This window comes from Aethalodelphis obliquidens, unplaced genomic scaffold (genome assembly GCF_003676395.1).
Source record: "Aethalodelphis obliquidens isolate GAN/ISIS:26980383/991018 unplaced genomic scaffold, ASM367639v1 scaffold70, whole genome shotgun sequence".
NCBI lineage: Eukaryota > Metazoa > Chordata > Mammalia > Artiodactyla > Delphinidae > Aethalodelphis > Aethalodelphis obliquidens.
The window spans coordinates 9,258,124-9,541,813 of NW_020838014.1; the positions used below are offsets into that span (position 1 = coordinate 9,258,124).

At 43.5% G+C, this 283,690-nt stretch overlaps 14 protein-coding genes, 1 long non-coding RNA gene, 5 other non-coding genes and 1 pseudogene across 44 annotated transcripts; 10 read left to right on the plus strand and 11 right to left on the minus strand.

The window, feature by feature from the left end:
• Positions 1-33,543: 33,543 nt before the first annotated feature.
• CD160 (CD160 molecule) lies at positions 33,544-39,324 on the plus strand. Its single transcript, XM_027091018.1, is given in 6 exon segments — positions 33,544-33,559; positions 33,668-33,730; positions 34,381-34,431; positions 34,434-34,691; positions 35,526-35,562; positions 39,147-39,324. Coding segments are annotated over 6 exon segments (588 nt in total). The 3' UTR covers positions 39,310-39,324.
• Positions 39,325-46,615: 7,291 nt separating this feature from the next.
• Positions 46,616-106,931, minus strand: RNF115 (ring finger protein 115). 2 transcript variants are annotated; one of them, XM_027090994.1, is made up of 9 exons: positions 106,800-106,931; positions 87,282-87,340; positions 83,348-83,390; positions 75,015-75,226; positions 54,030-54,080; positions 52,781-52,853; positions 51,752-51,845; positions 49,104-49,219; positions 46,616-47,902 (listed from the first exon to the last, which is right to left on the minus strand). In XM_027090994.1, exons 1-9 carry the CDS (start codon positions 106,899-106,901, stop codon positions 47,771-47,773), a joined length of 882 nt encoding a protein of 293 aa, XP_026946795.1. In that variant the 5' UTR covers positions 106,902-106,931; the 3' UTR covers positions 46,616-47,770. The 2 variants fall into 2 exon arrangements, with proteins under 2 accessions (XP_026946795.1, XP_026946796.1); XM_027090995.1 differs by lacking the exon at positions 106,800-106,931 and adding an exon at positions 86,365-86,416 and having other exon boundaries at positions 87,282-87,306.
• On the plus strand, positions 106,906-121,592 carry POLR3C (RNA polymerase III subunit C). 4 transcript variants are annotated; one of them, XM_027090982.1, is made up of 15 exons: positions 106,906-107,399; positions 108,405-108,571; positions 109,507-109,762; positions 109,873-110,058; positions 111,099-111,187; positions 114,573-114,677; positions 114,807-114,899; positions 116,870-116,950; positions 117,188-117,239; positions 117,594-117,654; positions 118,106-118,256; positions 119,008-119,109; positions 119,224-119,273; positions 119,704-119,853; positions 121,350-121,592. In XM_027090982.1, exons 2-15 carry the CDS (start codon positions 108,425-108,427, stop codon positions 121,429-121,431), a joined length of 1,605 nt encoding a protein of 534 aa, XP_026946783.1. In that variant the 5' UTR covers positions 106,906-107,399; positions 108,405-108,424; the 3' UTR covers positions 121,432-121,592. The 4 variants fall into 4 exon arrangements, 3 of the variants coding, with proteins under 3 accessions (XP_026946783.1, XP_026946782.1, XP_026946781.1); XM_027090981.1 differs by having other exon boundaries at positions 107,208-107,399; positions 114,789-114,899; XM_027090980.1 differs by having other exon boundaries at positions 107,208-107,399; positions 114,573-114,899.
• A 784-nt stretch (positions 121,593-122,376) lies between these two features.
• NUDT17 (nudix hydrolase 17) lies at positions 122,377-128,645 on the plus strand. Of its 9 annotated transcripts, none has more exons than XM_027090984.1 (8): positions 122,377-123,834; positions 124,034-124,217; positions 124,461-124,486; positions 124,624-124,716; positions 124,952-125,050; positions 125,279-125,415; positions 125,784-125,936; positions 128,500-128,608. In XM_027090984.1, the coding sequence occupies exons 1-8, from the start codon at positions 123,646-123,648 to the stop codon at positions 128,546-128,548; spliced, it is 930 nt and encodes a 309-aa protein (XP_026946785.1). In that variant the 5' UTR covers positions 122,377-123,645; the 3' UTR covers positions 128,549-128,608. The 9 variants fall into 9 exon arrangements, with proteins under 9 accessions (XP_026946785.1, XP_026946786.1, XP_026946787.1 ...); XM_027090985.1 differs by having other exon boundaries at positions 124,070-124,217; XM_027090986.1 differs by having other exon boundaries at positions 124,073-124,217.
• Positions 126,200-136,958, minus strand: PIAS3 (protein inhibitor of activated STAT 3). Of its 2 annotated transcripts, none has more exons than XM_027090979.1 (14): positions 135,688-136,958; positions 132,626-133,043; positions 132,382-132,466; positions 132,095-132,145; positions 131,768-131,858; positions 131,161-131,295; positions 130,836-130,941; positions 130,189-130,262; positions 129,894-130,054; positions 128,770-128,903; positions 128,521-128,689; positions 128,239-128,372; positions 127,958-127,995; positions 126,200-127,391 (listed from the first exon to the last, which is right to left on the minus strand). In XM_027090979.1, exons 2-14 carry the CDS (start codon positions 133,038-133,040, stop codon positions 127,125-127,127), a joined length of 1,860 nt encoding a protein of 619 aa, XP_026946780.1. In that variant the 5' UTR covers positions 133,041-133,043; positions 135,688-136,958; the 3' UTR covers positions 126,200-127,124. The 2 variants fall into 2 exon arrangements, with proteins under 2 accessions (XP_026946780.1, XP_026946778.1); XM_027090977.1 differs by lacking the exon at positions 135,688-136,958 and adding an exon at positions 134,997-135,649.
• On the minus strand, positions 132,930-155,519 carry ANKRD35 (ankyrin repeat domain 35). 4 transcript variants are annotated; one of them, XM_027090974.1, is made up of 14 exons: positions 155,408-155,519; positions 149,973-150,103; positions 149,103-149,191; positions 148,667-148,731; positions 147,788-147,845; positions 147,525-147,595; positions 147,100-147,206; positions 146,257-146,441; positions 145,593-145,630; positions 143,373-145,427; positions 141,587-141,676; positions 141,272-141,337; positions 140,596-140,696; positions 132,930-133,043 (listed from the first exon to the last, which is right to left on the minus strand). In XM_027090974.1, exons 1-13 carry the CDS (start codon positions 155,444-155,446, stop codon positions 140,634-140,636), a joined length of 3,057 nt encoding a protein of 1,018 aa, XP_026946775.1. In that variant the 5' UTR covers positions 155,447-155,519; the 3' UTR covers positions 132,930-133,043; positions 140,596-140,633. The 4 variants fall into 4 exon arrangements, with proteins under 4 accessions (XP_026946775.1, XP_026946774.1, XP_026946776.1 ...); XM_027090973.1 differs by lacking the exon at positions 132,930-133,043 and adding an exon at positions 139,852-140,054; XM_027090975.1 differs by lacking the exons at positions 132,930-133,043; positions 147,100-147,206; positions 155,408-155,519 and adding exons at positions 139,852-140,054; positions 149,472-149,662 and having other exon boundaries at positions 149,973-150,088.
• On the plus strand, positions 154,656-156,791 carry LOC113611691 (uncharacterized). 2 transcript variants are annotated; one of them, XR_003429550.1, is made up of 3 exons: positions 154,656-154,811; positions 155,358-156,588; positions 156,677-156,791. It is a non-coding gene; the product is annotated as an uncharacterized LOC113611691 (long non-coding RNA). The 2 variants fall into 2 exon arrangements; XR_003429549.1 differs by lacking the exon at positions 154,656-154,811 and having other exon boundaries at positions 155,419-155,532; positions 155,974-156,588.
• A 1,148-nt stretch (positions 156,792-157,939) lies between these two features.
• ITGA10 (integrin subunit alpha 10) lies at positions 157,940-174,410 on the minus strand. Its single transcript, XM_027090972.1, has 30 exons — positions 173,609-174,410; positions 172,002-172,113; positions 171,693-171,802; positions 171,012-171,103; positions 170,672-170,786; positions 169,831-169,958; positions 169,524-169,672; positions 168,723-168,873; positions 168,355-168,520; positions 168,143-168,216; positions 167,768-167,912; positions 167,391-167,539; positions 167,026-167,169; positions 166,687-166,890; positions 166,256-166,386; positions 165,368-165,534; positions 165,129-165,271; positions 164,586-164,699; positions 164,304-164,389; positions 164,008-164,149; positions 163,766-163,858; positions 163,539-163,615; positions 163,290-163,379; positions 162,767-162,851; positions 162,483-162,596; positions 162,143-162,223; positions 161,883-161,996; positions 160,240-160,335; positions 159,850-159,963; positions 157,940-159,540 (listed from the first exon to the last, which is right to left on the minus strand). The coding sequence occupies exons 1-30, from the start codon at positions 173,658-173,660 to the stop codon at positions 159,475-159,477; spliced, it is 3,504 nt and encodes a 1,167-aa protein (XP_026946773.1). The 5' UTR covers positions 173,661-174,410; the 3' UTR covers positions 157,940-159,474.
• Positions 174,411-174,520: 110 nt separating this feature from the next.
• Positions 174,521-180,264, minus strand: PEX11B (peroxisomal biogenesis factor 11 beta). Of its 2 annotated transcripts, none has more exons than XM_027090996.1 (4): positions 180,161-180,264; positions 179,200-179,315; positions 178,590-178,791; positions 174,521-175,727 (listed from the first exon to the last, which is right to left on the minus strand). In XM_027090996.1, exons 1-4 carry the CDS (start codon positions 180,214-180,216, stop codon positions 175,322-175,324), a joined length of 780 nt encoding a protein of 259 aa, XP_026946797.1. In that variant the 5' UTR covers positions 180,217-180,264; the 3' UTR covers positions 174,521-175,321. The 2 variants fall into 2 exon arrangements, with proteins under 2 accessions (XP_026946797.1, XP_026946799.1); XM_027090998.1 differs by having other exon boundaries at positions 180,103-180,194.
• A 232-nt stretch (positions 180,265-180,496) lies between these two features.
• Positions 180,497-198,414, plus strand: LOC113611689 (gonadotropin-releasing hormone II receptor-like; annotated as a pseudogene).
• On the minus strand, positions 185,963-187,713 carry RBM8A (RNA binding motif protein 8A). Of its 2 annotated transcripts, none has more exons than XM_027091000.1 (6): positions 187,578-187,713; positions 187,240-187,299; positions 187,035-187,109; positions 186,719-186,855; positions 186,291-186,427; positions 185,963-186,179 (listed from the first exon to the last, which is right to left on the minus strand). In XM_027091000.1, exons 1-6 carry the CDS (start codon positions 187,642-187,644, stop codon positions 186,134-186,136), a joined length of 522 nt encoding a protein of 173 aa, XP_026946801.1. In that variant the 5' UTR covers positions 187,645-187,713; the 3' UTR covers positions 185,963-186,133. The 2 variants fall into 2 exon arrangements, with proteins under 2 accessions (XP_026946801.1, XP_026946800.1); XM_027090999.1 differs by having other exon boundaries at positions 187,035-187,112.
• On the minus strand, positions 192,586-210,145 carry LIX1L (limb and CNS expressed 1 like). Its single transcript, XM_027090983.1, is given in 7 exon segments — positions 192,586-192,949; positions 193,504-193,581; positions 193,880-193,975; positions 198,408-198,548; positions 201,043-201,206; positions 209,768-209,918; positions 209,920-210,145. Coding segments are annotated over 7 exon segments (1,014 nt in total). The 5' UTR covers positions 210,061-210,145; the 3' UTR covers positions 192,586-192,706.
• Positions 210,146-211,647: 1,502 nt separating this feature from the next.
• Positions 211,648-214,805, minus strand: ANKRD34A (ankyrin repeat domain 34A). Its single transcript, XM_027091128.1, has one exon. The coding sequence runs from the start codon at positions 213,944-213,946 to the stop codon at positions 212,456-212,458; it is 1,491 nt and encodes a 496-aa protein (XP_026946929.1). The 5' UTR covers positions 213,947-214,805; the 3' UTR covers positions 211,648-212,455.
• A 1,926-nt stretch (positions 214,806-216,731) lies between these two features.
• On the plus strand, positions 216,732-236,992 carry POLR3GL (RNA polymerase III subunit GL). 4 transcript variants are annotated; one of them, XM_027091130.1, is made up of 8 exons: positions 216,765-216,927; positions 223,111-223,278; positions 223,619-223,748; positions 224,606-224,674; positions 225,016-225,072; positions 225,313-225,386; positions 225,511-225,624; positions 234,285-236,992. In XM_027091130.1, the coding sequence occupies exons 2-8, from the start codon at positions 223,153-223,155 to the stop codon at positions 234,336-234,338; spliced, it is 624 nt and encodes a 207-aa protein (XP_026946931.1). In that variant the 5' UTR covers positions 216,765-216,927; positions 223,111-223,152; the 3' UTR covers positions 234,339-236,992. The 4 variants fall into 4 exon arrangements, with proteins under 4 accessions (XP_026946932.1, XP_026946931.1, XP_026946934.1 ...); XM_027091133.1 differs by lacking the exon at positions 234,285-236,992 and adding an exon at positions 225,920-226,434 and having other exon boundaries at positions 216,774-216,927; XM_027091131.1 differs by lacking the exons at positions 223,619-223,748; positions 234,285-236,992 and adding an exon at positions 225,920-226,434 and having other exon boundaries at positions 216,732-216,927.
• A 921-nt stretch (positions 236,993-237,913) lies between these two features.
• TXNIP (thioredoxin interacting protein) lies at positions 237,914-242,110 on the minus strand. The gene is made up of 8 exons (XM_027091129.1): positions 241,558-242,110; positions 240,951-241,023; positions 240,697-240,844; positions 240,380-240,482; positions 239,990-240,246; positions 239,732-239,888; positions 239,467-239,618; positions 237,914-239,337 (listed from the first exon to the last, which is right to left on the minus strand). The coding sequence occupies exons 1-8, from the start codon at positions 241,805-241,807 to the stop codon at positions 239,302-239,304; spliced, it is 1,176 nt and encodes a 391-aa protein (XP_026946930.1). The 5' UTR covers positions 241,808-242,110; the 3' UTR covers positions 237,914-239,301.
• Positions 242,111-252,949: 10,839 nt separating this feature from the next.
• HJV (hemojuvelin BMP co-receptor) lies at positions 252,950-257,316 on the minus strand. Of its 3 annotated transcripts, XM_027091035.1 has the most exons (4): positions 257,158-257,303; positions 255,688-255,892; positions 254,711-255,273; positions 252,950-254,210 (listed from the first exon to the last, which is right to left on the minus strand). In XM_027091035.1, exons 2-4 carry the CDS (start codon positions 255,782-255,784, stop codon positions 253,587-253,589), a joined length of 1,284 nt encoding a protein of 427 aa, XP_026946836.1. In that variant the 5' UTR covers positions 255,785-255,892; positions 257,158-257,303; the 3' UTR covers positions 252,950-253,586. The 3 variants fall into 3 exon arrangements, with proteins under 3 accessions (XP_026946836.1, XP_026946837.1, XP_026946835.1); XM_027091036.1 differs by lacking the exon at positions 255,688-255,892 and having other exon boundaries at positions 257,158-257,316; XM_027091034.1 differs by lacking the exon at positions 257,158-257,303 and having other exon boundaries at positions 255,688-256,410.
• Positions 257,317-269,267: 11,951 nt separating this feature from the next.
• Positions 269,268-269,339, plus strand: TRNAE-CUC (transfer RNA glutamic acid (anticodon CUC)). Its single transcript has one exon. It is a non-coding gene; the product is annotated as a tRNA-Glu (tRNA).
• A 2,275-nt stretch (positions 269,340-271,614) lies between these two features.
• Positions 271,615-271,686, plus strand: TRNAG-UCC (transfer RNA glycine (anticodon UCC)). Its single transcript has one exon. It is a non-coding gene; the product is annotated as a tRNA-Gly (tRNA).
• An 819-nt stretch (positions 271,687-272,505) lies between these two features.
• Positions 272,506-272,577, plus strand: TRNAH-GUG (transfer RNA histidin (anticodon GUG)). Its single transcript has one exon. It is a non-coding gene; the product is annotated as a tRNA-His (tRNA).
• Positions 272,578-273,565: 988 nt separating this feature from the next.
• Positions 273,566-273,638, plus strand: TRNAK-CUU (transfer RNA lysine (anticodon CUU)). The gene has a single exon. It is a non-coding gene; the product is annotated as a tRNA-Lys (tRNA).
• A 7,047-nt stretch (positions 273,639-280,685) lies between these two features.
• Positions 280,686-280,759, minus strand: TRNAN-GUU (transfer RNA asparagine (anticodon GUU)). The gene has a single exon. It is a non-coding gene; the product is annotated as a tRNA-Asn (tRNA).
• Positions 280,760-283,690: the final 2,931 nt, after the last annotated feature.

Consider the following 283,690-nt stretch of genomic DNA (forward strand, 5'->3'; position numbering starts at 1 on the left):
AATAACAAACTCAGATTTCCCTAAACCCAGAAGTAACATGTAAGTCTGAAAGCTAGGGAATTACAAAAATAGAACCAAATGCCATATATCGAGGAGGTATAAGATTCCAGGGAGCTTTTATAGAACTAAGCTGACCAGAGAGTCCCAACACCTGGAGCAGATGAGCTCTAATAGATGTGAGTACAAGATACACCAGCCAAGGGACCCAAGGGACAGAAAAACGTGGAGAAGATGGAGTGAGGGAAGCATCACCTGATATACGGACGTATGGGTGGATCATGGTCACCAGGGAGTGATGAGTGAACAGGTTCACTCACCAGACAACATCACTGGATTTCCAAAAGATTAGAGAAAGGATGTGGGATAAACAGCATCCTTCTTAGAGAGGGAAAATCAGAAGGGCACTGTCATCAGTGACAGTCAGGTGCAATGACTACCGTCAAGAAAGAAAATGCCCCAATATTGTCTTCTTTGTTTCCCCAAATCCAGGATGTAGCGGATCATTCTATAAATACAGTAACCCTACAGCTGTTAGTCACGAGTACTCTGGACCCACCACCATCTTATCTAATAGTTAGGAATCAATGGTGCAGTCATTATCAGACCACAGAGAAAACATAGCCTCTCCTCACAAGGCACTTATGTAACCCACACCTGAGCCATGAAAAACTAAACAGTGAAAACTTAGCAAGACAGTGGGGAACAATGTTTAATCCTAGTTACTGCAACTGGGGAAGGATATTTGTATAACCTAGGATGTAACCATAGAGTAAATTATTTCTGTTTCATTGAGGCATGAAGAGAGGGGAAGAGAGGGCAAGAACTCTCGGGTAACATTCAACTTGAATGTGACTCACTTTGCACTAAACTCCATGCTGGTTTATAAAACACTTTGAACTTCAGCAAGGAGGAAGCTTGACCAGGCATGTCTGCACATCGTGCCCTTGTGAGAAATGCTGCCTCTTCAGCATTTACATGCATCCATGTCATAAGTAAGACAAAGAAATCACTAGACTTTTGTTGGAAAAATACAAGTGGTGGAGACTGGTGATGTTAAGTCAGCAACTGTAGATGGTGAATTCCCTACAACCATCAGCCCTGATCAAGGGGTTCCAGCCCTGATCAAGGGGTTCCAGCCCTGGGTCAGGAATATCTGCCTTCTATCAAAGCCTGCCTCAGAGCCTCGGGACATACTGTTTCTTCCAACAGCATAAAAGAAATCCTAGTATAGCTCAGCTGGTGTTGACAGATGTCTTGAGTTAGGAGAAGATAAATGCTATTCAATTTCATCCTTCTTCAAAAATATTTTACCTAGAGCAGATCTAATATCTTTGCTGCAGATTATATTTAAGCCACCTGGATTCCTCCTTTGAAAAGCAAGAGGTATGGGGGACTTCCCTGGTGGTCCAGTGGTTAAGAATCCTTCTTGCAATGCAGGGGACCCCGGTTCGATCCCTGGTCCGGGAATTAAGATCCCACGTGCTACAGGGCAACTAAGCCCACTGTGCCACTCCTAGAGAGAAGCTCACGCCTGTACCACAACGAAGCAAAGAGCCCACACGCTGCAAACAAAGATCTCGCATGCTGCAACTAAGACCTGATGCAGCCAATAAATAAATAAATAAATATTTTTTAAAAAGAAGAAAAGCAAGAGGTGTGGAAATTCAAACACTCAAGTTTATTAATTTTAAATGATTAGTGTCAAAAATAGAAAAATAAGTAGGGCTCCAAAATATGTTTATGCTAATTATACTTTCCCACTGTGATGGTTACTGTTTGGTCTTAGGTAGCCATAGATTCCAAGTGTGGGAAATTAATGAAATGTGTTCCAATGGAGAAGGGTGATCATAGGACCAGTGCGTAATTCTTATTTCTCATCTATGATAAGGAATGGAATCTGCTTATCTTGAAGTTCATTTGGCCTGCTGGTACTAAATGTCGCTTCCCCCTACCCACGCATCATGAATGATACCTTGTCCTACATGGTAGGACTCTTGGTTGGAGTTCAAGACCTTCCCCACTCTACTTGCTTATCTAAGAGTTCTGCAAGTTAGGAAAGAGATAAAGGCGATATCGTGTGGACACAGAGGTGCCCTCGGAGAAAGGATATCCTTGTGCTGCTGATAGAACTGGTACCTGAAAATAGCCGAGGGTTGGCTGGAACAAGAGTATCTCCCAAAACTGGCGTCTTGTTTTACAAGACCCTTTGAACTTGCATTTCTGCACCCTCGCTCTTTTCCTATGTATCCAGCCTCTAGGTTCTCCCAGCCACTGCCCCAAGACAAATTTCCTGATCTTACTCTCACCATGTTAGTCTCTAAAAACAACATTTAAGGGCTTCCCTAGTGGCGCAGTGGTTGAGAGTCCGCCTGCCGATGTAGGGGACACGGGTTTGTGCCCCGGTCCGGGAAGGTCCCACATGCCGCGCAGCGGCTGGGCCCGTGAGCCATGGCCGCTGAGCCTGCGCGTCCAGAGGTGTGCTCCGCAACGGGAGAGGCCACAACAGTAAGAGGCCCGCATACCGCAAAAAAAAAAAAAAAAAAAAAAAACATTTAAGAACCTAACGTCCAGACTCCTTTCTCAGGCTTTGAGGTTCAACATAATCCAGCCCGACTCCATCCCCCTCTGCTCCCCAGCGATATCAAACTGGCCCACGTGCGGTCACCCACACCCAGCCTGCCCTTCGCTCACACCACAGGCTCTGCCTGAAATACTTGCCCCCACCCTCTGATTATTTATTTATAGTAGGTCACATTTTTTCCAAGTGAATGAATTCAAGACCTATTCAAGGCTCAGTTCAAATTTTAGGTCATATAAATACAAATCCTTCCCCAACCACCACAGTCTGAAGGAATCACTCCAGCCTCTAAATTTCAAGTACCATTTATATAATCAACAACTTACATTGAGTACCTCCTACCGAGGCCCAACCCAGATTAGACACTGCTCTGCCCTCACAGAGCCCAGAGTGAAGTGGAGAAAGTTATAGACACAACTACCAAACACGGGTGCTGGAATACGGAAAAGAAAATGTTTGTTATTGTTATACACACTTATTGAGCTCCTGCTAGGCTCCAAGGGCCAGCCTAGGTTACCTTTTATGAGTTCTCATTTAATCTTAATGGTCCATTTTACAAGAAAAAAGTCCCTGAAAATATAAGTTGGTTTCCCATAGCTATTTGAATAAGCAACAGAACCTGGATTCAAACCCAGTTGAGTTCGGGTTCCTCCGCCCAGCCTCCCAACCTTGAGGGCTGTGTTAGGGAACCCAAGTAGTTAGACTTGGAGGGGGAAGGCATCCCAGGCAAAAGGAGTAGCACACGGATGTTCAGGGATGGTGCCTGGTTCCCAAAGCCCAGAGAATAGGCATATGTTGAAAGTAAGAAGCAGGTCAGGTTAGACTGAGAAGCACTGTAGACTCAGTTCTATAGACTACAGAGGAGCTTCGGTGTTTATGTCCTGTGAGGCTTGGCCATCTCAGACCACAGCTGCCATTGAGTTGATGAGGGGCTCTCTTTCATATTTATCAAAACTCCTTCCCACTGCCTGGGTTCCTTCCTTCCCTGGGGTCATGCCTGACATAAAGCTGTCTGAAGATCATCAGGATAGTAGTACTTAAGGTGCACAAGACACTATGAGCTTCTCCAATCTCATCCTCATTAAGAACTAGGTTCTATTACGCCCATTTGACCGATGAGGAAATAAGAGAGGAAGAATACATCTGCTCTGGAATTCAGGTTTCTGATTTTTAATCATTTAGCCATGATACCCACCAGGCAAAGAGATTATCATGATGGGCCAAGGAAAGGAGTTGCTGAGATCTCGAGGAAAATACATCTAGCTCTACCTTGCTACTCTCATCGAACTCCTATGCAACAAATGTGAAAATCATTTAACCAAGGTGTGACCGGAGACACCCATTCCCACCTGATCAGATCCGGGACCTTAGGTGCCTGAGAGACTATCAGAGTTCTTCAGCCTCGTCTTTAATAAGAGCATTTTATCCAAACATAGTGACTCTATGCCTGTAGCTCCCTCCCTGCCACACTCACTTCCATTTATCATAATGCTAAGCATCTACTCTATGCCAGGTATTGTTCTAAGAACTGGTATTACAGCAGGTAACACAAAGGACAAGACCTCTGCTCTCTTGAAGTTTAACATCTGCCAAAGGTGACAAAAAGTGCAGAAGATGACTTCTGATGATAAAGGCTACAAATGATGAGATGCAGTGGTGAGGTGGAGGGAGGAAGCTAAATTTAAAAGCCATTCCTGGGGAGGTAACATTTTAAATCCTACCCAAATGACAAGCAGGAGCAGCCTTCAAAGCTCCAGGATCTATTGTACTTGGTGGGCTGAAAAGGACATTCGAGATCATCTAGTCTCAACTCTTTATTGGTAAATGAGTAAATAGAGGCTCGATGAGATTAAAAGACAAGATCCCCCAGCTGACGGCAAGGCTGCCCCACTGTTCCACAGAGCCCTTGGAAAGACACATTTGAAATGTAAGCACAGGGGTCTCCCTGGTGGTGCAGTGGTTAAGAATCCGCCTGCCAATTCAGGGAACACGGGTTTGATCCCTGGTCTGGGAAGATCCCACATGCCGCGGAGCAACTAAGCCCGTGCGCCACAACTACTGAGCCTGCACTCTAGAGCCCACAAGCCACAATTACTGAGCCCACGTGCCACAACTACTGAAGCCTGCGCACCTAGAGCCCGTGCTCCACAACAAAAGCTATCACGCACCTCAACGAAGAGTAGCCCCCAGTCGCCGCAACTAGAGAAAGCCCGCGCGCGGCAAAAAGACCCAACACAGTCAAAAATAAATAAATTAAATAAATAAATTTTAAAGAAAAGAAATGTAAGCACACTTGTGGTTATGCATGAACACATATTTATAATTTTATTTTCAATACAGCCTTGGGGAAAAGATGAGAGTCTTTGATAGACAATAAAATTGAGGCTCTGGTTGCTGAAGCGACTTGTCTGATGGCCCGTCACAAACAACTGAATCAAAACCCAAGTTATTTGTATTCCAGTCCCATGTTCTTTCCCCAGGATGAGAAACGGCTGTCTAACCAGTGGTCTATGAACATAGGACATCATTACTAGCCACTTCATGGTTTACGATACAAAGAACAAACAAAAGAGTCAAAGATAAAAACAATTCACTTTGTCATAACACACAAACTCAAAGTCCCTGAGTTATTTGCTGCAGGAAAGAACATGTGATTCCAGGTGACTAGACAACCGTGGCCTGAGACAAAGAGCCCCTGTGACTTTTGGAAAGGGGACTGAGAGCTCGTGGGTGCAACATTGCAGGGACTATAATTAAAGAGGAACGTGTTCCTGCAGAGCCAGCCCAGATCAGGAGTCTCCTTAGCTGGGAAGCCCTGAGATGACAGTCGCATTTAAATCCCTTGACCACTTCTGCTTATGAAATAAGCTACTAGTGGTTCCCAAACCTACCTGCCCACAAGAATCACCTGGGGAGGGAGTGGGGGAGATGTTGGGGGAAAAAAAAGAAAAAAGATTTTTCAGGACCTCACAAGACCCAAAGAACTAGACACTCCAAGAGGCAGAGCCTGGGGATCTATGTTTTAAAATTCAGCCAGCCTAGAAATCCACTGGTTTCTCCACAATTCTCAGCGCTATAATGTGATAAAAAAGAGGAGAGACGCATGTTTTTATTATCCAGTGAGAAAGTTGTTAGGTTGTATCCTTTAAGGGCTGCTTCCAGAAGAAAATCTTTACTACCCAAAGCCCTTGTACCGTGGGAAGGTCCTGTGAGAGAGAATCTCCCCGGGACCTGTGAAGTCTGTTATCTCACTCCCTTTGGCTGCACATCGAACCCCCAGGCAACCCTGGGAAAGCTTTTTCTCAGGATCAGTTTACCAATTCCTTTGTGAAGCAGACCCCAGCCTGCCAGGGTCGGGGCGTCTCAAGCAGAGAGAACCTCAGAGTGTGGAGAATCCCTCCACCTCAACCCCAACACCACCTGGCTCCTTCCCCACCAACCTCTCTTCTGCCCTGGACAGCCAGCTACTGTGTAGAAAAGGAAAAGGAGAAAGAAGGGGGTTCGGGCCCAGGTGGTCAGTGCCCTCCGTCACGGGGAAGCAGACTCATTTCTTACCTGGGTCCTGGAAGAAGAGGAGCCACTGGGTTCACCAGGGAATTCTCTCTCTGCTGGTGAGCTCTAGTCTTGGAACTCACTGGACTTTGAGCAAAGGTTGATTTAAAAGCTGATGTATTTAACAGGGACGTGTGGTCTGAGTTCAAGTGACCTCTGTCCTGCTTCCTGCCAACTGGCTGGGCCCTGAGCTGGGCAAAGCTGGAAAACCCTCAGCAAACCGGACCCGACGCTCCGGCCCACCTGCCTAGTGATGCCGGGCGCCCTGCTGTCCCCACCCCACCCCGCTCCCTCCCTCCCGGAGAAAAGGAGGGGAGAGGGGGAGGCCAGCTAGGGAGGAGGGGCCTTCCTCGGCTCTCTCCCCTGGCAGATGCCTCAGTCACACCCAAACAGCACCCAAAGCCTCAGGAGCCTCCACCATCCCCCATGGCGAGGGCAGGGCTGAGGACCATCACCTGACCATCCTTGAGCCCTGAGGTCTTCCTGGGGAGCAGTACCTGGGTCACCCCCACCCCACAGGAGGCCAGCAGGTCAAGGAGTCCCAGTAAGTGGAGCAAAGCCCCTCGCGCACCCATCCTTCCTCCTCCTCCGCCTGCCTGTTAGTTCTTACTTGCATGCTCCCTAGAAGTTGAGCCAGTAAAGCCCCTTCCTGCTCTTATTTCCCAGCTCCCTTCCTCTTCTCAGACGCTCTCTCCTCTTTCTTTCTCTCTCTCTCACCTGAGGGTGCTCTGTCTCTATTCTCCAACAGTTGCCTTCCCCGTCCACGCTCAGAACCTCTCAGGCAAGCCCCGCTGGGCAGGTGGAGGTACTTGCTGCAACTCCTGGGCCAGTGCCTGGGCAGCGGGCTGGCACCTGTGCTCAGTCCCAGACACGAGCAGCTGACCCCCGTCAGCAGCACCCACACAGGCAAACCTAGGGCTGGGCTTCTCACTGACCTCGATCCTCAGCCCACACTGGAAATCAGGGCAAGAGATTGCTCCAAGCAGCGAAGCAGAGCGAACCACAGGCTGAGGGCAGGGTAGCCTTGCCCTCCTCCACCCATGCTCCAAGGGCCTCTTGTCTTTGCTGGGTCTTGGCTGCCCTGGGGTGAAGGCGTGGCCGGAGCCAGGGGGTAAATGGTGGTCAATGACAAACATCTGAGCAGCTAACTCATACCAGATTACCTCTACCTTCACTCTATACTCCCTGGGCCTCCTGTATATCTTCCAAAGTGGAGGGTAGAAGGGGAAAAGTTTGGATTTAAGATCTGAACACCTGGGGACTTCCCTGGTGGCACAGTGGTTAAGAATCCGCCTGCCAATGCAGGGGACACGGGTCTGAACCCTGGTCCGGGAAGATCCCACATGCCGCGGAGCAACTAAGCCCGTGCGCCACAACTACTGAGCCTACGCTCTAGAGCCCGCAAGTCACAACTACTGAGCCCACGTGCCACAACTACTGAAGCCCGCACACCTAGAGCCCATGCTCCACAACAAGAGAAGTCACCGCAATGAAAAGCCCGCACACCACAATGAAGAGTAGCTCCCGCTCGCCACAACTAGAGAAAACCTGCACACAGCAACAAAGACCCAATGCATCCAAAAATAAATAAACAAATATTTTAAAAAGATGTGAACACCTGGGTTCAAATTTTGACTCCATCACTTCCCAAGTGTTTGATCTACAGGAATTCTTTGTTTTTTTAAATTGGAGTATAGTTGCTTTATACTGCTGTGTCAGTTTCTGCTGAAGAATTCATTTTTAACTCTGTCTCACTTACCTTCATCATCTGTAAATAGTTGTTATAATATTATTTTTAGAAACTCTTTTATATTGAATCAAAATATCTCTCATTTCTGTCCCTGAGTCCTGATGGCTCCCTCTGAGCTACACTAAGTCTACTCTTTATTCTACATAGCAGCCCTTCAACTATTTGAAGGCTGATGTATCCCCCATAAGCCTTCTTTTCTCTGGGTAGCAGTGGAGGCCCCTCATTCCTTCAGGTGGTTTGCCTATGTCATGACTTCAAGACTTCTTGCCCTGGGTCCCAGCCAACTTGTCAATGTCCCTTCTAAAATCAAAGGCCTAAAGGGAAAACTTGAAAGTGAGGGAATTGTCCTATATCTTGAGTGTGGGGTGCCTATGCAATTGTCTACGATTACCAAATTTCACCAAACTATACACCTAAAATGGATGAATTGTATTGCATTTAAATAATGCCTTAATTTTTAAATTAAGGAGGCGAAATCAGTAGAATTTATTCTTGAAACTTCTAAAATGAAAAAAGTTGGATGATCAAAAGAAAAGGCAGGACTTCCCTGGTGGTCCAGTGTTTAAGACTCTGTGCTTGCAATGCAGGGGGCACAGGTTCAATCCCTGGTCGGGAAACTAAGATCCCACATGCCACGGGGTCAAAAAAATAAAAAGGCAGCCTTCGCAGTGGAGCTTACACTCAGTCCCCAATCAAGAGACTTCTCAAACTCACCGTTTACCCCAGTCCAGGTGGGATAAATAACCACAAGCCTTCAAACTGGGAATAGAAGAGGCCTTGACATATAGAGACAGTGCTGGTTCAAAGTTAAATAGAAATGAGCAATTGTTTGTTGTTTTTTTAATGACAAAACTCTTTCCCACCGTTATGTGGAACTGAATGAGATTTACCAGATCAGTGGCTCTGATCTGGTTAATGCAGAAGGGAAAATAACATTGTCTATTGTGTGTCTGGTAAGCCTTTATATCTATTATTCTGTTAACACTCAGCATGATCTTATGAGACAATATCCCCATTTAACAGATAAGAAGGCTTAAATTCATCTGGTTAATTACCCTGTCTGAGATCTCCTGGCTCCTTAAAGGGCCTGTCTGTCTCCTTAGGTCGTACTGTTTTGCCTCTACAATAAGCCCTCCCACTATCCAGGGAAGGAATGTGCTCTACTTCCCAAAAGGTACTCAAGCAGAGGCTGATGCTGACCTGTGTCATGTTACAGAAAGACGTCTTGCATTGTTAGGAGACTGGAGTAGGAGATTTCTTGGATTGCTTCCAACTCTAAGGTTCTGTGAACCTAAATGCTGTGGGTCCTGCCCATGATGGCATCGTTGAGTCCTGCCCTGGTGTGTAGGTAGAGGACATGCAGATAAGAGTTACGAGCATGGGGTTTGGCATCAGATGCTGATGCCATTAATGGCAGATTTAAGATCTTAAATCTGCCATTAATAGTTTTATATTTTTTATTGTGAGCTCAAGTTTGTCTGGGCTTTATCTCTGGAAACCTTGACAGCTTGGGGGGAGGGTTTTCTGTTGTTTTTGTCAAGCAGCACCTCTCCATACTCCTAGAATGATGAGGAAAGGCACCAAAAACCTGGGGTCAATTTATGTTACTTATTTGCCTTAGTGTTCCCAGATCATGAAAATAATTAATGTCAGTTAAAGCGCTAGCACCTCCTAAAGGCAGATCTGTGGTTGGGAATTTGCAAGAGAGGATTCTTTTTTCTCTCCAGAGTCCAGGCCAAGACAGATGGTTTCCTTGTTATTCCTGATCTGCTTTACCCTGTCCTGTTTTTTCCATAAACATATCTCCTTTTATCATATTTATATGTTTATTAATTATTTTCTGTCTCTTCCCCACCAGAATATAAATTCCCCAGGGGTAGGGATTTGTACTTGTTTTGTCACTGTATACCCAGTGCCTCGAACATAAGCCTAGCTTATAGCAAGCTTTCCAAAAATGAATTGAATGAGTGAGTGAAAAATGAATCTCCTTTTGTCAACAGGACTGCTTTTTATCCCACCCCTTCACTGAGAGTATAGCCTTCTGAGGGTCTGGTGTCATGCAGGGTCTCAGTTTCTAGGTCTTTTCTCTTGTCCCAAAGTGACCCTGCAAAACAGATTGCTTGGTTACTGGTTTTCAGCTTTCTCTTCACTTCTGGAACTTAGAGATTTATTTCCTTTCATCCACGTTCAACTACCTATTTGAAAAAAAGTTTGGTATATTTTACCCAGTATTTCTACGAACTTTGTAGAGAAAGCGTTTTCAGATTATCTAGTCTGCCATGTTTCCAGAAATGATTCTATCGCTTAGCAGTTACTTTTCCTCTCAAAACTCCAGCTTTAGACAATACTACAAAGCTACAGTAATCAAAACAGCATTGACACAAAAACAAACATACGAATCAATGGAACAGACCAGAGAGCCCAGAAATAACCCACACACCTATGGTCAATTAATCTTCAACAAAGGAGGCAAGACTATACAGTGGAGAAAAGACAGTCTCTTCAGCAAATGGTGTTGGGAAAGCAGGACAGCTGCACGCAATTCAATGAAGTTAGAACACAGTCTCACACCATACACAAAAATAAACTCAAAATGGCTTAAAGACTTAAATATAAGACATGACACCATAAAATTCCTAGAAGAGAACATAGGCAAAATATTCTCAGATATAAATCATAGCAATGTATTCTTAGGTCAGCCTCCCAAAGCAAAAATAAACAAATGGGACCTACTCAAACTTATAAGCTTTTGCACAGCAAAGGAAACCATAAACAAAATGAAAAGACAACCTACAGACTGGGAGAAAATATTTACAAATGATGCAACTGACAAGAGCTCAATTTCCAAAATATACCATCAGCTTATACAGCTCAATATCAAAAAAAAAAAAAAAAAAAGAACAACCCAATCAAAACATGGGCAGAAGATTTAAATAGACATTTCTCCAAAGAAGACATACAGATAGCCAAAAAGCACATGAAAAGATGCTCAACATCGCTAATTACTAGAGAAATGCAAATCAAAACTACAATGAGGGCTTCCCTGGTGGCGCAGTGCTTGAGAGTCCGCCTGCCGAGGCGGGGGACACAGGTTCGTGCCCTGGACCGGGAAGATCCCACATGCCGCGGAGCGGCTGGGCCCGTGAGCCATGGCCGCTGAGCCTGCGCGTCCGGAGCCTGTGCCCCGCAACGGGAGAGGCCACAACAGTGAGAGGCCCACCTACCACAAAAAAAAAAAAAAAAAAACTACAATGAGGTGCCACCTCCTACTGGTCAGAATGGCCATCATCAAAAAGTCTACAAATAATAAATGCTGAAGAGGGTGTGGGGAAAAGGGAGCTCTCTACACAGTTGGTGGGAATGTAAATTGGTACAGCCACTATGGAGAACAGTAGGCGGTTCCTCAAAAAACTAAAAATAGAACTACCCTATGATACAGCAATTCCACTGCTAGGCATACATTTGAAGAGAATGAAAACATTAATCTGAAGGATATATGCACCCCAATGTTCATAGCAGCATTATTAACATAGCCAAGATATGGAAGCAACCTAAGTATCCATCAACAGATGCAGGAAAAGAGAAGATGTAGTATAGATAATAGAATATTATTTAGCCATAAAAAAGAATGAAATTCTGACATTTGCAACAATGTGGATGGACCTAGAGACCATTATGCTTCGTGAAATAAGTCAGAGAAAGACAAATTCTGTATGTTATAACTTATATGTGGAATCTAAAAAATAAAACAAATAAATGAATATAATAAAACAGAAACAGACTCACAGATATACAGAACAAACTAGTGGTTACTAGTGGGGAGAGGAAAGGGGAGTGGGGCAAGATAGGGGTATGGGCTTAAGAGTTACAAACTACTATGTATAAAATAAATAAGTGACAAGAATATATTGTACAGGGACTTCCCTGGTGGCGCAGTGGTTAAGAATCTGCCTGCCAATGCAGGGGACATGGGTTCAAGTGCTGCTCCGGGAAGATCCCACATGCCACAGAGCAACTAAGCCCGCGAGCCACAACTACTGAGCCTGCAAGCCACAACTACTGAAGCCCGCGCACCTAGGGCCCATGCTCCACAACAAGAGAAGCTACCGCAACGAAGAGTAGCCCCCACTCGCCGCAACTAGAGAAAGCCGGTGTGCAGCAACGAAGACCCAACTCAGCCAAAAATAAATAAAAGTAAATTTATTTTTTAAAAAAAAGAATATATTATACAGCACAGGGCAAGATAGCCATTATTTTGTAATAACTTTATTTTTTTTTCTTTTTTCTTTTGGCGGCATGGTGCAGCACGTGGGATCTTAGTTCCCTGACCAGGGATCTAACCAGTGCCCCCTGCAGTGGAAGCGCAGAGTCTTAACCACTGGGCCACCAAGGAAGCCCCACATAATAACTTTAAATGGCATATAATCTATAAACATATTGAATCACTATGTTGTATACCAGAAACTAATATAATATTGTAAATCAACTGTAGTTCAATTAAAAAAAAAATTCCAAGGCTATGCCCTTTCTACTACCAGTCTGCCTGGTTTAGTACAAGATTCTAGCCTCCACCCTTCACACTTGAGATATTCCCTGATATGTTCAAATTTTTACTCCAACTTCAGATCTGATTATCCTTGTCTTTTTAGCAGCTCATTAACTTACTCAGAGCCTGACATTTTAAGCTCCAGTGGTTTTCTGTCCCTGACCTGAGTCAATGTTTATGACAATCTCCCCTTTTATTCCCTGTGTTACTCTGGCCTTATCCAACACCTGAAGAAGCAGTCTGTGTAGTCTGCATACCTTTGGAGGGATTTATTAGGCCAGGGTCCAAATGCAGAACTGAGATAAATGTTTTACAGCAGTGAGAGGCAATGGGCAGGAGGAAGGGCAAAGCCGTGGTCCTCGGCTGGTTCACACATTGTGGCCCCATATGACTGCTGATCTAAACTTTCTAGTTTTTTTCAGCAACCAGGTAGCAGGTCAGGGCAGGCCTGAGGACCCCTGGAGAGCTGTGACTTATTAATACTTGCAAGCTGGCTGCAAAGGACACTTTAGTAGTCATTCCCTCCGTCTTCCTTTTCCCAGCTGAGGGGTCAGAATACACAGTACTTTTCCACTGGGGGGAAAAAAACTGACGTGCAGAGCGAGAACAGGCCATGTCCTGGGTTCCTGAATGTACCAAAGTTTGGGCACTCTCGGAGTATGGATTAAGGTCTCTACTTGCCTCTTTCTGAAAGACACAGAAATGGAGGATCAATGGTCCTTGGGAAGTTCGGACCCTGTCTGAAAGAGCCAGTTTCTCAGGGACCCCAAAGGGACAAGCTTAGGGATAGGAAAACAGCAAGGAAAGTGCCAGGGATCTCAAGGCCAAAGCCTCAGCCTGACTCCAGTCCTCACAGAGAGACTGGGGACCATCCTATCCATGGGTGAAAGGCCAGTGAGAGAGAATCAAGACAAGGAACAGCCTAGTGGGCCCAAGTCTGTGGCATGATTTAAAAGACACCCCTTAAAAAAAATAAATTTAAATAAATTTAAAAAATAAAAGACACCCCTGCCTCAAAGTATTGCCTCCTTCAGGATGGTCCCAGGACTTCCTGACACTCTAGTTTGGAGAACAAAGGAATTCATGTGCACCCTGTTTTTCCCCATTGCTTAGAATTCTAACATGCCAGAAAAAACAAAAAAAAAAAACCCCACAATACTCATTATCCACTGAAGACAGTACATCTTCTTCTCAAAAGCCCAAGTCAGATTAAGGATGATCCCATCTGATCTGCCTCAGCCAGCTATGGGACTGCTGAAATCCCACCCTCAGCAGTGGATCCTCTTCTAAACACTATCTTTTCCTTTCCCCTACATCAGACTGGAAATATTCCAGAGGACAAAATGTGAAGTCCCTGATTCAAAGACTTGGGCATCAGGAAGTCCTGGGATTCTTAGTGGCTGTGGGAAGGCTGACGAAGTGCAGATGTCACAAGATGTGTGAGGCTACTTTCCTCAACTCCCTTGGCCAAAGACAAAGCTTGGCAGGAGGCTTAGTGAGGAGCTCAGCCCTGGGACTCACAAGCCTGCAGCTTGTGGGGCAGCTCTCAAGGGGCGATAATCGGAGGAGGACGGGGATCTGCAGCTCTAGAGCCACGTGCTACACGACATTGGCATCCAACAGGCAGGGAGATGCCGAGAGGAACCATCTTCCTATTTGCTCATACAGCACAGTGTGGCTTTGCGGTGGCGGTGAGGGGACATCCCAGCCCAGAAGACAGACAGAGCTGCAACTGCAGCCATTTCTGCCATCAAGCTGCTGTGTCCTGGAGAAGCTCAGGTTATCCCCATACAGATCTGCGTGTGGAGCAGGTGGCAGTGTTTGGGCTGCCGAGCCAGCAGTTCTGCAGGAGGGAGGGCTGGCTGCAAAGGAACTGCTGTCCTCGGTGACCAGGAAGAGACAAAACAGACTCTCCCTCATCCCAGTGAGTTGGGCAGACAGATTTTCTCTGCCTTCTATTTAAAAGACAGAACTTGAGGTCAATATTCCCAGTGAGCCATTCACTACAGGCTGGAAGTTAGAATTGAAACTGAGAGGTGTTGTTCTCAGGGCCTACCCTGTCGCCCTGATACCCACACCCCCGAAGCTGCCACCCCGTCCTCGCAATAAAACAGCCCTGACTCCCTCCTCATATGATATTACCAAGGGCTCTGGGCAAGAGGCCAGTGGAGACAGCGGCGGGATTGAAATGCCTACACGGCTTTGCTCTAAGTGCCCTCTGGCCCTGAGGTTTGGTTTCCTTCCAGAAAACTATTGGCTGTGCCAGAGGGGTCAGTTCGCACTTTCCCAGGGAGACTCTGGGTCTCCCACCAGGCCCGTGGAGCCAGGAAAGGCTGAGGGCAAGGCAGAGAAGGGGAGTAGATCCCTTTTCTCTGTCAGCCTCTGACATGCTTCCTCACATGGCCTGTCACCCAGGTTGCCGACTGTCACGCCCGTCACAAAGCAAGTGTAAGCCCCAGATCAGACCAAGGTTCAGAGGTGCTCTCCCCACCCAACACCCCACACACTCACACACAGTAAGAGCCACGTGTAGATGCAGCCAGGTGAGCTTCAAGGGGAAATACGCCAGAATAACAAAATTTCCTCTACATGCAGGTGTGGTCTCAGACATCTTCATTGCCTAAAAGTCTGACGTGGTGGAGTGAAATGTGGAAATTAGTCACAAAAGCTAAAGTGATCTTTGGCTGCAGTGAATATACTAAGCTCTGACTATGCTGAGGCCGGTGGCAGGTCTGAGACCCACACACACTTGACAAGGGAACTTTACAAACTAGACTCCGGAGCAGAGTAGCAAGGATGAAGGAAATATTGACACTATGCCATAAGGAATAGTTGAAGGAACAGGATATTTAGCCCAGAAGGGAGAAATGTTAGCTAGAATGATTAGGTTTCTTCACAGATGTGATGAGACCCCATGTAGAAAAGGAAAACCAGGTGATGCCAATAGCCAACATTTATTGAGTACTTACTATGTGCCAAGCACCAGGCTAATTATTTACCACACATTTTGTCATTTAATCTAAACATCAGTGCTATTATTATTCCCACTCTACAGATGAGGAAAATTCGAAGAGGTTGAGAGTCTTGTCCAAGGTCACATACCTAGTGGTAGAGTCAGCAGATGAGCCCAGGCCTGAGACTTAACCACCATCCAGAGACATGTTCTGTGTGGAGCCCTTGGCAGAACGAGACGCAGTGGCTGGAAGTGAAAGTGAGGCAGATCTGAAGGTAACATGAGAAAGACTTTTTAAACAACTGGAGGCAACAAAGAACAGTGGGCGGGTGCTTTGGGTGGTCATGAGCTACATACCACTAGAGAGATGAAAGCAGGGCAGGCAAGAGGTGTTACGTAAGACAGTTTGCAAGGAGAATTACAGCGGCAGCAACAGCATCTGGGAACTTGCTAGGAGTACAAATCCCTGGACCCCACCGCAGCCCTACTGAATCAGAAACTCTGTGACTGGGCCCAGACACCTGTATTTTAACAAGCCATCCAGGTAATTCTGATACACGCTCAAGTTTGAAAACCACCGGCATAGAAGTTTCTGCACCCGGCAAGCGACTGGGCTAGCTGACGGTGTTAGTTCCTTCTGTCTCTAAGACCTCACAGTTCTGTAGAAGCGAGATACAAATATGATTTAACATCTAACCAGATTTTCTTTTAACATTGAGCGCATTCTAGTAATATCTTGGAAACAATATATCAGCTGCTAAATTGTGTGATTACACTCAGGTAACTTAGACATCCCAAGGCTGACAAAATATTTGAAAGGCTGTGGGCAAGGGGCTGCCCCTCCAGCCCCCTACCCCCGACCAGGAAGCAGCCTACATTCTAGCCACCTGTCGCTCCACGGGTTTCCAAACAAGCCCCGAACGTCCCCACTCCTTGTTCGTTCCTGTTGTTCCTCTATCTGAAAAACACTTACCTTTTGAAATCCTCCCTTCTCTGAAAGCTCAATTCAAATGTCACTGTCCGTGAAAGTTGCCGACAGTATCTGGTGCACGGGGCAGCCTTCCTTCCCTCTCTCCTTCCTGGGTTTTGTCTCACTTCTGGGCAACTCGCAGCACCTAGAGCGGTCAGCCTCGTCTCACAGGGGTGGAGCCTCTCAGCAGAGCGGCGTTCTCCTGGCGCTTAGTCATGTGAGCCCCCCAGCACCTACCATACGATGATGCTCAATGAGGAGGGATCAGAGGCAACATTTTAGGAAAATGATGTATGCAACTATTTACAAGATGAACCAATGCTGCCTAACGGATGAGAAGGGAGCCCTCTGTGATTCAGTTTCAAGTCCTGAGGTCTTTGCAGAACTTTGAGGTTTTTGCAATAACCACTGTGAATGCATGTGTGCGCTGCCGGGATGAAGGTGCCCCACCTTCACGCAGCTACAGCCCTGTTATCTTCAACTCCTCTTCATGTTCGTAACAATCTTCGTTGCATAATCCCTGGATGATGTGAAATACTGAATGCCCTCTCAGCCAACCTTCCAAGTATCCCACAGAGACAAGCATGGACAAAACTCCTTTTTAGAGAACAGAGAGGTCATAAATTAGACCACTAGTGTAAGGACAGCAAAGAAGGATACTGGGTCACCAGATACCAGGCCCAGTTTAACAGCTTATGTCTGCAGGGCCAGGTGTCCTGTGGGCTGTGGTGGACTGGCCCTGTGACCAGGATGCTGGTGAGAGACAGGGAAATGGGATGAAAGACCCCCCTCCCCAACAAGGTTTTCTGTATCCCAGGCTCCTGGAATTGACTCATTCTACTGTGAAACCTGAATACTTTGGTGGAGTAACGAGGTGTTCCTGATGTCTGTCTCACCTGACAACACTTAGGATGATGGCTTCAATGGGGCCACGTGAAAGGACCTCAAACCCCAGAAGTTCTATTACAATTTTGGAGCAGGGAGGCACAGAGAACCACAAAACAGGAATTCCCTGTCCACACAAGGGTGAAAGGGACTCTAGATTAGTCATGAAAAATTTCCCCCAACCCCACTTGGCCTCCTGGGTAGCACAGCACTGGTTGGCAATCATGACAGGTGTTTGCTGCAGAACTAGGAGACTTCCTGTTGTGCTGGGTCCCCTCTGGCACAGAGCCTGGCCCACTCTTGCAGAGGTTAGAACCCAAAGCTTCTCATTCTCAGACCAATGCTCTTTCCACCAAAGTGCACAACCCTAGAATTTAGGAATAATCGTTGCAATCTCCCCAGCCATCAACAACCAAGGAGGAACAGAACAGAACAGAAATGGGTGAGGGGGTCACAAGTGAAGAAATAAGGTCAGTCATCCATCCCTTCACCCGTACATACAGGACCATTTTGGCCGCCCTCACCCCTCATCTCCCCTGCTCCCCCAGCCTCCCTGCATCGCTCCTAGCCCATCTTCCTCTTCATCCTGCAGCAGCTCTGTTCTCTGTCCTACTTCTAAGCAAAGTCTTCTCTCAAGAAAAGACTAGGCACCTTTCTTTATACTTGAGGGCACATCCTGTCCTTATATCTTCTAGTTATTCTATTATCGGTCTTATCCTTATTATGAACTATCAAGTGAAAAAGCTTTCTCCCCCAAGGTGAAGAAAATAATTTCAAAGAGTGGTTTTTCTCAGCCCTTTCAGCACATTAGTCTATTTCTAACATGCAACCAAAAAAAAAAAAAAAAAAAAAAGGATAAAATGGCAAAGGAGGACGCGGAGGAGAGAGAGGAGAAAAACTTTCACAGTGAGGGTGGAGGAGGAGAACAGCAGGAAGACCCCTGACTGCTAAAAAAGAACCCATTCTCTGGCTTTCAAAGGCCATAACTACCAGTAATGAAGGCACCTGCAATGACATAAGTGGGGGATGGCGTTTCAACAAAAATGAACAAGTCAAGGGCTGAGAGCTCATTCAAAGTGCTTTCACCAGAGCCCCCAGCCTGAGAGCAGGAAAGAAGAATTTCTGTCCTGACGTAAAGAGCCCCACTGGGGACCTGGGGTCTGGGAGCAGGGATGGGACAGTTGACAGGACTGCTCAGACAAGGACAGGCTTCCAGTGAGGTCCCTGAAAAACCCCGTTTCTTGAAATGTTCTTTGCCCTCGGGAGCCTGGGAAAAGAAGTGTTCCTCATGCCCAAGGGGCTGGCATGCTCGCTCTTCTCCAGGAGGCTTTCAGGGATACAGCCTGTTCTGACAATATCCTCAAATGGGAAAGAACCACACTGTGTGTTCATGGGAGGGAAATCCAGGTGAACTCCTTGAAGTAACTGCACCTGACAAAGCCTAAATACCTTGTGCTGTTTTAAATCCTCCAGGCTACTTTCAGTCTTCATGGGGGATGAATGACAAATGGTTGTTCTTATCAATGAAAAGGAGATAGTTACCAGAGGAAAATTACCAAGGTTCGAATAAACTCTCCTCTGGATCCCTCAAAGCCTGGCCTGGGAAAAGCCACTGGGCTCCATGGAGCTTGGTGCTCGCCGTGTGAGGCACCTTGAGGGGAGTTCACATCCCAGATATATGCTCTGGGGGTGATGGCAGGGAGACTTTGGGTCACTGGCATGTTTCCGGCAGAGTAAACCTGGGAATTCCAGGGTGAAGATCATGGTTTGGAGATAGTTTTCCCCAAGTTCCAGAGTTATACACTTTAGTGGGAAGAACCTTCACCTAGGAATCAGGAGACCTGGTTGCCTCAGTTTCCCTACATGCAAAATGAGGACCCTGTCCTGCAGGAGCTCTTTTTTTTTTTTTTTTTTGCGGTACACGGGCCTCTCACTGTTGTGGCCTCTCCCGTTGGTTGCAGAGCACAGGCTCTGGACGCGCAGGCTCAGCGGCCATGGCTCACGGGCCCAGCCGCTCCGCGGCATGTGGGGTCTTCCCGGACCGGGGCACGAACCCGTGTCCCCTGCATCGGCAGGCGGATGCCTGCGCCACCACTGCGCCACCAGGGAAGCCCAACATTACATCTTTATTTTCACCAGTCTCTAGTTGAAAGCATTTGCTTCAACTATGATGTAGGCAACAAACCACATTAGAACTTGCCATCAATAGAAATTAGTTACTTTCAAATCTCCTTACGGTTGTTACAGATTTCTCAACATGTCCTATATGCTCATCACTATTATGAAATTACAATAGTTTATTAGGTTGATGCCACATCTAAAAAAGCATGTATACTACTCTATCACACATTCTTCTAATGTTTGGACAACCATTTTGAAATAATTTGTTTCTTGTTATCTTATATATTTTATTTTATGAATTTTTTAATGTTATTCTGAGAACAGGCTCCACAGGTTTCACGAGACAACAGAAGTGTCCACAGCACATTTATGTTAAGGTTGAGAAGCCCTCCTCTAGTGTGTTGAGAGGGGTCAGAGCCGGAGGCCTGAGAAAGCAGACAAGCGCTCCAAGGGCCTCCTGACCCTAACTTTGGCTTACATACAAATCTGGCTCTACTCTAAGGAATTTGGTGTTACGGTGATTACTGAGATCCCATCTCTGGGCCTGAGGCATCTTTTTCACTTTTGTGGGAGATCTGCACACAGAGGTATTTGTGGAGCGGATTGCTAGTGTTCCAGCTCCTCTAACAGGCTAGGTCTGGGCTTTGGTAGAGGAGAGAATGGAGCCTCTCCTTTACAATCTTGTCCCCACCAGAAAACCTTGGGCACAGCTTCATGTGTCATTTAATCGTCACAACATTCCCATGAAGCAGCTTTAAACACAAGAGGAATGTGTGGCTGAGCAATTTTACGAACGTGCACGAAATCACACGAAGCTTGGATCTGAACCCAGGTGCCTCCCGCTTTAAAAGGTCGGGGAAAGGAGGACGTGTCCTGTCGGCTGCGGCTGCGAGCTCTCAATACTAAGAGTCCACAGGCCCTGGGCAGCCAACGGAGTTCAGGAATCCCCGGGAAAAGGCTGAAAGGTGGGGGTGCCAGCCTGGTGCCAACCTAGTCTGCACCCTCATCCTTGCCCGCTCCGGGGCTGGCCACATTTTATGAGGCAGAGGAGACTGCCTCCGGCACCTGGTGGACCCAAAAGTCCCCAGACTTCCCTCCCCACCACCTCTTCCTGCTAGTGAGGACCAGCTGCCGCCCTAGTACAGGCTGTGACCCCAGGAGCCACCAGACCCGATCTTGCACCCCCCAGACCTCCGCTACTAGTTTAGGTTTTCCCTGGCTAGCCCGCATGTCCCCTGCGCCCCGGCAGTTCAGGGGGCCAAAGGTTGGTCTCAGGAAGGCTTCAACTGGAAGGCAGCGCCCTCTAGCGGTCAGAGTGCAGAACCAGCAGGGCCCTGTGCACCACCCCAGTGTGCTCCCGGTCCGGAGCACAAAGGTCACCTATTCCAGGAGCATCCTTGTCCCATGGACCCCACCTACCCACAGCCCTCCACAACGGCCCACGACCGACTTACACACTCTGCTTCAGCTCGGCCCTAGGCACCGCGAAGCCCGGCCACTTTTGCATCAGCGCCTGCGAGCCGGCCAGCCTGTCTGCCGCTCTTTTCTTGGAAGCAGTCCCTACCCTGCCCCCTCCCATCCCGCTGCACCAGTCCCTAAGGAACCACGCCGGGAAAAGGCATATGACCTTCTCAATATCTCACAGCTAGCTAGTACAGAGCCAGGACTGGAAGCCAAATCTCCCCAGCACACTCACCGCTGTACCTGTAAGGCACCAGCTCCCCAAAGTCAGCAGACATCTGTCAAGGCCTAACTCCCCTGCCATCTTGCAGCCTTTCCAGATCCCTCATTTAGAATTTCTCCTTCCCTATTCCTTGATATACTTTATGACCTTATTATCGTTATCAGAGTCCTCCTTGTGTTGCAGCTGTTCCTGAATGGCTGGATGGGTGTGAGAAAAGAGGCAAAGGAAATTCCAAGAGAAAGACCCCATAACTTGGGGGTTAGAATCCTTGCTCCCACACTTAGAAGCTGTGATTTTAAGCTGGTCACAATGCCTAAGTCTCCATATGCTTAGTTCAAATGACAGATTTTTAAATAACCATAATAGATCAGTGTTTTATAAGAACTAAACACAGTCATGTGTGTGGATGTGCTTGAGACACTGTAAATTGTCTCAAATATGAGGAACCATAAAGATAATCATGGCTAACACTTACTGAGCCCTGACTCTATGCCAGGCACTATACTAAGTAGTTTACATAGGTTGCTTCATGTAACCTACACAACAACCCTGGGAAGAGAATATTATCTTCACCATTTTATAGATCAATAAGCAGATTTTCAAAGAGGTTAAAACACTTGCCGAACATTATACAGCTAATAATTGTCAAAGCCAGATTACAAACCTGTCTTTCTGATTTTAGAGGCTGCATTTAACCACTAAAATAGTCTGTCTCTGTTTTAGTTATCTCTCTGTGCCCTGTGTCGCCTGACACGTCATAGCTGCTCAGTGTTTGTCAAAGACATTCATTTATTAAGGGCTGAGCATAGTGCCTGTCCCAGGAGCCTAAGAAATTTGCTTGTCACCAAGTTTTGGGACCAGAGCTTGGACACAAGCTGTCTGGCTCCAGAGTCTATGCTTTTAACCACACCCCTTGGCTGAAGGAATAATTGCAATCCTCTTTCTCTTTCTTTTCAAATCAGATAATGCTTGTAGTGAGACACAAAAGCATATCACTAAACTTTCAATGTTTTGTATCAAAAGTCAGCAGGACATTCCGTTGGAGACATGGTGAAGCACGAAGGTGTAACAACATAGGAGAGGGAACAAGAGGTCGAGGCTAAGGCAGCAGCACTGGGGGCCAGATCACTGAGCTGCTGTTGCTGCTGGGATTTTTTATTAGGATTGTGACAAATTTATAGGTAAATATAAAGAAAATTAACAATTATCTCCATTTAGATTTTCTTTCATGTTCCTTAATAGTACTTTATAGTTTTTATCTTATAGGTCCTAACAGAAATCTTGTTAAAGACAGAAAGAAAAACATCATATGATATCACTTATATGTGAGATCTAAAAAAAAATAATGATACAAATGAAATTATTTACAAAACAGAAATAGACCCACAGACATAGAAAACAAACTTATGATTACCAAAGGGGAAAGTGGGGGAGGGATGAACACACTATATAAAACTGATAACCAACAAGGACCTACTGTATAGCACAGGGAACTATACTCAATATTTTGTAATAACCTATAAGGGAAAAGAATCTGAAAAGAAAATAGATATATACATATATGTAAAAAAAAAGATGAAAACAAAAGAAAAAGCCGGATTCTTTTGAACTATTGTCCAGATACTATTTGTCCAAATACAGAGTCAAATATTCTGTATTTATTTATGTAAGACTATATTCAATGTCAGCAACACTCATCAGATATCTGGTGAGCAACCTTCTGAAGTGTGTAACTGAAATACCTTCAGAATTATTTTAATTCTGAAAATATTTATTGTACTAAAGAGTTTATTTATTTATTTATTTTTAAACTATTGGAGTATAATTGCTTTACAATGATGTGTTAGTTTCTGCTTTATAACAAAGTGAATCAGCTATACATATACATATATCCCCATATCTCCTCCGTCTTGTGTCTCCCTCCCACCCTCCCTATCCCACCCCTCTAGGTGGTCACAAAGCACCCAGCTGATCTCCCTGTGCTATGCGGCTGCTTCCCACTAGCTATCTATTTTACATTTGGTAGTATATATTAGTCCATGCCACTCCCTCACTTCGTTCCAGCTTACCCTTCCCCCTCCCCGTGTCCTCAAGTCCATTCTCTACGTCAGCATCTTTATTCCTGTCCTGCCCCTAGGTTCTTCAGAACCATTTTTGTTTTTTTTAGATTCCATATATATGTGTTAGCATACGGTATTTGTTTTTCTCTTTCTGACTTACGTCACTCTGTATGACAGACTCTAGGTCCATCCACCTCACTACAAATAACTCAATTTCGGTTTTTTTATGGCTTAGTAATATTCCATTGTATACATGTGCCACATCTTTATCCATTCATCTGTCGATGGACACTTAGGTTGCTTCCATGTCCTGGCTATTGTAAATAGAGTTGCAATGAACATTGTGGTACATGACTCTTTTTGAATTATGGTTTTCTCAGGGTATATGCCCAGTAGTGGGATTGCTGGGTCATATGGTAGTTCTATTTTTATTTTTTTAAGGAACCTCCATACTGTTCTCCATAGTGGCTGTATCAATTTACATTCCCACCAACAGTGCAAGAGGGTTCCCTTTTCTTCACACCCTCTCCAGCATTTATTGTTTGTTGATTTTTTGATGATGGCCATTCTGACTGGTGTGAGGTGATACCTCATTGTAGTTTTGATTTGCATTTCTCTAATGATTAGAGATGTTGAGCATTCTTTCATGTGTTTCCTGGCAATCTGTATATCTTCTTTGGAGAAATGTGTATAAGAGTTTATTTTAATGTAGCAAATAGCAAAAAGTTTATAAACTTTCCAAATATCTTACTGCAAACAAAGCCAGTTTTCAGGATCTGGCCTCAACGTTAGTTCATTATAATAAAATTATTGAGTATTTGCTTTAAAAAAAGAGTTGGAATCAGAGTTCCTCTTGGTTTTCTGGATTTAGGAATGTTTAGGAAATACCCTGGAGGAAAAGAATGCAAGCATCCTTCCCTGAAAAGAGCAGATAACAATATCTATGAAAATTAAATGATTCAAAGCATATAAAGTACCTGACATATCATAGGCCCCTACAATTACAGTTGCTTTTTCCTCATCCTCCATTTCATTTCTAAAAATTACTTTTTATAGGTTATGTGCTTACAATACACTCTATTTTTCTTGAAAAAAAATTTAATTAAAAGTAATATGTCCCTAAGGTAAAATACATCAAGCAAAATAACATACAGTGAGAAAAAAAGTTTCCTTACACTTACCTCTCTCCCTTCCCACAGTACACCCCCCAAAAAAAACGTTCACTACTTTAAAATTTTTTCATTTAACCCCTTTGATGGTTAAGGTTATACTTTTAATTATATACCTTTATTTTCTGTTACTTCAAAGAGTATCTATTGGCCCTCCTCCATGAGGAATTTAACACCCTGACATCACCTCCTGCTTTCCAATATTTGTTAATGATATTAAATGTTTTAGTCCTTCTAGTGGTCATCTTCATAAATTTAAAAATACTTACATCTTTATTGCTTTACTAATTTTACATGTTTTTTTACTCCTCTCTGAAAATTGAGGAAATACCAGTTAGACTTCTTTCTTACTCTCCTTTAACTCTAACCCACCTAATTTTTGTAAGTTACTTTGAAACTTTTTACATTGTCAAGGTTTGTAACATTTATATTTGTTCTGTAATACCAGTTAACTGATCCATGTTATGCCTGTAGGTTTATTCTATAAGGAGTACTAACAACATTACAATTATGTAAATATTCAATTAAATCAAGCAGTTTGATTGGATCCAAAGAAAAAGAAATATAATCTTATGACATTAATTAAATCTTTGCCTCAAAAGAGAATGTTACAAATGTCAAGGTCAAATGGACTTCCTTTTCATTTCTTTCCAGATGTCTTCCATTCTTCAGATCATATTCAGTGGCTGGGGTTTCTTATATCTTACAGTAAAATTACGTTTTTTCTTCCTTTATGGTTGTGTAGTACCTACTTGAGTAATTTTCTTCATAAATGGTGGGTGGGTGGTAAACCTTCTCAGATCAGTGTTCTCAATTTTATATGCATGGTGTCATAGTGTGTATGTACATAGGTATGTATATATATGATTTTATCATATATTTTTTAATATATTATTTTATATGTACAAAATATGTAACATATATCTAAAAATCTAAAGCATAACAATATAATTAACACCAGTGAGCCCACAGCACAACCACAAATTTAGAACATAAACAAAAGCATCCTCTACCTATGTATTTCTCCCCATACCATCTTACTGACAAAGAAAGAATGATAGGCAAAGAAGATGCAATTTGTGAAAAATAGGATTTAAAAATTTTTTTACATCTATGCTAATTGCATTATGGCAGAGAATGTGATCTTTTTGACAAAGATTCTTTGATATTTGCTTTATTGGCTAGTACATAATCAATTTTGTAATAAATAAAGCTAAGGAAAGTAGAAGGAAAGTATCAAGTTAAATGTGGAAATCAACAAGAAAATAGAAAATGATAGAACTATTAAGTAAGTTGAGCAGTTTATTCAGGAAAAACAAGCAATAAAATAGATAATTAACTAATATAATCAAGGAAAAAAGGGAAAGAAAACACAAATACACAAAATAAAAAAAGAACTATGAATGCAGAGGAAATTTAAAGAACCATAAAAACCCCTTTTCTCAATTCTATGAATATAAATCATAGACAAAGCAGATACTTTTCTAAAAAACAATTTCAATGCACAAAAACTGTTTCCAGTAAAGAAAAAATACTAAATAGAATAATTACCAAACAAGAAATAGAGAAAAATTATTATGGCCTAACTTTCCCCCTAAACATTTGCCCAGTTAGTATCACTAGAGAATTCTACTAAACCTTTAAAACACAGATTATTCCAATGCTATTGAAATTGTTCCTGAGCTTAAAAAAGAAGTTTCCAAATTCTTTTTGTGAAGTGAGCATAACATTTATTCCAAAACCCAATGAAAGTAACACCAAAAAATTAAAAAAATCAATCTTACTGAAGAATATTGAAGCAAAAGTCTTAAATAAAATACTATGAAACAAGATTGTTTTGGCTATTCAGGGTCTTTTGTGTTTCCATACAAACAATCCCAAATAGCCAAAGCAATCTTGGAAAAGAAAAACGGAGCTGGAGGAATCAGACTCCCTGACTTCAGGTTATACTACAAAGCTACAGTCATCAAAACAGTATGGCACTGGCACAAAAACAAAAATATAGATAAATGGAACAGGATAGAAAGTCCAGAGAAAAACCCACACACTTACGGTCAACTAATCTATGACAAAGGAGGCAAGAATATACAGTGGAGAAAAGACAGTCTCTTCAATAAGTAGTGCTGGGAAAACTGGACAGCTACATGTAAAAGAATGAAATTAGAACACTAACACCATACAAAAAAATAAATTTAAAATGGATTAAAGAACTAAACATAAGGCCGGAAACTATAAAACTCTTAGAGAGAAACACAGGCAGAACACTCTCTGACATAAATTGCAGCAATATCTTTTTTGATCCACCTCCTAGAGCAATGAAAAAAAAATAAAAACAAACAAATATGACCTAATTAAACTTAAAAGCTTTTGCACAGCAAAGGAAATCATAAACAAAATGAAAATACAACCCACACAATGGGAGAAAATATTTGCAAATGAAGCAACCAACAAGGGATTAATCTCCAAAATATACAAACAAAACAGCTCATGCAGCTCAATATCAAAAAAACAAACAACCCAATCAAAAAATGGGCAGAAGATCTAAATAGACATTTCTCCAAAGAAGACAAACAGACGGACAAAAAACACATGAAAAGATGTTCAACCTCACTAATTATTACAGAAATGCAAATCAAAACTACAATGTGGTATCACCTCACACCATCAACAGAATGGCCATCAACAAAATATCTAAAAACAAAAAATGCTGGAGAGGGTGGGGAGAAAAGGGAATCCTCCTACACTGTTGGTGGGAATGTAAATTGGTACAACCATTATGGAGAACAGTATGGAGGTTCCTTAAAAAACTAAATATAAATTAAGAAAACTCTCCCATTTACCACTGCAACAAAAGGAATAAAATATCTAGGAATAAACCTACCTAAGAAGACAAAAGACCTGTATGCAGAAAATTACAAGACACTGATGAAAGAAATTAAAGATGATACAAATAGATGGAGAGATATACCATGTTATTGGATTGGAGGAATCAGCATTGTGAAAATGACTCTACTACCCAAAGCAATCTATAGATTCAATGCAATCCCTATCAAACTACCACTGCATTTTTCACAGAACTAGAACAAAAATTTTCACAATTTGTATGGAAACACAAAAGACACCGAATAGCCAAAGCAATCTTGAGAACGAAAAATGGAGCTGGAGGAATCAGGCTCCCTGACTTCAGACTATACTACAAAGCTACAGTAATCAAGACAGTATGGTACTGGCACAAAAACAGAAAGATAGATCAATGGAACAGGATAGAAAGCCCAGAGATAAACCCACGCACATATGGTCACCTTATCTTTGATAAAGGAGGCAAGAATATACAGTGGAGAAAAGAGAGCCTCTTCAATAAGTGGTGCTGGGAAAACTGGACAGGTACATGTAAAAGTATGAAATTAGAACACTCCCTAACACCATATACAAAAATAAACTCAAAATGGATTAAAGACCTAAATGTAAGGCCAGACACTATAAAACTCTTAGAGGAAAACATAGGCAGAACACTCTATGACATAAATCACAGCAAGATCCTTTTTGACCCACCTCCTAGAGAAATGGAAACAAAAATAAACAAATGGGACCTAATGAAACTTAAAAGCTTTTACACAGCAAAGGAAACCATAAACAAGATCAAAAGACAACCCTCAGAATGGGAGAAAATATTTGCAAATGAAGCAACTGACAAAGGATTAATCTCCAAAATTTATAAGCAGCTCATGCAGCTCAATAACAAAAAAACAAACAACCCAATTCAAAAATGGGCAGAAGACCTAAATAGACATTTCTCCAAAGAAGATAGCCAACAAGCACATGAAAGAATGTTCAACATCATTAATCATTAGAGAAATGCAAATCAAAACCACAATGAGGTATCACCTCACACCAGTCAGAATGGCCATCATCAAAAAATCTAGAAACAGTAAGTGCTGGAGAGGGTGTGGAGAAAAGGAAACACTCTTGCACTGTTGGTGGGAATGTAAATTGATAACAACCGCTATGGAGAACAGTATGGAGGTTCCTTAAAAAACTACAAATAGAACTACCATATAACCCAGCAATCCCACTACTGGGCATATATCCTGAGAAAACCATAATTCAAAAATAGTCATGTAAAAAAAAAAAAAAATAGTCATGTACCGGGCTTCCCTGGTGGTGCAGTGGTTGAGAGTCCACCTGCCGATGCAGGGGACACGGGTTCGTGTCCCAGTCCAGGAAGATCCCACATGCTGCAGAGTGGCTGGGCCCGTGGGCCATGGCCGCTGAGCCTGTGCGTCCGGAGCCTGTGCTCCACAATGGGAGAGGCCACAACAGTGAGAGGCCCGTGTACTGCAAAAAAAAAAAAAAAAAAAAAGAGTCATGTACCAAAATGTTCATTGCAGCTCTATTTACAATAGCCAGGACATGGAAGCAACCTAAGTGTCCATCAACAGATGAATGGATAAAGAAGATGTGGCACATATATACAATGGAATATTACTCAGCCATAAAAAGAAACAAAATTGAGTTATTTGTAGTGAGGTGGATAGACCTAAAGTCTGTCATACAGAGTGAAGTAAGTCAGAAAGAGAAAAACAAATACCGTATGCTAACACATATATATGGAATCTAAGAAAAAAAAATGTCATGAAGAACCTAGGGGTAAGACAGGAATAAAGACACAGACCTACTAGAGAATGGACTTGAGGATATGAGGAGGGGGAATGGTAAGCTGTGACAAAGTGATAGAGTGGCATGGACATATATACACTACCAAACGTAAAATAGATAGCTAGTGGGAAGCAGCCGCATAGCACAGGGAGATCAGCTAGGTGATTTGTGACCACCTAGATGGGTAGGATAGGGAGGGTGGGAGCGAGGGAGACGCAAGAGGGAAGAGATATGGGAACATATGTATACGTATAACTGATTCACTTTGTTATAAAGCAGAAACTAACACACAATTGTAAAGCAATTATACTCCAATAAAGATGTTAAAAAAAAACCCTAAATATAGAACTACCATATGATTCAATAATTCCACTCCAAGGCATATATCCAGAGAAAACCATAATTGAAAAAGATACATGCATCCCAATGTTCACTGCAGTACTATTTACAATGGCCAAGACATGGAAGCAACCTAAATGTCCATTGACACAGGAGTGGATAAAGAAGATGTGGTACATATATACAATGGAATATTACTCAGCCATTAAAGAAGAACGAAATAATGCCATATGCAGCAACATGGATGGACCTACAGATTGTCATACTGAGTGAATTGAGTCACACAGAGAAAGACAAACATCATATGATATCCCTTATATGTGGAATGTAAAAAAAATGTACAAATGAACTTATTTACAAAACAGAAATAGTCATAGATGTAGAAAACAAACTTGTGGTTACCAGGGGCAAAAAAGGCAGGGAGGGATAAATTGGGAGATTGGGATTGACATATACACCCACTACTATATAAAATAGGTAACTAATAAGGACCTACTGTATAGCACAGGGAACTCTACTCAGTACTCTGTAATGACCTATATAGGAAAATAATCTAAAAAAGAGTGGATATATGTATATGTATAACTGATTCACTTTGCTGTACAGCAGAAAGTAACACAACATTGTAAATCAACTATACTCCAATAAATTTTTTTAAATATTATGAAACAGAAGCCAGCAGCATATTAAAAGACTAATATACCAAGACCAAATGTTATTTTTGTTTTTGTTTTGTTTTTTAGGATTGTAAGGATGCAGCAATTTTAGGAAATCTATTAGCATTGACCACCATACTAATATGTGAATAAAGAAAAATCATAGGGTCATTTTTGTTGATGTTTAAAAGCCAATTAATAAAGCATTCAGTATTTATTCTAGATATCTTAAAAACTCAATAAAATAGAAATAAATATATATTCCTTAACATAATAAAATATATCTCATCCCCAAAGCTAGCACAATGCTTAATAAGGAAACAAATGAAGAATCTCCCATTAAACTAAGAAAAAAGACAGGACTCATTATCACCACTATTATTTAATATTTTCTGGAGATATTAACCAATACAATTAGACAGGAGAAAGAAATCAGAGATATAAAAATAGAAAAGGAAGTAATTATCATTATTTACAAATAATATGATTGCATGACTAGAAAATCCAAGAGAAACAACTGAAAAATTATTTAAAACAATTACAGAATTGAGTAAGAGAAGGTAACTGGGTATGAAATTAATATTTAATCATCAGTTATCTTTCAGGTGTGAAAAACAATGAAGAGTTACAAGATATAATGAATGATATAAATTAAAATGATATAAAGATACAAACAAACATAAAATATGCAATGGGGGCTTCCCTGGTGGCACAGTGGTTGAGAGTCCGCCTGCCGATGCAGGGGACACGGGTTCGTGCCCCGGTCCGGGAAGATCCCACATGCCGCGGAGCGGCTAGGCCCGTGAGCCATGGACGCTGAGCCTGTGCGTCCGGAGCCTGTTGCTCCGCAACGGGAGAAAAAAAGATGCAATGGGAAAGCGATAATATTTTCAGCAGTGACATAAAATATTAAATACTCAGAAATAAGCTTAAGAAATGGACGAGACCTTTATGAAAAAACTTCTAAACATGGCCGAGCTATACACGTATCAAAACACAAGACTTTAAAAACGGTAAGGAATATCATGTTCTTGGATCAAAAAATTCAATGTCACAAAAATTTCAGTTCTAAGTTAAAATATAAATAGAACATAACCCAATTTTAAAAATACCAGTAGGTCTTCTTGTTGGTAGATGGTGGGAAAGGAGAGACCAGATAAGCAGATTATAAAAATTAGATAGAAAATTAAGTTAATAGAAAAATTCTTAAAAAGAGGGGGACTAAATATTAAAATATTCTAAATCTATAAAAATGATTAGACATTTAAAAATATTAACAAATATATAAATTACTATTTTCTAGGAATTAAAATATAAATCTAAAATTTGTCAGGCACATATATAAACAGAATGAATGTACAGAAATAGGCATGCATACACACAGATGTATTGGATATATGACAAAGCATTTCAAGTCAACAGTGAAAAGAAGTTTCACTCAACTAAAGGTACTGGAATGACTGGTAGACAACTTGAAAAATTAAGTTGGTTCTGTACCTCACACCTTACACCAAAATAAATTTCATGAAGACCAAAAAATGTAACGTAAAACATGAAAAAATACGAATACTGGAAGAAACCATGGGAGAATTTTTTCAGTCTTGGGGTGGACATGGTCTGTATACATGTCACATAATTATATGAAAACAAAAAGATTCCTGCAAAACAAAAACTACCATACGGAAAGATGAATGGCAAACTTGAAAAATATTTCTACCTCCTATCACAAAGGACTAATTTTTTGAGTATATAAAGAGCACCTACAAATCAATCTGAAAACACCACCAAAGACATCACCCCAATAGGAAATGGGCAACTTTATGGAAAGGGAAAAACAAATGTCTCTTGAACATGTAAAAATGTGCTTAACCTTGGTCATGATAAGATAAATATAAATTAAAACTACATTAAGGCTATTTTTCACTTCTCAAATTAGCATCATGTTGTTGGCATGGGTATAAGGAAGCATTTCATATGTTGCTGGTGGAAAGGTATGCTGGTGCAACCTCTATGGAGGAAAATATGGCAACATTTCTCAAAATTGCAAATGCATATACCCTTTGACCAGCAATGCCATTTCTAGAGATTCATCATTTGCAAAATGATGTATGTCCAGGGTAGGGTTTGGAAAAGAAAAGATTGGAAATAATCAAAATGCTCACTGATGGAAATCTATGTCAATAAATTCACATAATTATAAATACTGTGCAGCAATTTTTAAAGAGGGAAAGCGCTTTATGTACTGATATGGAATGGTCTCCATGACATACTGGTAAGTGAAAAAAGAAAAATGTAGAACATCATTCGTTGTTGTTATTATTGTTTTTTAAAAAAGGAAAAATAGGGAATTGCTTATATATGCACAGAATATCTGTAGAAGGGTCCACAACAACAAAGCAACATTGGTCAATAATAGATCACTGGGGAGTCGGTGTAGGAAGAAAACTTTTAACTATATACCCCTCTCTACGCTTTGAATTTTAAACCCTGTGGATGTAATTACCTATCCAAAAATCCTATCCCATTGTAGTTTGGTTACAAACTACAAAAGTGCTTAAATATATTTTTAACATCTACACAGAGGATTTTTTTAAATAAAAATATTTATTTTATATACATAGCTCTGCAATTTGCCTTTTTTTGACATGATGGTATATTATGGACATCTGCCTTTAGGCCCATATTTATAGAACTCATTCTTTTTAATATATAATATTCTATTGTGTAAATTAATCAAAATTTATTCAACCATTTCCCTTTTGATGAAAATTCAGGTATTTTCTTGGTTTTGATTTCTGTTCAGTTTGGGTTTTTTGACATGAAAATAATTTTTCTTAGCTAAAATTAGAAGATATAAATATAAAGGTAAAATAATAAAAATATTGGAAGAAAATTATAACCTCAGCCTGAGGGTAACTTACTTAAACAATAAAGGAAACACAAATGACTTAGGAAAGAGAAGTATATTGTATTTAACTACATACAAATGTAAATTTTCCTTACGGAAAAAAAGTCAAGAGACAACGAAGTGAAAGAAACTATTTGTTAAAAAAAAAGAAAAAGTGGCAACAGGTTAATATCTCTAATATAGAGAAAATTCCTAGAAGTTGATTTTTTTAAAAACATGCAAAGAATATGAACAGGCAATTCATAGAAGAGGAAATACTAATGACCAATAAATGTATGAAGAGATCCTCACCCTCACTAGTCATAGTTTTGAAGGCAAAGCAACAGTGAGGTCTAATTTTTCATCCATCAGATTGGCAAAAATGTAAAAGATAATAACCAGTATTGGCAAGTCTATGAAGAAATGTACATTAACTATTCTTGCTGAACATCTGAATCTCAACCATCTTTTTGGAGAGCAATCCAATAACATAGTAGAAAAAAATTTTAATGTTCATATCCTTTAACCGAGCAACCCAACTTAATCTAGGGGGAAAAAATCTGAAAATATAGCCTTTAGTGTCTCCCTATGCCTCTTCTCTCTTTTCCCCTATCTTCTCTCCAGTACACCTCATTTAATTAACTGTGTTACTTCCCAGCCAGCTGACTCTCATGTCCAAGCCCTCCTCCACCTCCATGAGACTCTAGCCAACCGAGGCTACTGCCTGAAGCAGGGGGATGGTCTTGGATCCCTGTAAGGCCTTGTCTAGGAGTTCCCCTTGTGCTTTCAGAAAAGTGAGGCCGAGGACATCAGCAGAGCCAACACCTGCTTCGAGTTCCTGGGGCTCTTGACAACATGCAGCACCTGGCAGAGGCTGCTTTGCCCTGGCCATTCTGCTGGCAATTGTGGAGAACAAGCTTGGTCGTGAGGACAGCCCATCCCGAGATCCCCAGAGCAGAGACAGCCATCAGGGAAAATCCTGAACTCATGAGGGATGGATCCCATGATTTTTTTCTGGTGGGGAAGAAAAGGACCCATTCTTCTTGACACTAATGAAAGAGTGAAAAATATAGTTTCTTTTTCTTTTTTGTTAGAACTAATACTATTGCCCTCCCCACCAGACATTCTGCCTCTGCTATGTGTGGCAAAAAAGCCTGGTAATCTGGCCCTCAGGCTCTTACACACTATAAATGTATGAAATCTAGGTTTGACATCTAGATACTACAATATTTGTCAACTTTAGCAACCCACTTAACCACTCTGTGCCTCAGTTTAACTGTAAAATGGGAACAATAATACCTGTCGCTAGGGTTATACCAAAGATTAGATGTATACAAAAGAAGTTCCAGTTGAAGAGTAGAAATAAAATATAAACCAATTCTGAATTAATGAAGAACTGGGATTGCAGATCTCCCTCAGATACGGGTATAGCCTGTAGGCTACTCTTCTAAGAAGGTGGTATTTAATGTCTATGGAGCAGCCCTCATCTCTGCCTCAACATTTATATGTGAGTGAATTTAGATTACCATGTATACACCCGGCTTCCATGGCTAACACTTCTCTTCCTATTCCAGGATGAATGCACATCCTCAGTTCAACTTCCCAGGAGCGGAAGCAACTGTGTAGCTTAAAAAAGAAGAGGCTGAGGTGGGTATGGTGTTTTTGTGCAAGGACAAGTCTTGAGACTGTTCCCCTGAGACTAGCTTGGAGCAACTGAGACTTAAATAGGATCCTGGGAAAGATGGTATCAGTGAAATATCATCTCAGTTGGTGTTCACCATAAACCAAGCCATGGCATTGGACAGTGAGACCTACCAGTGGTGTGCCAGAAGCCAGAAGCTGGATATCCGCCTTCAGGGCCATTATTTCTCTGTTTGAGTCACAGGTGGTCTCCCGATATCCCCAGTGCCACCAGGTGGGACAGTAAGCAGGGTCAACAGCTAAAGACAGAAGTAGTTATTTCAGGTCCTGGATAGGCAGTCTCCTTGGAGAAGAGTCCTTCCCATTACTCAAATCCTTTTCCATCACTCCCATTGGCAAATGCTGCCTTTCCTCAAAGCATGGATACAAAGGTATCTCATTTTGTCTTTAATTTAAAAAATCCTTCTGAGGTAGCCATCCCATTTTTATTGACACTGAGATTGAATCACAGCAGGAAAAGCAACTTATCCAAAGCCACTCACTGAGCAGTGCCAGTAAAAGCAGAAAGGTCTGGAATTTAGGCCTCCTGATTCCCAATTCAGTCTCTCAGAGATGTGGCTATATTTCTAAATATAGGCACTGAGCCTTCAGGCTGGGAAAGAAAGATGGATAAAATGGATAGTTGTCTTAAAGAGCATTTAGTCATAAGAAACAGAAACCCACTCAAATTGCCATAGATTAAAGGGGGGAAAATAATAAAGAAGTATAGCTAGCCCTCATGAGTTCTGGTTTCTGGAATCAGAAACCAGAAAGCCAAAAGAACCCAAAACAGTCACTGTGTCCTCTCTGGGGCAGCAAGTCCTCCCATCTCTGCATATTTCCTCATTTTGTGCATGCTCCCCTGCTCTGTTACTACTTTGGCACAGCCTAAATATGGCCACTGCAGCCTCAGCTTTATATATATATGACTTCTTCATACTCCTAGACAATGGAGCAAGTCTTCAAAACTGAAAATTATGTTCTACTTAGAATTCTATACCCAATCAAACTACCCATCAAACATGAGGAAAGAATGAAGACACTGTCAGTCACACAGTGACTCAAAAAAAGAAAAAATTGCCTTTCATATGACCTTTCTTAAGGAGCTACCAGAGGATGTGCTTCAGTAAAGCAAGAAAGTGAATTGGTAGAGTGGATAAAATGGGATCCAGGAAACAAGAAATCTAACAGGGGGAGGGGATAAAAGAATTCTAGAATTAAAAAGGGCCAAAAAGGGCAGTTAGTCCTGAAGAAAGCAAAAGATACAGGACTCTGAAACATCTCTAGGGGGTGAAAATGGAATTGACCATTTCTCTGATGGCCCATGATAGATCTGACGAGGGATTAAAGATATGGATATGGAAAACTCTGCCTGTTTAAAAAAAATTAAGGTGATCATCATCTCCAGGGAAAACACTAAATTTTACAAAAGGAAACATAATCATAGCACACAACTTGGCTCTGTAATAAGTAACATTTACAGAATCCAAATTATGTAAAAACTAAAATTTATAATATAATGATTTTTTTGAAAGATGCAAAGAAGGGTAGGGGTTTAAGAGAACCATATCCTCATCTTCTATAACAGAAAATCAATAGACAATGTCTAAACTATCATCAAGAGTGGTAATATTAGCATTTTATGTAGGAATATGGTAAAACACCTCAAAGAGTTGATAGTGGTTGTCTCTGAGAATAAAAAGACACTGCTATTACCTTTTATGAACTTTCAAATACTATCTTTTTGACTTTAAGAAAAATAGATGTAAATTACACCCACCCACCCCCAAATAAAAACCTGTCCCAGAGCCTTTTAACAAATGTGTTCATCATCACCTACGGTTAGTAGTTAATCCAAATTTTCTACTTCAGTCTAGGTTGATTTCTATTTTCTTCCTTGCTTCCTGGTGTCTTCCCATCTGACCTAACTAGCTTAGCGTTCAGCACTTCCATTCTCTTCCTTATCAAACTCTCATCTTTATTGGCTCTGTGACTCTGTCCCACCCTGGTTTTTCTACTTTTCTGGCTGTTCTTTTCTCTCCTTCTCTGCCTGTTTCCTCCTCCACCTCTCAAACATGAAAATTCATTCCTCAAGACTCATTCCCCACTCCTTCAATCTTTTCTCTCTACTACCTCTCCCAATTTCTGATCTACCCTCATGATTTAAATCTGCACCTCCTGGGACTTCCCTGGTGGTCCAGTGGTTAAGACTCCATGCTTCCAATGCAAGGGGCACAGGTCTGACCCTAGTTGGGGAACTAAGATTCTGTATGCCGCGTGGCGCAGCGCCCCCCCCCCCAAATTTAAAAATACAAAATAATAAAGTCTTGGCAACGCCCTGGTGGTCCAGTGGTTAGGACTCAGTGCTTTCACCAATGTGGGCCCAGGTCAAAAAATAAATAAAAAATAAAGTCTTAAAAAAAAGAAAGCAAATCACTCAAAATCAAACCTATCCTCCTGAGACCATATTTCTGTCCATGATTCAGTCAAAACCTTGGTTCCTCCTTTTTTCTCTTCCCCCATCCAGTCAGTTACTAAGTACTACTAGTTCTTTCCCACATTCATTCCTTTCTTTCCAAAGGTGTTTTCCAGGTCTTCATCATCTCACACTTAAAATATTCCAACGGTCTCCTAAGTGGTAAGCCCCAGATCTCAAATCTGCCCATGTTTTACTCATCTTTATACATCCCACACCTACCTCAGAGCCTGGCACTGAGCTATTGCCTAGTAAGTGGTCCATCAACTAGATACTGTCTCTGCCTCTAATCCATACTGCCACCAGACATCTTTCTAAAATGCTGATTTGTACATACCACCCCAGAGTTTTAATGGCTTTTCACTGTCTATGAGACAGTGATTAGTTTAGCCTGGCACTGGAGGCGCTCTATCTCTATAAAATTTCATTCTACTACTTACGTGAATACTCTGTCCCAGTTGATCTCACTAATGGAAACTCCTCTTTCATTCATCTAAACTTATTGATTGCGTATCCCAGACACGGTGCTAAGTCTTGAAGAATAGAATGGGAGTATGACGAAGCTACTGCCCCTTATAATCCAGTATTGATGTTCTCCTAATACACCTTAAGTATTTCTACTTGTGATGGTTCTAAGATAGAAAGCCTTTATCATCCTCTCACCATATTTAAGTATTAGAGTCAGTAAATATGGATACTCACCAAATGTGGAAATAAGGTTCCTTTCCAAAAATGAAACTAATAAGGCCAAACAGGTAACAGATAATATCAATAAGCAATGTCTACCATTTACTGAGTGTTTACTGCGTGCCAGGCATTGTGCTAAGTGATACATTATTTCATTTAATCTTCATGGCCTTTTGAGTTAGGTACTATTCTTGTCCTGTGACAATCAGGCTCAAAGGTAATTTGTGTAAGTTCACTCAGCTAGTAAATAATGGACAAAAATCCATATCTATTACAAAACCCAAGATTTTATATATTTTTAATTAATTTATTTATTTTTGGCTCTGTTGGGTCTTTTTTTTTAACATCTTTATTGGGGTATAATTGCTTTACAATGGTGTGTTAGTTTCTGCTTTATAACAAAGTGAATCAGCTATACATATACATATGTTCCCATATCTCTTCCCTCTTGCATCTTCCTCCCTCCCTCCCTCCCTATCCCACCCCTCCAGGCGGTCACAAAGCACCGAGCTGATATCCCTGTGCTATGCGGCTGCTTCCCACTAGCTACCTACCTTACGTTTGGTAGTGTATATATGTCCATGCCTCTCTCTCGCTTTGTCACAGCTCATCCTTCCCCCTCCCCATATCCTCAAGTCCATTCTCCAGTAGGTCTGTGTCTTTATTCCTGTCTTACCCCTAGGTTCTTCATGACATTTTTTTTTCTTAAATTCCATATATATGTGTTAGCATACGGTATTTGTCTTTCTCTTTCTGACTTACTTCACTCTGTATGACAGACTCTAGGTCTATCCACCTCATTACAAATAGCTCAATTTCATTTCTTTTTATGGCTGAGTGTTGGGTCTTTATTGCTGCACACAGGCTTTCTCTAGTTGCCGCGAGCGGGGCTACTCTTCGTTGCAGTGCGCAGGCTTCTCATTGCAGTGGCTTCTCTTGTTGCGGAGCACAGGCGCGCGGGCTTCAGTAGTTGTGGCACGTGGCGCACGGGCTTAGTTGTTCCGCGGCATGTGGGATCTTCCCGGACCAGGGCTCGAACCCATGTCCCCTGCATTGGCAGGCGGATTCTTAACCACTGCGCCACCAGGGAAGCCCAAAACCCACGATTTTAACTTAGACTAAACTGCTTGACCCACTCCAGAAGATGGTTTTTAAATGAGACTTGGAGACACCCAACTCCAAGGTAACTAAGCTATTTTAGCTGTCTCTCTGGCAAGACTTGAGTTCCTTCAAGGTAGGCCTATTTGCATCCCCACTGTGACACACATAGATTCTATATTTATTTATTGCCACTTATGTACGTCATCATCACCACCCACAAATGTTAAAAAATACTTATGTGGGCAATGGATTATACTGAGAGGTATCCTTGGGGATCATAAAAAAGATGTCCTGAGATTATGCAAAAGGAGGTATTAGTAATTTCCAAAACTCTCTCCTGATCCATTGATTCTCTTCTGAACCAGAGAGTGAACTACACAGTAATGAGATTGAAACAGGACACCCCAAGTTTGGCCACAGTAAAGGTGCTCTCAGTTCAGGCTTCCTGCAAGGAAAGGTCTGGATGATGCTGGTCACCAGCCTAGTGGCCCTTCAAGGTATGTTCAGAAGAGCTTTTAGCACCCCAAGAAATGAGGGTGCTATACCTGTAACATCTTGATTACTCTCCAGAAGGGTGGAAAGGAAGCCCAGAGTGGGACAGGGAAATGCTCCTTAGGCCCTGGCTGTCCACATGAAAACATCACACCAGTATAAGGGCAAAATCGGTCCAAAGGGACTAAAGACTTCTTACTAACTAGGGGATGATAGATGAATCAGACTTTCCATTGGGTAGGAGGTCACACCCATGAGGAAAGAAAGCCTGTGGGAGAGGTAAGCAAATACAAATACCTCTACTTACTGGATGAACAGAGGGCTACAAGTTGAGGCAACAGATGTTTGGCTATAATGTGCTGAGCAAGGCAAGAAACAGACTTGGTCTGGAGGTGGGTTTTAAACAATGCAGCTCTTCAGCAAAGGTTGATGGCCAGATTGAGTATATAAAACCCTTGTAGTTGAGTCCTCTGAGCATCGTTTATCAATGTCAATTAGTTTTCCCTATTAGATAAAAAAGATATTGGAACTTGCAATGACACGTTTGCATAATCAGTAACTGATGCAGGTTTTTGCCTCTCCTTGGCATTCTTAATTCCAAGCCTTATTTAGGCCTTCCTCAATTCAATAACTACCACTGTGCCACCAGAATGTAAGCTCTATACGTGCAGAACCTTTGTCTTGTTTACCCCAACCAAAAACAGTACCAGGCACATAGCAGGCTCTTAATAGATTTGTTTAAAGAATTTGTATGACAGGTTAGGCTTTCCATATGGTGACTCTAACCTCATGCAATGCTTCCAGGTAAATATTCCCCAATTACTCACCAGCAAATGGGTATAAGGAGGTTAAATGTTGCCCCAGTGCATGGGAATTAATACAGGACCTTCTCACTCCAAAATCCATGCTCTCAGTGATTATCTACTACATGCTAAGCACTTTCTCTCTCAACTCCATCACCACTCTCCCCATTCTGAGATTGCTTCCTCCCATTTCCAGAAACAGGACCACCTAACACTCCCTTATTCCAGCCCCTTAACTGCAAACTATCAAAGAAAAACAAAGACCACATCTGTGATCCTTGGCAAGCCCCTGACAAGTGTAAGCCTACTCCAGTTTTCAGGGAGAAACTGGTGAACATCAAGCAGTCTGACCCTTCAGACATAATTCTTTATTGAATCTGAATCTTCTCAATGGTTAGGCTATTTCATTGGCAAAATCAATTTTATTTCTTCATACATATTAAAAACTCTAAAGAGAAAAGGAGATTGGGTCTAGCCATACAACCTACTATTGACTCCCAAGTTATGCGAGAGGAAAAAATCTCTAAGCTCTCTTCCCTTTTCTAGTCAGGTGAGGAGAATGAACTTCTGATAGGTCATTCCTTTTATCACTCTTCCCACCTCAAGACTCAGCAGAATTATGGAAGTGGTAGTGTTCAGCAGTACCAAAGTACACACATTTTCTCAGGACCAGAGAAATCATGCAGGTCAAGTTATCATGCTTACATGTGATAAAATGAGGGAACTTTCCTGGATCTCTATGCCTCCCTCAGCTCATGAAACTAATTGCAATGAGTATCCCTGTCCTATCACTGTGCTAGCCACTCAGTGCTATACATGGAAAACCAACCTTGAACTTGTTGAGTGGCATCTATTTCTTCGATTGTCTTACCTTCCAGCAAGAAGAGATCAAAGGTTGGCTTCTTTCCCACTTGCATCAGGATCAGGCAGATTTCACAAGATCACAACTGCAACTTTAAGCAGTAGACACAACACATACAATACCTCCCCTTCTTTCCTTTTCCATTCCCTCTAGTCATAAGGGCCTATCAAACACTCATCCCAGGATGAATTACATCAGGTATTTTGTTACTATTCTAAGTTTGTAGCATAAAACAAACTTTGCTTTTTCTTTCTACAGCTTTGTAAGCCTTGTGCCAGAAGAAACTTAAAAAAAAAGTTATAGAGGGACTTCCCTGGTGGTCCAATAGTTAAGACTTCGCCTTCCAATGTAGGGGGTGTGGGTTTGATCCTTGGTCAGGGAGCTAAGATCTCACATGCCTCGTGGCCAAAACACGAAAACATAAAACAGAAGCAATATTGTAACAAATTCAATAAAGACTTTAAAAACGGTCCACATCAAAAAAAAAGTCTTAAAAAAGTTACAGCAAGATAAATCTGACTCTCTTTAGCTTGGCATCTTTCACATTACAATATGCATAGAGAAGGAAATAACAGGGCACAGGGGAAGAGATGCTAAATATGCCAGGAATCTGGAGAACACAAGATGGGCAAATGAATGTGTTCCCTGACCTCCCCTCCTCACTGCCAGAGCAAACCTAACTTTCTTCCTACCTCAGTCACCAGTAAATAAAAAAGCAGCTCTCACAAAAGCAGCTGGTGTACAGTTCTCACTCAAATATTGGATAAGTGTGTTTTTGTACCCAAGAAGAACTTTTCCTCCCTCCCCTCCAACAAAGTAAAATAAACAAGTGAGTCAAATAAAATGAGAACACCAATGTTTTTGGAAGAAATTTTTATTTGACACTGTTAAGGGAAGAGAGAGGAAACAAGCAAAGACAGGTAGGATAGGAGAGGAAGGGCACCAGACCCAGTAACTGACTTGGCAGAAAATGAGGAAACGAAGAGACCCTGGTGTTGAATGGCATCCACATAGCAGTGCTGGAGGAAGAGGAAGATTTGTGCAGACCAGGTGCTCCACAGATCTTAACTGTCTAGCTTCAACTAAGTACTTGTCAATCTCTCTGGTCATTTCTCTCTTTTTTTTTAAGTAAATGTCAAAGCAATTATCTGCAGCCTTTTCTTTTCTCTCTAAATTCATAAATCCTCTTGTCTCTTTGGACAGATAACCTCTTGTCTTAGTTAAGCAGAGAGGCGGGGGCAGGATATTCCTGCTAGGAGGAACTACATGAATAAAGAGGTAGAAACACAATTTAACTGGGGCTAAATGGCAAGCCATCAAAGGGAAACAGACACCTTACCTGTGATCCTTGGCCAGGACCTGACAAATGGGGGAGCTAAGGTTTGTGGGACCAGAGAGACAGAAGGCTGAAAGAGATGGGTAAGACCCTTGTTAGTGACGGCCTTGAACCTCAAACTAAGGATTTTGGATTTTGTGTCTTATGGAGGTAGAAAGCTAGGCATGGAGTCAGAAGATCTGGATTTAAATTCTGACCCTGCAACGTACCAGCTACATGTCCTTGGGCAAATGAAGTTTTGAGATGCTACTTATCTGTAAAATGCGGTATTTCCTACTCTATCTTCTGTTTCCACAGGACTGCTCTGAGAATCAAATGAGATTCTGGATTTTAAACCCAGAACCACTTGAATTCTGACTCAGAAGTCTCCAAAGCTTTCTCCACTGTACTACACTCACTTTAATCTTTACCTGTTTTATGTGTTAGTTTTGTTTTTCTAACTAAATTTTAAGCTCACATGAGTAGAGATGTCTTTTACTTTTCACTATTCAAAGACTCTTCTGAAACCACTCAATATTATACAATCACTGGAAGTCTCACACAGAAGCCACGTCTAACTACAGAAAAGGTTTTATCCATTGTGCTATTATGCTAATTATAGTCTACATAAAAAATCTGCAGAAAGGACACATGATTGCTGGCCAAGTTTATCAAGACATTCAAGAGCATTAGACTACTAGCTCTGACTTGAACTAAGCAGAATAAACAAAGCAACAGCAAGTCAAGGGTCCCACTTCTAAAGAATTTATTTTATTTATTCTGCTTATCTCAAGATGGTTAAACAAAAATTTGAAATACTTATATCTCGGCTTTCAAAGTGTATTGATACCACTCCTTTCAAATAAGTCTATAAATTTCCATGCATGAATAGGTAGACTTCTGGACACACATCTTAACCTCAATCTATATGAGTGATTCACAACCCAAGGAATTTGAACCTCTGTGAGGCCATGTAGTTATTTTAAGAGGTCTATGTAAGCATTATCTTCAGTCTGAATAAATAATATATCTTACAAATATGTATATACTGTACTTCAACTGGATATAGATTCTGGTGTGACTAATAAAGACAAACTGATTTAAAAGCATTACTAAAATCATAGCAGCTTTTTGCTATGTGTTTTTTTCATCAAAAGATACTAAAAACACAACTATAATCTTGTTGGGAGCGAGTCTAATAATTTGGGGACCTTAAAAATGGTATATCTTATTAGAAAAGGTAAAGAACGACAAGCCTACATCTCATGATTTACAGATATAAATGTTTCAGGTGAAAGAGGAAAGGCAACATATAGACTCCACTTCTGTGGACACCATCTAAGTATAATCTGGCAAAACACAAAGTTTATATGTATAAAATTAGAGAGTTGAGTGCCTGTAATTCCACTTATCTGGCAGGTATGAGAGATCAAAACCTCTTAATGTCCATTAGCTAAGACATTTTGATCCTGTCTCGATCCTGGAAAAGATCTCCAGTTGTACTCATTGTATTCTACACATTCCATTTTAAACCCATGGCGCAGACCTGGGGTTCCCAGCCTGAGTGCTGAGATGCTGACATTACTGCAAGCTGTAATTTCCCACTGTAGGATAAACACCTGTGATATGTTTACCCCACCAAATCTTTCCCCGAACTCCCTACATCAGAACTTATGTTAGATTCATTTTGGAAACTCTCAGTAGGAGTACTCTCTCCTGCTAGTCCCCCCGCAAACTCCCAAATCTCCACTGGTTTATTCTTGTAAACAGCACCTTTATCTTCCCACCTCTCTACCACAGAGACAAAAGAGGGATATTCCCTAACATCCAAATATTTATTCACCAGCCCTGTTCCTTCTCCTCCTAAAAATCTGTTTTCCTTCACAGATGTCAGTGGCCTGCCTAGATGAGCTCTAAGAACCAACTCTGAGGTACCCTTCACCTCCCAAAACCCCAGGGGTTGTTTTGTTGTTGTTTAAAACAGACAAACTATGATCCCCTCCTGATTAGTTTTTGTTAAGTCTGATATATCTGTATTCCTTGAGGAAATAGGACTTGGACACCAGGAAGAACGAAACTGAAGCTTGCAGAAGTTCATGTGAGAAGTCAAGTTGTCATCAATAACTTATCAAGAAAATTTTTTGAAAGCAATAGATAACTGTGTCTTAGTTCAATTAATTATAATACAGAAACAAGAGATGACCAACACCCTTTCCTCAAAGCCATTTATCCTCAACCTTCAGAAATGACCAGACTTTTAGCTCCAGTGAATCCATTTGCCACACCACATAACGGGGTGCCTGCCCAAGCTAACAGTGCCCTATAACAGAGAACTACAGAAACACATGGGCCTGAGGCACATGCAATGAGAGAATCAGACTAAAGCTCCAGTCCTCTGCTGTACCCCTGCTCACTTTATCTACTTCGGTGCCCACCATATCCCTTCTTCCTCTAGAGTGAAATGTGCATATATGCATATGTCTATGAATATACATATACACACACACACACACACACGCATATATACAAATGTGCAATACAAAGACATAAACAAGGAATTTTTCTCCTAATAACTATTTAATCCAACTGAGACTTGTTGCGGGGGGAAGAAACAAATTCTTGCCCCCAAATCCTCCTTCCAACTTGAGAACTAACTATTGGACCAGAAGAGTACTGCTCAAGGAAAACATTTAACAAGCACTTGGTCAACTGTTATGCAGCAAATATTGACAACTAAGGAAGCTATCTGGATACTTCAGGTTTCCCAACTCTTCAGAGAACTGGCAATAGGAAATTTGCAGGAAAATTAATTTTTAATACAAGGATTATTCCTTCTCTCTGTTGGAGATATCGGTTAAATGTTCACCACTCTGCCCTGCCCACCCTACTGCCCAGTTCTGTCCAGCCAGAATAACCCATCTGGAAACTACCCATGAAGCAATAATCACTTGGAGGCCAGCAAGGAATTGCCCTACATAACCTCTCAACTTTCAGGTCTACCAACCTCTAGCAAGTCCCTCCTAATTTTGTGCTAACATAGTTTTACTTCCTCTTTTATTTCAAATTACAATGAACGAAAGGAAGAATAAGAAAAAAAGACATTCATGAATGGGAAAACAATCTGTTTATCTATGCATGGAACTCAAAGGGTAGGCCATTTAGTACAAATCTAAAGGCCTCAAGTCTAAGGGCCCAAGATTTGAAATGGCAACTTTTTTCTATTCTCTTTGATAATGAGGGAAAGCTGAATCATCTCTCCCTTGACTCCTAGTAAGGCTCCAGTTTCCTGAGTCTGTAAGCCTTGGGAACTATATCAAACTGTGTTTGGCTCCATAATCATGTGAGCCAATTCCTTATAATAAATCTACACACACACACACACACACACACACACACACCCCTTACTGGTTCTGTTTCTCTGGAGAACCCTGACTAATACACTACCTAAATTAACCTGGAAGTCTGAGATGCCTCCTATTCTAGGAAGAAACACTACAGATTCATTAAGTAGCAGGGGTCTCAGAAACAGCAAACAGATTTATGCACTCTATCTAAAAGCACAAAAAAAAGTGAAGAAAATTTCAGATAACTTAAGACTGATGCGATTTGCTCTTCCGTATATTGAAAAGTTAAATCCCTGTCCAGCACTTTGTTTGCATCCTTTTGTAAAGCTACTCAGATTCTTTCTAGTTCTCTAGTGTTAAGTAAAAATACACCTGCCTGTTCTGGCATCTCCAGACACTAACAAGCAGACAAAAACTTCCAGGCTGGCATCATTTTTCTGAGACAGTTGATATTGTTCCACTTGAAAACTACAATGTGCTCCAACTTCAGCCTAGCCATTCTCCATCTAAGTAATGGCCATTAAATATTCACAATATACCTCCCATGTCCCCTCAGCCTCATCACCCCTCACCATTCAAAACCAGTGTGTATTTCTGGGCTACATTTCAATAGCCATAGTAAATAGTTCACATTCTCCAAAGAAACAATCTCTACATAGGATAACATAAATATGAGAAAACATCTTTTATTCTCTCTGGGCCCAACCTGAATCATAACTTATGGTCACAATTTTTAGAGGTAGGCTATTAAATTAAACTCTCCCACTTTCTCTCTTCCCTCTCCTACTCCTCTGTCCTCTACTAAATTACAAAGATATCTCTAACCCCATCCCTCACCCCCAAAACCAGTGTACAACAAGTCAACAAAAACCGAGGAAAGACTCCTAGCCAAGAGAGACTCACCAAAGAGCAGCCTTCTTGTTCTGATCATTCCAAACTATGAAGGGCTGATATGACCATACCACTGTTGCCCCTCTGTCACCCTTTTTGGTGCACCAACAGTGGTTACATGTCCCCATCATTTATTTTTGAGACTTTGAAGTTCCAACAACATTCTTAATCTTCTTCATTTATTCAACTTTAAACACTTAAATGCGCCAAAGAGCATGTGCATGTGCATGGGACACTGTTAGGCTGAAAAAAGAAGGCCTACATCTCCTAGGCCAAGTTGTTTGGGCATGATCACAATAATCAGTATGACTCCAAGTACAGACAGAACCAAGCAAACAGAAAGGTTTCAGAGATGATAAATGGGCTTAAAAAATTAAAATGGGACAACATAAAATCTCAATTCCTGAAGACCAGTGAATTACAAAAAACAATGACTTAGCTGTAGAAGCAGTAATGAAGTAATTCTATTTCTGTGAGGGAAATTATTTTAAGGTCCCCAGGATAAACAATGAGTTGAGGATCACTAAAAAACCTCGGAACCAAAGATTTCAAACATCTGTCCTTCTGTGCCTGTATGCTGCCCAACTCATTCCCAAAAAGGAACCAGAATCAGATTCCTCCCAACATAAGACTCCTAAGACATGTCAGGTTGGTTTCTGCAGAAGCTGCATCTTGTGAAGTAGTCTTTAAAAATAAAAATGAGAAAACCAAAGAATACAATGATAAGCCACTTTCTCCTTCCCACTGTAATTTTTCTTTGATTTGCTCTCTGAAAATTTAAGAAAAAACAAGAATCATTAGTGTCTCAGATTCTTGAATTAATCTGATCTCACTTCATGGCTAATGTGGCCAGAAGTAGATGCTTTTGTACAACTAAAACAGAAGGACTTTATATCAGCAGGACTTTAGGGCTCTGGTTCCACTGTATTTAGTGTAAAGTACACTTATGATAGGGTGGAGGCTGGAGAAAGAGGTGGAAACATCCATCACAAGGTAACATGACAGATAGCAGGACCCTAGCTAGACTTTAAGGAACTGATTCTATTCTGGCAGGGGAAACCCACATAATTAAGTTTCGCACTTACAAAATTATCGCTCTGAATTCAAGAATGAGAGGCATTTCGTTGTAGATACAATTCCATCTGTAGATACTAACTTTAAATTTAGAGAAGAAAAACACTCAATGAATTAATGTTATGGGTTGGGGTTTCTTAGGTGATTCCTAAATTCACCTACGACTTTTTTGTTTTGATACAATTAACAGCTGTGATAAGAGGTCTACCATAGCCCTGGCTCAGAGGCGGTCTTTAGTTTCAGAAAGTCCATCGGTCATGTAGCTGGCTGTCACTGCTAAATCTGTTGCTTGCAGAGGACCCAGAGGTCTGGGTTTGCTGAGTAGAGTCCTCACCATTTAAGCTCTTCCTACATACAGGACATGCGTCGTGCTGAAACAGAAAGATATCAGTCTACATGAACAGCCTGACCCGAAAGCTGGAAGAACTAAACACTTAAGAAACCCTGAGAGTTAGCAGGTAGAAAAACCAAAAGGGCATGAATTCTCACATAGTGCACGCTGGGCTCCATGTGTAACACCAGGATATCGCCCAAACAGAATTTCAACAGAACTGACAGAGAATTCTAGGCAGCAACTTAACAATAGCTAACACATATCACCAAGCAGAACTAACTAGAAACAATGACCTGAGATGGTCCAGAGCAGGGGTCAGCAAACTTTTCCTGTAAAGGAAAAGGTAGTAAATATTTCAGTCATTGCAGGCCACACCACCTATGTTGCAACTACTCAGCTCTGCTGATGTAGCACCAAAGTAGCCATAGACAATTTGTAAACAAATGGGCAAGGCTGTGTTCCAATAAAACTGCATTTACAAAAATAGGTGGCAGGACACAGGGACCTGCAGGCTGTAGTCTGCTAACCCCTGGTCAGAGAAGTTCCAAACAGATTAATAATCTAAAACACAGGAATGGTGCTACTAGGAGTTAGCCAGGGACTAAAATCTGATCTGCCTGGCTCTCTATTAACTGTTTGTTTTTTTTGTTTGTTTTTTAAAAAATTTTTATTGGAGTATAGTTGCTTTACAATGTTATGTTAGTTTCTACCGTACAGCAAAGTGAATCAGCTACACGTATACATATATCTCCTTTTTTGGATTTCCTTCACGTTTAGGTCACCGCAGAGCACCGAAGAGAGTTCCCTGTGCTATACAGTAGGCTCTCATTAGTTATCTATTTTATACATAGTATCAATAGTGTATACATGTCAATCCCAATCTACCAATTCATCCCACCCCTCCCTTTCCCCCTTGGTATCCTTACATTTGTTCTCTGCGTCTGTGCCTCTATTTTTGCTTTGTAAATAAGATCGTCTATACCAATTTTTTCAGATTCCACATATATGCATTAATACACGATATTTGTTTTTCTCTTTCTGACTTACTTCACTCTGTGTGACAGACTCTATGCCATCTGTACAAATGACCCAATTTCGTTCCTTTTTATTGCTGAGTAATATTCCATTGTATATATGTACCAATTAACTGTTAACTACATCCTTACTGTGAACCATCCCCCCAAGAAGATATGACTGGCACAGTTGCCCCATCACAAGTGAGAGCTGTCTGTACTTACCAGTTCTAACCACGGCACAATACAACTGCTGTGAAAGAAGTGGTTGCAGGGTAACTGCCGGACTTCCTCTTCAACTGTGTAATCCTCTTTGCATACTGGACACTCTAAACCCTTATCTGTTGGAGGAGGAAACGCCTTTTAAAATAAACAAGCAAAAAGAAGGAAGAAAAAAACTAGCCCAATGTCTTTAACAGCCAAAGGAATACACAAAGTAAAGACAAAGTGCACCCAAGGTGAAGGCAGATAGGAAGCATGAATTTTATTTCAAACTGGGGATAGAGGTGGTAGTAGACAGGGTTATGAGAAGGAGGACTGATTAATGGGCCTGTTCCAATAAGGCCCAGACAGGAACTATATAAGGCCTACTTTTCAATGTAAAGAGTTGGAAGAACTGGGGCTTAGATTATCTTTTAAGTGAAACAGGAAAAACATCTTCCCAAGTGTGTGAAAGCCTTCTGGCAGTTTCTACTTAGGAAACACTGGCAATCTGTCCACCACAACCAAAGAACTCATCTCGGCAATCTTGGCTGCTCCCATTCAGTGTCTCAAGCCACTTTTACCCTACTACTTTCTAAATTACACATCCTATTTCATCATGGTTACCCTAAAGCCTCTTTTACAAGCTGTTCATTAAAAGCTGTACCAGGAGATAGTGCTACAGAACTGCAAGGCCCAAGGGTAGCTCAGGCTCTAAGTCCAGAGACAGGAAGCCCTCTTCTCAGAGAAAATGGCTACAAACTGAACAGGGGATACCAGGCAGTAAATTCCAAGTTTCCCAAGTTTGGCTAGTAATACCAGCTAGTCTATCTCTTCAGTAGCTGGGCTATGTATGTTACATGCTCCACAGTACTCAAGGCATTTGGAGTAAAATACCACTTAACAGATTCACTCCTTCCTCTCCATTCCCATCACCTGAGCCCTAATTTTAGCTTCTACTTCTCATGCCTACTCTACTGTAACAGCCTCCCATGTAGCATCCCTGACTCCAGGCCTTCCAGATATATCCTATATTTTGCTACCAGCTAATTTTCCCTAATATCAGCTTCAGAGCAATTCCCAGCTCATCTTCACTTGGATTCTCAGCTGGTACCTCAAAATCAACAAATTCAAAATTAAAAACATCACATCACCTCCTTACCCAAACCAGGGCCGGCTCACAATTCCCCCATCCCTGATGTCAGCACCACCTCTGTGGTTATAGAGTTGCAAAATCTTAGAATCATCTTTCACCCTTTCCCCTCCTTTATCCCATTATGCAATCAGTGCTAAAAGGCTTTCTTCGATCTGAGTCTACCCCTTCCTTTCTGTTAGCATTGCCACCGTCACCTGAACCCCATCAGGATGCTGCAACAGCCCCTTAAATCTCTGTTTCTGCTTCCTTCCTCTTTCAATTTTTTTTTTTTAATGATTGCTTTTTAAATGTATTTATTTATCTACTTTTGGCTGTGTTGGGTCTTTGTTGCTGCACGTGGGCTTTCTCTAGTTGCATTGAGTGGGGGCTACTCTTTGCTGCAATTCGTGGGCTTGTCACTGCGGTGTCTTCTACTGTTGCAGAGCACGGGCTCTAGGCACAGGCTTCAGTAGTTGCAGCATGCGGGCTCAGTAGTTGTGGCTCACAGGCTCTAGAGTGCAGGCTAAGTAGTTGTGGCTCACGGGCTCTAGAGTGCAGGCTCAGTAGTTGTGGCACACGGGCTTAGTTGTTCCACGGCATGTGGGATCTTCCCAGACCAGGGCTCGAACCTGTGGTCCCCTGCACTGGCAGGTGGATTCTTAACCGCTGCGCCACCAGGGAAGTCCCTTCCCATCTATTTTAGACACTACCCTCCAAACTAATCTTCCCTAAAGACCACTTAAATTCCCTCATTCCTCCATTTATGGACCTACAAAACTTACCTACTACCTAAACTATCCAGCCCTAACTACTCTGCCAGTTTCAGGGTCCTCTACAACAAGGCCGCACCCTTCCTATCCAGTCATACCTCTCACTACTCCCCAAATCAGATTCTATTTCAGGTCTAATGAGGTTACACTCCTTATACCTGATCCAGACACCATGTCCATGCTGACATTCTTCACTGGTTCATACTTTTCCATATATAGAATAATCTCTCTAATATGGCCCATCCTGTCTTTAAAATCTTCTGACTCTAAACTGGAATTTATGGGGAAAGAAACTCCAGTCCAAAATAATGTCCCTTATCACTAAGTTCTTTTAGTGCTTATAAATAAAATAATGTCTATGTCTAATGTACCTGAGTACAGGGTAGATGTGAAACAAATGCCTAGCCTCCCATTTTTTTCTCTTCCTTTTCTCCCAAAGTCAGTATCATCTGCTCAACCACTTTTTATACTATTGTCTAATCATTTGGTAAGTTTTGTTTCCCCTGGTAAGTTCTTCAAGAAATCAAGTCTTCTATATCTTTGTACCTCTTTATTTCCTGCCTGGCATCTAGAAAACCAACATGGTAATTGCTCAGGAATTACCTGTTGACTAACCCTAATGAAGGGGTAGGTACTTTCCATACCTGGCACCCAGGTATAAATGTTAGGAGTGCTACAGCTTCACTTGAAGATCTTTAGTACAGGAAATGGCTCAGATTCTGAACAGAGATAACAAGATGACAAAATACGTATGAAAATGAACCTACCAACTTGTTCCTGAGTTACTGTCACTGTTGGAAGAGATGTGATCTTTTCCTTATCAGCTGGGGGAGGCCCTGTGTTTTCCAGTTGTCCTAAAAGCTACAAAAAAAGAAAAAAGAAAAAGAAGAAGTGGTAGACATCTAACTATCCGTAGGGGGGGAGCTGTTCCAGCTGAGAACAGTGCAGATATTAAAAATGTTAGTTGCTCTTACTTCTGCAAGGCTATGAGAGGCTTGGGTTTTCCCTTTCCTGCTGCCAGAACACTCATGATTGCTTTACAATTTCAGAGTGACATTAGTATAAGCCCACAGACAGATCCATCATTGCAGGGCCCACCTCTGGGCATAAAGCAACTTCGGAGACAGCAAAAGGGCTGTGATGTCACGAATAAAACTACAGCGTAACAAAACGTAATACTTAACCAGTTCAAAAACTTCATTTTGCTGAAAGGAAGAGAAGGGTCTGAGTATGGAAAATAGCACAAAGTAAGCCAAGAAATAGGTAAATTACTGCCTACAAGAAGACTTAGATATAAACAACATGCTTTCTATTCTCAGCAATCCACAAGGGAAATGAAAAACCAATTAAATTAAAATAAACATAAACAAGTGGAAGCAATTATACATAGCATGGGAATACCTTTTTCTCTGCTTCCTTCCCCTACTTTGTTCCATCTAGCAGAAATTCCTGCTTCAACATATGAGGAGACCCTTCTTTTTTGTGAAGTACTTGTTAATAGGATCCTCATAGGACTGAACAAGAGGCCAAAAATATAAAATATTGTTTGTTACAGAAGTCTTTTCTTCTTTTGGAGTTGAAGCTATCTTCTAGAAAGTCCCTAGGACCAAGAAAGTACATGGATGCTGAGCTAAACCCATAAACCATCTATTCCTTTAGTAAAATGGAAACCCACAAGCTCAAACTATTAGGGAAAGCAGAGTGACTGCCGTTTCAGAAAGTAGCAGAAGGAAAGCAGGAAGCCTGTGGAACCATGAGACACACTGAACAGACACCCTCAAAAGGCAGCTCCTCACCTGAGTTACAATGGCATCAAGCCCTGTCTGACCCCAGGCATAGTCCCCAGGGTTGGAGTGCAGCATCCCGCTCCTATACATGAGATGAGACACAGAGCATTAGATGGAGTGACCAGGCTCCGCCTTACACCACAGAAAGATTGGCAGAGGAATCCTGTTCTCTCTCAGAGCTGGAAAGTCACCAGTTCTCTAGAATCAAGTGGCAAAGAATTTCTCAATAATTTCAAGGTCAAACAGATTATCCAGAGGCAGTCTCTCATTCTCTAGGAATTTTTGCTTAACTGTATACAACATAAAATGTGAAGCTACCTAAAATACCACATGACAAACCAGAGCAAAAAGAGTGACTCATTGCCTGTTGGTTAAGAAAAGTTTGTCTTCTCTGTGCCCATTTAACTTAAACATAGATGGAGCTGCTTTTTAAGGAGAGTTTTCCCTTCGTGATCAGCGAAAATCAACAGCAGACTTCCCTCATTCTAAGACTCGGACTTTGGTCCTGGACAATGAGGAGCTTTCACGTAGAGAAGCAGCCACAGCAGTGTCTCTGAATCACAACTTAGAGGAATCACAAAAGGGACTTGGCAGCACCTCTTTCTGGAGCTGTTGGTGTACTAGCCTGGATGACAGATATCCAGACTCTGGCTGGAACACGTTTAAAGAAACTAGAGGCTGGAAAATAGGGTAACTGTGTGGAAGGACTGAGGTCCCTTTGAGCAAAGAAGCCTTCTGGGGCAGAGTCAGAAATGGCAAATAACTGTCCAGACAAGAGGAAATTCCATCCTTAACCCGTACCGTACATGTCACTCTGATACTCTTATTTCTTCTGAAAAACCTTCTTACTTAAAAAAAAAGGAAGTTAAGCAGTATCTTTCCAATTTCAGAAATTCTTAAGGAATAAAATCTTCCCATATGATCTACAGGAGAAACACACAAATCAGATACCAAGCCTGGTAGGGACCATCTCATTCCCCACCTCAACACAACCCTCACACCTGAATATGAATGGAATCAGACACACCCAGTACCCAGACATCCTGTGGGACCAGGATAGCCCTCATGAGCCTGAATTATAATGAATAAGTTCTGATTAAGTTTGGGCTCAGCAGACAATGGCAGTCTTTAACAGCCTGCCAATTACACCTATATACTCACCTATGCAGCTCTTTCTTTCTCACTATGGCACAGATACTACCATACCTAAAATGATGCTACTGCAGGAGAGTAAGACAGAAGGCAATTAATTACTTACCAAGAAAATGGGGATCCAGGAATGAATCCTGCAATGATTTGTTGTAGTACTCTGTTGAAGGGAAAAAATTAGATAAGAGAACAGACTAATGAAAGTACTCTATAGATATCCATGGCTGACTAATCACCAACTCCTTCCCCAAAACACAATGGCTTTTCACTGACTATTATACAATAGAGAGCACCAGAAATCAGTCCACTACATGGTAGAGTGCTACTCTGCTATTATGGCTGTCTTCCTGAGCTCTGCTACTTTATGTATTAATAGATTTTTATGAATTAAGCTGGAAAGGAATCTGATTGTATGGTTAGTTTTCAAACTATGATTCTTGGATACTTGGCAGCAAAATGAGAGGCTGAAAGGGATGCTAAGCCAGAGAGATTCTGGACCCACCTCCCTACAACAAGGGTAGTTCCATTTTTATGTGTTATGCACATTGTGCAAGATACTATTTTAAGGGCCCTTTTGTAAAAGTTCAACAATAGCTAACTATACTATGTGTTTGTTTTAAAATATATTCACAAGTTATTTTATACTCCTCCTCTGGGTGTAGGTTGGACTTAATGACTTACTTTTTTTTTCCCTGAGGTATAACTGACATATAACATTATATGATTTTTTTTCAGGTGTACAACACAATGATTTGATGTTTGTATATAATGCAAAGGATCACCACAATAAGACTAATTAGCATTCATTACCACACATAGTTATAAAATTTTACTTTCTTGTGATGAGAACTTTTAAGATCTACTCTCTTAGCAACTTTCAAATATGCAATACAGTATTAAAATGATAATACTGTAATGAACTATAGTATCTCATTGTGGGTTTGATTTGCCTTTCCCTGATGATAGAGTCACCGTGCTATACATTATATCCCCATTATTTATTTTATAACTGAAAATTTGTCCCTTTTGACCCCTTTCACCCATTTCACCCACCCCCCAACCCCTGCCTCTGGCAATTCACCAATCTATTCTCTATATCTGTGAACTCAGTTACTGAATTCTTTTTTTTAGATTCCACATATAAGATCATACAGTATTTGTCTTTCTCTTTGTCTCATCTATTTCACTTAGCATAATGCCCTCAAGGTCCATCCACGTTGTTGCAAATGGCAAGATTTCATTCTTTTTCACGGCTGAATAACATTCCACTGTATATATGTACCACAATTTCTTCACCCATTCATCCATCAGTGGACCCTTAGGTTGTTTCCATGTCTTGGCTATGGTAAACAATGCTGCAATGAACAGGGGGATGCATATATCTTTTCAAATTTGTGTTTTTGTTTTCTTCAGATGAATACCCAGAAGTGGAATTGCTGGATCACAAGGTAGTTCTATTTTTAATTTTTTGAGGAACCTCCATATTGTTTTCCATAGTGGCTACACCAATTTACATTCCTACCAACAGTGAACAAGGGTTTCATTTCCTTTTCTCCACATCCTTATCAACACTTGTTATTTCTTGCTTTTTGATAATAGCCATTCTAACAGGTATGAGGTGATATCTCATTGTGGTTTTGATTTATATTTCTCTGATATTAGTGATGTTGAGCATTTATTCATGTGCCTGTTGGCCAACTGTAATGTCTTCTTTGGAAAAATGTCTATTCAAGTCCTCTGCACATTTTTAAATTGGGTTGTTTGTTTTTGTTGCTGTTGAGTTGCATGAGTTCTTTGTATATTTTGGATATTAACTGCTTGTTGGATACAGCATTTGCAAATATCTCCTCCCATTCAGTAGGTTTCCTTTTCATTTTGATTTCCTTTGCCATGCAGAAACTTTTTATGGTTTGATGTAGTCCCACTTGTTCATTTTTACTTTTGTTGCCTCTGCTTTTGGAGTCATCCAAAAAAATCATGACCAAGACTGATGTCTTAGAGTTTACTGCCTGTTTTCTTATAGGGATTTTATGGTTTCAGGTCTTATGTTCAAGTCTTTAATCCATTTTGAGTTAATTTTTGTGTATACTGTAAGACAGTGGTCCAGTTTCATTCTTTTGCCTGTGGCTGTCCAGTTTTCCCAACACCGTTTATTAAAGAGACTGTCCTTTCTCCACTGTATAATCTTGGCTCCTTTGTCATAAATTAATTGACCATATATGCAAAGGTTTATTTCTGGACCCTCTATTCTATTCCATTGATTTAGGTGTCTGTTTTTATGCCAGTACCATACTGTGACTTACTTCTTAACAATAGAATATGGTGGGATAACTGTGACTTCCAAGGCTAGTTCATAAAAGGCACTGTGGCTTCCTCCTTGCAGCCTCTCTTGGATTACTTTCTCTGGGACAGTGCCATATCAAGCAGTCCTGTGCAAAGGCCCACATGGTAAAGAACTGAGGCCTCCTGACAAGAGCCAGAACAAACCTGCCAGACGTTGAGTAACTCCCAGTTGATTCTTCAGATAACTACAGCAATGGCCAATGTCTTGACTGTAAGCTCATGAGACCCTGGGCCAGAGCCACCCAGCTAAGCTGCTCCCAAATTCCTGGCCCACTGAACCTATGAGATAATAAATATCTGTTGTTTAAGCCTCTAAGTTCTGGGGTAATTTGTTATACAGCAATAGATAACTAATACAGATTTTGATACCTAGAAGTGAGTACTGCTGTAACAAAAACCTAAAATGTGGGAGTAGCTTTGGAACACAGCAGAGGGCAGAGTTGGAAGGACTTTGAGGACAGAGTGAGTAAAAGTTTGAAGAGCCTTTAAGAAATTGTAGAAGCATGATGGCGTTTGAGGAAGTTATAGGTGAGTACTTAAGGGAAAGTGAGAAAAATCTTTTTGGAAATGGGAGGGAAAGGGATCCTTGTTATGTAGTGACAAAAGCTGTTGCCTGACATAACATGGAAAGTAGAAGTTGTGGCTCATGAATGGGGTGATAATGTAGCTAACAAGATTTCCAGAGTGTTGAAGGTTCCTTTTGACTTCTTCTTGCTGCATTAAAATGCAAGAGAAGGGCTTCCCTGGTGGCGCAGTGGTTGAGAGTCCGCCTGCCGACGCAGGGGACACGGGTTCGTGCCCCGGTCTGGGAAGATCCCACATGCCGCGGAGCGGCTAGGCCCGTGAGCCATGGCTGCTGAGCCTGTGCGTCCGGAGCCTGTGCTCCACAACGGGAGAGGCCACAACAGTGAGAGGCCCGCGTACCACTAAAAACAAATAAAAAACATTTTAAAATGCAAGAGAAGAGGAATAAATTAAAGGAAGAATAGTTAAAAAGGAGTTAAGACTAGATAATTCTGAAAATTCCTGGCCTCTCCAGATGGCAAATGATACTAAAATTAAGAAACGGCTTTAAAAAAAAAGAAATGGTTTCTGAGCAAAGATCAAATCATGGGCATTGCCAAGAAAATGGTTAAAGAGGAAGCCAAGAGTGTGGCTATAAAAATTCTTTGTTAAGACCTCAGAAAGAGGGGTTTCCCTGGTGGCGCAGTGGTTGAGAATCCGCCTGCCAATGCAGGGAACACGGGTTCGATCCCTGGTCCGGGAAGATCCACATGCCGCGGAGCAACTAAGCCTGTGCGCCACAACCACTGAGCCTGTGCTCTAGAGACCGCAAGCCACAACTACTGAGCCCACACGCCACGACTACTGAAGCCCGTGTGCCTAGAGCCTGTGCTCCGCAACAAGAGAAGCCACTGCACTGAGAAGCCTGCACACGGCAACGAAGAGTAGCCCCCACTTGCCGCAACTAGAGAAAGCCCGTGCGCAGCAACGAAGACCCAATGCAGCCAAAAATAAATAAATTTAAAAAAAAAAGAAAAGACCTCAGAAAGTTCACATAGTGCCTAGAGAGCTATTCAATTAAACAACTGAGCTTCTAAGAAGCTTAAATGTGTTGTATTAGTTTCCTAGGGCTGCCGTAACAAATTCCCACAAACTGGGTAGCTTAAAACAACAGGAATTTATTCTCTCACAGTTTTGGAAGTCAGAAATCTGAAACTGAGATGCTGTTAGGGTTAGTTTCTTCTGGAGTCTCTAAGAGAGAATCTATTCCATGCCTCTCTCCCAGCTTCTGGTGGTTTCCAGCAATCCTTGCTGTTTCTTAGCTTGGAGACACATTATTCCAATCTCTGCCTCGGTCGTCAAACGACTTTCTTCTCTGTGTCTTCTGTATCCAAATTTCTCTCTTCTTATAAAAACACCATTGGATTAGGGGCCACTCTAACCCAATATGATCTCATCTTATTTTGATTACATGTATAAAAGATTTTATTTCCAAATAAGGTCACATTCACAGGTACTGGAAGTTAGGACTTGAACATTTCTTTGGGGGTGGGGGGGATATAATTCTATCCCACTACAAGTATTGTCCTTCAGCAATCCCAGCAGAAGCCCAAGGTAAAAAAGAGATTATATAAAAAAGATTTGTGGACATAAGTTTTGTTAATGGCATGAATCTCAATAATAGTAAAAAGAAACACTGCCAGCTTAAACTGAAAGGTACAGAGGCAGTACAAAATGAAAAGCGACCCTCTGGGCCCTCAAAATTCTACTGGCAAGAAGCAGGCTAAGAAAACTATGAAGTTGCAAATCTGGACTACTTTTTATGGAAAAGAATGACTCATAGGGTGGAATCAAGAGCCAGGAAGGAGGAAACAAGAGCTACAGAGAAGCATTCCTGGGTAGAAGTAGAACTAAGTCCTAATCAAGGAACGTCCAACACTTATCCAGACAAACATTAAAATAGCTACGCATCAGTGACTTCTTTGTGCCTTTCATCTTCTCCCTTTTTAAACAGAAATCTCTATACCTCTTTATTATACGCCTGTCCCATCACTATATGTTGGGTATATATGAGGGGTAGAAAACTTGCCTCTTTGGTTTATAGATCTCCACATCAAAAGGAATTATGTCTGAGGAACTACACGCAAAGAGCCTCATCCACACTTGGACTTAAGTAAATGACAACCACCTGGATTTCAAGTTGATGCTGTACAGGGACAAGACTTTTGGTGGGTATTGGGAGGAGGTGAATGTATTTTGCACATGGGAGAAATATAAGTAATTTCTGGCCAAAGGTTAAACTGTGGTAGTTTTCAAATATGTCCACAAATTCTTTAATACTCCTCCCCTTTAAGAGGCAGAGCTTAATTCTCCTCCCCTTGAATGTGGACTGGACTTAGTGACTCACTTCTTACAGATAAAGTGTGGCTGGAAGGACAGTGTCTGGCTTCCAAGATCAGGATATAAAAAGGCTTTATGGTTTTTCCCTTCTTCCTTTCTCTCTCTTGGATCACTTACTCCAGGGGAAGCCAGCTGCCAAGTCATGAAGACACCAAAGAAGTCCTATGGAGAAGTCCACACAGTGAGGAACTGAGGCGTCCTGCCAACAGCAATGTTAGTTGACCCATCTGGGAAGTGGATCTTCCGGCCCCAGTTCAGGGTTCAGATGACTGCAGCCACAGCAGACATTTTGATTATAACCTCATGAAAACCGTTACCAAAAACACCTAGCTAAGCTGCTCCAAAATTCCTGACCCTCAGAAACTGTGAGATGATAAATGTCTGTTGTTATAAGCTACTAAATTCTGCGATAACCTGTTTACACAGCAATAAGTAACTAATATACCCTCCCTGCTTGCTAGTACAGATATACCTCAGAGATATCACAGGTTTGGTTCCAGACCACTGCAATAAACAAATTTTTTGGTTTCCCAGTGCATATAAAAGTTATGTTTACACTATACTGTAGTCTACTAAGTGTGCAATAGCATTATGTCTAAAACATTGTACATAACCTTAATTTAAAAATACTTTATTGCTAAAAATGCTAACCATCATCTGAACCTTCAGGAAGTTGCAGTAGTAACATCAAAGATCACTGATCACAGCTCACCATAACAAATACAATGAAAAAGTTTAAAATATTACAAGAATTATGAAAATGTGACACAGAGACATGAAGTGAGCAAATGCAGTTGGAAAAATGGCACCGACAGACTTTCTAGACGCAGGGTTGTCACAAACCTTCAATTTGTAAAAAACGCACTATCTGCTAGGTGCGATAAAGTGAAGTGCAATAAAATGGGGTATGCTGTACATCAGCCCTCTGTATCCACGGGTTCTGCATCTACGAACTTAACCAACCAAAGACTGAAAATATTGGGGGGGGAAAAAATCTCCAGAAAGTTCCAAAAAGCAGAACTTAAATTTGCCATGCACCACCAACTATTTATATAGCATTTACATTGTATTTATAACTATTTACATAGCATTGTATTAAGTGTTACAAGTATTCTAAAGATGATTTAAAGTATACAGGAGGATGTACATAGGTTGTTTGCAAACACTACACCATTTTATATCAGGGGTAAGAATCCTCAGATTTTGGTATCCGCGGGGGTGGGGGTGGGGGGTCCTGAAACCAATGCTCCCGATGGATACTGAGGGATGACTAATTAGAAGAACAGTTTATCACATGCTTGAACTAACCAATAAGTAAATGGTAATAATCAAGTTTGAGAGAGAGCCTAGTTCCTTGAAGCTCTAAAGCTGACCCTATACAAATACTTGGAATTGCCAGGGACATCTCAATGGATCAGCTGCTGATTTCCCCTTTATCGGCTGCTTACCCTCTGGAAATGAGATGTTGGTTCCACCTCAGCAGTGACAGAGAGAGACCACTCAGGGTGACCCCAGTAAGTGTATGAGCTGTTGTTAGGAGATTATCTTCACTTGATACATACAGTATTTACGCTGAATTTTTTTTTAAACAAAAACTTTTTCTTGTTAAAGTACTAGGTAGCTAAAAGGGGTAGGGGAAGAGGTGTATGTATCTAATTTTAGCAACCCACAGAAGAGAAAAATCAATCCACAGGGTCTGGAGGGGTATGCTAAGACCAGATAAGAGTATTCACGTAGTCTCCAAAGCTGTAATCTCTCTAGGTTTTCCTCCTAGCTCCCTTCTCAGACTCCTCTACTTATTCCTCCTATCTTCCAAACTTCTAATCAATGAGGGCCCAGAGCTCAATTCTCTGAGCTCTTCTATTTTCTATCTTGACTCTTTTGGCAATTTCATCCAGGTTTATAATTTTAAGTATCATAAAGAGGCAACAACTTCCAGATTTTATCTCTAGCCAAGACCTCTGCCTACTCAACATCACCACTTGAATGTGTAGTAAGCACCTCAACCCTGTTATGTCCAAAACTGAACTCTTAGATCTTCTCCCCCAAACCTGTTCCCCCTAGTATCCCACATTTCAGCTGATGGTGGCTCCACTTTTCGAGTTGTTCAGACCAAAAACCTTTTTGTCATCCTTAACTCTTCTTTCTGTTATACCTCATATCCAATCTGCCAGCAAATCCTATCATGCCCATTATCAAACTTTATCTAGAATCCAACCATTTTTTTGCACTAACCCTCATCCAAGCCGCTAGTATCTCTAACTTAGATTAATGCAACAGCCTCTTAAATAGTTTCTCTGCTTCTATCTTTGCCCCTGTGCCTCTTGTACACACACATAGCCCTGGCCATTCTATTATCAACATAGCAGTTAGAATGATCATTTTAAGACATAAGTTAGACCATGTCATTCTTCCGCCCTAAACTTCCTACTGGATTTCCACTGCACTCAGAATAAAAGCCTGTATAACAGGCTACCAGTCTCTACATGATCTCATACTCAGCTTCCCAGCCCCAGCCCCAACAACTGCTCTGTGACCTCATCTCCTACTATTCCCCTCTCTTACTCTGCTCCACACTAGACTCTCCTGTTGGCACATTCTTGGCTCATTCCCTCACTTCCTTTATGTCTATTCAAAAACCTTCTCAACAAGGCCTTTGCTGACTATACTTTTTGAAACATCACTTCTCCCACACTCCCTAACTCCCTTCCCTGCCTTTTTTTCCCCAAAGCATTTACTACTGCTTAACGTTCTATCGATTTAATTTATTTTGCTTGTCTGTCATCCCCCATTACTACGTAAATTCCACAAGGGCAATCATTTTTTACTGTTTTGTTCACTACTGTATGCCCAACATCCTGAATAGCACCTGGCATAGTAATACACAAATGTTTACTGAATGACTTAAGAGACCCCAAGATGGGGTCCAATCAGATGGACATTGAAAGACATATATAATCTATTAAGATAAAAAAAGGAGATTATAAAATAGGTATAGTATGATTCCATTTCAATTATATAGATGTAGATATCTCATATATATATGGGAAAAGGTCTACATAATTATGTATCAAGGTATAATAACTGTGGCTATTTCTGGGTAATGCTTTTTTAATCCATGCCAAAAAACAAAACAAACCTATTACTTTTAAATAGCAACAAAAAAAGTTAACAACCGAAAAGAAGTCATTTCTCAAAATCTGAGTTGTGATCAGTGGTCAGAAAATGTTAAGTCCCAGAACCTAGGGTTAAATTCAGGAAAACATATTCTTAAGGAAGGAAACCTTAAATGTTAAGAGTACCACACTGATGGGCTTCCCTGGTGGCGCAGTAGTTGAGAGTCTGCCTGGCGATGCAGGGGACACAGGTTCATGCCTCGGTCCAGAAGGATCCCACATGCCGCGGAGCGGCTAGGCCCGTGAGCCATGGCCGCTGAGCCTGCGTGTCCGGAGCCTGTACTCCACAACGAGAGAGGCCACAACAGTGAGAGGCTCGCATACCGCCAAAAACAAACAAACAAAAAAAAGAGTACCATACTGAAACAAAAGATAGGTTTTAATGTAATAAGTGCAAACTAAAGGGTGGTAATCTCTATGAAGCCAGGAAAATACGAATGTATTAGTGTTGATCTAATACAAAGCAAAGGAACAAATGAAAAACATAAATACTTTTCTATCCTAAAAAAAAAATCATTAAGATGAAATATGAGGACTTCCCTGGTGGTGCAGTGGTTAAGAATCCACCTGCCAATGCAGGGGACACGAGTTCGAGCCCTGGTCCAGGAAGATCCCACATGCCGTGGAGTAACTAAGCCCATGTGCCACAACTACTGAGCTTGAGCTCTAGAGCCCATGAGCCACAACCATTGAGCCCACGTGCCACAACTATTGAAGCCCGCGCACCTAGAGCCCATGCTCTGCAACAAGACAAGCCACCACAATGAGAAGCCTGCGTACCACAACGAAGAGTAGCCCCTGCTCGCCACAACTAAAGAAAGCCTGCACACAGCAATGAAGACCCAATGCAATCAAAGATAAAATTAATTTTTTAAAAAAAGATGAAATATGAATAATTCCTTAGGCTTATCACAATCCAAATGAAATTTCTCCAAAAGACTATGCAATTTCCTTTGCTGACTCTATACACACCAAGCAACCATCTGATTGCTTTTGATTTCTTGATATCTAGGAAATTCAAAGACATTATTAAGCTAATAAGCAGCAATGAGTTTTCCAGTCACTGAAGTAGAATTCCCCGAGTTGTAAATTAATAAATTACTCTTCTGGCACAGGTCAGATAATTATTTAAGGTTAGATAAGATGACCTGATTACACCCAGATAGACTATCATTTGAAAGCTGCAGATTAGAGGACTTTAGGCACACTCAATAAATATTTGCAGAATGGATGAACAATTGAAGACTTACCCTTCTTTATATGAGCAAAAAAGGCTTCACTCATGTCAATGAAAAGGCCAAAGAAAATACATCTCATTTCAGGAGAGCTCCTTAAATTTGTGTGAGGAGCACATTAATAATAACAATTAATAATTAATAATAATAACTAATAACAATAATAATTAACAGTTAATAATAACAAAGGCTAATCTCTGACATCTGATTTCTTAAATGACAAAGTACTCTGTCTACAGTAAAATGGGTGGAATGATCAGAAGGCTGAGATGTAGCCCATGGAAACCACTAGCTGAGAACCCGACGAGCAGGATAAAAAGTTATACTACTTCTCAAATCAACAGGACAAACTGTTATCAGGAAGAAGCCAAGCCAGGATTTAATCAATAAAAAAACCCTATAAAATGCGAAATTGTAAAGTGTTTTCAAAACACTGGGTGACATTATAATGACAACTACTGCAAAGTAATAACAATCATGCAGAACAATCTGAGTAGACCTGCTAATCAGGCAGAGTAGTAATATGCCCCAAAGATGTGTTGTGTTCCATTTACACTTACGTGAAAGAAAAGAGAAAATAAACTGAATTTAAAACTTCCCAAGTTCTACTTACTGACACACTAGTATGTGTCTCTTGGAAGAAAAATTTCTGAGAAAGTTAGGAAAATGCTTAATTCTTTTTTTTTTTAATTGGGAAGACTATAAGATACTGTTAAAATTTTTCAATTATTTTGAAACATTCATAATCCCACCAAATACAAATATCATCATTTTTGCCATATCCTGGCTCCAATATTTAACTGGCTTCATACCCTTAGGCAATTTACCTAACCTCTCTGTGCCTCAGTTTCTACTGTAGAACAGAGATATTCACAGTAACTTCTCCAGAGAGTTATAGTGAAGATTAAATAAATACCTGAAAAGCACTTAGACTAGTACGTGGTACAAACTCTTAGCTATTATAACTACTAATTCATATGTTCCATACATACCTCTTAGCAACATAATTACAATTAATCATTCATTCAACACAAGTATATACAATGTCCACTATAAAACAGACACTACCTAGAAGCTGGGAATACAAAAACAAACGAAATTCCACCCTAGACCATTAACCCTAGAAGTAACTGAAAAGGTTGTAACAGATCTGGTCCCCCAAAAGATTCTAGGTCCAGATGAAATTACAGGTAACTTTTACCAAACCTTTAAGGAATAGGTAATTCCTTATTTAAACTATTCCCAAGCCTAAGAACAAAGCAAGATTTCCCAGTTCATTTTATCAAACTAATACAACCGTGATACCCAAACTTGATAAAGATAACACAAGAAAATTACCAGCTCCCTTATGAATCAATGCAAAAATCCTAAAAAAGATTAGGAAGAAATCAACTCCAACAGTGTATTAAAAGATTAACACTCCTTGACAAAGTAGTTTTTATTCGAAGACTGTTGAATTCAAACTGTTGGTTCAACGTGATAAAATCAATTAGTTAATATAATGCATTAATTGTTTAAAGAAGAAAAACTATAAGGGTCATTTTCATAGGACTGCAAAGGTCATTTGATAAAATCACTAGTCATCCTCAATTAAAAGCTCATAATAAATTAGGAATAAAATAAACCTTTCTTAATGTGATAGGAACCATATTAGGAACCAAAAGTGAATATGCTTAATAAAGAAACACTAATTCACTCTCATTTAAGTCAGGAAGAAGATAAAGATGGCTACACTTAGAGAACTTTGTTTTGATAATATAGTTAATGCAACAGATAAGAAAAAATAATGAGGCATAAACATAGGGGAAAAATACAAGCAATATTTGTATCAATCAATTGATACACCTGCTAATCTAGAAACCTTAGAGAACAAAATGAAAAACTATTAGAGCTAATAAGAGAATTCAATTAAGTAGCACGGGGCTGGGTAACAATCTATCTAATAATCAGTTTAAAATTAAGTGAAACCATAAAACTTTACTGAATAACATAAAAAAAGAACCAAACAAATTGAGATATGAGCCATGGGCCTAGATGAGAAGTTTCAATATTATAAAAAGTACCAACTGTCCCCAAATTAATATGAACTTCCAATCAAAATCCCAATGGGATGGGAGAGAGGTCAGAGATTGACAAATTGCATTTAAAATTCATTTGAAAGAGTAAATGTAAGAGAAGCATCCAAAAATTTTTGCAAAGGAACAATAACGAAGTGGACTTTCACTACTACTATCAAATCATACTATAAAATTATAGAAAGTAAATCAGTAAGACATAGGCACAGGAGTACACAAATAAAGATCAGACCATAACAGAGAATCCAGATAGAGATGAATATGAAACTCTATATATAACAAAAGTAACATTTCGAATCAGGTGGATTATTCAATAAATGAGAGGGGACAGACCCTTAACTCAAAAAATACACAAGAATAATACACTCACCACCAGACGTGTGGGCACAAAACACAAGCCAAGCCAGAGATCCTCCCTGGGAGTTGATAGATGCACATATCCTCTGGGATGAATGCTCTAATGTTCTCATAAACTTGGAACTACCATCAGCTACCTTTCATTTTACACAGGAGACCTATCTAATAATGATGCCAACAAAGAGAGAGACAGATGAAGATAACATACTGATTGACCACCTAGATCCATCTAAGAACATCTAATTTACATCCGTGGTTCTTAATATTGTCCCTACACAGCAACTTAGGAATCCAAGGAGATGGTTTTGCTAGTTACAGTAAATAGGGTAGTACCATTTGTATTTAGTAGCAAGGAAAGAGCAGTGCTAGTCACCCTGCAAAGAAATGGGAGGAAAGCCAGGACCAAAAAGGAACTGTCCTCCAGCATGCATAATTTTTAAACATCCTGCCTGGACGTTCACTTGGGGAACATCTGTCTATAATTAACTGAGCCTAAACTCAACTCCATTCTACACAAAGTATTTCCAACTTGGTTTTAATATATACTGAATTAATTAATTAATTTATTTATTTATGGCTGCATTGGGTCTTCGTTGCTGTGCACGGGCTTTCTCTAGTTGCAGCGAGTGGCGAGCGGTGGCTACTCTTCGTTGCAAATCAAAACTACAATGAAGTATCACCTCACACCAGTCAGAATGGCCATCACCAAAAAATCTACAAACAATAAATGCTGGAGAGGATCTGGAGAAAAGGGAACCCTCTTGCACTGTTAGTGGGAATGTAAATTGATACAGCCACTATGGAGAACAGTATGGAGGTTCCTTAAAAAAATAAAAATAGAACTACCATATGACCCAGCAATCCCACTACTGGGCATATACCCTGAGAAAACCATAATTCAAAAAGAGTCATGTACCACAATGTTCATTGCAGCTCTATTTACAATAGCCAGGACATGGAAGCAACCTAAGTGTCTATCGACAGATGAATGGATAAAGAAGATGCAGCACATATATACAATGGAATATTACTCAGCCATAAAATGAAACAAAATTGAGTTATTTGTAGTGAGGTGGATGGACCTAGAGTCTGTCATACAGAGTGAAGTGAGTCAGAAACAGAAAAACAAATACAGTATGCTAACACATATATATGGAATCTAAAAAAAAAAAAAAAAAAAAAAGGTTCTGAAGAACCTAGGGGCAGGACAGGAATAAAGATGCAGACGTAGAGAATGGACTTGAGGACATGGGGAGTGGGAAGGGTAAGCTGGGACGAAGAGAGTGGCATGGACATATACACACTATCAAATGTAAAATAGATAGCTAGTGGGAAGCAGCCGCATAGCACAGGGAGATCAGCTGGGTGCTTTGTGACCACCTAGAGGGGTGGGGTAGGGAGGGTGGGAGGGAGAGGCAAAAGGGAGGAGATATGGGGATATATGTATATGTATAGCTGATTCACTTTGTTATAAAGCAGAAACTAACACACTATTGTAAAGCAATTATACTCCAATAAAGATGTTAAAAAAAAAATAGACACAGAGGTGATCCAGATACTGAAGTTACCAAAAAAGGGCTTTAAATTAACTATGACTAGTATGTTCAAATAAAGATGGAGAATATCACCAAAGAATCTGAATCCATACAGCAATCAAATTGAAATTTTAGAAATGAAAATCATCATATCTGAAATAAGGAATTCCTTTGATAGGTTTAACAGTAGATCAAAAACAGCAGAAGATAAGACTAATGATACTGAAGGTGGGTCAATAGAAAATACCCAAAATGAAGTACAGAGAAAAAAAGAATTAAAAATACGGAAAGATAGATTCTCATAGACATACAAAAATATATAAATAAGGAGGAGTGTTCAATGCACTATAGTTTATAATGATGAAAAAAGAAAATCTAAAAGCTCTCCAATGTTCATCATTAGGGAATTGTCTAAATTAATTACCAGACATTCATAAGATGGAATTCTATTCATGTGTTTAAATGCGACAGATCTGGCAGGTCTATAAGTAACGACATGGAAAGTTCGACAAAATATCCTGCTATGTGAAGAAAATTAGATAATAAAGATATCTAATTAGATATTGTCCCTACCCCCGTGGAGCAGTGAGAAAAAACTACAACAGGTATAAACGGGTACGTAAATTGGATTTTTTATTTTCCATATAAACACAGCAAAATCCATTTTTACACATCTCTAATGGTTGGCTATTTTCTTCCTAAGTGTGTACTTAGAATGAAAATATAATATCTGACATTTTCTGATCCTACAGCAGGAAGTAGTCTCTACTTAAGTGGAAAAAAAAAAAACCAAACAAACAGCTAATGACTATACAGTCAATAATGTTTACACAGATAATACTGTGAAGTTTCTTTTCACAGCACATATAAATAAGTGTAACAGAAGGACCCTATGGGGCCTTCCTGGGACAGACCCCACCATGTCCTCTGCCTGTCTCTTGTCTCTAGAAAAACTTTAGAATAAAATTAATCAGAGAAATGGGAAAATACAGAAGCAAAGGAAAGCAGTCAAACAAAACCAAACAATAGTTTAGTCGTTAAACAAAGTCAAGGACCTTTAGTTCCTCTTCAAGGGCTACAGATAATATTCTGAGCCATAGCTTTTGAGCTGTTTTGCAGATACTGAAACCCATACCAGGTGGAAGAAGTTAACTACATGATGACCAGACTGTAGCCATGACATAAGCTGCTCCATCTTAACAATTCTGAGAACTGGCCTCAAGGAAATGGGAATAAACCAACCCTGGAACTGAAGATTAACTGTGCTTAAAACAATCATGATGCTGATCAGATCACCACATGACCAACTTCAAGATGACTGTTGGAGCTGACTGTGCTGTTCTGCACATAGGCCCCTCCCTCCACCTATACAGCCCTGAAACTCCCCTTTCAAAGCTCTTGCCCCCTGATCAGAAGCAGGAGAGTTGACCTTTGAACACAAGTCTGCCTTCTCCCCAGGTTGCCAGCCTCCTAAATAAAGCAACCTTTCCCTTCCTACCAACACTGGTCTCTCAAGTACTGGCTTTTGAAAGGCAAGCAGCTGAACCTGAGTTTGGTAACACAGGTAAAAAAAAAAACGTAGGTCCATTTAAAGAAAACATTAAATAATAATAATGATGATGACAGAGAGGAAAAAATTCATCAATACAGTACTTAAATGACTAAAACGCAGAAAACACTGATTTAGAGCCAAAATCACTGAGTTCATGACATCCACAAAAAAGGGGTCAGGGAGGGGTGCCCATGGTTAATATATTTTACAAGCAATAGGATTAAAATCTTCAGAAGATTGCTATAACATCGTTTAATATAAAATAATGAAATAACATGCCACTTATTCTATTAGCTGAAGTAGCTAATAAAATAGCTAATTAGCAGACACTGACAGGCTGACCCCAATCCATTCTCAACAGCCTTCTCCCTTGCCACCTCCTACTACAAAGGACAGAAAAGCTAAATCCATGCTCTCCTAGCTTTCTTTACAGCTGAGTGTGGGGAGCATGTGACAAAGTGCCCAGGGAATAGAATTTTCCAGGCAGGAAGTGAAGAGGTGGAAGTGGAGCAGTGAAAAAGATTTTCCTTTCCTTCAAAATATGGGACAAATAAACTGGTGCTATCCCTTTCCCCTTTCTTCCTGCCTGAAGTCCTAAGGCAGTAAGCATGAGGGAAAGACCAAGAGAATCACAGAGATCCAACCCTAACACGGTTGACACACTGAACTAATTTGCTGTGACCTACCTACAGACTTGTTATGTGTAAGAAAAAAAAAAGCTTGTTTGAGCCATCATTAAATCAGGTTATTTGTTGCTTGCATGTTACTAAGGTAATATGATTATCAGTAAAGGACATGTGAGAAAAGGAAGCTCATGTCTTTCTCCCACTCTTACTATCAGTTAAAGAGACAATGTAGTAGCAGAACAGACCACAATTTCCCATGGTATGAAAAGGCAAAGCAACCAAGGAGAACTGATTCAAGCTAATATCTTCACATTGATATTTTATTAGTCTGGCAAGGAATTTTTGAGGAAAAATTTTTAAATTTTTTAAAATTTGACCCCTGTCTTCTTTAACTGTACATGGCCCAGCTCAACGGCTCTGTGAGAAGAGTGTATACAGCCTAGTGCCTAAAAAATCCTAGGCATTTGGTAAATGCTAGTCACCTACGTCTCTAGCAGATTGCAGACAGGACATATGGCTGCCTAACCGCATTCATATTGTTTTTAAGCATTCAAACAGTAGAACTGACAAATTAGGGTAAATCTCCCTGTTCTTATTTGACAACTAAAAAAAAAATCTTCTTGAAAGATTTTATTTCCATTAAAGCAAACGCAGCAGAAGCTCCATTTGTCCAACTGGCAAGAAATTATCAGCTAATAATCAGAGAAACACAGGATGATCACTTTACTTAGATGTCCCAACTCTCTTATTAATTTAAGGGCTGTGAACAAGGGCTGCTACCTAAAATGCTTAGATCCAATTTCTCTGGCCAAACTGAGATTATTTGATCATCAAAATGAATAATGATTAAAACAAAATGCATGAGTCTGGGCTAAAATAAGTAGACAGATAAGGTAGGGCAGGGAGAGAGAAAAACTTTTTTTTTTTTTAACAACAGATTGTCTAATAGCTGTAGAAAGAATCAAAGAAATAGAAAATCATTATTGTATAGCCATTATAGTAATAATTCAGGCAAGAATCATCAATGGAGTCTAATATCATTAGGTAAAAAGCTATTAGAGAACCAGATATTTACTCAATCTCCAAGTATCACCCCAGATTATATATTAATTACAAAAGAGAAAGGGCACCTTTATAAGAAAAATTTGGCAGGCACTGCCTTAACCAAATGGTCAAACTTAACATCACCCATGAGTGAAGCTGACATCATGTGCACCCTCTGTTGTGATACACCGAGAAGGATACATCATTTATTTTGTATTCTTGCTCAGATATTTAATCTGAATGAAGAAACAACCAGACAAATCCAAATTAATGGACATCTTGCAAAAACCCCAAAAAACAAAAAACTTGTCTTGACTCTTCAAACTAAGGAAGGTCATGTGTGGGTTTTCCAGCTGGCAGCACGAACTAGACCCCCAGCCACAAGCAAGCATTAACCACCAGACATGTAAGCAAATAAGCCTGCAAATTCCAGTCAAGTCTTCAGCTTTAAGTCTTCTAGCTGTGGTCCCAGACATCATACAGCAAAGACAAACTATTTCCCCATAGCCTATCCAAACTACTGACCCAAAGAAACGGTGAGAGAGAATACATGATTATTACTGTTTTAAGTCACCAAGTTTTAGAGTAACCTGTTATGCAATAATAGATAACTAACAGAGGCTCTACTAAGGCAGAATCTCAATTTTCCTCAATAATACCTACCTCATAGGGTTACTGGGAACATTAAATGGGCTAATGAATGTCAAGCCTGGCACAGTATGTATTCTTCATGAATGCTACCTAGTATTAAAATAACTTCAATTTGTGTAGTTAGAAGTATGAATAGAAGAATGCATAAGGTGCTTTGGGGAAGCACAAAAGAAGAGCGTTTGATACAGTCCTGGGGGTCATGGGAGGCTTCCTAAATTCAGCGAAGGACTGATTAATTGGGTTAAAAAAGCAGTAGAGGTACTTCTGCCAAAGAAAACAGATTAAGAAAACATATAGAAGCATGAAACAGTATGGCATATGTAGAAAACTACAAGTTTCGTATTGGTAGAATAAAAAAAAAGCAAGAAGTGACCAGAAACAAGGCTACAGAAGTCGGGAGAGTTCAAAACCTCTATAAAGAGGGCCTTGTATATGAAGTTATAGACCCCATGACAACGGATTTTAAGGCAGGAAGTGATACAGATCTGAACACTGAGGCACATAATCCTGCAAGGGTAATATGGGAGTAAATTTAAGAATGATAAAGCTTTGAAGGAGGCTAATGCAATAGTGCAGGCAAACAAGAAAAGATGTAGATATGAACTAGGGGGAAAATGGCTGGACAAAATGGGAGTTGAGAAATAGGAAAAAAAATCAGAAAGACTTAATGTTTGATTGGATGTGTATATGAGCTGGATGAGACAAAGAAAAGATTCTAGATTAATGCCTAGGTAGAGAGTGGTACTTCCAATCAAAATCAGAAATAAAGAAAAAGGATCAGGTCTGGAAGAAAAGAGTTTGGTTTCCATTTTTGTGAGTTTGTAGTACCTATGGAACATCCAAATAGAAATGTCTAACAAGAGGTTATACATTCAAATCTTAAATTAGGGAGAAAAGTCAAAAAGAAATATAGATTTGGGAGTGTTTGTATACAGGTAATTATTAGAACTGTGAGAGAACCTAATAATGGCCAGAAAACGCTTACAGAGCAGTATTCTCAACCAGAGACAATTTTGCTCCCCCAGGGGAACATCTGGCAATATCTGGAGACATTTTTGGTTGTCATAACTTTGGGGGAGGGGGGGTTGGTTACTGCATGTAGTAGGTAGAGGCCAGGGATGCTGCTAAACATCCTACAACATACAGGAGAGCCCTACAGAACAAAATTATCCAGCCAAAATGTCAACAGTCCCAAAGTTAAGAAACCTTGTTGAAGGGTAAGAAGAAAACCAAAATGAAGGAAACACCTTAGGAAAACAAATATACAGAAATACTATCCACAAGAAGGAGAAGTCAGAAAATAAGTAAGTCAAGAAAATATACTATCATGGAAGTCACAGAAGTAGAGAATTTCTAGAGGGAAGAAAAAGACCAAAAATGTTGAATTCAGTGAATGGGACCCATGAGATAAAAATTTTTAAAGTATCCACTGGGTATGTAACCAGAATAGAAGGTCACCAGGGATTTTAGTGAAAAAAGGGCCAGACTATAGGAGCAGAAGCATAATAAGAGATGAGAAAGTACATAAAATAAACATAGGCTCCCCTTAAGAAATCTTATTCAAAGGGGAAGGAAATAAGATTAGGCAGTAACTAAAGCAGTGGTTCTCAACGCTGGCTACAATCAGAATAACCGAAGGAGCTTTTAAAAATTACAAATGCTTGGACCTCACCCAGAATAATTAAATCAGAATCCCTGGGGGTATGGCCCAGGTATCTGTATTCTAAAAAATATCCTCAGTGACACTAATGTATAGCCAAAATTGAAAACCACAGAGCTAAAGGAGGAGGGAGAGGTATAAGGGGACGGGGCAGGGAGCAGTAAAGGGGGAAAAGAGAACAGGGAGAAGAAAATGAATGAAACAAAATCCCAAAAGAAATAGGTACATGGGCTGATGGAGTTGCTTTGGAAAAAAGAAAGGATACCTCATCTCAGGAGACTGGAAGGAAAAATAAATACTGATGTCAAAGAAATTGGGCACAGGGATTTGGGGAGTTCATGCCTAAAGTCCTAATTTTTATAATGAAGAATACAAATAAGCTGCTGAGAATCATCTACTAGATAGGAAATTCAGAGACTGAAATGTAGTGATCGTTCAAAATATTTGCAGAGGGAAATGCAAATTAAAAGCACTGACAGTTTAATGGAGATTAAATGCCCTTTACCAGCTGCAGGGGCACCAGTGGGCACATTTATATGATTTTCCTCCAGCAGTACTTATCCATTGCCAAGTAAAGGAGCATGGAAAAGTGGACCACAGCACTGACTGGCAGTTTAGCGGGTGGGAGAAAAAGCACAGGATGTAAAAGTTTAGATAAACTGTAGTTGAGGAGTTCAACAACAGGGTCCAAGCCAGGTAGTAAAGGGAAAGTAATACAGATACAGTTTAAATGGCACAGGAAATGATGGATTTACCTCTGAGCACCGTAAGTTATTAAAAGTCTAAGATATCATTGGCTTTTGTCCTAGACAATCCCATTAAATCAGACTTCCCATAGCCTATAATTGTCCTAAGAAAGACTGTCTGCAACTAACTTTGAAATTTACAAAATATAAGACGAACTAATGGACAAATCAATGGATAGATATGTGATAACATAAGTATAGTAAAATATTAATAGTAAAATCTAGGTGTGTGGAGGGGAGGGGAGTGTAGACTCTAGAACAGCAGTGTCCAATAGGACTTTCTGAGATGATGGAAATGTTTATAACCTGTGCTGTGAAATATGGTGTCTACTCGATATCTGTGGCTACTGAGCACTTGAAAAGTGGTGAGTGTGACTGAGGAATTTTGAGTCTTTTGAACTTTTAATTAATTTAAATTGATATAACCGCATGTGGCTAGCAGCTGCTATCTCAGTGCAGCACAAGATGCATATATCCCTGGGTTCAAGTCCTAGATTCACCATTGATCCAAGTTACCTTACTTCTCTGAGTCTTTGTTTATTCTTATATAAAATGAGAATAGCAACAATACCTACCATTTTATATGGATTAAATGAGATAAGAGAAAAAGCATGAAGCACAATCCTATGCATACAGCAAACACTTAGAAAAATCAGTGTTTATTATTCCTACTAAAAGGGATCCATGAGATCAAGTAGCACCATCTGTTTTGCTTACCATTATATCCCCAGTATCCAGTACAAGTGTCCCAGCATAAAAGACACTCAATAAATATTTGTTGCATGAATGTTTTGCAGAAGACTATATCATTATTAAATTTCATATTAAGTCCATTGCCCTAATCTATTGAGGTCTTTTTGAATCCTAATGTCATCCAATATATCTGCTATCCCTTTCAGTATCTTCTGAAGTTTTGACAAACATATCACTGATATATTAATCTGAAATATTAATAAAAATATTAACCAGAGACCTATATCATTAGTTTTATCATCCGTCAGTTTATCATCAGTAAATTATACTAGTTGAGTATAGACACTCAATTTAGCTTCATTTTCATTCTGTATATATATCCCCATCTTGTCCACAAAGGTAATAAGTATGAAAACCTTATAAAGATTAGGTTATGTCAATATGTCCTTCATTGAAACTACCCTTTAAAAGAACTTAAATAACAACTTTGCACTCACCTTTCAAAAGCAGGGGATCTATCAGGACGAGTACTTCCTCGAGATCTGTATCTTTGAGTCACTGACAGCCGTGGCGGCCGACTTGGTCCCCAGAAGTCAGTGTGAGTTTGGTGACCCCTCTCATTGGCTCTATTATCTTGGTCCAGTAGACTGCTACTTAGAAAGGGTCTAAAATCTTGGAAAAACATCGTGGGGTCCAAATGGTCCCAGAACTAGTAAAAACCAGAAATAAAGCACATGTTACTGGTTTTAAGAAAAGGAGAAAGAGGAAACAGGAAGAAGAAATACTGAAAAAAGAGAGGATTAACTTTTAACACTTCAAAATTCAGCAGTTCCGAATTAAAGAAATGTATGCTTCTCCAATTTCATGGAGGAGAAAAGAGAAGTCTTTCAAGTATATGCACAGGGGAAAAAATTTATATACCAAGAAACTACTTCCTTCATATAGAAACAAGCCAGGACTTCCCTGGTGGCGCAGTGGTTAAGAATCCGCCTGCAAACGCAGGGGACACGGGTTCGAGCCCTGCTCTGGGAAGATCCCACATGCCACGGAGCAACTAAGCCCAGGAGCCACAACTACTGAGCCTGCACTCTAGAGCCCGCGAGCCACAACTACTGAGCCTGCGTGCTGCAACTACTGAAGCCCGTGTGCCTAGAGCCCGTGCTGCGCAACAAGAGAAGCCACTGCAATGAGAAGCCCGCGCACTGCAACAAAGAGTAGCTGCCGCTCACCGCAACTAGATAAAGCCCGCAACGCAGCAATGAAGACCCAACGCTGCCAAAAATAAATTAATTAATTTAAAAACAAAAAAAGAAACAAGCCAATGTCTGGACCTTAACACTGAGCTCAGATCCACATGCCTCTGACCAGTTTCCCATACTAAAAATAAAAACTTGAGCCAAAGGTGATCATGAACTTCTGTCCTAAGCATAGTCAACCATCTAGATCAACATTACAACCTTGTGTTTTGTAACAATGACATCCACATTTCCACCATAGAATAAAGATTAAACAAAATGGATGTATTTATACACTTGTTAAAAAAAAAGGCAGCATCACCACAAAGTGAAGACACGTGTCTATAAAATACTTAACTTATAGAAGGTTCATCAGAAAGCTGTGGCAAAGCTGTGACAAAGCAGTGTAAGAATGCCTGATAAGACTATTCTATTGTACACACTTTTTACTAAAAGGGTCTTGGTGGGGGTAGTGTTTGTTGGGTTTGGCCAAGGAATCACTAAACAAAGAGTAAATGGAAAAAAAAAAATTACATCTGAAATAATTTAAATTTTATTTATCTGTTTATCCATCCACCTGTTGACAGGCATTTGGGTTGTTTCTAATTTTTTATTATTACAAATAGTTGCTATGAACAATTATGTACATATCTTAGAGGAGTGGAATGGCTGAATCATATGGCTGATGTATTTTTATCTTTTTTAAAAAACAGCTAGCCTGTTTTCTAAAGTGGTTGTACCATTTTTACATTCAATTTCAGTTGCTCCATAGCCTCACCAAAAGTTAATATTGTCAGTCTTAAATTTTAACCATGCTGTAAGTGGTATAGTGGTATTTCATTTTGGTGGTTTTTATTTTTTGGCCATGCCACGCGGCATGTGGGATATTAGTTCCCCAACCAGGGACTGAACCCATGCCCTCTGCAGTGGAAGCAGAGTCCTGACCACTGGACCACCAAAGAATCCCCTCATTGTGGTTTTAGTTTGCAATTCCCTAATGACTAATGATGTTGAGCATTTTTTTTTTTTTGCCATCTATATATCTTCTTTGGTGAAGTAGATTGTTCAAATCTTTTGCCATTTTCTGAAACTGGGTTGTTTTCTCATTATTCCATTTTAAAAGGTCTCTACATAGCCTGGATACAAGTTTTTTTTTTAAATAAATTTATTTATTTATTCATTTTATTTTTGGCTACATTGGGTCTCTAGAAAATAAATTTATTTGTTCAATAAATTAAGGAAAATTAGAATAGTTTTTTAAAAAGAATAAGAAGCACTAGAATGACTACCAGGAGCAGTGGATATTGAAAGAAAAATAAAAACAGTGCTCATCCTCAAATCAGCTCACGGATGCCTGGAATATAAGGCTCAAAAATAAAAGGAAATTAAGAGGTTTATAATATGCTGGCTGGGAAAGAAAGGACTCTCAGAACAAATCTCAAGACTATGGGTGAGGGGTTTCCCTGGTGGCATGGTGGTTGAGAATCCGCCTGCCAATGCAGGGGACCCGGGTTCAAGACCTGGTCCAGGAAGATCCCTCAGGCTGCAAAGCAACTAAGCCCGTGTGCCACAACTACTGAGCCTACACACTAGAGCCCGCGAGCCACAACTACTGAGCCCACGTGCCACAACTCCTGAAGCCCGCACACACCTAGAGCCCATGCTCCGCAACAAGAGAAGCCACAGCAATGAGAAGCCCGCGCACTGCCACCAAGAGTAGCCTCCGCTCGCAGCCACTAGAGAAAGCCCACGCACAGCAACGAAGACCCAACGCAGCCAAAAATAAACTTTTTTATAAAAGGCTATGGGTGACTATGGCAAATTCCTAAATTTTATAAAAATAGAGTATTCAAATGTCATTCACAAAGAAAAAAATACGATGTCCAATGCCCACCCACCCCCCCAAAATGTAAACACTCTGCCATAAACAATCTCTTGAAAGGCACCTTTTCCCAAATGAGTTTAAATTTAGAGGCTATGGACTCTGGTCAACTGGCAGTCACTGAACAAAAAACTGGCAAGGCTGACACCAAGACTGTTTTCTGTTTCACTCTTCTTCCTTCAGCTACCATTGAGTTTATGTTATGGTCTTTGCTTGGCAACAGTATTACTGGTGTGAACTTAGTCACGAATGACATAAACATAGTTATTCTTTGAACAACTGTTGAAGAGCTCAGGAGTTTTACTTGATATTTCCAAATGGACTGGATGTGAAGTAGGCAGCACTGTGAAATGAGCTATTTTAACCCTTCATACTAAAAAGTGAGACAGATGAAAGATTTGGTTGAGTTAATTCAACCTTTAAGATCCCATCCAGGCTGCAGCTGCTCAAAGAACCCAAACTCTACCTGGCATTTGAGTACAAGCCCTCTGGCTGAGACTGGGAAGAACAGCAAACAGGTAAAGGATGATTTACTTGGTAAAGGAAAGTTAAAGGTTTGAAATCTTTAACTTCTTTTCACTAGGTTTAATCATTTAAAATTACCATCTTTGTAGGTCAAAAACAGTAGAATATCAACACTTTTATTTATTGTAGTTCAATTTAATTTAACTTTATGTTGTTCTTGATTATTTCAGAGCTTTCTCCACAGGTCCCAGGAGCACACACAAAAGAGCATGAGCTGGTAATGGAGAGAACCTTCATGAAGGTGGAAGTAAAACTGCCCTCAAAGCCTACTGATCTCCTCCCCTAACTACCAGAGGTACTAGTCCCAATCCCCTGCTAACTATAGACTTAAATTACTAAACCCAAAGGGGAGGAGGGAGGAATCAGAGCTTTCATGTTCACCTCTGACCTCTTCATTCATTCCTCATTACTCCTCCCTACCAGAGGAGTGATGCATCTGATTGGTGAGTGGCAAAAGTTTTTGCTAATTAGCAAAAGTTCTGCTAATTCGCATTTCTCCAATGGATGGAGTTCATTTATAAGGAGGCTGCATAAATGCAAAAGAAGTGGTTCTGAGTATTTGTGCCTGCTCAGCAGCCTCTAATTCTCAAGTGGGTCATCCTGTGCAGACTTAGGATGTTCATTTGGCCACAGATCAACTGTGCTCTCCATTTGGCTGAATAAAAACTAAATCTTTATTTCCATCTGCCTGGCGTCTATGTTTTATTTCTCAGTATGTTCTGGACGCTCAGATGGAGGGAAGAGGTATGATCAATTATCAACCATCACATATAACCAGACAGGTTTTAACACAGGATAACAGTTTAATATAGCACAGGCATGAAATAATATGAAGTCATAAAATATATAATTCTTATAACTATGAAGAGATAAGAAAAAAGATTTATGACATAATCCTAAGTAAATTTTAAAAATCAGAAATACAATACAGTATATCCTATGATTATATCTGAAAAGTTATGAAGCATGAATGTGAGAAATGGAAAGTATTAAAAATAAATAAATAAATAAAGTAAAAATAAGGTAATGAGAATATGGAAGATTTTTCATTTTTAAAAAGTCTTCTTAATGTTGTTACAATATTTTTCAGTATCTATGCCTCAAGACAAAACCTGAAAGGAAATGTATGGAGAAAGGGGGCTCTTAGTAGAGCGGGACTCCAGATGCTTTTTAATACCTTTTTTATTGCCCATTGTAATGTTGCATATGTAGCAAAACAAACTTTATTTAAATAAATATAAATCAGACTGCTCAGAGTACCCTGCCTTCTTGCACACCTGGGAGTTCTTTTTTTAGAAAGCCATCTATCTTATTTTCTGCTAATCTGAGGCAGCAGCTACAGCCGCTCTTGCACTGAAGTGATAAAACTGAGGTAAGTTGAGACCTTCCGATCAGATGTCTCACTGGCACCAGGTCATGGTCAGAAGCTTTCAAGTAGTCAATGAAACCCCTCAGATAGCCATGGGCTCCATTCCCCAGGTTATCAACAGGAACCTCAGTATAGCTATGTCCTCTCTCTATACAAACTGCTAGCAACATTTCTAGATTCACTCTCCACTGACCCTCACACATCACTCATAGTTCCCATTTAACTGGCAACACTCCTCCATCCTCATACACCCTCCCTATCTCCCCCACCCCAGACCCAATTCAGAAAAAAAAATCAATACCAATTATATGAGAAATTTTGCTTGGACTAAGCCTCTTCTGATATATCTAGTATTTTAAGAATTCAGCTATTAGTAAATGCTAATTAAGAAAATAACCTCTTCATTGTACAAGCAACTCTGGCTGAAGAAAAACAGAGCAAAATTGAGCATAAGGCTTTGCTGAAATTACCAACTGAAATATAGAAAAGAAAAATAGCTTTCGTTTCCACACATAATTTTCTTTTTATTGACTGACTGATTGATTGATTGACTGATTTTTGGCTGCATTGGGTCTTCATTGCTGCGCATGGACTTTTTCTAGTTGCGGTGAGTGAGAGCTACTCTTCGTTGCGGTGCGTAGGCTTCTTATTGCGGTGGCTTCTCTTGTTACAGACCACAGGCTATAGGCGCGCGGGCTTCAGTAGTTGTGGCACACGGACTCAGTAGTTGTGGCTCACGGGCTCTAGAGCGCAGGCTCGGTAGTTGTAGCGCACGGGCTTAGTTGCTCTGCGGCATGTGGGATCTTCCTGGACCAGGGCTCGAACCCATGTCCCCTGCATTGGCAGGCGGATTCTTAACTACTGTGCCACCAGGGAAGCCCTCTCCACACATAATTTTCTTTCTAAGTTTTTCCTCCAGGGACATGGGTATAAGACCTTATGGCCTATGAATACTATCTTGAGATAGCATTTCTCACCTCTTTGCTTATCTAAATTCCACATACCCTTTAAGGCTCTAGTACTTGAAGCCTTGTTTTACCTTCTCCATGAAGGAGTTTTACCTTCTCCATGAAGTCTTAATAATGGCTAAAATTTATTAAGCGCTCACTATATGGCAGGCACACTGGCCCACACACCTGGCATGTATCAACTCACCTAATCCTCATGACAACCCTCTGAGGTAGGTATTATTATTTTCCCCAACTTATAAAGGAGAACACAGAGGCACAGAGAAATTCTAAGTAATTCTGCCCAGGTTACCTAGTCAGTAAGCAGTAGACCCAGGGTTTAAACTCAGGCAGTCTGGATCTGTGCATATCACTATGTCATTTGACCTCTTTCCTAAAGATTTTAGTCTTCCCAAAGACTGCAGCCCACCTAATCTCTCCCTTCTACTGTACTTGTTACATCCCCATAATAAGTTTATTATACTCTCTGTACACACTTGTTTTCATATCTGTTTCATATGTTTGCACTTGTTCCTCAAATAAATTATAAGTTCCTTGCTGGCAAGGCAACCATAACATTTGCTTCTTGCTCCTACTTCTAGCAGAGTGCTGGAAGTGCACTAAACATATACTTCTTAGATGATTTTTTTAAATCCCTGACAACTTCTACAGTATTAAAAGAAAATACTTTTTTTTTCTATTTTTTAAGTGCAAAATATCGTTTAAAAAGGAGAAAACTGAAATATTCAGGCATGATGACAAGGGAAAACTGGGCATAATCATGCCCTTGCTACAAACCCTTAAGAACATGAAGTCACAGGCTATGACTAAGCAAAATTACTTCAACACCTGAAGGATAACTCATGCAGTCAGTGTCAGATTTAGCATTACTGAAGTTAGGAAACTGACTATATATATTTATTTTTCTTCTGAATGCATCTCCTCCTGGTGAGTCATATCTATAAAACTGACAGACCAATGTATTTCCACCTCCTAAAAGAGAACTAACACTTAAGGAAAATCAGATGAAGTCTCTTCTGATGCATATGCATAACCAGTAAGTGAAAATCTGTGTAATCAGGAATAGCATACACAAGGAAAAAAATTACTAAAACCGGAAAGGCTTCCAGGCCTGGTTAGCAGAATCAATTTTAAGTAATATTTTTCCATCCACCAAAATAAGAAAGTGGGAGTTCAAAGACATAATCTGTCTTGAATCACACTAATCAACCCATGTACCAAGGCAGTTCAGAGTTAAGCAAAAAGCTGAATGCTGGATATTAAGAAGTACCACAGGGGCTTCCCTGGTGGCGCGGTGGTTGACAGTACGCCTGCCAATGCAGGGGACTCGGGTTCGTGCCCCAGTCTGGGAAGATCCCACATGCCGCGGAGCGGCTGGGCCTGTGAGCCATGGCCGCAGAGCCTGCGCGTCCGAAGCCTGTGCTCCGCAACGGGAGAGGCCACAACAGGGAGAGGCCCGCGTATCGCAAAAAAAAAAAAAAAAAAAAAGAAGTACCACAGACCATAAGTAAAAGAAAATACCTTAATAAAACAGGACTGTTACCCAAAAATTTCATTAAGTTTCTTGACTATAAAGCTAACAACGGAAAAATCTGGGGAGCTGGGAATTCCCTGGCGGTCCAGTGGTTAGGACTTGGCGCTTTCACTGCCAGGGCCCAGGTTCAATCCCTGGTTGAGGAACTAAGATCCAGCAAGCTGAGCAGCAAGTCCAAAAAAATTTTTTTAAAAACCTGGGAGCTACAGGTCTTAAGATGATTTTCAGAGGATAAAGGAGAGAAGCTTAGGGTTTTATGGGTTTCTTATTGAATACCAGTTTTCAAATACACTGCAAATACAGTTTTAATTTATACACAAATAACTACCAAAAAGTTTTGCTAGTTCTTCAGGTACTTGAACTATCTCCAAAAAAGGCTAATATGATCCTGAAACACAAAGAAATTCTGATTATGGGATTTAAGGGGTTTTTTTTCTTTTAGCATCTGTTAGCTTTCTAGAGCTAACCAAGCTGTGCGGCAATAGGAGCAAAAGCAAACCAGTGTTTTTTGTAGGCAGAGCTGGTCTGTCCCTTGTGAGGTAACAGTCTCTAAATGCTAATAAACAAAGAGTACTTAATGCCACTTAAAATTGTACACTTAAATTGTACACTTAAAAATGGTTAAAATGGTCCAAAAAAACCAGATTTTAAGTCAATGGATTAAATGAAAAAGAAAATTACTGCGTTTAATTTAAAATGGTCTTCAAGGATACAGATTAATGTCTTATTTTCAAATCCTAGTTAAGATTATTTTTCCCAAAAAATACGGATGCTGCATTATATAAAGAACTGGAAATTAATTGTAGGTCCCATCTTGAGACCTGGAAGGCAAGCAAATATCTTATCCTTAATCTAGCCCTGAAATTCCAATTACAAACTACCACAATCATTAAAGGTAATCTCTAGAAACCAGTACCTCTGTGTAAAATCATAGACTGTGCCTCATTGTGACTTCAATTACAACTCATCCTGGCCTGTTCTTTACTTGACTGTCAGACCATTAAGAGTCTGCAACACTGTTATTTAAAAAACAATACAAGCTTTTTATTCTCACACCATATACACAATATAGAAGCAGAAAACAGAACTGAAAACACCACCAGGTTTCAAATATAGCACAGCTCTCTCCTAATCAAAGGTTTACTAAAAGTAACATGCCAAAGCCCCAACTATTGAACACAAATCTTTCTAAGACTACTCTTGCCCATATTTTTCTTATACATTCTGATGTTTTGCTGCACTGGGAAGTGAAAATCTGTCATGGTTTTAACACCCACCCACTATCTAAAGAATCCATACAGCCAACGGAAAACTTACCTCTGCAAAATGTGTTGATGTGCTGCTGCCACCACCTAAAAAACTGAAGAGAAAAAGCAATGAGTAGTGATTCTATTCCCAGGAACAAGCTTCCCTCCTGGAAGCTAAATATAGAATGGTACAATGAGAGCAAATCCCAATAAGGAAAAATAACTCATCCCAACATGACACCCTCAAAGGAAATTATGAAGAACTGGCATGTGGATTAATCTATGAAAAATATTATAACAAACTACAAAATCAAGGGTAAGCCAAATGAAAAATTGGGGAGAGGGCTTCCCTGGTGGTGCAGTAGTTAAAAATCTGCCTGCCAATGCAGGGGACACAGGTTTAAGCCCTGGTCCAGGAAGATCCCACATGCTGCAGAGCAACTAAGCCCGTGCGCCACAACTACTGAGCCAGCACTCTAGAGCCCGCGAGCCACAACTACTGAAGCCTGCGCGCCTAGAGCCTATGCTCCGCAACAAGAGAAGACACTGCAATGAGAAGCCCGCACACCACAACGAAGAGTAGCCGCCGCTCGCTGCAACTACAGAAAGCCCGCACACAGCAACGAAGACCCAACCAGCCAAAAATCAATAAGATAAATAAATTTTAAAAAAAATTGGGGAGAGAGACTATCACAGAGAAGGAAGAAGGATCCACAGCCAGCAATGCAGCTCAAATCTGAGCAAAGGAAGAAAAACATCTATTCTCAGAAGCTAAGAAATAAAACAAGATTCTCAAAATAATATTTCATTAAAAAACCATTTAACCACCAGATGAAAACAACATTTGAAACTATTGGGAATGATTAAATGTAGTAATGCAAGGGGTCTGATACTATATTTAGCACCTTACAAAAGGGCTCAATAAATATTTTTTCTTCTTCTGATAGCTTATCCTATTCTATGATTATCCTACCCACCCTTCAGGGCCCATCCTCCATTAAGTCTTTTCTAAACTCACCAACCAAACAAGACTCCTCCACACCCCTCTGCACTGACTTTGATTCTAAATTCAACCTTTTATTATAAATATCTAGGGCTTCCCTGGTGGCACAGTGGTTGAGAGTCCGCCTGCTGATGCAGGGGACACGGATTCGTGCCCCGGTCCGGGAAGATCCCACATGCCGCGGAGCAGCTGGGCCCGTGAGCCATGGCCGCTGAGCCTGCGTGTCCGGAGCCTGTGCTCCACAATGGGAGAGGCCACAGCAGTAAGAGGCCCACATACCGCAAAAAAAAATAAAAAATAAAATATCTAGAATTTTCCTCATCCATTTCTACTTGTTCCCCTCCTTTCATAAACATAAATTCAGAGGGTAAAGGCTGTATTTTATTAATACCACAAATATATGTGTTTATTATGTATCAGCCATTATACAGAGCACTCACCACTTGTGAAAACCCTGCTTTACCATATCCTATATTGATGACTGGAAAGTAAAAGTTGTTGAATTAATATCACATGTATAAAACTATTCCCAAAGACTGGGGAAAAATATTTGATCCCACTGTCCCCACGAAATCTGCAAAGAAGAGAGGAAACTGGCTAACACACTTTGGCGGAAACGGGATGGAAAGTATCACAAGATCTGCTGGATATCACTTTTACTTCAAGAGACACACACATGTGCACCAAAGTACACACACTAGCACACAAGCATGCACACACTCACCTCAATGAAATAAAGTCCACAAACTATTATAAATAATTTTCATTTTCAGAATTACAATACCAATCCAGGCACTGCACTCAGCTCATTGAAGAAACAAACACACTCCAGTTAGTCTGGAACCAAAAGTGAAAAAACGAGGCTAATGCCATTCTCTACGTCATCATTCTCAGGCCTTATTCTCTAATTAGAAACCATTTAACAACTGTATTTGCTTCAGAAGTTAAAACATCTTTTGTAAAAAACACTTCAAATGTAGAACAAGCCCAAAAGTACCAGTACATCTATGCTAAATAAATAACTGAACTACCACTATGTATCCATTTTATTACTCAAGCCTAGATAGGCTTCCAGGGCTCTTTCCTGACTTTACCATACAGTTTCAAGAATTCAAACATCTTTGGTAATTAAAGCTATCAACTCTATCTTTTGGGCTTCTTCTCCCCCTGAAACTCCCTCAGCATTCCCTTTCCTTAAAATTCCTTTGCATTTTAAGAATGATAAGGCTAATCATAGAGAAGGGATAATAACAAGCACAACATTCTGAGAAATGTTACAAAGCTTAAGAAAACCTACAAGATGCCCCTCTAGCTGAAATGTCTAATAGCAAATGGAACCCATTATCCAGTATTTACATAAGGACTTGCTCTCATTAATTTTTACCATCCACTACTTACTACTGTAATTGCTAAGTATTCAAATAAGCAAATGTTTATGAACTTTATAGAAGGGAATACCATGCTACATCTAAGACTGATTCTAAGACAAAGATTTCTTCAACTATTTAAAACACTGATATTTCAAAAGACATAATCTTTGCATTTGAATATCTGGTACCAATAGCACCTGTACAGGACAACCTTTGACTTACAAAGGCACAAAGAAAAGAATTAAGTCAAATGAGAGCAGGAGCCATAGAATTCATAGTTCCCCGCTAGAAAAGATTCATCCTGCAGTTACTCACAAACCTCATTTATAACTATACTTTGTATACAGGGCTAAAGAAAGCAGGATTAGTATTTAAAAACTTTGAAAAAATCACCCCCCAACAACCAATATGCTCTTCATTCAATGCATGCAGAGCATACCTGCTTGAAATAAGTATTAGATGCAATTATAATAGCACAAATAAAAAGATATCCCAAGTTAGCATGCCATCCACGCAAAATTGCTAATTTTGCTATCAAGCTAATCTTTATAGATTTAGAACTGGTATTGTGTTATTTAAAACCAAGATTATTATATCAACACTTAAGTGTTTGTACCAAACTAGATCCCATGCCATATATTGCCTTAGAAGCTCCAGTTCATTTACACATATATAATCACTGATCATTAATAAAGTTAAACTAATTGTACATACTGTAAAATGTGTAGTTTTTCCTGGTTGTGGAAGGGACCTTCAACTTTATATTCTGCCAACAGCAACAGTAAAGGAATTATTTACTGCCATTATTTTTTACTGCCCCAAAGTCATCCCAAGATTAAAAGAAGCTTCAGATTACAGATTCTTTTTACCCAGTCAGTATTTCTTCAGTTGTCCAACCAATGTTTAACCAGATAGCCAAAAAAGAACAAATGTGTTATTACATTTACCCCAAAAAGGCCCTCCTATCAACACTATTCTACTTTTTGTTAAGCTTTCATAGTTTTAATCATATTGACCAAGAAGGAATACTTAACACTGTCACTTTCAGAAATAATGTCCCCTTTTTATAGGTTTTATACCATTAGTAAAAGCAACAAGAGCCAATATCAAGCATTACCAGCAAACTGATATTACAGTGGCAAGATGGCATAAGTTTGACCGCAATAATCCTAGTAAGGACAAGGGACCCACGGCTTCCGCAAGAATAACAACTCAGTTTCCCTGGCTAGAACAGCCTGTTTATCTTACTAGATATCTTTGTCAGAAGTCACTCACCAGCCCACCAAAGAGGTATAACAGAAATTTACCTTCAGGACACAGAGTGGTCACTAAAAACCAACCAATAATCCAAGAGATCCCCAAACTCTTAGAAAATATACGAAAACTTACCAGATTTACTATGATATGGATACAGAGGTTTCCAAGGAATGCCACAGTAGATCTCATCACACCCACTATCACATCATTTTCCAAATTTTCCCATTTTTCTTCCCCTTCGCTCTGCCACTTTTCTTCTCTCTCTCTCAATAGAGTATGTTATAAAACAAATTCCCTTCTATTCATTCAGTTGATGCTGAGAAAAATAATTTTGATAACAGAATGCCTGATTTATTCATGAGCTTGTACAATACCTGGAATCATCTGTCATTTCTTCAATAAAGCCTGATTCACATCTGGGACAAATATATTCCTATAAAAGAAAGGAAGACAAATAAAAGTTGTTCATCAGAAAGCTAAGCATATAGTTTCAGAATAATATGCAGTACACAAGCTGATGCTGTGAAATGTAGTATGTACTTGCTGACGCCCAGGACAGTTTTTTCTGTTATACTCTGGCAAATAAAGAATTCCATGAGATGTCTACAGAATGGCTTCACAAGCAGTTCCCACTGAGAACTAAAACAAGAATGTCAAAGTTTTTTATTTTTTTTAAACTGGAATGAATTCATTATCTAATTTTCTATTCAAATCTACTGAAAAAGTTCCACTACATATATCAGAGCAGTAGAAGATTATAATATTCATGGGTACAGAAATTGCTGTATTTTTTTTACTATGTACATACAGGAGACATAAACTGAATCACAGAATAAATCAATTTGTAGACTAGGAATTTACAGTGAAGTTTTACAATATTTCTGATCTGCTTTTTGATTATCAGTGGTTCCAAATAAAACAATGTTCTCAGGTATTCTATAGAAATGATCATTTAAATAACCAGAACAATCCCATTAGATCAGCTTCTATTTCCTTAACTACCATGAATCTTTCTTTTAAATAAGTAAATATTTCTTTTAAATATCAAGCTTTGGGGCTGATAAGAAAGAATATAATTTAGAGACTGCCTTACCATAGTTTTAAAAAAGTATATTTTAACTACCTATTAAAATAGATCTGGGAAAGACATTTTCAACTATTTTCTTGCTCTCTATTTCTCTAAACCTGAAAGTCTGTCTTATCAGAAGGAAATGTAAGCTGTATTTGCCTACTCAAACAAAGACAGTCAGAATGGTAACTCAAATATTCAAATGCTTTCTTAAAAGAGATATAAAGAAAAAAGACCAATCCCTTCTGTCAAGGAGATTAGTTTGGTGAGGAGACAGTCAATGCAAGAAACAGTAAAATTTAATAAAAGACTTTCTTTAATCAGTGCACACTGGGAATATAAACAAATACCGAAGTCTGCCTGATGGAATCAGGGAAGGCTTTATCTGAAACAGAGACTTAAAACAGTACTCTGTTTGCTCAATAAAAAAGGAAATTATGGGTTAAAAACTGTAACAACAGAATACAGCATGCATGGAGGTTGGAGGGGAATGGTATGATGAGTATGAATAGGCAGGCTGGAACCAGACTGTGGAAAACTTCACATTACCATGAACTTTACCCTGTGGATTAGAAATCTCTCAACCTTTTCTCTCCTCTATACACATGAAAGACGAGAAACACTCATAATGGGCATACTGTGAACTACTCCAGAAATGAAATAATCTGGAGACGATATGAATCCCTGAGCCCCTCCCTCTACTCCTTCATCCCCCACCCTCCCAGGCAGCAGTAACTACATTCCTTTCTCTCCCACTAAGAAAGTTTATCTGAAAGGAAGTGAGATTGACTTTAGAAGGCTAACCTTAAATCTATTCTAAAGTTAAAAAGAAAAAAATATCAATTACAAAATGTGATTTGTCACCATCCCAGTGCCAGGCCCTCCTCTTTCTTTTCTCTTCCTCTCTCACTCATTCCCATTGCTTTAAAATCCCCTGTATGAAAAAAATTAAAAATAAAAATAAAAAAATAAATATCCCATATGTGGAACAACTCCCAAATGTCTCTCTCTAACCCAGGCCACTCTTCTGATTTCCAGATTCATTTATCCTCATACGTATTTTCTCTCATGCTCTTTCTCTCTCTTACACACACACACACACTCTCTCTCTCTCTCTCAAGAGGCGGCATTATCAGTTTGTTCATACCAGAAAACTGGGAGTCGTTCCTAACACCTCCCTCTCACCTTCCACAGACAACCATCAAATCCTGGCACTCCTACCATGAACACATTTCTCAAACCTACTCCTTGCCCCACTGCCTTACTATCTTAACCCAAGCCAACACTGGCTCTAGACAATGAATAACTTCAATCTTAAGTGTTGTCCTGCTTCTCTTCTAGCCTTTTCCCATCTGTTCTGCATGAAGAAGTCAGAATGATCTTTTTAAAACATAAAATGGACCATATATCATTTCCCATCTTAAAACCTTTCAACTATTTCCAAAAACACTTAGAATAAAATCAAACTCTTAAACATGCCTTACAAGGCCCTAATTCAGCTGGTCTCTGTTTAACTTGCCAACCTCATTTCAGGCTACCCTCCCTCAGTGAATTCCAGCTACAAGGACCTCCTTTCAGTTCTTCTAACACATCAAGCTCATTCCTACCTCAAGCTTTCATACATTCTGCTCCTACGACTGAAACACTCTTCCCCTAACTTTTTGCATGGCAAGGGACTTCTAGTTCTTTAGGTCTCCATTTTAAGGTCATGTCAGAAAGTCCCTCTTTCATCATCCAATCTAAAGTGGTTTCCTCTTATTATTTTCTCCTATAGCACCCTGTTCATTCCTTTGTTGTAGTTTATCTTATGACAGGGCCGAAAGTAAGCTCATCACACGAGATGAATTGTGCCAAAGCACAGCAGTAGAGGGCTGCCGCTCGCTCAGGCAAAACAGCGCCGTCTGTCCTGCTGTGGTAGCTTTTATTAAAGCATTATCTATGTTTACATTTTAAGACTTATTTTCTTAACATTCCAGAAGTGCCAAAGCAGCAACATATGCTTCTATTGATTATACAAGCAATAATGGGCTTTCTTGAAAACATGCCGTGCTTCGTCCTTGAGCGCAAAAGCAGCACAAGGTTCCCACCATTATTTTGATTATACTGAAGTAGCACAAGGACATTTCCTTGTGTTCCCACCATTCTGATTATACTGAGGACATCTCATGGATCAGTGCCCAAAGCACTCAATGCTTATTCGCAGGCCCCCGGTTTGCCGGGGGGCGGGGGGAGGCTCAAAGCATTCAGGACTGTTTGCAGTTCTGGCTTATTCGCCAGCTCCCAGTTTGCTGGGGGGGGGGGCAGGGGGGCTCATGGGTCACGTCTCCTTTCCATGTCCTCAGTTATTCCACTACATTCCTTTATAGCACTTATCACAATTTGTAATTAGATATTTGTTTAATGCTTTTTTAATGTCTGTCACCATTCAATAAGTTTTAAGTTTCATAAAGGCAGGGTCCAGATCAGTTTTGTTTACCATTATATCCCTAGGACAGAAAGGTGTTCAATAAATATTTATTGAATAAACAAACATGAAATTACTTGCCACACACCTCACAACTAGGAGTCAAAGTACCAGAATCTAATACAATTAGAGGACGGTTGGAGTGGAAGTAAAGTAAAGAGCTGGAAGCTTAAGAAGTTGTGGCCTGCTCATGGGAGTGAAGCCTAAGATTTCAGAAGTAGCAATGTTCTGAATGATCACAAAGTCCAAGATAGCTGGCTAACGTGGAGTAGGTATGAAGGTCTTTAGACTTAAAGGGTGGTCAACATTGATACTAAACTTCCAATAATGTTCGGAGCCGTGGTAGAGAGAAAATAATTTCAAAAGACAGATATTACAATTGGGAAGACAAAAAAGACTTGAAGCAAGAATCACACTGATTTAGAGTAGAGAAATGTACAAATCCTCTCTTCATGATCCCAGTCATGGTTCTAGGAATCAGGCTGTCAGCCATCATAGATAGCTCCTTCACAGAGCAGGACACTTCAGAGGCATAAACCAAATTACAGAAGTACTATAATTACAGGAGTACCTAGTGGCTTCTTCCTGCCACTAGGTACTCCTTCCATTTACTAGCACAATCAAACCTTTCTAGGTAATTCTATTTTGATTACAGGGAAGAGAACCAAAATTCCTTCCAAATGCTCTGTGAATTATTCTTTTTTTTTTTTTTTTTTTTTTTTTTTTTGGTACGCGGGCCTCTCACTGCTGTGGTCCCTCCCGTTGCGGAGCACAGGCTCCGGACGCGCAGGCTCAGCGGCCATGGCTCACGGGCCCAGCCACTCCGCGGCATGTGGGATCTTCCCAGACCCGGGCACGATCCCGTATCCCCTGCATCGGCAGGCGGACTCCCAAACACTGCGCCACCAGGGAAGCCCCTGTGAATTATTCTTGATAAAAGTAGCTTATTATAGAACAAACCAACCTCTCAGCCATGAACTATTCCTCCTAAAATCAACATTACAGGAAATACGGAGAACTTTTCAGAATTCACAAGCCTGTCATTCTCTAATTATCAAAGTAAAAAATGCATATTTGTCTCCTACATACTTCAGTAGTCTGATCTCAGAACAAAGGTCTGGTCTGAGAAAACCATTCTCTTGGAAGCCTAAAAACCCAAAAATAACATTCTGAAGATACCATAGTTCCAGTTTCTAGATTTTCTTTTTAAAGGCCTGATAGCACTGTATTTACTATCGCCATTTTCTTCTGAAATCACACTAATTTCCCCCCGATTTCCAGCAACTGCTTCAAACTAATCTGGAGATGGGATGTTATGTAAGGGTGGAGGTGAATGAAGAATACTGGCCATGAGTTGATAATTACTGAACCTGGGTACATGTGGGCTTCTTATACTATTCTACTTTTTTAAAAAAATAAATTTATTTATTTATTTATTTTTGGCTGCGTTGGGTCTTCATTGTTGTGCACGGGCTTTCTCTAGTTTCGGGGAGCAGGGGCTACTCTTCATTGTGATGCGCAGGCTTCTCATTGTGGTGGCTTCTCTTTTTGCGGAGCCTGGGCTCTAGGTGCATGGGCTTCAGTAGTTGTGGCATGAGGGCTCAGTAGTTGTGGCTCGCGGGCTCTAGAGCGCAGGCTCAGTAGTTGTGGCACATGAGCTTCGTTGCTCCGTGGCATGTGGGAACTTCCCGGACCAGGGCTTGAACCTGTGTCCCCTGCACTGGCAGGCAGATTCTTAACCACTGTGCCACCAGGGAAGTCCCTCTCTCTACTTTTAATATGTTAGAAATTTTCCATGAAAAAGGTTTCTTTTGTTTTAAGTTACATCAGTCTGAGAAACACAGGTCAAGAAAGTGTTAACCGGGCTTCCCTGGTGGCGCAGTGGTTGAGAGTCCGCCTGCCGTTGCAGGGGACACGCATTCGTGCCCCAGTCCAGGAAGATCCCACGTGCCACAGAGCGGCTGGGCCCGTGAGCCATGGCTGCTGAGCCTGCGCGTCCGGAGCCTGTGCTCCACAATGGGAGAGGCCACAACAGTGAGAGGCCCGCGTACCACAAAAAAAAAAAAAACTGTGTAAAGTAAAAGTAGATTAGAAATAATCTATTATGTTAGAGAATTAAGGGGAAAGGGTACTTAGATTTATGAAACACCTACGTGCTTGACATTGTGCTATTCCTGTTAACCACTCTGTGAGGAAAACACTGTTATTTCTACTACACAAATAAGAACATGAAGTTGTAAGAAAGAAAGAAATTAAAAAAAAAAAAAAGAAAGAAAGAAATAAGTTGTCTGTGGCAGATTTGATTTTCCAAAGATGGCACCAACAAAATCTCCCAACCCGCATGCTGTTGCAATGTAATCCTCCACTCCACCCTCTTTGAATCGGGAGGGCCCTGTGACTTCTTTACCTGTAGAATACTGAGTCAATTCCAGACAATGCTCTTAACTGCCTAACAGTTTCTGCTTCCTGACTCTTAAAGCCCTGAGCAGCCACAAAAGTCTGGGCTACTCTGTTGGCGTAAAGGAGCACTAAGACATCAGAGAAGGATTGGATTGTAAAAGGGAAAAACTATCTTGAAGGTCCATCCCAATAGAGCCTTCAGATGGCTCCCTCTCCAGGTTCTGTATGACTACAAATGCATGAAAGATCTCAAGTGAGAACTGACCAGCTGAACTCTGTAAATCCAGAGGAACATGAAAGATAATACTGTTTTAAGCCACTAAATTTTGGGGTGATTTTTTAGGCAGTAACAGAAAACCAGAAAATTGCCCAAAGGATGAAGAAGAGCTTTGAATCTTGGTCTTTCTTGAATTCAAAACTCCATATTCTTTTCATTACACTTCACTGATTGAAAATAACTATTCTTTTAGAGAAGGGAACAGGAACTATAATTTGCTGAGGATTGAATGGAAACGTTTATGTCAAGGCCAAACTAGGACTTGGGAGGTTCAGCAGCCTTTCAGCCCCCTCCTTCCCTTACAGGGGAGCAGTACCCTGATGAACATACCATCCAGGGTCTGAAACCTTCAATCTTACAAGCTCAGAAATACAATTTAGCACCTAGAGAAGATCTGTCTCTTAGAGGAAGAGTCGCATAAAACCAAATTCAGAGGCCATCTCAGAATGCCCACTTAATTTCAATGAAAAAGAGTTATCAAGTGGCCCATTTACTTTTACAATTCAGCACAGTCTTCCTCAATAAATAAATCCACCTAAATAGAGGAAAGAGGCATACGCATAGAGGAAAGATTTTTGGAATCAGAGACCTGAATTCTAATCTCAGGTCTCTATTAGATATGAAGTCTTGGGAGAGTCACATTACATTTCTGAGACTCAATTTCCTCATCTGTAAAATGGAGACGCTTGCTTCGATGCTGTATTACTGTAAAGTTTAAGATGTTTGCAAAATACTTAACTCAGTGACTGCCACATTAGATAGTAGACATTTAATAAATATAGCTATTATAGTTATTCCAGATTATAATCACCTGCTAAATAAGCAGAGAATCAGAGCAGTAGGCAACTGGATATATAGCTTGTGTCATCATGCTAGGATAGCCTAATATATCCATTCCCACTATGAACATAAACCACATCCTCAAAAATCAATGATCTGGGTTTCCTCTCCCTCTGGGCAAGAAGAACACAGCATATGTTTGCCTCTGACTCCTTTTCTATTCTTTCACTGCTGACCCACAATTCCCACACCCTCTTCTAATAGACAAATTCTTTCTCCTGTTAGAATATAATACAATTACTTGGCTGTATTTTCTTACGTACAATCACAATTTAGTCCTGCCCTACACTGAGATTACAACCAGACTGGACTGGATTTTAAGATTGGATTTTAAGTATTTATCTCTTGGATCACTTCTAAAGATGGCTAACTTGGCATTTCAATTTTTCCTAATTTTTCTTCAGAGGTACTATTAACTTCAATTTGGGTGAACATCCATGAATTAAGGAGAATTTGTAAGAAGATCAAACCAGAACCAAACAGTCTCTCTCTGACTCTACACTCCTCCCACACCCAGGCCTTGGCCTTATGATCATCCTCATATATTCATATAACAGAGTTCTGTTTGTTTTTTTTTAATATCTTTATTGGACTATAATTGCTTTACAATGGTGTGTTAGTTTCTGCTGTATAACAAAGTGAATCAGCTATACATATACATATATCCCCATATCTCCTCCCTCCCACCCCTCTAGGTGGACACAAAGCACCCAGCTGATCTCCCTGTGCTATGCGGCTGCTTCCCACTAGCTATTTTACATTTGGTAGTATATATATGTCCATGCCACTCTCTCACTTCGTCCCAGCTTACCCTTCCCCCTCCCCGTGTCCTCAAGTCCATTCTCTACGTCTGCATCTTTATTCCTGTCCTGCCCCTAGGTTCTTCAGAACCTTTTTTTTTTTTAGATTCCATATATATGTGTTAGCATATGGTATTGTTTTTCTCTTTCTGACTTACTTCACTCTGTATGACAGTCTCTAGGTCCATCCACCTCACTACAAATAACTCAATTTCGTTTCTTTTTATGGCTGAGTGATATTCCATTGTATATATGTGCCACATCTTCTTTATCCATTCATCTGTTGAGGTAACAGAGTTTTAAATTTTAAGCATAATATAGGTTGGGGGGGAGGGAAAAACCAAGGATAAGAGTGAATTAAGGGCCCATTATATGTCTGGCACTATGGATATCTCTCTTCTACTTAAATATGAATATATCAAATCTTCACACCAACCCCTCCCCCCAAATACTGCCAATGTATGTAGTCCCCACAGTCACTAAGTCTTATCAAAAAATTTCATTAGGTCGTTTCTATCATCCTATCTGTAAAAGAGAAGTATAACAACCCTAAGTTACTTACCCAGAATCACTGGAAACAGGAACCCAGTTGTTTCCACTAAACTAAGCTGCTTTCCTCTAGGGTCTGAATGTTTACTATATACAACCTAAGTGAGGACACTCAGTAGCAGGTACACTTGAATGAACTACTTCAGATGTTCCACTGTCTATTTCACCTAAAAATACCCACAGGAAGAAATATCTTTCACCATTAATAGTCTGAATCAGGGACAACTCCCTAAGTACAGCTTAGCCCTGATGCTTACCGACTTAGAAGAACAGTACTGGAGGACACAAAGCACTTGGAATACAAGAGAAAAAGGGAAAGGGTGGTTTTAATGCATTATTTTCTTTTCCTTCTTATATTTCAAGGGATCAATTATAACAAAATGTGAGGTCTTGGTAGAACAATGACCTATAAGCCAGGACTTATTTATATGAAGTCCCATGCTGTGAAATTTACATACCCTTGAACTTTATACAAATTTATATCCAATGTTTATTCAGAATATGAAATACAAAGGCTTACTATTTATTTCCTAATTCCACAGCTTTGCTTTTCTATACAGTCACGATCAAAGTCTATTTTTTTAATTTTATCTAAAAGAGAAGCCTATTTCCTGTGTCATTTGACAGAGTCAAAATCTAAGATCACAATATTAAGTCAGTCATGTTCTATTGTTCATATTCTCTTTGAGTATCACAAGGCAAAACTGTTCAGAAACTCCTAACTAGAAGGATTAGGAACACAAACTGTTTGAAATACATCACAGTTCCTACCTAGGCTAGAACCCACCACACCATGAATTTCATGCCAACTCACATCTCTAACATCAAAGACACTACTTTTTTCTAGAGACTTTTTCCATAATCCCCTATGATTATCCCTTTACAAGCCAGGTTGCACTTCCTCCCTTTTCAAAAGCATCAAGTAAGCCCCAAAACAAAGATAACAGAACTGAGATAGGCTGGGACCTGTGACCTGGAACCCCTTACTGGAGTGCTTGCACCTGGACAAACTAAGGAACTAAAAATAACTGCACAGAGGCACAGTTGGGGCAATTATCAACAGTAAGATACAAAAAGGCCACAAACCAACTGACTCTTTGGAGGTGCTGGGTACAAAAAGCACATGATCTCTACACAGGGCACCACCTGTGGGCAGACCAACCCGCCCCTACACTCACCTCATTTAAGGAACCAGCTAGGCCCCACCTCAGAAAGCGAGCAAGGGCACCTGTTTTCTTATTTTCACTCCCTCATGCTGGAGTCCCAATAAAGCCTTGCCTGAATTTCTCGTCTGGCCTCTTATCAATTTCTATTGATTAAAGAGTCCAAGGACCCAGGTCAGTAACAGAATTTCTGAGTTCTATTCCCAGTTCCACCAGTTCATGGTCTTTGGGAAGACCTGTTTCTCCATCTGTAAAACTAGAACACAAATGCTGTCCTCATTTACTTGTCTCCCCTAACTCTCCTTCAGGAAAACAAGAAGTCTCACTCATTCAATTCTTCTTTTGAGGATAAGTACTTAAGATTAGGATATTCACAGAAGTTTGTTTTATGTGCCTTTACTTCCCTAAGTGTGATTTTATTATTACAACATAAACTATGTACATGATTTCAGTGACTTTTAATCCCAGATTATTTTTCTTTCCCCACCAAGCATGCTTTTCTTTCTGCACAATGCTTGGAATTTGAGCTTAGAATATATTTGCTGAATGAATGCTGTCAGCTTATGTAAGAAGATTCTATCAGCCTAAACTGAACATAAGACAAAATTTTCCTCCAAACTATGATGGTACACAACAGAACTAAGGGCAACCTTTTAGTATCATTTACCATTTTATATCTATGCCCCTGAGTTGTTCTCCTTTTTGCTGCCTTTAGTGTAAGCAAGCAAAGAACACTGTAACTAAATCTTTTCTGGCTATGTTGTGTTAACTTTTTCTCTGATAATTCTTATAGTTTAGTCTTTTTTTTTTCTTAGAAAATTTGGCTTCTTGTCCATCTGATCAAGCTTATATCAAGTAACACTTTGTCTCGTGACCTGATTTTCTGCCTTGTTACACAATGAACTAAAGAAGGTTGGTTGATTATACATTCCTATTTGCAGTCCCTGATAATGTCAATGTTCAATCACAGCCTGGAATGAAGGAACAAAATGATGATGGTTGTTAATGTTACTATTCTTAGGGAGTGAGACCATAAATAAAGGCAGTTCTATTGGCCTGGAACTGAATCACAGCTCTCCAAACAATATTTAATCTATATAGGTATCTTTGTACAACACTAAAAAACTGTGGCCTAATGGTGGTTTTTTTGTTTGTTTTTGTAAACTGGTTTTCTTCCTGATTAACAGCCAGGGAAACAATCACTAAAGATTTGAGTTCAGAGAAATAATTCACACTCAGGATTAGAAACAGACATACTTCTGGAACCCTTTTACAACACTAGTGTTGCAAGATGAGAAAGACGTATGTTACACTACTGACCTTATTAAAAACCTTGGGAACTCTGAATCTGCTCATCTAATACTGATTGTATGTTAAAACAGAATGCTAGTAGGGAACAGTTCTCACAGCTTTCTGAGAGTCTGTTCCAGGATTATAATCCTCAATTTGGCTCAAATAAAATTTTGCATTTCAAAAACAAAGAACCAGGGGCTTCCCTGGTGGCGCAGTGGTTGAGAATCTGCCTGCCAATGCAGGGGACATGGGTTCGAGCCCTGGTCTGGAAAGATCCCACATGCCGCGGAGCAACTAGGCCCGTGAGCCACAACAACTGAGCCTGCGTGCCTGGAGCCTGTGCTCAGCAACAAGAGAGGCCGCCATAGTGAGAGGCCCGCGCACCATGATGAAGAGTGGCCCCCGCTTGCCACAACTAGAGAAAGCCCTCGCACAGAAACGAAGACCCAACACAGCCAAAAAATAAAAATAAATAAAAATAAATAAATAAATTTTTAAAAACCCAAAGAACCAGAATGGTAGCATATTATTAAAACAGGACTCCCTAACTGAATCAGCACCTACACTTGGCACAGAATAATAAACCAATAATTTTAGTGATCAGGAAAACAAAGTTGAAAAATTTAGGGAATTAAATACTTTCCTTATTCTCACTTGTTCATATTACTTCCAAACACTTTTTAATCTAAAACATGCAAATTAAGAAGAGCAGTGAAAGCTAATTTGCTGAATTTGCCTTTTACATGTTATTAAACAAAAAGTAAATGTACCATTATAAATTTGTTTTCACACTACGTCAACTATCAAAATAACAGTAATTTTTTTTTTCAAACCAACAGGCTTAAGGTACAAAATTTCCATTTCTCCACCTAACTTGTCTTAACTAGGAATACGAATGCCTCTAACCATTCAGCAGTGACTGTATTACAGATCAGAACCTAATAACTGGTACTATAAAATAAAATCAGGGAATCAACAGCTTCATAAGTTCATTTGAGAATAAAGTACCTCTGACTACCACTTAAATTACAGAAGATTCACTAGAAGCAGCTAAGTTCCATTCAACAAGTTAGTGAAAAATGATGACAAGAGTGGTGAGGAAATGAGAAATTTAAAGGCATATAGGAGAAATTGTCTAAAGGAAAAGTAAATCAAGTCTAAATGACAAAGACTGAATCTTGCAATATGTTAAAAGTACTACACTAAAGTAGTGAATAATAAGCAAGAGAAAAGAAGAGTGATAAAACAGGAAAATGTTTTCCTGTGACTAGCAGTCATTCTCAATGAGGATAATACAATCATCTGTGGGACATTTTGGACATCTACTGAAGTGTTGTCACAGCAATTAAGAAATGCTACTTAATTTAATGGGCAGAATCCATAAGCATAAGAAACTCCAGCACAAAGAAATGTCTCTATTCTTAAACTTCCTATGGATAGTTAAGTAGATAAAAAATATCTTTATAATTACCAAAGCCTAGAACCTAACTCCATTATATATATAAACACCAACTCTTTCTATATATAAACACCATGCACTGTATGTCCAGAAAAACAACTACTGAATAAAACAAGAGAAAATTATACTTTATTTGTACCTTTATCAAGAATTGTTCACCATTCTGGTGGCTTACCACTCATGCTATTTAAGGTATAATTACCCTTATAGCTAATCTCCTTGGGTAGCTGTTATGCCTGTGTTTGGTGCCAATATCTACTACATTATATATATCTTCCTATAATGGACTTCTCTGAGTATTTACACATTGAAATGCATATTATTTTGTCATGAGTTACTTTCTTTTTATTTATCCTTTACCTTACATCTAGAGAATTTTTTAAATGTATATGTAAGGAAATTGTATTACCTAAGAATTTCATTTCATTAAAGGTAGTGTTTCAAAATGTTTATTATAAAAAGAGGGCACTGGGTCTGACAAGTATGAGAACTATCGGGCTAGAAGATCAACATCACTGTAGAATACCTATAGGTTTTAGTCAATCCAGAAAAAGAAAAGAAAGGACACATAACTATGGGATTTTTTCTTTCTTCTGAGAATGTAAATTCTAAGCATGCTGAAAAGTAAACACAATAAAACCTTTATTGGAAGACGGTCCTCTAGGTTTAAGTCTATTCAAATCTGCACAACATGAAAGTGAGTGGCAAAGAGGTGAATATAGGATACATTGCCTACTAAGAACTTCCTTGTGACACTGTTGAAATCATCAAGGAGAGAGATTATCTAATTTAACAGCTCTTCAAGGAAAACAAAACTAACTGGCCTATTTTGGGAAAAGAAGCTGGGCAATCTATTTAACATACAAGAAAAGTGTGCCTAGTTTAAAATCACCACTTCTATTTGTTATATATGCATCTGGAGACTTCTAAGGAACCTTGAACTGCTAACAATTGAACTTAAAAGATTAAAAAAAAAAATCCTTCAGAATCTAACCTAAACTTCTTTATGTGAAACTATAAGAACTACCTAAAATGTTTCTCCTATGTAAAGGCCTTATTTCTCTACAAATAAGGACTGCTCATTCCTACACAACCTTTCAATCAAAGATTACATAGCTCCATTTCTCCGAATACCCACTCAAGCTTTCAATAGGCACACCTCAGTAGTATTTTTTTTTTTTTTTTTTTTTTTAGCTGTACTTGGGCCTCTCACTGTCGTGGCCTCTCCCGCTGCGGAGCACAAGCTCCGGACGCGCAGGCTCAGCGGCCATGGCTCACGGGCCCAGCCGCTCCGCGGCATGCGGGATCCTCCCGGACCGGGGCACGAACCCACGTCCCCTGCATCGGCAGGCGGACTCTCAACCACCGCACCACCAGGGAAGCCCCACCTCAGTAGTATTTTACAGTGGGATATACTAAGATAAACTGAGAGGGTCAGATGACTTAACTCCAGCCCTTTGAAGAATTAGTATTAGAACAAGAATTGATAACTTTAATTCACCCACTCGACCAAGAGTTTGAAGAAACAACGTCTAAGCACAACATCTCCTAAGCTCAGGAAAACTTTCAAGAGCAAGAAACACAGAAAGTAAAACTTGATTAATGCTAAGATGAGCTATAGAAAAACTAAGTTAGACTTGTCTGCTTTTTGCTTTGTTTTCAAACTGGAATTTCCAGATGTCATACTAAGTTACATGTGCTGTTACCACCTCAATTCCCAACTGACAAAAAATTTGGATACTTTTCTTTTAGAAGTTGCCCCACAGTGTGTAACTTGAGAGGAGTGATCCAATTCCTCTGGTCTCAGTAACCACAAGGAAAGAAAGTGACCCCAAGAGATACTGCTATAATGGAATAGCAGCCACTTAACTCCTGTTCTAAACAATCCCAACCATCAGGGCTTTGGCTAAAATTATATGGTCTCAATTATCTTCCTGAAAATTCTCAACAGGATCCCAAAATTCGAAATCAAAACTAACCCAGGACAAAACCTTAAGCACGACTGACATGAGAAGCCAATGACTATCCCTTTATCCTTCTATACCCAGGGCTCCTGAACCTCAGCGCTCTAGACATTTTGGGCCCGATAATTCTTCGTTGTGGGGGGCTGTCCTGTCCATTGAAGCATGTTTAGCAGCATCCTTGGCCTCTATCCAATAGATGTCAGAAACAACCCTCCCCTTCCCCCATTAGTGACAACAACCCAGTTGTAGAAAATGTCTACAGATGTTGCCAAATTTCCTCCTAAAACGCAAAACTGCCCCCCGTTGAGAGCCACTACTCTACATTATCTCCTTTATTTATCAATATTAAGCTGTGGAGACATAAAAATAAGTCAGTATCCAAAGGCTTCTTATTCTCAGACCCCTTCTAATTTGACTACAGAGAATAAGAAACAATCCACTTTTTTTTTTCCTCTTCTAATAAGATGGCTGTCTGAAAGACCTTAGCATCCTCTCCCTGGACGTAAGCAAAGGTCATAAAAAGCCACGTAAACATAAAGAAACACAAAGTGTTAGCAATCAGCTGGTACTTCCCCAAAAAATATAAGGAATTTCATCTGCAGTGAGTTTAAAGATTCTTGTTCTTCCTCATACTGAAAAAAATCCCACAGATTTACCCAAGATATACATGTCTATTTATCAGTAGAATTTCAAGACCAGAACTAGCATTCTACCCGTAAGAATACCTATTTCTTATTTCTAGATCTTTGCAGGGAACATACTTACTGACACTATATGTTCAAACTTCACATGGTAGTACCTGCATTTTCTTCCACTGAAGCCTTTTAGATAAAGATCTCATACCACTAACACCACTACTTTTTAAATATAACTACGGGGTCAAGAGACTATCATTCAAGAGACTTTTAATAAGCAATTGCTATATAGCACCAGAAAGATGCTAGATAATCAAGCACACTTTTTAACTGAAGTCACCAGTAGCAGAATTTAAGAAATCTAATTATTGGGACTTCCCTGGTGGCGCAGTGGTTAAGAATCTGCCTGCCAATGCAGGGGACATGAGTTCAAGCCCTGGTCCAGGAAGATCCCACAGGCCACGGAGAAACTAACCCCATGCGCCACAACTACTGAAGCCCATGTGCCCTAGAGCCTGTGCTCTGCAACAAGAGAAGCCACCGCAATGAGAAGCCCATGCACCGCAACGAAGAGTAGCCCTCGCTCACCGCAACTAGAGGAAGCCCGCGCGCAGCAATGAAGACCCAACGCAGCCAAAAATAAATAAATAAAATAAATTTATTTTAAAAAAAGAAATCTAATTATTAAAACCTCTAAAACCCAGCTCAAATCACTAATTTGTTTCCTCAGCTCAACAAAACTACTAACATTACTTAGACACCGTTCTAGGATCTTTCTAAGAATCATGCAACTTTAAAAAGCAAGGTCAGTGAGCTTAGAGTTTTAAGAATCACAAAGTCTTTAGGGAGTCTACTTTTTACCTACTCTTATGGGGTGGTTAGAAAGTTTTCCTGTATTAGAGTCATTACAAGCACAGCACAATGACAATGACTTGTATAGCACTTGGTAAAGAACCAAACCAATATTACTTATTGATAAGGATGACATTTCATTAGATCAAAGGTGATATAATAAGGAGACGTGAGAGGGAGAGAAGCCAGCTACTTCCTTCAGACAAAGCCTCAGAGGTGAGCAATACACTTGCAGTCCTTAATTACACTGGTCTCTTCTCTGGCTTTGGATACTCTGATCTCCATAAAACACTTAAGAATCACCCTAGTTTCATCAATACCAAAAGTAGTTTACTCTGCATATGATTTATCTCACCTGCTTAATGACGCTACAGGATTTAATCTCATAAGGTAATATTCCCTGACCTTGATTTAAAAGTGGGGGAAGGTAGTATGGAGATGGAATGACACCTTTACATTCCATGACACAGCCCTCTGTGGCACTACTCAGTCATCCCTAAGTGTCACATAGTTAACTCCATCAGTCTTGGCTTCATTGTCTCTCAATGGGATAGTCAGGTGAGGTAGAAGCTTCTGCTGTATTTTCAAAATAACTTTAAGTTACTTAAGTATTTCCTTTGTCATCTGATGACCAAAAAATATACAATGGCATTTTACCCAGTTATATATATAAACTTGAAAGACTAGGGCTTCAGACCATATATATAATCAAAATCTCTTATTTTAAAATCCAAGTTTAACATTCACTAAATTTTACTAAAACCATTTCCACTGTAAATAGGAAAACACTGTTAATTAAAAAATAAATTCCTAAATCATTACTCACTTCTACAATAAAGGCTTTTTAGAAACCTAATGATAACAATACCACTGAATGTATTTTCATTCTAAAATTCCCTTCATGATTTCCCCCTCATTTCTTAATATCTTATTTCTAAAAGAAACTTTTGTCTTCTTATCTGGGAGGATCCAAATCAAAAACACACAAAGCTGAGATGGATAGATCAGGATTAGGAGTAAGGAGGTTATTTCATCAAATTAAATTAATTCAACCAAATGTGGCTTAACCTACATAGCATTAGACACACTCCAATCTCTCTCAGAAGTTATAACCAAAAAAAAAACTTTTAAAACAGCCATTGAAGTTAGCTGGGCCTGTGAATCTTTCAGAGTAGCAGGACTGACAAGAAAAACAATAAAAACCTAAGGGTAGTTTCAGGGATGAACATTGAGTAAGCTATTGCTATTGCCTGTATACTTCCAAATGTATCATGAAGTGCTATAACCTAAAGATTGGGGAAGGGAAAAGAAATAAAGAATTGTAAAACCTTGCAACCTAGTCCCAATGAACAAAATTATGACTTTATGTGGTGAATAAATTGGCAAGAGATGAGATGGCTCTGAAGCAGTTCCTCCCACTGACTGGGTGAAGAAACCTCCCTAGCAATAGCTCACTAAAGGCTGATGTAAAACTCAATACCAGCCTCTGGTGTTCAGAGAGAGCAACACTCCTGGGTAATGGATCTTGTGATCCAACTACCACCAAAGTACCCTCTTGAGATGTAAATTAACCCCAGACAAAGAAAAACTTTATTCTGGCTATCTGCAGAAAGACATTCAGGTTTACCACAACACTGATCCAGTTCAAGAAACAATGCATGCCTAATGAATGCTGAGTACTTACAGTGAGAGAATCCCAAGTTTATATAAAAAATTATTTTTAAAAAACTTCAATGTTGTCCAATATATATGATAATATTACTGACTAACCAGTGCTGAATTGGTTTTTCAGTAGCAGAGATTGATTTGTACTGAATCAGCCACTTATTAACCTGGTCATTCTTATAATCAACATTTTCAAGATGACAGTCTAGGGTTAAGGATACAGAAATGGCCATGAAACATGAAACTCACTGGCTCATCCACAAATCAAAACTATATTCCTAACCTCACTGCACCTTTCCTAAAAATGCATAGCAACACTGATTTACTAAATGTTTCTCCCTTCTTCCTCAACTCACTCTTCCTTTTCTACCTCAGTCTATGCTGTCTCCTCAGTCTGAACTCTACCTATCCTTCAAAACTCAATTTAAATCCCATCTCATCTGTCTTCCCCGACCTCACATCACCAATGCTACCATGTCTCCCCCTCTCTGAATTCTAAACCACATTATTATCCATCCTCATTCACCTTAGCTGTTACTTTTTCCAACAAAACTGTGAGGTGCTTAAGGGCAGAAACCACATACTCCTCAGTATCACCTCCAGGACATTCAGCTGAGAGAACCTGGTATGTCTGCAGGAAGTATTCAGTTGCACTTAATAGTGTTAGGCCTCAATTTACAAATCAGGCATGACAGATAATAAATCAGTCTAAAAAGATCAACAACTTCCCCTCCATGTATCAAACTAAGGCTTAGAAAAACACCTAAAAAGTCTTTCAAATGATCCCTTTTCAAGAGCACTTTGAAGTGAGGACTTGAGATGGTAAGAAGAAAAGATATAAAAAGTCGCGGAAAGTTAGACTGTTTTCTCACTCCTAAAGGCAAACAGTGAACAGCAACTTAAAGATCAGAAGAGCTGAGGCCACACTGTTCAATAGGACATCACATTCAACATGTCACTGGTCACACACATACTGGCTGAATTCCAGACTCCTTCTCAGTAGTAAGGGAGCATTCTGGAGGCTCTGATGTCCGCTGACAAAAAAACAAGGCACCTGCTCTTCTCAGCACTGAAGTATGGCAAAAAGCACACAGACACAAACACAGCCGAATCAGCAAGCAAAACTAAAACAGCATGTAGATGACACTGCAACTATGAAGTTGGCGGTCGGGCAAAAAGAGAAGAAAAGAAAATGCTGTAAAAGCCTGAAAACGCACAACCTTTAGGTGAAAAAGACTAAAATAACTTTGGGCACTTTTCACTGGACTCCGTTTGTGTTTCCAAGAAATAAGACATACAGACACACTTTAGTAGGCTTTCTTACAGATTGTATGAGGCACTATAAACACTGAGGGAAGTTGTTAGACAGGCACCCTGTATTAAGGCTGAACACAGATACTTCTAAGGAAAAGAACAAACATAACTAGTTCTAAAGATGTGGCCAAAGGTAGGATTAACACTCATCCTGGTGGGTCTCCCTGTGGTAGCTATAACCCAACCCCAAGCAGCCTGTGCGACTGGCGTGCTGTAGCTGGCAAGCATGCTGCAGCAGCACTTTTTGTCACAGCCATAGCACTACCTCTCTAGGGGCTAACACAGTCTGGCAGATAGTGGTGAAAACCAATTTTACATCAGATGATGCGGTCCCCAGCATTCTGTCCTAGATCTTTTCTATTAAGTGAAGAGATAGAACGGGGGAGGACGGGTGGGTAAGGCAGGTGGTGCTAAAGACACTGGCAGCATGACAACTAAAATAAGCAAGTTGAAACAGTATGTTCTGCCTTCTTCCTAAAGCCATTTCCTTCAACAGTGATAGGGAGCGCAGGCAGTCTGCAAGTCATTAGTACACTGCTGTTTTCACTTTCACAAGAACGCTGGAAACCCCTGAATAGCAAAATCCCCCTCTCCATCCCAGTTACCTGCCAACCCTCTCTTTCTTTCCGTGCTTTCTTCCTCCTTTCTTCCCTAGAGACAACCGAATAAGGACAATCCTCAGCAATCCGCTATTTTGCTTCAATGAGGATGGGGGAGGGGAGGATCTGGTGAAAAGTGGAAAAGGAAATAGAGAAAGGTGAGAAGCAACAGCGGAAAGAGTATCGAGTGGGGGAAAAAGAGAGGTCATCGTGGGAAGGAGACAAGGTGAAGAAGAGTGCAAGAAAACTGAGGGGATGTCAGAAGAGAACTTGCTAAAGAAGACCAAAAAAAAAAAAAAAAAGAAAATGGAGGGGGAGGGCCGGTCAAGAGGGGAGAGAGAGTGAGGGGCAGGTGGAGCATGCGAGCGGGAGTTACGGAGCCAGGACCGGGACGCCCGAGGTTTGGGGCCAGCGACCGGGAGGCAGCAAGTACTTGGGAGACCGATGTCAGGGGAGTCGGGGATGGGCGGGAAGCTTAAGACCTGTTCCGGGATATCGGGGCGAGGAATCCAGGCCGATGCCCGAGCGCAGAGGACACAGAGCTCTTACCGGTAGTTTGGGGCTGACCTCGCCCTTGCAAAAGTGGCAGAAAAACCGGTGCGCGGCAACCGCGGCGCCCGCGCCGGCCCCGGCCGCCGAGGCCTCCGCCATTTTTCTCTTTCGCCGCGGCCGTCCGAGAGGGCAGCCGGCCGGTCGCTCTCCAGGTCGCTACCTCCCAGCTGCTGTCGCCGCCTATGCCGCCGCCGCCGCCGCTTCCTTAGCGCTGCCAGCCGCTCCAGAGCCAGCGCGGGTCACGTGAGTTCGCCCGGCCCACAGAGGCGGTGGCGCAGACAGCGACCCCGAGGCCCGCCTCCCAGCACCAAAGAGGGGCAGGAAGGAGAGTCCGCCAGCCGCGGCCCGCCCGCCGGCTCCTCAAACAGCCCCTCGCCGGTCCTCCAATCTCCCAGCGAGAAGAAAGAAAGAGCGTCCCCGGAAACCACCGAAACGCTGGGGTAGAGCGGCACATGTTTTGCCTCTTTGCCGGTCCTCCTCGGTGACCGTGCTCCTGCGCGAAAGGACCTTGGGCTCCCCCTCTGCCCGGGCGGCCAGCGGGAGCTATACGAAGCTGCAGTGGGGAAGTCGGCGGCGTTACGTGGCATTGACCCAGAGGTTAGTGGAAAATGCGGTCTGAACGAGGTGGCCCTGTCTCTGGACCCAGGGACCCAGTCCGGGACAGGAACCTGCGGTAAAGAAGTGAAGAGCCAGGAGCCGGACTCCTTGGAAATACTTTCCGGGGATGGCAGAGGGTCTGGGGATGCTTCCCCAAAGACCTGTGGATGGGGATAGTGAGACTGAAAGGCAGAGTCTTGGCTTCTGAAGAATTGGGAGAAATAAGTGAACAAACCAGTGTTTGATAGCACTTGTGATAATAAGGAAGTGATTATACAGTGGACTATGTCTGTTTCTCTTTGTGTATACTTTGTCAAGGAATAGAAATTTCAGAATTAAATACTGCCCTGCCAACAACATACTTCATCCCCTATTTGAAACACCTTGTTGAGAAGCTCTCATTTACCTCTTAGTTTATTTTGCAAAGTTGTCATTGCCTGTTCAGTCCCAATAGTCTGTGAATAGTGGTCTTAATTCTTCCAAACAATGAAGTATAGAATCTGAGGTCTGTGACAGATCGCAAAACCATCTACATCCGATCTTTAAAGTAAACTAGAATCACACATGATCCCATAAAGATAAACTTGATATTTAGTCTTCCAGTCTTTTTTTTCATGCATACGTGTGAGGCTATTTCCACAGTAATTGAACTTTCCTCTACATTTTGCTTTGTAATGAACAATTTTCTACACTAATACATATTATACTTTATTGTGAATGTTGGCATAGTATTCCATTATATGAGTATACCATAATTTATTGAAATAATCACTTATGAGGTTGTTTCCAGAATATCAGTATTCTAAAGTGACATGTTTTTATTATTCCCTTGGAACAGAATATCCAAAACAAAAGTATTAGGTCAAAGATATGCAAGATTTTAAGGCTTTTGATATATCTGCTGTCAAATTGCTCTCAGAAAGTACATGAATTTACACTCAGCAGCTCTACTCCCAACATAAAAGAAAAACTTCCCATCATACCATCTTTTTCTTTTTTTCCTAGCTCTGAGACTCCTCAGCACAATGACTCAAGCAGAAATTAAACTGTGTTCTTTGTTGCTGCAAGAGCATTTTGGAGAGATCGTAGAAAAAATTGGAGTCCACCTAATCAGAACTGGCAGCCAGCCACTAAGAGTTATTGCCCATGACACAGGAACATCGTTGGATCAGGTATGTTTGGATCACAGTAATTTGCTTCCATTTCATTAATTTCTTTAACCTACCTTTGAATATTGTTACTCCCCACCCCACAAAATGGAAAAGAAGGCAAAGTCTGTGCTAGGATCAGAATAGTGTTATTTGGGAGGGGAAAGATGATGAGACATAGTGCCCAGGGTTCTGCTTCTCAAAGTGGCTCATCGTGGCTTCTGAGGCAAATCTTGCTCCTCCTCTGCCGTATGCCATACTTCATTTATTCATGAGTCTATTAATTTCAGTACTGTGTTTAAGGAATAAGAATAATAGAGGGAAAAAAAAAAAAGAATAATAGAGGGGATGGGACTTCCCTGGTGGTGCAGTGGTTAAGAATCTGTCTGCTAATGCTGGGGACATGGGTTCCAGCCCTGGTCCGGGAAGATCCCACATGCCGCGGAGCAACGAAGCCTGTGCGCCACAACTACTGAGCCTGTGCTCTAGTCCCCACGAGCCACAACTGCCGAGCCCGCGTGCCGCAACCACTGAAGCCCATGAGCCTAAAGCCCGCACCCCGCAACTAAAGAAGCCACCACAATGAGAAGCCCACACACCACAACGAAGAGTAGCCCCCACTCACCGCAACTAGAGAATGCCCACATGCAGCAGGAAGACCCAAATGCAGCCAAAAATTAATTAATTAAGTAATTAATTAAAAAAAAAAGAATAACAGAGGGGAAGTAAATTGTACTTTGAAAGATAAAGATCAGAGGAAATATGAGCATCAGAGCAAGGACTCTTCCTGATTTCTTCCATTGACATTCGCTTCTTATTAGCTATTCCAATGGAGAGAGGGAAGACACACAGAGATTCCAGCCATCTCCTGATGTTTAGGAAACTGTTGGACAAAAATTGCCAGCAGTAATGAGCTGCATCTTCAGATTTTTCTTCTCTTTCTTCTGTGTTTTCTCTAGGTAAAAAAAGCCCTTTGTGTCCTCATCCAGCATAACCTGGTGATATATCAGGTGCACAAACGTGGTGTGGTAGAGTATGAAGCCCAGTGCAGCCGGGTGTTGCGAATGCTTAGGTATCCCCGGTACATCTATACTGCCAAAACGCTGTACAGTGACACTGGTGAGCTGATTGTTGAGGAGCTCCTGTTGAATGGCAAGATGGCAATGTCAGCTGTCGTGAAGAAAGTAGCAGATCGGCTCACAGAGACTATGGAGGGTCAGTACTGTATCCACAGCTGTTAGCAAAAGCATAGATTGGCTGGCTGCAGGAGAGGACCCTTAGCTATCTGAGGCCATCTCACTTGCCTCTTTCCTCCTGTCATACAGATGGCAAGACCATGGACTATGCTGAGGTCTCAAACACATTTGTGCGACTAGCAGACACACACTTTGTGCAGCGTTGCCCCTTGGTGCCTGCCACTGAGAATTCAGACCCTGGGCCACCGCCACCTGCCCCCACTCTTGTCATCAGTGAAAAGGACATGTACCTGGTTCCTAAACTGAGCTTGATAGGTAAGGAATTTTGGCCCCTAGATCTGTGATTTGACCTAATTGTAGATTCTTCCTTAATGACTGTTAAATGAATGACTCAATCAATTAAGCAGTTACCAAGGATTTACTCTATGCCAGATACTGTGGTATAAAGAGATGAAAAAACCATTATGGTCCCTGCCCGTATGGGGCTTAAGTCTAGTATAGGAGGCTTACATTAATCAAATAGCCTGATGGATATATAACTAACAAACTGCGATAAGTACTATGAAGGTAAAATATGGGATGTTATGAAAATATATAACAGGGGACCAGATTTACCCGGGGACTTGGGCACATGCTTCTTGGAGAAAGTGGCATTTGAACTAAGGTTTGAAGCAGAAGTAGGAGCCAACCAGTGAAGTAAGGTACGAAGGGGTACAGAGGATAAGCATTTTTGGCAAAAGGAATAGTATGTAGTGAGGAAAAAAATAGGAATTTGAGAAAGTAAAAGAAGATCAGTATAGTTAAAGTACAGTGAGGAAAGGAAAGAGAGCCATAAGTTAAGGTTAGACAGACAGGGGCTAGATCATGCAAGACCTCGTAAAGCACCTGTTCTTTATCCTAAGAGCAAAGGAAAACTACTAAAGGATTTTAAAGGAAGTAACATGATCTAATTTGCATTTTTTAAATATGTTTCTGTCTGTAGAAAGGATGGGGCAATTTTTCACAAACCAGTGAAAAATTAGACATAGGAAGGGTGAGGAAGACAGAAATCAAGAATGACATCTGTGTGTCTGGCTTGAGTATGTGGGAGGATGATGGTACCATTCACTGTGAAAGGAAGCATTGGAGCAGGAGCAGTTTGAGGGAGAAAGACTATGAATTTCTTTTTGAACTTGTTGAGTTTCAGATGACTTCATCATTAACTTGAATTTCTTGTAGTTCCTGAGTCTCCTCAACATCTCTAACCTAGAGGTAGCTACAGATGTCTTTGGGATAGAGACACCTGCTTTCACCTTCGGTCATTTCCTGTTATCATATGAGGTGTAGCCTAACTGTGTAACTGTTTTGTTTGGCAGGGAAAGGTAAAAGGAGGAGATCATCTGACGAAGATGCAACTGGGGAGCCCAAGGCCAAGAGACCAAAACATACCACAGATAACAAAGAGGTAATGAGGCTTCTTGGTTAGGAGTCCTCACCCTGAGGCAAGCCAGAAAGAGCACTAAGATGACAAGCCCCAAAAGAGCTTAAACGTTCTTGGATCGAGGAGTGGTAGGATTATGAACTTCATTAAATATTGGCCAGGGATAGACTAACAAAGAGTGAACTCTGTTGCTGTGTCCCTTCTGAGGCTTAACTTACTTCAGTCATTGGACAGAGGTAATAGATTAGGCAGAAAAAGCGCCTAGAAAAGTTTAAATTGGTCAGTATGACTGGACCATAGAGACCCATGGGGATGAGTGGTGATAAATGAGTTTAGAAAGATGCGTATAGGCCTGAGCTCTTATATTCAAATGCCTTCTCAGCATCCCTGTAAAAACATCTGATAAGCATCTCAAAAGTAGTATGGCTAAAACAGAGTAATCGATTTCCTGCTCCCAGATATCTACTCCCTCCTAAGCTTTCCTCATCTTAGTTAGGGACACCACCAAGGCCAACCACCCAGGACACCATTTGCTTAGGCCAAAGTCCTAGGAGCCATCTGATCTCGCAGTAAAACCTGTTAACCCAATTTCTAAAAATAATTGAAATCCAACTATTTCTTATCGTTTCCACTGCCATCACCCTAGTCCAAACCATTATCACTGTAGTCAAGACTTTGCCAACACTCTCCTAAGTGGTCTCCCTACCTGCATTCATACCTACTTAAGAGCCAGAATGACTTTCTAAATTGTTCTTTTTAAAAAATCCCAACACATCACTGATTTTTGACTCCTTTAATAGCTTCCCATTACTCTTAGAAGAAATCCAGTTCTTTACTATGGATTATGAAGCCTTACATGAGCTGCGTCTTTTTTTTTTTTTTTAATGAATTTATTTATTTATTTTTGGCTGTGTTGGGTCTTTGTTTCTGTGCGAGGGCTTTCTCTAGTTGCGGTGAGCGGGGGCCACTCTTCATTGCGGTGCGCGGGCCTCTCACTGTCGCGGCCTTCTTTTGTTGCGGAGCACCGGCTCCAGACACGCAGGCTCAGTAGCAGTGGTGCGCGGGCTTAGTTGCTCCGTGGCATGTGGGATTTTCCCAGACCAGGGCTCGAACCCGTGTCCCCTGCATTGACAGGCAGATTCTCAACCACTGCACCACCAAGGAAGCCCGAGCTGAGTCTTTACATGATCTGCTGGAGACAAGGCTCTCCAACCTCAGCTCTTCCTACTCTGTCATTCACTGTGTTCCAGCTTCTATCATTTTTTCCATCCTTCAAATGTATCATACTCTTTCTAGTCTTCAGGCTTTTGCCCTTAGGATTTCTTCTGCTTCAAATACTTTTCCCTCAGATCTTCATGTAGTTGCCTCTTTTTCATCATTCCGATCTCAGCTCAAATGCTACTTTCTTAGAGCTCAAGCACCATTGCCCACCCTCTACTCCAGTCTCTACCACATTTTCGCATTTCATCTTCACAGCATTTATAAGTAGCTGAAATTACTTATTATTTGTACAAGTGTTTGTCTCTGTACTCCCAATAGTCTATAAACTCTTCAAGGACAGTATCTTGTCCCTGGCACCTGGAATACTCGCAAGACATCAATAAATATTTCTTGATTGACTAACTAAGAAGTTTGGACTTCAACCTGAAGACAGTGGGGAGCCATTGATGAATTTTAGGCAGGTGAATGAAGTGGCTAGATTTACATTTTAGAAATATTACTATAATACAGTGGTTTATAACTTGTACAACTCCATGGATGCGTTTCAGAGAGTCCACCTGTACCATGTGCATTTTTCTATAGAGCACTCCATAGCTTTCTTCAGGGGAACTGTTGAGCCCAAGAGGTAAAAAGAAGCACTGCTCTATGAGAAATGGGGAGAACGATGCAAAAGGAACAAGATTAAATGCAGAAAACCCAGTTGCCCTTTTTTATAGTGTCCACTATATGAAAAAGAAAAATGAAAACCAGTTAAGAGGCTACTGTAGTAACCAGGTGAGTCAAGATTAGAGCCTGAAATAAGGTAATGACAGTCAGGATAAAGAAAAGTAGACTTCTGATTAATATAAAGAATAGGTAGGGGGCTTCCCTGGTGGCGCAGTGGTTAAGAATCCGCCTGCCAATGCAGGGGACATGGGTTCAAGCCCTGGTCCTGGAAGATCCCGCATGCCACGGAGCAAATAAGCCCATGCACCACAACTACTGAGCCTGCACTCTAGAGCCTGCGAGCCACAACTACTGAAGCCCACGTGCTTAGAGCCCATGCTCTGCAACAAGAGAAGCCACCGCAATGAGAAGCCCACGCACTGCAACAAAGAGTAGCCCCCACTCGCCGCAACTAGAGAAAGCCCACTTGCAGCAACGAAGACCCCACACAGCCAAAAATAAATAAATAAAATAAATTAAAAAAAAAAGAATAGATAGAACTGGGTAATTGGATAGTAGATGAGGGAGAGCAAGGGGTTAGGGATGATATTCAAGTTTCTAGCTTAAAAAACTGGGTTGGTTGTAGTGTAGTTAGCTGAAAACTTAAAAGTTTTAAGTCACAGGTGGAAGTAGGCAGTTGAGTCTATGCACCTGGAACTTAATAGAGAGTTCTAGAATTAAAGTAGACTTGGAACAGTTGAAACCTTGAGAGCAGATTAAATCACCTAAGTAGAATATGTAGAGTGAAAAGAAAAGAAGGCTGTGGACACAACCCTGGGGAACACCAGTATTTATAGATGGGATCTGGAAAAGGAATCTGTGGGGACTGAGGAAGGGTAGCCAGAGTGGTTAGAAGGAGCACCAAGAAAGAATGGTGTCATAAAGTCTAAGGGGCCACATAGAGTTAAGGAGAAAATGTCCAACCATGTCATATGCTTTAGAAATATCAAATAAGATTGGAACTGGACAGTATTCTTTGAACTTAGCAACAGGTTCCTCAGGAACTTTGGCATTTCAGTGTAACGGTGGAAATGGGTTGAGTAAATCTGTGAATGGGGATACAGCTGGGATGACCAACTCTTTGAGAAGCTCAAATTTTTTTTAAATAAAGAAATGTGGTGGGGATGTGTGCACCACGCTGAATGAGTTCTGGCCTAATGGCTTCTATTTGCTCTCTGAAATAAGAAGCAAGGTCATCTGCTGAGAGAGAAGGGAGGGGCAAATGGGAGATTTTGAGAACACTGGTAAAGAGTTAAACTAGACAAAGATTCGAGGTAAGCAAAGAGAATCTGTTTGAAGTTGGGGGTTGTGAATTTGTCATTGTGGAGGCACTAAATCCACATGGTTGAATGGTTTTTTCCTCCAACCAATTTAGTTGCTACTATATAGGAAAAGAAATGGTGAACAGTTAAATCCAAGCTTCTCACTAGAAAATGCTTCCTTGTATCTAAATGTTTCTCTCTAATCTTTTTCTCCTCCTCAGCCCATTCCAGATGATGGGATTTATTGGCAGGCCAACCTTGACAGATTCCACCAGCACTTCCGTGACCAAGGCATTGTCAGTGCAGTTGCCAACAGGATGGACCAGGTGATATCTAAGTGGGTGGGACAGTGGCTATCAGGAATATTCACTTATTTGCAGATGTGGCCATTGGCATATAGCCAGAGCCAGCACAGCAGAGTGAATTCTGATTTCCAGTTCACTTTTCAAACCCAGACAAGCAGCGAGATCGTGCGGACCATGCTCCGGATGAGTGAGATTACCACTTCCTCTAGTGCCCCCTTCACCCAGCCATTGTCTTCCAACGAGGTGAGCTTCATGTTCTTGTACTAGTTTTCTGACAGGCTCTTGGATATAATAATTATTATACATAGAGCCTGCGATTAGGTTGAGGTCTGAACCTTGAAAGGAAGGGTTTTTGCTATTTGAGGAGGGACGGGGATTATTCTTAGGTGGTAGGTACTGAAATATTTGGTCTCTTGGGAATTCAACCTTTAAAAACCTAAACCATTACCTTAGTCAAAGTATAAGTAATTCTTTTTTTATTTTTAATTTATTTTATTGAAGTATAGTTGATTTATAATGTTGTGTTAATGTCTGCTGTATAGCAAAGTAATTCAGTTATACATATATACATTCTTTTCCATATTCTTTTCCATTATGGTTTATCACAGGATATTGAATATAGTTCCATGTGCTATACAGTAGGACCTTGTTGTTTATCCATCCTATATATAATAGTTTACATCTGCTAATCCCAAAATCCCAATCCATTCTTCCCCCACCCACCTCCCCCTTGGCAACCACAAGTGTGTTCTCTATGTCTATGAGTCTGTTTCTATTTTGTAGATAAGTTCATTTGTGTCATATTTTAGATTCCACATAGAAGTGATTCTGTATGGTATTTGTCTTTCTGACTTCATTTAGTATGATAATCTCAAGGTCCATCCATGGCTGAGTAGTATTTTATTGTGTGTGTATACATATATATATATATATATATATATATATATATATAGTATAAGTTATTCTAAATTGTTCTAAGAATCCACTGTTTGGAATCTGAGCCTTGGTACTCAGGACATTATATGGCCCCTTATATTTGTTTTTTTCAATATATTTTGTATATTTTAAATTTGTTTAAAATGCTTTGTTCATTGTTTTGTTTATTGAAAATTTAATATTTAATATTTCAAATGTTTTATTTGTAATTATACTAATTTTTTGTAATTATACTAAAATTTATCCAAATTAAATATAGTTATATTATTTAAAATTTTTTTAACTTACTATATAAAATTTAAATACAAGTTTTTTTTTGATGACAAAAGTAATTACATGACCTGTATTCAAACAGCATAGAAATGTATAATTTTTTTAAACTTGTAGTTCCCCAAACTTTCAGGAATGCCAGGCATGTTCTATATCTTGAAGATGGTAGTTATGTGGGTATATACAATTGTCAATACTCATCAAACTGTACCCTTAAAATCTGTGCTTCTTGTATGTAACATACCCCAGTTTAAATAAATATATAGTTTTGCATAATCCCAGCCCCAGAGATCCTTGTCCGTAGTTTGGTACATATCTTTATTCAGACTTTTTTATATGTGTAGTCTCACATAAATGTAGATATTTATTTATTTATTTATTTATTTATTTATGGCTGTGTTGGGTCTTCGTTTCTGTGCGAGGGCTTTCTCTAGTTGTGGCAAGCGGGGGCCACTCTTCATCGCGGTGCGTGGGCCTCTCACTATCTCGGCCTCTCTTGTTGCGGAGCACAGGCTCCAGACGCGCAGGCTCAGTAGTGGCTCACAGGCCCAGTTGTTCCGCAGCACGTGGGATCTTCCCAGAACAGGGCTCAAACCCGTGTCCCCTGCATTAGCAGGCAGATTCTCAACCACTGCGCCACCAGGGAAGCCCTGTATTTTTTAACAACAAAAAAATATGGGGTTATACTCTATGTACTGTTCTAAACTAGCTTCTTTCATATGACAGTATACGTAAACTTTCTTTTCATGTCAGTATTTTTAGATCTGCCTCATTCTTTATAATGGCCGTATCATATTCCACTTAATGGCCATGATGTACTTTATTTTAATGAATTCCTTATTACTGGACATGCGAATTGTTTCTAGTTTTTTACTCTTATCAACAATGCTGCTGTGCTTTTGGACATTATTATACTTGTGATATCTAAAATTAAAACATCTTTATTTCAGCAATGTCAGCAGTTCTAAGTTCCCAGACCCATTTTCACTGTATCTTTTGCTCCACAGATCTTCAGATCCCTACCTGTTGGCTATAACATCTCTAAGCAAGTTCTTGATCAGTATCTCACTCTGCTGGCAGATGATCCAGTAAGTCTTTTCTTTCTTTTTTCCGCTGTATTTACGATTAATTTTTGCCTGCTATCAGTCTTCTGTAGCCTCATTCTCTACCTAGCCAGCTCAGACAATTTCTCTACCATCATCTGATAGGAGGGCTTCCTGCTGCAGACTCTTGGCCAGATTTGCTCTTTTGGAAACAGGATCACTGGACTTTCCATTCAAATAACACAAGCTCTCTTTTTTTTTTTTGTTCCTTTTTTTTAATAGCTTGAGTTTGTTGGAAAGTCTGGCGACAGTGGTGGAGGAATGTATGTCATCAGTATCCTTATGGGTGGTTATTTCCTTACAGTCAGGCAGCGTGAACTATGAAACAGAATGGTGACTTAGAAAAGATTTGATGATATTTAGTATACTAAGTAAGTTAGAAAATTGAACTAAAACATTGATGATAAAGAAGTGAAAGGGACTTTTAACGAACCAAATTTTAGTTAAGCAAAACTCTGACTTAAGCACCTTAGTTAATTAAGGTTTCGAAATACTTACATACCATAAATGAGACTAGTGTGAAAAACAAAATAGTATTTAAGTTTTAAATTAAAGACTCAGGGATAAAACTAAGATCACAATGACCAGGCCAAAACATTACGGCGTAACCTTAACCCACTACATAAAGACCTACATAAGGCTCTAGGATCTCTAGCCACAGCCACTCTGGAGTCAGTCATACAAGAGAGGTAAGGGGGTCACCCTGATTGGGGTTGGGGGTCAGATACTTCCTTTCCACACCCCATTTGAACAAGTGACTTGGTCATTATGTCAGTAACCAATATAGACACACCTTGGCACATCTTGCCCCATTTTCCGCTGGACTGCTGTGGATCCCACCTACTACAGCTCTTTACCCTAAATACCCTGCTGCTTAATTCCCAGTGATGCCAATGAACCATCCTTCCTAAAGCCTTTACTTACAAATGCAGGAACTGAGGCATTCAGGTGAGTCAGCAGTTGGTGACTCTTATGATTAGCGGTATTGTCATCAGTCTGTGGAGTTATGAAGGAATTCTCTGATTGCTGTTCCTCTCTGGTCCTGTCTCCACACGTGGAAACCGAACAAGCACCATCTGTGACTAAGAGCTAAAGCTAATCTACGTCGGCATGCCATTTGCTTTCTTTATTCCTTTACAGATTTGGGTCTCGCTGTGCCAGAATATTCCGTTTAGTTTTACAAAAGAAACACCTGGAGCAGAAACAGGTAGAAGACTTTGCAATGATTCCAGCAAAGGAGGCAAAGGATATGCTTTATAAAATGCTCTCAGAAAATTTCATATCACTCCAGGTAACAGTAATCACCAACCAACAGAGCTGACCTAGGATGAGAGGAACTCCTGAAGCAAACATTCTGAACCCCAAACAAACTGTATCCAGCTCTGAGACAGAAAAAAAAAAAGATTAACAAAGACATAGCAAGCACTTGAAAGATAACTGTGGAGCTTTAACCGGCCTAGTAAAAAAGAGGCATAGCCAAGAAATTACCCCAGAATCACCCTCCCTTTTTTCTTTAACTCCTAGTCCGTGTGATTTGTCCTTTCCTCGAGCCTTAAGTTTATTGTAGATTAACTCTATCGGGTCATCACTACATGCAGAGCCATGTAGTATACCCTATGAGGAAACAGATAGAATGGATTTTGGAGTCAGAATCACAGCTCTGCCTCTTACCCAGTTACACTGAGCAAATTACCTACCATCTTTTTTCCCATCTACAAAATGGTGATGGATGGTGGTAACAGAGACAATATGGCTTGTTATAAGATCAGATACAATCTACCTGGCACATAAGAGTTGCTTAGTAAATGTTAAGTGCCTTCTCTTTCTTCTCCACTCAGGATGTTGACAGTCAAATGGAAAAAACAGGGCAGCCCAACCCTCCATGTGGCTGATTGTACCATAAACACAGATGCTGTATGACTGGGGAAGAGTGAAAGTATAAGTGAAAGAGAGGGCTGAGTAGCTCCAGACGGGACAGGTGTTTACTTTGCCATTTCTGAAGAAAAGTATAAAGTCTTATTTTTCTTTCTATGGACAAATAGGAAATTCCCAAAACACCAGACCATGCGCCATCCAGGACCTTCTATTTATATACTGTGAACATCCTGTCAGCTGCCCGAATGTTGCTGCACAGATGCTACAAGGTAACTCCTCCCCAGTCCATCCACAGAGATGTCTCACCCTCATGCCTCCTTTAGCCATTTTGCCTGAGCTGCGTAAATAGAACTGTGTGCATTTCTCGTCTTCTCTCCCCTCAGAGTGTAGCCAACTTGATAGAAAGGAGGCAATTTGAAACCAAAGAAAACAAGTGAGTAACATTTTCAGTTGAGTAATTACATTTTACAAGGCCAAAAGGCTTATGGGGAAATTTCCTATAGAAGTGGAAACCAACAGAGACAATAACCAGTCTGGTTGCACTGAATTATTGGCTTAGGTTGGCATAAAGATGCATTAGTATACACTTTTCTTGTATGTCCCCAGTGAAATAATTTTGCAGATTAAATTTATGAGCAACGTATAAACTGGCACCAAACTTTAAGTACAAATGAGAGGCAGCAAGAGTTTCAGGAGTGAAGTCACATTTCTAATTAAGCTTGTAGAAAATGTCCTTCCTTAGAGAGTGACATTATCCACTTTGACCAGGAACATGGTAAAAGGGGGAGCTATGCCCCAGGGCTATGGGATAAAAGAATCTCCAAGGCTAGAGGACATGCCTCAGAGTTGCCTTTGTCTGACAGGCGTCTACTGGAAAAGTCTCAGAGGGTAGAAGCCATCATTGCATCTATGCAGGCTACAGGTGCAGAGGAGGCACAGCTACAAGAAATAGAGGAGATGATCACAGCCCCTGAACGCCAGCAGCTAGAGACCCTGAAACGTAATGTCAACAAGTAAGCATCATAAACTTCAAACGTATGTTTCAAAATACCTTGCAGACAAATCCATCTTGATATCCTGCTACCCCTCCAACTTAAGGTGAGGAAACCGAAACTCACTCTCTTCTTCCCCACCTCAATTAACAGAATTTAATCCACCTATTTCCCTAAGCTAAAAACTCTGAAGACATGTTCAGCTTCTCCTCGCTCACCAGCCGCTCCCCCCGCCACACACACACACTCTCTCATTCACCAAAGCTGCTGATTTTACTTCAGTGTGTCCCAAATCTGGCCTTTCATCTTGCTTCCCATGCAGGCCCTCCTCACCTCTTTGCCAGACCTTTGCAAATCACCTCCTGCTTCAAACCATTTCTTATAATGCTTTCACAGTTAGTATCTTTAAAGTGATTGACAATATCACTCTTCTGCTTTAAATGCTATATTGACTCCTCGTTTACAGTATAAAGACCAGACTCCTTGGCATAACATATAAGGCCTTTCACAGTCTCATAACAGCCTATCTCTTCATCCTCATTTCCTTTCACTGCTCACCGTTGACCTTCATAGGGATTTTGCTTTGAATCTGTAGATCACTCTGTGGAGTATTGCTTTCTTAATGATACTAAATCTTCCAACTCATGAACATGGAAGGTCTTTCCATTTACTTAGATCTTCCTTTGTCTCTTTCAATGAGTTTTGTCGTTTTTGGTATTCGTCTTGTACTTTTTTGTTAGATTTATTCCTAAACAATTGTTTTAGTGTTTTCTTAAATTTCATTTTTGAATTGTTCATTGCCAGTGTATGAAATAGAATTGATTTTTGTGTTTTGATTTTATATCCTATAGTTTTGCTAAATTCATTTATTAGCTGTGGTAGGTTTTTTTGTGGATCCTTTGAGCTTTTTCTGTATATAAGATCATGTCATCTGTGAATTAGAAATAGCTTTACTTCTTCCTTTTCAATCTGGACGCCTTTTATTTGTTTTTCTTGTCTAATTTCCAGACTAGAACTTCCAGTAAAATGTTGAATGGAAGTAAAAGCAGACATCTTGTCTTGTTCCTGATCACAGGAGGAAAGCTTTGTCTTTCACCACGAAGTATGATGCTAGGTGTGGGTTTTTCCTAGATGGCTTTTATCAGGTTGATGAAGTGTTCCCTTCTATTCCTAATCACTTTAAGCCTTAGCCACTCTCCGCTTCTATTTTAAAACACACTAGGTCCTTTTACACCTGTGCCTTTAACATGTGCTGTCTTCCTCCTCATTGCAAGTTAGAATGTAACTTCTCCTGGGACAGAGGCCTTATCTTTTGAATCCTCAGCAATTTCCACAGTACCTGGCACATAAGAGATGCTCAGTAAGTGGGAGGAATGATCTGTTGGTTCTCTTGCTTTCCGCCCAGTACTTTCAGGAGTAACCCAGCAATTCTCCATGACCACACACACTCCAGCCTCTAATCTTAAATATGCTAATGAATGTTCAGTGTGGGCAAATGCTTTCACTTTTTCACTCAGGTTGGATGCCTGTGAGATCCAGGTGGATGAAACCATCTTCCTGCTGGAGTCATACATCGAGAGCACCGTGAAGAGACAATGACCCAGAAGAAGAGTCTTCCTCAGAAGATCTGAGGGGATTGGAAGGAAGAATAAAGGAGGTGCCTAGATGCATTCTTTGCAGTAGGATAAGTTCCGGATTCTTGTACTGAAACCCTCTCTCTATCCCTACCACCCAGAATACACCAGAAAGAGTTTGACATATTTTTTTAAGTTTGCTGATCCTGTTTTAGAATCATCACTATATTCTACCCTCATCAAATCTTGGCAGGGGAAAGAACCTTAAATCAACTAGATTAATCATCTATCACATGCATCATTTCCCACCAAGAAGTCAGCTACGGCTGTGTTTGAACATCCCTGACAGTGAGAAAAACTTCTCCCAAAGCTGTTCGTTCCATTTTCAAAAGGCTACACCTGTTCTTTACTTTGTTAAACTGTAATCTTAAACACACACACACACACACACAATGTAGGGAATGTGAAAGACTACCACAGAGGGGGGATAAAAGCTATTTTCAGGGCTAGCAGGTGGATTGGCCCAAGCAGTCACACTAGAATCTATGGATAAAAGTTACATTTGCCAGCTCCGGGCTTCTAACACGTCTGAAATTATCTATGTGAAACACTTAGCACAATGCCTGGCATGTGATAAGCACTCAATAAATCACTGCCTTCCTCTTCACCATGGTTCCTAAAAACTGGCAATTCTAACTTCTCTCTCCTAGTACCATGGACAGATGACTAATCTAGTTGACATAATTTGTCCCAGCAGCTTCAGTTTCATTTAAAGCAGGTGTTGTTTTATAATCTCTTCAGTTTCCTCTTACCAGTGTTAGTTCTAATTCATTAAACATTTGAATGCCAATTAATTGCCAGCCACTATACTAGGTATAATATACAAAGATAAATACAATACCATCTCTGCCTTCAAGGCACTTACCATCATTTACTGAGCACCAGTTATGTGCCCGGTATGTCCCCAGGCCTTGGGGATGCAAAGATGAATAGCCTTGAGCATACAGCCTAGTGGAGGGAGACAGATAAGTACAAGGAAGTGTTGGGGGGGGGGTGCTATAGTGGGAAAGTATCATACAGAGGCAAAGGGGAAAAGGGTCAGGCAGGAAAGGGAGCATAGAGAAGGTGACACAATCCGTATTTTGAAAGATGGGGATTTGCCAGGTGGAAGGGAAAAAGGATCCCAGAGGGAAGCAGAGCCTGTTTCTTGGGGGAACAGGGAATAACATGTGACTGAAAAACAGGGCATATGTCCTGCCAGAATTGACAGGCAGGGGCAAGGACTGGTGGGTGTGTAGCAAGGATGCTGTGTTAAGTAGCTTATCTTATCCTGAGAGCAGTGGGAAGCAAAGTGAGCAGATCTGTATTAGAAAGATCACTCTGGCCGCACTGTAGAGAATGAATTGGTGGAGGCAGGACTATTTAAAGACTTGTAATAGTATCTCAGGCAGAATATGAGGAAGGCTTGAACTGGGCAATGGTGGCTGGAGATTAGGACATGGATTTGAGAAAGTTTAAGGAAGTAGAATCTGCTGCACTTGGTTGCCATTTGAGTGAAAAGAAAGGGAAGGTGGGACTTCCCTGGTGTTCAGTTGTTAAGAATCCGCCTTCCGATGCAGGGGACTCCCGGCTCCATCCCTGGTTGGGGAACTAAGATCCCACATGCTGGGGCAACTAGGCCCCTGGCGCTCTGGAGCCTGCATGCCACAACTATAGAGAAGCCTGCATGTCACAACTATAGAGAAGCCCACAGGCGGCAACAAAAGTTCCCACATGCTGCAACTAAGACCCCACACAACCATAAATAAATTAAACGAGAAAAAAAAAAAAGGGAAGGTGTCAAAAATGTTTCTTGGGTGTCTGGCTAAGAGACAGATGTAATTCACTAATTGGAGGTGTTACCTGCTATACCAGATAGGTGTGCAGAGTGCCATGGAGGGGTGCTTATCGTTCCGCCCATGGCTGGTGGGAGATGACACGTGAATCCAGAAATCATTCCGTCTGGGGATCATTTTCCTAAACAGAAGATGGGAGGAAAAGAGGAGCTGAGGATTTAGAGTTGTTCCCCTTTGTCATTTACCTATCACACCCCTGGTTCATCCCCAAGTGTCTTGCCTAAATTTCCCGGGGGAAGTCCCGGAAGCCGGGCTTCCTTCCCACCCGGCGGAAGGCTCCGAGGGGAAGCCCGCTGGGCCACTAGAGGGCGCGGAGTGGGCCGCAGAGACCCCAGAGCCGCGTTATGGCGGCGGCGAGGGTGCTTCTCCTGTCCGGACGGCCGGAGTCGGTGAGCTTCGCGCAGAGCGTGTGTGGCCTCCTGGGCGCCGGGCCGGGGCTCGGGCCGTGGCCCACGTACTGCGGCCTCAAGCGGGGAGAACTCGTCCTCTCGGACAGGCCGTTCCCAGGCGCCTCCGCCAGGCTTCCGCTCCAGGTCCGGAGACGGGGGCGCACGGGGCGGGGGCGGGGGGTGAAGGGCCGAAGGTAGGGACTGGGATCGGGTGGGGGCTGGAGGCGAGAGGCCTGGGGGCCAGTCGCCTGCCGTGGCCTCTTTCCCCATCGGGGTGTCGCCCAGTTTTTGAAAGCCACGCCTCGCTTCTGAGATATTAACCCCAGCGGCTCCCTCCCCCCAGCGACCCCCTTTCTGCCCTTTTTCGGCCCTGGATCAGCAGCCCAGGGCTCCTGGGGCCGAGCTGCCCACGAATCGAGGTGTGGATCTGGCTGTGGCGGTCGTTCTGCAGTCCAGCGATCAGACTGTCTTGCTGACCCGAAGGACACAAACTCTCAACGTTTCCCCCAACCTCTGGGTACCCCCAGGTGAGCGGTCTGAGGGCAAGGCCCTAAGTCCAGGAAAGAAATCTGCCCTTTACCCAACAGTGCTATTCCCAGTCTCAGAATGACAGAGAAGTAGGCCCAGAAATGTGGTATCAACAGGTCCCATAATCACAAGGGGCTACAACTGCATCTGTGCCCACTGGAGGAGGGGGCGGTGTAAACAGTGAGTGAGTGTCCCTGACCAGGAACACCACCATTCACCTGCTGGTCCCACTGTTGTTGCAGGTGGGCACGTGGAGCCTGATGAAGAGGTAGCCAATCCACTGACCCAACCTGCACCCCGCCCTGAAGGAGGGACCACCTTGGGTGTGGGCTGAGGGAAGGGCAAACACAGGACTTGGAGGAGTCAGGCGGTGGCCTCTCTGACCTCTTGCCCCCTCACTCCCAGCTGCTGGACGGAGGACTTCGAGAGCTTTGGGAGGAGAGTGAACTACAGCTGCCCCAGGGCCAGTTCTCTGGGGTCCCTCTGGGGTTATGGGAGGTGAGACAGGGACCTGGGAGCCCTTAACAGCTTCTAACCCACCAAAGCCCAGAGAACAGCCACACTTCCCTTGACCACATGGGACCCGATGGAGTGTGGGTGGTCTGGAGTTCCCAAGCCCACGACCCTTACCCATGTCCCTTCTCCACCACTTCTACTCTCCACTTCCTCAGCTGCATTTACAAAGCCCCAAAAAGGGACAGGAAGTTCTCATTTTTGTTTTCTTCTCTCTTAGTCTGCCTACCCTCCTAGGCTGAGCTGGGGTCTCCCCAAATACCATCACATCATTCTCTATCTACTTGTCATTTCCCAGGAGTCACAGCAGCAGCTACAGGTAGGGCTGGCAGTAGAGGAAGAAAATGCGGCTTAGGACAACCAAACAGACTGGTTCCGACTATGACTAAGGAGGGGGAGAGGGAAGGTCAGAGATAACCAAGAAATCCAGTAGCCTCTCCCCTTGTCCCTGCCCCAAGTCTCTCCACTCCACCTGTGGGTGGGCTGTGATCCAGAACAGGTCTTCTGAGAGAGGCCATGACTAAGGGATCAATATGTCTGGCTCCAGGCCCGGATCCAACCAAACCCAAGAGAGGTGAGCGCCCTTATGTGGCTGGGACCAGATGTAGCAGCTGCGGTGGCTGCCACAGAGGATGGGACAGAGACACCCAGACATCTTCCCCAGGACCTACCGCCTTCTGTCCTGTAAGTAGGAGCTTCTCCCTAACCCTCCAACACACCAACACATACACACTGAGAAGTTCAGAGGAAATTTTGTGCTGTGGGGGAGATTTAGGGAGGGAGTGGGTCAACTGATAATGAAGAGAGCACATGAGATCAAAGATATTGCCCATGATACTCCAAGGGTTCCTGTCCAACTGGTTAGCACTGAAGACCTGGGTTTCAGTCCCACTCTCTCATGGGGGCAAGTCATTTAACTCTTCTTTCTGTAAAATGAGGTTAACACCCACCCACCCCTCTCCTGTGGTGGTTGGGAGGATCAGATGACCTTATGGATACGGAAGTGGGCTAAGCCACAAGGCACAGCCCAGACAGGAGCTGTCGTTCTGCAGTGCGGTGGAACTAGAAGAGAATGGAGGAGCTCGACCTCTGGTCTTGCCCACGTCCACACTGCTGCGGACGACCCCAGCCACGGCAGATAGCAAAGAGAGGGTCAGCACTGGGACCAAGTTTGCCCTCAGGCTCTGGCTACAGCATCTGGGCAGGTAAGGATGAGGAAGGACTTAAGGACTCCACAGTGTTGGGCTGAATGGTCTAGTCTTTTTATGGGTGTGGGGGAAAGAAAGGAAGAAAGAACTGCCCTTGGAAATCCTCAGTGTGACACCCCTACCATGTGGAAGTGGAGCTCACTCGGACCCAGGGCCTGCAAGGGAAGAACAGAACGTGGCCCATCCCACCCCCCACAAACCAGGGATCTGGAAAGCAAAGTGCTTAATCCCCTCCCCAGCCCACCTCCGTGACACTCACAGAACATCCACAACCTTTATTATGGGTAAGAACTTTGCTACAACTGTGGGAATAGAAAGTAAAATTACAACATAGATCCTAGGCCCTAGAGGAGCCTGAAAAGGGAGACTGGAGAGAGCACAAGGGTGCTCCCACCTCCCAGGAAAGGTGCAGAATGAGCCAGACCTAACCACAGGGCCATGGGCCTTTAGAAGCTCAGGCTCCAGGCTGGTCAGCATAAGCATCATTGTGAACTTACTTAAATATATAAATAGAGAGACCCAGGCGATTGGCCAGGCCCTTCTCCCAAACCCCTGGGGATCAGGGCTAAGGCCTTATCTCCTCCTCAGTCACACTGGGAAGCAGGAGGCAGGGAAAGTCATCTTTGGAGTATTTTGGTTTTTCTTGTTTACACACAAAAAATATGCAACCCAAAATAGAGTTCTCTGTCCATGTGTCTGCCTATCTCAGTTACTCCAGCTGTCTGTTTGGCCAAAGAGAACGGAATGGACGTGAAGAGACAATGGATATGGGGAAGGAACACAGCCGGCTTTGGGGAATGGGAAGAGAGGGCATCTGAGGGACACGAGAAGGGCCCCTTCCCCACGAGGCTTTAGACAGTCAAGGCTGAGGATTCAGCCCTTTCCCCAACTCACATCCCATCCCATTTGCCTCCCACTGCCTAGGTTAACAGACCCAAAGGAATGGGCTGGACATCAAAGAACATTTCCAAAAACAGACCCCAAATGTCCTTTAAAAGAGGTTAAATATTAACCCTTTGGGTGCTAGCCTTGTCAGGCAGAGATAAGGCCAAAAACAGGTGTCCATGAAGATCTTTCTGGCCTTGACCAAAGCCCTTCTGATGGGTCAGAGGGGCCAGGGTTCCAGACTCCACAGCATACTTGCTCAGTGTTGCGAGGCGGTGAAGGCTCCATGATCCAGGGGACTCAGTCCAGGGAAATGATGTCTGACCGACAGCCAGTCAAAGAGGGACCTGAGGGCAGGGGTCCTCCATGCCCCTCCCTTAAGTTTCCCCCAGGGGCCACAATGCTACTGACACGGCCAGGAGGGGGTGCCGGAGTGGTGCTGCGGTGAGAGCTCCCCAACGTGGGGCCTAGCGGGCCCAGGAAGTGGGAAGGGGTTCCTCGGTACTGGAAGAAGTGGCCCAGGGCATCCTGTTCGTCTAGCGAGGTGATGACGGACGGACCATAGTGCTGGGAGGAGTCGAGAACGTGGTTTAAGATTTTATCCTGACTTCACAAACCGCCTCCCAGTCACTCATCTCAGAAATATCTTATGGGATAAGTAAACCCCTCAGGACCCCAAAGTATTCTCTGAGAAGCAGGAGAGCCTCCCTCTGACTCCTTCCCCTACTTCCCCACACCCCACCCCTCTTCCCTGCCTGGAGACAGCCCCACCAGCTTGCTAGATTCTCGGCCCTGTGGGCGTCTGAAATGTGTGGAATGTCCGGCTGGGGCAGTCATGGTGCTCAAGTGCACATGGGTTTGGGGGGGGTGGGGAGGGGTGAGCAGACAGGCACAGAACTACACTAAAAACTCTGGAGACAGAACAGTAAGTAACAGAGGACAGAGGAAGACATGGGTGAGAATCCGAAGAAATCCCAGTGGGGCCTAGGAGGGAAATAAACTGCCTGTACCGCAGTTTCCTTCCTTCATGGAGAAGCACATTAAGGTCCCCGGGGAAAATGAGAGAGTAAGGGGGCCCATCAGTGCCTAGAAAGGAGGCTTCAGCAATCTGAGATGGAGAAGGGACCACTTACCTGACTCTCAGTCTGAAGGAAAGAAAATAAATCTAAACCTGGTAGGAGAAGAAAAATTAAAATCAACCTCCTATCTGACCCCTTCACCACACACACACACCCACACGCACGCGCGCGCGCACACACACACACACACACACACACACACAATATCAAAGAAGTTCCTTGGATTGTGGCCCTTTGCAAAACAGCCAAAAAGCGCTGAAAAGGAGCAAGGGTTGTGAGCTGGTTTGGGGGAGGATATGGCAGTGCACGGCCCCACCTTGTGATCAGTGTCATACCTTGTATATCAGCCCCCAGTGGGAAGGCAGGTGGGTACTCATGTAGTGGGAGACTGGACAGGAAATCCCCGCCCAGCGTGCCCATAGCAGGGCTCCGTAGCACCGAAGATGGCTGGTGACCAGATGTCAGGACTCTGTGAGGAGACAGAAGGAATCACAGGTGTCCTCACCCAGCTCAGCCTCTCAAGTCCCCTCTCTGCCCCCGAGTTTGCCCAGTGATCAGAAAGCGTTCCTGACTTCTTCCTCTCCCTTCTGCTATAGATTCAGCCTATTTCTTCATACCCTTTGCTTCCAGGTAGAGCTGGGATAGCAGCTGAAGTGACAGGACAGTGCTTCTTCGTCGGGGGCAGGTCCTCCTCGTCTGATGAGCTTTCTATTGTCAAGTCAATAACTTCAACCTTCTTCTTATTCTCTGATGGATTGCCCTCTTGGACTGGGCTATACTGGAGGCCTGTGGTTGGTAAGAAGACTGTGTCTCAGAGAAGAGGCCATACAAGACTTAGCTCAACTGGGGGACAGGGGGTCACTCACCATCCAGCCCATACCCTGGCGGGGGGCAAACCTCAGATGCCTCCTTCTTGGGTTTCATTGGGCACCAGGATCCATCTTCCATGAACTGGATCTCATCACAATCCGAGCAGGAATTAAGAATCTCCATGAATAAACTAGGGGAGGGGAGAGATAGGAATTCATGTGGCTGGGAGATGGCTGCAACAGTAGCCAGGGAGTTCTGGGACTCACCTTCCTGAACCTCAGTTTCCTCACCTGTAAATTAGGGATGTTATCCACCCTCCTGACCTCTCTGAGTTGTTGGAATCAAATAAAGTAAGGTGCATAAAAGAGCTTTGAAAATTTTAAATGCTGAGTTTTAAAATAAATACATTCTAAGCACGTGTTCCATGTAGTACTAGGAACAAAACAGAAGGAGCAGAAATAACAGAACTCTATAAGCTACCTCAAAAAGAGGCACTGGGGGCTTCCCTGGTGGCGCAGTGGTTGAGAGTCCGCCTGCCGATGCAGGGGACACGGGTGGGTTCGTGCCCCGGTCTGGGAAGATCCCACATGCCGCGGAGTGGCTGGGCCCGTGAGCCGTGGCCGCTGAGCCTGCGTTTCCAGAGCCTGTGCTCCGCAACAGGAGAGGCCACAGCAGTGAGAGGCCCGCGTACCGCAAAAAAAAAAAAAAAAAAAAAAAAAAGAGGCACTGGGAACAAGAACCATAATGTAGGCTCTGGAAGCAGGTTAGGAGTCGCTAGATCAAAAGAACTTTATTGCTATGTTCAGTAAGAGGTCAGGTAATTGTTTGATGTAACAGTTTGATACACTGGCTCTGCCACTTACTAACACTGTAACTTTGAGCAAGATACTAGGTCTCAGCTTCCTCACCTGTAATGACCGTACCTATCTCACAGGGTTACTGGCATCTCATAGGACTCAATGAGATAAGGCATGCAAATTACTTAGTACGGTGTGTAGTGAAGTCCTCAATGTTGGAGGGAGAGATAGATAAATAGATAGGTAATATTTATATAAAAGAGACAGGTATGTTAAAAGTTGGGAGGGGAAGTAAGTTACAGATATATATTTATATATGGGGGCAGGGGCCAGTCCTAGTGGATGTCCTAGGTAAAAGGAAGCTGAATGCAGAACAGCCCTACCCATCAATGATAAGAGATTCATAGGGAGCCTTCTTATCACACACAGGACATGTCCACGTTGGCTTCTTCTCATTCATCTGTAGATAAAGGGCAGCATCGAAGCTCTGCAGGTGGGCGCAGGTGAGGGCCCGACAAGGGACAGTCAAGCGCATCTTCCCTAGCTGAGGAGAGACGAGTTCTCTGGTCAGAGTCCCCATGTCCCAGAGAGCCTCACTCTAATAGCCCTAGGAACCCTCATCTGAGTCTAGAGGTTTAACCCACCACTCCTCCCCCTTCTCTTCTCCCTTGTACCCACCGGGCACATGAGTGACACCCGGAGACTTGTAGTGGCCACCTCACTGTCCGGGTCAGCGGTCAGCTTCTCCTTGACTGAAACAAGAGTGGGGCCAGAGCCATGGGGTCAGCAAGGCTGGAGAGAAGCCCGGGAGGTGGTGAGGCCAGAAGCAGATGGCTCTGGCTGAGAGGCGGCTGGGTAGAGCGCCTTTGGGGGCCAATGGGATGTCACATGGGGGTGGTCTGGGATCTGCATTACGAAGGCTAGGTGGCGGGGAGAGATTTCCCCATCCCTGAAGATGCTTAAATACAGCTGGGTGACACTGTGGCAGAGATGACCTAGAGGGAATTGAAGCAGCACAAGAGGGTTAGTGTTGATGATACTTAAAGACACTCTCTAGTCTGGAGAACCCAAATTCCAACAGGGCTGGAGTTAAGGTCTGCGAGGTGCAAAGCAGATGTATAATTGGGAATGCAAGGGTGTCAATGCCTGAAGTGGCCCCACTTTTCAACCACAAAGATTGGTAACAGGGGTACGGCACGGGTTGGGGTTCATGTGAGAGGTGAAGTAAGTTGTCCTAAGAGGGGTATGAGTTTTAACTGTAAAGGCTCGAGGGCCAGGAAGAATTGGATACTGGTCAGAGAGAAGAGGGACGGGATGTTACTCACTCAGTGCCCGGGAATGGTCTGGGTTCCGGATGCCCTTTGCTCTGAGTTTTTGTAGAAGGGTTCCTGCAGTCAGCTGCCTCACCAGGTACACAGACAAGGAGTAATTCTACTTGGAGGTGCGGGGGGAGACAATCAGCCTCTGCTTCGTACACCACTACCACCACCACCACCAGCAGCCCCCCACCTTGTCACATGAGGGCCAGAGACAGCAAGTTAATGCAGAGAGACCCACGAAGAGAAAGATGTTTCCCCAGCCCAATGCACTGGATGATTCCCTCTCACTCCCTGCAGGCTTCTCCAGGCCCCCAGCCTCAGCCACGCTCACCCGTCCAAACTCAGACGACCAGTTGACCACGATGGTGTTGGGAACAGTGGCCGAGAGTCGAGCCAGGGGTGTGATGTTGATGGGGCGGCTGGGCCTCTTGGGCTCAGCCCCATTCTTGGTAGGGGGAAGGTAACCCTGGGGGAGGGAGGGAGGGAGGGCCTGGTTAAGACACCTTGTCTTAGGTCACTCACTGAGATGAGTGAGACGGGGGCCCATTCAGTGACAAAAAACTGGGGCACTCTCTAGGGTTGGCAGCAGGGTTCATTCCTGGGGAAAAAGGAGAACTTACTCACTGACCAGATAAATAGAAACCTGCTCACTGAGTTCTTGAAGAGGAAGAGTAGGGATACCCCACTTCTTCCAACCCTCAGCTCTAGGGTCATCACTTCTGAGAATCTTTCCTGAACCTTTGAGTTGAACTAATATCCCCCCTCTGGGTTCTGAGAGAACCCTTGTTCAGCCCTATCTTGGTACTCTCTAGATTATATTGATTCAGTCAGTAAAGTGAGCACCTACTATGTCAGGCATGTCTCTTTCATAAAAGATGTAACATTTAGGAACTAAAACAGGGAAGGGGTTACTGCCAGAAGAAGGGAAGAGCATTTACCGGCAGGGGGCACAGTTTCCCATTGACCTTGACAAAGAGGTTGGGGGGGAAGTAATCCTCTTGGGGGCAGCTGGTCTCACAGAGACAGAACCTGGTAAGAGATGAGAGAAGATGAAAGGGTGGGAGGCAGTTCCTGCAGAGAGAGGCAGGCAACCTCAGAAAATCAGTCATGGATATCTGTAGCCTTCAGCTTCCAAACAAGAATCCTAGGGCTGGGGTGGACATGGCAGAGCATGTCCTAATAGTAACCTCCTAATAGTAACCGTCATACCCTTACTTCATTCCCATCCTCAGTGGGAGCCCTGAGGGGAGGGAGAATCAACTCACCTTAGCTGCACCTGTATGGTATAATCACATTTCGCTCCTGGCAGAACCTCTCTGGAAGAGGGAGGGAGGAGAGATGTCAGTATGTGGCCCCTGAAGGGCAGGGGTGAAAAGAGACACAGAAAGTTAGATGTCCAGAGAATAGAGAAGGGAAATACAAGAGAATGAGGGACAAAGCAGGTGCAGGAGGATGGAGAGGAAGGAGGGCAGGGCAGAAGAGAAGAAAGTCAGAGAGCAGAGTCTAAGGGTAACCACCCAAGGATGAGGCAGGACGACTGAAAGAGATGTACCTGGATGTGAGAATCTGCTGCACTTGCTGGGGAGTGAGGGCAAAGGTGAAGTGCGCTTCCTCAAACCGCTGGCTAGAAGTGGATGCTGAGGACACAAAGGGGCAGTTATTCCCAAGCCCATGCACAGGCAGCCACAGAAGTTGCCCCTATTCCAGGGTGCTGATCCCACAGGACTAAAGCCTAAGAAAGGCTTGGGAAAGAGGCATGGAGTCCAGGAAGACCCAGGGATCACAAAGAGCCATACCAAGGGTGGTGGGCCGGATGAGCTCCCCGTAGATTTCATAGAAGGGCAATGGTTTCATGGTGACATCAGGGTGCACAGGCTGGGGCAGAGGGGGGTGCATGTCCACTTCACGCTTGGGACCCAGCAGGGTGCCAGGGGCCAAGAGGGCTGGGGGGATGGGAGCTAGAGGACCAGGAGAGCCCACAGGAGGGGTGCCAGGGGGCAGAGAGAGCAGAGAAAGATCGGAGGGCCCCAGGGTCTTCCGGGGAAAGCGTCGGCGGTAAAGCTCTTTGATCTTCATCTGGACGCTGGGGGCACAGCTGGACTTGAGGAGGTGCAGAGCCTTGGCCAGGAGCTCGTGCTTCCGTCCACTCTTGTTCCGGCCAGCGAAGCCGAGGAGCACCTGGAGCTCAGACACCCGGAAACTCATCACCATGTGCTGTGGAGACCAGAGAAGCGTGAGAATCCTACCTTGCACAGGGCTGTCCTGCCAAAGACACTGGGGCTGAGCTAGTAGGTGGGCAATGCACTTTCCCTCCAGCGCTAATCAGAAAGGTGCTTTGCAGCCAGTGGATTACTGCCAGACAGCGAAGCTGGCCAAACGGACATCTAGGTCGCATTTTAGCAACCCTCAGATCACCTCACCACTGCCCCCCAGGCTTGAGCAGCCCTATCTCCCTGTGCCTGGCAGTTTAACAGGTGAGGGCAGGGTGCAGACAGCATGCCACCCCAAAGCACACCTCTCAGTCCACTACAGCCTTTTCCCTCCATCCCTGCGGTGAGCCTGGACCCTCCTGTAAGCTGCTTATCTCCTCTCCTGCTCTTTCTCAGACACTCAGATCCATCCCAGCTCCTGGGAAGAGGATAGGAGACAGGGAGAAGGAGGGGGGAGAAGAGGATTCAGGCCAGACAGCCCCATAGAGAAGAAAGGGGCCAGGTGGCTGGAGGATTGTGCCCCACGGCCCACCCCTCCCAACACTTCGATCTACCTCAGCTATTTTCCCCAAGCCTCTGAAGCTTTTGTGGCGAGGGTTTTCAGGTCAGGGTTCAATGCTCATAACTCCCCCAAATCCTTTCTCAGTGTCATTTACATAACCACCTCCCCTCAGTCCTATTTCTGTGGGAGAGAAACAGGACCAAAACTTGGGGTGAGAGGTTAACAGCGAATTGTGAAATCCAGGTATCCTTCCTGTTTACCCATTTACTCCATCTGCCAGGAACTAATATCCTGCTTCTCTCCTACCCAGAGAAAATAAGTGATCCTCCCCCTCCTCCACAGGGGTGGAAGAGGGAAGAGGGAAGCTCTAAACAGAGGCCCTGGGAGGGTGAGGAGAAGGTGAGCAGCCCCTGAGCCAGGGTGCAGAATTGCATGCTCTCCTAGGCAGCTAGACCCAGTAACTAGACCTCAGGCCCTCCCAAGAAAATGGCTCCATTTCAAAAGGCAGAATAAAGCCAGGAGACAGGGGGATGAACCCCATGGTTTTTAAAGGTTCTGTGAGATGTCCTCGGATATGGTTATCCTCAAGTCTCTGGTAGTGGTAAGCTCTCTCTTTAAAGGACTCACTTCTATGAATCTCTAGGAGACCCTGCCACGGGCAGGCCTTCCTAGCCCTTCACAATTCTTCCCCTCACAGGAGACATTATGGCTTTGGGCCCCTTTTGAGGAATATGATTAAAAACTTGCTCCTCTACCTTTCTCCCCATCCTAATTTCCTCCGTCCTGCCTTTATTTCTCCACTAGCTTTGTCAAGAACTTCTCCCTTTCTATCCCATAGTTTCACTCCTCTGCCCAAAGATACCGACTCACTAAGGCAGGACCTTCTTCTCAGCCTCCAGGATGCTTCTGCCCCACCCCTCGATCTAGCCCCGCACAGCCCCGCCCCCTAGATCTCAGCCGCCTACTGGTACTTCCCAAGGCTCAGATCCCAATAGCAGCCCCAAAGCCTCTATCCTCTCAGCGCCTTTCCCCCGAGGAGCCTACCCGTAATCTGCCCCCCAGTCACATCCAACATCTGCCCCCTACTGTCGCATCTCTGGCCCTTGATCGACTCGCCCCCTTTGCCTCTACAGCAGCTTTTCCTCCTGGCCCAACTCCTACATCTGCCCCTACTACCAAATCCGACTTCTACCCCGCGTCCCCGCCCCCTGCGCCTCGGCCCCCAACTGCGGCAATTCCCCTCGGCCCCACCCCTATATCTGCCCCGCGGCCCCGCCCCCGGAGCCCCGCCGCAGCCCCTTCGTCGCCCACAGGCACTTCTCACCATCCCCGGCAGCCAGTCCCCGCCACGTCTCCGGCCCCCACCCGAGCCCTCAGCACCCAGTCTCGGTCGCTTCCCGGACTCGGCGTACAGCCGGGCTCAGTCCCGATGGGGATGGGGGAGGGGGCCGGTACCTTTAATTCGCCCAGCTCCGCCATCTTGAGACATCGCAGGCGCCCGAGCCCGAGCCCGAGCTCAGGCCCAGGGACCGGCGCACAACTCTCCACCCCGGCGCCGGCCGCAAATGCCGCCTGCTCCGCCCAGTCCGGCCCCCTACACCTCCCCTTCCCGGCCCCGCCCGCCGGGTTTTGGACCCAGCCTCAGCCCCTCCCTCCACAGCCGAACCCAGCCCCTGCACGTCTTTGGCCGGTGTGCCAGACCGGTAGACCCGGAGGGAGTGTACCGCCCGAAGGATCGCGGGGTCCCAGGGGGCATGGGAAAGGAGGTGGACCCGAAGCACCTGGGGGAGGGGGCTTTGCCACGCCGGGGTTGAGAAGGGATGAGCTTTTAGGGAGCCAAAGATACTTGGAATATGGAGAGAAAGTATCGGGAAGGGCTAAATCTCAGAGAAATGGGGGAGGGGGTAGCGAAGTTGGAGGAAATACCCTCAGCTCCTTATCTACAAGTTTAACCATCTAAATTCAAGAGTTCTACTAATTCGGGAAATGGGGGAGATCTGATCCATTTTAGAGAGGCTATGGTGTCGTGAAGAGTTCATTCTATTCTCAATTCACCCCCTCCCCCCCAATTACATTGTATCTCGTGGTCCGGCGGTAGGACTCAAACTCGGCAGCAAAAAAGTTTGGTGCGGAGAGTGGGACTTACCAGCACAGTTGCAGGGAGCGGGGAGGGGGCTCGGGAGGCTCAGAGGGTGGGCTGGAGACGCGGGGGGAGGGGGCCCGGCGCCGCTCCCGCAGTCTGCCCGGCTGGAGGTCGGTCCGGCAGCTGGACGCTGCAGCCGCAGCTCCGCCTGGGCGGGAGCTCCGCCCGGCCCAGCGCTGGGGCTGGGGCCGCCCCCCTCCTGGGTAAGCCCGCCAGGACCGCGGGAGAAGTGGGGAGGGGGCGGAGCCTGAGACGGGAGGGGCAGGGACTCAGAGCCTGGCCAGGAGGGATTAACTCCTCTAGTGAGTGGATCAGGAGAGAAGTTCTTTTATCTCCCATTCTCACTACCGCTGTGACCCTTGCAAAGTCGCGTATGCGCTTGAGGTGGAAGAATGGTGCAAATAAGATGGTGTGGAACTGGAATCTGATCGCATAAAGAGGTTCCTACTTAGAGTCTCTCTCCCTAAGGGTAAGAAAACATGGGCTGCTAAAATCCAAAGTGTACCTAAACCCTAACTTTGCCTGTGGTCCCCTACCCCCTACCTCAAATACACTGTCACCAGAGACCCCACAGCTTTGAAGTAGCTGAAAGTGAACAGAGGGGAGGTTTTCTCACCCCAAAAGGGCACCCTTCTGCCACTCTGAACTGCCTGCTCTCCTTCCTCCAAAGCTGTAGACCTTCCAGAGGCCCCATTCTCAACTAAGCTAATCACTCGCAGGCAGGTCCCTTGAAAGTACCAACGTGAGAGCAGTTTACCCAAACTAGGTACTGGGAAAATTCATAGCATTTTATACTTAGTCGGCTGGGACCTAAGTGATAATGTCATTTGTTCAATAAATATTTGAATGCTGTTCAAAGATTGTTAGGTGGTGAGGACATAAAATCCTTGCAGGAGTTCTCAGTCTAGCAGCAGCAAGATGGTTAAACCAATAATTGGCATACAAAAAGAGTGCTTTAATAAATTATATGAGTAATCCTCTCATTTAGCTTAAACCTTCAGTATAATCCTTCCCATGAGACCCCACAGCTGTAAGACTGAAGGTGCCAGCATACCAACATCCCCAGGTACCTGTTGAACTGGACCATACCCAACTACTTTGTGGATTTTGTCCCTAGGGAGGATGTCTGCCCTCTCCTGACACTCAGGTTCTTTCCTTGCTGCTCTGCTGCCAGCAATGGTGGAACCTCAAGCTCCGGTATTTGGTTCTAAATCCCAACTGCTCCCTCCAACACTTGAATCTTCATCAGGCCCTGAGCTCTTTTTTTTTTTTTTTTTTGCGGTACGCGGGCCTCTCACTGTTGTGGCCTCTCCCGTTGAAGAGCACAGGCTCCGGACGCGCAGCGCGCAGGCTCAGCGGCCATGGCTCACGGACCCAGCCGCTCCACGGCAGGTGGGATCTTCCCGGACCAGGGCATGAACCCGCGTCCCCTGCATCGGGAGGCGGACTCTCAACCACTGTGCCACCAGGGAAGCCCCCTGAGCTCATTTTTTGTTCTGTTAAGTCCTCTATATCAAAAGTTACTATGGACTAGTTTGTATCTTCTAGAATTTTCAGGGGAAGGAGAAGAGGGAAGATTAAAAAAAAAGAGAGAGATGGGGGAACTCTGTGGGAGTGATGGATATGTTCCTCATCTTGATGGTGTGATGGTTTTATGGGTGTATACATATGTCAAAATTTATCAAACTGTACCCTTTACATGCAGCTTATTGTATGTCAGTTATACCCAAATAAAGCTGTAAAAATGTAAAGAAAAAAAAATCAACCTCACCTTGATTCCTAGTGACTTCATAAAGGAGGGATCTCCTTTAATAGTTAATTTGAGTCCCCAAGAAAAAGAGGAAATTCTCTTCCAAGGAGGAGCCGCTCAGCAGTGGACCTAAAGAGGCTGCTGATAGCAAGAGCAGAAGCTCCAAGAAAAAGTTCCAAAAGCTATTCCAGGGAGATTAGAATGGACATTTCTCTGATGGGGCATAACCCATGGAGATATTTCGCAACCCATCCCCTATATCCCAATAAAAACAAATTCACAAGGAAAAAAAAAAGAGTTAATTGCAGTTATAAGTGCTAGCATCCCTACAGGATAACATAAAACTAGCAACCAGGGCACCTGAGTCTGATCCTGCCTGCAAGCTCTCTCTATCCCCAGTGCCTGGCACTTAGTAGGCCCTTTAAATATCAGTTTAATAAAGTAATGTTACCAGACAAAGGAGGGAACCTGCAAATCAGAACCAAGTTTCAGATCGAGGGCATTCAAAAACATGGTCTGAACTGCATCATGGCTCACCGAGCTTCACCTACTCTCACGCATGCACTCACATCTGAAGCCTGGAGCACGAAGGGGAAGTGAAGCAGGAGTAGTAAGTCCCTACTGAAGTCCGACTTGAAGAGACAGCCCAGGAGGAAAGAGGGGAACATTAAGACTAGAGTTACTTTGAGAAAGAAAGATTTATTTATGAAATCAAGGAAAATTTCAGGGCTTGGGGGTGTTGGGGTAACAGTTTATGGGGTTGTATAGAGGGAGATTGTTTAGGAAGACCAGGGGCTGGAGAAGGTTCCACTTCTGTGTTATCATTAACATCACTGACCATTCCCACAGCTCAGCCATCCTGGGATCAGCTTCCAGGAGCTCCAGAGGAAGCCAAGGGCCTGGCTTCCATTACCAGAGCTGTTTCCTGACTCATACTTGAACTTAGCAAAATGATCTCCCCCTCTCTGGACCCTTCTCTCAGCAGTTTCTTCATTCTTCCCACCCCACACTGCATATATAATAAGGAATGTAACAGTCCTTTTCTATTCTTTGGTAACTCTAAGGGTAGAAAGGAAAAGAGAGGTTCTGTTCCCCTTAATAGAAATGACTTGGACATTTTGATGCTCTTCTGGCAGCTGCACCCTTCTTTTTCCCCATCAATTCCTCCTCTCTTCATTCTCCCAACCTTAAAGCAGTCTTGTGCCCATCCACATAAACCCCGAAGCTGACCCTCACCTTCTTTAGGACCTAATCTACATAGCTGCTCTTTTCCTGGCCAGACCCTGGAGCGAGGCTCTGCAGCCCTCCAGTGGCCCCCTGTCTTCCACGACGGCCCCTCCCCACTATTCTCTCAGCCCAGTCAGTCTCCACTGCCAAACCGCTGCTGCCTGACCCAGCATAACCCAGCGGGGGGGTGGGGGGCTGCGAGAAGGAACTGGGAGGGATCAGTGCGGCGGCCACCAAACAGCAATTCCAGATTTTGGAAGAACTCAGTTGCCTCACTCTCACCTAGCAATCTGGCTGGTGAAGAGGCAGGAAGGGGAGGAGACCCAGGGGAAGTGGACCAGAGAGATACACTTTTTCAGTCTGAGAACAGAACTGGGGGCAAGAAGCCAAAGCTGAGTATCCTTTCTTCCCTCTTCCAGGAATCAGACTTTTCATCCCTCTTTGCACCTGGGGCAAAGAACACTGACTACATAAGACCATGCACCTCAAATCTAGACACATGGTTTAACACGATAGAATTTTTTTTTTTTTTTTTTTGCGGTACGCGGGCCTCTCACTGTTGCGGCCTCTCCCGTTGCGGAGCACAGGCTCCAGACGCGCAGGCTCAGCGGCCATGGCTCAAGGGGCCCAGCCGCTCCGTGGCATGTGGGATCTTCCCGGACCGGAGCACGAATCCACGTCCCCTGCATCGGCAGGCAGACTCTCAACCACTACGCCACCAGGGAAGCCCGATAGAATATTTTAGATCGTACATCTTGAAGAAAATCTAGGTCTCTCCATCTATCCTTCTTAAAAAAGATAGTGGACTGAGGAGTCCCAAGGTAGAGAAAAAAGATTAGAGGTGTGTCAGTCAGTAAGAAGCAGATTTGAGAAAGAGAAAGGAAGAATGTCAATCTCCATTTTTACAGAGGGCTGTTTTTCAAACTGTGAGAATGCTGTTTTTCAAACTGGGTCTTGACCCATTAGTGGATGTGTTGTAACCAATATTTTTTGATGGAATATAGAACAGAATAGAAATAGTAAGGGTAAATATTATTTCAGGTATGTACACACAGGATATAAAATGTATTTACTATGGATCATAATCAAAGTTTGAAAGCAGCTAACTTATGGGGCCATTTGTGATCAAAAAGGAATGAAAAAGATTCCTTCCCCCATGCCCCTTTAGGCAGAAAAAACGACACCCAACATCACCCTGCCTCCTGCTTTATTCTCCACAGAGCTGGCTTCCATCCACACCACCTCTGATCTCATCCACGCTGAGTCCAGGGTTCAGGTTCTCAGGTCTGGGGTCCATAACGTCAGGTGAAGCCCCACCCACACACCCGTAGTGGCCAACCCACCACACACCACAGCCTGTTGGAGGCTCTGGCAACCAGGGATGCTCTATTCCCTGAAAGAAGAAATTCAAGGATGAAATGCACACACTTCTATACCCTCAGTCTCCTCCCACCCATGCCAAGATGCTAAAGATGATCCTCATCTATCTGGACTGGAGAAGATGGCTGCCTGCAGAGGGGCAGGGAGAAGGATGGAGGATGACTACACTTTGAATGAATGGTGTGGGAGTGAAGGAGAGATTCTGGAATCTGTAGAGTCCCACACTAGGAAACAACTGTGCACCACTATCCCACCATCACTCATCTTTCACTGGCATCTCTCTACCCCAGACCTTAGGAGAGTCATTCAACTCCTCTTTTCTGTCTCCATCTCATAAGTCAGACCCCTTCAGTCTACCTGCTCACTGATTCCTGACTCCACCCAGTGATTCCCCATATCATGTCTTCTCAATTGACCTCACCTCAAACGCTCTATGCCCCACAGGACTCCCTAGTGTCAGCTACCACATGGGGCAAAAGGAGACTCCAATTTCTATCCTTAAGCTTCCTTTCATCCCAAGTTCCTTCCCTCATCACCCTCAGACCACAACTCACAACAGAGAGATCCCATATTCTTCAGGGCACAGGATGCCTCACTCCTCCTGGATGCTGAGGATTCGCAGTAGGATACTGTACACATCCTGTTCCATGTAGCCCTGTAGGCAGCATGAAAGAAACAAAAGGAGATGAAGAAAAGGAAATGAGAGAGACAGGAAAGGGAGAGTTTCTATGGTAGAGTAGGATGCTACTTACTAACTACGTGCCCTCACTTATACTACTAACTCCTCAATAGCTGTTTCCTAATCTTCACAAGGAAGATAATCTTTTTAGAACTGCTGTGAAGGTTACAACTGTGACTATGGAGCAGAGCACCGGGTACACAATAAGTGTTCGATTCTTTGTAGTTATTATTATTCCTAATAAAGGAACGAGCCACCCACCTCTTCTTCCTTGGCGAGGGGTAAGCTGGCTCAGGAGGACGCTGAGAAGTGGCGCAGGGGACAGGAAAAAGCCTTACAGTCAATCAGGGAATCGAAAAGGAGGGGCAAACACCTCTCCCCCTCACATTCATGCATAACTTCTCTCAATCTGCCTAATGATATCCAGAAACCTGGTACTGGGACATCTAAAGTCCAGCTTCCTGAGAGACGAGTCTGTGCAGGTAAGAGAAGGGATGCCAAATGCAATGCCCCCTGGCCAGCTCTCTGCCTCTACCTGCCCCCAGGCTCACCTGAGCGGCATTCAGCAGATGATTTCTATAGGTGGAGATGATCTCTTCATGGTTCTTCTGGGAATCCTGGGAGTGAGCATCAATGGGAGGTCATGTGCCCAGCCTCTCACACTCACCCTCATTCCCCAAGCATGAGGAACAATGAAGTGAAGTGCTCAGCTGTGCCAGGTAGGCTCCCTTGGCCCATCACTGGCTCAGCCTAGACCACTGCCTAGCCAGGCCTCTGGAATCCCCAGAATCTCTCCCACAGGTACATCACTTCCACTGTGCACCCTCTTCTCTAGCAGTGTCCATTCCTCCGAGAGCCAGACATACCTGCAGCTGTCGGGCAAGGTGAGCATTTTCTCCCCGAACTACTAGAATCTCCTCTGAAAGCTGCTCCAGCTTCTTCAACAATTCCTTGATCTGAGGTCAAAGGAAAGAAAAGGAACCAATGAGGCCCTGGTCATTTCCCACCCCAACACCACCCAAAGTCAAGGTGAGTTTCCTTTTATTGGGTAGTTAATATCTGCCAGATGCTTTTACACACATTGTCCCACTTAATACTCAAAACAGCTCTTCTTCTGTTCTGAGAAGAACAATCCTTCTCTGAGGGAAGTATTATTATTCACATTTTGTAGATAAGGTGCCTGAGTTAAGTAATTTGTCAAAGTCATACAGCTAATAAGTGATGAAATCATAATTTGAACCAAGATCTCTTTGAATTCATGGGACACACTCTTAACTCTGTACTGGATCCTGACCTACTTTGGCCTACTGACCACTGAGGGAAATGGAGATGAGTTTCTGTGGTTTGTGAGACTGAGGTACAAATGCAGTTAATGATAACCAGCAGTAATAGGAATAGTGGTAGTAGGAATAATAAAACTAGCTAACTTCTACTGAGTACCAGCCATTTACCAAAAATTGGCCTATTTTAAATATAATGTCTTATTTAATGTAATCCTCACAACTCTGTTATTATCCGCATTTTATAGATGAGAAAACTGAGGCTTAGATAACTCACCCAAGATCAATCAGTTTTGGTTTTTTTGTGTGGTTTTTTTTTGGCCACACCGTGCAGCTTGTGGGATCTTAGTTCCCCGACCAGGGATCAAACCCAGGCCACCTGCAGTGGAAGCCAGGAGTCCTAACCACTGGACCGCCAGGGAATTCCCAATCAGTTCGTTTTGAAATTGAAATTCCAATGCAGACAACCTCAGTTCGGAGCCCACTACACTATTCTTTTTGCTCATTTGTCTACTTTTATCTTCCCCTTCAACACCAACAGAAAATTCCTTTCTTTAATTAGCCCCACCCCACACTGATTCCTATTCTGTATAACATTCCTTCTATTTTTATGTCCTTTATAGTCTGTAAAATATATATTCCCTATGTTTTTTAATCCTTCTAAATTTGATCATGTACACAAACTTTGATAAGTCTGAATTCACTCACTGCACAGGTAGTTCTACAATTACTAAATTCATTTGTAAATTGATGTTTTTGAATTTGTAAAACATGTCTGTTGGAAGCCTGTAGACTTATATTCACCTTTGGAGCAATCATTAGGAAACTCGGGTATCTAACACAATGGTTTTCAAACTTTTGTTTTTCTCTGCATTGGCACCCTCTTTGCCAATGGAAATCTTTTGTAGAGCCCACTCTGACTGAAGTGGGAGGGGAGAAAGGGACTACAGTCTAGTCTACTTCTCTTAACCAGTCAGCAACCCCTAGCCCAGGCACCTCCTCAGAACCCTAGCAAAACCACAGCGACTCACCACAGCATCCGCTGTCTTCGCAGGCTAATACATTACCTAAGTCAAAATGCCGATTAAACCATAGTACCCCAATGGTGGTAGCCCTGACCACACTGCTTCTGAACCCTGCGTCCCAAATTCTAATACCTAAGCCCCCTTCTCTCTTGTATTTATAACTTACCTCACCTCCAATCTCAATCCCAGACCCCCTCAGACCCAGGAGAACATAGTGCGGTCCTTGCAAATGACTGGTGTTCTGTTTGGGGTATTAATCGGACGAACCAAAGATAGATTCCGGTCAGCCAATCCTAAACACACAGAAACCTGCCCTGATGCTCCCTTCGGCTGCCTGGTCTGCTCACCTTGGCCTCCTTGTCCCGGCCAGCCCCGATGAGTTGCTCCACCTTCTCTTTCAGCAGCTCCGCCGTTTTCTCCAACTGCTCGGACCGCCCGCGCAGCTCGCTGGCCTGGCGCTCCTGCCCCGCCGCACGCGCGGCCAGGTCCCCGCTCCTGCGCCGCTCCTCGGCCACCGCCTCCCGCAGCCGTCCCATCTCCCTGCAGGCCGTATTATACTTTTCCAGCAGGGCCTTTAGCTCCCGGCCCCAAGCCCGGGCCTGGGCCACCAGTGAGCCCCGAGTTTGCTCGTGCTGCCGCAGACCGGCCGCCTCCCGGGCCTTCAGCTCAGCCACTTCCTCCGTGGCTTGGTAGAGCAGCTGCTTCAGCTTCCTGATCTCCTGGCTCTTCCCGCTCATCGTGGCCTGAACCGCCCGCAGCTCTTCCTCCAGCTTCCCCAGGTCTTGCTCCAGAGCTTCAACTTGGGGGGACGCTGAGGCCTCTGAGGAGGCGCCCGGTTCCCCACATCGGGCAGGGAAGCCCCGCAGCTGCTGGTTTTCCTCTTCTAGCCGAGCCAGCACCTGCTGGGCCTCGCGGTGCCTGGCCACCAGGGCACTGACGCAGGCCTGCAGCTCCTCCAGGCGATCGGCCGCTGGGCACCGTGCACTCCCCCTGCCCACCAAGTCTGGGGGCAGGCAGTCCCACAGTCCCCGGAGGCCTCTGCTCTGGGAGGCCAGGCGCTTCCGCAACTTCTCGGTGGCCTCCTTCTCCAGGGCCAGCTCATCTGTCAGCAGCCCCATGCTCCACTGCAACTGCTGTAGCTGGACCTGCACCTCTGGCTTGGGCACGCACTCCCGCTGTAGCTGGACCTGCACCTCTGGCTTGGGCATGCACTCCCGTTGTAGCCGCTGGCTCAGGGACGGCAGCTCCCCCTGCAACCACTGCCGCTCCTGGCCCAGCTCCCCCAACTCCTGCAGCAAGTTACTGTCGCTCAGCCTCAGTGCTGGCACCTCCTTCTCCAGCTGTCCCTCCGCCAGGCCGCCTCCTGGCATCTGTTCCCCTCCAGGCATCCCTAGAGGCTCTCCCCAGGCCCCAGGAGTCCCTTCCTCCTTCCCTTCACCCTCTTTGGTGATGGCCCCTGGGCCTGCCTTTGGGGATCCCTCTCTGGGCTCCTGGGCAGGGGCCTCAGGTTTCATCTGTAATCCTGCTTTTGCCCGATCCAGCCTCACCAGCACCTGCTCCAACCTGGCCTCCATCTTCTCCCAGGCTGCTGCTGCAGCCTCAGCCCGGGACGTCCCCACAGCTCCCTCCAGGTCTGGTCTTGACAAAGCCCCCCGGGCTGCATCCTTTTCTCGCCACACCGCAGCCAGTTCCTCCCTCAGCTGTAGCAGGAGCTGGTTCATGGCTGCTGTGTGCAGTGGTTCAGCCACTGTGCCTGTTGGTTCAGCCCCTGGGGCCTGGGGCCTCGGCTTCTGGCCAGCATGCAGTTGGTCAGTGTGATCAGGGCCAAGGGCCTGCCCACCATTGGCGGTCGGTTGCTGTCCTGTGGATCTCCCAATGGTCTCAGACCTTGGGCTGTGGGGTGGCTCCTGTTCTGGTTGGGACCTTCCATGGGCGTCATACTGGATCACCCCTCCAGCTGAATCCTCAGCCTTCTTGGAAGCTAATACTGGCTTTGCTGCAGCTGCGGCTGCTGACTGTTGCTGCTTCTTTAGCTCTTGTATGCACTTAGCCAGCAGGTCGAGGGTACAACCCTGCTCCATGCCATCTCCTCCAGGCCGGAGACTAGAGCGCAGGTCTCCCGGAGTTCCGGGCTCTTGTGATAGGAGGAGCCCCAGCTCCCGAACCTGTTCTTGAATCTGGCTCTCCAGGCCCAGATAAGCTGCAGATTGAGCCTTACGCTCTTCCGTATTTCGCAGCAGCTCCTGCTCCAACTGGGAAACTTTCCTCTGCTCCTCTTCGTACTTCCACTTCCACTCCTCTGAACAGGGATCTTCATCCTCTTCTTCCTCCTGCTCCTCCTCAGGCTCTGCTCTCCATGGGCTCTTAGGTGGAGAACCCACCTGAGGCTCAGATGGGGAGGCCTATGGAGAAAAAGGAGCAGTGAAGTAAACCCAGGCAGCTAGCCCAAGAGGGCCTTTCTTCTCTTAGATTGTCTCGATGCCCCGGTGATCACTGCCTGGGAGATATCCCAGCAGGAAAGCCTGGGGTGGGTCAGAAGCGAAAGGAGAAGGCACTTAGGGTCTTACCTGGGATGCAAGATCTGGGTGTTGAACTAACTCCTGACCTGTATGAAAAGACATGGGGAAAATGAGAGAGGAGACAGGGCCCACGTGCTTCTAGCCCACACTCTGCCTTCAGACTTTCTCTGAAAGGAGTGGCCCCTCAGTGTTAATCCTTTACCACACATGTCGAATAGGGAAAGCCACCCCTATCTGATGGATCCCTAGCTGTCCAGCAACCTTCATTGCCTATCTCAGAGATATGCCAGCTCATTCATTTCATTCACTCACTTATTTATTGGACACTGTGCCAGGCACTGTTATAGGCACCAGGACCTCAATGGTGAGCAAAACAGAGATGGCCTGTCATCTGAGGGGGTTACAGTCTAGTAGGGGAGAGAGAGAGATTGACCACCAAATCACATAAATAGATGTACAATTGCAACTCGTAAATGCTAGCAATAGTACTAGCCAGAGTTGCCTTCAGTGAGAGACAAGGCTGCTTTGAAGAATTTTGTGACTGTGCTTTTGGGAATTTGGAGTCATCTCATAGCAGCAGCAGTAAATAAGTAAACTCTCAACTAAAGTGACAATTATTATTGCCATGGAAACAAATGGGATTCTAAGACGCTTCTCTGATTCTAAGGCTATCGAGGAGCATCTTGAAGTTACAAAAGGGTATTGGCTTTACCTCCCCGCCCCTGCCGGTTCAGGGCCTGCCGCAGCAGCCTCCACAGCATCTTGTCTTGTGTGCGTACAGCATAATGCAAAGCATCATGCCCCGTGCTGTCCACCGCCCCTGCATCTGCTCCATAGCTCAGGAGCAGTTCAGCCACCTCAGTGCTGCCTTTTTCACAGGCCAGGATCAGAGCCGATCTATGGGTTGGGACAAATCTGAGCATAAGCTTTTCTCATGGAACCCAGGAGTCCTGGTTTCAAAAAATCCACTCACAAGGTCAGCTCTCACTCAGTGTGGTCAGGAGAACCACAGACCAACACCAGCCAGTGACAAAGCATGAGGCCAGACCAGAACTTTTCAAATGTCATTCCTTGGAGCTGTAGCATCAGAAAGCAGGGGGCCAATTGGAAGGGCTCCACTTCCATCTGCTTTATATATTGAGGTTCTACATAAATTCTTTACTGGGGAAAAAGTATTCCATTGCTTAGAAGATAGTTCGAAAACCAGTAAAATAAACTAGTGGATCCAGAGGTATTGATTCTACTTCCAGAGTCACCTATGCTAGGAAGATGGCAGTGTCAGCAACAGCATAGGAAAGTATAAGGAAAACGTTCTCAACTCACCAAGAGGAAAACAGTGAAGCAACAAGCAGTGCTCTTCTGAACCACCACTGCGAAGAAGAGAGGTTCCCAAGAAAACAGAGACCAACCTGCCTTCTTCCCCAATACACACACACACACACACACACACACACACACACACACACACACACAGACACACACACACTTTGCCCAGTGGCTCCTTTCTATATTGGTCAGGGTCGGGATTTGGGGTGGGAAGACGGGGAAGGCTCACTTGTCATTCTTGTCAGTGACATTAACCCGGGCGCCTCTCTGCAGTAGCTGTGAGCAGATAGCTGCATGACCACCCAGCGATGCAATCATCAGGGGTGTACGTCCATCCTGCACAGATTGTGGGAAGGGGGTTCACGAGGAACCGGGGGAACCAGGGCTTTGACACAATGCAACCAACTCTCCTGTTCCCGCACCTCTCCAGGAAAAAGCCCCAATCCTGGGGCTAAATACTCCTTCTCAGAGGGTTAGAAGCTCTCCAGAAGATAAGCCTTAACCTCTCTGTGTGGAAGAGGAGGAAGGGCATGGGGAGAAGGAAGAGGAGGTGGTGCTACACAACCCCTGGTCATGGAACTTGGCTAATTAAGTTCAGAGAAAGCAGCAGTCTCCCCATGTAGGGCCCTGCCCAGCTGCCCAGCTGACACTCACATTATCCAGGACATCCAGGAAGGCTTCGTGATCACACAGGAGGAGCACACTTGAGGCACAGCCAGAGAAGGCTACGGAGGGTTGCGGGATGATCGGGTTAAGGGGAAGCAGGAAGGACACCTAGTCAGACCATGACGCAGCATTCCCTCCGACCATTTCAGCAGTCAGCTCTGGCCTGCTCTTCCCGCCAAATGTTATCCCCCCCTCCCTCCCCATCCTCTGGTCCCTGCAGCCCTGTTTCCCACCAGTCCCCTGGCACACACCTGCCCAGTGCAATGGAGTACGATTTTCCACATCTACAGCATCTTCATTGGCACCATGCTGCAAACAGCCACAAAGGGAAGCAGCATGGAGCGTGGTGTTAACATTCTCATCCCATAACCCCCTGTTGGGTCACCAGCTTTCACAGTACTGTGGGGAGGGGCAGGAGGGCCATGACTTTGGCTACCTACTAGGCAAGTCCAATTTATTCCTTGAAGATGATAGGCAGCCTTGAATTTCAGCCCTGGTTCATAAACCTAGGGCCTAAGAAAAATCATATTATAGGTAAATAAACATGTTGGGGAAAATGACACCTGAGTCTATGTCTGGTATTTTAGGATCATAACTGGGAAACTTGGAAAGGGCCAGGAAGAACAAAGCAGAACATCCATTTGCACAGTGGCCTGTTGAACTGTGCCTTTGAACTTTGGGAGACTTATTTCTGAACTGTCCATATGTCATTTCACATGTATATTTCTCTTTGTACTCCTACACCACAAACTCCTCAAAACAGACAGCAGGCTTTGGGTTTAATGCGAACACCTCTGCCATCCTTCCACCAGCCCATCATCACAGCAGTTAGTCTCTGCAGTGCCTCTGCCAGTGGCTGAGCTCAATACATGCATATTAACTGACTGGCAGTCAGTCCCTGGCAACGCTGCTTTACGACATGCCCTCAAGGGCAGCATTAAGCAGGGTGTCTGCACATAGCAGGTGTTAAACAAATGTTGGCGAACTAATGAATAAGTGATTACTAGCTCTCTTATTGGGAATGAGAGGGGTACATTTGACCAAATATTGCTTGTGAGTACAAGACAGAGTAAGGCATCTCCGGGTCCTCTTCTTCCTTTCACAGGAGTAGTATCAGAGATTGCTCTTACCTGCAGCAGGACCTTGACACATTGTGGCTGGCAGGAAATAGTGGCCGAGTGCAGGGCGGTGCTCCCTGGGAAGTGAAAGAAGGGGAGAGGGAGCGTGGGTGGCCCCATGCATACCGATGACTCACAGGGAGGGAAGGCAAGAGACGCACATATAATCAGAGGGAGATTAGAGAGAGAGGCTCTCAGCCACATGGGGCCAGAAATTCCTGTTCCCCAAGTGCCTGGTACCTGCGGTGGAGGTGGGAATGGGGGTGAGGTAGGCCCAGCTTGCAGGGAGCGGAACCCCTGGAAGGAGACTGGCCAGAACTTATGAGGAGAGAAGCAGGAGGGCTACAGTTGGAACCTCCAGCAGGGCCCAGCACTGGCCCCCCACCCCCCGACTGCTGCTGTAAAGGGAAAAGCAAGCAGCATGACCCAGTGCTTTAGTCTAACTCACCATCCTCATTCTTGCTGTTGATGTCAGCCCCATTTGCAAGTAGTATAGTCAGACATTCTGTCAGGCCTTTGGAGGCTGCCAGATGAAACCTCCAAGAATCAACGCCGAGAGGCAGAAGGATGAAGGGACCAGGGGATGAGGAATGGGAGAACCTTAATAAGCACTGCCTACTAAGCTCCGTCACCCCGAAGCCAATCCCAAAAGCAGAGAGGGAAGCTCCCGTAGCCTGACTTTCTGAGAAAGAGAAGCCTATATAAATGGCCTACTGTTAAAACTTCAGAGGAGGCTGGGAGCAAAGGTAGGAATAAGAGCTACAGGTCTCAAGCAATCTCAGAGCACTGCAGGGGCGTCCAGGGAACACATAATTACCTGTAACTCAGCACAGGACACTTAGCAGACTGGAAGTGTCACAGAGTGGGCCAGAGCAGAGGGCTGGACATTTGCAGGCTGACTTGGGAAGAGACAAGGGCTAATATCCCTCTTGTTCTAATCACTCCTCCCAGCCACATGACTCTCATGGCCACCACTGCACTCCTAATTTCTCAAGCATACACACCCTCCTATTTGTACAATGAAGAAATACTCTATTTAGTGTATGTTTCAGTTTTCCGTTTGTTTCATGGGCTTTATGTCCTTTTTTGGTCAATTTTGTTGATGTGGGTCATGAGGTGTGTGGACCTCAGGGACAATATCTTCTTCCCCCACTTTGTGCAGCACTTGATATGTAGCCAAGATTTATTGATATACTTGCTAATTAAGACAAAAAAGGGCTCTGACGTTGTAGGCATTTCCTGGTCTTACATCATACTGGGGTTTGGGTTTTTAAAGAGAGCCACATACCAAGGGTGGGGATCAAGAAGGCTTACTTACGGGGACTGGCCGTTCGAGTCTAGCTTGGTGGGTCGGGCAGATTTCCTGGAGGCCAGGGCAGCCACACATCCCACGTCCCCCCGCTGCACTGCCTCCAGAAGCTTCTGATCACGGCGGTTCCATCTCTCCACCTGGTCCAGAGCCACAGATTGCGTGAATATAAGAGGCGGGGGTAGAGTGGAGAAGGAAAAGAAGAACATGTTTAGGATGCCAAGCAAGGGAAAAGGGACATCCCTGAGATCCTTTCAGTGTTCCACAAGTCGCTCAGTCGAGATCATTTAGTCCTTCTAGGTGGGCCCGTTAAATAGTCACCAACTCATATGCCACTGGGGACTACTGCCCGTTTTTGCCAGCCCTGGACCAAAAGGTGCTTGGACTACTGAATTAAAAATCATTTTTGAGGACTGAATGCATAGTAATTCAAATGTCTTTTTTTTTTTTTTTTTCCGGTACGCAGGCCTCTCACTGTTGTGGCCTCTCCCGTTGCGGAGCACAGGCTCCAGACGCGCAGACTCAGCGGCCATGGCTCACGGGCCCAGCCGCTCCGCGGCCCTCAAGTATCTTTTTATCAGCATTATGATTATTGTTGTTAGGTGCACAACCTCCTAGCAATCGTAGCCATGATTCCTTTCCCTTTTGCTCTTTAAGTCTTGCTGGAGCAAACTGAACCAAACTGACCACTCTGGACTGGGTTCACCTTGCCTCTCAATGCCCCAAGCCCCGTGCTCCTCTGTTTCTTTGTTCTCAGATATTTGAGAAATCAAGGCACCTAGCTTTGGGTCATAGCTAGTAGTCCAAATACCTATCCATAGCATCTCTACCCATTGGCTTTGGGGCCCAAAACTAGGAGCAGAAGCAGAGTTTTTGTTTTCCCTTCTCATGCCTATGCCCTCAGGCTAGTCCTTCTTCCCCTTCCATGGCAACAACAACCAAAAGGCAAAGACAGGTTTCTAGCTCGGCCTGAGGAGGCAGCTCCCCTCCTCCACCCTTCCCTCCCTCCTCATTTTCCTGGCAGGGAGCAGCTGTCCCAGACAACAGCCATACCTGGGCACGCATTGTTCTACCATGCCAGCTTGACTTTTTCAGGTGGTGAGGTAATTACAATAATTGAAGTATCACAGAACATGAAAGAGCTGTGTAAAAACACCCAGAGCTGAAAGCACGGAAAAGCCTGGTTTGGTCCAGAGAGGAAAGGAAAGGAAAGGAAGAAAGGATGCAAAAATCTGTGGAATGGTGAAAAGGGCCCTAGGTGAATATTTGTCAGCAGGCCTAAGTTCACGGCCTTGTTCAGCTACTTCAGTAATTCACATACTTCAGCTACCTAGAGTAAGTCATTGAACACCTCTAATCTGTTTCCTCATCTATAAAATGAGGAAAATAATAACCACCTCATCATGCTGTATTAAATGAGCTAACGTATATAAAATCCCTCTGTAAACTGTAAAAAGCTATACAAGTGTATGGCATCCTTATAAAAAAACAGGAAGCAGTGGGGGACTGGTGGCGGCACATTGCATTTTATGAGGTGTAACTGCAACAAGAAGAGGCTATAGGAGAAGGTGGGGAAAAAAGGGGTCTATGGAAGCCAACTCATTTTCAGATATATAGCCAGGGCAAATTATTAATCAAGAACAGGAAAGACTTTAAATGCCTAAACCATAAAATTATCTAAGGTAGATGGATTCTGAGGTAATACTCGTGAGGTAATTCCTCGTAGCCCTTTTAAGTGCTATTTCAATTACCCTCTCAACACCCCTAGAAAGTAGTTAGGGCTGATATTATTTTATCTAGTTGACAGAAAAGAAACTGAAGCACACTGAGGTTAGATAACTGTCCAGGGTCACACCACAAAATAGTGGTAAAATTGAGATTAGAACCCAGGCCATCAGATGCCCTATTCTAGTTCTCACCACCAGGCCATTTACTACGGAGCTATGGAAGGTTTACTTATTTTCAAATAAACAGTCTAAGACCGCCTCCAGGGTAAAACCACCCACCTTCAGACACTACTCTGTACAAGGAGAAGAGTCTCCAAACAGGTTAATTCTCAAAGGACATAATAAGCAAAATGACTGCTCCACATACCAACAGACTGAGATGTAATAACATGTTATCCAATGCCCCATGGGGGGCCATATCACCCTCAGAAAAAGCAGACAGCTAGAACTACACCTCCACCACAGGACGCCACCATCAGCTGACCTCAATCTGAAGTTCTCTATTTAAAATCCTGATTCTAACACTTTCTATCCTTGTGAATTGAGGCATGTAAAACTTTTTTGAACCTCAGTTTGCTAATAAAATAACACTGTATAAAGCACCTAGAACTGTCTGTCACGTAGTAGGTACACAATAAATGTTAGCCCTAATCCCCATCCTTCCTAGCCTTGCTTGGCACATTTGGGGTGTTCCTGGGCTCAGAATTCTCCATCCAGGGGAGTGGGAGGAAGGGATCTTGATCATATCGGGTAATGTATGACAGTCAAGCTGTATAGATGGTAAAGGTGCTTCTTAGCAAGGTAGATAATTCTCTTTCCAGCTAGATAGTTTTAAATCCACCCAATTTACTTCCTATAATTTTGTTATACCAAGAAGAATTTAGAATAGGTAGAAATTCTTCACAGCTAAACCTCTGCAGAGCTAGGGTCAAGAAGAACAGAGGGGAACTTCCCTGGCAGTCCAGTGGTTAAAACTCTACACTCCCAATGCAGGGGGCACGGGTTCGATCCCTGGTAGGGGAACTAAGATCCCGCATGGCCACATGGCAAGTACAAAAAAAGAACAGAGGGATGCTTCCGAATTTCAAGATCCAGTCTATTGTTCATCACAGCCTCAAGGGAGCAATCACCAAATTAATCAGCAGACTCAAAACAAGGATAAGCTTTGTATCTCCCGTAGGATTGGCGGGGGGGTGGGGGGGTGGGGGTGGCTTTGTAGAAGTAATTGCAGCCTCTGCTTATCTCTGGCCATGTGTCTATGACCGTCCTATCAAGGTGGAACACACCAACAGTAGAGAGAGAAACAGCAGAGAGAGTGGGTACCTCTGTAGGACAGGTGAATGGAAATGGAAATGCTGTCCTGGAGGAACCAGGAGCTGTCTCTCAATTTTTAAAATGCAACAGACATTCCTCTAAGCTGATCCAGTGCCTACTGTTTAAAGCTATTTTCTGACTTACTTCCTACATACGCAGAGTAAGCTGCCTATGTAAGGCACCCTCAAAGGTATCCTCTACTTGACTAGATCAAAATGAGATTATAGGAGCTGGCTTTTGTTTTTTTGTTTCTTAAACTTCCTATACGTATTCTGGATGACTTAGATTAATTTTTAAATGATCACAGATCCTTCAGTCCTTATCTCAATCTGGATCCAGGGGTGGGAGCAGGGATGGAAAGGGGCAATCTTCTGCCATGACTGGGAAGCCAGGCCTTGGGAGTGGTCAGGAAGGCTGTCACACTATTTCTCTGACAAACTGGTTCAGAGCTGTTAGCCACCCAGGGAGTGGAGGAATTTATCATGAGAAGTGTGGGGAAGTTTCAAGAGGAAACAATTTACAGCTTAAACTGGTCTATTTTCAATCTCATTGGATCCATACCCTGACTGAGGAAACACATTTCTTTCCAGCTAAGTAGTTCTAAATTCACCTAATTTACTACCTATAATCTTGTACTAAGAAGAGTTTAGAATGGGTAGAAATTCTTCATGGCCAAACCTCTGTAGAGCTGGGATGAGGAAGGACAGAGGAATGCTTTAGAATTCCAACATTCAGCCCATTGTTCATCCCAGCATCCTGGAAAGTAGGTATTGACCAACAACTGGAGAATCAGGATGAATGAGATAGTTTCCCCATTCCTAAGGAGCAGGCAGACTCCACAAACCTGAAAGGGCAGGGCAATGTGGAGGACTTTCAGTAACTAAGAAAGAGTCCATGTGAATAAGAAAATCATCCTGAGTTAAGACATTCTGGATAGCCTCAGTTTCTGGTACCTTTAGTAGTCATTCAGTAAATGCCTTTTGATTGGTTGATTAATGTGTGGAAACTAAGTGGGGAAGCAAACATTAAGTGGGATGAGAACAGGCCTCAACAGAGTTCCTACTCTTGCCTCGTAGGTCACTTCCAGGCTTCTGTGGCCTGCCCATGCAGGGTGAGCTGAGCATTTCTCACGTTTGCTCAATGAATGACACCACAAAGTCAAGTTAGGCTAAGCAATATTACTACAGGTAGTTGGCTACTTCACTTCAAAATGAACTGTCATCCCAGTCTCCACACAAAATTTCATCCCTAGATAGGGGGTCTCTCTGTAAGAGATCTTCAGAGAAGAAGAAGCTATACCCTCCCTTAGCCACTCCCTTCCGTAGTCTTCCTCCCTGTGTTTTGTTCTGGGAGAACATGGGGAGGACAGTGACTTCTACTGGGAACTCTCAGAGTGAATCCATTTTATCCTCTTCGCCTCTCACCATTACCGTTCCCCAGCTCAGTCAAAGGAAGCAGAGAGTATAGGCCCTAAACAACTGGGTGAGGGTCTAGAATGAAGGAGGATTGTGGGGAGAAGCAGGCAGAAGGCCTTGAGTGGCCCAAAAACCAGTATGATGACCAGGCACTGCAGTGAACTGGCCAGAGTGGATTCTGCAGGCAATTTACCCATTCCTTGGGGAGCAGCCAGGCAACTGTCCTCCTCTGGCAGTGCCTGTTGGGCCGGCCAGGCCGGACTGCAAGATTAACCCGCAGAGAGCAGGCAGAAGGAGGTCGGGGAGTTGAACAGCCACTGGACAGAGAGGAGCAGAGCTTGAAGGGGAGAACAGGAGAAGGCTGCTGCTGTCAGAGCACCGACTGGAAAGAGGTTTGGAGTGATGTCTGAGAGCCAGTGGTGGTGATGAGAGAATGGAAGTGGAAGTGGCATGGGGTGAGATGGGGGCAAGGACAGAGAAGACTCTATGAGGAAGTGCTAGGGGAAGGCACGGGGCTGGAAGTACTTGCTGGACTGAGAGCAAGGATTAGGCCATATAGGAGGGCAGGCTTGTGAGGACAAGGCAGGGCTGGTAAATGGGGCATGGGGCAGTACTTGGGAGACAGAAAGGGGCTTGGGGCTGAGCAGGGGCTGGGGATAGGACAGATACTTGAAGGTAGTTCAGTACTGGGAAACAGAGAAGAAGTAGAGAACATAGCCTTTGGGAGGGGGCAGGGGCTGCCGGAAACATATCATTAGTTGGGGGTGTAGATGCTTGGAGGACAAGAAAGGGCCAAGGGAAAGGACCTTGTGGGAGACAGGGTCTTGAGGAAGGCAGGGCGGGAGGGCTGCACTGCGGGAGCGGAAGAGCTAGAAAGACCGATAAAGAGAAAAGGCGACGGTGCGTGGAGATGGGACTCAGGACTTCTGTCACCACAGGGCTTGGACCCCAGCCCCATGCCCATCCTCCCAGACATTGTAGCACATACCGCCACCTGTGAGCTGGAGCAGGAGAAGATGCGCTTCATGGCCGGGGCCGGGGCCACGGGGGGACGGGGACGCGCGGAGAGCGGGGTCACAGGTTCCTGAACCCACCGGACTCGTCTGCAGCTTTGTAAGAGAGCTGTCAAAAGCAAACCGGGACCCGCCCCAGGGGGGGCCACCCCGTTCAATCAGAGGCAAGAATCCGAGGGCTGGTCTTAACACTCCGCCCCTGGCCCAGCCTCACTCCGCCGCTGCGGAGACAAAAATCCTGCAGTCTCCGCCTGGGCTTGGTCTCAAAACCTCACCCTCCCAAACCGAACCCGCCCCCAGCTCCGACCTGCTCAATCGTAAAAGGGACCTCAGGTCCCCAGACCCGGGATCCGGCTAAAACTCCTCCCCCTGCCCCGCCCCGCCCCGCCCCGCCCCTCCCCGCAGTTCCAGGCTGCGGCTCCACCCCAAGCCCCGCCTCAGCCCCGTTCCCCGGAGCGCAGCCGCAGGAGTCTCCCGGTGTGCACGCCTCTTAGAAACTGTCGCATTTAACCACTGGTGACGAAGATTTGATTATATCCAGAGATGTTTGCCGACTTAGTTACCTCTGCTTCCTCCCCCCATTCCGCGGCCAAAAACCCGGGCACAAAGAAGGATTTGAAGAGAGCAGTTTGGAAACGGGAGGAGATTGTAGTGCCGAGCAAAGGACTGAGCGTGGATGATGCACGACCCACCGCAACGTGGAGAAAGGGGACCAAGCCTAATATCCCAACGCACCTCTACGTTAGTAAAGGGCACAGGGAGAGGAGCGATTTTTTTTATTCTAAGCATTCCCTTCCACAAAAATACGCACAAAACCGTCTTCATTATTTCCACTGCCCTTTAAATTCAGATTCTCAGCAATTCGTGCTTGAACAGTCAGTCTACCCGTCTCTCTTTTCTCCTCCCTTCAGCCAGAGAGAGCACACTCAAATGCATATGAAAGCCTACAGGATAAAGGTCAGAGTTCTTAACGTAGTTTACTAGGCTCATCAGGAGCGGCACTCTGCCTGTTCAAGTCTCATCTCTCACTACTTTCACAAACAGTCTAATGCTCAGGCTGCTCCAATCTACTACAGTTCCCTTCCCGACTGGTGATTAATCCTCCCTGGAATGCCTCCTCTCACACTTGGTGGCCCCTCAAGACTTTTTTTTTTCTGTAAACTTTTTTTTTTTTAACATCTTTATTGGGGTATAATTGCTTTACAATGGTGTGTTAGTTTCTGCTTTATAACAAAGTGAATCAGTCATACATAAACTCTGTAAACTTTTAAAGTCCCTCCAACCTCACCTAAAAAAGTGTGCCTCTTGTGTGCGACACATTTCTAATACTGATATGTCGTCTAGCAACCAGCTCTCTGTATTTTCCATTATATGTTTACATGTTTGTTTCCCCTACTAGACTGGGCTGTTTGATGGTAGGAGTTGCATTTTATATTATTCAAATTGCCTAGCACATATTAGGTGCTTAATGTCTGATGAGTGAATGAACAAAAGAATGAATAAAGGAACAAAGGAGCAACGATGAGAAGAAGGCAACACCTGTGTGTCTGAGGAGAGCCTGGTGTTTCTACAGTTGCTTCTCAAACTGGCTCTGCTTCAAAGGAAGAAAGAGGTAACAGGCTTTTTGAAGAACAGGTTGGGGTTAGAGAAAGTCCCATTCTGGCGCTGAGGAAGAGAGAAGAGAGGGATCTCTAGGTGGAGAAAAATATTAAGAGTGCTTTTTTAATCATGTGGAGAGAGAATTAGATGAACCAGTCCTCAAGGATACCCATCTCCCTTTGCAGGCTGACTGGGGATAAAGAGGGGAAATCTGTCAACATAACCATGGCCTCAGTCCTTGCCCCAGAAACAAGTGTGCTGCATAAATGTTGATCAAACTATAGCCTATATGAATTGTACTAAGGGCCACCATGGATCCTCCTGCCACAAAATAACTCACCAGCTTGGCACAGAATGGTTGTCCCAGCCTAATAGGCCAGGTAACTATAACAATAGTTACCATTTATTAAGTACTTACTATATGTTCACTTTACTTGAATCATCTCATTTAGTCCTCACAACCCTAATAAGTTTAAAGTCAAGAAAGTCAAGACATTGAGAAGTTAAATCTGTTCAAGGTCAAGCAGGATTTAAGTGGTAGAGCTTAGATTTAAACCCAAGTCTGTCTTCATTCTTAACCACTGCTCTACACAGCTTTTTATCTGAGCCTCAGGGTAGTTATGACTTGCCCAAAGCCACTTAGCTCATAAATGGCAGACCTGGGATTTCAGTATAGGCCTATGTGTTTACTGAACCTACACATTTTACACTCTATGCTCATTTAAGTAGGTGAGGATTGCAGGAGGCTAGAGTACATCTCCAGTGGGAGAGTCACAGAAAACATTTCAATACTTCATAACCTTGCCTTCCAGGGACTCAATTGTATAAGGTCTCAAGGTAAACCGAGACTCCACCTCTCACCGTTTGTGAGCAGTCTATATCCCAGGGAACTCAAAGAGAGCCAGAAGTCATTTGACACTGAACTTTATTTGTTCTGACCATCTGATATACTGTCTACCCTGCTAGGAAACAGAGACAATGCTGTCTGCAAAAGGCCAGAGACATGCCAAAATAAACACTGTGACCAGATCTCAAGAACAGCCCTGGAGGACAGAGTCTGGGGCGGCTAGTCAACTGCCCAATCGGGTCCCCTCTCTTCTCAGCTCTGAATGGGTACTGATTCTTCAAATGGCTGTCAGAGCTGCCCTCTGGAGACCAGTAACTAACTTTGGTGTCCAAAGTCTTGATTACAGAGAACTGTATGTTACCCAGTTGTCAATGAGAATCCACTTCTCTTTACTGGCCATGACCAAAAAATGGGAGTCAGGTGGTGGGGTAGTCCAGAGATAGAAACTAACTTGAGAATTTCCAGTAAACATCAAGCAAGGGCTGTCCAACTGATTGTACCAGAGAAGCCCTACAAGGTATGACTGGAGATGCCCCAGAAACATTTCCTAGGAGATATTTGTGCTATATAAACAGTGCCAAGTAAGTAAGGGCTTGCTTCCCAGAGACCTCTTGCAACCTACTTCAGCTTCTTCCTTAATTCAGACCCCATGGGGCTGCTGCTTCCCAAGTCTAGTAAGGTGAAAGGGTTCCACCATCAACTCCCTTCTCTCTAGTTTCTATAAGGAGGCTCCAAGGAGGGCTCATGAGTGTGTGAGGCCTGAGAGAGGAGAAGACTGCCTAGGGTATCCAGTCTTCTCTGTTATTCCAGCTCTAGCCACGTGGGGGCCCCTGGCTCCAGAGAATCGGGCACCCAGCTCTGGCTTTGCTCCCAGGGAAGGCTGGAGAGTTGGGAAACCCTTGCCCAGAAGGCCTGGGGCAGCTCCGTTTCACCAGCACCTGAGGGCGGGCGAGTGCACCACGAAAGTCTCAGGTTTCAGGGGGATGGCAGTTGCCTGTCTAAAGGCTTCTCTGTTCCTTGGAATTGTACAGAATGTCTCTTGTGGCTTTTTCTCCTCCCTCCTTTTTTCCTGTTGACTCTCCCCATCCGGCCCTCTGAATCACCAGACTCCACAGGAAAGCAGCAGATGTTGACTTTACTTCGTTCAAGCCAACGTCAGCTCTCTCCTGTGGAGTGGGGAGAAGGCAGGAAGGTGAGAGGTGGGAAATGGAGGAAGATAACCCTCGTCCTTTCCAAATTGTGAGGGAGGATGTAGAGGGAAACTGAAAGAAGTCAGGGACCTAGGCAAAAAATTCTTAATTCCTGGGGATGGGGAAAAAAGGACCCTACACTAAGGTCCCAGTGTTGGCTCTGGAACCAGGATGGTAAGGAGGGAAGCACAGGGTGGGAGTGTTTAGTGCCAGCCCTTCTCGTCTGAGGTAAGGCCTCATCCCTTGCCAGCAGCATCCTCATGACTCAAAGGTCAAGTCAGGCTGCAGGTCTGGGGAGATAGTCCAGAGGCTTCTTCCTGTCCCATGTGAGCCCCCAAACCTCTGCTGTTATGCAAGTCTTTTGGAGAAGCTGCCAGGGAGGACTTTCTAGGGCTTTATTCTACATTCATTGCTCCAATTTCTCTTCTCTTTTTTCTTCCTCAGGGATTTTCTTACGGGCAAAGAAGCCAAGCTGTAGGGAAAGAGATAAGAGTCTTCACCAAATGCCCTGCCTGGGGACCCGGCCAACAGCCCTCAGATGTATCTGAAGTCTTCAATTTTGTTCTGCTTCCAAAACTGAGATTCAAATTTATTTTATTTGGCTTAGTTTAGTTCAACCAACATTTGTGGAGGACAGTGAGGAGGACAGTGAAGGAGATCTGGGCATGACACCCACAGCCTGCTTAGCTGCCCAGCACAAATCCGGTTCTCCCGGCTATAATCAAGGATTCCTTAATTCATGAGCACCATGCCCCATACTCCCCACGACAGCAGTGCTTACCTTCCAAAGGCAGAAGACAAGGAGAGCAAGCAGAAGCAGCCCTCCCAGGACACTGCCAATGAGGATCCACAGGGAGATGAGGACAGGGCGGGACTGAATTACCTCCAGGAGGCTCTGCATAGGAAGGAGAGTTGTTTTTTGTTTGCACCGTTTTGCCCAGCTAGCCTCACCCAACATTGTAGCAAAGCCAGCCGCAAAATAGAAGACTAAAAGGAAAGAGACTGAGGTAGGAATGGAGGCAGTGGGACCCCACCATTCTGATTTATCACTTCTGACTCCCTGACCGCTGCCTAATGAAGACACCTCTGTTCTGAAAAATCTCACAGGTGCCCTTAGGCCACTGCCACCCTTACTAGTTCCACAGTTCTCAGACTCAGTCTCCAGCCCCACCTCACTCCAACGGGAGGCTTCAGTCAGCTGTAGGACACTGCCCTCCTCAGTTCCCAGCTCGAAGGTGCTGACCACTGTCAGAGACTTGAATTTGGCCTGTGAATGGAAAGACATTTAAAGTGAGCCATCATCTGAACTGGGAGATTGGGATTGATTAATATATGTATAAAAAGGATAACTAATAAGAATCTGCTGTATAAAAAAATAAATAAAATTCAAAAAAAATTAAAAAAAAAATAAAGTGAGCCATCATCAGGTGATAAGGCTCTCAGAACCCTAATGGCAAAGATGAGGCTGAGGGGCACAACTTCCAGGATGTTCAAAACCAGAGGAAAAGGTTGGAGACTGATGGGGAAAGAAAAGAAGGGTAACAGATGGAAAGCCTATGGCCCTTCATATACTCTGTTTGCTCTACCTGAAATGCATTCAACTCCTCTTTCTTTGGCTAACGCCTACCCTTCCTTTAGATGTCATCCCCTCTGGGAAGTAGGAAAGTGTTCCCTCCTAACCCCCATCACCCTGGATCAGGTTATAATATTCTGTTTACTTCTCTGTCTTTCACCTCTGAACTATAAGATCCTTGAGGTCAAGGGTTGTGTGTTAGTAATTTATGTGTCCCTAGTTTCTCAATAAATCTTTGTTAAAAGAATAAATAAATGAATGAAAAAAGGATACCAAAGAGAGATAAAGAGAGAACCAGACTTAGGGAAGGATGGCCTGTCAGACTTAACTTCCCTGAAAGATCCCAGGGATCTTGTGTAATTCAGAGTATACAGAACACGGGAAAGCACAATATAAACCCCTAGTACTAAACAGCTGTTATAATTAAGAGGTCATTTCCCTGCTCAGGAACTCACATGACTCCTGACTGCCTATCATATTAGGTTCTATTTCATCTTCCTGGCTTTAAAGATCTTTGATAATCTAGATCTCTTTCACTATACAATATCACTTCCCACTACCCTCCATGCTTACCCTGCATGTAATATCAACTATTTACTCATTCATTTAATAAAAATGTATTAAATCACTACAATGAGTTAGGCATGGTGCTAAATGTTGGGGATATTCTCCTCAGTGTCTACCTAATAGAGGGCTTTTTATATAGCAGGCATTTGATGGGTTGATTGAATTTAGGTATCCTATAAATGTTGGTTGGGGCTTCCCTGGTGGCGCAGTGGTTGAGAGTCCACCTGCCGATGCAGGGGACACGGGTTCGTGCCCCAGTCCGGGAAGATCCCACATGCCGCGGAGCGGCTGGGCCCGTGAGCCATGGCCGCTGAGCCTGCGCGTCCGGAGCCTGCGCGTCCGGAGCCTGTGCTCCGCAACGGGAGAGGCCACGACAGTGAGAGGCCCGCATAATGTCGGTTGATTATTGATATAACAATAAGATATGATAAAATGGAGGAAAATACAAGAATAGTAACTAGCTTCTAGTGAGTTCATCTCATTATTCACTTAGTCTTTACAACAACCCTATGAAGTAGGTCTTTTCTTCCCCGTTTTAGAGATGAGGAGAAAGAAACTTAGAAAAATTAAATAACTTTGTGAGTAGGAGGCAAAGCTCGAACTTGAACACGAGTCTGTCTACCGGAAAAGGAGCAGCAGGGGAAAGCAGTGGAAAAGGAAAAGGAAAAGTTTACCCTTCGGAAAAATTCATTGTGAACCAGCCTCAGTAGTCCAACAGAGACCTCAGTCCCCTTTGCCAGTCGCCCAAGGTGGCACCTCATGACCTGACACCGGGAATTGTTCCCATTCTACCAGAAGAGAGAGACACATCAGGACGCTGGGGTGGAAATATCCCTCACTCCCCACTCTACTCTCCAGCCCAAGGCTCCAAACTCTACTGCTCCCCCCTGCATTCCCACTCCGTACACCTCCTTCGCCCTTTTGTGACTCATACCAGCCAGCTTGTGTGCTGGAGCTCCTCTGGATGCACAGGGGGCTCTGGGGGCTCAGTCAGGTTCTGCACTGTGCAGCTTGCCTAGAGGAAGATCCAACTTGAGGGACCCTCTTGATGGTGAGAGGCCGGCCACTCCAGGCTGAGCAGGAGCACACCACCCACACTCTTGTAGTTCTTCCCTGGGTGATCCCTTTCTTTCTTCTCAACGAAGCGACGTATGTGAAAGAAAGGCGCCCCCAGGGAGGGAGGAGCCCTAAGAGCAGTGACCCAGGACGCTGGGAGCTGGGTGAGTCCACCAAAGCAAGAGGGCAGGGTTCCACAGCCCCTAGCCCAGACTCACATTGTTAGTGATGACTTGAGACAGTGACAGGAAGTAATGGCCCCCATGGGCCACGGCTGGAAGGAGGGCTGAGACGATGAGGCCACTGACCACATAGCAGCCAAGGTTCTGAACCTAAGAGGAGGATTGGAAATGGGAAGAGGTGAGAGGCAGAGAAAGACTCTTCCTCATCCGTTCCCCTTTACCCTCAATACCACTGAAATCTAAGAGAGACTCCTCCCATACTTTGCCCAGGAACTCCTCCCCCTCCCTCTGCTTATGCCAAGGTCCCTCCAGCTTCTCACCCTAAGAGTGGTTTTGAATTCAGGGCCGGGGCCCACTGGGAGGGTCCCATATGGGTGAACCTCATAGCGGTGCAGAGTGGACTCACTGCGTGGACACCAAGTCAGGAAGCACATGGTCACAGCCATGACACAGACACAGGGGCACATGATCAGCACACAGACATGGATTCAGGGAAGGTAGGGCCAGCACATGGATAAAGAGATAGGGGTACATAGAGAAGACAGAAATGAGACATGACATAGACTTGGTACAAACTTTATGGCCACACCCCATATCCCATCACACCAGCTCCAACCCCCAGGGCCCAGCAAAGCCCTACAACTAGGATGCATAAGTACTACACCTAAGAAAGAAAGATGCTTAAGAGAAGCTTCAGCATGAGTGGGACTGAGGGCAAAAAGATAGAGCAGCCCTAAGGGTTTGGTGTTTGGGAACACTGAAGCACATGGAGGGAGAGGGGGGAAACATAAAGAGTATGAGTCTGGGGTCAGAATGGGGTCTCAGTGGGGAGCTGAGCCATACCTAGAGAATAGGAGGTGAGGCTCATACTGGATGTAGGCTGAGGTCTGGGCTGTGTTATCATGAAGCGTGCCATTTCTCTCCAGGCTATTGCTGTAGGGTCAGGGGGAGAGGCTCACATCCCAGCCCTGTCTCAGACACCCCTCTCTAGAGTAAAGGAGTCACGCTGTTTCCACCCCTGCTCCCACCCGCACACCACCACCACCAAGACCCAACAGGAGAGGCCTGGGAGGAAATGCCCATTGTTCTCACCTGGTGGCAGTCAGCCTCACAAGGACCTGGCTCAGGAGGAAGGAGCAGCTAAACTCAAACTCTAGCAGAAAGGTCACCTGGGAGAGAGGGACATGGTAGATTTCTCCTCATGGGACAATACAGAGGAACAGGAGCCCTTGTGTGCCTCCTTTCCTAAACTCCCAGGCCCTGCAGATTCCAGTCCCTGATCTCTCAGAGGCCCTTTCTCATCCTGGGCCCCAACTCACCTTGGCTCCAGCCTGGAAGACAGGATGCCCCACGCTGCAGAGGCGGGCATGAGGGGAAGGGGCTGCACACTCCACCTTCACTGGGCCGTCCCCCTGAGAGCAGAGGAAGCGGGGTGGAGGCTAAGGTGGGGCTGCAACTGCCCTCCTGCCTGCAGCCTCTAAACACTGCAAGCCTTTCCCTAGGGCCCCTCACAGACAATACCCCAATTGTCCTCCTCCCAAATTCCCTCCCCCAAGGGCACCTGAGGAGTAAAACTGGATAGGTGAAGGTTTCTGGAGAAGCTAAGACTCAGGCTAGTGTTGTAGGCATTTTCCTTCCTGTTCTTCAGAGTTGCTGACACCAGCACTTTCCTGCGACCACCTCGAACCACGAATGGGTCCTTCCTAGGAGTCGTGGATAAAAGAGAGACCAGAGTTGAAGGAGCGCCAGAAGCCTCGCTTCTGTCTTCCTGGGCAAGAAACAACCCTCCATCTCCCTTCAAGTCCCTTCTGATCTGTCTCGGGTCACCCCCATTTGGCCAGTTCATGTCCATCCCACCTGGAGCCTCTGATGTTCATATTAGCTCGAAGTACCAGATCTGTGACACATTCATTGTCAGGGCCACAGTCCTTCGAGAAGGGGACCTAGAGGAGAGAGAAGGGGCTGAGGGCTGAGAGGAAGGCGTGGGAGAAAGGAATGGGATTGAGGGAAAAGTGAAAAGAGTGGGTGCCCAAGTTAGATTTCACTGTGATCTCATGTCTCCTCCCTCCCCTTTCTCTTGAATTCACTGAGAAGGGCAGTGTTGGCACCCAGGGCAGGGCAGGGCTTGGCACTTCTGACCAGCTTTCGTATGGAGGTAGGTGAGCCCTCATCCAGCACAGGCCCTGGTTTTGTGGTGTTGTCCAAAGCAAAGGTCACAGTCAAGGCCACTGGCCGGAGGTAATCTGATGTATCCTAAGAGAAACCAGAGTCAAGGATCATGGGGAGTCAGGATTAGGGATACGACCCAGGAATCCTAGCAGAATGTGATAATTATGGCGATATTTACGGAGCACTTTCTGTGTGCCAGGCACTGTCCTAAGGTTTTATCAATACTATTACATTTAATTCTAAGACAGCTAACTCCTATTTTGTAGTTGTTATTATTATCCCCCCTTTTCAGGCAAGGAAACTAAGGTTTGCAGGTTATATGAGTTGCCAGAATTCACAGGTGGTAAACGGCAGAGCAGGATTCAAACCCAGATCAGCCTGACTCCACAGTCTGATCTTTCTCACTTTGCTGACTCTGGCTTTCTTGCCGATCCAGCAGAAAGTCCTCCCTCTGATCCAGCCTTCTTCTCACTCCCAGGCCCTGATGCAAAGCAGTTCCTGCCCCCTCCTCACCAGCACATGGAAGTGCAGCGGCTCACAAGTGATAGTCCCCACACTGAGCCGGAGCCGCCGAGGGGACAGCCTCTGGCCAGAGCCGTCAAACGCTGCACGGGCTCCAGCTGTCCACTCATCCAGCGATGCTGTGAACCGCACATCTGAATGGGGCAGGCAAGAGTGCAGGTGGAGAGGGGTCCCAAGATCATGGCAGGCAAGGGGTTGAGAGCTGCCTAGCATGCACTCTAGTCACTCACAGAATTGGCGATCCCAGCGACCGGGAGTGCGGGAGGTCACTTGGAAGCAGAGGGCTGCGGATAGGCAGGCTGCCTCCTGGCTGCGTCGCTTGCAGTCCCTCTGAACCACACTGATGGCTGGCGGGGTCACATCCAGTGAAGGGGCCAGGTGGACAATGGGCCGGGAGCTGGGAACAGGGTGGGAAAGAAAGTCTAGCAGAGGGAAGAAAGCCCTTTGAGAAAGGCAGTCCCCAGTGTTTGCCTCCCTGAGGTCAAAGGAAAGAATAAGGAGCTAGGGGACACATGTGTCCGCCTCCCCTGAACCTTCTGACAGAAGTAAGATAATAGTTAACATTTTTTAAAAAATTAATTTATTTTTATTTTTGGCTGCCTGGGTCTTCACTGCTGCGTGTGGCCTTTCTCGCAGGGACTACTCTTGGCCTTGGTGCATGGGCTTCTCATTGCGGTGGCCTCTCCCATTGCGGAGCATGGGTTCTAGGTGTGTGGGTTTCAGTAGTTGTGGTACGCGGGCTCAGTAGTTGTGGTGCATGGGCTTAGTTGCTCCGCGGCATGTGGGATCCGCCTGTACCAGGGATCGAACCCTTGTCCCCTGCATTGGCAGGCGGATTCTTAACCACTGCACCACCAGGCAAGTCCCAATAGCTAACATTTAATCAGCACTTGCCGTGTGCTAGGCACTGTGTTTAGATCTTTTCACAGATTATAGCGTTTAATCCTCACAACAAACCTCTAAGGCAGGTACGATTATTATTCCCGTTTTATAAACTAGGAAACAGAGGCACAGAGTAAGTTGATCAAGAAAGCCAAATATAACTTTGTGATTCCAAAGCCCTTGCTTTTAACAGCTATGCCATGCTGTCTACTGCTACCTGAGCTGGGGCCACTCACCTGAGCAGGATGGCTGCCCCTTGGGCACCCACAGCAACATCTACCAGGTCATCTCCATCCAGATCTAACCGGCCATCCACACTTCGGCCAAAGTAGCTGAGGGCCTGTGGCATGGAGACAGCAGCAATCCGCTGAGAGGGAGAGAGGAGACACTGAGCAGAGACTCACACAACTGGTTGCCCAGGCCTCCCACCTGGCTTTTTCTAATTCTCCCCTCAGGCATGAGGAGGAATGAGAGGAACTTGCCTGTGTTCAGGAGTCTCTAGTAGAGCAACATGTTTCCTACCCCACCGCCTCACCTTTTTGACTACCGATAAAAAAGGCACTTGTTCAGTTTGGGTCTCAAGCCCAGGGGAGCAATGATAACCAAAGGGTGCACCTCCTTTCCCCTTCCTCCCACCATGCCCCTGCCTCGTCGGGGCATTCCTGACCTGGGCAGGACAGGGCTTGACTCCACTCTGGGTCCCGTGATAGAGGTACAGTGCTCCACGGTGCCCATCCTCCAGGGGCGCTCCCATAGCCACATCAGCGAAACCATCTTGGTTCAGATCAGGAAGGGCAGCCATGGCAAAGCCAAACCGAGCATCCTGTGGGGGTTCTGGCTGAAGTGTTCCCTGGAGTGTCAGCAAGGACTGCTGGTGGAGGTGAGGAGAAGGCAGAAGATGCTGATTTGACAGTCCTACCCTCTCAGCCAGCCCTCAAATGTGTGTGCCTTCCCTCACTCCCTTTGCCCCCCACAGACAAGTTCTAGGGATCCCAGCAAGTCTCACCTGGCCCACCAGATACACATAAACACGTCCTGTCTCCTTGTTCTGGGGCCCCAGGAACATGGGGGCAGCCACAAGCAAGACGTCAGTTGTTCCATCCCCATCCGTATCCAATGGGCAGAGCTCACTGCCAAAGTACGAGCCAATCTGGAGAGCGGTGGGTAGTGGTGACCCCAGAGGAAAGGGAAGGCAAGATTATGGACAAGTGGGGAGCACCTGCCAATCTGGTCCTCACATCCCTGACAGACTCTGCCAACCAGAATTCAACACAGACTTTTAAGGCCCCTCTCTTGTCCCTTCACTCTCTTCCCCCACAGCCTGAAGCTCCCTCAGGAGCCAAGGGTCTCACCCTCCCTTGGATGCCCTACCTGCTCCCCCTGGAGGCTCTGGGCGACCCTCACAGCCCCATCTTTCTTAAGCTGGAAGGCGATGACCTTTCCTCGATGTCTAAACCGAGGAGCTCCTGAGAGAAAGAGGCGGCGTCCACCCCGCAAAAGCATGGAGGAAACTGAGTAACCTAGAAGTGGACAAGGAATCAGAGGTGAAAGGGAAAGAAGATGGGGTCAGAGTAGGAGGTTTCCCTAAAGGCACAGAAGGGGGTCCCAAAGGAAGGTAGCAGGAGATCAGTGAGAAACTGCATGAGTTAAGAGTGAGTACCTTATTCTCTCCATCCCACCCCCCACTGAGGAAGCATTTTTTTTTTCCCCCTCCACCATCTAATCCTTTGCAGCTCTCTGCTACTCACCCAGGTAGGCTGCATGGTTCTGCAATGCAGGGGGGAACTCATCTTCCAGGGCCGTCCGTGGCGGGAAGAGGCGGCGACCTTCTTCAAGCCATAACACTGAGCCCCCCCAGTCATAAGCCCCTACCATCCCGAAGAGAATCCCATCCTGTAGGGCAGAACCAGATGGGGTCGCTGAAAAGACAGTGGGGAATAAGAAGAAAAAGCTCTCCAGGAGTGAGAGGGTCACTGAGGGCATGCTGGGGTCAGTTGGTGGGGTATGGGAAGGTCAGCATGGACATTGGTTAAAGGAGGAATCCGGAAGACCCTGGGGTTGAAGCTGTCTGAGTTAGAGGCTGGAAGGAGTCAGATGTTGAGAGGGGTCAGAGTCTGTCCAACCTTTAGCCGATGAGTAGAGAAACCAATCTGAGACATTTCCAACCCAAAGGAGCTTTCATTTTCTCCGTGGGACCCTTGAGTGTGAGAAAACATCATGAGGCAATATAAGGGAAGACAGTTTCCCCTTTGACCTTCTGAACTTATTCCAGAAGCCCACCTATACCCCAGAACTCCCCCTACCCTGTCCTCTGTTTCTCCAGGGTAATCATTACCCTCAAGGCCAAAAATCCGGTCCCCTAATGCATCCACAATGTCAGTCAGTGCTGCTTCATCTGTGACATTGAAGAAGAATCTCTCGTCTGGATCACTGGCAATAGCTCTGATTTCCCGCAGGAAAGTGCTGGGGTCTCGCTGCCGCCGGAGGTAGTGACCAAGGACCTGGGGTCAGGAGATAAAGGTGGGGTCTGCTAGCTGTGTGCTGTGAGACGGTAGAGCTGTACAGGACACAGCCAACTAAAGAGAAGAAAGGGAATACGGCTGATGTCTGGGAAGGGGTCAACGTCTGTTTTCTTAAGTTCCCAGTCCTCAGTGTCACCCTCCCCAATCCCTTCTATCCTTCCAGATCCAGAGCTGTTCTCACCGCAATCCCATAGCGTGTCACTCTGCCAGCTTCGCAGGCCTTTAGTGCTGCAGGAAGTTCCTCTCCATCATGTGACTCTCCATCAGTGACAACCACCAGTAGCCTGGCAGCCTCTGGTCGGCCCCCATGGGACTGACTGAATCCTTCTGTGCTGAGAAGAGAGAGAAAGGAGTGAGGTGTGATCAGATGTGTGCAGATAGATACACATACACACAGTACTTAACACTGTCGGCAGTTCACTGAGGCCAGGCCTCTTGCCTTTTAGCCCATCTCCCCAACTGTCTAGCGTAGAGACTGGCATACAGTAAGAGCTCAAATGTCTGAATGTCATAGAACATATAGAGCAGCATATCATCAATGCAAGTAAGTATAAAATCCATTCACTCATAGATTCATTCAGCAAATATTGTATTTAGGAGGACAAATATTAAGGGAACGTAGAATAAAGGAGAATGGTCAGGTCAGAGGAGTCTTCCCAGAGATGAGTTTTGTCACGTTTGGAAAATGGGCTAGGACATGAGTGGTGGAAAACCCGAGGGCCAAGAGCAAAGTGGGAGTGGAGGTATATAGACAGAGAGAATTCTGTCTGCAGAGATAAATAAAGCAGAAACATGGAGAGACACAGACAATTTGTAGAAATGCAATGAGTGCGATGACAGCCAATTTAGCCTTCCCCCACCTACGTTAGTGTGCCAAAAAAAATAAGCTGGCAAGACATCTTGGGATGTACACGTACACACTGCACTCCAAAGCCTCCCCTAACCCTTCTGGCTTCCCACACCCCCCTTCCCAGTGCCTCACCAGGCCATCATTATTGCTTGAGCAGTCTTTGTTTCTCGCCCCTCCCGCCGGCTCAGATTCCTTGCTGCTCTCACCACTTCTTCTTTGGTTCGGAAATCTCCCAGGGACCACTCATGTACAGAGCTCTCCCCATACTGTACCAGTCCCACCTGAGAATAAAGTGTGCACTCTAATGGAGTGTGGGGGTGGAGAAGGTATGCGAGGGAGGGGAGACGAGCACCTGGATACTACTGAAGATGCTACCTACATTTATCTCCTCTCTCCCTGTCTCTCCCCCTCCAAGCCCATCCATGTCGCCTTCTCTTACCTGTATCTGCTCCGGGTCAATAAATAATCTCCCTACTAGTCTTCGCAGGAAGGTCTGAACTTCAGACCAGGGGTAGATGCTGTTGGAGCCGTCCAACACAATGACGACATCCATGTATGTGGGACAGCCTAGGAGGAGGGGTATAGTGATGGGGAACAGAGGGGTAAAGGACATTGGGCATGGGGACAACAAGGGAAGAGGTCACAGGAGGGCACATTTAATTCAAACATTTATTAGGCACTTTTACATATAAGGAAGATAGTGTGCCAGGTCCTGGGTAAATATAAAAATGTATAAAAGAGAAGATGGGCATATATACAATTGACTAAAAAAACAAAGAAGAAGGAATCAAGCGCTAGTAGAAACATAGCACCACTCTATGATGTGAGAGAAAAAAGGAGGGTCAGTCCTGATGGTGGAGAATCAAAGGAGGCAGCGACTGAGAAGATACTGAAGACTGGAGATGTTTGAGGAGAGGAGACAAAACAGGAAGGCATTCGGGTGGAGAACACTTTAAACAAAAAGAGATGGAGGTATAAAAATAGATGACACATAGGAGAATGGTGAGGTGAAGGCTATAGCCAAGGTGCAGGGTATGAAGGGATATAGTGAGAGCTGAGTTTTTGAAGTTGATTAAATCAGTTCATGGAGTCTTGACGACCTGGTAAAGAGTCTGAATTCTCATCTGTTAGGAAACATGGAGCTTTTGTGGACATGTTAGGTAGCAGTGAGGATAAGCCATGCAGTTCCCCTGTCAAGCATCATACCCTGTGGCCCCATCTTTTTCCCACCCTGCACCCCATTCTAGGGACTGAGTCCTCAGCCCCTTCTCCTGGCTCACGTTGTACAGTGGGTGCCAGGCTTCCCTGGGGCCGGAACGAAGCATCTACACGGGCACATATCCCAGAACTGAAGACAGATGAGCCACAAGCACGAGACCAGAGAGGGGCACAAGCCTGGGGATGGGTAGAGGAAACAGTTACTCCCAGGATTGGGAGGCATCCTCAGAACATGCTCTTTGTCAAAAGAGGCATTGAGACCACTCCCCAAGACCCCCCTCCTTGCTTTCTAGGGTTTTTAACTCCTTGACCCCTCCACACAGACCAGTTTCCCTTATCATACCACCCTTTTCTCTACCACAAACCGTCAGAGACCCCGCCACCACCCTTTCCTTAGCTTACCATGAATCCCCCATCACCAACTGTCTCTAGTAGAGACATCCCCAGGTGCATATTCACAGCAGGACGAGATGAATTTCCCAGTGGATAGTCACCTGGTTGGAGTGGAGTGGAAGAGCATGAGATCATGGGGTCACAGATGGGGTGACTGAGTTCAGGATGATTTTGGAAGAGGATGAGAAGAGGTCCGGATCAAGTCAGGAAGAGGAGTACGTGGGATATGGAGGTAAAGAAGTAAGGTGTGATATCACTCATATGTGGAGTCTAATTTTTTTTAATGTTATCTATGAACTTATTTACAAAACAGAAACAGACTCACAGATTTTGAAAACAAACTTACGGCTACCAAAGGGGAAACATGGAGGTGGGAGGGATAAATTAGGAGCTTGGGATTAACATACACACACTACTATATATAAAATAGATAATCAACAAGGACCTACTGTATAGCACAGGGAACTCTACTCAGTATTCTATAATAACCTATATGGGAAAAGAATCTGAAAAAGAATGAATATATGTATAACTGAATCACTTTGCTGTACACCTGAAACTAACACAACATTGTAAATCAACTATGCTCCAAAAAACTTAAAAACAAAAAAAAAGTGAGGTGTAAGGGGTCAAAGCTACTAGTGTATCAAGGTTAGGGGTTAGGAGTGGAAGAGTGAGGAGTCTTCTTACCCAAGTGGCCCTTGGCACATGGGGCATTGTGGGAGCCCCCTACAGGGCAGCGATAAACATCCCCCCTTCGGTCGCCTGAAGGCCCATCCCAGGGTGCACCCACCAACATCCTGGGAGGAGGAAATGAATACAAGCATAGCGTAAATATGACACTTGAGATAGGCCAGAGGGAAAGGGCATGGTGACGGCAAGTCTAGAGCCCCAGCCATTTCCAAAGAACCAGATTAGTTTATATTTCCATCTACCTTGCCTCCCCCTTAACAGCTCTATCACAGTCCCAATCCCACGGCCCCCTGGTTTCCTCCTCACCATCGGCGTCCACCCCCAACATGTTGTAAGACACTGTATCCAAATTCAGCCTCCGGTGGCCCTGGAAATAGGCGTGGGTGATGCACGTCCAGGTTAAAGGGGGAGCAGAGACCTGGGGGGCCAGGATCATAAGGTTAGCAGGAATCAGCCAGAGAACCTAATGAATGCCCAGAGGTACAACCAGAGAGAAACCGTGGAGGGAACTTTTTGATCTCAGCCTATCTCCCTTCTTTTTACTCATAAGCTGCCCTGGACTCTGTGAATGTCATATACTCCAAGCAAGGATGATTTTCTTCCTGTGTTTGGGTCCAGATGTCTAAACTGTGGCCCTCTGCCATGCTGTTGCACAGATGTATTTCCATTCCTATCCCCCAAATTTCATTTACAGACATGTCTGGAAGGGTCAAGTTCCCCTTTTCTACATCATTCCTCCTACACATCCTCCTCTCCAAGCTGTGAGGGTCAAAAGAGGGAGAAGGCCTTTCTGCAGCCCCAGAACAACTATTCCTTACAAATTCTCCGCAAACCCAGGACCATAGGGAAAACAAGAGGAGGTTAGTGAACACTGCATGTCTGGGTCTCTTCTTCTCTTCCTGTCTCTTCTTGACTCCCAGTATCATTGTTACACTCTCACTCTCTTTCTCCAATGTCTAGGTCTCTGGCTGATTCCAGCCCTGGAAACCTCAGTGGTAATTAACTGGGTGGAGCCACTCGCCTACATCCATGGTTTGCCATACATCCTTTCCAAGGGTGCCATCACTCCCAAAGTTTCTCACGATCCACTTCCTTTGTAATTCATCCCCCCTCCCAACTGCCCCCTGCCTGCTTGCATTTCTTCCTTAACTCTCAGCCCACTCTAAAGACCCCCTCAATCATGTTCTTGCTGACTCTTCCCTCCCAACCCCAATCTGTTTAAAATCAGAGCTGGTATTTTAGGAAACGAAGATTACAGGGCACTGATGAGGAAAAATTCCAGGCCTCTTGTCCCTCCCATGGTTCTTTCCCTGTGACTTGCTCCTTCAAGTAACCCCCACTCAGGCCACCCCACCACCACTTTCACCAATGGCTATAGCTCTGTCTCAAACCAAGCTCATTTTCAGAAAAGTGTTTTGTATGTGAGCCTTTTTGCATCCAGGAAACTGGCAAGGCTGTATGACCAGGAACTGTAGCACATTGGTTAGAATAACCCAGAGTTCTGACCACACAGTTAGTCAGTTATGTCTCAGGAACCCAGAGACCACCAAGGGCAGGGAGAAGTAGGGAGGGGGATAATAGTAATCAGACTAGCCATGTGGAAGTTCACATCATGTTTCTTTTTGGTCGCCTCACTCTTCCAGGGCTTAGGACAAAGTTTTATTTAATTGGACACAAATATTACACAAGGCACTGGACAGCTTCAGCCCTTGCCAGGCAGTCATATGTGTGGGCAAAAGAATGCAAACCCATGCGCATGTGTACGCACACACCACACACACACACACACGAAACATAGAATCAGTTAACCTCTTAACCTAACTCCCAAAGAATTTTAACCATAAAGATCCCAATGCTAAACAATCCATATATCTTTCGTTCCCACCAGAAACCAAGAAGTTAACCTCCCTCACCTGTCAGGAACATCAGGGGCAAGAACAGGTGGGGGATGAGGGGGAACTCCATGTCTGGATGTTCTCTGTCTGCGTGAGAAGTCCTCTGTGCCTCTGTCCCTCTCCTTCTCTGTTTTCTGTACTTTCCCTCCTATCCTGCCCCCTCCCACTGGCAGCTAAAAATAAAGTTGGAAGGAATGGGAGGAGTAATGGTGGGGAAGTGTGGGGAGCCCCAGACCAAGGAAAAGAGGAATGAGCGATTTTAGTGTATTTCTCTGCCTTGGTGCTGCCCCCTGGAGGCATCATCTCAGTATCCAAAGAGAACACAATTCTTGACTTTCTGTCCTTTCTTTCTCTTCCTCTTTTTTCTACCCTTTGTTGTTGCCTAGCAATAATGCTTTCCTCAGGTTTGGAATAGAAGGTAGGAGTGGGAGACAGATTCTTTTTACCTCCTAACCTTATTTATCTCAACCTGGAATATGGAAAATGAAAGAGCTGATAACAGTGATATCATTTCCCCACCTACTCAGAGTCCCAACATGTGAAGACACAGCCCACCCACAAACCAAGACTTACCATCTCCATTCCACTTAGTTCTGTTTGTGACTCTTAGCCTATGCTTCCTTATGGCATTATAGTTTTTGGAGGAACTATAAACCATGAACTGGTATGGGGTAGCTTTGTGGAACCAGTATTATTACTTTAACATTAGACTCCCATCTCCTCAACTAAGCTATAAACTTCTGAAGTTGGGAACATGGAGCCTCTTAGCTTTCTGTATCTCTACCACTTAGTATTATGCCCTACATACTGTAGATGCTCAATAAAAGTCTGTGGATAATGATGCCAGTGGCTAATCCTATGGAAAACCCAAACCACAGTGACAGAAACAGGGGCCTCAGATGACCAGAACACATGGGACCAGACCAAACATCAATGAGCAAATTGATCTTTAATTTGCTAACCTGGAAGGCTTTGCTATCCATCATGGGCTTGGGCCTCAGCTATTTACACAGAATCACTATACAGTATTTACAACAAGATGCTAAACATAGCATCATTCTGGATAGGCAAAGAAGGGGTATGGAAAGGTTAGAACAAGGCCCTGAAATCAAAGTGTAAGCAGAAACCTGCAGGTGTGAGTGGAGGGAAAGGTAAGAGCAAATCATGAGAAAGCTTGGTGAGGTAGACATGAGAGAGGAAAAGGAAGCATGAAACTACTTCTGGTGCATGTGGGAAGAGTCCACTGGGACATCAAGCCTTCAAAATTAAATCTGGAGTCTGAAGGGGAAAATAACAGCCACAAGTCACCTTTGTGAGGAAAAAGAAGAAGGCAGTTAGAACCTTATAGACCATACCTTCTACCTCCCATACCAAAAAGTAATCCTGCTGATTAAATTCCTATGACAGGGACTGAGAAGGTACAAAAGAGATACAGAGACAGAACCTTAAATAGACTTAAGAGACAGTAAAAAGAGTCAAGAGAGACACAGACAATGCAATGAAGGAGGAAAACAACAAAAGTTCCAGCAGATCTGAACAAGTGACTCATCCAAGTGACTTCACAAGTCACCTCTCCTCACCTCGTCTTCCCCAAAGCTCCTCCCTCTTACTCCCAAATCTCTGCATTTTAGCTTTAACCAAGGAGTGGAGTTAGAATGAGGCCGGTACACGGGGACAATCTAAAATTCCATCTCACCAATTCAGATCCCCTCCTTATCCTGTACCAGAATATCAGGGCTTGAGTCGGAGCCAAGGGCAGATTAGGGTGAGAATAGACAGGATGGAGGACACGAGGCCACAAAGTCCCACAATTCCAGGACCACAGCGCCACAGGCCTAGTTTGTCCAGTGGAATGAAGAGATCACAGGCATTTCTGACCACATCCAGCAGGAGAGGGGGATGACCTCGAAGGACCCGAGCCAGGAGCAAGACTCGGAGCCGAAGCTTCAGAGCCACCTGAGGCAGACCTCCTCCTGGAGCCCCTGGACCCCCAGGTCCCCCAGTTTCAATTCCTCCTGGGACTCCTCCTCCAGAACCCTTCAGTCGTCGACTACAAGCTGAAGACTCTTGTTCCATCAGTAGGCGAATCTCATAAGCATCACGACTCAAGTTCATGATGAGGGAAAACAGATAGTACCTGGGATACACAGGGGAGAAAGGTCAGTACAGATACATATACCCACTTAGCATATCCAACAGAATATTTAAACTTCTTTCCCCCATAGTACAAAAGGATTACATATTAGAATACCAGAAGTGAATGTTATTACCCACTATTAGAAATATCCTTCCACCTTTCTGTAACTAATGAGTTTATGTGTACCTTAAGATTCTGGCTTACAATAATGAGCATCACAAAATATTCCAAGATCAACCTCATATTTCACTTTTCCACTTGGCAACCCATTAGCATACACACATTCAATTTGAACTACAATTATGCAAAATTTTTTAAAAGAACACCTTCAGGACTTTCCTGGTGATGCAGTGGTTGAGAATCCGCCTGCCAGTGCAGGGGACACAGGTTCGATCCCTGATCCGGGAAGATCCCACATGCGCGGAGTAACTAAGCCCGTGTGCCACAACTACTGAGCCTGTGCTCTAGAGCCCTCGAGCCACAACTACTGAGCCTACATGCCACAACTACTGAAGCCCGCACGCCTAGAGCCCATGTTCTGCAACAAGAGAAGCCACAGCAATGAGAAGCCCGCGAACCGCAATGAAGAGTAGCCCCCACTCGCCCCAACCAGAGAAAATCCCGTGCACAGCAATGAAGACCCAACGCAGCCAGAAACAGTAAATAAATAAAATAAAATAATAAAATAAATAAATTTATGAAAAAAACACCTTCAGTTGTTTCAAAGACTCAAACACATAGACCATTTAAATCCAATACTTTTGTTAAAAGAAAACAAACAAAAAAACGACGCCAAGCTTGCCAAATGTGTTAGATTATAAATTCCTTAAGAACAGTCTACGTTTTTTGATTTTTAATCCATTCTGACAACAGTGGTCTGTATTCAATATAACTGTCCTACCTCTAATATATATTCTGAATCCATATCTATCTATTGTACTCCACCACCACAGTCTAAGCTACCATCATATCTTGCTTGAACTACTACTTTAGTCTTTTAACTGGTTTCTCCACTGCCACTCTTGTCCCCCACCCCCAAGAATCTAGTTTCATATAGTAGCTGGCATAAACGTAAATCACATTATACCCTTTCTTAAAACTCTCCATGGTTTCCTTCCTATCACATTTAGAATAAAATACCTTAGAAAGGCTTACAGAACTCAACATCTGACCCTGCCTCTCTAATTCCATCTTGTACCATTCTTTCCTTCAATCACTATGCTCCAGCCACACTGGTTTCTTTCTATATTTTGATCCCATTAAGCTTGTTCCTGCTTTAGGACCTTTACACTACCTCGTCCCTCAACCTGGAATAATCTCTCTCCAAAATCTTCAAATGGCTGGCTCTTCCTTGCACTTTAGGTCAGAGCTTACATGTCACCTCTTCAAAGAAGACTTCTCTGACCCTCGATTCTAAAGTAGCAAACCATTTACTGTCTATCATATGACCCTATTTTAATTTCCTGCACAGCACTTACCACGCTCTGATGTTTTTCTTATTTATTGTTTCTTTGTCCCCTCCCATGACAATGTAAGTTCCATAGGAGCAGGGATGTTGTTTGTCTTTACCACTGTATCCCTTTGTCTAGACCAGTGCCTAGCACATAGTAAGAGCCGAATAAATATTTACTGAATAAAAGTATAAACATGGCATATAAACTCTTCTAGGGAGTTGCTTTTCCATACCACTCCAGCCATGCCTCTGCCCCCACCCTTCATACACCATAAGTCTTGTTATAACTGTAATCACTGAGAAAGATGAAAAGAAAAGAGAGACATAAGTGGAGACGGAAAGATGCTAATATAATATAAAATAACAAAGCAAATCATAGGGAAACAAATAATATGTATATAGAGATCATTTTATTCCCAAATCATATTCCTTTCCACCTTCATTACAGCCTGCTCCTTAGTCCAAGCCAACATCATTTCTTGGCCATATTAGGACATCTTCTCTTTAGCATTACTGCAATCCATTTTCCGCACTACAGCAAGAGGGATCTTCTTTAAATGCAATTTGAATCATGTCACACCCCTACTTAGAACCCATTGTACTTAGGATAAAATTTAAACAAAACTAAATGAAAAAAATCCTACCATTACCTAGAAGTCCTTGCATGAATGATCTGGCCCATGTCTACCTGTCCAGTTTGAACTTATGCCCTTACTCAATATCGTCCACCACATTGGCTTTCTTTCTACTGCTCTAATTCCATGAAGTTTTTCTTGGTTCAAGGCCTTAGAATGAGCTATTTTCTGTTTGGAATGGTCTTCTCTGCTACTGTTTGCTTTGTATAACTTCTACTCAGACATCAGGTCTGAAATAAAATTTAATTTTCTCTAAGAGTTCTTCTCTGACCTTTCAATCTAAATTAGCTCCCCCTGTTATGTATCTCATAACACCCTGTACTTCCCACAAATATTTGGTTTGGTGATTATTTGTTTTAATATCTGACTCCCCTACTAGACTAGAAGCTTCATGAGAGCAGGAACCATAGCTCTTTGGCTCTTTGCTTTATTCCCTGGCTCATAGTAAGCAGCTACTAAGTATTTTTAGAATGAATGAATGAACGAGTAAGCAGTGAGGGGCATAAACCTGTGGTATAGACAAAAGCGGAATTAAAGCAATGTAATGAATATCTAGTCTTGTCCAATCTTAGTCATTCATCATGAAAGAGCATCTGTCTTCCATCTGCCCCCATTCATTATTCTCTGATGGTTTAAGATCTAAATGAAGGTTAGAAGCCAAGTGATTAGGATGTGTATATTATGGGAAGGCCCTAAAAGATCATTCTCTCATGAAAGGCAAGCTATGCAGTATGGAGAATATGATAGGTCTTGTAGGATAAAAGGACATCAAACCTGAATGAACGCTGGGCCCACTTCTCCTGATCCACACGGGGAGCAAGTCCAGACTTTCCAGCCCACAGGACATTGTCACAGGCGAAGTACAAGGCTCTATTGAGGTGACTAACAGTGATGCAGAATCTCAGGACAACATCTGATAGGTGCACAGCTCGTTTGGCTGACTCAAGGGCATCTGCTGAGTTACCGAGGCGTAGAACTTGTGGGGATTAGCAAAGAAAAGGAAGGATTTGAAAGTAGAGAGGCAAACAGAGAGCAAGACACAGAAAAAGAGAGAAAGCAAGAGAGTGAAAGTCGAGCAAGTAATAGAAACAATAATGAACAATTTTTTAAAAAAAGAGTAGAAATGGTTCAATTTTTTTTACGTCCAATTTTTATTAATTTGTGTCCCAGTTTAGTTTTCTCAAATTTGCCTCATTCTTTCCAATCCTTCATTACTCTTACACCTGCTCTCTCACCTCAATCGGGAGGCTTGCAGAGGATACGGGTAGAGGCAAATGAGGGAGTATCGGCAGAGAAGGTCAAAAACAAGAAGGAGGGACTAAGGAAGAATAGCTGGGGATGGAGGAAGTGTTGACGTAATAAAAGGAAAGGCACAATTACTTACGCTTTCTCCCTAGGCTCAGATGACCCTCCAGTTGTCGAATCTGTTTCTGTAACTCAGAACTGGCCCCATGTTTCTGCAGTGCATGGCCAAGAAGGGAGCAAGCATACTGGGCGGCCCTGGAGGAGAGAGAGGAGAGAGAGGTAAGGTAAGGTGGAGACCTCCCTCCTCTCCCCCTCAAAAATGTACTTCAAAAGGCAAGTATGGACTCCCCCTTCCCCTGTTTGAGACCATTCCCTTTCCTCCTCTTCATGGCCATATCTCACTGTTTCTCCTCCAGGCCAGGGGAAGAGACAGGCGTAAGAATAAAAAGGAGCCTAGAAGGGGTTGGGAAGCACTACTTCGAATTGAGGAAATAAGAGATCTGATAATGTAAGGCCTGAAGAGGACAATGAAGGCGGCAGGGGGTCCATCACAAGCACATCAGTGTGAGCATGTGATATGTGAGGGAGTGGGGGAGAGTTGGAGGACAGGTTATTCTTCAAAATAGGTGAACTAAGAGATTTTCCAGGCCCTTGAGATGAATCGAGACTAGAAGGCAAGGCGGAGGCAGAGGAGCTAGCGGGTGACAGTAGGGTGAGGGGACACGGGAACTTCGCAGTGCCTCCTCCGCTCTGGGAAGAGTCCAGGTCGCTATCTGCCACCGGGTGAACGCTCCTCATTCCACCATCGCCCAGTGAGGAAAGTGCTGGTCTTTCACCAGCACTTTCCTCACGTAACACGTAACCCTGAACACGTAACCCTGAGCGGCCTCCCCGCCGGCCCACTCGTGCCTCAGTTTCCCCATCTTTCCCGCGAGCAGAAACGAACCATGGCCTCACGGCCGGCTCAAATCAGCCCCTCTCGGTCCGTCCGGGCCCCCGTAGCCCGATCTGAACCTTTATGACCCCCGTAGTGTGAACTGACCTCGCCTCAAGAAGGTCTTCCTCTGCCCGCCCTCCCCCCATTCCTATTCGGGCCGCACCTACACAGCCGCTCCCGGGCCTGGCTCTGAGCGCTGAAGCGGACCCAGGCGTCCATGACAGCGGCAGCCCCGACTCCACAGCTTCGCTCCCGCCCCACTTCCCGCCCCTAGTCACGCCTCCTGGACGACCCAACGGTTCCGCGCGAGGGACAAACATCATCAGAAAATAAAGGGAGTGGAGCCGGCCCCTGAAGAGGAACTTCAGAACGAGAAGCCCTTGTCTCTGGGCCTATACCTGCGTGTTTTTTGTGCGTGTCTCCGTCGCCTTGTCCTCTAATCAGATGATCTCTGTTTCCTAAGCACACCTCCAGAGGCACATTCTTCTTTAAATATTCTGGACCAAGGGCGGGGCTTGCAGGAGTCCGGGCGTAGCGAGACTGCGCCGCAGTGCTCCCGCCAGGGCCGCTAGGATAGGGTTGCCCCCAACCCTGGGGTGTTTCCAGCAGAACACCCCCAACACACACACACTCACTCGCACGCTCCGACCGAATCCAGGGCTCTAGGGGCTAAAGAAGTCTATGGAAGTAGAAGCCAGCACCAGATCCCTGTTCCCTGCAGGACCCTGACAGTTGGACAGGTGACCTCCAGAATACAGACGGAGAGTCTCCAGAGACAGAGGCTTTAGTGGACGAAATTCGCAAAATACCCAACTCATATCCTTAAAAGAAGAGAGAAGAAACAGTGGACGCAGCTAACCTCTTCAAACCCACACTTCATCCCCCTACCCCTTTCCCTTCCAGGTCGCCATGTCGGCAGGCAACGGCACCCCTTGGGGGTCAGCAGCGGGATCAGGAGTAGAGGTGGAGGGCGCAGAGCTGCTCACCTTCTCAGCTGCCGCCAAGGTCCGAGTGGGAGTGAGTGTTGCGCTGTTTGTTTCTTCGGCTGGAGGAACCTGGCCGTGCTGTTGTCAGTGACACGGCCGCAACCCAGCCAGCTCCGCCCCTCTCCGGTAAGACGACTCTTTGCCCATTTAGCAGCTGCCGACTTACTGGTCATTTTTGTGGTTATGACCATAGATATAGTTATGCCACCAGGAATATCACTGTTCAATGGCTGGCCGGGGACATCGCATGTCGGACACTCATGTTCCTGAACTAATGGCCATGTATGCCGCAGCTTTCCTGCCTGTGGTCATTGGGCTCGACCGCCAGGCAGCCGTACTCCACCCGCTTGAACCCCGCTCAACTGGAAGGAAACTTCTGGGAGCAGCCTGGGTACTCGTTTTCCCGCTTGCCTGGAAGGTGAGTGACTTGTCGGAACTCAGGGCTAGACTGGACAAGAATTTGGGTACACAACAGAAGCCTTCGGATTCAAGGGGTGTGCTTGGCCGCGGTCACCGTTAATCCTCAGCGTGGGGCCTCTGCTATCTCTCTTGCAAGTTAAGATCATTGCATGTTAATTTGTACTTCTGTTAAGAGCCTTTGTTTTTACTACACTTGGCTTCCACCTCTTTGCCTTCTCCGAGTTCCACCTTCTTCAGATTATTGCAGAAAAACCCTAGGGCATGGTGGAAACATATACGGGAAGACATTAAGAAGACAGTGAAATCAGGGGCTTTGGGTAAAACTTTGTGGTACATTCATTCATCAATTCAGAAACTATTGTGCATCCCCCAGGTGCGTTCAAATGCTCTATCAAGGATAGAGCAACAAAGTCCTGCCTTCAAGAAATTTATAGACTAGTGCAGAGTCAAATTAGTACGCAATTACAATACAGCGTGCAGTTAAGCATTATGCTAAAGGTAAGCATAAGGAGCTAAAGAACTGTCCAAGACCCACTCTTGGACAGTCAGGGAAAGATTCCTGACTTCCCAGAGATGTTACAATTTGATTCTTGAAAGATAGGTGTTAAGACAAATTACAGCAGGAGGAATGCTGGAGAAGGTGGAGGGTGGATGATCTCAAAGAAGCTGCAGCTAAAGTTGAGGACTAGAAAATGGTGAGTAATGAGCCTGGAGGGGAAGGAAGAACCAGATCACAAATATTAAGCTTGTACTTTATCCTGAGGGCAGTGGAGAGACACTAAAGTAAAAGGTGGAGAATGACATAATCAGATTTGTATTTTTTACTCTAGCTTTATTGTGGGTGTCAAAACTGGAACAAAAGGGAGCATCTGAACTTGAGTACCAAGTAATCAAATCTCAATATTGAAAATGAACTAGAAATCTAGAAAAAAAAAGCTAAATATGAAGCAATTTCTTCAAAAAAACCAAAACCACTACCACCATCTGAAAGCAGCATCTCTGAGTCTAGGGTTAGGATTGTCAGGGAGAGGGCTAAAATTTCAGTCTCTGGAATAATACATTACAGAGTCAGATTTAAGATTTGATCCTTAAATCCTCAAATATTAGAAATATAACTAACAACAGTTAGTCTGACCGCAGTTCTAAGACAAACAAAAAATATTGCTTCCAACAATATGTTGCAAACAGGACCTCTGCTACCCAAAGTTTTAAAAAGCAGCATGTTTCCTCAGTGCAAAAGGAATTAGTTGGGTTTATATGAAGCAAATTTTAGATGTGGACTGGGAATTAGAATTGGGATTGCTTTTGTTGTTCGTTTGTATTACTTTGCTCTGTTTTTCCTGAGTCTAGGCTCTACCACTAACTAGCTGGATGACTTTGGATAAATCACTTGAAACATATAGGCCACAAGATTATGGAATAGGAGATGCATTTCATCCTTTCTTAGAGCCTGACAATCCAACGACAACAATGCAATGTCTATTTGCTTCAATAGCAAACTGACGGTAACATGATTCAGGTGCAAAAGGTGTTATTTTGGGCTCTAAATTAGCGACCTCTTGTATAAATTCTGCATTGCCCATATGTTGCATTTAAAATATTAGTGTCAATAAAAAATTGTTAGTATGGTAAAGGGAATATTGGTGTAGTTAGAAATTATTTTTGTAGACTCAAGTTTTCAAGTATCAGAGGTAAAGACTTCCACAGTAGGTAAATTGCACATAAAATAGGGAAAGGAGAGTCAGAGGTAGGGCTATGGACCAAAACATAAGTCCAGGAGACTTGCCTATTTTTTAAATTAATTTGGTTGTGCCAGGTCTTAGTAGCGGCAGGCGGGCCCCTTAGTTGTGGCATTCGAACTCTTAATTGTGGCATGCATGTGGGATCTAGTTGCCTGACCAGGGATCGAACCCTGCCCCCTGCACTGGGAGCGTGGAGTCTTCTACGACACCAGGGAAGTCCTGCCTATTTTTAAACCTCTTCTCACAACCTGTCAAGTATTTCTAGGCATGGTGCAAAATCGCGCCCCCACCCCCCAAGAAAACGGCCAGAAACGTATGGACTCAAGATAGGGGAAGAGGAAAGACCACTTCCCAACTAGCTCAGAATAGCCTGATCATAACTCCAAGCAGTTCATAAAATTATATGTCTGTGGCTCATACTATTCACCTTTCCTGAAAGTCCCTCATGCCTGCTGAAATCACTTTCCAAATGCCTTCCTTGTATCTAGAAATTTGATACCTACTAAGCTTGCCTTTTATCAAACTAGTAGTGACTCAGTCTACCTTACCTGAAACTCAGGTACTAACCCTGAAGCTCTCAACTGAAAAATACTCATTACTGATTCAAACCAAAAACCCAGCAGTTTACCAAAAAGGAGAAGGGGCAGCCAACAACATTTGGAAAATGTTACATTTTATTATTTAACGTTGTTTCACCATTATAGTTGTACACTAGTCAGTGACCTGACTATTACTACAGGTCACTTTACACAGTGACTGCAAAATGGCCTGAAATTTTAGCAGCACCCATTTTACACAAGATTTCTTTTTTCCACTGAATCACAGACACATCAGGAATAAGTTCAGCTTAAAATGTTGGTGAGGAAAAAAAAAAATGTTGGTGAGGTGGTAGAGATATCCTTTGATAAAATGCAATGTTAGAACAGTACTTGAGAAGACAGGGTTCTTTAAGTCCCAGATTTAACAAACAGCCTAAGAGGAAGACAGGGATTTTCAAGATACATTCCTAACCTTTTAAATATGGCACCATACTCAGCACTGCAGGAAATTAAGAACAAATTGGAATTATGCACTGTATTAGCTCCCAAGTTTTCTCAACAATCTCATTAAAAAAAAAAAAAAAAAAAAAAAAAAAAAAGGGCTTCCCTGGTGGCGCAGTGGTTGAGAGTCCACCTGCCGATGCAGGGGACACAGGTTCGTGCCCCGGTCCGGGAGGATCCCACATGCCGCAGAGCGGCTGGGCCCGTGAGCCATGGCCGCTGGGCCCGTGCATCCGGAGCCTGTGCTCCGCAACGGGAGAGGCCACAGCAGTGAGAGGCCCGCGTACCGAAAAAAAAAAAAAAAAAAGAATTGGGAAGAGATACTGTTGAACTGGTGGGTAGGTTGGCATGGGAGGGGAAAGGGAGACCAGTTCTAATAGTCCTTGACTCCACTCCAGCTGTTCCTGTTCCACACCGTCCGCTGAGCTGGTCCAGTCCCCTTCACTCAGTGTCACCAAAAGCAGCTTCAAGGCTTGATGGCAAGAGACCACCTCTTCACCTTCTGCTGCCTCTTCCTGCTGCCACTGACTGCCATGACCGTCTGCTATAGCCGCACTGTCCTCAGTGTGTCCAGTCCCCAGACAAGGAAGGGGAACCATGGTGAGACCCCAACCCCCAGGCCCTAACCCATACCCTAAAACTATTGCCTCTAGCCTCATAAATTTGATAGCTATCTATCAAACCAAAAGTGAGTTGCTAACCATATCTCTAGCAGCTGATGCTGCACATAACTTTATTGAATGCCTTCAATTCTAACCAGCCACTAGCCATCATTCTATGAAGTGGAGTTAGCTGGGCAAGAATTAAGGAGAAGGGTGATCAGTATTCCTTTGCTCTTGGACACCAACAAGACTTCAAATAGACTTTGTAGCTTCATGTAACACAACAGCACCTCAATCGAAACCTTTTTTGCAGCACGTCTGTCATAATCTCTGGTGGGAGGGGAGCGTATAGTCCCAGGTTGGGAAGGGGAAGAGGGCTTGTACCATTCTCTTCCTTATAAGGGGAGAGCTCCATCTCACTATTTCTGCCCATCCATCAACTCAGAAGCTGAGTGGTTCTGAATTTGAGTGTATTTTCTAAGTTCCCAGCCCCTGCCAGTGAATTTGCCCTCTGCCGCTCCTTAGACAATCGCCCCCATGTTCATCTTCAGGGTCTGCGACTGGCCCTGCTTGTCTTGCAGACCTTCGTCCTCTGCTAGACATCTTATAACCTGCTGGGTCTTTGGTACTGGTTCTATCCCACCATGCTAACTGAAATGCCTCCCAGCCTCAGCCACATCCTTTTCCTCTTTGGCCTCCTCAGTGCTCCTCTGGATCCTCTCCTCTATGGGGCCTTCACCCTTGGCTGCCGAAGAGGGCACCAAGAACTTAGTATAGACTCCTCCAGGGAAGGAGGTTCTGGGAGAACGCCCCAACAGGAGATTCAGACCCTTAGACAGATGAAAGTACAAACAAAGGTGGCAGCAAGAAAGGCAGGAGAAACAAAAGAGACATTCCTATGACATCCATTTGCTCAGGAGAGCATATTTAAGAACAGAATAATTATTCTCTAGTATCATGAGAACATCTCACTTGTACCCCTGGCTCCCTTAGCTTCCAAAAGAAAGAAAGAAATACTGAGCAGTGTTTCTACTTTGACCCTAGGTGAGACTTGAGACTATATTTAATGTAGAAACTCACACAGAATTCAGTCCCTGGAAGAAGTATCTTCACAGTGACCCAGAGTGTCTTACTGTAAATAGTGCTTCAGAGCTTGCAATGTTAGAACAGGAAAGTAATTTTAGAAAACAAAAATTGGACATTTATTCATAACTCAAAAGAAACACTAAGCAGGTAGGGTAAGAGATTAAGTATAGATGCAGTGAGTTACACCCCAGCCCTATTTCTCCAAGGCTGCATAGTCAAACGGAATCTCTGGAGAGGACACCTGGACAACAGAGGATGGGTCAGCGACGCCTCCGGTCTGGACTCCTGCTGCGTCTGCGGCCACCTCTAGGGAGAAGGAAAAGGGGCAGGGTCCATCAGAGGGACATAATGCCATGTCCTTATTCTGTTTTGCTCATATTTCCTCCACTAAGATAGTGTTTCCCCTCTCCACTTTACCTCCTCTTGCCCTTGGGTGGACCCCGAACAAAACACCAGTCTACGCTGATCGGCTGTCCCATCAAATCCTGGCCATTGAGTCCTTCCATAGCAGCTTGGGCCTCCTTGTATGTTTCATACTCAACTAGAGTATACCCCTGGAACAAGTGAAAAGACAGATTATCAAAACTCTATTCCACCAAGCTTTTTTCTACTCAAACAGAAAAATCCATAAACTCTAAACAACAAATGTACATTACATATCCCTACTATATATACAACTTGTCTGTCTGTTTCTGCCTGTCTCTTTGCTATGTCTAACAAAATCAATTCCCAAAGTCATTTTATTTCAACTTTACTCTTGGCCAACCACAGCAAACATGGGAGAACTACCAATGCTGTCTAAGGTTTATGGGTGAAGAGAAGCAATGGAGTATCACTCAGAATACCTTTAGATATCCTGTACGTCTGTCCAGGTTGAGGTGGATGTTTTTTATTTCTCCATACTCTGCAAATTTATCATGGATGTCTTCTTCCGTGGCTTCCTCATGGACTCCAGTAACAAAGAGAATCCATCCTTCAACAGCTGTTCGGGAAAGGAGGGAGGTTGTTTGAGCACATGAAAGAAAAACTTCAAGCAAGATCACAGAAGTAGAGTGTGCAGACTCCACAGAGATTGGTTAAGCTACCTCTGACCCCATTCCTACTGGGTTTTATTTCATTGGCCCCTAATTCTCTACAGACAGACAGGTTCCATTTACTTACAGCGCTGTGGTCCGGGTTCATCGCCATCCTGCTCCACGCTGTCATAATCCTCACGCATCCGCGCTCGAGACCCCTCTTCTATTAGAAAGACACAGGAGATCACCGGAAATCCCCCTCCTCCCACTGTTCACCATGTGTCTTTATGGGGACTCCAAAGCTCGTCGCTCTCGCCATTCTAGACCCCATTCCACCCACAAACACTCACCGGAGCCAAAGCCACGGCCCTTCCGTTTCTTCGCTTTTTCTTTCAGTTTGTGGATGCTCTCTGCAGCCCCAGAAGTGAAAGAATAAGTGAGAAAGATAACAGTTATTTACAACAATAGTCTCCTTCCAAGACATTATCAGAAACCAGACCCCACCACCTCCAGGTTCAGTCCCTTCCCGGCCCGCCCCCATTCCTCCCATCGGGGGCGGAGTCTCCAACCAACCGAAACCCACCTCCCCGGCTCCCATCCTCCCTGCTGGGGGGAAAGATTATATTTTCCTAATACGTCCTTCTCTCGCACCTTCCCCGCTTCCCGCAGCCGCCTCCACTGTCCTCACCGTCCCCATCCTCATCCATGGCGAAATCCTCGCCCCCGGCCTCATGAAGATCCAGTACGTCCGCCATCTTGCCTAAGCTCTAACTCTCGTCCGTGGCGCTCAAGCACTTGGCTCCTCGGGAAACTGTCGCGGATGGGAAAGGTCTCCAGTCAAGTTGACCAATTAAAAACTAACTCTAAGTCCTGCCCTCGGCGCGGTAATAATACGCAGTGGAGGCGGGCCTACTTGGGGAAGATGCCGGAAGTGCTCCTGTAGCCATCTTGAGCGGGTCGCGAGCAGAAGGGGGCAACCCCGTGTGGGACACGCTGGGGGTGTGGGCGGAGTTAGTGACTTACTCTTACCTAGAGCAGACAACGAGAAACAGTACTGACAGTGGAGCCCAGCCTAATTTTATTAGAGGGTTGCTTTTCGTCTCTTTTCATTGCATACCAGGAAATGGAAGTTGAAGAAAGTTTTTTCTCTAAAAACTTGCAGGCCTATACTGTTCCCGAGGAGCAGTCGGATCTGTGATGGAAGCATTAAAAAAAAAAATTGTTCGGTCAGCAATGCTGCCTCAAAAAGCTGCTTCTGGAACGTACTGCAGCATGGCCTTTCTCTCTCAGAAAATCAGCAGACCTGGGTGTCCGTGTTGATTGATGAGACAGATATCAACTTTTCTTTTTTTAAAAAATAATCTCTCTGGTAATTCCCTGGTGGTCCAGTGGTTAGGACTCCCGCTTTCACTGCAGGCGGGGTTCAATCCCTGGTCAGGGAACTAAGATCCTGCAAGCTGCCTGGCGCGGCCAAAAAAATAAAACTAAAAATCTCTCAAACTCTGCCTACCACCTCTGGGAATTAAAATATCATGGATTTAAACAAAATAGGGGCTTTAGCTTCTTTGAGGATAGTACAGATATTTCACGTTTAAAAACCCAGGAGTTGAGGCAAGGAAAATATTGCCCCCACATTCTGGAATCCGACGTAGGCCTTACACAAACAATAGTGGACTGCATATTCACTCATTTATTAATTTTTAAATCAAACAGTTATGAATGCCTATATGTGTGTCTAATATTAGAAGAGGTGCTAGCAAGACAAGGGGAAATACTTGCATTATCAACAATCACTTTATAATAACATTATGAAAGTGATCGTTGCCATCACAACGCACTAAGGCAATAAAAAGAAAGTTTCTAATAGGATGGGAAGTAAGAGTGCATTTAAGGGAGGGCTTCCATTTAAACTTGGCCTTTAAGTCTGGGTACTTTTCCAGGCAAAGGAGTTGTATTGAGACTAAGATACACTAATCCATTCTCTGCAATATGTAGTGTGATCTTTTAAAAAATCAGTTGGTCACATCTCTACTAAAAACCCTTACTTGACTTATTTTTGCACTTAGAATAAAGTTCAGACTCACACAGCCTGCTCTGCCTATGTCTCCAAACTCTTCCACCACCATTCTTCCCTTTCACCCATTAAGCTCTCCCTATACTTTCCCTCAACTATGTTCTACTCTTTCCCATCTCTGGACTTTTTGTAACTCTCTGTCCCTGATGTTCTTGCTCCAGCTTTTCACATGGCTAGTTCAACCCCAACCCCGTCCTGTAGGTCTCCCTGAGATACTACTGTCACCCAGAGGGGTCTTCTCTGCTCTATCTTTCATTCTTATTTCCTTCACAGAACTTAAATCCAAATCTTTAATTACCTTGTTTACTTTCTAACTTGTTTATCGTCTGTTTTTCCCCTTAGAATGTAATCCTTATGGCAGAGATTCTTATGTACAACTATATCCTCAAAGTTTAGACCAGTGCCTGGTTCATAGTAGACACTTGGTAAATATTATTGAATGAATATCAGAATGGCAAGAAATTCCGTATGCCTGATGCTGTGTAATCAGGAAATAAAGCTGGAAATATAGTTTAGGGCCAAACTGTATGTCATGCTAAGGATTTGGAACTTATCCTATAGGCAAGAAATTTTTCTAATTCAATATTTTAGTATTCATAATTTTTAACATTTGCAAATAGCCCCCATACTATTTTCAATTTGTGTTTTTTCCTTAAATAGACTGGCGTTTTAAACAAATTTACACTAAATTTAAATATCACTGCCATAAATGGAAAACATATTTTTCTATTACAAATTCAGCTAAAAGCATAACTAGTAAAAATGAAAAATGTTTGGCCATGTACCACCTAAAATCTTCTCAGATAATACCAAGGGTTCACATATAAAATTTGGGAAGTGCCGCTAAAGGTACAGATAGCTAAGTGATGGTTTAAGCAAGGGAGTGGTACAGTCATAAGTATTTTAGAAAGAAATCTGATAGTAGTGTGGAGGATGTTAAGAACGAAGTTAGAGACTAATTAGGAAGCTACTGCAGTGGTCCAGCCCCGAGATGATAAAGGACTGAACTAAGACAGTAGATATGGACAAAACAGATTGGGAAGTTTGTACCGAAAGTAAACTCAACAGTGAGTGACTGATTAGGTGATAATAGGGAGGCATTGAGGATGGATCTGAGGTTCTAGCTTAGGTAGCTGGGCAGATAATAATTTCTATAGCAGATCTGGGGAGTCAGAGGAGCACGTATGGAGAAATGGTTTATTTTAGATATGTAAGTTCAAAGAGCTTGTGTCATTCAGGTGGTAATGTCCAATATGTGGAAATATAGATGTAAAAGCTCAACAGTTTGGGGGGCTTCCCTGGTGGCGCAGTGGTTGAGAGTCCACCTGCCAATGCAGGCGACACGGGTTCGTGCCCCGGTCCGGGAAGATCCCACGTGCTGCGGAGCGGCTGGGCCTGTGAGCCATGGCCGCTGAGCCTGCGCGTCCGGAGCCTGTGCTCCTCAACGGGAGAGGCCACGACAGTGAGAGGCCCGCGTACCGCAAATGAAAAATAACAGTTTGGGGTGAGAGGAATAGTTTTGACCATTGTATGATAGTGGGTGCGACTGCCAGCGGAATGGGTAGAGCTTCAGGAGAAAGGGCCAAGAACAAAACTCAGGCTCCTTAAATGTCTGGAGAAGCAGAGGCAGATGCCTTCCCCCAGCAGTACAACCTTATTTCTACCACCAAAAAAATACTAAGAAAAGTTCTTTTTTCATATATATGTAAAAGAAAGGGTCATTTTAGAGCTCCTCTGATACATAGGTCTCAAGAAAGAATCAATCTGGCTCACTAGACAAAAATCTATTTTTAATTGTATAAAATTATACATATAAAATACATAGAAAGTACTAAAAGGTAAGTAAAACTTTAACACCAAAAGTAGACAGATCAGGGAACAATTTTTCTCAAGTTCTTTGGGATCTTACTGGTTGGTATTTGAGAAAAATAATCCAGGAGGTGCAAAGACAAGTTCTTCCCATAACTCAACACCCCTTAACACTTCCCAGAGAAAAGAGCAAAGGAGAAATGAGGGTTTATGATATCTGGATTATAAATATCAATAAAAATTGAATAGACACACCTATTGTTTAATGTAGGAGCCTCTGCTCCAACCCTACATGTGCTTCATGGAATACAGAGATGGAGCTTGGAGAATTCAAGGAAATCCCTTTCAAGCACTAATGCAATTGTTGCTAGATTCCTTGCTTCTGATCCCATATGTACTGGTCACTAAGATGATTTCAAAAGCAAGAAAGCTGACTTTCACCTTTCCCCTATCTGATCCAAAAGAGCAAACTGTAGCCTGTTTCCTAACGCATTTCTAAAAGCAAAGTGTATAATTGTTAAATGGAAAATGTAATTGCAGGAACATTAATTTCCCAAACTCAGTTTAGGAAGTGCACTGAGCTATAATATAGTATAAAGGTGATTACAGAAACAAGGAGAAAATATATCTTAGAGAGACCTACAAAAAATTCTCCCAAAGGGAAATGCTTTAGCTGTACTCCAGATCATTTCTCTCCTATTTTACCCAGGAAAGAGGTGGGGGAAGAGAATAGTATTAAAAACACAGGTAGCTGATCATTGATTCTCTTTCCCCTCTTGCAGTCTCTCATGGTTCCAATTAGGAAGTGCCATAATGCCAAAGTCTCATCTAATTTTTCTGATCAACTCATGCTCTAATAATCAATGTGGAGGAAGAGGAAAGAAAAGAGGGAAAACAAATGTGAATCTAAGGTATATACATCTAAGGTCGTAAACAGCAGCCACTTCGTGGGAGTAAGAGGAACATAGCCCTCACCAAATTGGACAGATAATGCTTCCAAAGAGAAAAACGATGGGAGGAGAAAAAGGAGGGAAATATGCTTTATCTTCTACCAATCTTTGCAGGCAGGAAGATCTATAGCCAGGGCTTAACTAAGCTAGGTGAGCAGGGGAGGAGGAGTAAAAAAAGAATATTGAAAGGTAAGCAACTTCAGCCCTGGCCCCTTCAGTAGAGTATACTGGAAATCTGGACAATGGTATGGTATGGTATGCATGCCCCAGAAGCAACGTAGGTGATAAACCCCTACAGCTTGTGTTTATACTCCCTCTCTTGTTTCTGGGCAGTTTCTCAGCAATTATTTTAAAAATAAGAAACCAGATCTCCACTTCCTTCCAAATAATAAAGTAAGGAAGCCTCCAAAATGAAGTACCATTTGCAGGCAGAGGAGGAGTAAGGTAGTGGTGTGGAGGCGGGGGGTGTAGGTTAGGAAATATCTAGTTACTGGAGGAACAACTTGGTACCAAGTAGCCCCAGCTCAAGAGAAACCAAAGCCGAAGTCTTCATTTTCATGTCCTGTTGGGTCCAAGAGAAAGCAGGAATGAGGGTGAGGGTGAGGCACACAGTCCTTATTCAAGCTCCCTGTTATTTTAAAAGAAGGAGACATGAACAATTAGTCAATCACTCTGTGCTATTGAAATGACTACACAGAGTTACTGGAGTGTAAGAGCTAACAAAGCTCCAAAGACAGCCTGCTCTTCTCGTAAAGTGGTGTGGAGATGTTTTAAAAGCAACTACATCCAAAAACTACAAGTAAGAAGAGGGATCTCTCAGCAAATAGGAATCCAGGTGTAGAATTTATACATATATATATATGTATATATATATATGTATTTTAAAGTATAAAACTGAGAAAGTATGTACAGAAATCACACTAAGTCTTAGAAAGACATATAAAAAACGGGCCTGGAGAGGATGGGGAGTATGTGGGTAGATGCCTAGCAACTGGAAGAATGCATGTTGCCCAACTGCCCAGCAGCCAGCATGAGAATATCTTTCTTCTCCTTGTGGAAGCGCAGCTCCTTGCCTGCCAGCCGGGCTTCATCCAGCTCCCTCTCAGTAGAGGCCAGCTCTCTAGACAGCGCTCCTGGCACACTCTGCTCCCGGCTCACCCAGTCCAATGCCATTTGGTGGCGAATATCATCGTCTAGGGCCCGGTGTGAATAATGAGCCAACACTTCCTGGAGGGGGAGAGGAATGTCAAAGTCACGGACAAAGTAAAGGTTCATACCACATTGACCCAACTGGGACTAGGAACTCTCAGCCTTTGAGTTGTAACTGAAGTCAGCACTGGAGTTCTTTGAGGAGATTCTTATGGGGAATTTCCTGGTGGGAGAAGCAAGGCAGGTAAAAGAATCACAGTTAAGATTTTAAAAGGAAAGATTATGGGAATGAAGCCTTTAAGTAAGGCTTTCAAGATTCACAACCTGGTAGGCTTGCTTATTCTAACACAACATCCACCTCCAAATAGTCCTTCTGGGACTTCCCTGGTGGCACAGTGGTTAAGACTGTGTGCTCTCAATGCAGGGGGCCTGGGTTCGATCCCTGGTCAGGGAACTAGATCCCACGTGCATGCTGCAGCTAAGAGTTCGCATGCCACAACTAGGAGTTCACATGCCACAACTAAGGAGCCCATGTGCCGCAACTAAGACCCGGTGCAACCAAAATAAATAAATAAATATTTTAAAAAAAATAGTCCTTCTGCCAGACTCCCCTCACCCATAGGAACTCTTACCTGCCGAGAGCACTGTCTTTCTCTCATGGCCTTAAGGCTGCCATTCCAGTGCAGCAGTTGAAAAACTGTCATTAGCTCCTGGAGGAAGAAAATATGAAGTGCCAGGACAGTGGCATATATATTGGGGGGTTGCATCAGAATTAAATGGGGAAACTTTCACAAAATGTAGTTGTGGCAGCATCTCTTATACCAACTCTGATACGTCTTTGGGGGAAGGAAGATATTTATATTTTGAAAAATATCCTAATAACCTTTTCTGCCTTCCTTTCCAATCGAGTGTTAGTAGGAGGTGCGCGCACGTGTGTATGTGTGTGTGTGTGTATACAGGCTGACCCATGTTATTAGAGCCAGGGAAGTAGATAGAATAGTATAGTACCTGGAACTCCAACATTGACTTGCCCTTGTTGGATTCCAACATGAATCGGAAGGCACCAATCCCTGTATTTGGGTTGTCAGCTTCTTCCCTGTTGCCCTGGTAACAGAGGAAAGGAAAAGACAAATAGATTTTCAATCAGGATTATCACCTCAAAGAGCACTGTCCAAGAGGAATATAATGTAAGCCACATGTTTAATGTAGTTGCCACATTACAGTAAAAAATATACAATAAATATTAATTTTAATAGCATATTTTATTTAACCTAATAAACTCAAAATATTATTTCAACTATAATCATTATAAAAATTATTAATGAAACATCTTTTTCTTGTACTAAGTTTTCAAAATCTGGTATCTCTTTCATCTTACAGCACATCTCAATTCATACTAGCCACATCTCAAATGCTCAATAGCTATATGTGGCTAGTGGCTATTCTGCTGGTCAGCACAGTCCTAGAGGCCTCCAAAGTCACCACACATTTTAACTTAGGTGACAGAGAAAAGTCAACCTGGTTTTCCCTATTTTACAAAAGGGGGAACACTGAAACATAGAGAAGAGTCCTGATTTAGCTAAAATAACAGAGTGAGTTCAGCATACAGGATTGGACTAGCCTAGAGGACAATTGACAAATGCATTTTAAAGGGCAACAATAAAAGTCATAAGCATGGCAAATTCTGGGTAGCAGTTTGGCCTCCTGGACATTTGCTTCATGTGTCTTCTACTGGCGACATGACCCCGCAGGGGTAGAACTAAGATACATTGTCCTACCTGCAAGCCTAGTGTGTACAAAAAAACAATACAGTATAGAAGTTAAGAGCGTGGACTAGAGCTCCTACTAGTCTTGCGGACTTGGTGAAGTTATTTAACCTCTCTGTTCCTCAGCTACCTTAACTGTAAAATGAGAACAATCATAGATCTACCTTACAGGATTGTTTTAAGAATTAAAGAGTTTTTAAATTTAAACTTAAAAAGAGATAAATGCAGTCTAACAATTCCAATCATACAATTTGGGTGCATTATTGTATTGGACCTGGTGTCCAGTTACACAATCCAAATCCATTCAGGTACTGGCTCTGGTTTGTGCTATTTGGTGGTGGTTTCATATTACTGGAGATAATTCCAGATCCTAGGTCTTGCAGGGACTCCCAAAATAAGGGCATCTCCTGGTTTACTAGTGACCCTTTTGTCAACCTGATCTAGAAGAATAAGGCCAGGAGACTACTGGGAACACAGGGATCCAACTTTCTCCTCCTGCTTCCTGAGAGGTTTCCTGCTCTTTCTAGCCAGTTCCACACACACCCCCACCTCCCAAGATAAGAACTTTATTCTGCTCTCTTTGAGCAAGGGGACTGGATAGGGGTCAGGAGCCAATCAAGTTATATCCAAATTCAGTTTATTGTGGGATGCTTTATCATGAGGTTGTACTGTACATGTATCACACCTAAAATAATGCCAGGCACTTAGTAAGTATACCATAAGTGCTAGTTTATTATTATTATTTGCTTTCACTGTGCTAGAATTAACAAGAAGTCAGAACTACTCAAAATCAACCACTTGTTTTGTGGCTCATGAGAAACAATCATGCCACATGTAGTTAATCTTTCTGGTGAAGCAAAGATCACAAAATTTGTATTTAGAAGTGAAAATCTAGAGGCAGGAAGGAAAATGGTGGTAATTTTCACCATAAGGATTTAGGGCTTTAAAGCAAGCAATAGTTTTCATTTTTATCTTTAATAGTTCAATGCAATACCTTATTCAGTACCTCCAAACTTTTCCATGATATGGCCCAAAGAAAATAATGACCCTATCTGTACAGCCAACTGGGATATACAGAGAAGGCTGCTGGCAGAGCAGCTGCCAGCAGAGGCTGTGGGGCAGAGGAGTCCATCCGCCCTAGGCCTTGTTCAATTCCCCTGAGAGTTGAGGGGATCAATATCATGGCACATCTGTAACCTATTTGGAGTACACCAGTGTGGAATGACCCACCATTGGCAAGTTCCACCACATATGACACTTCTACACCTAACAAGGTGATATATGAGCTCCATTTATTCAATAAACATTTAATCACAGAATACTTGATTAGTAGTAGGAACATTAGAATATAATTGGAAAGGAATTAGAGTTAATTTTAATTTAACCTACTTATTTTACAAATGAGGAAACTCAGACCCACAGAGGCTAGGTGATTTGTCAAAAGACATAATATAGTATCAGATTCAGGACTTTTGAAGGACAAAAGCTAAAAGCAAAGAATGTGGACATCACTCTTTGCCCATGGCTAAGACCAAATGAAAATTGTTATTCTGGAGTATGGGAATTCCATTGGGATATTAATGAGAAATCCATTAAGTTCTCAATTTGGGGGGTTAATCAAAAAAGAATACTGGCATGAGAAGAATAATAGTTTACATTTCTTAAACACTTTGTAGCAGACACTGCTGGTGACCTATCCAATATCTATTTCCTTCTTCCTTACTAAAGAACCTTAATCTTATTCTAGTGCCTATACATCTCCCAATTGCCTCAGAGAAGAGTGATTTTATCCTAACTCCAGTGGGTAAATCCTAATCCCTTTTGCCTGTGACTGGTTTTAAGGTGGGAATTCTGGGCATTGGGTGGTAGAGGGGAGTTCTGCTGGAGAGCTTCTGGGAAAAGATTCCTTACTACTAAAGAGACATGAGAAAAGATGGTCTCTTTCTGTCTCTGAGTTTAGTTTTGTCAGTATTTAACAACTGGAACTCTGTAGCTGTCTTGTACCCTGAGGGGAGTCAGCCCAAGGGCAAAGCCAATATCTAGAGGATGGCTGAGTTGAGAAATGGAAAGAATTTGGGCCAGTAGATGATGACATTCTTTTTTTTTCCCCCAGGTTAAATGTCTGCTTTATTCAGATCCAGGCAGCCAATTTTGCAGGAGATTTTGCACCTGAGTGTCTTCCTGCCAGACCCTCCCAAGGGTGTGCTCCTACAGATGGGACATCAGAACTCGTCCTTTATGTCAAAATGGGACTGGTCTTCAGGCTTGAAGTCCAGGTTGGGGCTGCCATCCTAGATGATGACATTCTTGATCCATCGAATTATCTAGCCCTGAAATCTGCCCTACTTCTAGACTTCTTATCATGTTAGATAATACATTTCCTTCCTTTATTTATTAAGTCAACTTGAAGTGAGATTTTCTATTACTTGCATCTAAAGGCACCTAAACAGATAACATGTACTAAGTGCTGGAACATATTCTCTTTTATCCAATAATCCTATGTGATAGGTATAATTGTTATCCTATTCTACAGATGAGGAAACCAAGACAGATTAAATATCTTGTTCAAAGTCACATAACAAGTAGAACCATAATTTCAAAACGATGAATTCAGAGCCCATGCTCATAACCACTGCTTTCTATAATCCAATCTAATGTTTCATTTTATAATACACTAGGTGACTTAAGAGTGAAAAATGTGCTTTCTTAATTTTAACTGATTTGATTAATATAAAAATGTTTTTATTCCTTGCAGATACTGCTGACTGGGGCAAAAAGTAATAGGAGAAAAACAGACGGGTCCTAGGCTACAGAGGGATTATGATTCAGAGTGTTCAATGCTAATCTACAAAACAGATAACTGAAGGAGTTAGTATATGTAATTACATCATAAATGCAAAGAAAACATAAACAGAAAATTGATCTGACTTTATCTCCCTATCAATGATCTTGTGCAGAGGGAGGAAGAAGGCAGTGCTAATTTCTAAGATGTACCTCTAAGCTAGAAAAGTGTGTAAGTTGACTTGGGTTCTAGTCTTGGCTCTACCATTTACAAGCTATATTATTTTAGGCAAAACTTCACTTCTGTGTTTTCAGTTTCCTCATCTGTAAAATAGGGGTAATAATAGTACTCATACCTCATAGGATTGTTGTGAAGCTCAAATGAGATAAAATACATATAAATCCCCTCAAAGAGTCCCTGGCACAAAATAAATACTCAGTTAGGATTAGCTATGGTTATCATCATTATCATTATCATTTAAAGAACAGATGTTCTTTTTAAAGGGAGTAAATAAATTACACTCCCCATTCCTAGACAGGTAAAAAGACAAGACCTTGTATTATAAAGTGTTCTTCATTAATATGATGAAGTAATGGAGGCAGGAAACAAAGTGACAATAAAAACAATCATAAAAAAAAGAACAGTGAAGGAAGAAGGGACTAAGGTCTTAAACCAAAATTGGGAAAAGTGAAATTCAAGCTCAATTTTTATTTTGTAATACCTCTAAACTTCCATAAATCTTGAAGTAAAGGTTTCTAGATACCAAAGAGACAAAATAGCAAAAACAAAAACACACATAGAATTAGAGACTGAGACATGTGGAGCATATAATACAAAAGACTGACAGAAAATAAACAGAAAGAACAGAAATGCAGACAGGAAAGAAAACCAAGAATTCATGCTCTGTTTCCCGGGAATATACAAGAGTTCCCAATCAGCCAATTCTCCCATCCCCCACTCTCCTCCCTTCCAACTCCAAGTAACTTACATTGAAAGATGCCAGGGCCTCAGAGACACTCTTCTCAATGAACTCATCAGTGATTCTTCGGGAAGGATGTTCATTAAACACAGAGTTCATTAGCGCAATCTTTGCAGCACTCCGCCGGGCTTCAGCTTTTGTGGGGCAAAACTAGGCAGGGAGACAGAGAAAATATGTGCGCATGTGTATCTGAGAGAGGAAGGAAAAGTGGGAGGGAAACACTTGGGATAGAAGACACTTGGATACTCTTTGGCGAACTCAGTTTGTTCAACACACCCTCCAAAGTTTTTATTGTAAAATGGTTGGGGCATTTGGAAACATAAATTTGATTCAACATCCTGAAGTCATTAAGGAACTGGAGACAGCTGTAGCTCATACCAAATTGAATGCAGGATGAAGAAGACTGCTGAGGTCAGCATATAATCACTGGATATGAAAAATACCCCTGTTTAAACTGTCAAGAGAATTAATTACCCAAAAGCCAGATTCTGGCCGGTCTATTAGAAATCTGTATCTTGTTCTCTTATTCTGCAGACAGGCAAGAATTTTTTCATCCCTCTAGATAACCTAAGATTAGAACAAAGCTATGTCTAAGCTGCTTCTGCAGAGGAGCCCTCTAGTCTCTATCAGAAGCACCCATTTGGGATTCTTGGACTTTTCTTTTAGCTATGTGCAGGCAGTTTCCCCAATAATGTAGTGGGCTATGGAGCTATCCCTGAACAGAGTCTAAGGTCTGAGGAAGGATTTTATAGTCTTCCCCCACCCGCTCCCAGTAGAAGCAAAGAGAAGAGAGGTGGCTAGGGAAAGGAAAGCTGACCCGAGGAAAACAAGAAAAATTTTTAAATTAATTCATGTTTTTACATTGTTTCCAACATATGTAGTATCATAGAACAAGCCTGATTTTCAAAAGTCTTAAATCACTCAACTTCAGATCCCTAGCCACCTTTATAATTCATCTTCACTGGCTGCCTCAAAGGCCTCTGTGCCCTCTGTCACTTGTGATTAGGATGAGAGAAAAGGAAGAAAGTGATGTTATAGTTTTAAAAAGTAGACCAGGTTATGTTTGCTACTTAACCATCCTTAATATCAGTAATTCCCAGTTTCCTTTAGCTGACAGGTCTCTCTGAAACAACATATGGAGTTTTGTGCATTAATCCTGTCTTCTTGCTTATTCAGTTTCTCTGTTTCCACTTCTCTCACTATTTATTAGCCTGCTACTCTTTCTACTATATAGTGCTCTTTCTGAAAAGTCATCTATGAAGAAAACCACCAGGAGAAATTTCACCTGCCAAAGTGGATATAAAAGATATAAGCTAAAAGGGGCCAAGATAGATAATTCTACTCTTTCAGGAAATAACAGAAATCAAATTACTCTGATGGTCCAGTTTGGGGCATCCCCATAAAATTATTAAATCTTTAATCAACAGTATGGTGAGGTGGGAAAAGGAAGGAAAGGTCTTATTTTCTAGTAGCAAAAGATAAACATTAGTCATCTTGGGCATATGTTTATTTCTCTGAAATGGCTGGGGTTCTGAGAGAAAAATTTAGTCACCCAATTTGAAATGAAGCTTCCTTAGGTCTGTTTCCGTTTGAGGCAGGAACTGAGCTACAATGGCACTCATTCATGCAACAGATTTATTAAGTGTCTGTTCTCTGCTGGGCACTGAGTTTGATGGTAGAGATTTAAAACTGAACAAGAAAGAAGACAGACACTACCTCTGCCTCCGTGGAGCATAGTCCACTAGGAGAGAGAAACAGTCAATTATGATATGTTTTGATAAATGATATGATAGGGGAAGTTCAAGGCACTATGGAAGCACAGAGCAGAGGGTATAACTTTGTCTAAGGGTTATACAAACCATACAGAAAACAGAACAAAAGTGTCTAGTCTCTTCTCTAAATTCCTACTCAGGCTCTAAGTTGACATTTCAGGAGGCTACCTTCCTATCTGCAATGTGAAAAATCCATCTTTGATGATAATATTCACACTAGTCAAATTTCTCGTTACCCTGTAATAGCATCAGCGCTTTTCATCATCATATACTACAGGACTTTCATATAACTGTAGAATGCTAGTACCAGAAATACTGGTTAGAAATAATCTAATCTATCTCCTTCATATTATAGATGGGGAAACTGAGGCCCAGATTAATTACTCGACTTGCCCTGTTAGCAGTCAGGGGAACAAGAATTTGGATCTCCTAATGCTTAGATGAGTACTATTTCCACCATATATAGTCCCTCTCCTTTGATCTCTTAGAGTCCTCAAACATTGCTTTCCTTAGTGATAGTGATAAGAAAAAGTACCGGGGGCAATGAGTATTATTCTACGTCCTGAAAAAGAGATAGCAGGAAGTTGGAAAGCCAGATTAGAACGTGAGTTAGATGCTAGTAGTCTGCTTTTCTTTCAGCCTTCAAAAACTCAAACCCACTTTGAGTTTGAGTATGGTTAAAAGAAAAGCATGCTACTGAGGTTTTTTCTGCTCAAATGAGCCTCAGATGCTTATCAGAATGATTTGCCCAGAATTGGTCCAAGTCCTCAAATATGTGACTTTGGATAGAGATTTAATGGCCAAAGTGATAGAGAAAGACATTAGTAGCACCTAAGCGTTTATCTTTGCTACTGCTGCCTCAGAACTCTTACCTGGAAACTCCCAAAGCAACTTCCCCCAGGCAGGGTGACATAGCAGACATAGGGAGGGCTGTTGGAGGGAACCATCTCATAAACCACGAGAGCCCCATTCTTCAAGTCAGCCCCACGGGACTGTTTCATCTGCCAGAATTCCTGAAGTGCCTCCACCACATTCACTGCAAAAAGAGAAGTAGTTAAGTTCAGCAGTAAGAACGCTTCCAAGCAGTGCTCTGCCTCAATACAGTATCTGTAACCTGTACTTACATTAAGAATCTAGCCCCCTTAGCTCCCTACCTATTACCATTTAAAAGCATTTTAATTAATAAGCCTATGCTGTGATTAAGTCCATTTGCATAGGAAGACCAGAGTATGCCTGCCCTCCTCCGCTACTTCCCTAGTTCACATTTGATTAGTCCTAGACACCAAAGGAGAATAGCATAAATATTGGAGGCCAGAGTTTCCAAGGTCAGCATACCATTATCACTGACTGATGAAGTAGATTATTCCACAATTGGTCAGCTGGCCTAGAAGAGTAATAACCACCATGATCATAAGTGCTAACATTTACTGAACACTTACTGTATGTCACATTTTCTCCAAGCGTTTTACCTATTTAATCACAACAATCTTATGAGGCAGGTACTTTTATTTTCCCCATTTTACAGATGAGGGAAATGAGACATAGGGAGGTTAAATAACTCGCCCAAGGATATAACAGCTAGAAAGCAGAAGAGCAAGAACTCAAACCCAGGCAGTCTTGGTTCCAGAGTCAATTATATAATACTGTCACTCAAGGAAATATGGCCCTATTAGCCATTTTCAAGGCTGTGCTTCTGGTGAGCAAACCCATGAATAGATTCCTTTTCCATTCTGGAATACTATGTGTATACTATATATATATGAGAGAGAGAGACAGAGAGACAGAGAGAGACAGAGAGAGAGAAAGAGAGAGAAGAGAGAGAGAAAGAAAGAAAGAAAGAAAGAAAGAAAGAAAGAAAGAAAGAAAGAAAGAAAGAAAGAAAGAAAGAAGGAAAGAAAGAAAGAAAGAAAGAGAAAAAAAGAAAGAAAGGAAGGAAGGAAGGAGGGAAGGGAGGAAGGGAATGAATTCTGAGGCTTTCCCTAGGCATAAATGATCTTTGGAAGGACTGTATATTGGGAAACACTCCTCCACAGGTCTCCTGCACTACTTTCCATCTTGCTAGGTATGCCAAGATTTCAAGGCCCTGACTGCTCCTTACTTGGGCCCTTTCTCAGGATTTAATTTGCAGCAAGAAACCTTGAGGGATGAAGTAATATCTCCCTCTGGGACAAAGAACAAGCTTGCTTACTGTTTGCTATAAAATGGCAGGTTCCCCAAGCTCAGTGTTCCTCTCCTGTAATGCAACCCATGGCCTGTAAGCATCCACCTGAGCCCTCCACATCAGACTTGGGAGACAGGGGAAACCAATGCAAGCAAACAGGATGCTCATGCTACTTGCTGTTCTATGAGTAATAAAGTCCTCTGTCTCTGACCCAGAAGTCTCTTGACTTCTGCCAGCATCCATGAAACAGTAACCGGCTATGTTATTAGTTGTATATAGGGTAAAATCAAACTCCAGACTTGACACTGTATTCCAGAAATTCCAGAACAGTTCCCTTCATCCCTCAATACTTGGATTCAATTATTCCACAAATATGTATTGAGTACCTACTCTGTGCTAGACTGTGTGCTGGGTGCTAGGCTGTTACAATAGTGAGCAAAACCATACACATACACCATACAATTTTTACAAATGAAAAATTGCAACAGTGATAAATGCTATAAAGGAGTGGTAAATGGTGGTAAATGTAGGAGCATCTGACTAATTAAGAAGGTCAAAGAAAGCTACCCTGACAAGGTAATATTTAAGCTCAGATATAAGTATGAATTCCCTAGGCAAAAAGGTGAGAGAATAGTGCTCTGAGCAGAAGGAATAGCATGTACGATGGCTCTGCAGCAGCAGGAAATATGGTGAATAAAGGGACTAGTGTGGCCAGAAAAGAGAGAGTGAGGGGTAGTATAAATGCAAGGTGAGGTTGCACACACACACACACAAAAAAGCAGGGACCAGATCAGGTCAGACCTGGTGGGTCATGTTAGAATATTGGCTTTATCCTAGGAGCAATGGAAATCTCTTGAAGAGTTTTAAATGGAAGGAGGGATAAAATCAGTTTGTTTTTGGAAAGGATCTTTTTTTTTTAATTTTATTTATTTATTTATGGCTGTGTTGGGTCCTCGTTCCTGTGCGAGGGCTTTCTCCAGTTGCAGCAAGCAGGGGCCACTCTACACGCGCGGGTCTCTCACTATGGCAGCCTCTCTTGTTACGGAGCACAGGCTCCAGACGCGCAGGCTCAGTAATTGTGGCTCACGGGCCTAGTTGCTCCGTGGCATGGGGGATCTTCCCAGACCAGGGCTCAAACCCGTGTCCCCTGCATTGGCAGGCAGATTCTCAACCACTGCGCCACCAGGGAAGGCCTAGAAAGGATCTCTTTTGACTCTAAGGTTCCAAACATTTCAAATGGCTTTAACTAAAGCCTCGTAATAAAAATTCATCACACACATTCTCCAATATCATCCAACATGACCACTCTCTACTCTTAGTTACAACAAGGACTCATTAATTCTATTGTATTACATTAGTTAAGATCTGACAAGGAGAAGACACCAAGATGGGACAGACAGGCAAGAGATTTACTGGGGAGGAAGCAGGAGAAGGGAGAGCCTTCAGACCATGTTCTAGGTCTGACACCTGTGGAAGGAGAAAGGGAAGGCAGGAAGTTTGGATATGTGAGTCTCAGACTGCAGCACCGTTCCAAGAAAGGCTTGGCCAGGCCAGTAGGAAGTCCTCAAGCCAAAGGAATCCCACATCTCACTAGGATGTGCCTGAGTTAGGACCCCTGCTGTGCTCAGTCATTGACTGGGAGCAGCCTGCAGGATGTGTGGCCTCAGTGCAAATGTGGTGATGAACTCAGAGGGAACAGCAGTTTAAGGCTGTCAGTCAATTATGCTCCCGGCAGCTGGAGATATTAAACACGTTTTCATGGCTGCCACACACACATTAAACAAAAATTTGAGCACTTAATAGGTGCATAGCTCTATTCTAGGCGTTAGAGATGCAAAGATGAATAACATACATTCCCTGCCAGGAAGGTGTTCAAAAGCTAGTGGGCAATAATAACTTATCTTACCTGCTCTGCAACTGAAGCAAGCACTCCATGTACCAGCCAGGGTTTGAAAAGCAGCATAAGCTCTTTACTAATACTCTACATTTAACTGACTTTTTAAAATATTCATTCTTCCATTAAAAGACAGCATGAAAAGAAAACTCTCTTTTTCCCACCCTTGGTTTTAGCAGAGGCTCTTCAGAGGTCACTGCTGCCTAGAAAGCTTAGCCACTCTTGTTCTTTTCATTGAGCTCTTTTCAGGCCCAGTTCCCTCTTTGAGACAATTTAGCACAATGTGCTGGGTGACAGCTCTCCTGACATGCAAACAACAGGGAGAATATTGAAATAAAGAGGAAGGGGAGGAGACTGCTATAATGGGGAAGGTCCTATTAAAAAGCATATGTCCATTCCATGTCCAGTTAAATCCCTTTTGGCACAGAGTACAGGACTATTTTTTAATGATTACTCAAAGCCAAATGAAACAGGGAGTCTTATTTCAGAAATGTGAGCATGAAATGAGAAACTGGGCAAAGTGATCAGGAAAAAAGCAATGAATTGTGATCTACGTTTGAAAATGCTCATAAGACTCATTCACTTCTAGAGCTGAAAGGGACTTTAGAGATTATCTAGTCCAAGTCAGGCTAAGAAATGACTTGGTTGAGGTCACATAGCTGTGGCAGAAGTGGGGCATGAAAGTAGAAATTCTGATGCCCATGTTTTTTCCAATTTGGGAATCTTAACCCAGGGCCCAAGGTCCAGTCCATGGCTGAACTTCGTGGGGGTTCACAAGTCCCCTAACACTCTAAGTAAAATTAAGCATGTGTGTGTGTCTGTGTGTGTGTGTGCGTATGAGTATTTGTGTGTGTGGGGGTGTAGGGAGGGTGCTCATAGTTTTGATCAGATTTTCAGTGAGGAATCATGGATATAATGGTTTACGTAAGGATGGTTAAAGGGACAGTGAGGTAGGAGGGTAGCAATTACTGAGACATACATATCTGACAGCTACAATTAATTTTTGGAAGTCACTGATGGATGCTGGGCTGAAAGGGACACGAAAGACCAAGATAGTGAGGAATATTTAAGTGCTTGTACCATAATGTTGAACAACAACAAGAAAGATAATACTTTTGTTTTTTCCTTAGGAGATAAAATATTAGATGAATGTCTAAGAGGCAAGACAGATAGACTGTATACCCACCAGAGTAAAAACATTAAAACAACACATGGGGACTTCCCTCGTGGTCTAGTGGTTAAGACTCCATGCTCCCAAGGCAGGGGGCCTGGGTTTGATCCCTGGTCAGGGAAGTAGATCCTGCATGCTGCAACTAAAAGCCTGCATGCTGCAATGAAGATCCCACTTGCTGCAACTAAGACCCAGCACAGCTAAATAAATAAACATTTTTTTAAAAATTAAAAAAAACACCACATGAAACTATAATAAAAATTTTATAAAAATAAATACAATCTTGTAGTGGGGCAGCATGGATAAATAGATAATAAACAGATACTGGAATTGAGAGGTGAGTGAGAAGGTTCTCTCTGATCATACAGGATGATGAGAATAGTCTGGCCTGGCTTAATTCACATTATTATGAAGATAGGGAAGCTGGTTAACAATACTTCATCTGACATTTCCTGTTTCAATTTGTAGAAGGTATCCCTGAATAGCCCACAGTGCATAGTCTCTGGAAGGGATGGAAGGAAAGGATTGAAAAGTGATGTGACTTTGGGAGAGGACTATGGTAAGCTGAATAATGCCCCCTGCCAAGATGTCCATGTCCTAATCCTTGGAACCTGTAAATGTTACCTTATGTGGCAATGATTTTGCAGACGTGATTAAGTTAGGGATCTGAGATGGGGAAATTATCATGGATTTTTGGTGGGCCCTAAATGTAATCACAGGTGTCCTTAGGGAAGGAGACTTGATGAAACACAGAAGAGGAGAAGGCAGCATGAACATGGAGGCAGAAATTGGAATGATGCAGTCACAAGCCAAGGAATGCTGGCAGCCCCCAGAAGCTGGAAGAAGCAAGGAAGCAGATTCTCCCCTAGAGCCTCTGGAGAGAGCACAGACCTGCTGTGACACCTTGACTTTGGCCCGGTGATACTGATTTTGAACTTCTGGACTCCAGAACTGTGAGAGAATAAATTTCTGTTGTTTTAAGCCAACTTCGTGATAATTTGTTACAGCAGCCACAGGAAAGTAATACAGGGTCTAATCCAACATTCCAAAAATTAGAAACATTCAGATCAATCATTTTAACTACATACTCACTTACAACAAAGCAGCTGTCTGTGATTCTGAGGGAAAGGAAAAACTGTAAACAGAAAATACCACACAAGATTCATTTGTTCAGCCTAGTGGAGTAGCTGGGCAGAATTTCCAATCATGTAACCATATTGTGATATAAAGGGACAGCAATAATTTTAAAATAGATAGGTTTGAAGAGGGCAACACAGAAGTTACAGAGCAAGGAAAGTGACTTGGTCATTCAGGCAATCGTGCCAGCTTAGAGACTACCAGCTGTCAGCCGTTAGAAGAAGGGGTCTATATGCCATGCGGAAAAAGGGGCAAAGGAAACGGTAATGCTAACAATACCTATCAAATGCACAGTTATCAAAGCATATCCACATGCGTAATAATAGCAGCCACTCATTGAGTACTATGTGCTGTGTGCTTTACATTCATTATCTCATTTAATCCATGCAGAACTATTAAGATAGGTATTATAATAGCTATTCCACAAATGGTGAACAAGCTAAGGAACAGGCCACAGTGGCAGAACCAGGATTTAGAACCAAGGTTTGTTTGCCTCCAAAACCAACCCTCTTTCTGTTGTACTATCCTGTTTTATTGCATCATTAATCCTCACAGAGGCTCTATAAAGTGGACTGTGAGCTCCATGAAGATAGGGACTGAGTACCTGTCTTGTTCACCACTGGTGATTAATAAATATTCGTTAAATGAATGAATGGAACAGATGAGGCCTAGAGAGATAAAGTAATTTATCCAAGATCACACAGCCATTATTTGACAGGGCCAGGTTCTCTGATTCCAAACCCTATAGACTGATTAAGATCCTGTAGCATACTGAGCTAGGTGTGTATCTTGGGCAGGGACTGTGGGGAGAGATATAGGACAAACAAGTGAAATGACAGAAGAATTTAAAAAAATAAATGCTGAGATCCTACATGAGTCAGGTCTAAAGACTGTGCCTGGCAAAGGTAAATTTAGAGCAGTCAGGAAGAAGATGATGAAAGATCTGAATTGAAGATGATGCAGTAAAGCATTGCTGGATTGAGGACTGGTCTGGGCAATGACTAAAGTAAATTATATTCAGGGGAATAGAGCCAGCCCCCAAATACCATGCCATCAGTCACAAAGGTATGTGGACATATGCCAATGGCAGCTTTACCTATTAATTGAAGCAGAATAAGTGATTCCATGTGGTGAAGGACTTCTGAGCCAAATCAGCAGAGATTCCACTTGCCTGAAGCTAAACTATCTGCCAAACTTTCCCAAAGTACTGGCTGGACACCCAGACTGGAAATGAGAAACTCAAGAATAATGAGAAGGACTGTGGTGGGAGGTAGGGAGGTTGGAGGGGAGAATTGCGGGAGAGTCTGAATCCTGACTGATTGCTCTTGGTCAGTACAATCCCCTTGTTCCCTCATCCTTTCTAAGGAAATGAAAAAGGTTTTACAGGATGCTCAGTTTAGACAAGAGCCTCTCCAGGTAACCCAGAGAAGAAAACTGTCACTCCTCTACAATTTTAATAAACACCTATAAGTTTCTAAGAAGGTGGCTTCAGATTTAGGGCGCCCACTCCTGGCTACTCCTATGCCCAGAGGCAAAAACCTTCCCTTGGTCCCGACTTAAAAGAGACCTGAAGCAACAGGACAATAGCTAATGGCAATTCCATTACATTGCTCTATTAAGTCTAGGAATTAAACTAGAAAAACAATTATATTCCCTCATGATGAATTTCAGGATCATGTGCATTTGCATTCCCAGCACCTAGCAGAGTGACTGCCCCAGTGGTAGGAGTTCAAAATGCTGAAGAACAAAGGGAAACTGATGGGAAATGTATCATTGCGCATATAAAGCAAAATGGATCTAAAAATCTGTTTTCATAGGCACCATTGGTTTTACACTGTTAGGATTTAACAATGAGAGAAAATGATGTGTTCTTCCCAAAGAAATATGAACCAATAAATTTGACAGAATATTTGTCATTTTTTAAAGTACCCATTATGTGTCAGGTGCAATATCTCATTTAGTCCACATCATAATTCTTGAGGAAACTGAAGCTCAGCGAGGTTAAGTTGCTTCCACAGAGACACAGCTGGCAAGTGACAGAGATTTAATCTGGGATTTAATCCAGACTAGTCTTACTCCAAAGCCTGTGTGTGTGCTCTTTTCACTGCACTTTCTCAGGGAGGAAAAAAAAAAAAGTCATTACTATCTACAGAGAAAGCCCCACAACCTTTCTCTGTATTAATGTTAAACTAGAAAATTAAAGATAGTCACTTCCAGGTCAGGCAGGACCTAGCCAAGCAGAGAGAAGTGATGTCTCAGAAATTCCAGACCTGAATGCTGTATCCCACACCGCTCACTATATATTTCTTGTTACACTATAAATCTGGAACTCAAACTCAGGAAATTCTGCACTGGTTAAACAAAAACAACAAAGAAAATTCTCACATCCCCCTTTTCAGAAAGCCTGGAAATTAGACATCTTTAAGATGAAGATTTCTAATGGAAATAGGGTTTCTGCCTGGCTCATTTCCACTGAATTTAACATTGAGAGAGCCAAGGCCTGGGATTTATCCTCAGTTCCTGGGCAAGGGCCAGGAAAACAGAGCCAGCCAGACAGAGAGGCTGGAGTCGTGAGGCTCCATACTTAAAAAGACACCAAAGAGGTATTAAGTCACAGGAAGCTGGTGTGGGCTCAATGGTATGGGTCCAGATTTAAAGGCACAATTATAGCGAACTTGTGAAAGCACTGCCTAATTCCCCAGCAAATCTGAAGTTGCACTGGAAATCTCAGAGTGACATAAGTAAGAAAAGAATTTAAAAGTCAAGGTTAAGGAGATGGAGTAAATTAGCAGGGAGCCCAGGAATTGCTGAGATCACAGAAGAAAGATTGAGAGGATATGGATGAGAAATGTCTTGGATCTGAGATAAAGGATAGGATCCCACACAACGGGGACTAAAGGCAGAGAGATGTTAAGGCATTAAGCTACAGGAGGGATTCCATTTCTAAAGGAGAAGAGGTTGGATAGAAAAGAGGGTTATACCTGTAAAAAGGGGTCCCTGGAGAACATAGTAGTAACTCAATAAAGGGGAGGGGTGGGAGGCTTAAACGTGTGTATGAATGTGTGCGTCTGTGCGTGTGCGAGTCTGTGTGTGTGTGTGTAGCCCAGAAGGAAACTCCCCAAAAGGAAATGCATGTGAAGGCTCTGCGCCAGGAAAAGCGATCCAAAGGACTGTGGGAGCAAAGCTCCCTTACAGAGAGGGTGTCCCACAGGAGGCCAGACCCCACAGACTCACCTCGGCCATAGCCCTGCGTGTGTTTGGCGAAGCTCCTCACCACGGCCTCCACGGCCTCCCGCAGCACTGCGGGGCTGCCGGCGGCGCCGGGGGGCAGCGGCAGCCCGGCGGCCCCAGACAGGAGCAGAGGCGGCGGGGGCGGTGCGGGGGGGCGGCGGGGCCGGCGGGGGGCCCGCCTGGGGTGTGGCGGTGGCTGCAGCGGCCCCAGTCACTCCGGGCCGAAGCGCTCGCAGAGTGCCCCTCCCGCTGGTGCCCACTCCAGGCTGCAGCCGCTGCGCTCGCAAGGTCTCCATCCCGGCCGCCAGTGGAGTAGCGGTCCAGAGCCTGCCAGCCTGGCGAGCTAACGGTCCCAGCCTCCCCCGCCAGCGAGCGCCCAGGGACTGAAGGAGGTGCCGGAGCCCAGCCGTCAGTCAAGCGGGGGCGGGGGTGAGCCAGGTCCTATGCCAATCACCAGAGAGGGGGCGGGAGCTGGCCGGCTGCCGCTCCGCCATAGGCAAATTACTGAGGAGGGCGGAGGTTCTGAGCAACCAATTACAAAGAGAAAAAGCGACATCCTCTGTACTGGAGAGGCTTAGCTTGGGCGCGTCTTTGGGAGTCCTGTGGGGAGTACTAGAAAGCGGGCCAGACCCCAGGGCCGAGGCTAGAGGCAAAAAAAAAAAAAAAAAGGCCTGGATGCATGGCTGGGGAGAACTGTAGACAGAGTGAGAGGATTCTTAGAGAGCCTTTGTCCGACCACTTCATTTTACAGATGTAGATGAGGAAACTGGCTCAGAGAAGTGACGTGACTTGTCCAAGATCACATGCAATTGGTGGTGGAGCTAAAGCAAGGAAAGATACTGGCATTTAATGAGCATATACTTACTGTTTGTCAGACACTATACAATGTACTTTAGTGCACTGTCATTAATAGTCACAATCACTAACTAGACTTTATTATTTTACAGATAAAGAAACTGACAGAGAGGCTAGATAAATTGTCCAAAATTAAATAGCCAGAAGATGGCAAAGGAGGGTTCAGACATAGATCTTCTGATCCCCAATATTTTAATCTTTTCGTTACACCACATCGTTGGGGCATTTTCTGATTTCACCTATTCTAGGTTGAGGGAGGGAGTAAGGAAGAGTAGAATGGGTTGCTCCCATACCTCTCATTAGAGCAAGGGAGAGTTAGATTATAGGAAGAAAACCAGCAAGCTGAAAGGTCCAGGGGGACAGATTAAGACAGGTACCTTCGTTCACAGGTACCTGTCAGGCTGGGTTCCTCCAATTACTCTTACATGCACACGCGCACGCGCGCGCGCGCACACACACACACACACACACACACACACACACACCCTGTTTGTCAGTTGACTATCATACCATTTTTACCTAGGCGAGATTATACGATTCCTCTCTCACTCTCTCTCTCCACCCTACAGTGGCTCAGAACTCAAGGATGCAGAAACAGAAAACAGAAGCAAGAAGTAGAAGAAAATGAAATGCACCTGGTGAGATAAAAGTTAGGCCCCCAAGAAAAAACTGTGAGTGGTCAAGACATAGGAAGCTTGAAAGAGGGACAGTTAATCTATTGGGATATATCTGCTGATGGTGGAGGGAGGGATTCTTTGTAGGAATCTTAAGTTAAAGAATTTGAGGATGGACATAGGAAGACTGAGGGAAATGAAAACCTATCAGATGGCATAAAACCTTCAGGACATGGGACACTTGCCTTTTCTTCTACAACCACAGTTGGTCTCCTGGAAAGAAGGTGGCTGGAACCTCGAAGTATCCCCTAGATGGTTATAGCTATAGTTATCATCACCCTCCCTCCCTATTCCTCATTCCCCACACCCTCCACCCCCAGCAGAAGTGACCAAACAGAGACTTCTGAACACATTTATTTGATATGTCGAGTGGAGAGAGGAGTGATTTAGGGTTACTCCCCACTTCTACCTGTGGGGGTGTTCATAAGCTCAGACAGACAGAACAGCAGCTTAGAGCCCATGACCCACCTCCTGGAAAAATGAGACAACCTGTTGTATTGGTTGGGGGAACAGGATGGGAAGAAAAAGCAGGAAGCTGAGAAGTAAAGCTGAGAGCAGGAAGGGCAGCAGCAGAACTGAGGCTGGGGATTGCTGCAGCAAATTCCCAAGGAGAGTGAAGAAGATATCCTGAAAAGTGGTTAGGGCTGGAAGCAGGGTGTGAACAAGGAGCCAAGCCTGGAGAGAGAAGCAAGACCTGCAGAATGGGGGTGGGATATTCACGAAGAGGGTAGAGTGTTCAAAATCATGAGTGGGCTGTGTTGCAGGGCATACATGGAAAGCAAGGGGTTACTATTGCAGGAGGTCAAAGAGATTGGATACTACTCATAAGTAGGGGCTCCCTAACGCTTCTGAACAAATGCAAGTGAGCTTGGGACCCTTTTGGGGCCCTAGCACAAATGGTCCGGTGTGTGAGTAATTCCCATATGCATGTGAAGTGGCCAGGGCATGAGTGCATGTGTCTATATGACCAATAAATAAGAGTACTTACCCTTCCCTGCAAGTGCAAGTACTGTGCTTGTAGACACATGTTTACCCATGTGTGCGTGCGCCGAGCCCATGAGCACATGCAACAGACCCCTATGTCCGAGGTGTGTGTGTGAGCTGGTTCTTCCACCCTTCCCAAGGTCTTGATCCCCACCCTCCTTGGTTCCTCTCACTCCTCTCAGCGCCCAGGCTCCCCTGGCCCGCCTAGACTCTGGAAGCCCCCTAGCAGGCGGATCTGCTCAGTCTGCATGGAGTGGCGCCTCACCAACTTGCGCTTGGTCCTGGGAGAGCCTGGCGCCCCCGCCTGGGGAGGGGCGGGCAGCGAAGGCGCCCGACCTCCGGGTTGGGGACGAATGTCAGGGATGGGAGGGTGGGGGCTGACATTGAGCGGGGGCAGGAAACCAGGCCGTGTTTGCGCGATGTGGTCCAGAAGCAACGTCCCCGAGCCCCTCCGCTCCAGCAACCCTGGACTCCGCCTCCGCCCGCTCAACGGAGACACAGCCCCAGGCAGACTCTCCTGGGACTGGCGCGGGGAGGGAACAGAGCCGGCTGGAGGGAGGGTCAGCGGGGAGGCGCTGTATCTGCGGCGCTCCAGGGACGGGCGGCTGCACTCCGGCGAGTCGGGGCAAAGATTTCCGGGGATATCGAGCTCCACCGGCTCCATGCGGCTCAGTTTCTGCCTCAGCCCTGAAGGGGGGCCAGGCTCCTGAGCTTCTGGCGCTGTGTTTCGGCGCGAGAGAGGACCCCCACCCGTCACTTTCTCCGCCCACGGGGGCGGGTCCTCTGGGCCTTCAGTGCTATGACGTCTGGAAAGACGCGGTCGACCTGTCAGGGTCAGGCCGTTGAATTCGGTGGTCAGGCGCTCAATCCCCGGCCTCACTTCGGCAGGAGGGACCGGTTGAGGAGGGGCCACTAGGCCCCAAGGCTCGGAGTTGAGCCTTTTGAGTGGTTTTGGAGGATGACGGGGTGGTTTGGGGAGTGGCTCAGAAGGGGAGGGGTCATCGGGGGGCTTAGGAAGAGGGAATTCAAATACGTCCCGCTTCTCCTCTTCTTCCTGGGTGCGAGGGGATAACAATCCCTGTCCTCCTACTCCTGCAGTCTGCAGTTGGATTTCCGACGGCGACGTGCAGACCCCCGGGCTAAGAGGAGCGGGAGCGGGGTCCTCCACCCCCGGGGACGGTGGGGAATTGAGATACTGCCGGGTCTTCTTGGTGCCCGAGGGCGAGGTGTCGGTGGTGATGATGATGACCTCCGTGCCCTTGGCCTTACAGGCGTCCAGCAGCGTGGCAAGGGTCTCGCGATCCCCGCGGTCCAGGGCGTGGACAAGCGCCGAGGCGCCAGCGTGATCTCGGACTGAAGGGTCTGCGCCATGGGCAAGGAGCAGGGAGGCCACCGCTGCGCCCCCGCCGCCGGCGCAAGCGTGCATAAGCGCCGTGCGCCCTAGGCGATCTGCGATGTTGGGGTCCGCGCCTTGCTCCAGAAGGTAGCGTACCATGCGCGCCTTGTTCTGGGGGTCGTCGTAGCGGGCCCGACAGGCCGCCATTAGCGCAGTCTCCCCTTGGGCATCACCCTCATTCACGTAGGCGCCCCCCTCCAGAAGCAAACGGGCCAAGCGTAGCTTACCCTGACCCACGGCCCGAAGAAGAGCGTGGCCCTCGGTGTGCAGCATAGCTGCCGCTGGGGCGAAAGCACCGACGGAGCCGGGACTGGGACCTGCCGAGGATGGCTAGGGGAGTGGGGGTGGTGGCTGGCAGAGGCCCGAAGGCTCAGTGGCGAAGCCAATCCCTGCAAAAGAGAGAAAGATCTTATTTATTGATTCAGGCAGGGAAACTGAGGCACTGGTGGAAGGATCGGCGTGGGGCGGGGGAGATCTCCCCGGCACTGCACACAGTCCTTCTAACTCCTGCCTTGAGCCGCCCCCATCCCCCCAGCGCATGCCTGAGGAGGTGGGAAGGGTGCACCCGCACTGAAGGACGAGCGCCAGTGCAAATGCGTACGTGCACGCGCAGGGATATCCGCACCGCCACCCTCACCCCACGGCTTATCAGACCTTTCCAGCATCCCCCTTTTCTTATCCGTACTTGGAATCCCCCTTCCTAGGATGCTGAACGCCACCCCCCCGACACACATGCACCCATACATTCACACACAGTCCCATTCCTAACCTCTTTTAGGTTGCCACAGCCCCACAAACTGAATGGGGGGAGGGAGGCAGCTTGCGTTTGGGACCTAAAACGGGTAGGGGGAGAATTGCGGGTTTCTTTTGCCCCTGCTACATTCCCCATCACTCCTTGCTCTTTCCCCTTCCCAGGCTGTGCACCCAAATAGATACCTGTAAGTCCGCAGAATCTCCTCCGGGCCAGGACTGAGGCCAGGGCCACGGGGCAGCTGGGGTGGCGGAGCCGGGTTCCTGGGGGCCCACATGGCGTGGGGGTGGGCACCCGGATTCCCTGGGTGTCAGTATCTGCGCCCGGGCACAGAATCCTGGTCCCTCCTCCCGGTGCGCCCCGGGCACAGCGCCGGCTCGGGAGGAGAGAAGCTGGGGGGGGGGGGGCGGAGCTCTGCCTCTCTATTTATAGCCTAGTCTCTGAGGGTGGGGGCGTCGGGCACCAAACCGTTACCCCACTCATGCACACATAAACCCTCAAAAGCTAGAGGCTCCAATCCTGACTTCCCTTGCTTAGCCGACCTCCCCTCAGTCACAACAAACCTAAGTGTTCCTTAGGAGACTCCTCCGCGACCCAGACTGGGACCATCCTAGTTCTTCGTTGAGCTTCAGCAGACCCCCATTCTCCGAGCTTGGTGTGTTGATGCGCGCCTGTGCGCCAGATCTGACCTGCCACACACAGCACATGGCACACTGTGCAGAGGGGTGGAGAGAGGCGATGGCGATCCACAGCCGGGGTCCTTACTGTGCAGAGCGAGGCAAGAGTTGTGGCTGCCTTCTCGTAGTTTAAATGTCAGGGGGAGCTGGAGTCACACAGCGATACATCTTCATTCCACCTCCCCCAAAACGGAACATGTACCACAAATAAACTTGGACCTCAGCTCTCTTGTACAGACCTCTTAGATAAGTATGAAGAGGTTGGATATCTGGGATCATTTTTAGATACAGCAAGGGGCATTCCCAGTTGTCTCCTCTCCATATTCTTGGAGGGGTGGGAAGGAGAGAGATAGAAAAGGGGCAGAGAAGAGTGAACCTTGTAACACATCCTCTCTCATTGCATCTCTTTACTCTCAGTCTTGCTTAGAATCATTATTTTTCCATCTCACTTAAAGGTCTCTGTTTGAATCGCTCCTTGAAGTCTTCTTCTCCCTGTCTGTAGCAGTCGGTTTCTCTCACTGTCTGTCTCTGCCTCTCCTCACCATCTGCCCTGTCTCCATGGTTACCATAGCTGCCATCTGCATATTTTAGGAATGAGTTTGTGTCCAGCTGGAAGGCATCAGGGGGAGTGGGAGGGGGAGTGAGGAAAAAATCCTAAGGGTTTGGAAAACTCACCTGAGGTAATTCAGAGGCTGGAGGCCACCAGACACAAGATACAATGTTCCTGGAGAAGGGGGAGAGAGAAATATTTGCAGGGAAGCCACCCATTTTTACTAGCTGCCATTTATTGGAAACCAACCATGTGCCAAGTACTTTACATACATTATCTCCAATCCTCACAACAACACTATAAAGTAGGAATTATTTTCTTGTTATAGATGAAGAAACTGAGACTTAGTAAAGTTAAGTAAGTTCTCCAAAGCCTCACAGCTCTGTTTCTGTCCTATTCCAAAGACTTTGTGCTTGCCACTCCACCTACAGCCTTCCCAGTCCAGAGGCTTCACTCCCAGGGCCATTTTCCCTGACGTCTGGGTTATTGTTCTTAACTAACTCCTAGATTCTATCTCTACTCTGAACTCTTTCCCTCTGTTTTTTTTTTTTTTTTTTTTTTGTGGCGAAGTGGGACTCCTCCTCCTGTGCCCCCTTTTACCAAGGGCTAGGAGGAACTGGAAGGCAGTGGGAAATGCAGGAAACACTGGATTCCTTCCCTGTCTCCTCAACTCTGGTTATCTGATTCCTAATCCTTCCTTTCCCAAACCCTCTTTCCATCTTCTCACAGACATGGCAGCAATCCACAGGAAAATATTTTTCTAGAAAAGAAATATTCATTGGTGGTGCTGGAGGGAGGCAGTGCAGGATTGAAGGGAAGGTTGGAGTGAAGAAGGAGAGGCCCAGTGTGAAGACAGAGTCACAAAAAGAACGACGCCTAAGAAGCAGGTTTCACAGAGGTTTATTTCTCTGTGTAAGCTCCCTCAACAGAGTCCCTCGGTGAGATGTGAGAGTCAGGTTCCCTCTGTGAACTGTCGCTAGCCAAGGGGATCCTCCATCTGAGATGAGGTGTGAAATGACTGACCCTTGGTTGATTCTGCAACTCCATCTCTCTCCTCACCCGGCTTCTCTAGCCTGAGTTCCGGCGAACTCTCTCCCTCCCTCCACTCCTCAGCTTCAAGTGGGCGGACCTCCCTCCTCGGCTTCTCCAAGATTGGCCGGGAGAACTCACCAATGGGGAGCTCTGGGAGGCGGACCTAGAACGCCAACAGCTTGAGGAAGACCAGCAAATTTCAAGTTGGCTGCGGCGTGTTTTCCGCGTGGGGGAGGGGCAGCAGGTAAGGCCCCGACTTGGTGGCTCTGACCTGGTTCCGTTCCACACCTTCCGAACTAGTTCACCAAGGCCAAGCTGCTAGATAGACAACGCTTTCCGGCAGCCTGTTGGATCAGCCCGCTTCTAGTTCCCTACCCTTTTCCTCTGGGCTCCCATTGCTCTGTTGATTTTATGCCAGAGAACCGTAGTTTTCTTTCGCGCAAAGGGGAGTTATATTAAAGGAGAAAGTGAAAGACTCACTCTGGTACCTCTGACTCTTTGCTATGGGGTCAGCTTCCCCTAAATCTATTACTGTTAAGAGCCTGACAAACTCCTGTTATCTATCAAGACTCTGATGAAATGTTACCTTTACCTGTAGCTTTCCTGGTTCACCTTTTTTTGCAGAATTAATTGTTCCCCAGTCTGAGGATAGCATTGTAGGCATACCTCTGTTGGAGCACTTAGTGCTCAATCCCTCTTTAATGTTTCTATTCTTTTTAGAATATAAGGTTTTGTAGGGCAGGTTCTAATATTTAATACACAGTGCCCAATAAAGGTTAATTGGATGGAATTAATTGGGGAGGAAGAATTTAAACTCCTGATGTAATTAGGGAAAAATTAATAAAAGATAAAACAAAATACAATACAGTATATAATTATGACCTCTTAAATTAGTGTTTCATAATATAATTGCTCCCACAGTCCAGAGAAGGGAGAAAGCTAAGAGGACTGGGATGGTGAGGGGAGGCTTTAGGAATCACAAAGTCTTAAGTTTGGAACAGACCTTAGAAATCATGTATTCATTCGTTCATTCATTTTTAAGCAAATATTTATTGAGCATCTACTATATGCCAGACATAATGCTAGACAATGGGGATCATAGTGAATCCTCTACTTTAGATATGCATTCTTCCTTTGATAAACCATATTTAGTAAATGGTTATCCAGCTTCAGTTTAGACTTCTTAGTAAAAGAACTTCCTATCTCACTTTGTTCTTCAATCAGTATCTAACAAATAAAACAAATACGTGGCTCAACAAAATGCAATCCACATTTCCACTGTAAAAGAGGAAGAGCTGTCCTAGTGGTAACATTCTTAAAGATAAAGAAAATCATCCCTTTTGTTTTCTGATTATAGAAGTAATATACATTTATCCTAGAAAACTTGGAAATACATAAAGGTATAAAATATCTATTATTTCATGACCGTGATATAGTGTTATTATTTTAATATGTATCCTTTCAAGTTATTTTCTGCTGTATACATATGTATACATCTGTGTGTTTGTATATATATTACACACATAGGGCCATACAACAAATACAACTTTATATCATGCTTCCCCCACTTTACATTATATTGTGAACATTTTCTGCCTTTAAATATTATTTGAAATAATTATTATGTCTACATAATGGTCTAAGATGGATGTTTGATTTTTTTTTAACCATTCATTTTTTTGTTGGACCATTTAGGTTATTTCAGAATTTGTGCTACCATGGATAGCTCTTTGATAAACATGCTTTTACTTATATCTCTGACTATATATCTGATGATTTCTTTAGGATAAGTGTTTAAAGTGGGATTACTGGGTTGAGGATATAAACTTTTAAAAGGCTGTAGATTCAAGGGGTCAAATTGCTCCCCCAAAAGACTGTGTTTATAGTCCTTCCAGTAAGGTATGAGAGTGTCCATCTCAAAAAAACCCATGGCAGCCTGATTATTTTTTAAATCTTTGTCAATTTGATAGGTAAAGAATGGTTTTATTGGCTATTCTTTCCTTAATTGCCTATTTGCACATTTATTCTATTCATGTTCTTTGCACATTTATTCTACTGGGGTGATTTTTTTTCGTTTGGATTTCCATGAGTTCTAATATGAGTGTTAACTCCTTGTCTTATTTATTACAATTATAGCAAACTGTAAACATTAGAGTGCTCCAGGCCTCAGTCCCTGGATCTCTTCTTTTCTCTCTTCACATCCACTCCTTTAGGAATCTCACCCAGTCTCATGGCTTGAAACATTTGTATACTGAGAACACCACTAGAATGTAAGCTCCATTTAAACTCCATGGGTGCAGGAGTTTTTTGTCCATTTTGCTCACTGATACATCCCTAGCACTTAGAACAGTGCCTGGCACTTAATAAGAACTCAGTAAGTATTCATTGAATGAATTTAGATGGTTTTTAAATTATTATTATTCCCATTTTACAGATAAGGAAATGGGTTTACAGTTATTAAATAAATTGCTGAAGGTTGTATAGCTAGAAAATGACTGAACTGGGATTCAAATCCATGTTCTTAACCACTACATATACTGCCTTTCTTAAATTTGATGTAATTGTTTTTCTGTACGTTCTGTTGAAACCTGCTTCATAGTAACTTCTACCACATCACACAGTTATGCTTAATTGGGAATGAGTATAATGTACATGAGATGTTGTTGTTTGCAGGGGAAGGAGAGTACAGGGGTAAACACTAGGGAGGGTTGATGTTTATGGAGGAGCAGTCTGGGACCAGGTGATGGGAAACCTTAAACATCTTCAAGAATTTAGACTCAATCACAATCTTAAATAGAAGAGACTCATTGTAGATTCCTGAGCTGAGTGGGGTACAGATAGTTTACAGTTTCCCAACCAGTTTAGTGCCTTAATTAACTAAAGTTTTGTCTTCTTTTTACCCCACATCCTTGAGGGTCACTTGGTTAGTATGTGGAAATGGAGTTAGATTTGTCTAACCTGAAAGTTCATGGCCTTTTCTTAACTCCTCACTGCTTTGCAGTCAAAACAGCTCCTGTGTCCACTGCTAGAACTGTATCTATCAGGTGGAAAGACATCTAAGCTGTCTAGTTAGAGTGTCTTTTCCCTTGAAAGGGCTTGAAGACATGGTGGCAAATTCTTACTACTTCTCTAGTGTCCATAAGACATCCTCTCTCCTCTAATGTGTTCTTTAAGTCAGATCACAGTTTAATCTATTAACTAACAGCCATCTTTTCCTGACATTTTTCTTGGCACTTGGACTTGAAACTTTCCAAATTCCTCAGGCACACATTTTCCCACCTCTCCTTCCTGCTGCATATTATTAATCTCATCTACTATGCTGTTTTACTATATTTTTAATTTTTTAATGAATATTTTTTCTTATTACAAAAGCAGCCCCTATTCAGTACAGGAAAAAAAAAACCCATAAAATACACATCATCAAAAAACCCCCAAAACCCATCACCTCCAATTAACCAATGTTAATTTTTGTTGTATATCCTTCAAGAACAACTTTTTAATTCATATATCTGGGTGGGTGTATGTGTTTGACAAAACAGATTACCTTGTACATATTTTAAAATCTTTTTTCCCCCTAACTAATCTTTAGTGGAGTGCATTTTGTTGAGCCATGTATTTCTTGTTTTATTTGTTGAATATTGATTGAAGAACAAATATCCCAAAATGGAATGACCTGCAAAGTGAGAGAGGGAGTTCTCTTACTAAAAAGTTTAAATTGAAGGTGGATAACAATTTACTAAATATGGTTTATCAAAGGAGGGATGCAGGTCTAAAGTAGAGGATTCAATATGATCTCCATTATCTAGCATTATGTCTGGCATATAGTAGATGCTCAATAAATATTTGTTGAAAGAATGAATGAATGAATACATGATATCTAAGGTCTGTTCCAAACTTGAGACCTTGTGATTCCTAAAGCCTCCCCTCACCATCCCAGTCCTCTTAGCTTTCCGTGGGAGGAATTATATTATGAATCACTAATTTAAGAGATCATAATTCTATACTATATTGTCTCTTGTTGCTCCATAGCTAACATATTGTTAGTATGTTCCCTTAATATGATGTGATGAAAATGGCTCTTCATCTCTGTGATCTTCCTCCCTGAAACACACAACCCCAGTCTAATCAAGAGAAAAACATCAGAAAAATTCAAACAGAGGAACATCCTATAATACACCTAACCAGTACTCCTTAAAACTGTCAGGGTAATGAAAGACAAGGAATGTCTGAGAAACTGTGAATTTTGAATTGCTACTCAAGTTTCTTGCTTTTTTTTATTAAGAAAATTTATTTCTTAAAACAGTTTTAGATTTACAGAAAAACTGAGCAGATAGTACAGAAAGTTTCCATATGCCCTGGCACCAGTTTCCCCTATTATTAATGTCATATATTAATATGGTATACTTGTTACAATTAATGAACAAATATTGATACATTGTAATTATTCAAGGTCCATACTTGATTTGGAGTTCCTTAGTTTTACCTAATGCTCTTTTTCTGTTCCAGGATCCCATCCAGGATACCACATTATATTTAGTTATCATGGCCCTGTTATGTATGGAATATGTCTATACATACATATACTTACATGCACAAACATATATGTATATGTATGTATACATACATAACTGAAATTGAGAGGATCCATATGCAAATACTAATAATGATTATTACTACATCATGGTCATGAAATAATAGGTATTTTTATATATACCTTTATGTTTTTCCAAATTTTCTAGAATAAATATATACTACTTCTATAATGAGAAAACAAAAGGAATGGTTTTCTTTGTTTTTATGAAGGTCACCGCTAGGACAGCTCTCTCTCTTTTACAATGGAAGTGTGACCTTTCCTTGTTTTTGATGACCTTGACAGTTTTGAAGAATACTGGTCAGATATATTATAGGATGCTCCTCTGTTGGAATTTGTTGGCTTTTTTCTCCTGATTAGACTGGGGTTATCAGTTTTGGGGAAGAGGATATCACATCATATTAAGGGTACATACTAACAATATGATTTAATTTTGTTCATGTTGAAACCTTGGTCATCTGACTGAAGTAATGCTTGTCCAGTTTCTACACTGTAAAGTTACTCCCCCCACCTTTCCAAAATTGTTTTGGACAAAATTCCCTATACACAGGCCATACTTAAGGAGTGGGGAATTACACTCTCCCTTTTTAGGGTGGAATCTACATAATTTATTTGGAATTCTGCATGAGAAATTTGTTTTTTCTCTACCACGTATTAATTTGTTCAAACGTTTATTTATATCAGTATGGTCTCTTGGATATTTATTTTATACTTTGGTGTTATAATCCAATACTACTTTATTGCTCAAATTGTTCAGGCTTTGGCCATTGGGAGCTCTTTCAGTCGACTCTTATGCCCCTTTGACACAGCCCCATCAATGTGTGTGTTGTGTTTTTGAGCACTTTCTTACTTTCTGGCACTACAAGATGCTTCAGTCTCATCTTGTATATTTCCTGCCCCAGTCCTAGAATCAGCCATTTCTCCAAGAAGCCCTGGTTCCTTTTATTGGAAAATGGTATTAGGAGCCAAGATCTGGGTGCTAGGTATCTTCCCTGCTACTGGGATTTCATTTCCTTCAAGTTTCATTTTCATTTGATGACTTTATCCCCCATGCTATCTGACTGGCTTCTCAAAAATAATGACAAGAGGCAAAGTTCAGTTACGGTAGCAGGAGGAACTTTCAGTTCATCACAGTGGAATGGGCTGCCTTGGAGAGGAAAATGGACACCCTCTCTTTAGGAAAATGCCACCAGAAGCTGAATGACCAACAACTTACAGAGGATAGTACTGTACTGGGAGGGTGTTTGGGCTAGAAGACTCCATGGGTCCTTCCATTCTAAGATTCTGTGTTTCCAGGTGATGTTTAAAAAGATCAACTTGATTGTAATGGCTCTTATCACATACATCCCCACCCCCAATCAAAGGACAGTGAGACTGATGACTCATTCCTGTTCCCTCCCAGTGTCTGGCACACTACCTTTTTCATGGTAGATGCTTAATAAATGTTTTGTTGAAATGCATTGCATTAGATTGAGTTTAGGCCTGGTTGGGTTTGGAAAGTGAGGGAGAGAAAGAATTCAAAGATCATATGTAGATATGCAGATGGTGATAAACATCAAATTAACTTAGGGGCGTAGGAAAGTTTTATCCAAGGGTCTAGTCACTTTCCTCATTGTGCTACAGTCACACCATATTGCAATTATCTGTCCTGTTGGAACCGTGTCTCATCCATATTTTATATTTTTAGAAATACCTTGCTTGGCACTATGCCTTCTCAAAATTTGTTGAATTAAACTGGCTTTTCAGGTCTCTGGGAGAAAAGATTGAGTGTCTTGTACCTCCCTGGCTTCCTGTCTGTTCTACTGTACTTTTTCTCTGTGTTTTTGTCTTTATCAGGTTTTTCCTATTGGATGTCTGAATCCCCAGGCCCCCTCCATCATGGCCAGCCGGGGTGGGGGCCGGGGTCGTGGCCGTGGCCAGTTGACCTTCAGCATGGAGGCTGTGGGCATTGGGAAGGGGGATGCTTTGCCCCCACCCACCCTGCAGCCTTCTCCACTCTTCCCTGTGAGTGTCTGCCCTCCTTTCCCAAGACTCCCATATGCCCCTGGCTGACTGTGTATGATCCTGGATTCCTCCTGAGCCATCATAAAATCATCCTCATCTTGCCCCTCCCTGTCTGTATACTCCCACCTTATATGGGATGTTTTCCAGACAAGGAAGTATCTACCCTCACTTTTTACATTCTCAGCTCCCCAGCTTTCAAAATGCTGTGTTGCTCCACCCATTTGCCTTGGTCCTCTGCTCAGTGGGAGCATTGGATTGAATTGTGGGGAGAGGAGAGGCCCTCCCAGATTTGTACTCCAGCATGTTCTCCCTGAATTGACCATTGCCTCTGCCTCCTTAGCCCTTGGAGTTCCGCCCAGTGCCTCTGCCCTCAGGAGAGGAAGGGGAATATGTCCTGGCACTGAAGCAGGAGCTTCGAGGGGCCATGAGGCAGCTCCCCTACTTCATCCGGCCTGCTGTCCCCAAGAGAGGTCAGTTGGAATGCTAGTATCATGTTCTGAGTACCTTCCATGAGTAGTGCCCTATACTTAGCACCGCTGGGGCCCAGAGAGGCCAGAAGAGGCACAGAAAGCTCACTGCCTAACTGGGGAGACCACAGTAATTACCCCTGCATTTGAAATGCATTATGGTATCCATGGTTTGTTTTGAGTCTCACAGTAGTCTTGGACAGTAGGAGGTTAAGTATTAAGATGCCCATTTTACAGATAGAAATGAGGAGATGTATTAAAATTTTTAACAATCTGGATATTGCAGGTACCAACCAATCAGAAGAACTTGAGAAGGGGTCTCTGAGAAGCCCTGTAATTAAAATATTACCCCTTTGGTTTGTGGATCATGAGAGGTCAGGGAGCCAGGAGGGACTGGAGTACAGGATGTACTTAGGAGGTCTGGGATAGTGGATATTTACCAACTGGTGTGGAAGTACAGTATTTCAATGTATTGACAACCAGTGCTTTCCTACTAAGCCCTAGAAGCTAAAGTTCAGAGAGATGAAACAATTGCCTAAGTTAGTCCCATTAACGAGGAGTAAAGGGAACACTGAAACCCTCGTTTCTTGCTCTAGTATACTTTCCACTGTACCACACTACCAGTCAATATAGCCATGCCTTTGCGTTAAGGGAGATAACAAAAACATTGTAATTTGAGGTGGCAAAAGGACGGGTTAGAAGAGTGTTGAAGGTCCTCATGGAAGCTGACCCCCTGGCCTCTGGGTCTGGGGTGAGGAAAAAGGCAATTTCTGAGTTTTGAGAGGGCTGGACCTCAGGAAGAACCCTGTTCTAGGGCTCTGAAAGGATAAAACTTTGACCCTTGACCTCTGATCCCTCAGATGTGGAGCGTTACTCAGACAAATATCAGATGTCAGGGCCGATTGACAACGCCATAGATTGGAACCCTGGTAGGTGATGGGCCCTTTCATTGACCTCCCTTCTTTCAAATGCTTGAGATGCCTCAAGCCACAAGCCACCACCCTATCCACCCTCCTCCGTCTCCACCTTCACCCTATTCAGGAGCCTTAGATGTGCTCCAAAACACTCTCAGACTCTACCTAAAAACCTATTAAATGGCCCCCACTCCTCTGGAGGCATCCAAGCCACAGTTGTGTTCCAAGCAGCTTTGACCCAGCCCCTTCCTTCCTCACCCTTAACCCTGATCCTTACCTGTCCTTTCAAAGAGTCATCATTCATAGGACACCCCAGGGCAGAGTCTTGCTAACTTTTTCATTCCCGCTATTCCTAGATTGGCGACGTCTACCCCGGGAGCTAAAGATCCGAGTACGGAAGCTACAGAAGGAGCGTGAGTGTATCTGGAAAAAGGAGGGAAAGGAGAGGTTTCCTTCATCAGCTGTAGGGCCAAGGCTGCTGGTGGTCTTGCCTGCCCTCCCAATTCCTACCTACCCAGTCTACCCAGTATTGTTGCTGGGTGCCACGGTGGCCACATGAGGGCAGCAGAGTGACATGGTCCATGCAAGAGGGTGGGGTAGAAAGCCATCTAGGAAGTTTGCTCTGATGGTTCACCTTTTGATCCTCTCACCAGGGACCACCATTCTACTCCCCAAGAGGCCCCCTAAGACCACAGAAGATAAGGAGGAGACAATACAGAAACTAGAGGTAAGGAAGAAATGTGCATAGAGACCACCTGGGCCCCAGATTCATTCCTCCCCTTTGGCCCATGTGTGCCTCAATTTTTCCCTTCTGTGAGCTGAGTTTCTCTTCCTATTCATCCTCACATAAGACCCTGGAGAAGAAGGAAGAAGAAGTGACTTCAGAGGAAGATGAGGAGAAAGAAGAAGAAGAAGAGAAGGAAGAGGAAGAAGAAGAGGAGTATGATGAAGAAGAGCATGAAGAGGTGAAGGGGACCTCCTTTCATTCTCAGGCCCCCTTTCTTCCACTCATAAGCTCTGGGGATCTCAACTTCAGAAGGCTGGAGGGCCAAAGGAGATAGTGCCCCCAAAGGATAGCGCCCTCCACTTTACCTGTCCCTAGGCTCTTCTCAAGAGTGAACTACAGCTTGAATGCAGAGTGAACTATAGGCCTGGAATGCTGCGATTGGGAGGGAAGGGGACTGGTACACAGGGATGAAGGAGAATGCTGAAAGCATGCCGACATACCTTTCTTCCTTCCTTTCTTTCTTTCTATTTCAGGAAACTGATTACATCATGTCATATTTTGACAATGGAGAGGACTTTGGGGGTGACAGTGATGACAATATGGATGAGGCTATATACTGAAGAAGGACTCTAAACAATACCCTGGACGTTCATATCTTTCTTGATTTAGGACACAGAGAGTAGCTGTCCCCTATTATTAGGTTTTGTGGACAAGCAAATCATTTGCTCAGAATCCAGATAACCTGTTTGGTCCCTGGAGATAGGAATAGAGAGTGACAACAGATAGCTCTCTTTTCTACCCTTCCCCTCCCTCTCTCCTGTGGTATTGTATCACCTCTGATATCTTGGGGAAAGGACAAAGGACCAATGTCTTAATTGTATGAAAGTGAGAAAGGAGGGTCGAAAGAAGGACTGGAATCATTAGAGCTGAGACAGCTGTGCACATGCCCCTACCCATTTATAGTTCTTTGTGGAGATAATTGGGGGTGCGAGCAGTTAGGAGGAATAAGGCCAGTTTTATATTTTTAAATAAAATGTTTTTATCTGTCTCTCTGTCCAGGGTGAAACCTAGTGGGAGAGGGCTGGAGGAATGAAGGGGATGCCTAGTAAGCCATTCTTCTCTCCTCACCTGTTAAGAGTCCAGTGTGACACACTGGGGGTTAGAGCCTTCCTGTCCTTTGCCCCTTCCCTCCTACCCCCATGGTGGGACACCTAATCCCCATCTAGCTCTGCCAAGGCACATTCAGGAGCTCATCTGCAGGGCTGCACAGAGAGAGTTGTATACAGCCCACGCCCTGAAGACCAGCTGGCTTCTGGGCTTCTGGTCCTCAGGCAGTGGGGACGACATGATTCACGTGTGTTCACATGTGTTCACAGGGACACAGGCCCTCACTTTCCCGTGCTTGACCTTGATCTTGTCCTTGTTTACAAGGAATGATTACAACTATTTTTGTGGGGAGAGTCAAGAAAGCCAGGTGTGGGGAGGGAGTAGGGAGGAAGTGCCGATTCTTCTTCAGCACACTCGCCCTCTTCCAGGCCCTGGAGACCCCACTTTGAAAGGTGTGTCTGTGAAGCAGGAGCCCCCTAAATATCCTATTCCCCACTTCCGGAAGCTGCCGTGTGGCTGAGTTGCAGTTTCCCTTCTGTGGAATTTAGTTCTTCCTTTGTGGAATTTAGTTAGCCTTTCTCTCACTCCCTTCTTGTGGGGAGGGGGAGGGGGCAGGCAGTGTTGCTTTACAGGAAGTAAGGAGGGTGCAGAGGAAGGGGGTGACTTAGGGACACTCAGCTCTGAGAGGTGCATTCTCACCCACACAGTTCTCCCTTGGGTGAGGTCACTTCCCTGGGCTCTGATTGGCTTCCGAGGAAGCCCTAGATGTACTGATTGGTTCCAGCCACTTGACATGCAACAGTCACGGGCAAGCTGCATGTCCAGAATAGGGACTGGATAAGGAGGCAGGAACAGATAGCTGGGATGCTGTCATAGCAACCTTGCTAAACATTTGAAAGCCATGAAGATGGGATGTAGGAGAATCTTCAAGAAATTCCCCAGCCATATTCAGGTAGGCAGACTGAATTCCCTATGGCATCAAGTGATAGAGACTGGCAGTCTAATGTTAGATATTTCTGACCCAATTGTAAAGAATGAATAGGGGCTGTGACTCCATTGAGGGAAAGCACCTTAAAAGCCTGGTTTGGGTGTGGTAGTAGATGTTAAGGTAGGAGCCAAGAGAACAGAGAAGGAAACAGGAATAGAAATAGAACATTCCAGAGTTATTGAGCAATTTGGATGATTGATGTGTTCCCTTTTCTAGTTCTCTGAGGTATTGTGTGAGTGGAGTAGGGGGAGGGGCCAGGGGACCTGTCACTGGGGTTTCCCATAGTCACACTGTAGCCTGTGATTGTAGCTAGGGAGAAATGAGCAGAAAACAAAAATAAAAGACCCTGGAAAATCTCCTTTTACCTTTCTCCTCTGCATATACACACATACCAGACCTAATCTGGTTAACTATGTTTGTGTCTATGTTGGGGGCACAGTTGACCTCCTAAATCCCACCTAATGCCAGCATGTGTACTCAAAAGAGTGGGAACAAAGAAGATTCTAGACAAGAGACAGTAGAGGAGAACTGAACACACCCCTGCCCCCACCTCTATACACACACATCCTTTTCCCATGAAACAGGGGAAGGATAAAGGTTAGAGTGGCCTCTTGGGATCAGTTGTACTTCCTCAAAGACAAAGTGTCAGAGAGACCAGACCATTCTTGGACTCTTTCCTATCTGGCCTCCTGCCCTTCCTGGCAGGTGACCTTGCTGAACAAAGCCAGAGACAGGGGACCCAGCAGCTTCCCCAGATTCCGGAACAGTTCCAGGAATGAGCTAGACTGTTTCCATTGACCTTTCCCCTACTTTCCATAGGTTCTATTGGGCAGGCTGAGGCAGAAGCCTAAGACTCAGTAAATAGAGTCAGGGCTGCTAGTCCTCCGGAGGACCACCTGAAAGGGTAGAGGTCCAAGCACTACTTGTAAACATTTAGAGAGGCCCCACGTGGTTCTTGCTCAGCCCTGTACTGCGTGCCTGCTTATGTTGAATAGATTGCTCCCATGCCCGCAGCCTAGGCTGCTCTGGCCCCAGGCAGGGTAGGTTCTCAGTCAAGAATCCTATCCTTCCATACCCCATGTTCCATCCCTAGCCTACTGGTCCCCTCCCACCTTGGGCAGGAAGCTTGAGATTGGGGTCTGCAAATTTAAGCTCAGGGACTCAAGTGATTTGAGGGAGGGCTGAATGAGAGACCTGGTTATAGCATGCAGTTTAGAAGGTTGGGAGTAGAGACCAAAGAAAATTGGAGGGTCAAATATTGGGTGGACAGGACACCCATGGTTGGTGAGGTAAAGACATGTATTTTCCTCAGTTCATTTTTATTGCTGTTTGAACTTTGAAAGGAACGAAGGGTGGCTTGTAGGCCTAGGCTAGTTTAAGAACTAAGCCAAAGGGAAAAGCTGCCATCTCAACTGGGCAAAGCACTGGTTTATGGTCCTAGTTTCACCACTCCATAGCTTTGTACCCTTGGGAAAGTCATGTAGTCTCCAAGCGTCAAATTCCTCATGTATGAAAGAGAATTTGAGTTAGATGTCCACTAGGAAATCCTTCAAGCTGACGTTGAACCACCTACAAGAATCCAGATGGTCTGAGAACAAAGGTCAGGATGTGTCCAGCTTTTGCTGAATTCATTCCGTCTGCTGGATTTCCCCACCTTATTCTCAGTTGGGCAGGCTAAACATACCTCAGGCAACTAGCCAGTCCTTTCCAGGAACCTGCTTCAGCCCAAGTAGCAGAAGGATCAGCAAGTCCATTAACTAGCAAGGAAGGAGACACCCCTGCAGCAGAGTTCAAGGTCACGATCAGCAAGCCAGGACTCAAATCAAGCAGGCCACCAAGGAATTTCTGACTGAGGAAGGGGCCTGTGGGGCAGGTCCTCCCTATCTCCCCTCACGTAGCATGTCTGGCCAGAGGACAGAGAAGAGAAATGAGCCAGACAGGAATAGTTCAGTTAGCTAATCTGGCCAGACCAGTGGTGACCCTTTCTCCACTGACCTTTCCCCTACTGAGACTCACTTTTTCCCCAAGGTCATTTGGGACCAGAAAGTGGGAAATAACAAGTTCTAGTTTCCTAGTATCGCCTCAGAAAGTTATTTGCCTTATTCCCAACAGGATTTAATTTGCCATTGTACTCCGGAGGGGAGGGAGGTTCCCCCTGCAACTCTAATGGGAGTCAGTGGAAAGACAGTGATCCAACCCTAATTGCAGGACCTGAGAGGCTAAGTGCGATTACCCTGGGCACCCAAAATTTGGGGGGAAGGAATCCAGGGATTCCTCAGACCCAGTCCTGACCAATGCAGGGAGGGGCTATGCCCCGGTGACCTCTGACTCTGGGACTGTTCTTCATTCTCAAACCTCTCCTCCTCCTGGAATTCTCAGCTGTGGGCTGAGGTTCCCAAGACTTGGACCTCCGCCTCTCCTTGAATCTTCTCCATTCTCTAATTCCATTTCCCTTGGTATAAAATAGACAAGGAGAAATATCCAAATCCTGTATCTTATGTTCTCTGTTACACTCAGGGCAGCCTTAATAGTGCTAGAATAGGAAGGAGGTTAGACCTGTCTTTGCCTTACCCAAAAGGATTTGGGGGACAAACTAACCTGAGTCACGGACACCGATCTGGGATATTTCCTATCTTGGAGAGAATAGATGAAATCCCATGTGGACAGGGAAAGAAGCCCTGGTACTCATCCTCCTTATGCTCTGCTATGGCCAGAGAAATAGCCATTCTAGAGGGGAAATTCCCTCAACTAAGGAGGTCAAAGTAACTCTTTTACCTCATTTTTCGTGGGCAGGGATGGTAAGAGGATGTGAAACAAAGATGGGGTCAGTGAAAGGAAGGCCAAATGCTGACCGGTCCTTTTCTCAGCCCTCTGCTTCCTGTCTCTAAGCCTCTCTCTTGGCCCTTGGACAGTCTTTCTTGTCTGACCATACTTGGGTGCTCTTGGCCCCTCACCTCTCCCTTACTTGGCTCCTGTTTTGAGACTTGCTTTCCATCCTGAGCCACCATTCTAACACCTGTCCAGAGCTATCAGGGATGTTTATAAACTTCTCAGAAGCTGGACTGGGCCAGGTCAGGAGGGGTGGCTGAGAGCCAGAAAAAGAGCTTGTCACTCAGACTCTCTTATTGTCTTTCAGATTCCTTTCCTTTTCTGACTCTCTAACCACATCTTTCTTTCCATGTCTCTCTTTGCCTCCTGTCTTTAGCATTATGCTACTTAAATTAGGTTATCAATGGGTGATGTGGTGAGGAATATTTGGAGCCGCAGACTACACACCTTCCAGAATGTCAATTTTACTTTTAAGATTTGCTGGGGGAAGATAAATTATTCTTATACTAAAATTACACAAATATATTATGCAGTGTGAATCAAAATTTGCACTTTTGAAACATAAAACGGGTACTTCAAAGACATTTCTGGCTTGTGACAGGCTACTTTGGACTGTTCCAGAAGCCCGGGGGAAAATTCAGTTTCCCTAATCTTAGGGGTCCTTCAGAGGAAATATTTGAGAAGAAGCTCTACTTAGAGCAGAGGTGACAACCTAAGGCAAACACCTTAACACCAGACAAGAGCCAAGGGTATAAAGGAGTGAAGCAGGTGAGTGTAATGCAATAGGGAGTGGTGAGAACTGGCAGATATAAGTCTGCCTGACCCTTTTAGCTCTAGCAGGTTGATGCCATGAAGGAATGTGGGCTCAGTGTTACCAAATGTGGTTGCTTTTTAAGGGAAGCCAGAACAATAGATTTTAGTGAGATCTGGTTTTTTAATGTTTACAACCAATTCAAATATTTAGGAAGAAGCTATACAAGTTTCTAAATGCCTGCAAGCTGATTCCACCTATGGGCCCTCGGTTTGCTGCCTCTGACCTCTATCAACATTTCTTCCACTTCCCAAAGGTGTATGTGGTCCAAATCTGGGCTTCCAAGGTCTCAAATTCTGTTCCCAAGAGCTGGGGGCAGTGAGCTTCATGAGGTTACAGGGGAGAATGGAGCTCTCCTGCAGGACAGCTTGGGGAGGTAGAACTGAAGAGAAGCCCTTTGGGTACCAATGGCAGGTGACACCTTTCTCCAGCGGGACAGAAGGAGCCATTGGTCCCTGCCCAACCACCTTTTCCCTGATCTTCAGGGATATGGAGCTAAAAACATCTTGGGGTCTGGAACAGAAACCAAAGATTCCTCAGAGTTGGAAGATGAGACAAGCATGAAAGCCCACGCATAGAGAGAAATGGGAGAACAGGAGATGAAGGAAGGAAGCTGTGAGCCTGGATAGATGAAGGAGGAAGTCAGAATTTAGACAGGTAAACTGGAGAGGGAGGGGTCTTTAGCCACAGAACCATATAAGGGAAACACAGTTCTCACGCTCCTGAACCCCGCCTCCCCTCCCAGCAACTGAAATCCTTCCCCTGTCCATCTGTCCATGAGGTTAAAAATATCTTAGCTGGGTACCCAGCCAGACATTTCCAAGAACCTGTTTACCGACCATCTGATTGACTTGGAGAGGTGGTCAGCAGCTCCATCACCCAACAGGGAATGAGAATGGACCTTGCTTGACATTCCAGGACTCAAGGCCCATGGGTGTCACAATTCTGTCCCCATGTTCTGCCTTTCCTCTTCCTTCTTCCGTCACTCCATGGCCTGGAGATGACCAATCAGTTGGTAGTCAGAAAAATCCCAGTCTTCAGTCTGTCCATCCTTTTCGTAACAGGCTCCATAGAAAGTACAGCAGGGTCACACCAAGGGAGAGGTCAGGACAAGACAGGAATAGCCTAAATGGGCTAAATTGGGCCTCATCAGTGGGGCCTCCACTGGCTTTTGTGCTACTCAGTCTAGCCCACCTCAGGGAAATAAATTAAATGAGATGCAATACCTTCAAATAAGGAGTCTGAGAGTTCTTTGTAGTGTCACAAACAGCACTCTCTGTTTCTCAGTTTATCACTCCAAATGGTGGGAAGCTTTCCCCTGGAGTTGTATACTGAAAAGTTAAGAAAGCTCAATTAATTAATTCCCAGAAGGTGATAGAGTTACTCCAGAGGCCTGTGAAGCACGCTGGGAGTATGAGAGAGAAAACTCTAGTGGTCCCAGAGCTATAGCATGGGGGTGTGCAGAGGGCCTGTCCTGGCCTGGGGTTGGGAGTCCCAATAGTGGGCCACCTCTCCCACCACAAAATTAACTACAGGTTGAGTCAGCCTCTGTACAGTGACCTCTTCTCAGACTGTTTTGCTCCCCCAACACAGGAAGGGAATCAAGAGAAGCAAAGAGAGAGTGGTGGTACTTATGATAGGTCAGAGAGGAGGAACAAATTTGAGGACATGCCTGGGAGTGAGCTAATCAAGGCAGTGGTGGTGAATATGCCTCCTCTTTTATTTTAGATAACAAGCAAAATAACTTCGCCATTGTTCTAACTCTTCATATATATATACACTTTTTTTAGGAGAAATAAAGCTGTATTAGTTTGCTAGGGTTGCCAGAACAAAATGCCACAGACTGGGAGGCTTAATTAATTTTCTCACAGTTCTGGAGGCTTTGAGTCCAAGATCAAGGTGTCCACAGGTTTAGTTTCTTCTAAGGCCTCCCTCCCTTGCTTGCAGATGGCCACATTCTTTTGTTTTTTCATTTAATTAAAAAATTTTATTTTATTTTAGGCTGTGTTGGGTCTCCGTTGCTGCACGCAGGCTTCTCATTGCAGTGGCTTCTCTTATTGCGGAGGAAGGGCTCTAGGTGCATGGGCTTCAGTAGTTGTGGCTCACGGGCTCTAGAGCGCAGGCACAGTAGTTGTGGCGCACGGGCTTAGTTGCTCCGCGGCATGTGGGATGTTCCCAGACCAGGGCTTGAACCCGTGTCCCCTGCATTGGCAGGCAGATTCTTAACCACTGCACCACCAGGGAAGCCCCTGTCCACATTCTTGCTGTGTCCTCACATGGAATTTCCTCTACGAGCTGAGTGTGCATGTCTGTGTCCTAATCTTCTCTTCTTATAGGGGCATCAGCACATTGGATTAGGGCCCAGCCATATGACCTCATTTTAACTTCATCACCTCTCTTAAGGCCCTATTTCCAAATACAGTCACATTCTGAAGTACTAGGGTCTGGACTTCAACATATGAATTTATGGGGTTTCAGTTCAGACCATAAGAGCAGCGTCTCCCTGTTGGTTGAAGCAGAAGTCTCTTCTCAGAGGAGAGAGGAGTCTTCCCACATGGCCTAGAACTTGACCCAGCCAAGTCATGACCATGACTCTGATTCCCTGTTGTTTTACCACATGCCTCAGTGACTGAGAGTGTAGGTCAGGGAGTGAAAAAGAAATTATGTCCTTAGTACATTTTCACTAAATATTTCAGCCTTTGTGAGGCCACGTATTCACAAAAGAAGTAAAGAAGTTATGTTTTTGTCACCAAGTGGTTGGCCTTGGAAGGCACACAACTCACTGAGGAACCACATAAGTGCCTCCAATATGCTGAGGCAAGCCATGAACACAGGAGCTGAAGACAGTGAGAAATCAGATGTCACATCCTAGTTGGGAAGCAGGTGCATCACCAGGTTAGTTCAATCAAATCCGTGTTATAGGTGCTGGGGTTGAGGAGGGCGTCAGTCCTGGAACACTTTATCAGAGAAATTTATATTTTCATATGGCCTCAAGTTACTGGCATCCTCCAGTACTCCCTTTAGCATTTCTTGAAGGGTAGGTATTATAGTACTGAACTCCTTCAGCTTTTGTGTGAGAATGTCTTTCATTTTTCCTCATTCCCAGGTTTCACATGTGGATGACCAGGGTTCACACTTAAAGAACTTTACTATTTTCTTACAGCTACATTGGACCACCAGGAAAATAACTTGCCTGGATATTATTTCTTGCTTTTAATGGTCACGATTTTTGCCAGAAGATGAGACAATGGATGTCCTCCAGCATCACATCTATGTACATATTTCTCTGCAATGTGTCCAGCAGGTCCCACTCTTTGTGGGTGAGTTCTACAAACACGTCTTCAAAGGTCACTGATCTCTAAAGCATCATGGATATTCTGGTTCAGTCAGCATCATTCTTTCCAGTGCCTCCCATGACTTGCTGTATTCTGTTGGTCAGAAGCCAGTCAGTAGCCACTCAGTAGTTGCACAAAGAGTGGAGTTTCCTCACTGGATGTGGATCACAGTCTGTGGCTGGGAACATCCAGAAGTGGGGTTCAGTGTTCTCCCCAAGAACTGGGAAAAGTGGCTGCATTCTGGAAATAACTGAAAGTGATGAAAATCCAGCCTCAATCATCACTGAGAAGGTGGGGATAAACCGCGTGGGGCGGCCGGAAACGAAGGCACGGTGACGGGAGGAGGGTGCATGACCCCTTTTCACAGGTTGGGGTGCGGGCGGGGAGCGTCTTCTTCCCGCAGCCCCGCCAGCAGCCACGCGGGCCCCGAAGCCGCCACATGTGCTCCCGCCACCGCCATGGCGCCTCCCTTCCCCACATATATTTTTAAAATCCTCACTTCTAAGGTTGTTACTATTACTCTTTCCCATTTTACAGATAAACTGTAGCACAGAGAAGGTTAAACAAGTTGCAAGGTCACACAGCTAGTTAAGTGGTGGAAGTAGGATTTGAATTTAGATAGTTTGGCTCCAGTTGGTGTTGTGCTTAATTACCACACTATACTATTTCTCCTTAATAGTATAGGGAGACTGATCCCTGAACTTCTTCTAGGCTATAGACTCACCTATTGGGCCAGGAGCTGCAGCCCTGGTTCTGCAGTCATCTCTGAGAGGGAGTTTTTCAGCTTTGGAAATGGAAGTGAACGTAGAGTCAGAACAGAGAATGGGGCAAAAGTTTCTTTCTTTCCACTCCAGAACTATTGAGGTCAGGATGCTTGGGACAGGGGCCGTCAGAGGGTCAGTAAAACATTCTCCTTATCCATCTTATGCATTCCATCACCTAGGGATAGTCTGAGGAAAAAATACTAGGAAGGGGTCTGTATACTACTGAAAGAACTGGGCAAAAGTAACTCTTTTACCCCACTTCATAACCTTCAGCTCTTAGGTGATTGTTTTTTGTTGACCAGGTGTTTGGTCAGATCTTCTCTCCATACTTTTCCCTCCCGATGCCTCAACCCAAGTTATATCCTTGTTTTTCCAGTCTGTTCAGAGTTATCAAGGTAGCCAAGAATCCTGGTTGTGGAAGTATCTGTTCTTTCCTTGTTAATTTTACTTTCTCTAGCTCTTTTCTCTCTTTAGTTTTCTTTCTGTCTTCTCTCAGATCTTCCTATACCAGATTGGGCCTAATGAATAAATGATACTAAGAACTGGATCTCCTCAAATGGCTGTACATGTAGGTTATAGCTCTTTAAAAATTAAGTGTCATATGAGAAGAGCAAAGGAAAGGAAGACCCAAGGTATCCACCCACTTAAGTGGAGAAACAGCTGGCCTGGGACCTAAGGAAGAGTACTTAAGCAACCCTATGTGCAGATGTCCTGGGGTGGGGTAGAAGTTGTGTATCGAAGGCAAAAGGAAGTCCAGCGGAGACTTTTGTGCTCTAAGGGAGGGATGCGTTTCCTCTGGATGAACAGCTATAGCTGCTTCCTTCCTTCCTCAGATTTTGCTGTGCTGTTCAATATGATAGTCACTAGTCACAGGGAGCTAACTAAATTTAAAATAAACAGAAATAAAAATTCAGTTCATCAGGAAGAGTAGCCACATTTCAGAGCTCACTAGTCACATGTGGATAGTGGCTACCGTATTAGGGCAAATATAGAACGTTTCCATCATTACAGAAAGTTCTGTTGGCCAGTGCTGGATTTGAGGTATTAGGGTATCAGGAGGAGGTGCATATGTTCTGGCCCTTCAAGGATCAAATCTCTATCAGACCTTGGGTGTAAGTTATCTACCCTCTCCATCCCCTTCTCATATCACGTACCAGTAGCCAGGCTGTATATACAAACAACCAGGCTTTTGTGCTCCATGGTCTCTCCATCTCTTTGTCCTGCCCTCTGGCCTGCTCTTGTCCTTGGTCTATCCCTCCAGTCCCTGCAAAACAAGCTCCAGAAAAACTTTTCCATCAACTTTGACTTAGTTTTCTGGTCACAGAGTTGAAAAAGGGCGGAGGCACTAAATTCTTGAACAGGTAAGAAAAGGAGGCAGAGGTGAGAGTAAAGGTCACAGTCACCATGGCAGCAGAGCTAGAGACTGACACCTTGGTAAAAAAAAAAAAACGACAACGGCCAGTAGAGAGCAAAAGAGCTGCTGAGAATGAAAGATAGATGCAGACAAAGATTGAAGTGGAAAAGAATCTTTTCAATCCTACTTTCTGTTCAATTTACATTGATTTTATGAACTTCCAGGAGCCTGAGGTCTGGAATTACTATGTGGAGGTCCATAGAAAAGCCAACCCCCAAATAAGGGCTAGGACTAGATTTGTCTGCAGATTTAAATGAACCAGAAATCAGAACGTACTCTAACCTCTGCCATCTCAGGGTTTCTCATCACTAGTCACTCCTAGTCACTCCTTTCGGAATAATAAAAATCATTTCAATTAGAGGTGGAATTGCGCCATCAATCTGTTATTACTCTACAAGGAAGTAACAGAAACTGCTGAAGCATATCATAAGGAATGAGGGTTGGTTTGAATATTCAGCAAACATTTACTACGTTATGATCGTGTACTTGGATACGAACTGTAATGGGAGCTGCAGAGATAAAAAAAAAACGGTAGCTGCATTCAAATAACTTGATGGTCAGGGGCTTCCCTGGTGGCGCAGTGGTTGAGAGTCCGCCTGCCGGTGCACAGGACACGGGTTCGTGCCCCGGTCCGGGAAGATCCCACATGCCGCGGAGCGGCTGGGCCCGTGAGCCATGGCTGCTGAGCCTGCGCATCCAGAGCCTGTGCTCCGCAACGGGAGAGGCCACAACAGTGGGAGGCCCGCGTACCAAAAAAGAAAAAAATAAAAAAAAATAACTTGATGGGCATAACTAAATCCTTATGTCCTGTATTATGTCTTCCTGCATAAAAACCAGCCTTATACTGGGAAGAAACTATGATGAAACCAAATTTTGAAAAAGACCCATAACCTTTTCCTTCCAAATCCCCTCACAAACTTCATTTCCCTGTATTTCAAGAGCTCATTAAACAAAACAAGAATCAAAGCTTCATGCACTCCAAAGTTGAAGGAATTTAATAACGATTAACTATAGATGTAGAAAACTAGCTTGGACCACCAGAAGATCCCACTACAGTTCTTTAGTGAATTCGACAAAAGACAATGTAGCTCAAATTCCTTCCCTCTTCACCCCACCAACCCGCATTCTGACTATATTCATTATGGTCAATAGGAAATGGTTTCTCTACAAGGTTTCCAACAATGTGAATTGTGAAGTAGGGGGAAAGCTCCTTTGCGCACATTTTCTTTCTAATAACGTCTTCAACACCATCTCAGAGACAAGAAAACAAACTTTTTTTGCCATTAAAAAAACTTTATTTTTTACAAAGAATACCCCCACCTGGGGTGAAAAAATATATCTGGTTAAGTACAAAATATAGTTTTTGTCATACAAAAAGATATACAATTAAAAAACAACAAAAGAATGAAACCACCTTCAGCCCACATACTTTCTCAGGAAAGGGAAGATAGAGCTCAGTGCTCTGACACAGGACAGTGAACAAAGTGCTAAGGCTGAGGGAGGCTGAGCAAGTGCTAGAGGCTGCAGTGAGATAGGGGCTGTCAACATCCCTGTCTCCTAACACTGGGCAGGAAGGGAGCCCGCACAGCTTTTGTGAAGACCTGCCCTCTAGTTTCTCATGGCAACATCTGTATGCTCCGATCACAGTGTTGGGGCATTTTGATTTAGAGTTCCTCCTTGGGTTTGGAGAAGTCACAGTGGGCAAGGCTGATAGCAGCAACCCTTCTCATATAATTAGAGTGTCAGAATTGCAGAATTCTGTACACTAGGACAAAGTCTCAAAAGCAGTAACACTTTTTTTTTTGTCATTGTGCTTACCCCTAGAGACATAGTAGACCAGTTTTAGCTTACACTTGAGAAAGGAAAAAAATCCCAAATTTGACACAAACTAAAGTGCTAAGAACATCACCTCAGAATCAATTCCAAGGAGTCACATGAAAAGAAAAACACATTCTCCCACGTGAAAATGTTTGCCAACAGGAGAACACAGTGCAATAGGCTCTAAAAATGGCTTTTAAGACCTTTGGTGGGGTACAGTTACTACCGCTTTATACCTGATTAAAGTACTTTCTGAACAAAGACAACCTTTGAGCTTCTTCCCTTTAATCCACATGGGAAGCTCACTCCAAAGTCCAAACCAAATCAGCTCTGGAGGGATTTTTTTTTTTCTATAAGTGTACAAACAAACGATTTTAAGAACATCCTTTTCCCAAAGTTTTGGCCGTGATTTTTTTCCTTTTCATTTTCCTGGTTTGCTAAATTGGCTCTCCTCTACATGGCAGAGGTTCAAGGTCTATTGTTACACCAATCTATAATCCCCTCCATAAAACACTGGGAAGACCATGCCAGGAGGCCATTTCTACCCCTTATTCAAAACTACTGAAAATGCCTCAATTTTCAAAGAGATTTAAGAAAATGGGATTGGCCTGAATTTTTCTAGTATGTTTTTAAACTCATCCAGCAAAATACCCCGTATCACATCTCACTGGCTGAGGACGAGTGTGCACCCATTAAAGCCCAGGAGATCACCTCCTACACTGGAGAGTCAGAGGCTGGGGTGGACCGGTACCCCACTGTAGAGACTGCTGAGTCTCTAAAAAAGTACGAGTCCGGGAGGAGAGATGAAAAGAAACAAGTAGGTACAGCTACTTCTTTTCTTCCACATGCTCACTGCACATTGTTGTTGAGGATGCAGGGATCCACCTGGGAGGAAGAAAGAAAACATTTTAGTTTGGGTGAGAACTAAAAGAACAACCCAGTTTAGCAATCCCTCCAAGTCAACTTCCTATAGTAGGCTTAGGGCAAATGTAGTGGTAAAATGACAATTCTCACCTCAGTGTAAGTAGGTGGTGGCATGAACTTGAACTCAGGAGCATACATAAAAATAGGGCTGTCTTGAGAACCATCTGTGTCATCTAGCAGAGGAGTAGTGGGGCTCTCCAATCGGTGATCTTCAGGAATGATATCCATATAGCAAGGAGGAGCTAGAGAGAGAAAGTATGGGGATAAGAAGCCTGGCCAAGGAACGCTTGACCATCACCAATTTTACAAACCCAAGCAGGCCAGAGAGGAAGAACAGACATTAGGTCTACCTCACCTTCTGGGGTATCGGGGATGTTTAGATCTACCCAACTCATCTCAGAACTGGTTCGGCTGGCCATGCTGGATGTCCGGCTACTGAGGCCTGACCTGCTGCCAATTACCAGGGGCAGGTCAAGAATGACTTTCTTGGAGCCAGGGACGCTAACATAGATCTAGAAAAGGAGATGGTGGTTTGTTAGACTGGAGATCTGGAGAAAACACCACTATTGTTCTGACAGATGAATAATTTCTCTCTCCAGCCCCACTCACTCACCAGTAAGGAGTATTCAACTCGAAGGATGTTGCAGCCCAAGATAGAAGGCCTGATCTTCTGCACCCGAAGGCTCTTGCCACGCCATGATGCGCAAGTTCCTGAGATAATATGATTGCCTCTGACCGATGACAACTTCTGCGTCAGCATCTTGGTTTGGCCATTGGCAAGGTAAGTGTGGCGGGCAACAATGGCAGCTTTGGGGACCACAATGCGGGAACTCGTATTCTCAAAGTCAGCATGGATGTTAATCTCATCACCTAGCAATGGGAAAGATGAAAACTAATGCTTAATACAGTTGATGACTTTTCATCTGTGTCTGGCTCCTGCCCTCACCCCCAAACCCACAGTTCCTGTTTTAATAGTCTCCCATTTTAAGCGCTAGATCCTTACCTTCACAGAATCCTCTTCTGTCTATTTGGGCAGAGACGGACACCCGCCCATCAGGAATAAACATGCAGGAAACTTTCTTCTCCTTTTTAGCAGACACAGGTGCCTATGTAGAATGGAGGAAAAAAACGTTTTGAGAATTCCTACAGATCCTTTCTCTGCTTCTCTTTCCTTTCCACTGCTAATTTAGAATAGGCAGCTTTCCCTCCCACCCTGATGACTTAGGACTTGATTCCTTGAGGGGCTTCACTCTAATGCCCTAGACACTTGACTTCTTATCCCTGAAACCCAGAAGAATAGAACCTTAAAATGAACCTCACCAGTAAATCAGGGGTATTGACATCCACTAGATCCATCACTTCAAAGTTTTTCTTTGTCTCCTGAGTTGGGTGGCTGGGGCGATCAAGAAAAGCCTTCACCCAGTAGTCTACACACCCATATTTTCCTTTGAAAGATGTTCCCAGAGGCCTTTATCAAGAAAAAAGAAACAATTAATTTAAAAATGCTCTCCAAGAAGAGTAAGTGATCAAAGGAGGAGAAGATAAGTCCACAGATGCATTTAGCTGATACATACCCCTGAGGAAGCTCAAAGCCAAACTTGTATTCATATTTGTTTCCAGGTCTCATGATCACCATCTCATTCTCACCTGAAGGCAGAGAAAAGCGAGTAGCCATTAGGTTTCTTGTTACACTTAAAATGCATCTGTGCAATATGGAATTCTTGGGCAGCATACAAGAGTATTGTAGAACCCCCATTTTCATCCCTTATGTTCTTAAACGAGAGATTCTGATGCATTTCGTTGGGCCAAAAAGTTGCAAAGCCCTGCAGTGCTCAAAGGCTCAACCAGGACAGTTAAGCTACTATCATCTCAAACAGGAAGCAAACAGAATAAACAAGTTATGCACACAGAAAATCTTTCAATAGCTAAGGCAACATCCCTCAGGATCACCTACAGAACACAGCACCCAGCACCATAAGAAATTGCACACATCACCCTTTTTTGGGGGGGGGGGGGGGGGGAGGAGTTTGCAAATTAAAACTAAAAAAGATAAGGAAGCCACACAAAATGCAAACCACACAACCTGAGCAACTTAGAATCTACACTGTAGGCTCCATTTATTCGTATCAATTCTCTTCTCGAATCAGCTTTCACCTTCCAGCAATCAGCTGGGTCACTCACCTGTTGGCTGGTCGTCCAGGAGAAGCGTGTCTTCGTAGCGCAGGTAGTTCAATGTCTGTTTGCACTGTTGGGATCCCTGCATCCACAGGACCTTGGCCATTCCGCAAGCCAGGATCCTGACAGCTCTGACTCCAGTGACTTCACACACCTCCACTATCACCCGGCCAGCCACCTTCTCCCCACTGCCGTACACCTTTTCGGGGTCGTTAAAGACCACCTCGAAAGACTTGATCTTCTTGAACATCACCATAATTGGGCTGGGTTGGCTTAGGAGTTAAAAACGAGGGAGGAAAAACAGAACCCCAAATCAAAGGACCCTTAGCAATAAGTTAAAATTATTACACTCTTCAATCCTCTACTAAATTTTCGATAAGATGTCCACAGAAATTGTAAGCTGCGGCTTAGGCCAAGGGATTTCAAGAGAAAAATAAACCCTTTCTTTTCTTTCTTTCCTCCAACAGCTGGAAGAGAGCCCCGGATCTCCGCGGAAAAGCTAAAAGTACACCGCCTGAAGAGACGAAAGGAGAGTTACAACTAACAGCCGGAAACTGCTCTATATAGTAGCCCGGCAGGCAGGGCCACGCGAGCGCTGGCCTGGAGGCTCGTGCTGCCCTCGTGCACAGCCCTCCCATTGGCTGCCCGTTCCTTGTTTACCAGGAGCCCGACCAATCAGTGAGGTCGCAGCGGCGCGTGGACACAGTGTGCTCCTGGCGGGGAAAATAGTTGTTGTGCATCGCTGCAGGGCCAGGAGGAGGGGGCGGAGGGGCTGTGGGGTGGAGGGGCTGTGGGGCGGCTTCCCTTGGGCCCAAAGGAAGGAATGCTTCGCTTCCCGTAAAATTTATCCGAGGCCAGAGTCCTTCGAAGGATACTTTTGGGGTGCCAGCGATGTTTTGAGGTAAAAGGAAAATGTGCTTATGAGGGAATTTCGTGCCTAGCCTCAGCCAATGCAGTTAATTTAGAGGCAACTGTTTATTTCCGACTCACAAATCGCAAGTCGTGTGAAAAACAATCCCAGAGTTCCAGAATAATTTAGGATCGGGGCGGAGGACAGGGAGTGCCGCTGTTACTGTTCAGGAACATCCCCTTTGTCCTTCTGTTGCCCCGCACCTCTTAAAAACCAACAAACAACACCTCACCCCACCCCCTAAAAAACCTGATGTGTGGGAAGGAAAAGAGCTTGTCACAAAATTTTAACCTCTCTTCAGCGCTCACAGGAAAGCGAGTATGTGGGATTGATCCGCCTTCTCCCTCCCTTTCTAGCCCCCGGGCGCGGGGCTGTGTGCCTCAGCCCATGCGCCCTCCACTCTGTTCTTGGGACCGGAAACAGTGCGGGCGTGTCCACATCCTCGTGCTTATCCCCTCACCTCTTCAGTCCCTAACTGCAAAGTTGGGGAACACTTTATGTTCCGCCAGTTGCCTCATTACCTCTTCAGTAAAGTGTGTTTTTAGGCTCTAATTATCTCTCACTCCCCGCTTCTCCAGGAAAGGAAAAAAAAACAAGGGTGCTTCACTCTTTTCACTCCCCCCCGCTGTTACTTTAACTCTTTCTTGTCTTCGTCTGCTCTCCAACTTACGAAGTCAAAGGTACATCCCTAAATCTGCTGCCTGTGTTCCTCACAGACTTCAAATTAGTTAAAAGCAAGAAAGTTCTCTTGTTTGTAACCAAAGTGTCCGAGGAAAGATGGCCGTATTCCTGTTTGAAAGAAGCATTCCCCTGTCTTTGAAAAGTTTTTCGTTTTTTGTTGTGTTTTGTTTTTTTCCCTAAGCTGTTTAGAAATTGTTGAGAAAGGGAAGAGAAAACAGAAGGATCACTAGCACACTATATATTCATGCTAAAAGAAGCCTTGACTCTTCATCCTGTGTTGTCATTTGTCTCTCTGTCAGATGGGCTTTTCCTTAGCTGGCCATGAGATGCCTTAGGAACCGACTCCTGAGAAATTTTTCATAAATGCAATAAGAAAAACTTGTGTGCAGAGATACAGGGATTCTTCTCCCTTGGCTTTGATTCCTGATTCCCTCCCATTTGTTGGGGAATCAGGAGATGACTTCATTTCTTGTGCTGGAAAGAGAAAGACAATGTTCCCAAGATTGAGATGGGGAAGTAAATAAGAAGCATTAGAATATCCAGAAATCCTACCCTCTCAGCAAAAAGATGGCTATTCATTGCTGTGAAATATCCTTTTTCCTTCCTCACACACCCTAACTGGGTTGACACTCTAAGGCTAACAAGTTACAGCTCAACCCCACCATCAAGCAAGCTCAAAAATCAGGCATCAAGACTACTGGAAAACACACACACACGCACAGCACCAACCCCCAGGAACAAAAAGGGGAACATGTTGATCCTTAGGGTGTGTGGGTTTGAGGCAGCACCCTGTTCAAGAAAGTTAAGCAATAAGGCCTGAGTTATTTTCAGTCGGTCAACAGTATTGATTGAGTTATCTGGAGCAGGGAAGGTGGGACTCTCATTAAAGTAATGTTAAAATTTTGAATTGTAGCTTCTGAGAGAATTTTTAGCTTGATAGATATGAAAGTACGTAAATACGAAATATCAAAATGTTTACAAAGAAATACATGAATCAATATTGTTAAACAGTGTTTGATGTGTAACTACATAAATTTTCAGGGACTGAGAGGAGAGGTGAGTGTAATAGACCAGGGTGGTGTTGATTTGGGACATCTTAGAGAAAAGGGAATGCTGATATTTATTTGGGCACATCTGTGAACTTCTGACTTTAAAAAAACCCCATAATACCATTCCCTTTTGCTCTAAGTTCCTCTCTTAGGCTCCAGTTTCTTCTTTCCCTTTCAAAACTTGGTACAGACCACTTGTTTGCGCTGTGCTACGCCTGGGTTCCCTTAAATGCCAAAAACCTATTTCACTTTGGCAGCAGCTGCTGCCTACCAGGCCTGTAGCCAAAGCATGTTCTGAAATGGAGTCCCCCCTGGCAGAGTTGTTTACAACCTTTCACCTTATAACCTGGTATTCTGAGGAAAATGTGCCTCTGATTCTTCTTTCTCAGTTCCTGTGCCAAAGAAGAAAAAATCTTGTAAACTGCTGTCCTGAAAACAGAGTACAAACATTTGTGGGGTGCAAGAGAGAAAAGGGGCAGGTCCAGTAAGGAACAGCAAAGGAGGGCTAAGTCCAGTTTTGCAAATTAGATCATCTTTACCTGCTCCTTCCCCACCCTCTTCAATCCCAGCGCCAATAGGAAACCAAGTGGTGATTGTTGTTTGCTTTACAGGAGGTGGTTGAGTAAAGCCAAATCGTTCATGAAGAGAAGTGCCCTCAGTGCTCAACTGCCAGTCAGAGACAAGGAGCTGGTTGCATTTCTCTTTTCTTTAACCTCTGGTGTGATAAACATTTAGGACTCTAAAGACTCAAGTTTCCTAATAACCCCTTCTTTTTTCCTTTTAATTGCTACTGTCATCTCCACTCTGTAAAATTCCCTTTTACTCTTATCTTTTCCATTCTCCTCTAGGGAATATTATTTTAGAGGCAAATAAAGGGAGTGTGGCATTTGAGGCTGACCAACTTTGCGTATGCCTCCAAGTCATAGATAACTGAGAACTTAGAGTTCAAAGTGACTTTTTGGCTATTTATTGAGCACCTATAATGGACCAGTTCCTTTACATAATTAGCTCAATAATATTTTATTTATAGGTTCATCTGTCATCTTGTTCCAGAAAGAATTTAAGGGTAGATTATTTCATTTAATTCTCACAATAACCCTGTGACTCAGGGTTGATGAAGTCAGGCTCAGAGGGTTAAGTAATTTGCCTGCAGTCACAGATTTTGTAAATAGAGCAAGATGTTGAACCCAGATCTGTCTATAGGCACCCTTTCTAATGTGTTGTCCTGCCTCTCAGTGCTTTAACACATGGTATCCTGTTTGATCTTCACTGTAAAGGATTCAAGCAAGACTCATAAAATGTTAGAGTTAAAGGGGACTCTAGCAGTCTTTTTTTAAAAAGACTATTCCCTTATTTTAGTTAAGTGACTTGCCCTAGGACATACAGCTAGTAACTGGTGGAGCCACTCTCCAAACCCAGGATTCTTAATACTTAATCTAGAGTCTTATCTCTAGTTTGCTTTGTAAGGGTTCTTGTTTTTCAGTTTAGCTTTAATTATCAAAAAATACTTCATCTGAACAGATTGGTGGTTGCCGGGGGTTGGGGGGTGGGCGAAATGGGTGAAGGGAGTCAAAAGGTATAAACTTCTAGTCATAAATAAGTCATGGGGATGTAATGTACAGCATGGCAACCGTAGTTAATAATGCTGTATTGCATATGTGCAAGTTGCTAAGAGGGTACATCTTAAAAGTTCTCATCACGAGAAAAAAATTCTGTAACTATATATGGTGACAGATGTTAACTAGACTAATTGTAGTGATCATTTTGCAACATATTCAAATATCCAATCATTATGTTGTACACTTGAAACTAATATAATGTTGTGTGGCAATTATACCTCAATTAAAAAAAACCCCTCATCTGGAAGCCACATTTCGTGTTTATTGGGGTCTATTTTTCTACTATGTTGAGGAAGGAATGGAGATGTAGAAGTTGTCCAACTTCAGGGAAAGATGGGGAGAGGAGGTAAATTAATTTGTTCAGAACTACTGCAGACATATTTCTTAAAGTTGCCTTATTATATAAAAAAAATTGTTTCCCCCTCTCATGCTATCACCCATATATTTTCTTTCCTTTACTGTCAAATTTCTTAAGAGAGTAACTTATACCAGCTTTCTCTGTTGGCTAAACTTGTCCCTTTGTAGTCTCGCTTCTGCTAACACTGAAATGCTTTTCTTAAAGTTTTCCAGAGGAAACCAGAGTAGTTTCTTAGGCCTTATTTCCCTTGACTCCTATATAATTTGAAAACTGCCATCTTCTAAAATTTAAACGTTCATCTTGACTTTTGGATTTTATCCTTTTTCTCCCTTGTTAGCAATTCCTTTTTTCTCTACCCCCGCCCCCCTCCCCGAAAGCTTTTCTCCTTGGCCCTCTCCTTTTCTGTCTTCAAGCTTTGCTGTTCAGTTTGCCCATCTGTACATCACTCAAGGAAACCTCTAGCCCGTCTTGAGATTTCCAGTTGGCACCTCAAATTCAACTTGTCTAGTATGGAGTTCATAATATTCCCTCGTGCTCAACCTCAGTTCTTACCCTTGTTTCTTTTAATGGGACCATTATCTATTCCCCTGGTTATCAAGGCATAAAGTCCTGAAATTGTCTTCAATTCCTTCCTCTCTGACATTCCCCACGTTCAATCAACTGCCCAATTCTGAAGAGGCCATCTTTCCAGTGTTTCTAGAATTTCTTATTTCTTACTCCACTGCATTCACTCTGGTTCATGTCCTTGTTACTTTTGCCTAGATTATTTTAATAGCTTTTAGCTGATCTTTCTGCTATAATCTATAGACCATGACTAGTTTCATCTAACACAATTGAGTTCCTGTCTGTTCCTGTGATGCTCCAAAACCCACCACTTACTGAATCAAATTCAAATGCTTCAACCTGGTATTTAAAGCCTTCACAAATTGACCTAAACAAAACTTTCCAGTCTCATTTCTCTCTACTTCCTCAGAAATGTACCCTACACATCAGCCAAACCTGAGTACTCAGTATTCCTCTAATATATCGTTCTCCGCATTTGTTTATGCTTTTCTCTCTGCCTGGAATGCCTAACTTTCCTCCCCATCTCTACTTTTTGAAATCCTACCCACTCTTCAGTAGACAGCCAAATGACTTTTCCTGTATGAAACCTTTCCTGATTCCCAAATCCCCTCATCTCTCACCTTGTAACCAGATAGGATTTCATTCTCTTTGAATACTCCATTCCACATTGTTTATATTTCTCATATGGAACTTACATGTAAAGTTTCTTTTCTCTCCTAGGTAATGAATTCCTAGAGAGCAGGATCTGTGTCTTTTAAATTTTTTTATTCTTCATAGCATCTAGCAGAGTACATTTCATAGAGAAAATATGTTATTAAGTATAAACTGCATTGGTAGACTGGGATATGTCTCTGGAGTAGCATATGTTACTAATTCAGAACCTAGTATAGTTTCTTATCAACAATAAGAAACCTCAATCTCAGTTCCTTCTGCTATACTTGAACATAACCAGTCCCTCCTCAAGGCCTGTGGCCCAATTATGTATAGAGCAAGGGTGGTGAGGGTGGTGAAGTGGTGAGGGGTGATGGTTTATTTCTCTATGAGGGAAATTTGGACTGTGTTGATGTTTATAAACATGAGAGAGATGGGACATTTTGTGCTTAAACCAACTTCCCCTTTTCTGAGAAATTCTTTCTTACACAATTCAGTAATCCAGTTGGCTCAGCCCTGCCACCCAGTGGATAAATTAAAGTACTATTGAGATCCTTAGTCCATACAGAAGCTTTTCTGAGACCTGAAACTTGACCCAGACCACTCCCCTGAGTGACGCAGATGATTCTTTGATCCTGAGAAAGGAGCAGAGGAGGGAATATGATGTTCGTGACTGAGAGGAAGAAATTACATATTAAAACAGTTTTCTGTTTTTTATCCATTTAAGAGTACTTTCTATGTTAATAGCATTTTACAAATGTACATAGAGCTAAATATACATGTGCATTATAAAGCAATTGCACAAGCATTAGATTCTCACTAGATAGGCAGGCAGATATTTTGTAGAAAGGAATATTGCAATGTAGAGAGCTCAAGTGACTTTAACTTCACGCAATTAGGACAAAATTCATCTAATTTATGGCTCAAAAATCTTTCCACTAGAGCATCTCTTATCCTTTAAAAAAAAAAAGTCATCTCCTTTGTAACGATTTCTCTGATTTCTACAAGCAGATTTAATTGTCACTTTCTTTGTATTCCTAACAGCATATTGGACATACTTATATATATTATGAATATTGATCATTTATCTGTTTATTTGTCTGTTCCTTCCCACTAAACTGAGTTTCCCAAAGATAGGAACCATGTTGTCTTATGGCCTGGCATAGTTTCGGTGCTTCAAAAATTCTAGATAAGGGTAAAAGTCACTCCGTAGAGGATTATTTTAGCCTGATCAGCTAATATGTAGCATATTTAGCCCATCCCGTTGCTCATCCTTCTGGTTTTGGCTTCTTCTCCAGCACTGATGGTATTCTCCCCAGGCTTGGTCGTGGTAGATGCAGGACAGTGATCTCCATAAAGAGAAAATTAAACCGTGGCAGAACATTTTCTGTTCCAGGTGCTACAGTTTCAGCAAAGGACCTTTCGATTCTTCACTGGGGTGAGGCAGGGTTGGAGGGCAGGATGAAGAGACTGATTATTTTTTTTAAAAAATCCAGCTTAACTAGTTCCTCACAGGTAGAAGTAGAAATGCTGTGTCAAAGACCAATTACACAAAACCTTTGATATTAAAAATATTGAACCAGTAGCAAAGAATGATTCCATAATAGCCCTGCAGTGGATGCAGAATCCAGTTATCTTTCCTGATTTCTCTTTCACTTTCTCAAAGCCCACCCTCCATTCACACACAAATTTTACCTCAGAAAACATATGTAACTTATTTCTTCATATTAACTATTAGGAGGATGATGAATAATTTGGTGTGGGAGTAGGCAGAAAAATTGAGGAAGGCCTATTATTTTCTAATGTTCTATCTTCCTTCCTTTCCTTAGTGCTGGTGCAGTTTCTTGGCACTGATTTTGAGAACGTGTAATTACTGGACCATGGAAATTATCTGTTTCCTTGAGAAGAAATGTGGGAAGGAACTTGCCATGAAGTATACAAGGTGGAGTGAAGTGGGTAAGAAGGGGGTTGGGTAGACCTGAGAAATGGTTGAGGTATCCACAAGTATAAGAAGCTAAGGGGAAATGCTCAGGACTGGCCAAGGTGGAAATGCCCTCTCTTTTTAAAATCAAAATAACGTAACATAATGTAGTTAAAAATCACATAATATTTGATGCTTATGCAAAAACCCAGCAGTCCTCAGTTCATTCCACTGAGATAGTCTCTTTCAATTATTTCAGCTTTTTCATCTGGTATTTACTTCATATTTCTAAATTATATGTTTCTTCTTTTGTTTCTTAATTTAGAAATATTAGACATATCTGCTCTTTTTTTGTTATAGTATTTGAAATTTTAAGCATCTTACATCACATTGTATCCCTACCTTCCTGTTCCTCCTACCTCATCCTCCTTATAGAGTTATATAACGGTTTGGGCCAAATCAGTAGTCATTGTTTACATTATTATCACTGTGTAAATAGCATCAATTGTGGAGCTAAGTAGTGTATTTTGATTGTTTTGTGTCCTGAACAACCCTTTGTTTGTTATGAAGTTATAATTATTTAAGCAATTTATTTAGTTTATTATGTACCTATCCTCAGTTTATGTCTGAAATGCCAATTCTGTCAAATACTTATTAATATTTTCTCTCAAATGGTCAACAGATCAGATAATCTAAGAAATTAATTTTCTTTTTCCTGAAGGCTTGCTCCATCCCCACTGGGTAATTCTTTTTAGTCATCAGTACTATCTGCTGACTGTGAAGTGAAGTGGAAAGACAAAACTGAGGCACAGGGTTGATATTTTTAAACCAGAAAATGTCCTTTCTGTGATCTCTGACCTGGAGAAAGACAATCTGGAGGAAGGAATATGGTCCTTGTGATAGGAGTAGAAGAGAGAGTGTACAATATTTAAATATTCTCTTTCCTTTCCCCATCATCCTCCTCTTTTCTGTGTTTTCCTAGAAGAAGGAAATTCTGTTCTAATCTTCCTTTTTACACTGTGGTCATTCTAAGCCTTTGACTGATCCACCAAAGGAAGAGGGAAATGCAGGCTACCTATTTTTTTAAATTACATATTTATTGGGTATACTGAATGTTTGCTGAACTGCACATATTTGAAGTGTATATTTTCATGGCTTTTGAAAAGAAATCACTGCCACAATCAAGATAATGAACATGTTACTCCAAAAAATTTCTTCATGTGTCTTTGTAAACCATCCCTCCCTCCCTCCCCCTGACCATCGCCAGGCAACCATTGATCTTTTTCCTGTCACTATATATTAGTTTACACTTTCTATAATTTTATATACATGGAAGTATACAGTATGTAGTCTTTTTTGTGGTTGTTTGGCTTCTTTCACTTCCATTCTTATTTTGAAATTCATATTGTTGTGTGTATCAGTAGTTTATTTCATTTTATTGCTGAGTGATATTGTATGCAAGTCATTGTGCAGACACATGTTATCATTTCTCTTCTTTCAATACTTAGAAGTGGAATGTTTAGATTGTAAGGTAAGTATATGCTTTAAAAGAAACTGCCAAACCATTTTACAAAGTAGTTGTACTATTTTACATTCCCACCAGTAGCATGTGAGAGCTTCACAATTTGTCAACACTTGATATGGTCAATCTTTTAAATTTTAGCCATTCTGGTGGGTGTGTAGTGTTTTCTTATTGTTTTTTTTAAAATTTGATTTGCATTTCCATAATGAGTAATGATGTTGAGCATCTTTTCATGTGCTTATTTTGAGCTACCCATTTTTAAATACTCCATTGGTAATAGGGTTAACCTAAGTTTGGGCAAAGGAAGCAGTGTTGCATGACAGGTGCCATAAGAGAATCTCACTCACCAATTCGCTATGAAATTCTTCTTAACTTACTTGAAATTCCCACACCTGAGGGACAAAGTTACGTACTCTTTTGAGTTAAGAGAACCAATATAAGGAGCAGTTTCTAAAAAAGATGTTTTGAGTTAAAATGCCTAAGTTATCTGTAAGTGAAGACAGCAATGGATATGTTTCCTCCAATTTTCTTCCATTAGAACAGATTGTTTTCTAGATTAGCTAAAGGTCATATAGGGACTTCCCTGGCGGTCCAGTGGTTAAGACTCCTGCTTCCACTGCTGGGGGCGTGGGTGCCATCCCTGGTCAGGGAACTAAGACCCCACATGCCTCGTGGCGTGGCCAAAACAAAATAGAAAAAAATTATAGAGACTGTGCTTTGTGGGAATGGCAGAGTGGCTATGGTCCTTAGAGAAGGTGGAGAGACCGGAATAGAGGATGAAGAATTGAAAAAGAATTTTGAAATGGCAGCCCAGATAGGACCCCCTGTCTGGTAAGCAATGGCTGGTGTGTATGTGTATCCTGGGGGAGTTTGGTCAGGTGGGTGAGACTGAGAGAAGAGGGAGGAGACAGGGTGAATACACAATTATGTTAGGGAGGGCAGGCCCTAGATAATGGAGTGCCTAAAGGGGAGACTGAGACCAGAAGCAGGGGGACAACACTGAATGTTAATGTTCTCTCCTTCATAGTTTTGTTCAGAACAGAACTGTTACTTTCGAACATCCTGAACTAGAACAGCTTCTATTTTCAGTCTTTTCTTCTACAAACTAGATTCCTTCAATTTGGGGCCTTTCCCACCCTTTTCCAGCTCTCCCTTTTGGGTTTCATATGATAGAAGAAGAGAATAGTTTTTGTGGTGGCAGCCACTGCCTACAGCTCCCCTTCCCTGCCAAGCTCCACAACCAAAATCTTTAATGGCTGTTTCCTTGACAGCATAGTTTTGTGGTTTAGAGTTCGTTAGGTCTCTGGAGCCAAATTGCCTGGGTTCAGTCTCTAGCTCTACCATTTATTAGCTGTATTACTGTGGGCAAGTTGCTTAATCTTCCTGTACCTCAGTTTCCTTGTATAAAAATAGAGATAAGAATATTACCTTCCTTAGAGAGTTGTGAGGATTAAATGAATTAATAATTTTAAAGTGTTTAGGGAACCACTGGTGGTCCAGTGGTTAAGACTTGGCGCTTTCACTGCCACAGGCCCAGGTCCAATCCCTGGTTGGGGAACCAAGCCGTGCCGCATGGCCGAAAAAAACCCAGAAAAGTTTAGAACATTGCCTGGCAAGTTTTAAGCTCTCAATAAATGTTAGCTGTTAATTGAATTTAAACTCTTTGGCCCCACTTTCAAGGCACTTCATAATCTGGCCTCTGTCCATCTACCCTTCTATCCCATTACTTCTTGTCTACTTCATTTGAGTTTTGCTGATTTCCTCACTGAATCATGAATCTATGTATAAATTCAGATGGTGTCCATTGCCTGGAAGGTCCTTAATTCAAATCCTACCCAATCTTCAAAGATCACTTCAAATCCCATCTCCTCTACTACCTCTTATTATATCTTGAGTTCTCATCAATCATCTTCCCATTTGGATTCATAGTACCATAGAATTTAGTGAATAATTACACTCTCATCACTCCTTCACATGAATCAGTTTTGTCTCCCTAATAGCCTGTAAACTTCCTGAGGGCAGAAACAATATCTGATACTTCTGAGCCCTCTTTCAGTGGAGTGAACACATTGTCTTTATGCCATCTTAAGCGTCTGTAAAGAGATTCAACATAGGCAATAAATGTGAAGAATTCATAACTTTAATAACAGATTAGTTAGGGGTGGGGATGATAGCTTCTTTCCTATCTGTGCTATTCTCCAAAGACAGAGATTCCCTTCACCAAAAATCCAGACAACCCCCACTTCATCTCTGAACCAAGAAAGCAGAACACATCTTACCCACATATTCTTATCAAATAGACTCTTCTCCTTATCATTTCCTCCTCTTTCCACCTTCCAAGAGAAAATATCATTAGATTTTGAGTTTCTGATGGGTAATGATCACCTCTTTCTCTTTCAGTTCTTCTCTATTTCAGTTCTTCTCTATTAAGTTTTCTACTGATGGTCAGGACCCCATAACCTCTAAGCTTGTAGGGGTGATCTCAGGAGTAGATGGACTGGAACAATTTGCTTACTATAAACAAGACTGGGAAAATTAGTGAAGAGCCCCTACTGAGGTCTGGAATGCAGAAACCTTGCCCAGAATCCTCCCTCTGTGATCATTTCAACCCTGGACTGCAGCCTCTCTCACTCTGGATAAATGTCATTGTTTCACGTGTCTCTTAGTCCCCACTATTTCCTTCAGTGATTCTTTACGTTCTTTCTTGCCAATCTCTATCCACAAATCACTTCTAAACCAGTCATGAGATTGCTGGCCTAGTTATTGAATGCAAAGCCACAGAACAAAGACCTCAGAGAGGAGTGGGGCTAGGAGAGTTGCTGAGGGAAGAGGAACCCCAGCATCCGAGGGGAAGAGGTGCAGTTTTTCCAAGTCCGGCAGGAAGGCTCGGGCGTCCTCCAGAGCTGCCTGCGCTGCCACAGTAAAGTTGGGGTCACCAGAGATTAAAACATCAAAGACACAGGAATGGTAGTAAGCGTCTTCAACTGGCAGCCCTTCCTTGCACAGCTGTCTGGCAGTATCAATGGTTATAGCTCCCCGATGACTGCGCTCTGAGCGTGAGAGTCGCTGACTTGGAGGGCATCCCCCAACGCAGAGCTGCAAGTCCTGCTCAGCTGAGAAGGCCCTGGCCACATCCTCTGCTACTTTGATGGAGAAGGAGAGCTGCCCAGCTGTCTGCCGAATGATTATAGTTGTGCCAATGTAGGCAGCTCGGATCTCCACATGGCTCCCAGGGTTAGCAGTTCGAATGGATAAACTTGAGCCCCCAGGTCGGTCACCTCCATTGATAGAACCATCTTCAAAGGCTGCGGGAAGATTGTCCACCTCAGCCTGGTAGACCTTCTGATCAATGCATTCCTGCATGTTCTTAAATATAATGGTGAGCTGTGAGGGCAAGAGGGAAAACAGTTTATTTTGGGCTCAGTGCATCCTACCCGCTTCCACCAGTCAGGCCTCATTACATAGTCAGGGATCTGATCCCAGCAGAGATGAAAGGCTTATCATGGTTCTCACTCCTTGATCCCTTCTTTATGTTCCAATATTGCTTTATCCCTGCTCAACCCCTCTCTTTCTTATTTGGTCTCAACCTCGGAAACTCCCACAGGAGAAGGAAAAGTTTCCTTTCTGTAACTCCTCAACCCAGGGCTCCTCAACTTTCCTCTTTCCAAATTTCTCTTCAGTGTTTTCTGCATTGGCATGAAATTCCCACTGAGGGAAAGTGATTTACAGGAGCGAGTGTTTGGTAGGAGGGGGTGATTCAAGATGTGAGACCGGTTGAGGAGGAAAGGGAATAGGGAGCATTGCTGAGAAATAGTGGGAACGGCATGGGAGTGGTACCCTGAGGTGACCCTGGGAGGATCTGGAGGAGCAATTGAGTCCCTGACCTTCCGGGTGGTGGTGGCGTCGGCCCCCGATGCCACGGGGGAGCTGGTGGCCTGGACAAAAAGGAAGTCATTATCCAGCAAGGGCCAAGCTCCTTGGACACGGCACGTGTGAAAGTGGTGATGGAAGCTGCGCACGTGAGGGTCCCCGAAGGAGGCGCAATGCAAGAAGCCTGGGGGCTGACCGTTCAGCCGGAAAAACCGGCCTTCATAGTCACAGGGGTCCGGGGCTGGGGGACCAGAGGAGCGCACCGGGCCTGCGCCTGGAAGGGCTGGGCCCCGGGGTGGGGGAGGGGCCGTGGGGCCCTGGCGGGAGCAGTTGTGCTGGATCATCAGGTCTTCGATGCCGTGCACAGCAGAATGGAAGGCGAGGTCCCCGCGGCAGGTGCGGGCCGTGCGCCGAGTGCAGAGCGCGTAGGAGCGGAGGGCTCGGCAGAGGCCGCTGGAGCCCACCCCTCCACCCCGGCCTCCTCCTCGAAGGGCTCCTGGTGAACCCCCACCTCTAAGGCTCAGAGTGGAAGATACATACTCAGCATTGCAGCGGAGGATCTTGCACTGAGAATGAGCTGAGGACGGAAGGGAGAGAGGATCGTGAGATGGTCCCCAGATCCCCGCTCAACCATAACTCTCCCAAACCTCATCAGGGGATTCCAGCCGATCCTAAAACCCAACTGAGAGCCTTCCACAGTCCCCAGTGCGCAGCCGCGAGCCCCCAGCCCCCCAGCTTTCTAGTCTTGTCCTCTTTCAATCTTGCTAAACATGTGTAAGCCCAGCTAGATCTATTCTCCCTGTGGATCAAGGGCTTTCCCAGTGCCCTTCCCCAAGTTGAATGGAAAATAAAATATACCCATCTGAGAGTGGGGCGAGTGACTGGAATTCCTCAGCACCCATCTCTTCTCACTCACCCAAGCTCACATGCCCACCCCTACATAGCAGCCTACCCCCTAGATTCCCCAAACCCTTATCTAACCCTTCCTTACCATGTCCACAGAGGAGCAGCAGGAGAGTGAGAATGCTTAGAGTTGGGGGACTGCCATGGGGGCACCAGGGACTAGGGGACTGGCCTGGATCCCCCATACCTATCCAGCCAGGTCCCCCCAGGTTCCGGTTCTTTCCAGCTGGTGACCCTCCTACCTAGTGAATTTTGACCGGACGTCCTGTAAGGGACTGAAAAAAGAGATTTGGCTGGGCATGGGGAAAGAGAAGAGTTGAAGATTGTTCAGAATCGTGTGAAGAGGATCTCGGGAGATCAGGAAAAAGATGAGCAGACTGGAGTTTGGGGAGAATGGGGCTCCCTGATCTAAAAGCGAGGCTGTTAAGCCTCTGTGCCCTGCTCTTGTGGCCACTTTCAGGTCCCTTATGCAATACCCCTAGGTGGGGGTGGAAGAAAGGTTGAGTGAACTCAGGGGGGCAGAGTCCACTGTATTGCCCCATTCTGAGCTACCAAACAGCAGAAATGTCAAAAAAGGAGGAATCATCTGGATAGATCAGATCTCAATCATACTAGTGGGCTCCCCAACAGAATTAGGATCTGAAAATGCTTCAGAAACATACCTCTTATTTGCCCTTCCCTATCAGGAGGGGACACCCTCCAGAGTCATTCATTTATTTTCCTCCTTTGTGTCAGAATTTTCAGCGAGAAGGGGTAAGGGTGGTATAACCATCCCTGTTCTCTGGAATGTCAGTATTCAAATGAAAAGGGAACCAGTCTCTTTCATCTACTCTAGAGAGCAAAAATTATAATCCCTCTCTCTCAGGGGATAATGGGATGCAAGCCAAGCATGCAAATAAATATTTGTTTGTAAGTCAACATTTCTTCTTGTATTTTTCCAAACCTCACTGAAGAACCACTCTTTCCATTAACCTTACCTTGCAAGTTTAGAAGTTCTCAATCTTTTGATGAGAACAGAGCTTGGGGAGGGGCTAACTCCCTTTTGCCAAACTACCCTCTCCTGGGATAAGGATAAGATTGAGGGAGTCATGCAGGAGGAAGAACAGGATGATGGGACTAGAGTTGTGGGGAGAAATCATTTACAATGAGGAGTAACCCGCAGCCTTGGAAGCCCAATGTGAAGGGCACTGCTAAGTAGGAGCAGGGTAGAAGAGTATCAGTGGCTAATCATCTCAGGCTAAATTTGGCCTTGGTGAGAAAACCACAGAATAGGAAATGTGGGACACATATTAAAGGAGACTTCATCAGAAGTCTTGAGGTAACAAGATAAGAAGAGAGCTGACTCTCAGAGGAGAGACGGAGGTTTAAATTTCTAATGGCCAGAGGCCAGAAAGAAATAAGACAGAAGGAGAAATGGAGATTGGGGCACCTTGGTATGGGAGAGATCCTAGCTTTTGGACCAGAGACATCCAAGTAGATTTTGTAATTTTATGAAATTCTAACTTCAATTCTAACTCCAAAAGCTTATTAGAGGAATTGCAGTTTCATTTTGACTTACTGTTTCCAGAGGTCAAACATTAGTCTGATATCCAATTCTCCAGCCATGACTGTCTACTGTCAGTCAGCTCCAGCCAGGGGATACCCCGTCTCTTTCTCCATGTCTCCCCTAGGTCCCCAGACCGGCTGCAATCTCACTGAGGTCAGGGAACCAGAGAAGATCTGGTGTGGGGGGAAGGGGGAGTATATGGCTGGCTGGAGTACTGGACAGCTGAGCAGGGGAGGGAGGTGGCTACTGAGTTGACTGTTTTAAAAATAGCTAAGTCCAAGATTCCAGGAGCATTGGTGGGGGTAGGGTGTTGGAGTGGGGGGAGTGGGGAGGGTAGGATTAGAAACAATATGGAGTATAGGGTGCCAAGTGCGGGTGGGAGGACAGAAATATGACAAGCAAGTCAGATATCCAGTTCGAGCTTATATGATTCTAGTCACTGCCTACTGCAGGCAGCCCTTCAGCATTGTCAGTAATGAGCTCCTGGCCTTTAAAAATTAGAGTGGACAACTGTATGCATTTCATTCACCACCCTCATCCCTGCTGTACTGAATATTGCGTTTAGTTTCTACAGAACATATCTAGGAGGTAGCTGACTTTAAATAAGGTGCATAGCAGAGGTAGTTCACAGCCCCTCCCCCATTTTTGTAGAGATTTCAGGACTAAAAAAGCCAGCTGTCTAAAGAAGAAATCTGAGCTCTGAGTTGTTTAGGATGAGGGTTTGTTTCAGTCTACCAGCTCAGATCCTTGCAGCTGTCTATCCCCCTACCTCCTCCATTCTCACTCCCTAGTTTATGTAGCAATTCCTCTTCCCAAGTATACACACAAACATATAAGCTCCTGAGTTTCTGGGGAGGAAGCTAGCAAAGGCAAAGAGAAGAAGAAGGAATGGGGACAGAATTTTTTGAAGGTTAGTAATCCGCAGGGAAGAAGAACTTGGAGAGATAAACTGAGAGAAAAAGAGATTCAGAAAGATACTTTTGTGAAGTAGCATAATCTAGTGACCTTTTAAGATATTGCAACCAAGGAATTTAGCCATGTCGTATTTTTGCAGCCATAGGCACCAGGGATCATCATCTCTTAGTACTTGCCAAGTGAAATTAACAGAAGGACTGATTCCAAATACTGTCATTAAAGCATCTTAAGTTACTCTACATTTAATTCAGAATTTAGAAGTCCACAGAGTACTCTTCTCTTTTTTATACATATAGATCTGAAAAATTTTCTCTCCACCACATGAAGCCATATCACAAGGGCTTTTATTATAAAAATGTAAAATGACCCCAACCAAACTATCCAAATGATTTTAAAACACAATAATTTGACTATGACATCCCAAGTGGGATATACTCTAAGGACAAAAAGAAGTGCAAAAACATTTTAGGTAGTCATATTGTTGGTGGTAGTGTCGGTATTGTTATTTTGAAAGTATTGTGGGTGTATTGTGGGATAAAACAAATGAGTAATAATGTTAGTGTCTTTGTGAACCAGAATTTTTGATGTAGAATAAAGAGATACAGATTTATGATGGATGAAGTTAAGTAAAAACTCTATATTCTGAATTTAAATTGGAAGTATAACTCACAGTTATACTCTTATACATGGTATATACTCATAGTTATACAGAGCTCATGGTGTATTTTATCCTAAAACATATTCTAACTTTATCCTGAAAAGACCTAGAAACAATAACCCAGTAGCAATGAACACCCCTGGTGTCCAATCTGAGCTATCTCAATACCATTTCACACTAAAAGGAACTCCTTGGAGAAATGGCTAATTTCAGGTATGGGGCAGGAATTATCCAAGATAAGCAAGGAAGTTTTCAAAAACTGTTAGAATTCTATCAAAAGGACTCAGAAGCAACTAGAACAGTTCCCACTGGCCAAAGATGGGACAATTTGAGTGTCAAAATGGATACTATATGCAGTGGATCTAAACGTATCAGGTTTGTTTAAATCTATGAGTTTACAGTGATTCTTAAACATACAAACTCATTGGTCATTGTTGGAGAATGCTAGGGGAACCACTAATTCATTTTGTTGAAACTGGAAAGCAGTAAGCATTTATCCTATTTTTTCTGTGGGAACACAAGATGAGGGGAAATTTTCTCTTTATAGAAGTTTTCTAGCAAATGAATGAAGAAGGAATGGCATTTTACAATATCAGCATTTTGTAACTCCTAATGAATTAATGTATCTAGTCAATGATCAATGATAGCTGTTATCCATCACAAAAGGAGAGACAAGCATGTCCTTCTGATCATAGGTGGAGTACACAATTCCACCTATGAAGTAGTCCTGCAAAAAAAAACACAACCCCTTCGGTCTGAATCTGATCAGCCGGTAGTTAGCTTACTACTTATTTAGAAGGAATACAGGAGACATAAAATGATACCTCAGAGGTGCAAATCCAGACTATGGGCATACTCTTCAGAGCAAATGACCTGGGTTCTTCAACAAATAAATTGGGAGAAAAAAAAAAAAAGACGAAGATGGAGAGGAAACCTATAGCCTAAAAGAGAATTAAGAGACATCAAGCAGTTGCAGAGTATGGACTTTATTGTATTCTAATTCAAGAAAAAATATTATGAGATATTTGGAGAAACTTGAATGTTGATAAACACTTACTGGATACTTAATGATTTATAAGGAATTATTATTAAAGTTGTTGATGTGATACATTTTTTAAAAAGTGCTTATCTTTTAGCGATACATCTTGAAATAGTTGCAGGTGAAAAGATATGATAGCTGGGGTTTGCTTCCAAATAATCCAAGATGGGGGAGAAGTGGGTGGGGGTAAAATAAGATTGAAACATGAAGTGATCATTGTTAAAACTGGGCGATGGATACACAGGGATTTGTTATACTAGTCTCTTTCTTTTTGTAAATGTTTGAAATTTTCCATAATAAAATTTTAAAGTCAGAAGTCATCTGTGGGCCCTGTGAGATTATTGGAGAATTTTTACCAACATCCTTGTCAAAGCCCATTGACCAAAGACCACTGGGAACAAACCTGAAGTCAAAAAATTGGGTTTCTTGGGCTTCCCTGGTGGCGCAGTGGTTGAGAGTCCCCCTACCGATGCAGGGGATATGGGTTCGTGCCCCGGTCCGGGAAGATCCCACATGACACGGAGAGGCTAGGTCCGTGAGCCATGGCCGCTGAGCTTTCGCGTCCGGAGCCTGTGCTCCACAACGGGAGAGGCCACAACAGTGAGAGGCCCGCGTAATGCAAAAAAAAAAAAAAAAAAAAAAAAAAAATTGGGTTTCTTGCTGCAGCAAGGAAGAGAATGCTGCAGTGGGACTACGGGATCAGTTCAGTAAGGGGAAGTTAGGAGGAGCCTCTTGTAGAGACTGGGCTGCTGTTGGATGATTCTCAACTAGAGTTTAGAATAGTAAGGGCCAATTCTGGACTGAATATTGTCAAGAAGCAGGGGTATTTCAATGGTTGGGTATCTAAATTTTTATCTAGGAGATGGAAGGATTAAAGAGGGATTGGAGCTAAAATTGGTTAAAACAACAACAAAAAGTAGCAAATATGCATGTTAAGAGGGGATGTTTGCACATTTTTGTAATTGCAGAGTGGTCTTGTCTCTGTTTTATTCCAAAGTTGCAATGTGGGTCTGATAAGCTGAGAGATAATAATTGCCAACCTTGACTTCTATACTTAGCTAAAATATTATTCCAGAATCAAAAATAAGTAAAACATTTCAAACAAATTGAAACCTGAAGGAATTTACCACTAATATACCCTTGTCAAAAGAACTGTTAAAAAAAAAAAGAACTTTTAAAAAGATTTACTACAGAAAGGATGATTTGAGCAAAGAAGATGGATTAGATGGGAGAAGAACTGGTAAACCAAGAAATGTGTGGCTAAATCTAAATAAATAATTACTGCATTTAAAAAACAACTGCTTCTGAAAGTAGGCATAGAGGGAACTTTCCTCAACATAATAAAGGCCATATATGACAAGCCCACAGCCAACATCATCCTCAATGGTGAAAAACTGAAAGCATTTCCACTAAGATCAAGAACAAGACAAGGTTGCTCACTCTCACCACTCTTATTCAACATACTTTTGGAAGTTTTAGCCACAGCAATCAGAGAAGAAAAGGAATTAAAAGGAATCCAAATCGGAAAAGAAGAAGTAAAGCTGTCACTGTTTGCAGATGACATGATACTATACATAGAGAATACTAAAGATGCTACCAGAAAACCACTAGAGCTAATCAATGAATTTGGTAAAGTAGCAGGATACAAAATTAATGCACAGAAATCTCTGGCATTCCTATATACTAATGATGAAAAATCTGAAAGTGAAATCAAGAAAACATTCCCATTTACCATTGCAACAAAAAGAATAAAATATCTTGGAATAAACCTACCTAAGGAGACAAAAGACCTGTATTCAGAAAATTATAAGACACTGATGAAAGAAATTAAAGATGATACAAATAGATGGAGAGATATACCATGTTCTTGGATTGGAAGAATCAACATTGTGAAAATGACTGTACTACCCAAAGCAATCTATAGATTCAGTGCAATCCCTATCAAACTACCACTGGCATTTTTCACAGAACTAGAACAAAAAATTTCACAATTTGTATGGAAACACAAAAGACCCCGAATAGCCAAAGCAATCTTGAGAACAAAAAATGGAGCTGGAGGAATCAGGCTCCCTGACTTCAGACTATACTACAAAGCTACAGTAATCAAGACAGTATGGTACTGGCACAAAAACAGAAATATAGATCAATGGAACAGGATAGAAAGCCCAGAGATAAACCCACGCACATATGGACACCTTATCTTTGATAAAGGTGGCAGGAATGTACAGTGGAGAAAGGACAGCCTCTTCAATAAGTCGTGCTGGGAAAACTGGACAGGTACCTGTAAAACTATGAGATTAGATCACTCCCTAACACCATACACAAAAATAAGCTCAAAATGGATTAAAGACCTAAATGTAAGGCCAGAAACTATCAAACTCTTAGAGGAAAACATAGGCAGAACACTCTATGACATAAATCACAGCAAGATCCTTTCTGACCCACCTCCTAGAGAAATGGAAATAAAAACAAAAATAAACAAATGGGACCTAATGAAACTTCAAAGCTTTTGCACAGCAAGGGAAACCATAAACAAGACCAAAAGACAACCCTCAGAATGGGAGAAAATATTTGCAAATGAAGCAACTGACAAAGGATTAATCTCCAAAATTTACAAGCAGCTCACGCAGCTCAATAACAAAAAAACAAACAACCCAATCCAAAAATGGGCAGAAAACCTAAATAGACATTTCTCCAAAGAAGATATACAGACTGCCAACAAACACATGAAAGAATGCTCAACATCATTAATCATTAGAGAAATGCAAATCAAAACTACAATGAAATATCATCTCACACCAGTCAGAATGGCCATCATCAAAAAATCTAGAAACAATAAATGCTGGAGAGGGTGTGGAGAAAAGGGAACACTCTTGCACTGCTGGTGGGAATGTGAATTGGTTCAGCCACTATGGAGAACAGTATGGAGGTTCCTTAAAAAACTACAAATAGAACTACCATATGACCCAGCAATCCCACTACTGGGCATATACCCTGAGAAAACCATAATTCAAAAAGAGTCATGTACCAAAATGTTCATTGCAGCTCTATTTACAATAGCCTGGAGATGGAAACAACCTAAGTGCCCATCATCAGATGATTGGATAAAGAAGATGTGGCACATATATACAATGGAATATTACTCAGCCATAAAAAGAAACGAAATTGAGCTATTTGTAATGAGGTGGATAGACCTAGAGTCTGTCATACAGAGTGAAGTAAGTCAGAAAGAAAAAGACAAATACCGTATGCTAACACATATATATGGAATTTAAGAAAAAAAAATGTCATGAAGAGCCTAGGGGTAAGACAGGAATAAAGACACAGACCTACTGGAGAACGGACTTGAGGATACGGGGAGGGGGAAGGGTGAGCTGTGACAGGGCGGGAGAGAGGCATGGACATATATACAGTAGCAAACGTAAGGTAGATAGCTGGTGGGAAGCAGCCGCATGGCACAGGGATATCAGCTCGGTGCTTTGTGACCGCCTGAAGGGGTGGGATAGGGAGGGTGGGAGGGAGGGAGATGCAAGAGGGAGGAGATATGGGAACATGTGTATGTGTATAGCTGATTCACTTTGTTATGGAGCAGAAACTAACACACCATTGTAAAGCAATTATACCCCAATAAAGATGTTAAAATAAATAAATAAAATAAAATTACATCAGAAAAAAACAACTGCTTCTGGCAGTAAAAAAACACAATAGTAACACATAAAGCAGGAGAGGAATTGTAATTAAAGCTGTCATATTTTTTGTCAAGATTTATTGGATTTATGCTTTAATTAATTATTTTAATTAATGAATATTTAAGTATGTATTGTAAGGGTAGGTACCAAAATAATAGGAAAAAACAGTGTGTTATTTCTGAACCAAGAGGAGAAAAAGGGGAATTAAAATAACAAAATAAGACCAAAACTTGATTAATTCAAAAGAAGATAAGAAAGAGGAGGAAAAAAAGTATAAATCAAAACACCATAATAATATCATAAGCCAAATTTTAAAATCAGGTAATTCTCACTGATCTGTAGAAAATGATTTTGGAAGTGGGGGAAGAGTGGAAGCAGGGTCAGCCATTCAGAACTACGATTGTGGCCAAGGAAACAATGAGAAGTGGTCAGTCTTAGGATATATTTTGCAGGTAAAACTATAGGACTTGCTGATGCTCAGATATTGTTCTTGAGACTAATTTTTACTACTTTTGACAATGTCTATTTTTAAAGGTAGATCATTTCTCTCATGATTCTGTTCCTTATAAAGCTTTAAACTAGTCTATTTTCTCTAAATCCATGGCTTTTGATAGGAAAAGTTTCCCTTCTCTCCTAGAAGATGGTCACTAACTCATTGTTGCCCCAGGATGATTTAGAGCATGGTTCAGGTCCTTTAGATCTTTCCCATCCCATTTACAGACCTTTCTCCTTTACCCCTTTGGATTCATTTATATTGTAGTTGTAAGTTACTACATGTTCATTCAGTGTTAGGAAGCTGTAAAGAAGCTGCAACAGGAAAAGTAGTGGAATGAACTGGATAACAGCTACTAATTTGTGTACTCTTTGTGCTAGGATAAAAAACATCCCAGCTGTGGCTGAGGGTAGTGCTACCTTTGAAAGTATAGACAAGGTTAAATGATAGGAGAAACACAGCAGAGAATATTATGTTGGTTTTACAATAGGGGAGTAGTCTTAGAAATGGGTAGGGAGAATTGTCATGTGACACAGTAAAGCAGACCAACCTGGACAAGGGTAACCATAATAATGAAAGTAGTTTAAATAATAGCATTGCTGAATATCTGCTGGTGCCATATGCTATGCTGAGTGATCTGCATGATAATATTTCTAATCCTTACAACAACCCTGAAAGGTAGATTTTATTCCCATTTTACAGATATGGAAGCTGAAGTTCAAAGGACCATCTTGCCCAAGGTTTACCTAATTCAAGCCCAGATTTACCTGACTCAGGTGCCAATACTCTTTGCATTATAATGTCTTTTATAGGTTCAAAGGTGGCTGAGTTTAAAAGATGAAAAGGAAAACAGAAAAGATACAGATTTAGACAGGGATGTGAGAGACAGTATTGGCAGAACAGAAAGAACAATCCCTAGATCTTCAAATTAGAATGCTGGCTCGGAGAATGGGCCTATCATTAGTAAATAATAAGAATAGAGACAGGCTGGCATCCAGCTTTTATATACCTAAGGAGTTCAACAAAATTTGTGTTTTGACTCATTTAAACTATGTTACAACCCTTAACTTATAGCAGTATGCTAAAAAAAAAAGAAGATAACATTTGATAGCCTCTTTATTTTGTGTCAAATGAAAAAACAAAACAAAAAAACAAACAAGGAAACAAGATACTTTTTTTGTGGGTTTTTTTTTTTTTTTTTTTTTTTGCGGTATATGGGCCTCTTACTGCTGCGGTCTCTCCCGCCGCACAGGCTCCGGACACGCAGGCCCAGCCGCCCCGCCACATGCTGGATGTGGGATTCTCCTGGACCGGGGCACAAACCCGCGCCCCCCGTATCGGCAGGCAGACTCCCAACCACTGCGCCACCAGTGAAGCCCGCAAGATACTTTTTCAAATTCATTTCAGATAAAGCCAGTGATGGTTATGGTGTTCAGTTGTTATGGGTATAAGGGCCTACTTGATAAATTCACCTTGTAGTAAAAGTTTGCGGGACTTCCCGCAAGGGAAGGAGGCGCGGTGGTTGAGAATCTGCCTGTCAGTGCGAGGGGACATGAGTTTGATCCCTGGTGCGCGAGGGTCCCACGTGCCACGGAGCAGCTGGGCCGGTGTGCCACAACTACTGAGCCTGTGTGCTGCAACAACTGAAGCCTGGCTTATTTCATTTAGCATAATGTTTTCGAGGTTCATCCAACTTGTAGCACGTCAGTACTTCTTTGTTATGTCCAAATAATATGCCATTGTATGTATATACCACAGTTTTTTTATCCATTCATTCATCCATGGACATTTGGGTTGTTTATAACTTTGGGCTATTATGAATATCATGCTGCTATGAGTATGCACGTACAAGTATTTGTATGAGTACCTGCTTTTAGTTCTTTGGGATCTACCTAGAGTGAAATTACTGGACTGTGTTCTATGTTTAACATATTGAGGAGCCTCCAAACTGTGTTCCACAGCAGCTGCAACATTTTACATTCCTGCCACCAGTGTATTAGGGTTTCAATTTCACCTCATCCTCACCACACTTGTTATTTTCCATTTTTAAAAATTACAGCCATTCTGGAAAGTGTGAAGTGGTATCTTACTGTGGTATTGATTTGCATTTCCCTAATGACTAATGGCATTGAACATCTTTCCATGTGCTTGCTGACCATTTAGATATCTTCTTTGGAGAAATTCTATTCAAATCTCTTGCTCACTTTTTAATTGAGTTGTTTGTCTTTTTTGTTGTTGAGTGGTAGCCCCTTCATTCTTTTTTTTTTTTTTTTGCGGTATGCGGGCCTCTCACTGTTGTGGCTTCTCCTGTCACGGAGCACAGGCTCAGCGGCCATGGCTCACGGGCCCAGCCGCTCCGCGGCATGTGGGATCTTCCCGGACCGGGGCACGAACCCGTGTCCCCTGCATCGGCAGGCAGACTCTCAACCACTGTGCCACCAGGGAAGCCCGCCCCTTCATTCTTAAAGGATATTTTTGCTGGATATAGGAATCTGGGTTGACAGTCTTCTTTCAGTGCTTGAAAAATTTGTACCACTTCTCCGGCCTCCATGGTCTCTGATGAGAAATGTGCTGTCATTCAAATTGTTTATCCATGGTATGTAAGGTGTCATTTTTCACGGATTTCAAGATTTTTTTTCTTTGTTTTTAGTTTTCTGCAATTTGACAATGATGTGTCTTGGCATGAATTTGTTTGGGTTTATCTTCTTTGGGGTTTGCTCAGCTTCTTGAATCTGTAGGTTTATCATCTGCTAAATTTGGGGAGTTTTACTCATTATTTCTTTTAGTACGTTTTTCAGTCCTGTTCTTTTTCTCTTCTTCTGGGAATCTGATGACACAAATGTTAGATCTTTTGTTATAATCCCACAAGTCCGTGTGACTCTGTTCTTTTTTTTTTTTCATTCTATTTTCTCTGTTGTTCAGATTGAGTAATTTCCATTGTTTTATCTTTCAAGTCACTGATTCTTTCCTCTGTCCCCTCCACTCTGCTGTTGAGCCCATCCATTGAGGGGTTTTGTTGTTATTGTATTTTTTAGTTATAAAATTTCCATTCAGTTCTTCTATTTCTTTGCTGAAACTTTTCTTTGCTGGGACTTTCTATTTTTTTGTTTGTTTCAAGTATCTTCATAGTTGCTTGTTGAAACATTTTTATGATGACTGTTTTAGAATCTTTGTCAGATAATTCTACCGCGTTGATCATCTAGGTATTGTCTGTTTTCATTCAGTTCAAGATCTTTCTCATTCTTGATATGATGAGTGCTTTTTTATTAAAGCCTGGACATTTGGGACTCTGGATCATATTTAAACCTTCTGTTTCAGTTTGCTTCTTCTGATACTAATCAAGTAGAGGAAGTGGGGGTAAGGTACCTTGTTACAGCCAGGTAGGTGTAGGAATCCAGGTTCCCCACTTAGTCTCCATTAACACCTGAGAAGAGGGGCTCCTCATTACTGATGGGCAGGGGTAGGAGTTCCACCTTCCCATATGGCCTCCACTGATACTGGGAAATAGGAATAACCTTGCTATCACCAGGTGTTGGTGAAAGTACGATTCTCTACCATGTTTCCTCTGATACCAATCCAGCAGTGAAGAGGAGGACCACTTCTTTACTGGCCTGCTGAGAGGAAGTCTAGGTACCCCATATACCTAGACTTTACTAGGTATGGGTAGAGGTGAGCCACAATTCTTTCTGTGGCATTTGGCTGGAAGTAGAGCAGTTATTATCTAAAAGTTTTCTATTTTGCTAGGCTACCTCTTCCCTGGTCCTTTGGCTAGAGAGAGCAGGTTTTGTTGTTGTTAATACTATTGATACTTCCTAGTTTCTCATGATACCGAAAATTACCGGCAGGTGGCAGAATAGCTGATGAAAATGGACTGTTCACCAAAACATAAGAAGGCTGATTTCCTTTGTGACATAGGGAAATAAAATCTATTACCTTGCACCCACCCTGGATACAATCCCAAGATTTTGTTCTGAGGGTTAGATATTCTTTATCAGCCTTTGAGTACAGGTAGCTGCCCAGTGGGAATAGAGCTGGAGTAAAAGGAATGGGCTTTGTTAGGCTCCTTGGTGACATATGACACCAGGATTACTTGGGTTTTGTGAAAATAAATGTCTAGCATTTAGTTACTCTTCTCCCTAGGAAGGTGGAGATTGGATGACTGGAGAATTAATACTTTCTTTAAACAACACTGATACTTTGAAAGCGCAACAAAACCCCCAGAAACACCCCATATCCTATCACTCATTTTTTCTATCAGGCCCTGCTGATATGTACACATATATGATTCAATTTTTTAATTCTCGTTTTCACTTATTGTCAAAGGTGTTTTCTGATGTTAGTGCATGGGGGTGGCTTTTAAAAATTTATATTTGAACTCATGTGCAAAGAATTAATCACACTGCAGTCATCTGACCAAAAAAAGGTCTGAGGGGAGGCTTTTGATTGTTTGTTTCATTTTTGGTTTCCTCAAATTTTTATTTTGAAAAATTTCAAACCTACAGAGAAGTTAAAAGAATAAAATATTGAACATTCAATTACCCTTCACCTAGATTCATTGTTAACATTTTGCCATATTTGCTTTCTTTTCTGTCTCATATAAAGCTTATTTGCAGACATTGATGGGTATGGCTTTCAAGGTTCCTTTAGTCTAGGTATGCACCCTAGTTTTCTTTTCTTTCTCCTCACTTCCTCTCTTCCTTCTTCATATTTGAAAATTTTGAAGCTCCAAAACTCTTTCTCTTAGTTTCCCACCAGCGAGCTGTGCTCAGATCCTGCTGACCACCAAGCACCCGTAGGCTGAGTCACTTTCACTTGTCTGTAATATTCGTTTTGGCCAACAGAGTTCGGCTTAAATTCACACGAGATGGGAAAAAAAAAAAAAGCTGCTATAGGACCAGGATCTCCTAGAGTTGCTTACACGACAACCTTTATATTCCTTAAGGAAAAGTTCCTAGTCAATTTGGCAAAGCCCAGTTGGAGACCTCTACTTTTCTGCTGATCCCAATTCAGGAAATCACTGCAACTACAGGAAGCTGAGAGTTTCCTATTTGTCCGTCTATCTTTTCTCCAGACATTTGTCTCTGGTCTTGGGAACTGCGATCGTGTGTACACGATCCTCCCTCAGCTCTGGGAACCATGCAGAGGAGTTCTCTCAAGGGTTTTCTACTCCAAAAAAGAAATACGAGGAAAAGGTAGCTTTGACGTGGGGAAGGCCCAGTAGTCAAGAATCTCAAAATCTAGGTGGTTGAAACAATATGTGTCACAAAAAGGGTGGAGACACACGTTGAATTAGCCTCATACATTCTCTGTCGCAACGCTTTTCCACATTCCCTGGTGGTCTAGTGGTTAGGATTCGGCGCTCTCACCGCCGCGGCCCGGGTTCGATTCCCGGTCAGGGAAAGAGTGTTTTTTCCTACCTACACAATACTTTGTGTTCGTTTTTCTTCCTACAAAATACTTTTAATGACAGTTCCTATAGAACACTTTTAATGATTAATTTTGTTTCTTCTACTCAGTTGCCACATGGGTGACCTTAGCTGAAATACAGGAAATGCAGGAAAACATAAAGAAAAAATCGTTTACCATTCTACCAACCATCGGTAGCTATTATCCAGTTTTTGAAACAGAAAATGGAATAATGCTGTACATACTATTTAATTATCAGTTTTTTTTTAAACATCTTTATTAGAGTATAATTGCCTTACAATGGTGTGTTAGTTTCTGCTTTATAACAAAGTGAATCAGTTATACATATACATATGTCCCCATATCTCTTCCCTCTTGCGTCTCCCTTCCTCCCACCCTCCCTATCCCACCCCTCTAGGTGGTCACAAAGCACCGAGCTGATCTCCTTGTGCTATGCGGCTGCTTCCCACTAGCTACCTATTTTACGTTTTTACCAGCTATTTTTAAAGTTAATATATTTCTAACACTTTCCAGTAGAAATAAATACACTTCAGCAACATGATATTTTCTTTCAATTTAATTATTTAATTTTTGTAAAGGTAATATATTTACATGGTTTAGGATTCAAATATCCAAAAAGGCATAACTGATAAACCTACTTTTCACCTCGGCCATCTAGTTTTCTTCTAATAAGGCAGCCAGTAGTAAGTTTCATAACTATATTGTAATATAAGTATGTTGTAAATATAAAATATAAATAGATTGTAAATACAAGTACATGCATACATACGTATATATTTCAGTATGTTCCCCTCGCTCGCACAAATGATAGCAATCTATACACACACACTTTTCTGAACTTTGCCTTTTTCACTTAATTTTAGAAATAGTTGCAGATTACACATGAAGAGCTTCCTCATTCTTTTCTATGGCACATAGTATTCCATTATATTGATATTCCATAATTAATCAAACCAGCTTCCTATTGATGACACTTCGGTTATTCTAATCCTTTGTGGCCATAAAAATAATCTTCTACATGTGTTATTTTGTATGTGTGTAGAATAAATGTCCAAGAATTAAAATGTTGGTTCAAAAGACATGTGCATTTGTGGATGGGTAGTGCCAATATGCCCTCCTTAGAGGTCCTGCCAATTTATACTCCCACCAGCAATGTACAATATAAAAAAAAAAAATGTGGGTTTTCATCAAAATGGATTTCATCAATCGTATTTCTGGACTTTTAGGTTTTTCCTCCCTAAAATTTTGGTTTTACAAATAACACTTTGATGAACATCTGTGTGAATACATCTTTGTATATCCTTAGGGATTGCTTTAGGATAAATTCATAGAAGTGGAATTACCACTTCATATCATATATTAGATGGGTTAAATAATTAAATATAAGAATTGAAACAATTAAAAAATCGGTGGATAATTATCTTATTGGGCTGGAGAAGACTTTTTCAAGGTAAAAGCAAACACAGAAATCATAAAGGATAAAACTGATAGGTTAGACTACATAAAAACAGAAAACTGCCCATCTGAAAATCTTATAAATAATAATATAAGACAAATGCCAAACTAATATGTAAGTAATATACATATAACATAAATTACCCAATAGCAAAAATCGACAAAGCGTATGATTTAGTAAGTCCCAAACTAATACAAATAATTAGTAAGTTTATGAAAAATGATCAACCTCAATAGTAATACAATAAATGCAAGTTAAAATGAGACTCCAAATTTTTATGTTGCACTTTCGTAAAGATAAAAAGAATGATATCTAGTTGCCTGAGGTAATTTGGTAATACTCATTGAAAAGTGAAAATTGGTGATATCGCTCCACACAGCAATTTGGCAATATGTATTCAAAGCTTTAAAATGTGGGTTATCTTTTCAATGGCAACTTTACCTTTATGCATTCGTGCTGAGGAAGTACTCTCAAATGCGTAACGATATGTGTACAGAGATAACACTCGCATTAAGGCCTTAACTCGTCCACTTGATTTCAGAGGCTCCCTTCAAAAGACAATAAACTAGAATTAATGATTTTCCTTCCCTAAACCTCTGAAACGACTAGAAAAACTACCACAACATTATCAATATAATCATAGGTAAAATCCTAGAGGTCTTTTTTTCCTCTTCGTCCTTTGGCTTTGTGTTGAATAGTTCTCTTAGCACGAATCCCTAAATATGAAAGACTTTGGTTGGAGCAAACCATGACGAACTAGTAATAAGGATACAAACAAAAAATTTCTCGTGTGCGTTGGTGGTATAGTGGTGAGCATAGCTGCCTTCCAAGCAGTTGACCCGGGTTCGATTCCCGGCCAACGCACTACTGATCTCTTCTTTTCTCCGGAAGCTCGAGTAGAGCAAATAGGGGGATAAAGAAAAACCTTTGACCACCCATCCGTCCTCAAACTCTGAACCTTCTGGAAGACTCTACCGTGAGCGAACCTCCAGACTTCATGCAGCTACCAAGGCAAGCCCATTTGCTGCGTTTGGCCTCTTGCTTCGCACCAGTTCACGATAATTCTCCTTTTGGGGGTCTTTAGGGAATGTCAGAAATGGAGGCTGATCGGATATGTTTTTCTGAATACTCGGAGGCGACTTAGATTTACTAAAGAGTCAGAATAAGGAAGTCAGCCCAAGACTCCGAAGTTCCTGAGAGAGCGCGCCAAGGAGCAGTGAGGGAAGCAAGAAAAGTAATAAAGGGGGACCTCACGCCGTTTAGCAGCTCACCAGCTTCGCTTCTCTGCCGGTTCCAACATTCGCAGGGTACAAGGTGGAGATGTAAATAGGAAAATCCTCGGGTTGCCTAGTGGGGACGGCTTGATTATTTGGAGGGGAAAGAGAGAAGTGGCTTGTGGAGGGCGACTGGGGACGCGGTCCCTGAGCTGCAGGCGACACTCTCAGACCTCGTCGGGACTGGGTGCGCCGCCGTCCAGCGGAGGGGGTGATGATGGCGCGGGCACGGCGGGATTCTGAGACCCAAATTCGGGTGTCAGGGCTTCGAGGTTATGGGTGGAAACGTTTGGGATTTTAACCTAGGCGAATCACGCGAACTAAGCAAAGAAAGCTGCAGCACCACTTAGACAATCCTGTTTGTAAAGACATTAAATCCAACCGCAGTGCGCCGCCTTGGAGGTGGCGCGCCGTGATCGTATAGTGGTTAGTACTCTGCGTTGTGGCCGCAGCAACCTCGGTTCGAATCCGAGCCACGGCAAATGATTGTAGTTCACCTTGGTGGCCTCCCTTTTTGGAACCCTTTAAAGGTTAAAAAAAGCTTGTAATACGTCTCTGCTCAAGGCTGCATCGCAGAAGTGCAGTCTACGAATTAGGTAAATAACTGTCTCCACTCAGCTCCCTTTGCGGCTCTCCCACCTAAGCGAATCTAACCAGCCCTGGCAAAGCTGCTACAGGGCGGTGTGGAGCGCCTCGGAGCAGCAAGCAAGGCCTACCTTCACCTGAGCAGAGGATAGAGCCCTTCGCTGGTGACTCTGGAACTCAGCGCCTCTTCCAGAGGTTGAAGAAATGAACGTTTTGGAGAGTGCAGTGAAATCTCCCGCGAGCGCCCACGCCTGAGGCTCTAAATCCCATCCGACTTTAAATCTCAGCGGGACCTTCAGGTCCCACAAAATTTTAGTATTTAAAAACAAAATCGTGCCCCCAAATGAATAGTCAATTGGACCTAACTTCGACTGACGCGTCCTTCAGCCTCACCCCCACCCCATGCCCTGGTGGTCACGGTTTGGGGGGGGAAACGGTTTCGGACCGAGAAGAAGGAAGAACGAGGCTGCAGCACCAAGGTCCCGGGAGCACAAGTCCCCGCGCCCCCTCTACTTCTCGCGGCAGTTTGCGCCTCTCATCCCCATTCCCTCGCGCTTTTTCGCCTCCTCTTCTGGATTCCGGGTCCTAGAAACCGGGTTCTCCAAAAGAATTTGCTGTCCAAAAGGTCTCAAGACCTGTCTAAAAGGAATTTGAAGAAATGTCGAAGTTTCAGGACTAGTGATTCCCGCGCCCTCTGCAAGCTCTTCTAGCCCCGTGCAATCCCATCACTCTAGAAGCCTGGAGTTTCTCGGTGACAAAAGCTAGTGCTGCGTTTAAAATCCTGGAGCCAGAGAACTCTTTCAAACTAAGCTGTGTATATCTTTGACCGTGCAAGCTGTCCCTCAAAAGAAATTATATTCCTGTAAGAAGACTTGCGAAGCAGCGCCCGGCTAGCTCAGTCGGTAGAGCATGAGACTCTTAATCTCAGGGTCGTGGGTTCGAGCCCCACGTTGGGCGGTACTTGTTTTTCCCCGCCTACCTCTGTTTTATTGAATCTTCTCTTGTTAGCTACCAACTGAACCAGCAGCTTCTAAATAGCCATTGTGGTCACTGTTGTTTTAAACTTCGGTAAATTGTTCCAGAAACCGCCTCTACTCGCCCCAAATCTAGCAAAGAAGAGGAATCCGAGCTGCCGATTCCAGCATCTCAGGTTGAGATCAGGGGTCACAGATCTACAGCCGCCCGAACCCAGGCTCCTCCGAGGAGGCTCCTCCTCCTCCCCGCGGGGCTCCCCCTTCGTCCTGCCTCGACTCTGCTCCACTGAGAAGACATCTTAGGACATGACCAAAAGGAAACACTTTCGTTCTCTTCTCGTCTGCGGGAAATTTTGGATGAAGTATTGAAGGGCCTTCTTAAGTAGTTAAAATGTTCTCCATTAGGTGCTAAGGAGCGTGCCTTTGCTTTTTAGGTTTTGAAACGTTCATCAGCCTCAAAGGGCTGTAAAATACAACTAGTTTAGGAAGATCTCGAAACGAAAAAGAGGAGAGGCCGCTGGAAATGGAGCTGAGGAGGAGGGACGCGGAAGAGCGAAGAAAGGGGGAAGTACGATAGGAAGGGGAGGGAGGAGCAAGGACGACGGCCCGGAGCTGGCAAGTGGAGAGATTGCAGCGGTCTCGTCAGATGCATGTAAGCGGACTCTCTGGAGCGCTGCGCCCAAGCGTTCCGAGTTAGCTATTGATCGACCGGAGAACTCTGTTCTACCCCGAAGGCCTGAAGTTGTTTGTCTGATATTTGTTCCTGCTAAATCTCTCATTCAGTGTTGGGATGAGTGGTGTGAGTAAAGTGGGTTTTCAAAGTGAGTGGAAGCAGAGTTTGTCCCCAGTCATCAGGCTTCTCCACCACAACGCGGACACTCGCTTTTAACTCCTCATACAGGTCTTTCCCACATCTCCCTAAGCATCATTTACCAGTCATACTTTTTTTTTTTAAGTTTGTAAATGTGCTTTAATCTCCTTTATATATCCCGCCAACCATCTCCAAAATCATCAAAACACTAGCCGATTATTCTCAAGGTGTTGTGCCGGGACAAACATCACCAGCATCATCTGGAAACTTTTGAGAAACGCAAATTCTCAAGCCCTACCTCAGACCTACAGATTCAGAAACTCTGGAGGTGGGCCCAACAATCTGAGACTTAAGCTCTCCAGGTGATTTGGATAAATGCTCGAGTTCAGGAACCACTGCATTAGGGCAACTTCCTTTCCTATCAACCAAGATGTACCATGTTCTTGGGTAGGAGACTCAACGTCATAAAGATAACACCTCTCTTTAACTTGGTGTCTGAATTTAACATAGTTTTCATTAAAATATCAAAAATATTTTTCTTTTTTATTCAAACTGGACAATATAATTCTAAAGTTTAAATGGAAAAATAAGCAGTAATACTCAGGAAATTCTTTTTTTAAAAGAACAATAAGGAAGGATTAACCCTATGAAATATTAAAATGCCATAAATTATAATGATTAAAGCAGTAAAATATCGTGTATGGGTAAACAACAATTAATGGGACAGCACAGAGTCCAGAAATTGACCAAAATACATGAAGAAATGTAATACATTAGAAAGAGGGACTCAAATCAATAATTCTAATGACCAATTTTTTAATAACTAGGTAGCTGTCAACAGAAGGGCTGTGACAAAATAATGGGAAAAAATAATGGTCAATGAATATCATACCCTTTACATAAGGGTAAATTCCAAATTGATCAAAGATTTAAATAATAATGAAAAGGAACATAAAAGTTCTTGTAGAAGCATGAAACAATTATTTTATTATCTTGGGGGTGTGTGTGTGTGTGGAAAAGCCTGTTCTAACTATGACACAAACTCAGAAGTCCTGAGAGAAAATATTGATGAGTTTGACTATATAAACCAAGTGGAATCTGCATAAGCAAAGTCCAAAGACAAATGACAATTTGGGGAAGTATTTGCAGCTCACATTGTGTTAAAAATCCTCCATTTTGAGTTAATGCTTTGGCATATCAACATCCTTCTCACAGCCCTAATTGTGAATGCACACTCAAAAACAGCTGAAACACCCTGATGAGCAACCCAACCCCTGGACTCTAACTTTCCCCTCCTCCATCCTCTTCTCCCGGCCCCGCCCCCCTTCCTCCTCCTCTTTCCTTCCTCTCTTTCCCCAACTTTGTTTGCTTTCCTTAGACCCCACTCAGGACCCCAGTGAAGGCTTTGGCCCACAGGTCCTGGCTCTCACTGCTCCCCAGCTGTTCACTTGAACACACTGCCAGTTGGACCCCTGTGTGGCCCTGCGCACGCCCGCGGTGACCCTCTCTGGGACCTGTGAGTATAATAAACTTCTCTTCTGGTTCTCTTCCCTTCCTGTGGAGGCACCAAATTTACCATACCATGCTAGACATCTACATTCTTAGAACATACATCATGTACAAAAGGCTAATTTCCCTAATATTTACAGAACTATAAGCCAATAAGAAGTAAACCAATAACCCAATAAAAAGTAGCAAACATATAAAGAATAGAAAATATAAAAGGCTATTGCCCATATGAAAAGATACTTAACATTCAACATTACTATTAATGAAAGTAGTGCAATTTAAAACTAAGTTGAGATAATATTCTCAACTATAATATGGTAAATTTTTTAAAGTTTAATATGTTGGAGAGTTAATAAATATTGTTAAAGAGAGGGTAAATTGGTTTAAGTTCTACAGGGTGTTTTGAACAATATCTATCAAAAATTTAAACTTTTTTTTAATTTCAGTAATCCACATTTAGAAGTTTATCCTACAATATTCCTATACTTATGTGAAATTAAGTGTATACAAAGTTATTCACGGAGCACTTTTTATTACGCAAAAGATTGTAAACTCTCTAAATGTCCATCAGTTTTGGGGGTGACTAAATAAATGACAGTACAACCATACAATGAAATATAGTTCAGCTAGCTGTAAAAAAGAATAAGGAAGCTCTTGAGGGGAGATTTACAGAAATTGGTTATAATTCAGTAATAAATACATGGAAAACTAAGCAAATGGAAAAGTAACATAATTGTTACTGCCAAGGGAAGATTATATTCAAAAAATGATCATGTTAAATTATGTGGCTTCTCTGTTAATAGTTTATATATTAAAAATAATAATCATTGATCTCATCAAAATTAAGATATAAGTATATTGATGTATTAGGGTTCCCCAGAAAAACAGAACCAATAGAAGATACACACGTATGTATATAGAGATTTAGTTTAAGGAATGGACTCATGTTGTTGTGGAGGTTGGTAAATCTAAAATCTTCAGGGTAGGCCAATAGGCTGGATAGCCAGGGAAGAACAGATATTGTAACTCTAATCTGAAAGCAGGGTCTGGAGGCAGAACTCCCCCTTCCTCTGGGGACCTCAGTCTTTTTCTCTTAAGGCCTTCAATGGATTGGATGAGACCTACTCACATTATGGAGGGTAATCTGCTTTACTCGGAGTCCACTGATTTAAATGTTAATCTCATCTAAAAAAATACCTTCCCAGAAACATCTAGACTGATGTTTGACCAAATATCTGGGTACCATGGCCTAGCCAGGTTGACACATAAAATTAGCCATCACAATTGGGAAGATGGAGGAGTGGGAAAAGTGTGTGTGTGTGTGTGAAGTGGTAAGTGTAGGGGGAGTACGGAAAAGAGAGATAAAGTGCCTAAAACTAGAAAATCAAGAATTAACAATATATATATTTTTTCCAGTATGCGGGCCTCTCACTGTTGTGGCCTCTCCCATTGTGGACCACAGGCTCTGGACGTGCAAGTTCAGGGGCCATGGCTCACGGGCCCAGCCGCTCGGCGGCATGTGGGATCTTCCCAGACTGGGGCACGAACTCGTGTCCCCTGCATCGGCAGGCGGACTCTCAACCACTGCGCCACCAGGGAAGCCCAAGAATTAACAATATTTGTCTACAGAGACAGAGGTGAATAACAAATCACTGATTAAAAGAATTTAAAGAAGTTACTTCTAGGGAGTAGGAAATGGGGGAGAGTTTCAGGGGCCTGTTGGCTTTCATTACCAAGTTTATGAGTTTGACTCTCTAAACTATGTGCATATATAAGCTTGATAAAAATAAATACTACATAAAAAAGTCTTTTTCTATGTTGTAGTTTTTCAAGTATTTTACCAAACTGTTGTCTTTTGAATTTTGTAGGGGAATGGCTCAGCTGTGGCACCCAGGTGACCTTGTATGTATTTGCACAGGCCACACCAGCCAAGGCTTGAACTAAAACTATTCTGAATCTTACCACAAGGCAGAGCACCTTGTGATTGTCCCAAAGCAAGAGAGGATGGGAGGGTTGTGAAGAGTGCCAGGAGACAGCTTCCATTCCCCTCCCTGTCTACCCTGGGACAGTTTCTCATTGCCCTTCAGGTTCTAATCACATATGAGGCATTCTGCTCACCTCCTTATCCCTTCCCTGGGGACAGCTGCAGACTGCAAAACTACTTAGCTGCAGTCTAGAATTGGCTTCTCAATAACAGGTATCCCACAACTTGCACTGTAGTCACTGACCCCTTTTGTTTCAGTGTCATCCCTTTGGTTGTGTGGGTTGCAGGCCCAGGAAGTCTATACCTTCAACTACTCTTCCTTTTGCTGTCTATGTAAGTAATAAACTTTCTGAATCTAAAAGTGACTTGTTATAGCTTTACAAGCTGAATCACTCAGGCCTTGGCTTTGCCAGATATTGAGTGCTTGCTTGATTGATGTTTTGCAAAACAAATTCTTAAACTTTTTATGTAGCTAAATGTATTAAACTTTTTCCTTAGGGATTTTGAGTTTTGTCATGTTTAGAAAGGATTTTCCCTACAAGACTAAAAATTTTTTGAAAATTTTTTGGGGTATTTTTTGAAGGAAGAAAGGTGTAATTATTCTGCTTATGAACTGAACAGAGATGCAATGAGCTCCCAGATAACTTTGTGGCACATTCCCCGAGGCTCTCTGAAACCCAGACCTGCTGAGGATTGAGAGGGTTTCCTGGGACCTCCCAACTCAGGAACCCTGGGCTCTAAGAGGGGGATGTAGCCACTAAACAGATGGTGCAACGTCCCAGGCCTAGCAACAGTGGAGGGCAATTACTAGACCTGATTGGGCAAGGGGAGAGAGCTGTTCCTGGAACCTGGGAAAGTGATAGTTGTAGGTAAGGCTGTAACTGTAGTAGAGTGCCACTAAACAATAACTGTGGTCTTGGGGGGTGGCGGAGAACACAACTACTGCCAACCTGCAGGAAATAATTACCCTGACCTCATATTCCTCCTATACTCCCATTCCCAGTCAGTGAATCCCATTGGCTGTAGCCAGCAAGAAGTCGGTGGGTAGAGGAGCCCTTTTGCACAGTTCAAAAAGATTAACTTTCTGGGGCATATAATAGGGTGGAAAATGATGAGAATGTATCTGGAGGGACAAATGCAAAATACTCAGCAATTTTCATTCTTGTGATTAAAAAAAAAAATCCCATATACTCCCTCTCCTCCACCCACACTGCTTCCCCTGTTATTAACATCTTGCATTGGTGTGGTACATTTGTTACAATTGATGAACCAATATTGATTCATTATTATTAACTAAAGTGCATAGTTTCCATTAGGGTTCATGCTTTGTGTTGCATAGTTCTATTCCTGAGATTTTAATTGTGAAAGCATCTCATTATGAGGTGAGTTTTAGTGTCAAATAGGTTTTTCAAAAAAGGTTTTGTATTTCCTGAATTCTTTCATTTATTTGACATCTGTTTGTTGTCTTTAGACCTGTATGGTATCTGGACTGGAGATATGTATGTATGTATTTGATTCCATCTTTTTTCCCTCTGATCATTATAAACCCTAGGTTAAATTTTCTTCCAATCATTGTTTGTCAGAACCTTATTTTCTTGTCAGAGCTTTCCAACTTCATTAAAGCAAAATTCTATAACTGGTATATGTTTTTCATACCATAGCTAGAGTCTCTTTTCCACAAAAATGCTGGTAATGTGAATGAAATTTCAAAATGCAGGGGTTTTAGTTTCTTTCTTTTCGTTTTTGTTTGTTGGATTAATATCTGTGAATTTCTAGCTCAGATCAGACAAGCAGACAATGGAAGAAAGAAGCAAAAGAAAATCCTTCGGAACCTCTGGATCATGATGCTTTAAGTTCACAGAGATTGTTACTTGCCCAAGCTCCCAGAGGAAAGGCTGTGAGTGTGGTTAATGGCCTGCCTTGTGGCTTCAGCCTCCTATAGTCAAGTCTGAGTTACAGCTGGGTTTGTCTGAGGTTTTTAATATATACTTATAAAGTAGGTGACTACTTTGTTATAAAAATAATAAAGTCATGCCGGTTGACTTTATTGAAAATAAAATTGTTTTATTTTATTAAAAATAAAATTGTTTATTAAAAACCACCAGGTTGGTATTATTTGGCCTTTGGGAACTGGGAGCTTGAGTAGTGGAGGTGAGAATTTTCTCAATGTATGTACCTTTCTATAATCCCTTGATTTTTCTATTCTCACACACACACACACACACACAGTGCCTCCAGGAAGAAAGAAAAGAACTGCTGGACAAGTTCTCTCCCACCTTCATGTGACTGTTAAGTCTGTGCAATCCGGTCACCATAAAGGCATTTTAGACACTTGAGGAATGTCTCTCTGTGTTACCACCTATTCTGCACTGAATGTTGTTGTCCGTCCCAAATTCCTATGTTGAAGCCCTAACTCCCCAATGTAATGGTATTAGGAGGTGGAGCCTTTGGGAGGTAATTAGGTTTAAATGAGTTCATGAAGATGAAGCCCCCATGCTGGGATTAGTACTTATAAAAACAGAAGAGACACCAGAGTTTCCTTTCTCTGCCATGTGAGGATGCTGTGACAAGGTCTTCTGCAAGCTGGGGAGGAGGCCCTCAACAAGAACTGAATTCTGTCAGCACCTTGATCTTGGACTTTACAGCCTCCAGAACTGTGAGAGGTGGCGAATAGATAACCTAAAGTTGCAAGTAGCTAGCAAGGACTTCGATGAAGCAAAAGGTGACGTCCCTGGGTGGGCTTGAACCACCAACCTTTCGGTTAACAGCCGAACGCGCTAACCGATTGCGCTACAGAGACATGAGAGCGCATTCCCCATAACTCGTTTCCTGATTCAAGAAATTGCTTTGCAACCTCTGGCTGGGGACATCCTTAGATTCTCATATTCCGGAAGCCGAGGGTGCGCGCGGGAGACATTGAAGCCAAGAGTTGGTGCCATCGGGCACGTTTGGACATCGATAGAACGTTTGAGAGTCAGCTAGGGGACTCTGACTGCCGAACGCCAGATCGATGGTCTTCCCACCTGCTCCCCGCCTCAACAGCCGCCCGGCTCCAGGTGACGACCGCAGCCTCCCGGGCTGAAGTCCACGTTACCCTTCTTAGCTTCGCTCGCCGTGAGTCCCCAGTTGACTCTGTGGGCGCGCGTGCGAAGGACACGAACCAGCTGTGCCCCCACTGCGCTGCCCACGTTCTGCGCCTCTCTCTAGATGTGGACTCCGACCGGCAAGACCTCAGAACTGCTCGCGATGCAGCCCGCCCTCCAGGGCAGGGCCTCGCACCTAGTAGGCACTCAATAAATGCCCGGTGAAGGATGCATTCTGCCGCAGGGTCCTAGGCAACCAAGAATTCCAGTGTGTGCTGTAAGCTTTTAGGCCTACGAGTAACTCCGGAAACGGAAGGCTGGAAAGGTTTCTCAAAGCCGGAGGCGCTTTTATTCCCGCAGCTGACTGAGAACAAGGCAAAAGTCTTGACTTTGGACACGTGCGCCCCGGGACCGAGCTGAGTTCCCCACCCTGGACTGCGACTCAGCCTCGGTCTGGGGTCGTCCGTCCTGAGGGGTTGAATAGGGAAAGCTGAAGAAGAGGAGAAGAAAGCGAGTGGGAGTGGAGGCAACCCAGTGACGGACGGGGAGAGAGCGAGCTAGTGCTCTGGCCACTGAAGGAAAAGGCGAAAAGAAAACGGAAAATGCCTATTTTCGTTAAATAACTTTGATTACCCTCCCCCTGCCTCCTCTTTGTCGGCCACCGCGCTGACCATGATTGTGTACTGTTGGATGCTCTTGAATCCGAATGACTGAGGTTCCTCTTTGAAATGCTTGGTTAAAGACCGCAACGCCGTGAGATGTCACCGGAGTCCAGACCTCGGAGCAGGTGGCGAGGCGCCCCCGGCCCCGCGCCGTAGGGGGCGCACAATCCCCTGCTCACCGCTGGAGGGTGAGACAGGACTCCGACTCCGCCCCAGCCCTCCGAGGCCGGGAGTCGGCTGCGCGCCTCCTCTCCCCCTTCCCCTGCGCCCTGTGCCTTGCGGAGGAATGCTGAAGAATGTTATCCAACCACTTGTACTGTCGGGTAGATGCACTGGCAGAAGCAACCGTAGAGAGATACTGATAAAAATTCTGAAGAACAGAACGTCTGAGTAAGCTTAATCTCATTCCTGGAGCAGACTGAGTAATGCTGACTGTTTACTAAAGGTAGGATGATGACAACTGTAGCTTTAATCCCACATAAATAGAGCTGGAAGTCCACAATAGCTTTGTAGTCATGTGCGGGCTACCTGCAAGCATGCACTCTGAGGTTTTTTTTTCTCAATAATAAAATTAGCTAATACTCAGTTGGTCAACATGCGTGCTCCTTTGAGTCTCGATTTCTTATTTCCCCAACAGCCCCACAGAAGAGGTGGAGGATGCGCAGGGCTGAAGCACCGAAAGTGCACTTGGCGCTGCCTGAATTCTTCCTTGTGACTGAAGACCTTGGAGAAAAGCATTCACGATTGTCGTGGAAAGTTAGAAAATTCCAGTAACAGGACTAAGGAGGTGGATCCGGTAAACCTCGGTGGGACCTCTTGGGATGAATTGGAAAAGACCCTTTTATCCTGGACGTCCTTTCCATTGAAGTCTGGGGTTCCATCTGAGCGGAAATGAGCACAGGGAGAGGCCGTTGTAAAAGTCCTAGAGGAGGGCGGAGTCGCTCCCTCAACCCGACCCCACCTCTGCGCAGCAGTTTCTACCCACTACCCCGGTTCCTCCTTGAAGTCGGAAGTAGGACGATCGTAGGCCTGGTCCGTGACTTACTGCCGATGAGCCCTGGGCCGGAGGAAATCCATTAAACTCTCTACAAACCTATTTCCTCATCAGCAACTCGCCGTGGTTGCCTTCAGTCTTGGCGCAGACATTTTCCATTTGGGCAACTGATACCAAGCTGGTAGGGAGAAGAGAAGCTCACGGCTTTTCGTCTTCCTGCTAGCTCAGTTTGTAGCGTGCACGACTTCTAATTTCAAAGGCTTGAGCATAGCCCAGCTTCCAGTGCGTTTTATTTGGTTTTCTTTGGATTAGTATCCGCAGTTGCAGGGCTGTACTGCTCCCCGCAGTGGCCACGAGAGGGCGCGTGGTCCTTCTCCTTGGGACTCCGTCCCAGGAACCACTACTTTGTCTCAGTTTGGTTAGTATAGAATAGTGATGTCCAGTAGTTTTAATTCCTCTGAGACCGGCGGAACCCAAGATCTCTTATTTTTCACCACCTCAACTCTAGGGTCATCTTGGGTCGAGGCATGGGAGGTTGATTGTGTAAGCTCAGCCTTCCTGCTCATTCTATCAGACTGGGGAAGCCTCACAAAGAAAACTGTATTTGATTCAACATATTAAAATTCATTATTATCACCCCAGGACCTAGAATAGTGGATATAAATAGGAGATGTTCGATAAATATCTTTTTTAATTAAAAAATTCATTATTCTGAGAAGGGTGTGCAGGTTTCAGCAGATCACCAGAGGAGTTCTTGGTAGAAGAAAGATTAAAAACCCAAACACATGGAGAGAGACATTGGTGGGACGAAGACCCAGGCCCCGGGTGCAGCCTAAACACAGGCAGGGTAGAAATGGGAAGGAAGACTCAGAGGGAAGAACGGCAGAACTGGGAGGAGGAAGAGGAAAGGGGAGGAAAGAGATGGATTCAAAGGAGAAATGTATTCACTGGTCCCCAGTTATATGACAGCTGGTCTCTCTGGGCTTCCCCAG

Coding starts and splice junctions, on each gene's coding strand:
- PEX11B (XM_027090996.1), bottom strand. CDS start 180,216: ATGGACGCCTGGGTCCGCTTCAGCGCTCAGAGCCAGGCCCGGGAGCGG. Junction 179,316..180,160: donor GCCCGGGAGCGGCTGTGTAG/GTGCGGCCCGAA, acceptor TCTCTCCTCCAG/GGCCGCCCAGTATGCTTGCT. Junction 175,728..178,589: donor TGGGCCCAGCGTTCATTCAG/GTTTGATGTCCT, acceptor TGTGTATCCCAG/GTACTATCTGTTTTCCCTCA.
- TXNIP (XM_027091129.1), bottom strand. CDS start 241,807: ATGGTGATGTTCAAGAAGATCAAGTCTTTCGAGGTGGTCTTTAACGAC. Junction 240,483..240,696: donor TCAATACCCCTGATTTACTG/GTGAGGTTCATT, acceptor CATTCTACATAG/GCACCTGTGTCTGCTAAAAA. Junction 239,619..239,731: donor CATCCCCGATACCCCAGAAG/GTGAGGTAGACC, acceptor TTCTCTCTCTAG/CTCCTCCTTGCTATATGGAT.
- ANKRD35 (XM_027090974.1), bottom strand. CDS start 155,446: ATGAAGCGCATCTTCTCCTGCTCCAGCTCACAGGTGGCG. Junction 147,207..147,524: donor TCCTGGATGTCCTGGATAAT/GTGAGTGTCAGC, acceptor CAATCTGTGCAG/GATGGACGTACACCCCTGAT. Junction 145,428..145,592: donor ACCCAGATCTTGCATCCCAG/GTAAGACCCTAA, acceptor TTTTCTCCATAG/GCCTCCCCATCTGAGCCTCA.
- NUDT17 (XM_027090984.1), top strand. CDS start 123,646: ATGGCGGCGGCGAGGGTGCTTCTCCTGTCCGGACGGCCGGAGTCGGTG. Junction 123,835..124,033: donor CCGCCAGGCTTCCGCTCCAG/GTCCGGAGACGG, acceptor CCCTCCCCCCAG/CGACCCCCTTTCTGCCCTTT. Junction 124,487..124,623: donor ACGTGGAGCCTGATGAAGAG/GTAGCCAATCCA, acceptor CCTCACTCCCAG/CTGCTGGACGGAGGACTTCG.
- ANKRD34A (XM_027091128.1), bottom strand. CDS start 213,946: ATGCTGCACACCGAGGGCCACGCTCTTCTTCGGGCCGTGGGTCAGGGT.
- HJV (XM_027091035.1), bottom strand. CDS start 255,784: ATGGGGGATCCAGGCCAGTCCCCTAGTCCCTGGTGCCCCCATGGCAGT. Junction 255,274..255,687: donor GCTGCTCCTCTGTGGACATG/GTAAGGAAGGGT, acceptor TTCCGTCCTCAG/CTCATTCTCAGTGCAAGATC. Junction 254,211..254,710: donor ACGCCACCACCACCCGGAAG/GTCAGGGACTCA, acceptor TTGCCCTCACAG/CTCACCATTATATTTAAGAA.
- POLR3C (XM_027090980.1), top strand. CDS start 108,425: ATGACTCAAGCAGAAATTAAACTGTGTTCTTTGTTGCTGCAAGAGCAT. Junction 116,951..117,187: donor CTCTGCTGGCAGATGATCCA/GTAAGTCTTTTC, acceptor TTTTTTTAATAG/CTTGAGTTTGTTGGAAAGTC. Junction 118,257..119,007: donor AAAATTTCATATCACTCCAG/GTAACAGTAATC, acceptor ATGGACAAATAG/GAAATTCCCAAAACACCAGA.
- POLR3GL (XM_027091133.1), top strand. CDS start 223,153: ATGGCCAGCCGGGGTGGGGGCCGGGGTCGTGGCCGTGGCCAGTTGACC. Junction 223,279..223,618: donor AGCCTTCTCCACTCTTCCCT/GTGAGTGTCTGC, acceptor CTGCCTCCTTAG/CCCTTGGAGTTCCGCCCAGT. Junction 225,073..225,312: donor ACGGAAGCTACAGAAGGAGC/GTGAGTGTATCT, acceptor TCCTCTCACCAG/GGACCACCATTCTACTCCCC.
- PIAS3 (XM_027090977.1), bottom strand. CDS start 135,020: ATGGCGGAGCTGGGCGAATTAAAG. Junction 132,467..132,625: donor CATCCGGCCCACCACCCTTG/GTATGGCTCTTT, acceptor TTGTGTCCTCAG/CATCCACTTCTAGCCAGCGG. Junction 130,263..130,835: donor AGACCATTCCCGGGCACTGA/GTGAGTAACATC, acceptor CTCTTGTTTCAG/TCAAGGAGAAGCTGACCGCT.
- RNF115 (XM_027090994.1), bottom strand. CDS start 106,901: ATGGCGGAGGCCTCGGCGGCCGGGGCCGGCGCGGGCGCCGCGGTTGCC. Junction 52,854..54,029: donor CCTGGATCCCCATTTTCTTG/GTAAGTAATTAA, acceptor TCTCATGTATAG/GAGCGGGATGCTGCACTCCA. Junction 49,220..51,751: donor AGTAACTCAGGAACAAGTTG/GTAGGTTCATTT, acceptor CTCCTCCAACAG/ATAAGGGTTTAGAGTGTCCA.
- ITGA10 (XM_027090972.1), bottom strand. CDS start 173,660: ATGGAGTTCCCCCTCATCCCCCACCTGTTCTTGCCCCTGATGTTCCTG. Junction 169,673..169,830: donor TTGACCCGGAGCAGATACAG/GTAAGAGAAGGC, acceptor CTTTATTCTCAG/GTGGGACTGGTACAGTATGG. Junction 168,874..169,523: donor CAAGCAATAATGATGGCCTG/GTGAGGCACTGG, acceptor CTCTCTTCTCAG/CACAGAAGGATTCAGTCAGT.
- RBM8A (XM_027090999.1), bottom strand. CDS start 187,644: ATGGCGGACGTACTGGATCTTCATGAGGCCGGGGGCGAGGATTTCGCC. Junction 187,113..187,239: donor GGGCCGTGGCTTTGGCTCCG/GTGAGTGTTTGT, acceptor TCTTTCTAATAG/AAGAGGGGTCTCGAGCGCGG. Junction 186,428..186,718: donor GACGTACAGGATATCTAAAG/GTATTCTGAGTG, acceptor CACTTGTTCCAG/GGGTATACTCTAGTTGAGTA.